Source organism: Oncorhynchus mykiss, chromosome 3 (assembly GCF_057628025.1).
Source record: "Oncorhynchus mykiss isolate SJ-2025 chromosome 3, ASM5762802v1, whole genome shotgun sequence".
NCBI lineage: Eukaryota > Metazoa > Chordata > Actinopteri > Salmoniformes > Salmonidae > Oncorhynchus > Oncorhynchus mykiss.
The window spans coordinates 53710688-53968718 of record NC_143024.1 but is presented as its reverse complement, the minus strand read 5'-3'; the positions used below and the strand labels follow the sequence as shown (position 1 = coordinate 53968718).

At 41.4% G+C, this 258031-nt stretch overlaps 3 protein-coding genes across 11 annotated transcripts; all 3 read right to left on the bottom strand.

Moving 5' to 3' along the window:
- Nucleotides 1–35696: 35696 nt before the first annotated feature.
- Nucleotides 35697–65709, bottom strand: LOC110519977 (COP9 signalosome complex subunit 8). Of its 5 annotated transcripts, XM_090229531.1 has the most exons (8): nt 65582–65709; nt 63938–64008; nt 51603–51651; nt 48344–50679; nt 47815–47978; nt 41011–41118; nt 37716–37778; nt 35697–36511 (listed from the first exon to the last, which is right to left on the bottom strand). In XM_090229531.1, exons 5-8 carry the CDS (start codon nt 47972–47974, stop codon nt 36432–36434), a joined length of 411 nt encoding a protein of 136 aa, XP_090085657.1. In that variant the 5' UTR covers nt 47975–47978; nt 48344–50679; nt 51603–51651; nt 63938–64008; nt 65582–65709; the 3' UTR covers nt 35697–36431. The 5 variants fall into 5 exon arrangements, 3 of the variants coding, with proteins under 3 accessions (XP_090085657.1, XP_036829998.1, XP_021452585.2); XM_036974103.2 differs by having other exon boundaries at nt 47815–50679; XM_021596910.3 differs by lacking the exon at nt 47815–47978 and having other exon boundaries at nt 50547–50679.
- On the bottom strand, nt 42762–45669 carry LOC110519976 (E3 ubiquitin-protein ligase TRIM63). The gene has a single exon (XM_090229530.1). It carries the CDS (start codon nt 44320–44322, stop codon nt 43267–43269), a length of 1056 nt encoding a protein of 351 aa, XP_090085656.1. The 5' UTR covers nt 44323–45669; the 3' UTR covers nt 42762–43266.
- A 13078-nt stretch (nt 65710–78787) lies between the features above and the next one.
- LOC110519975 (uncharacterized) lies at nt 78788–256344 on the bottom strand. Of its 5 annotated transcripts, XM_021596908.3 has the most exons (43): nt 256140–256344; nt 255978–256051; nt 160460–161001; nt 155276–155359; nt 154611–154670; nt 154184–154252; nt 141237–141318; nt 126139–126260; nt 125450–125476; nt 120346–120552; nt 112161–112187; nt 111967–112029; nt 111717–111800; nt 111374–111424; nt 110585–110713; nt 110203–110265; nt 109994–110038; nt 109093–109224; nt 108597–108668; nt 108465–108491; nt 108214–108312; nt 106360–106395; nt 105991–106080; nt 104845–104877; nt 103645–103662; nt 103411–103470; nt 103188–103265; nt 102409–102444; nt 97161–97214; nt 96718–96789; nt 96538–96603; nt 96329–96356; nt 92785–92838; nt 92640–92674; nt 89297–89428; nt 88837–88996; nt 87981–88045; nt 87569–87697; nt 87373–87405; nt 86559–86948; nt 86229–86426; nt 85111–85226; nt 80553–82862 (listed from the first exon to the last, which is right to left on the bottom strand). In XM_021596908.3, exons 1-43 carry the CDS (start codon nt 256148–256150, stop codon nt 82649–82651), a joined length of 4167 nt encoding a protein of 1388 aa, XP_021452583.3. In that variant the 5' UTR covers nt 256151–256344; the 3' UTR covers nt 80553–82648. The 5 variants fall into 5 exon arrangements, with proteins under 5 accessions (XP_090085654.1, XP_021452583.3, XP_090085655.1 ...); XM_090229528.1 differs by lacking the exons at nt 80553–82862; nt 255978–256051; nt 256140–256344 and adding exons at nt 78788–79357; nt 180807–181300; XM_090229529.1 differs by lacking the exons at nt 255978–256051; nt 256140–256344 and adding an exon at nt 179911–181302.
- Between the last annotated feature and the right edge of the window lie 1687 nt (nt 256345–258031).

Genomic DNA, 258031 nt, shown 5'->3' with positions numbered 1-258031 from the left:
TCCCGAATAACCCATTTAGTGTCCACTGTTTGCGTTGATCAATAGTTTAAGCTGTGATAAATAACCAACATGTGTTCCAAGTGTCGCCTCTTATCGCTCATCCAAGAGAGGCTAACACAGCTTGACAAACACATGCACAGTGCAGTTATGTGAACTTGATAAGCAGCGTGTGGATTTCACAGTGACAGATGCATTGTTTGTGTTGTTTTCCCCAACATATTTTCCTGTGCTGCCACAGCTGAGCCCAAGCTAGCTAGCTCTTCCATGGTTCTCCAAGAGGTGTGGTTTGTCCTGAGAGAGGAGAACTCTGGCAGTGCAAACTGCTAAGTTGTCAGCCGTCCATGTAGAACAGAAACGAGGGTCACGCCAGGCTGGCACCAACCGTGTCAGAGTTTCTGTGGGGCATGAGGAGTGACTAAGCGTTGTACTGCTGTGCATTCAGTGTGGGCCAAAGATTACTTCCCTCTCCTTGTCACTATGCCACCACTGTCTACCGAATTAACTCCCTTCACTAAAAACATCCACCCTCAGCGCTATTAACTTCACTTTATCATGGTCATGGTTTCCAGTTGACAATTGTTTATCATGGTCGTGATTTCCAGTTGACAGTTGTAAGTGACAGGGTTCACAGAGAACTGCGTTCAAAACCATAGAATTAGTCATTTTTTCTGTCCACAAACATGGTCGCCTACTAGTTCTTCTTATTTCGACAGGCAGGTGTGTGACTAACCTCAGTGTGGGGAGTTTGCATCATCATCCTGTCACAGAGTTCTGACAATTGGTCATTTCATTGCAATTCCAGCCATTATCAGTCATGGTAAATGCTGTGATGAATGTTCGTAGGGGACTAATGACACCAAGTAGGGTAACACTTTATTTGGATAGTCCATCTGTAGATTCGCTACAGCAGGGGTGTCAAAATCATTTCATGGAGGGCATGGTGTCTGCTGGTTTTTGTTTTTTCCTTTCAATTTAGACCTAGGCAACCAGGTGAGGGGAGTTCTCTACTAATCAGTGACCTTAATTCATCAGTCAAGTACAAGGGAGGAGCGAAAACCCGCAGACACTCGGCCCTACATGGAAAGAGTTTGACACATGCTCTACAGACAATCAGTAATAACATGTCAACAGCATGTCTTTAGCATTTCAGTGATATTTTAACAGTGTATCCCATCACTTGCACAAATGTCAAGCCCATTTATAGATGATCAACAAACAATCAGGAGACTATCAGCAGCATCTCAACTGAATATCAATTACAATTTAACAGCATATGTGTTGTCATTCTAGTAACTATCTGTCTACAGTATTGCTTTGGGACTATCCAAATAAAGTGAAAAACAAGTTTTCAGCTTAGTTGACAGTCTACATACTATCTAGTTCACATTCAAATATGTATCAACTGAAGAGCATGTTCAGTGCATTCACTAACACCCCAGTAACCCTCTATAGATATGCATTGGGACTATCTAAATAAAGTGAAAGTCTCTTTAATTAAGGTAATATGCACAACACATGCAAACGTGCAACTGTTGTTGGGATGAATGAAATGACATTTTGACACTGGAGCACCTGGGGAAATAAATAAAGAGGGAAACCAACAATAACTATGCTTAAACTTGTCTTTCATGTTGTTGATGAAGAAATGCATCAGAGGCATTCAAATCAATCGTTTAATTAACAGAAATCAAAAGATTGTCTATCCACATTTTTGGACTAATGGCTACTGGCTGCCAGTGCAAGTCGCGCAGTTGCCCAGGGAGAGAGTGAGTGAGAGAGCAGCACCAAGGTAGTTAATTTCAACCAACACAAAGTTTTAGTATACTGTAAATGTGCCCCTGAAAATGTGTACACTTTTCAGGTGCATATGTACAGCAGTGTTGCATGGTCATTTCACTGCCTTTTCACAAGCTATGGAAGGGGGTGAGAACCACGAGCCTCCTAGGTTTTGTATTAAAGTCAATGTACCAGAGGAGGACGGAAACTAGCTATTCTCCGGCTACATAGTGCTACCCTACAGAGTGCTGTTGAGGCTACTGTAGACCTTCATTGCAAAACCGTGTGTTTAAATCAATTATTTGGAGGTGTGAATATATTTAGTGGGCTAACACATTCTTGTGACATGCAGGAGACCTGGTTCAAATCTGATTTGAACCTAGTCACAAGAGCAAGATTAAATAAGGAGTGGAAAGACTATCCTTAGGTCTATGACAGGGCTATTAAACTATATTCTTATAGGGGCCAAATTGTGGTTCCCTTTCAGTCTGTCACTTGGTTTAACATACTATGGAGAGTCAACGACAAATCTTATTCACCTGAAGCAAAATGAAATCACGCCCAACGGGTCAATGGATGCCATAATAGCGCAACTTGCATACATTTCCTCAATTCTCAGCTCTTCAACTCGCCTGAAGGAAGAGCGTGTCATGCAACTTTTCAAGCACACGAAGGCTACGAGATTCGGCTCTGACTTAGGTGTCTGTCAGTGAGGAAAGAGTACTCATCCCCTTAGATGTTGCGAGTTTTGGATCTAACTACTTTCTGCTCTGCTTGTGTAGCTAATGCTTCCTTGCTTGGGAAGGATTTGTGTTTGCTTATGCTCCTGCTCTTTAAGCCAATGCTGCCTTGCTCGAGGTTAACCAGCCGAGTTTGAGCCACCAACCGTGCCCTAGGGCATGTGTTTTCAGAATGAAAATTAAAGATGCTCACAAGTGCTGTCCTGTTTGCCTGCGGTGGGAACACGATCAGGAGGCCTTGGCTTGGAACAGTTTGTGTGACCATTGTCTCCGGCTGGGCTGACTTTGTGAGGAAGATTGAGGCGGCTGGCAAAGGGTCTTCTGGTGAGGCATCCTTGGGAATGGGGTTATCTAAGGCCGGTGGAGAGCAGCAGCGGTGGTCGGAGTTGATAGGGGTGTAACGCCAGCCGAGTGAGTCTCATTCCGGTTTCTCTGCCAGTGTTCAGAGTCCGGATTCCAGGGATAATATACTATTGTAGTGGGGTAATAATGATCATATATGCATATTATACAGTATATACCTCATATGCGACTCATAATAAGACTAAGCAAATAATCAAATAAATGTTTTAATAGATATCATACATACATATAGATAGCTTCAGAGTCTTCTTCAGGGGACAACTTTCAGATAGATACTGAACATGGATATTATAGTATTATTCTATCACACATTCATTAGCCAGTCCTCTGGATACTGCAACAGAGAAATACATTTTGGCCCCTCAGGGGGAAGGGCTGATCAGTCCTTGGGAATTGTCCTTTGTGCTTTCTTTGTGTTGCTGGACCATTTGCCATTCAACTCCAGGTGACAGAGAGCACATAAATTAAAGCCAAGCCTACTCTATCCCTGGTTGGCTTTGGAGGGTTTACAGAGTGTGAATTAGGTGACATCAGTCCAGGACAGTCTGAAGCCCCAGCTTTGGATTCGGGGAGGGGGAGAGTGAACCATTGGTTGTTAATGTGCCTTTGTTGGAGCAATGTCGTAGGGCGGCAGATCACTTGGGTTGGATTGCAGATTTCGCAGATGAGCTAAAGGTGACCTGGGATTTAGGTTTCAAGTTTTAATATCACGTGCATAGTACAGTGAAATGCCCTTTTTGCAAGCTCCAACCCCAATAATGCAATCAATATCAATGTAGCTCCAAATATAACATATGCTAGTAAAAAAAGAAGAAGAACACGAGAAAGTAAGAAACTACAGTATATACAGGGTCAGTTCCAATACCATATTATAACGGATTTCCTCCTCTTCGTCTGAGGAGGAGTACGGATCGGACCAAAGCGCAGCGTGGTAAGTGTTTATGATGTAATCTCCAGTCAGCTCCTGGCCGACTGGCGGCTCTGGCGGCTCCTGGCAGACTGGTGGCTCTGGCGGCTCCTGGCAGACTGGCGGCTCCGGGACAGACTGGCGGCTCTGGCGGCTCGGGACAGACTGGCGGCTCTGGCGGCTCGGGACAGACGGGAGACTCTGGCGGCTCGGGACAGACGGGAGACTCTGGCGGCTCGGGACAGACGGGAGACTCTGGCGGCTCGGGACAGACGGGAGACTCTGGCGGCTCGGGACAGACGGGAGACTCTGGCGGCTCGGGACAGACGAGAGACTCCGACAGCGCTGGGCAGGCGGGAGCACCTGTAGGAGCTGGAATGTACCGCACCGGGCTATGCACATGCACCGGGGACATTGTGCGCTCCACCGTATAACACGATGCCTGCCCGGTCCCTCTCGCTCTCCGGTAAGCATGGGGAGTTGGCTCAGGTCTCCTACCTGACTTAGCCACACTCCCCGTGTGCCTCCACCCCAAGACATTTTTGGGGCTGCCTCTCGGGCTTCCAGGCGTGCTGCCTCCTCATACCGGCGCCTCTCTGCTTTCGCTGCCTCCAGCTCTGCTTTGGGGCGGCGATATTCCCCTGGCTGTGCCCAGGGTCCTTTACCGTCCAGAATCTCCTCCCAAGTCCAGTTCTCCAAATATCGCTGCCTCTCCTGCTGCTGCCCGTTACCACGCTGCTTGGTCCTCTGGTGGTGGGTGTTTCTGTAATGGATTTCCTCCTCTTCGTCTGAGGAGGAGTAAGGATCGGACCAAAGCGCAGCGTGGTAAGTTTTCATGATGTAATCTTTAATGAAACGAACTGAACACTGAAATACAGAGGCAGGTGTCGTAAGTTGTCTCTCAATCAGAGAAAAAAAAACATAGACTGCCCACCCCAACTCACGCCCTGACCATACTAAAACAAAGAATAGCATAACAGAACAATGGTCAGAACATGATACATATTCACAATGTCTATGGATACTGGTGTAATAGAGGTGGACATGTACTGTAACTACAGAGAACATACAAAAAAATGACATGGTAATACAACATTTTAGTTTACACACTCCCAGGAATGTCATACATGATGGATCAGTAGCTTATACACTAACTTTCACACTAGATAGCCGGGTGGGGTGGGTGTGGAGCTAGAGACAGCAGGGGTTCAAACTGTAGAACCCAGTTCCTACTTTTGAATATAAAAACTATGCTACATTTTATCTCTGGGACCCTCAGGATGACAAATCAGAGCAAGATTACTGAATGTAAGTACATGATTTACCTTCAGAGATGAATGTATCAAACCAGTTGCAGTGATAAAAGTGTTTTGTTGTTGTGCACTCTCCTCAAACCATAGCATGGTGTTTTGTACCTTTTATAGCTACTGTAAATTGGACATTGCAGATACATTAATAGGAATGAAAGTTTTCTCTCCATATAAAGACATGTCTATGTCCTGGAAAGTTTGTTGTTACTTACGACGTCATTCTAGTCACATTAGCGCACGTTAGCATCAACCGTCCTAGTATAGGGACAACGATCCCGTAGAGGTCAAAAATCTATTTTGGATTGACCGATGCAGATATTTTTTAAATACGTGTAACTTAAAAGTTTCGTATCATTAAATTTCAATTTTAAATCTTTCATACATCAGAGCAATCTTGAGGGAATCCTATTTGAGTCAGAAAAAGATATTCATATGATAAGTAAGCTACACAAAACCTTGCAGAGAGCCTATCCAACTGACATTCTCTTAGAAAAATGATTACTATTGGAACCAAGACTTAAAAATAACTGATATTGGCACAAGATGAAGGGAATGTTGGAACATAACTAATGAAATTACAGTTAATTAAAATGTATGCTTAATCCAGTATAAACGAATGTATAGAATATATTATACAAGAGACAAAATTCACAAATTCTACAGGACAACATAAGAGCCAGATCTTAAGTGTAAAACTAACAATGACTCAATAATCCATGCCTTCTGGGAATGTTATAAAGTTCAAAAGTTATGGGTGGAGTTAGAAAGTTGGCTGTAAGAACTATGACAATGTAAATGTGTTTTAATCCGTCTGTATATTTCAAGACATGGTTTATGAGGGTGCCATGAGATACCCAATGGGTTGGATGATACTTTTCTCGTCAATCATCTTGAAGAAACGTATACTTAAAAACCTGAAATCAACCAATCCTCTATTGTTAACCCAATGGAAAGGTAAAAATGTTTACTATTTAAATGTTGAAAGTGCGTGGGGAACGGAGAGAAACAAAATGGTGCAGTTTGAGGCAATGTGGCAGAGAGTGATGCGGACGCTGGAGATGGGCATGTGAGCATATACAGTACCAGTCAAAAGTTTGGACACACCAACTCATTCAAGGGTTTTTCTTTATTTTTACTATTTTCTACATTGTAGAATAATAGTGAAGACATCAACACTATGAAATAGCACATATGTAGTAACCAAAAAAGTGTTAAACAAATCAAAATATATTTAATATTTAAGATTCTTCAAAGTAGCCATCTTTTGCCTTGATGAGAGCTTTGCACATTCTTGTTATTCTCTCAACCAGCTTCGCCTGGAATGCTTTCCCAACAGTCATGAAGGAGTTCCCACATATGCTGTGCACTTGTTGGCTGCTTTTCTTTCACTCTGCAGTCCAACTCATCCCAAACCATCTCAATTGGGTTGAGGTTGGGTGATTGTGGAGGCAAGGTCATCTGATGCAGCACTTCATCACTCTCCTTATTGATCAAATAGCCCTTACACAGCCTGGAGGTGTGTTGGGTCATTGTCCTGTTGAAAATTCTGCCCAGTCAACTTTTGGCGTTAGATTAATTCATCACTAGGTTTCTCATGAGTCTCAATCTGCTGGACACTTTGATGCTCAGTGATCAAGTTTCTTGTCTCCACATATCGACCTCCCTTTGTCTCCCATGACATATTAGTTTGATCTTAATTGAAACCATTCAGACAGAGTTTAGGGGAGATCTCGTTCAATCTACTTTACCAAACTTGGCTCTGCAGTACGCTGGCTATGCCAAAGCAGTGGTCTGTTCCCCTCTGCTCAGCCTGATGAGTCATAGAGGGTCATGAGACTGCCAATGTAGACATGGTTAGAGGGAGAGTCTATTATATTTCAGTTACAGGCCAAAAATGTGAAATGTTTGATTAAACATTGGTGTCTTTCCTTAACTTTTTTTTTAATGCTGGAGCATCCACATAACACAGTCCTCTAGAGCACAGAAGTGGAATGAAGTAATGGCTTTGCTCTGAAGTAACTTGCTTCAAAGGCCATTAAGCGATATTGTGCAGAATCAAGGTCAACGTTCTTTTGTGAGTGTCAGCCCATGCTCCAGTTTATGAAGTGGTCAAGGTTATATTGAGAGTGTGGGAAGATATATTCTGCCCTTGGTAGTCCTGTCTGTGGTTGAGTGGGAAAGAGAGAAAGAAAGATAAAAAGAGAGGAGGAGCAAGCTCTCCACCACTGTTCTCAGCAGCACTGCACATGCTGAAGCTACAACGTTCGGTGGTGACTCATTCCACTGGCTCTCTGTCTTTTCACAGGAGCCATAAATGCCGGGACCCTTAATTGGTTTCACATTGAGGAGCCTCACTGTAAATACCCTTAATTTATCTGAGTCACAGTGGAAACTGTCTCTAGATTTCTCTGTTTTTCTCTCTCACCGATCCCCTTGGGGCCAGGCATTCTGTGGCACAACTGAACACTGTCAGTCAGTCGCCATTGTCCTCCTGGACCTCCCCAATGCTGAGCGTTCAAGTCGGCATATCTCTCAGGATTGGTTTCTACCAAGTAAAATAGTAAGATGTGGGGAAGTATTTGAGATCTGAGGCAAAAGATGTGGGCCACTGTACCGTAAATGATATCATTATCCCAAGATGGCATAGTAGTCAGACGTCCTTTGTCCTCGTCTTGTCGTGTCCCGTATGTATATATATATTTACACCTTTCTTCGCATATCTTTTATATATTTTCTTTTCCAAAAACTCAACTTCAAAACACTCTCCTGCAACCTGCCTCACCAATTAAAAAAAAAAACAGTATAATTTACCTCAAATCTGAAATCCACAATAGAAGCTAGCCAGAAGCTAACCAGAAGCTAGCCAGAAGCTAACCAGAAGCTAGCCAGAAGCTAGCCAGAAGCTAGCCAGTTTACTGGCTAACGTTAGTATTCAGCTAACCACGGTTTGTGGTCATCAGCTATCCTTTAGCTCGAAAATCTATCGCCATGTTTTGTACAACGCGACTCAAACCAGAACATACCGGACCTATATTTCTCTCCATATCCCCGGATTTCAACCGCAAGCTCTGGACATTTACACCTGGATCTCGCAGCTAGCTAGCTGCTATCCGTGTGACTATTGGCTTACGTCGATCCCGGAGCAAACATAAATTATTCCGGAACTAGCCAGCTGAAGAGTTCCATCAGCCACTCCTGGGCTACAATCAATCCGGACCCGTTTACTGCCAATGCGGAGCCCCACCGGGCCTTCACGACTGGATTACCGACATTATCTGCCCGAGGGAGTTATCCAACTGGTCCCTCGGTCGCGACGTTACCTGAACGCCCATCTGTGGCCCGTAATCGTTAGCTGTCTTATCACTGTAGAGCCTCCATGTCCTGCTCACTATACCTTATCCAACCTTTCAGTTCCACCACCCACACATGCGATGACATCACCTGGTTTCAATTATGTTTCTAGAGACAATATCTCTCTCATCATCACTCAATACCTAGGTTACCTCCAATGTATTCACATCCTACTATACCTTTGTCTGTACATTATACCTTGAAGCTATTTTATCGCCCCCAGAAACCTCCTTTTACTCTCTGTTCCAGACGTTCTAGACGACCAATTCTCATAGTTTTAGCCGTACCCTTATCCTACTCCTCCTCTGTTCATCTGGTGATGTAGAGGTGAATCCAGGCCCTGCAGTGCCTAGCTCCACTCCTATTCCCCAGGCACTCTCTTTTGATGACTTCTGTAACCGTAATAGCCTTGGTTTCATGCATGTTAACATTAGAAGCCTCCTCCCTAAGTTTGATTTATTCACTGATTTAGCACACTCTGCCAACCCGGATGTTTTAGCCGTGTCTGAATCCTGGCTTAGGAAGACCACCAAAAATTCTGAAATGTTCATCCCTAACGACAACATTTTCAGACAAGATAGAACGGCCAAAGGGAGCTTTGTTGCAATCTACTGCAAAGACAACCTGCAGAGTTCTGTCCTACTATTCAGGTCTGTACCCAAACAATTTGAACTTCTACTTTAAAAAATACACCTCTCTAAAAACAAGTCTCTCACTGTTGCCGCCTGCTATAGACCACCCTCTGCCCCTAGCTGTGCTCTGGACACCATATGTGAACTGATTGACCCCTATCTGTCTTCAAAGCTCTTGCTGCTAGGCGACCTAAACTGGAACATGCTTAACACCCCAGCCATCCTACAATCTAAGCTTGATGCCCTCAATCTCACACAAATTATCAATTAACCTACCAGGTAACCCCAAAGCCGTAAACACGGGCACCCTCATAGATATCATCCTAACCAACTTGCCCTCTAAATACACCTCTGCTGTTTTCAACCAAGATCTCAGCGATCACTGCCTCATTGCCTGCATCCGTAATGGGTCAGCGGTCAAACGACCTCCACTCATCACTGTCAAACGCTCCCTGAAACACTTCAGCGAGCAGGCCTTTCTAATTGACCTGGCCGGGGTATCCTGGAAGGATATTGATCTCATCCCGTCAGTAGAGGATGCCTGTTTTGTTTTTTTAAATGCCTTCCTCACCATCTTAAATAAGCATGCCCCATTCAAGAAATGTAGAACCAGGAACAGATTTAGCCCTTCTCTCCAGACCTGACTGCCCTTAACAAACACAAAAACTTCCTATGGCGTTCTGCATTAGCATCGAATAGCCCCCGTGATATGCAACTTTTCAGGGAAGCTAGAAACCAAAATACACAGGGCAGTTAGAAAAGCCAAGGCTAGCTTTTTCAAGCAGAAATTTGCTTCCTGCAACACAAACTCAAAAAAGTGTTGGGACAGTGTAAAGTCCATGGAGAATAAGAACACCTCCCCCAAGCTGCCCACTGCACTGAAGATAGGAAACACTGTCACCACCGATAAATCCACTATAATTGAGAATTTCAATAAGCATTTTTCTACGGCTGGCCATGCTTTCCACCTGGCTACCCCTACACCGGTCAACAGCTCTGCACCCCCCACAGCAACTCGCCCAAGCCTTCCACATTTCTCCTTCTCCCAAATCCAGTCAGCTGATGTTCTGAAAGAGCTGCAAAATCTGGACCCCTACAAATCAGCCAGGCTAGACAATCTGGACCCTTTCTTTCTAAAATGATTTGCCGAAATTGTTGCCACCCCTATTACTAGCCTGTTCAACCTCTCTTTCGTGTCGTCTGAGATTCCCAAAGACTGGAAAGCAGCTGCGGCCTCTTCAAAGGGGGAGACACTCTTGACCCAAACTGCTACAGACCTATATCTATCCTACCCTGCCTTTCTAAGGTCTTCGAAAGCCAAGTCAACAAACAGATTACCGACCACTGTAATCTGAAGCATTTATTTGGGCTGCAATTTCTGAGGCTGGTAACTATAATGAACTTATCCTCTGCAGCAGAGGAAACTCTGGGTCTTCCTCTCCTGAGCCAGTTTCATCATAGCGTTTGATGGTGTTTGTGACTGCACTTGAAGAAACTTTCAAAGTTCTTGAAATGTTACGGATTGACTGACCTTCATGTCTTAAAGTAACTATGGACTGTCGTTTCTCTTTGCTTATTTGAGCTGTTCTTTCCATTTTATGGACTTGGTCTTTTACCAAATAGGGTTATCTTCTGTACACCATCCCTACCTTGTCACAAAACAACTGATTGGCTCAAACGCATTAAGAAGGAAAGAAAGTCAACAAATTAACTTTTAACAAAGCACACCTGTTAATTGAAACGCATGAAGCTAGTTGAGAGAATGCCAAGAGTGTGCAAAGCTGTCATCAATCAAAGGATGCTACTTTGAAGAATCTCAAATATATTCAGATTTGTTTAATACTTTATTGGTTACTACATGATTCCACATGTGTTATTTCATAGTTTTGATGTCTTCACTATTATTCTACAATGTAGAAAAAGTGAAAATAAAGAAAAACCTTGGAATGAGTAGGTGTGTCCAAACTTTTGACTGGTACTGTATTTACTTATGGTCCTGATTAAGCCAAACGATTTGTCTTTTAAATTATCTGAGCAAAAAATATTTAACTTAATCAGTCATACAAAAGTTATACTTAAACCTGAACTGTTTCTTCAGTAGATTAGTAAGAATGGCTCACCCCTTGTTCAAAAATGTCATTTTTCCATATCCAGATTACAACCTCTCACTTCCAGTTAATTGAAAATGGAACCATGTTTAAAATATTTCTCTTTCTAAAACAAGTCATACAAACCTGGTTGCAATTCCAGTTTCATTCTCCAGAAAAGAAACAACATTTATTACAACAAATATTATAGTTAAATTCAGATAAAGTAATAGATTAAAAAAAAACATTCTTTATGGATAAAAAAGGAATTACCTTTGTTAATGATATTATGAATAGGAAAGGTAGTTACTGTATCTAGCTATGTAGTTATCTAGCTAGCCAGGTAGCTAATAATTATATCTATGGGGATCATAGCAAGGGAGCTACAGTAACTAGTTAGTTACATTTTACTGGTGAAATAACAATCCTGCAACAACCCTCTCTGGCTGGCTAGCTATAGATTGAATCTCTAGCCAGTTCATTTTAGCTCTGAATAATGCCTAATGACAAATGCTCTTCAAATTGTCAATATGGGCATTTTATGTAGTATAGCTATCAAATAAAACATGAATATCATAAAGAGATCTTTTTATTTATTTAACTAGGAAAGCCAGTTAATTAAGAACAAGGAACTGCCTTGTTCAGGGGCAGAATGACAGATGTTTACCCTGTCAGCTCTGAGATTTATTTTGAATATATATATATTTTTTAATAATAATAATAATAATATATATATATATATATATATATATATATATATATATATATATTTCACCTTTATTTAACCAGGTAGGCTAGTTGAGAACAACTTCTCATTCACAACTGTGACCTGGCCAAGATTAAGCAAAGTAGTGCGACACAAACAGAAATGCATAATCATGCAAAGTTGCAAAGTTGGCACCCTACAATCAATTCGAAATGCATTACACCGAGATGTTACCAAATCTGAGGATGTTTTCCCAATCCACCTACAGAATCTTAATTTGATCACCCTGTAGCAGGATAACTTTCATGCAATGCAGGACATTTAAAACTTGAGGTATAGGTGATGTTTAGAAAGGATTTGGAAGTTTGTAATTTCCTCTTTTAAATTTCCGAATTGATTTTCTCTTATGAAAAAGGTATCAAACCATACAATGATTTATAATCCACATAAAATTCACATTTCCTGTTGCTGCTGTATTTCATGCTGTAGCAAACTGACACAAATTAAGAACCCACATCAGTATTAGTATAAGAACATTTAAATTCACATTTGTCAGATTAGTATAGTGATATTTCAGTCTCAACAACAGTTACAACATTGGGTAAATTATTTCCAGATGTTTTTTGAATGAGACGAGAGAAGAGGACAGGAAAGGACTGAGACAGTGTCACAGCATACAGATCGATTAAAGTGTTTAAGAACCACCCACATTCTCAGACAATTACAGAGGCAGGACAACATCAACTCGGTGTATCCAGGCAAACTGTCTGACCATGCAAACATAGAACTCAAATACTTCAAAGAGATGCCGGAAAAACTGGATTGGAAACATCTGAATGTTAGACGTAATTTCAAAATGTGTTGACCATTTGTGGCTAAGTGAAATAATTCTGTCTGAAAGAAAAACCTTTTGGAAGCGTTTGAGACTTGAGCATCTATTTAAAAGTGTTTTTGTTATTATGATCTAAATTAATCAATTAAGAGACATAATCCTGGTTGGTTTTATGGAGTGGGAAAATCACCTACACAGAAATTGGAATGAAATGAAACACTGCACTGTTAAAAGGCAAAAAAAAACAGCACATTTGCTGAATTAAGGGTAAGGGATGACTCATTTCTAATAGGGATATCATGTTTATGTGAGTGCAGAATAACAGCCAAAGGACTATAAAACATTCTGGTCAGTGTCTCGGTCTACCCATCTCCTCAAAAGTCTATAGAATCTCATAATTGAAAAATTGCACACAGGGCAAAAACAGGAGTGGGGCCATGTCAGTCCTGGCTTGTTTCAAGCCACAAGGAACTGTTTTGATTAACCCGGCAAGAACAGAGCTAGAAGGCTAAATTCCCTGCGGAAAAAAAATGACTCCATTAACTGACTTCCAGGTCATGTGACAGCCTTCGCTACTACTTCACTTCTTGCGATCGGCCATATTTCTGCAGAGGTAATTGAAGAGGGTCAAGCAGAGGGTCTATAGTTTTTTACTTATTTTTTAGATGAAGCAGCCACCCTGAAGTGGACAACTGAATACCCCATAATTTATTTCACGGCTTCTCAAAGACAGTCTCATTATTTTGGTTACTATAACAACAACAAAAAGCAGTTTTGCTTAAAGGGGTAATCTGTGATTGTGACATTCATTTCTTGGACTTTTAAATTAATGGTATTGTAGAGACCCTAATGAAAAACCTAGTGACCTTGTCAAGGGATTCAGACCTCTTGATGTAACGGTTAAGATGTTTGGTTGACAATCGCAGGACCTGGGTTCAAATCACAGTTGGGGCTACCCCCAAATTTGCTACATCTTTGTGGGATGGGATTTGGTACAGAGAAGCGTAGGGACGCAATCTCCCGAAGGAAGTAGGTAATATAGCGGCCGTAACACAACATCAAGTAATCTTGTCAAGAGTTTTGGACCTCTTGATGTAACAGTTAAGGTGTTGGCTTGACAGTCGCTGGCCCTGACATTACTCCACACACAAGTCAATCTGCCCATTACTCTATCCTCCTGATTCTTGCTTATAAGCAAAAACAAGAAGTACCAGTGACATGCTTAATACAAAGTGGTCCGATGAAGCGTATGCTAAGCTACAGGGCTGTTTCACTAGAACAGAATGGAATATGTTCCGGGACTCATCCGAGACCATTGATTGAGGCATAGCCGCAGGGAAGTAGGGGTGCTGAAAGTGTTGAGGCACCCCTTGATAAATCAAAATCAAAATCACAGAGCAAATACATGTTAGAATCACCTTCGGCAGCGATTACAGCTGTGAGTCGTTTTGGGTAAGTATCTAAGCGCTTTGCACATCTGAAGTGTACAATATTTGCACTTTATTCCTTTCAAAATGCTTAAAGCTCTGTTAAGTTGGTTGTTCATCATTGCTAGACAACCATTTTCAAGACCGATTTAAGTCAAAATTGTAACTAGGCCACTCAGGAAAATTCAACGCCATCATGGTTAGCATATTTGGCCTTGTGTTTTAGATTATTGTCCTGCTGAAAGGTGAATTTGTCTCCCAGTGTCTGTTGGAAAGCAGAAGGAACCAGGTTCCGCTAGAGGTTGACATGGAAGTGAAAATTAATTCCTGTCCCAATATGTCATGTCAATTTGATGCCAGGAGAACGCTACTTGCCCTATTGCATAGTGCCAATTGTAAAGTTTGGAGGAGGAGGAACATGGTCTGGGGCTGTTTTTCATGGTTCGGGCTAGGCCCTTTAGTTCCAGTGAAGGGAAATCTTAACGCTACAGCATACAATGACATTCTAGACTATTCTGTGCTTCCAACTTTGTGGAAACAGTTTGGGGAAGGCCCTTTCCTGTTTCAGCATGACAATGCCCCCGTGTGTACACAAAGCAAGGTCCATACAGAAATAGTTTGTCGATATCGGTATGGAAGAACTTGACTTGCCTGCATAGAGCCCTGACCACAACCCCAACGAACACCTTTGGGATGAATTGAAACGCAGACTGCGAGCCATGCCTAATCTCCCAATATCAGTGCCTGACCTCACTTATTCCCTTGCGGCTGAATGGAAGCAAGTCCCCGCAGCAATGTTCAAACAAACATCTAGTGGAACGTTCACGAGCAGGTGTCCACATACTTCTGGTCATATATTGTATAGTATGTAGTACATTCACTTTTCCCAGATGAGACTTTGCCTATCTGTTCTTTTTTGCATCGTATTTTCTTAATTTCAATATATTGTGTCAAACAGGGTCAGGAGTAAGACATTTCAGTGCGCGAAGGTAATGCCATAGACATGCAGGTAAGAACATATCGACTTAAAAATGAACAATAACTTTGTCTTTCCTTTTAACACAAACAAATGACACCTCAACATTTTCACGTTACATCTGTCCCGTCTACCAATTGTCTAGACCAGTGAAAAACAAGGTAGAGGCATGAATTATCCCACAAAACAGTGACTTCCACATCAGGCAAGTTAATTACACTAACAGTTAAAATGGAGGGTATATCAGAGACATACATTTGGCCAAATTATCTGCTCTCTTCATGAACTTAAAACAACTTATTTCCCAGGTGTGGTCTGGTGGTGTACACGTGAGTGCTACATTGTTTTTGTTCTTTTTTCTGAGGCTGAGTGGTGGCTAATAACAGATGTCCTCTTTGATCCATACTTGTGGAACTACTGCATATGGCTCGTTCTTGTCATGCAGGAACTGAGCTACGGCTCATTCGGTAGAGCATGGCACTTGCAAAGCCATGCTCTACCGAAAATGTATGCACTTACTGTAAGTCGCTCTGGAGAAGGGTGTCTGCTAATTAACAAAAAATAAATACATCTAGAGGGAGAACTGAGCATAAAGACGACTTACAATTAAAAACGTACAATTTACACTACAATCACACAATACCCAGTGAAACCCTAAGATATTTACCTTGTGAGAGGTGAACAGAAAGAAACAGGGCTGTGCCACATCTACAAGTACAATTACAGAGAACAATCTAACGTAATTATTAATTATGTGCCATTCATAATGACATAGGCTAAAGACAACTAAGTTCAGACATTAATTTAATAACATCCTCTTGAATTCACCTGTATTTCACTAGCTAATGTTACAATAATGCTTATGCTAATAGTAGGCCTACTATTGAAACAAATAAACTGAGTCAGAAATTCACAGGCTTCAGAATTTCCCCCAATTACTTCAGGTTTTTGTTCTCATAGTCAAACTTTTTTTTTTTACAGAAAATTAACAAAATGGTATGTTCTAAGTCCATAACAGTGCTTAATCCACATCAGGGGACCACTTTCGAGGTTTAGATGTTAGGGTAGATACCCTTTAATTCAAGTGTGCAGGCACATAGCACTATTGTTTGATTAGGCGTTTCTGTACTACATGCGATTGAGTTTGCAAAATAAGTGGCCACTGGTTTGAGGCAAATAATCATGATATCATTCTGACAGGTAGGCTACTTTGTAGTGTGAGAGAAAAATGTTAGTTAAACCGCTTTACTGTTTGTATAATGAAAGATCCTTTAAGGATAAACTTCTTTAATGCTTGTGTAATGAAAGATCTTTTTAAGGCTGTATAGCTTCTTACGTTCCAAAAAGTTCATGCTTGTGTATGTGTGTGTGGGTGTGTAACCACACACCACCTGGGCAGACAGCAAAAGAAGCTTGCTCGACCCAAATTCATGGAACAGTTGATTTACTTCAGAGAAACGGCATCTAGGATAGTTCCTGTTGTTTAGCACCTCACCAGAGGACTAGAATAAGCAGTTGTTGCTACGTAACGAGACTACCAAATTCACAGTTATTCTGTACCTTTTACCCCAGTTTCGTCTGGTTCTCCACACACGTACACATGCCAAGATCATGTGTTTTGTATATGCTTGCATAAGATAGTTTGACTATAAAATGCTTTTGTACTCCTCGTGAAATCGAGCTCTCGACCTCCCACCTCAGTGTAGGGCCAACCAGATTCATTATTGTAATTCTTATTAATAAAGATTGATTGTTTCAAGAAATAACAAAGTCTCGCCTTATTGGTTAGAACAGAGAAGGTTTTTGGGAAAGTCAGAAGATGGTTAGGTCTATCATTAGCATCGCTATGTTTGTCCTGTTCCATAATTGTTTGAAGCCTGGATGTTTTACTTCATATTATGAGGCATGTCTTAACTTGCAACTGCAAAGTAGCCTATAGCCAAAATCCCACCATGTGGAGGCAATTATTTTTTATAAAGACTTACTCATATGCATTCTACTGTTCCATTGGTTTTCTTTCAACTTTATTTCATTGTCTTGCAGCCAAAGAAATGATGCTAATCATATTAGCAACCCATGATAGTTTTTGCATCTTTAAATCCCCCCTCTTTCTAACAGATATTTCCATCTCTGTCCATGAAACTGCTTGCATAAGCGGTGCACATTTTTATCATGGTGTTGTCCTGCAAATTGCATTTTGTAACATTCACGTGTAGGCCTACTGGAGGGTGTACATTGCTGCACCCAAAATGTGAAGAAATCATAGTTTATTAACATTTTAAGCGAAACATTCCGATCTGTTCCATCAGCCCTAATAATTGATATGGCGTATACCTCCACTACACTACTTTGATACATATCAGTGAGGATTTAGAAGTCAGTATACGCAATGCCCACTGAAAAATAAGCGGGTATATAGCTTTACCTGCACATACCTTCCACTACACCACTGGTCATAATACCCATAAAATCTAGAGGTCAAACAAGGAAATGGTTCCAAAGGTTTTTTCCCCATTCATTTTTTCCATAGGGGATTTTAGATACATTTAAAATAAGGGCTGTGTAGGGCCTCCCGAGTGGCTCAGTGGACTGAGGGCTGTGCCACTAGAGATCCTGGTTTGAGTCCAGGCTTTGTGCAGCCAGCCGCGACCGGGAGACCCATGGAGGCAGCGCACAATTGGCCCTACATCGTCCGGGTTAGAGGAGGGTTTGGCCGGCAGGGATGTTCTTGTCCCATCGCTGTAACTACCAATTGAATACCATGAAAAAGGGTAAGTTGTGCAAGTAAATTGACACAATACCTGTTTGCAAAGGTGTCAGCTAGAGATGATGTGCAGGAGCTTGCAGGGATTTGTAGACTTTCATGATGTCTCCTTTGAGGCTAATTAGCATTTTAATTTTCAATCTGAGAGTAGATAGAGACTAATATATTGATAAAAGTCACATTGTTCGAGAGAGAATTACATGCTAATCAAAACGTCGCGCCAGGGTAAGCCTACATGAAACACAGCCCTTATTTTAAGTGTTTCTAAAAATAAAAAAATGAATGATGGAAAAACAATTGGAGCCATTTCCCTATTTGACAGCTAGATTTTATGGGTATTATGACACCTCCAATGTGGGGCTCTATTCCTCTATTTACACAATTTTGCCTACTGACATACAGGAGGTTTGCATCAGAGGTAGCCTAGTGACCTGCTATAATTGGAGCGAGGCACGAGAGTGAGCCAACAGAAGGGGGAGGGGGAAATTACCTTTTTTTAATGGTATTTATTATTTAAATTATATTAGGCCTAGCCAACACAGTTCTTGTTTTTTAAGAAATGCTCCACGAATGACATATTTCCACACAAAAAACTCAGTTTATAACTATTGCTGTACTGCCTGTTCCTGTGGACTGTTGATCCTGTCCCGTCCTGTCCCGAACATGACTCTAGAACATCACTCACATTTCTGACCGAATGCCGCAAGACCCATGGAAGTTCTTATCGTGTGTCAACTTCTATTTTCCTCTAGGATTTTCAGTTTATTTTTATCCCCCAAAAAACTCTCTAGTCCTTGCTGATGACATAACCCATAACATCATGCAGCCACCACCATTGTATAAAGAGTGGTACTAGGTGATGTGTTGTATTGGATTTAACCCAAACATAACGCTTTGTTTTCAGGACATAAAAATTATTCTTTCTTTGCCACAATTTTTGCAGTTTTACTTTTTGCAGCGTCTTATTGCAAACAAGTTATTTTATTCTGTACTGGCTTCGATATTTTCATTTAGGTTAGTGTTGTGGAGTAACTACAATGTTGCTGATTCATCCTCAGTTTTCTATCACAGCCATTAACCTTTTCATGCGATGAGTTCCAAATATCTCTAGCGGTCGCCCCAGCGTGAGTTTTTTTATGCACGTGATGTTAGAACGTTCTCTCCATTCCAGAATGTGATTGTTACGCAACAGTACGTTTAATCCGCGCTGCCCTCAAACCAAGGCATGCAGCCTGTTTTTATTTATAGGCTGCTTTCAATTTGTCAATTTCAAATTATTTTCTAAAAAGTTTTTTTTTCTAAGAACAGTTTGAATGGAGGTCTCATTCATTCACATAAAAGTAGTTATTTTTTACTTTTGCGGACCAATACATTTTTTTGACATTTCTGACCAGGACAAAATTCCCCAAGCACTTCCCAATTGTTTGTGTAGTTCAAATCTGCAGACATTTGCCCATCTCTCGTCCTGCACACACGTGTTTACATTTTCCGTCTGTTGCCTGCATCGCAGTCAGAGTCATTCAAAAATCATGTTAAACACTATTATTGCACACAGAGTGAGTCCATGCAACTTACTATGTGACTCGTTAAGCACATTTTTACTCCTGAACTTATTTACTTACTTACTGACTTTATTGTCCCCATGAAATTCACAATACAACTTTCATAACAGTTACATAGCAATAAAAAAAATGTTTAAAAACTAGCCTGCTGGCCATACTGAGTCAATAGGAACATTAGCCCAAGCTATTTAGGAGGGATATCACACCTGGCACAAATTATTGTCTAGTTCTGTTTTTCCTGCTCAGGTGTGCCCTATACCTGCACACAGAGGGGAGTAGTTCAAAGTCCGAGTACAGGGGGTGGCTTGGGTCTAAAATTATTTTGTGAGCCTTGCCAAGGGCCCTGACCTTAAAGATCTCATCCAGGCCTTTCTGTTTGACTCCAAGTACCTTGCTTGCTGTGGTAATAATCCTTCTCAGCATATTTCTCTGGCTGACAGTGGCATTGCCAAACCAACAAACAGTACAACAAGTGAAAATACTCTCAATGAAAGATTTGTAAAACAGAGTCAGTATAATACAGTCTATATTAAAAGAACCCACCTTTTTGAGAAAGTACAGTCTCTGTTGGCTCCTTTTGTAGATCAGGTCTGTACATTTACTTCACTGAAGCTTATTGTCCAAAAGGACACCCAGGTATTTCTATTCCTCTACAAACTCTATATACTGACCTCTGATAGATGTTGCAGAGGTAGGTGTTGTACGCTTCCTGAAGTCTATGCACATCTCTTTGGTCTTGTTGGTATTGAGGACCAAGTGTGATTCCTCACACCACTCTACAGTCTATTAGTGTACAAGATGTACAGGAGTGGGGACGAAACACATCCTTGAGGAGAGCCTGTGTTGGTATTGTGTATGTCCGACACTCAGGAAGTCCAACAGCCACAAAACCAGCCCCCCATCTAAGGAGAAGTCCTGAATGAGTCTCTGTGCCAGAATGTAGGGCTGGATTGTGTTGAAGGCAGAAGAAAAATCAACAAACAGAACCCTAACATGGGATGTGGCACCCTCTAGATGTCTATAGACCATTAAGGAGGGTAAGAATGGCATCATCAACTCCTCTGCTAGGTTGATAGGCAAACTGAAATGGGTCGAGAAGCTTCTGGGTGACGCTGAGAATATGACTTTTCACAAGTTCAGCACAGTGCTTTAACACATGTCCACATATTTTGTCTGGGCCTGGGCTTTTGTATGTGTTACATCCCCTGAACAACTTCAGAACATCAGACTGTTGAACGACAACACTCTCAAACATTTGTAATGATGCTTCCATTTGTTTTACCTCCAACAGAAAGTTGTCTGATTCAAATCTTGAGAAAACATTCAGTTCATTAGCCATGTTCTGGCCCTCGTATCTCCCAAGGTCAGCACTGGTTTTTCCCCTGCCTATGTGGGGGGTACTAGCCATGGATTTAGTCCCTTGCCAGGCCACCCTTGTGTTTCCTGAGGCGAGGGTCCACTCCACCCTTTGCTTGTATGCCTCCCTGTCCACTAGTATCTGTCTTTTGATCTAATGTTGTACATCTCTTAAAGCATGTCTATCACCCTCAGCATAAACTGCCTTTTTCCTATCAAGTAGTGATTTTAGATATTTTGATACTCAAGGCTTATTGTTAGGGAAGATTTTACAGGTTTTAGTAGGCACAACTGACTCAACACAGAAGTTTACATAGTCTGAAACAGCATCTGTGAGTTCATCAAGATCAGAGCTGCTGTCCTCAAACACCTCCCACATAGTACAGTCAAAACACCCCTCAATTGTCTCAAGTGATACTGTTGTCATTCCAGATCTCGACAGTTTAACTGTGGGTTTCTCCCTCTCCAGGAGCCGACAGTAGGTTGGCATGAGGTAGACCACATTGTGGTCAGATGTCCCCAGGAGGGGTCTGGTGGTGGCAGAAAACGCATTTGGTATTGTCCCATAGCACAAGTCAAGAGTCCTATTTTTCCTATTCTGACATTTCACATAGTGGTGGTATGTGCGCAGGACTTTGTGACAGATTATAAATAATCTCTGATGCCTTTGTTATACTAGTTTTAGGTTGAATGTACACAATGGTAACAAACAATTGGGGGAACTCAAGTGGGCAGATAGTAGGGTTGCAGTGACACAGAAAGCAGTTCAATGTCGGGGGTACAGAGTCTCTCTCTTACCAGGATTGATTTACACCACTGGTCCCTGACAAGCAGGCAGACGCTCCCGCTGCGAACACGTTCCGCTCTGACCAGAGTGAAGCCTGGCAGGCTCCACTTCTCTGTCCGGCTCCACTTCTCTGTCCGGGACTCTGTCATCCAGCCAAATCTCAGTAAATGCCAGCAACAGGCCTCCCGTTTTTCCCCTCAGTGACCTGGCATTAATCAGCAAGGTGGTGGGCAAGGGAAATTTGTTCTTTAATTTTTTAAAGTCTTTGTCTGATTTTCCTGTGTTTTCCACGTTTGCATTTGGGCCATCCATGGGCCATCGGGATATCCATCGCGTTTGTGTTTGAGTTGCATTGTAGTAAGAACTCCCTGTACAGGTGTGGAGGAGTAGCCCGTACAGGTGTATAAGGGCTACCAGTACCGAGTTGATGTGCATGGGTACGAGGTAATTCATGTACAGTGCCCCGTGAGTTCCCCCAATTGTTTGTTACCATTGTGTACATTCAACCTAAAGCTAGTATAACAAAGGCATCAGAGATTATTTATAATCTGTCAGCATTCCGCTGCCAGCAGCGTTTTCATAATTTGCTCCGTTTGTAGCGGGTATGTACACAATCAACAAGATCAGTCCAACACCCCTCCACTGTGAATCCACAGTTGGCAAATTGTTTTGTAAACTAAGTGTACAAATTAAAAACATAAAAGAACGCCACAACAAACGCCACGCCACGCCCCACCAAACGTCACACACACTGCAGGATGCAACAGAGCCGCGCCATAACAAAGGCGTTGAATAGTTATTGACTCAAGACATTTCAGCCTTTCATTTTTTATTAATTTGTAATAATGTCTAAAAACATAATTCCACTTAGACATTATGGGGTATTGTGTGAGGCCAGTGACACAAAATCTAAATGTAATACATTTTAAATTCAGGCATAATATAGCAAAATGTGGAAAAACTCAAGGGGTGTCAATACTTTCTGAAGGCACTGTACATGAATTACCTCGTACCCATGCACATCAACTCGGTACTGGTAGCCCTTATATACTGAACAAAAATATAAATTCAAAATGTAACAATTTCAAAGATTTCACTGAGTTACAGTTCATATAAGGAAATTAGTCGATTGAAATAAATGCATTAGGCCCTAATCTATGGCTTTCACATGACTGGGAATACAAATATGCATCTGTTGGTCACAGATATCTTTTTTAAAAAAGTGGGGGCTTGGATCACAAAAGCAGTCAGTATCTGGTGTGACCACCGTTTGCTTCATACAGTGCGGCACATCTCCTTCTCATAGAGTTGATCAGGCTATTGATTGTAGCCTGTGGAATGTTGTCCCACTCCTCTTCAATGGCTTTGGGAAGTTGCTGGATATGGGCGGGAACTGAAACATGCTGTCTTCCACATTGATCCAGAGCATCCCAAACATGCTCAATGTGTGACATGTCTGGTGAGTATGTAAACCATGGAAGAACTGGGACATATTCAACTTTCAGGAATTCTGTACAGATCCTTGCGACATGCGGTTGTGCATTATCATGGTGAAACATGGGGTCATGGCGGTGGATGAATGGCAGAACAATGGGCCTCAGGATCTTGTCATGGTATCTCTGTGCATTCAAAATGCCATCGATAAAATGCAATTAGGCTCATTTTCCATAGCTTATGCCTTCCTATACCATAAACTCACCGCCACCATGGGGCAATCTGTTCACAACATTCACATCAGCAAACTGCTTGCCAACACAGCGCCATACACGTGGTCTGCGGTAGTGAGGCCGGTTGGACGTACTGCCAAATTATCTAAAACAACGTTGGAGGTGGCTTATGGTAGAGAAGTTAACATTAAATTCTCTGGCAACAGCTCTGGTGGACATTCCTGCAGTCAGCATGCCAATTGCACGCTACCTCAAAACTCAGTATATCTGTGTCATTGTGTTGTGTGGCAAAATGGCACATTTTAGAGTTGCCTTTTATTGTACCTAGCACAAGGTGCACCTCTATAATGATCATGCTGTTTAATCAGCATCTTGATATGCCACACCTGTCAGGTGGATGAATTGCCTTGGCAAAGGAGAAATGCTCACTAACAGGGATGTAAACAAGCTTGTGCACAAAATGTGAGAAAAATAGGCTTTTTGTACATATGGAACATTTCGGGGATCTTTTATTCAGCTCATGAGATATGGGACCAACACTTTACATGTTGCGTTTATATTTTTGTTCAGTGTATATAATGTCTTCAGAAAGTATACAGAACATTTGACTTTTTGCAAATTTTGTTACGTTACAGCCTTATTCTAAAATTGATTAACTTCTTGATGCACCCATCCCGTTAGCGGGATCATTTCCATCAATATCCTCTGAATTGCAGAGCGCCAAATTCAAATTAAATTACTAAAAATATTTAATTTTCATGAAATCACAAGTGCAATATAGCAAAACACAGTTTAGCTTGTTGTTAATCCTCCTGGCATGTCAGATTAAAAAAAATATTTTCGGCGAAAGCATACCAAGTGTTTATGTAAGGACATCTCTCTCAGCAGGCAAAATATTACAAACAGCTAGCAGCCATGTAGATTGGTCACAAAAGTCAGAAAAGCAATAAAATGAATCGCTTACCTTTGATGATCTTCAGATGTTAGCACTCACGAGACTCCCAGTTCCACAATAAACTTTCCTTTTGTTCCATAAAGATTATTTTTATATCCAAAATACCTCCATTTGGATGGCGCGTTATGTTCAGAAATCCACAGGCTCGAGCGGTCACGACCGGGTAGACGGAAATTCCAAATAGCATCTGTAGAATTTGTAGAAACATGTCAAAAGTTTTTTTAAATCAATCCTCAGGTTGTTTTTACACTATATAATCGATAATATTTCAACCGGACTCTACCTTCTTCAATAGGAGAGAGAGTGAAAATGTATTCTCCAAGCTGTTGTGCATGCAAAACGCTGCGGCACCCATACAATGACGCGATGTGATTGTTCTCGCTCATTTTTCAAAATAAAAGCCTGAAACTATGTCTAAAGACTTTTCACAAAATGTGGAAGCCATAGGAAAAGGAATCTGGTCGATATCCCTATAAATGGAGCGAAGGCAGGCAATGGAACAGAGAGCTTTCAGGAAAAACAGCACTTCCGGGTTGGATTTTCCTCAGGTTTTCGCCTGCAATATCAGTTCTGTTATACTCACAGACAATTATATGCATATTCTAGATTCTGGGCCTGAGAAATAGGCAGTTTCATTTGGGTACATTTTTCATCCAAACATTAAAATACTGTCCACTACCTTCAACAGATTAAATTAAACAATGTCCTCATCAATCTACACACAATACCCCATAATGACAAAGCAAAAACAGGTTTTTAGACATTGTTGCAAACTTATGAAAAAACTAAATATAGAAATATTCAGACCCTTTGCTATGAGACTCTAAATTTTGCTCATGTTCATCCTGTTTCCATTGATCATCCTTGAGATGTTTCTACAACTTGATGGAGTCAACCTGTAGTAAATTCAATTGACTGGACATGATTTGGAAAGGAACACACCTGTCTATATAAGGTCCAACAGTTGGCAGAGCATGTCGGAGCAAAAACCAACCCATGAGGTCGAAGGAATTGTCCGCAGAGTTCCGAGACAGGATTGTGTTGAGGCAAAGATCTGGGGAAGGGTACAAAAACATTTCTGCAGCACTGAAGGTCCCGAAAAACAACGTTGCCTCCATCATTCTTAAATTGAAGAAGTTTGGAACCACCAAGACCCTTCATAGAGCTGGGCTGGGCTGATTCCTCACCGTTCTCATGATCATTGCAACTCCACGAGGTGAGAACATGCATGGAGCCCCAGGCTGAGGGAGATTGACAGTTATTTTGTGTTTCTTCCATTTGCAAATAATCTTACCAACTGTTGTCACCTTCTCACCAAGCTGCTTGGCGATGGTCTTGTAGCCCATTCCAGCCTTGTGTAGGTCTACAAGCTTGTCCCTGACATCATTGGAGAGGTCTTTGGTCTTGGCCATGGTGGAGAGTTTGGAATCTGATTGATTGATTGCTTCTGTGGACAGGTGTCTTTTATACACGTAACAAACTGAGATTAGGAGCACTCCCTTTAAGAGTGTGTTCCTAATCTCAGCTCTTTACCTGTATAAAAGACACCTGGGAGCCAGAAATCTTCCTGATTGAGAGGGGGTCAAATACTTATTTCCCTCATTAAAATGCAAATCAATTTATAACATTTTTGACATGCGTTTTTCTGAATTTTTGTTGTTATTCTGTCTCTCTTTCTTTGTCAGTGGGCAAACGTACAAAATCAGCAGGGGATCAAATACTTTTTTCCCTCACTTTATGTATGTGTATATATGTATATATATACAGTTGAAGTCAAGTTTACATACACTTAGGTTGGAGTCATTAAAACTTGTTTTTCAACCACTCCACAAATGTCAAAACTATAGTTTTGGCAAGTCGGTTAGGACATCTACTTTGTGCATGACCAAATAAATTTTTACAACAATGGTTTACAGACAGATTATTTCATTTATAATTCACTGTATCACAACTCCAGTGAGTCAGAAGTTTACATACGCTAAATTGACTCTGCCTTTAAACAGCATGGAACTCTTGAAAGGAGTCGCACAACATGGGAAAACATGGATCTAATTCTTTCTCCATGAGAATGTAATCTTGAGTTGGTTTTCGGTTCTCCAAACCTTGTTTTGGGGTGCAGCAGGGTCTGGACTGGTGAAGATATTTTGTCCTGATATTTTCCTGGGGTTTTCTTGAGCAGCTCTAACTGTATTTTCTGTACTAACAGCTGTTATCTCTTTATATCCCCGTACACACTCCGTTTGTATAACTGATGTACAACATATTTGACAAAACAGTGGTGATCCAATGGATGGTTTTTGTCTGCACAAAAGGTTTTACACAACCGTCGTGGAAACTCTGCACAATGGTTGTGTAAAAAATGTCACGCCAACAATTTGTTGTGTGTTAAATGTGTCTCATCTCTCACAAAACATGGGTAAATTACTGCCACAAGCCCTTTTTACTGAGCTTTACAGGTTATTACGTAACCTATGCCTTGTACTGAAAAACATATTTTTGTATTTTTTTTTCCCCTTGAGGGAAAATCAGTTTGGGAGTAAAACATAGTATTTCCAGCCCCTTCAGCAAGTCCCTCATATTCACTTTTTGTGCATCTATCTGACTTCTATCCAAGATTGTGCTTTCTTACCCTGTTACCAATGCCTACAGATGACTACAGTTCATTTGGGGTAAGTAAAACAGAATATACAAGGTTTAGCAGGATTGGCAACAACAAAACATATCATTTTTGTTTTGCATAGTGCAACATCTGCATTGGTTAAACTGGAAGACTTCAAAGACCATGTCACATGCAGATCGTAAATCTCCCCAGCCAGAACCCCCATCTCCCTTGGATCATGGTCGTATAAAACTGCCCCAGTTGCAGCTTCAAGCCCATGAAGTCCTGCTACTCCCACTGCCTCTCTTTCCATCTCTCATTCTCTTGCCACTATCCAAATCGGCCATGTGCTCCCCTCCCTCTCGCCACTCATCCATCTCTCCCCCACTTTCTCCCACAGCTCTCGTTCTTTCTCACCCTCTCCTAACTCTAGCCTTAGTTTTTTCTCTCTATTTCCAATCTCCCACATCCTCTTGGCCCTTCACAGTCCCAGTCTTAGCATACCCTATGACTCACCGTCCCACATGGAAACAGTTTCACTTCGGATGTGCATGGCCTTTTTTCTGGTTAATTAAAAATAAATCAAAACCCTCCACTCAGGCACCGTGCGTTCAGAGGCTTGCTCCTCTCATATAGTTTTTACACACACAGAGGGAGCGCGCTCGCGAGAGAGAGGTAGAGATTGACTATATCTCGGCACTGCCCATTCGGTACCTGTAAAAAGTGGGGAAAATGGCTCTATGACAGTTGATCAGTCACAGTACAAACATTTTGGGGCTACCTTAACTCAGATAAGAGGGAAGAGTGCCCCCCACTGGCCATCAAATATGACCTCAAACAGCAACTTGATTATCCTCTCATCCAAGCACTAACCAGACCAGCCCTGTGTATCCTCAACAACTGGACAGCAGTGAAGTGGAGGCTGGGCTTGGCTAGTGCTTGGATGGGAATCCTGAAGAATAATCAAGTTGCTGTTTGACCTCATTTCCTCAGGTGGATGGTAAGCTGGTAAGTACAGGACTAACTGTGTTGCTGCCAGTTTTTTCACCTCTAAAAATATATTTAAAAAACACCATCACCAGAGTCAAACAGTGCCATATATCCCCTTAAATACTGTTTACATTGAGTCAATAACCTGAATTAACATTACCATCAGTTATTCATGCAGGAACTTGGCCAAAGACGATTTAGCCAAAGCTGAATGTGTTTATGATGTTTAATCTGCTTTATTCTTCTAAATAAATATGTATAAAGCAATATTAAAGTTATGAGGGGTGGGGTGTTGTTTAGACCTTGCTGTGCCTCTTGATATCTATATATACAGTACCAGTCAAAAGTTTGGACAAATCTTCTCATCCAAGGGGGTTTCTGGATTTTTACTATTTTCTACATTGTATAATAATAGAGAAGACATCAAAACTATGAAATAACACACATGGAATCATGTAGTAACCAAAAAAGTGTTAAACAAATCAAAATATACTTCAGATTTTAGATTCTTCAAAGTAGCCATCCTTTGCCTTGATGACAGCTTTGCACACTTTTGGCATTCTGTCAACCAGCTTCACCTGAAATGCTTTTCCAACATATGCTGAGCACTTGTTTGCTGCTTTTCCTTCCCTCTGCAGTCCAATTCATGTCAGGTGATTGTGGAGGCCAGGTCATCTGATGCAGCAATCCATCACTCTCCTACTTGGCCAAATAACCCTTTCACAGCCTGGAGGTGTGTTGGGTTATTGTCCTGTTGAAAAACAAATAATAGGCCCACTAAGCGCAAACCAGATGGGATGGCGTTTCGCTGCAGAATGCTGTGGTAGCCACGCTGGTTAAGTGTGCCTTGAATTCTAAATAAATCACTGACAGTGTCACCAGCAAAGCACCCCCACACCATCACATATCCTACTCCGTGATTCATGGTGGGAACCATGCATACGGAGATCATCCGTTCACCTACTCTGCGTCTCACAAAGATACGGAGGTTGACATCACAAATTTAGACTCATCAGACCAAAGAACAGATTTCCACTGATCTAATGTCCATTGCTCGTGTTTCTTGGCCCAAGCAAGTCTCTTATTGTTATTGGTGTCCTTTAGTAGTCGTTTCTTTGCAGCAATTTGACCATGAAGGCCTGATTCACGCAGTCTCCTCTGAACAGTTGATGTTGAGATGTATCAGTTAATTGAACTCTGTGAAGCACTTATTTGGCCTGCAATTTCTTAGGTGCAGTTAACTCTAATGAACTTATCCTCTGCAGCAGAGGTAACTGGGTCTTACTTTCCTGTGGCGGTCCTCAAGAGAGCCAGTTTCATCATAGCGCTGGATGGTTTTTGCAACTGCCCTTGAAGAAACTTTCAAAGTTCTTAAAATTTTCCAGATTTACTGACCTTCATGTCTTAAAGTAATGATGGACTGTCGTTTCCCTTTGCTTATTTGAGCTGTTCTTGCCTTAATATGAACTTGGTCTTTTACCAAATAGGGCTATCTTCTCCCTACCTTGTCACAACACAACTGATTGGCTCAAACGCATTAAGAAGGAAAGAAATTCCACAAATGAACTTTTAACAAGGCACACTTAATAATTGAAATGCATTCCAGGTGACTACCTCATGAAGTTGGTTGAGAGAATGCCAAAACTGTGCAAAGCTGTCATCAAGGCAGAGTGTGGCTACTTTGAAGAATCTCAAATATAACAAATATTTGGATTAGTTTAACACTTTTATTCGCTACTACATGATTCCATATGTGTTATTTCAAAGTTTTGATGTCTTCACTATTATTCCACAATGTAGAAAATAGTACAAATAAAGAAAAACACTTGAAAGAGTAGGTGTGTCAAAACCTTTGACTGGAACTGCATATATATATATATATATATATATATATATATATATATTGTATTCTTCAATAATCAATGGTGTATATATATATATATATATATATACACACCATTGATTATTGAAGAATACAACTTATAAATGCCTTACAAGCTTAGTTTAACTGTCACATTCCATGAAAACTCTAAATATAAGCTTGTTTTCTCCAATGTTTGCAAACATTGTAAATGTAAACAAACACTGTATAGCCTCATGACATGGTTAAAACAATATTGTTGATATCATGGATGGTCAGTCGTTGCATCTATAGCTCTATTAATCTGAGTGGGTTACATTTCTCCAGGCCCGTCCCTCAGCTTTTTTACCAAAACAGAGCCTCCGTTCTGTTTTTATTTCATCTGTGGATTTGCCCTTTAAACAGCTGCAAGATATCAAAGTCTCACCAACAAAAGGTAAACAATAGGCCTATAGCAAATGCAGCATTCGGCATTCAATTTTCACATGTAAATATCACTTTTCAGTAGTGCTCAAAGCATGCCATTCCATTAGCGCAGCATTTACTTTTCAACGTGAATCAATGAGCCCAATCAGTCCTCCATGACAACAAAATCATAAACAACAGAGTAGGGCTGGCTAATAAGTCCTTAGTTTTGGGGTTATGCTCAGGTTAAACAATTTGGCTAATCTAGACTTCCATATTTCCAAGTCCTATTCTTGATGATCAAGGGGTATAACATTTATTGGAATGACTGGAATTCTGATAGACTTTGGTTTTTAATGTAAAGATATAATTTAATCGTATATGTAGTAGAACATTATTTTTTATCTATTTCACATTGCTAGAGCATGTACGTTTAAACGGGCAGCTTTATACACGGTAGAAACATGGTTAACAAGTTACATAATTTTAGTTACTGGTGTACACAACAAACACTCGACTTAAGTGCCATATGTCAAAGTGGGGCGGCAGGGTAACCTAGTGGTTAGTGTTGGACTAGTAACCGGAAGGTTGCGAGTTCAAACCCCCGAGCTGACAAGGTACAAATCTGTCGTTCTGCCCCTGAACAGGCAGTTAACCCACTGTTCCCAGGCCGTCATTGAAAATAAGAATTTGTTCTTAACTGACTTGCCTGGTTAAATAAAGGTGTAAAAAAAAAAAAAAAAAAAAAAAAAAAAATGTTGGCAAACGGAATGCGCATCTCTCACCAACATATGCTCTTTTCATTTCAGGATTCTTGGCTATACCTTGAAGAGATACAATATAGACTCCTTTTCAAACCAATCATATGTTTCAGTGTCATTGTCTATAAGTCACGGACATGCACAAAATACCCACCAGCCATTTTATACCCGAAAGCTCAAAACACATAACATACTAACCTCCAGTCAACTCACTATTCCCAGTGTTGATTAGGTTACTTTCTAAATGTAATCTGTTAGTTACCCGTCTAAAAATGTAATCAGTAACGTAACTTTTGGAATACCCAAATTCAGTAACGGAATCTGATTACATTCAGTTACTTTTAGATTTCTTTCCCCTTGAGAGACATTAAAAGAAGACAAAATGTATGTTACCAATTGAACGACATCTGTTGCAGGATAAATAAATGCTAAAATGTACATAGCTGGCAATATTACATTTTAAAAGTTACATTTGGGTTGGTTATGTTAGCTTCTTATAACATATCGCTTTCTACTACATATAATAATAATAATACGATGAAATTATATCTTTACATTAAAAACCAAAGAATTTTCTGTACAAAGTGTATTAGCCAATTCTACCGGCACATTAACATTGTAAATAAAAGTATCTAAGAGAGGTAAGCACCAGAACATCCTGCCTGTCTCCACACTGTACGATCTGCAGCGTCAGCTTGTCCTTCACAGTCTTGACTGTCCTCGGGTCCATTCGGAACGGGTCGACTTTTTGGACGCGTGAAGACATCTGAACTCTTAAACTGTGTCCTAACGTCAAAGCCTCTCCCCCAGCAGCTTCGCAACATCGGCATGTTTTTCAGGTTTCCAGTATGATGTTATGTTGCAGTAAAGCTGGGCTGGCCCATCAATACTTATCACATTACGACACAAAAAGGCTATCGAACAGGGTATGATTTATGAGAGGCCCAGGTGTACACTGGGAATAGTGAGTTGAACGGATGGTATTTTTTACGGTCAGTGTGGCGGTTATTGTGTGATGCTGTTGCATCCCCCAGCTGGGAGCATTGGTAGTGGATTAGGTCTCCCCCCCATACAATATAAAACGTTTTGAGCAACTGGAAATTCAATCCAGTCATGTTTTAATAAGTCTGTCCAGACTCCTGTCATCAATGCACAAATTTCTCTATTTAATCTTTCAGCTGTCACAGCTGTACCCCATTGTAAGCAGCCAAAAATCAAAAAGAACGACTCAGGTTAATTTGGGCCCCAAGCTGCTGTTTGTCTGACATTGATTCCAAAGGCCTAGGTTGCACCTGTTGATATTGAGTCTCGGAAATCATTCATGTTAAAGTCCCATGCCATTTTAACGGTTGTGAGTCACAGTGATAACGCTGAGCTCCATTGCAAATACTTTCCAGCGAGTGTAATGACTGTAGGCATAACATTGTGATAGGACTGTGCTTCCCCATGACCACAGTTGCTAAACCTCTATATAAGCCTACTAAGAAACTAAATGAAAAAAGGAAGAACATGGATAACAGCAACTCAGAAAATAAGAATGTTAAAATTCAAAGCTAAAAAAAAGCATGTTCACAAAGGGGTATTATATTTGCATTAGTTCCATGTGGGAAGAATTAGTAGTTAACTGTTGATTATTTTCATTTAATGTGGTGTGCAATGGCTTTATGTGAGAAGTGTAAAAGTAATTATTTTGTCCCATGTCAAAGTCTCCTCTGTTCGTCATTACAAGCATATTAAGGCGTCATTACATGCATATTAAGGTAAGTAATTACTTGTCGTTGGAAAAATGGTAAGTTGTTCACACATTCATGGTACAGTCAGCTTGATCTCAAACCCCTCAAACGACCCTCTTTGTCGACCCTCTCTGTCACCAAGTTCAAATATAGTGATGCTTCCTTGCCCAATATAACTTAATGGCTGGCCCCGTGTGGATGACGAGTGCTGTTGATATACATGTCAGACTGACCAGGCAGTAACAGATTCTCTGAATAGTGACATGGTCCAGTTACCACCATCTCAGCCTCAGGCACTGTATGCGCTGAATGACACTGGCACACCATAGCCAGGCCCATGTGTTGTGGCCAAACACTTTAGGAATATGCTAAACTTTAAATACACATGCGTTTATCAAATTAGGATTCAGTCTAAAGTGCATGTATACAGCAGGTCAAAGACATAAGAATCAGAAAAATGAGCTTCCGACCACGATATTGAGGGGTTAATCCTTTACACTCGTGGCTATCAGCCTATCTGAATGGGGCTAAATTGAAATGTTTCTTACAAAGGGAATATGCAAACCATATGCATAAGCATGGTAGTAATTGAAAGGGAACAGTTTGGAGATTATTGGAAAATGAGACCAAAGTTGATGTCACGCCCCGGTCTTAGTATTTTGTGTTTTCTTTATTTATTTGGTCAGGCCAGGGTGTGACATGGGTTTTTTATGTGGTGTGTTTTGTCTTGGGATTTTGTTAGGTATTGGGTTTGTGGCTTAGTGGGGGTATCTAGCATAGTCTATGGCTGTTTGGAGTGGTTCTCAATCAGAGGCAGGTGTTTATCGTCGTCTCTGATTGGGAACCATATTTAGGCAGCCATATTCTTTGAGTGTTTCGTGGGTGATTGTTCCTGTCTTTGTGTTTGTTGTCACCAGATAGGCTGTTTAGGTTTTCTCACGTTTATTGTTTTGTTAGTTTATTCATGTATAGTTTTCTTCATTAAAGTACCATGAATAATAACCACGCTGCGTTTTGGTCCGCCTCTCCTTCACCTCAAGAAAACCGTTACAGTTGAGGACACAACATTTCACCTGACACAAAACTGAACCTAAACAGTATACTTGATTTTATGTGCATTTTACATTTACTGTACTTTTCAACACATTTGTTGATAACGAAATCTGAAAATACATTGAGTAACATAACAATATTCCGGGACAATGTGGGGTAGATGCAACATGACACAAATAAAATCACAAGGGTTTGAGTGAGAGGACTAATTGACGTCTTCAAATGGCTACACCTCTCCAAAGTGTGCACAGTTCCTATGTAAATTCAATGCACTTTTATGACTCAAAGGAGTCTTCAACTGCTTTTGTGAGCTCTCCTAGCTGTGCCGTTGAGAAAGCAGCGCAAGCACACTTGTAGTTGTTTCATTTGGAACAACCCTTCATCCCCGTCATCACACAACTACTGACTGTTGTTGTTTACGCAATCCAAAATTGGCCCATAAAAATCGGGATCTGGGTCAGGTGGGCATAATTTTAAAATGTGTTCTATTGCCAACCTGACAAGCTAAGGCATAAAATATGATCTTACAGTGTTAGGCTTTCACAGGGCAATTCAGAGAAACATTGTAATTTTGGTACACATTGAAAGGAGTCATATACTATATATATATACACACACACACACACCAAAAGTATGTATACAACCCTTCAAATTAGTGGATTCGACTATTTCAGCCACACCCGTTGCTGTCCGGTGTATGACAGAGCGCAGAGCCATGCAATCTCCATAGACAAGCATTGGCAGTAGAATAGCCTTACTGAAGTGACTTTCAATGTGGCACCACCATAGGATGCCACTTTTGCAACAAGTCCTGTTAGAGCTGCCCCAGTCAACTGTAAGTGCTATTATTGTGATGTGGAAACGTCTAGGAGCAACAACGGCTCAGTCGTGAAGTGATAGGCCACACAAGCTCACAGAACAGGACCACCGAGTACTGAAGCGCATAAAAATGTCTGTCCTCGGTTGCAACACTCACTACCGAGTTCCAAACTGCCTCTGGAAAACTGTTCGTTGAGCGCTTCATGAAATGGGTTTCCACGGCCGAGCAGCCACACACAAGCCTAAGATCACCATGTGCAATACCAAGCGTCAGTTGGAGTGGTGTAAAGCTCGCCGTCATTGGATTCTGGAAAATCGCTCTCTGGAGTGATGAATCACTCTTCACCATCTGGCAGTCCAAGGGACAAATCTGGGTTTGGCGGAAGCCAGGAGAACGCTACCTGCCACAATTCATACTGCCAACTGTAAAGTTTGGGTGAGGAGGAATAATGGTCTGGGCTGCTTTTCATGGTTCAGGCTAGGCCCTTAGTTCCAGTGAATGCTGCAGCATACAATGACATTCTAGACGATTCTGTGCTTCCAACTTTGTGGCAACAGTTTGGGGAAGGCCCTTTCCTGTTTCAGCATGACAACGCCCCGTGCACAAAGCGAGGTCCATACAGAAATAGTTTGAGATCAGTGTCGAAGAACTTGGCCTTCACAGAGCCCTAACCTCAACCTCATCGAACACCTTTGGGATGAATTAGAACGCCGACTGCGAGCCAGGCCTAAATCGCTCAACATCAGTGCCCAACCTCACTAATGCTCGTGGCTGAATGGAAGCAAGTCCCCGCAGTAATGTTCCAACATCTAGTGGAAAGCCTTCCCAGAAGAGTAGATGCTGTTATAGCAGCAAAAGGGGGGACCAACTCCATATTAATGTCCATGATTTTGGAATGAGATGTTTGACTTGCAGGTATTCACATAATATTCGGTTATGTATGAGGTTATAAACCTACACTACATGACCAAAACTAACTCCTGCAAAATTAAGCATTTCTTGCAGTAGAATGATACAAAAAATGTAAACTTTGACTTGGAAACAGGAGTGGATATTTTAATATTATTTTTTGTATCTTGAGAGAATTCATGTGCGGTTAGCGACTGCAAAGGCTATCTTTATGAGCATTATAAAAGCTGATAGTATTTGAACCATTTAAAATATGCATCCAGGTTTAACTGAAATCTTATCAGAAACATGTTGGATTGTTTTCACTGCTTTTAACTTCCTTCAAACTGGTCAGATTGATGTACATTTTGACATTTTGCACAGAAAATCTTTAAAAAATGTTTTATTGCATTTACCCCTCCGGTCCCTAAACCTCTCCTGCAGGAGAGAAGCAGAGATGAAAGAGAAAACTTTACAGAAGTCAACAAGATTGAAGCGTTCACCGATTTACGACATTCTGGTGAACAAGGGTTTATTTAGTCTTCTAGGGCAGTAATGACAGAAGAGAAGCTGCATGCATATAATTATAGAAAAGTTGATGAACAAATAGCCTACCAAAATGTTGGAAATTATTAGTAAAAAAATAAATCTTGCACCCTGTCCAATTTTCGGCCTATTTGCGGGTTAGAGTCTGATGCGGGACTTCTCACATAATTGGGCGGCTGCGGACAATCAAATTCTTCCAACGTGCGCATGAAAATAGTATTATTTTTCTTACAGAAATGACATTAAATTAACTACTACAATCATTGAGACTGCCACTTCGTAAAGACGCAGTAAAGTCGCAGTCATTTACTAAGGATTGCCCAACAACAGAGTTAGTGGGCGTACGAACTGAATCGTAAGTCTGAGGCCCATCTTTCTGAAAACATGGTGTCTCGCTCCCAGAGACATGACCACAATCATGCACAAGGGGGGTGAGCTTGAGGTCCTGCATGCGTGTCTGTGTGTGTGTGTGTGTATATGGTGCGTGTGTGTATGGTGCGTGTGTCCATCTAAGCTCTGGAAGAGGGGCGTTCTGGAGTCCTCCTCACGGCAGACAAACGGGGCTGAAGGGAATTGATCAGTTCTCAAGGAAAGCCACGTAGTCAGTGAGTCTGGCCAGTTGCTGCTCGTTTGGAACCAGCGAGACAGGGGGAGGATCTGTTTGGGAGAGAGAGTGAGTGAGTAAGAGGGGGATTCCTCATAGAGCCAAGTCTTCTACCATGTAGCATCCTCCACCGGTGTGTGTGTGTGTGTGTGGTTAGGGGACATGCTCCAATTCAAAGACTAAGCAGCACGGTACATCTATTCTCACTGCAATGCTGGAGAAACATGATTTGCACATCTGGACATGAGTGATCTCTCTCGTTTTACAACTGTTTTCTAGTGTGCACAAATGAATACACCCCAGAAGTTTAGCTTCCCATGCACAGCCAATACATTGTTTATGTATATTCTAAAGTCCTTTTTTGGGCAAAAACCCATTCGGATTGGCTTGGTCTGGCTACGAAGTGGGTAGGCCTATGCCCTGCCAGGCCCACCCATGGCTTAAATTGTTGCATGTTGCATTTATATTTTTGTTCAGTGTAGGTGGAAAGGGATTAATCGAGGGGCTGATGCATCGAGTCAGACGGACATATGTGCCACAGATGCTTAACATGATGGCCCGCTGATTAGAGAGAGAGGCTGTTACATGGCCCCAGACACAGCCCACAAAATGTCTCAAGCCAGAATGATTAACAAGCCACCCACTGGGCTTGTAGACTGTTAGGATTGGAGAGAGAAGATCTGAGGAGAGGGGGAAGAGGAGGGAAGGGAGGAGGACAGGGATAGGAACAGCAATTGAGCGTGGGTGTGTGAGGGTTAAGAAGTGAATGAAAGAACACAGGAAAAAGAAGAGTGGGGAGAGTAGGAGCACATGGTGTGAGAGAAATAGAGGGATATTTGATGTTGCTCTTTCATGAGACATGTGTTTTCCCAGTTACACAGGGACAGAATGTCTTACAGGCCAGCCAAAGGAAAGAACAGCAATATGAGGGAAAAAATGTGAGGAGAAAAATAAATTAAAGCCCACGAATACAGAAAGACAGAGGACAGGAAGGGAAAGGTGATGAGGAGGACTGGAGTCAGTGTCTGAGCCAATTATGAATGACCCCAAAATTCACAGCTCTGGATCCGGATCTCTCTCTCCCTCTCTCACACACACACACACACGGTTAAAGCGAGCATAGGGGGGATTGAAAGTCTGGTGAAATGTGCTATCAGCACAGAAAGAGGGCGTGGTTGGGCAGAGTTGGGAAAGAGACTAGGGCATGATAAACAGCCGAGTGATGGGAGAAAAGAGAAGAGCAACAGCTCCACCTACCTGGTTTCTGGGGCATTACCATCCTGGTGGCAGGATCTGCCTGCCAGCCCTGGCTCACCACCCCTGTGGAAAGGAGGGAAAGAAACCAGAGAGGAGCGGTGGGTAGAGAATAGGAGGGGAAAACAAATTGAAAAAGAGATGAAAAGGGAATAGTTTGATGACTATTTTCCGGTCTTTCAACTCTAGAAAAGTACTAACCATCTTCATCCCCGCCTGCATGAACAATTTAGCTTTATCTGCCTCTACTGATAAAAATGAGTTTATATCATTTCATGAAGAGATAAAGGATATACAGTAACAGTTAAAAGTTTGGACACACTCATTCAAGGGTTTTTCGTAATTTTGTACTATTTTCTACATTATAGAATAATAGTGAAGACATCAAAACTATGAAAAACACATATGGAATCATGTTGTAACCAAAAAAGTGTTAAAAAAAGTTAAACAAATCAAAGTAGCCACCCTTTGACAGCTTGGCGCACACTTGTCATTTTCTCAACCAGCTTCATGAGGAATGCTTTTCCAACAGTCTTGAAGGAGTTCCCACATATGTTGAGAACTTGTTGGCTGCTTTTCCTTCACTCTGAGGTCCAACTCATCCCAAACCATCTCAATTGGTTTGAGGTCGGGTGATTGTGGAGGCCAGGTCATCTGATGCAGCACCATCACTCCCCTCCTTGGTCAAATAGCCCTTACACAGCCTGGAGGTGTGTTTTGGGTCACTAACCTGTTGAAAAACAAATGATAAGCCCCACTAAGCACAAACCAGATGGGATGGCGTAACGCTGCAGAATGCTGTGGTAGCCATGCTGGTTAAGCGTGCCTTGAATTCTAAATAAAATCACAGTGTCACCAGCAAAGCATCCCCACACCATCACACCTGCTTCACGGTGGGAACCACACATACGGAGATCATCCGTTCACATACTCTGCATCTCACAAAGATAAGGCGGTTGGAATAAACATTTTGAAATTTGGAGTCATTAGACCAAAGAACAGATTTCCTCTGTTCTAATGTCCATTGCTCGTGTTTCTTGGCCCAAGCAAGTCTCTTCTTCTTATTGGTGTGGTTTCTTTGGAGCAATTCAACCATGAAGGCCTGATTCACGCAGTCTCCTCTCAACAGTTGATGATGATATGTGTCTGTTACTTGAACTCTGTGAAGCATTTATTTGGGCTGCAATCTGAGGCACAGTTACCTCTAATGAACTTATCCTCTGCAGCAGAGGTAACTCTGGGTCTTCCTTTCCTGTGGTGGTCCTCACGAGAGCCAGTTTCATCATAGCGCTTGATGGTTTTTGCGACTGCACTTTAAGAAACTTTAAGAAAAATTCTTTAAGAAAAATTCCAGATTGACTGACCTTCTTGCCATAATATGGACTTGGTTGTTTTGTTATCTTCTGTATATCAACCCTACCTTGTCACAGCATTTTTTATTTTTTTATTTCACCTTTATTTAACCAGGTAGGCTAGTTGAGAACGAGTTCTCATTTGCAACTGCGACCTGGCCAAGATAAAGCATAGCAATTTGACACATACAACAACACAGAGTTACACATGGAATAAACAAAACATACAGTCAATAATACAGTAGAACAAAATAATACAAAAAGTCTATATACAGTGAGTGCAAATGAGGTAAGTTAAGGCAATAAATAGGCCATGGTGGCGAAGTAATTACAATATATTATTATATATATATATTACAATATACCAATTAAACACTGGAATGATAGATGTGCAGAAGATCAATGTGCGTGCAGAAGATCAATGTGCAAGTAGAGATGCTGGGGTGCAAAGGAGCAAGATAAATAAATAAATACAGTATGGGGATGAGGTAGGTAGATAGATGGGCTGTTTACAGATGGGTTATGTACAGGTGCAGTGATCTGTGAGCTGCTCTGACAGCTGGTGCTTAATGTGAGTCTGGAAGGAGAGTTCACAGTTTAACCAGACACCCAGGTATTTGTAGTTGTCCACGTATTCTAAGTCAGAGCCGTCCAGAGTAGTGATGCTGGACGGGCGAGCAGGTGCGGGCAGTGATCGATTGAATAGCATGCATTTAGTTTTACTTGCGTTTAAGAGCAGTTGGAGGCCACGGAGGGAGAGATGTATGGCATTGAAGCTCATCTGCAGGTTAGTTAACACAGTGTCCAAAGAGGGACCAGAAGTATACAAAATGGTGTCGTCTGCGTAGAGGTGGATCAGAGAATCACCAGCAGCAAGAGCAACATCATTGATGTTTACAGAGAAGAGAGTCGGCCCGAGAATTGAACCCTGTGGCACACCCATAGAGACTGCCAGAGGTCCGGACAACAGGCCCTCCGATTTGACACACTGAACTCTATCAGATAAGTAGTTGGTGAACCAGGCGAGGCAATCATTTGAGAAACCAAGGCTGCCAATAAGAATGTGGTGATTGACAGAGAGTCAAAAGCCTTGGCCAGGTCGATGAATACGGCTGCACAGGAATGTCTCCTATCGATGGCGGTTATGATGTCGTTTAGGAGTTTGAGCGTGGCTGAGGTGCACCCATGACCAGCTCTGAAACCAGATTACACAGCGGAGAAAGTATGGTGGGATTCGAAATGGTCAGTAATCTGTTTGTTAACTTGGCTTTCGAAGACCTTAGAAAGACAGGGTAGGATAGATATAGGTCTGTAGCAGTTTGGGGCTAGAGTGTCACCACCTTTAAAGAGGGGGATGACCACGGCAGCTTTCCAATCTTTGGGAATCTCAGACGATACGAAAGAGAGGTTGAACAGGCTAGTGATAGGGGTTGCAACAATTTCGGCAGATCATTTTAGAAAGAGAAGGTCCAGATTGTCTAGCCCGGCTGATCTGTACTGGTCCAGATTTTGCAGCTCTTTCAGAACATCAGCTATCAGGGAAATTCCACAAATGAACTTTTAACAAGGCACGCCTGCTAATTGAAATGCATTCCAGGTGACTACCTCATGAAGCTGGTTGAGAGAATGCCAAAGGTGTGCAAAGCTGTCATCAAGGCAAAGGGTGGCTACTTTGAAGAATCTCAAATATAAAATATATTTTGATTTGTTTAACACTTTTTTGCTTACTACATTACTCTATATATGTGTTATTTCATAGTTGTGATGTCTTCACTATTATTCTACAATATTGAAAATAGTAAAAATAACAAAAAACCCTTGAATGAGTAGGTGTGTCCAAACTCTTGACTGGTAATGTACATAACTATGGTATATGACTGTGTTATTGATCCAGTAGCCAGGTGAGTAGTGAGGGAAAATTAGGTTTTCACACTGCAGCTGCTTACCCTTCACGGCTTCCTCCACAGAGTAGCCCACAAAGGCGGCAAAGTCTTCTGCCGTGATGGAGGTGTATGCCTGGGCCACCAGGCCATAGGCCCTCCTACGTGTGGTCTCTGTGGAAGAAACGATAGGTACATACATGAGATATTTCTGAGTCTTTCAAACATGCAACAAAATCAAATAACGCTTAATGTAAACAGCAAAATGTGGAGTCCTGCCCCATGTTCAAAAAGCTGTGTTCTTGTACTACTCATGTAGTAGTGCTGATAACCATTTGGCTATACACAGAAATATCAAGTGAAATAGGCCTACGGTGCAAGGCGGAGGTAAGATTTGAGTATGATTTGGTTCCGAGTTAACTGCTCCTTATGACAACATTGAAAAAACAATATTGCCTCACAGCTGACAGCAAACCAGACATTAGCTTACACCTTTGGGGGATTTTGTTGCTGCCCTGACAGCTTCGATAAACAAGCCCCAAGTTAATCGGCCTTCACACTTTATTGCCTGGTAACAGTCTGTGTAAAAACAACAACCCTTCATTCGCTACAACTGCGTTAGCGGCGATAACAAGTGGAATGAGTAAAGACAGCTGCGGGGACAGGCACATTGCCTCCCCCAAAGAGTGTCCTGTTATGAATGTTGTTTCATTTTCTGAACGGAAGCGACATTTGATGTTAACTGCAGGCACTTAAGTGGAAAATGAAAACAACTTTAAATGGAATCTGAAAGCATGATTTAAGAGAGCCAGTAAAGTACTTGTGAACCTGACGAACTAAGCTGTAGTGTATGTATGCGTGCGTGTGTGTTGTCAAGCCTCTTCCTAATGAACAGACTGTTCATCTGAGGACTACAACCGCGCAAAAAAATAATGAGAAAACCAACAGCCATGGCTTCGGCCCAGAAAAAAAAAATTAAATCAAGGAAAATCAACTGATATCCTTTCAACCACATTATGTAACCTACTGTATATGGCACATTTGAGAGCCAGAGCATTATCAACTGCTGTGCCTTAGTATATTTGAAAAGGGTTGACTGGTCCTGTATATTGTTGACCTACAAAATACCCAACATGCACCACAGTATCAATTCAAAAAAGGATGTTGGGGACTATTAGCACATAGTAGAAGCCATTGAACCAGGTCACTGCAAGAAGATTTTTGTAACATGGTCCTCTCAGCAGTCCTCTCATTCCAATATTATTGTCGCAGCTTGCTGACCGATAGGACGCTAGCCAAAGATGACTTATGACAGGTGGCCCGGCCCCTACAGCTCTTCAGAAAGGAGTTTGCAATTGCTGAGAAATACGGTCTATGACATGAGTGGGATGGTGCTTCATGGATGAGAAACAGGACCCCCCCCACTTGCCTTTCACTGACACTCCAGAGCGTGTTTCACACCTTCTCACATAAAAAATAAATAGCCCCCCCACTTTTCACCAGTAATGGCTAGCCACAGAGGACTCTCTGCCCTTCACTGACACTCCAGGACCTGTCGTTTCACACCCTCTCGCATTTTAAAAATAGCCCCCCACTCTTCATCAGCAAAGGCTAGCCACTAAGGACTTGGCAATGGCTTTTATTATTTTATGCTGGTACTTGCCAAGTGAGCGCAACAACATATTGGGGCAACTCCCGAATGACAGTTCTCTTGTAAAATATTTTGTTTTGAACTTCAAACTTATTTTCTGAATGAAGTAGAAATGAACGGCAATCTTGGAATAGTTGGAATCTAAACAAAGGCAAATCTGCTTGAGTCATTTGAAACACCCTTTATTTCAGATCTGTTGAAATATTCTCTTGCCAGTTTAGTGCACAAAATAATTTATCAATTTGATACAACCATAGGCATTCTAGATGTCGATGAGAAACTACAAATCAAAACTACTTTCCCATCTCAATCTTTACATGTGTTAAAGTATTCAAGTGTAAACAATGTGAGAGGATATTCAACCTAAAGTACATAACAAATAGATCAGAATAAATCTGATATGGAAATACAAAAGTATTAAAAAAAATATTATGTTTACAAAAAGGCAAAGTTAAGAGTACAAAAAAAACAAAAATATTAAACTCAAAACTGGGGAAAGCCATGGTATCCAAGTCAATCAACTACGTATAAAAACATTTTAAAACTTTACTCCTAACTTCTCTTAATATCATTGAAACATTGCAACTAGAGTCCCTGCCAGGAACATTCAGGTTAAAAGAACCTTCAAAAGTAGTAAATAGTTTGTTCAGTTTGTATATTTTCCAGTTTCATCATTCCTCCTCTTCTTCGTCCCCTTCGGCATCCTCGAATGCATCGTCTTCGACCATTCCAAAGTCCATCTTGGCCAGGATGGCCTCCACATGCTCAGTGGACAGCGTGAAATGGTCCATCTTCTCAAAGCCCGGCTCGGGCCTCTCCTCGCCCAGGGAGATCTTGGCGGTGTCCTTGGTCTGTGTGATAAGGCCCTTGGAGGCCAGCAGGAACTCTGCTGCGCCGCTCTGCTCCAGGGCCCGCACCGCTGTGTCCGTCAGCTCTGATCCCGCCTGCAGTCGCTCGCTGTAGTGCTGGGCCAGCACCCGCAACGCAGTCACCTTCTCGTCCTGCTCCTTGCCGATCTGTTCCAGCAGCAGGCTTTTGCGCTCCTCGAGCACTGCGTAGAGCAGGTCAAAGCGCTCGCCTAGGCTTTGCTTGGCACGCTGTGCGTTGTCCTGCACCGCCTGACATGTATCCTCCATCTGGTTGAGGAGGGCCTGAAGGCGCCCGTTGCCTGCCACTAGGGTGTCGATAGCGTTGCTCAGCTCGCCCTTCTGCACCTGGTAGACACTGGCCAGTGGTGACACCTCACAGTCCTTGTGCTGACCAAACACCTTGCACATGGAGCAGGTGGGCATCTGGCAGGTCACACAGTAGATGTTGATTTTCTCCTCCTCGTGCTCCTGGCACATGGGTTCCTTGGAGTCCTTGGGCTTCAGTGGAGTCTCTGTGCTGTCTCCACTGCCACTACCCCCACCACCCTCCTGCTGTTGCTTGTAGATGTCAATGATGTTCTCCACCAGCAGGTTGCGCTGAAGTCCGTGAACGCCATGGCGGTCCAAGACCACCTCGAAGCGGCAGGTGGGGCAGCGGAAGACGCCGCCCGAGAAGCGGTAGGGGTTGCGTGAGTCGTAGAGGTCACTGGCACAGCCACGGCACAGGTTGTGCTGGCAGGGCAGGATGACCACGGGCTTGGTGAACATCTCCAGGCAGATAGGGCAGCTCAGCTGCTTCTCCAGGCTCTCCATGGGGCTGGGTGGACGCACCAACGAGCCGGTCCTCTGGATGTCCATGTTGGAATAGGCTTCTCCTTAAATGTTGAGCTTGAAAATGTTTGCTATTTTTCAACACAGCCTTCTCAAACTTCGCAGTGGGTCATTGACAACTTTTATTCTTTCCCTATAGGCTTTAACAAGCCAATAACTTGAGGCTGAGGGCTGAGCCTCTTGCTTTGGTAGTTGATGCTTTAGAGTCCGCTGAAGTGCTGATATATGTTCTGACTGGGGAATAGCAGCCCTGTCCTTTATACCAGCCCTTCACAGCCAGCGACACCTGATCCCTCCCACATAACAGGGCACACATTCCTCCCTGCTTGTTTGTCAGGCTCTTTTCTGAGAAAATAACCCACACCCACCGGCTGCTGCATTCGTCATTTGTCACACTAGGAGCCATGTCCCTTTCCGCAGTGACAGAAATCTGACAGGGCCGGGGGTACACTCAGCAGAAATACACAGGGCCCCCACGTGACTGTCCCATGTGACTGTCCCAAAGCAGTAACACCAGAGGAAGGTTTCCTTAAGGGTAAACAACGCACCTTTGACTGTGCACCTTTGACTGTGTTTACCAGTAACAACAAGCTGGTTTTCCAGGATAACTACAACAGAGCCAGTGTTGGCTTCATAAAGCAGACCACCTTCCTCGAAGTGTAGCCCACTTATCGCCTGTGGTCATATCTGAGCATTTCAGTGGATTGATCAAACTCCTATCGAGCATCCATAACACCCTCTGTGGTGCAGTCAAACCTACTGTTGATGTTTCATGCTCAAGACATGCATTGCACCATCAATCCTATAAATAGGTTACAAATATTTATTAATGTGTTTTTCACCCCTTCTAAATATATGTCTACTGACTAGAGTGTGTTGAATCCAACATGGTACTTGATAAACTGATCCAACAAAACAAGCTGAATAAAAAATAATAATTGAACTACTATTACGTAACATGAGCAGAAAGCTATAGCCTCTGGTCATGGAAATGTCTCACGGAGACGGTCTTGAAAAACTCTCCAGTGAATGTGAACCACATTCCGTGACGTTGAAAAAAAATAAAAATAAAGAACAGTGAGCACCAGGGACAAGCTATTCTTAAACTTGCCCACATGCGTCACATAATGTGTGGGTCTACCAGGTTCCAGAAGTTAGAGGGGGTTACACATGGGGAGTGTGAGCAGAGAAGGTCATAGGCATTTCCATATGCCAATCTCCCATTTACCAAGGCAGGAGCTTACTGATGGATATTTTTAAAGTGATTTGAGAAGACTGGGAAAACGCCATCTTCTCTGTCTAGGCTAATGTTTGTACCTCCACTGCCAATGACCTGGACCACAGTAATCAGTGACCAGGTTTCCAACAAAACCTTTTATGTGCGTAAGGTACATGGTACAAAAAAATGTGCAATGGATTCATGAGTGCATTCATTATCCACAATAAACAAACATAGGCTCATTATGTTCAGAACAACCCAGCGTATGACGACATGCCATCTTGTAACTGTACATCTAACATAGTGATCAAACATTAACACTGTATATGACATGAGTTTTATGATTTGGAGATGTGAAGTGCACATTTGGACTCACAGTTGTTTGACTTGGTTGTATGACATCAAAACAGTATTTATTATAATCCTCAATGTCTCACCTTTCAAAATAGATCACATCATTTTAATTTACAGCATTTCCCACACTTAAACAAAAACATTTGCTAAACTTATGAGTGTAAAGGGCTAACTCAAAAGTGCTTTAGAGTCAATAGCAGAAAGCAGTTAATCTATGACACATTGTCATGTTTTGAACATTCATGTCACGTGAATGTCACATTTCCCCCATGTCACATTTCCCCCATTTCTTTATATGTCAGATGGTCCAGCACCCTAAAACAATTGCTTAAAGTTTTGGTTAAATTCTCATTTCTGGAAAAGGCTTAAAAGTTCAAATCTAGGTCATGAGACATAGTCCAAAATACAGGCCCTAGCCAGGACATACACCAGACATGTAAATATGTGTAATGATTTGACGGTAGAGTTGAGATGCAAATGCTTGCAATGGTGTATAGCATCTAAATACCTGCATTGTTTACCAAACCACTGAGTATGGATAGAAGTAAACAGTTGACCAAAAAGAGATGTATAGTACAGTCGGAAAGTATTCAGACCCCTTGACTTTTTAGATTGTTTCATTAAGGATCTCTCTGTACTTTGCTCCCATCATCTTGCCTTGATCCTGACTAGTCTCCCAGTCCCTGCCACTGAAAAACATCTCCACAGCATGATGCTGCCACCACCATGCTTCATCGTAAAGATTGTGCCAGTTTTTGTCCAGACTACCGTCCGGCCACTCCACACCATAAAGGTCTGATTGGTGGAGTGCTGCAGAGATGGTTGTCCTTCTGGAAGGTTCTCCCATCACCACATTGGAACTCTGGAGCTCTGTCAGAGTGATCATCGGATTCTTGGTCACCTCCTGACCAAGGCCCTTCTCCCCCAATTGTTCATTTTGGCAGAGCTGCCAGCTCTAAGAAATCTTCGTGGTTACAAACATCTTCCATTTAAGAATGATGGAAGCCAGTGTTCTTGGGGACCTTCAATGCTGCAGACATTGTTCAATACCCTTCCCCAGATGTGTGCCTCGATACAATTCTGTCTCGGAGCTCTATGGACAATTCCTTTGACTTCATGGCATTGTTTTTGCTCTGACATGCACTTTCAAGTGTGGGACCTTATATAAATAGGTGTGTACCTTTCCAAATCATGTCCAATCAATTGAATTTACCACAGGTGGATGCCAATCAAGTTGTAGAAACATCTCAAGGATGCTTAATGATAACAGGAAGCACCTGAGCTCAATTTCGAGTTTCACAGCAAGTGTCTGAATACTTGAGGTATCCGTTTTTGGAACTTAATACATTTGCAAACATTTCTAAAAACCTGTTTTCGCTTTGTCATTATGGGGTATTGTGTGTAGATTGAGGAAATGTATTTTTATTTTATATGAATAAGGGTGTAATGTAACAAAATGTGGAAAGTGGAAGCGGTCTGAATACTTTCCCGAATGCACTGTAAATGTCTTAAACATGCAATTCGGTGCAAAATATTATACACTGCAAAATGTAAGTAATAGCAAACAAACCAAATTAAGAAATGTTTAAAGTACGTAAAAAAGGTTCAAGTACATTTTTTTTACGTGTTTTAAATAAATCTGTGCAAAATATAAGTTTAAATAAGTAATGACAAAATATGTATATAAAAAAAAAGGTTAAGCAAAAAATAAACAAGTATGTAACAAAAACTCATTGTGGTCTGTTCAGGGTAACTACAGCCAATGATAACTGTTGTCTCTCTGGCTGTATTGCCCTTGAGGTGGTGGAGGTCTGCGTACAGGAGTGCTGCTGTACGCTGGCTCATGGCCCTGCAGCAACAAAATCATTCATTGGGTCTGCGCATGGGCCTACAGAGGATGTGGCATCACCAACCAAACATAAAGTACAATAACACGTTATACTGACCAACACGTGCAAGAGGTTTTTTGGTGGCTCGAGGAGGGTTCCTCGAGCCAAGAGATGAGTTGTCTGGACTTGGGAGGTACACAGACCGCTCAGTTGGAACTGCAGCCAGGTTGAGTGTTGCAACTGCTGCTGGGCCCAGGGTTGCTGCTTGGCCCTTCATCAGTCTGTGGGAGAGCAAGTAATAAGCAAAGTTACCAAACAAAATACATTCGCTATGAACAGTGACTTTTGTTAGCAAGCAGCTAGCAGTCAACAACATAAAGTAGTTGTGAAATAGCTAACTAGTTCCTAGTCATTGCAATCATTTGGGTGAGAGTGAAAAGAAAAGTTTACGAACAGGCTAAGCAACAATCACTTACGTTATAAAACGTGAGCTTTGTTAGCAGGCAGCTAGCAGAAAATAACATGAAGTAGTGATCATTTAGATTCATATAACTTATAGGTAGTTGGCTGGCTGGCTAATACATTAGGATAGTGTCCAGACTTATTTTGTTGGCTACAAGAACACAAAGCCAAAAAAAGTACTTGCCATATTCTTGCTCTTCTGCTTCAGTCACCCTGGACTCAATAATATGGCGAGGCATGGAGGCAGGTCATGTGCCAAGGAATTCGTCCAGTTCCCTGTAGAATGGACAGGTCTCCCGGCCACTATCACGCAGTCCATTATTGTCTTTCGTCTTGTGTTATGTATATTTAATGTCTCAGATTTTTGTCTGGCACTACTTCCGAACAATGGAGGCCATGTTCGAGCAACCCCGTGGACATTCTCAATATAGATCTCTTTTTCTGTACCACGCTTTCAACCTCGCTAGAATCTGATTTTGCGACCAAATGGATATCAGAAGCTTTGTTTCCGCAATGGACCAGGTCAATGAACTCTCGTTTGCCATCGTCTATAAAATGTACAAACGGCAAGCATGATATGTACAAACAGCAAGCGCGAATGTAAAGTATGGGGATTTCTCTCTGGCGAACTTCTGTTTATATAAAACGGTGCCAGAAACATCCCTTGACCTCTTACGTGACAACAATACACATTGGCTAATTCACGGAACCAAAATCGGCTGCACACGTGCGCCATCATAAATAAATGTATTTTGTCCCCCCAATACCAAATGCGTTCACGACAAGCAGGTTGAAATATCAAAACAAACTCTGAACCAATTATATTAATTTGGGGACAGGTCAAAAAGCTAGCTTGCACTTGCTAGCTAATTTGTCATATTTAGCTAGCCTGCTGTTGCTAGCTAATTTGTCCTGGGATATAAACATTGAGTTGTTATTTTACCCGGAAAGGTCCTCTACTCTGTCAATTAATCCACACATAAAACGGTCAACTGAATCATTTATAGTCATCTCTCCTCCTTCCAGGCATTTTCTTCTCTTGACTTTATATTGCGATTGGCAACTTTCATAAATTACATGCATTACCACCACCGACCTACTTCGTCTTTCAGTCACCCACATGGGTATAACCAATGAGGAGATGGCACGTGGGTACCTGCTTCTATAAACCAATGAGGAGATGGGAGAGGCAGAACTTGCAGCGCGATCTGACTTTTATTTTAGCCCGTGGCAACACAGACGCTCGTTGGCGCGTGCAATAATTGAATATAGATTTCAAAATGTATTTGCGAGCGGTGTAGTCAGCCTGTTATCACAATTCAATGCTCAGAGGGGGATGACTCTCGAGAAAGGCTCGCCCGCGACCTATGGAGGTAGCGTTCAAGATTAGATAAATTAGCAAATTTTACAGCCCAAATTATCTCGAGACGCAATACTGCTCGAGAATCTCTTGATAATCTCCTCAACCCGAAGAGCTTTAGAGGGCTATATTAAACTGGGCAAAATGTATCCCATCATGCTGTGCATCAATGGAACAATTTGTGAGTGGATAAATAACCCATTAAATTTTCAATTAGGTATTACAAAAGCTTTTTAAGCTCCCTTTTCTGTATTCTTCTTTGCTCTCCATAACCACTTCATGGCTGGGTTACAATGTAGGATGCAAGTGGTGTCCCCTCTTTTGATATTTGAGAACACTCAGTAGGCAGCAATGTGAAAGACATTACAAAATGTACTATTACAATTGTGTGGGGTCCACTTTCATTATGTAAGCATACATTTTTTTTCTGACTACCCAACATATTTCATTTCAATCATCCTGCTACCAATTGTCCAAAGCAAATTCCCTATAAATTCTAACATGAACAAACTTCTAATGAAGCTGCTGATTGCGTGAACTGCTAAACATCTTACACATCTATCCTTACCCAGTCTTTCTTCTCGTCTAGCCTCAGGTTTAAGCAATGAATATAGAAAGTTATTCATAGGTGAGAGACGTGGCCTGGTCATGAGTTCAGTCAGTCTCAATAGGTCAATGTGATGCATATTCTATAACACCCGGTGGTAACAGTCTCCAGAATGTCAAAAATAATGTATTTCTCACAAGAATAGACATTTGGATTAATGTATAGGGTACTAAGCAATACACTCAAACAAAAATGGCATGCTTACTCAAAAGATGCTCTGAAGGTCGAATTGTATTTTTTCCCCTGTAACCATTATTGTTTGAGCAGGGCCCTCAGTCACAAAACCGTGTAAATCAGCCACATTGAGTTATATATGCATGTTGAGCCACAGAAGTGTGTAGGCTGTGTTTTAAATGTTAGTTCATCATGCAGGTCAGGTGTGTCAATTGGTCACAGAAAAGTGCACGGCCATTACAGTACCTTGCAGGGCATCCATGGCGGGCAGGATGTTCTCAGACCACTGGTGAGCTGCAATGGCCGAGTAGATCCCTGGGAAGTCTCGCTGCCATATGCGCTGACCCACGGCCCACACGGCCGTCAGCTCTGGGTTTCCCTGCACACAACACGTTTAAACCCATTTAAATCAACTTCAACATACATTGCTAACTAGACTATACTAAACGATATGCAGACTGAGACTTGTTGCTAGTGAGACATTGGGTACACTCATTCTCATGAATTGAAGCAATTCCATGTGCAGGACAGGTCCCACTTTTGTACTACCATCTTCAATGTGCGAAATTATACAATGACTGGCCTACCTATTCAAGAGTTGAGTTCCCAGTATAGCTTTAACTTGTTTTCATTGTCTAACAAAAATATACACAAAGAAATTTACACAAACTTGTGCCTCAGCTATCTATACTGAACAAAAATATAAAACGCAACATGTAAAGTGTTGGTCCCATGTTTCATGAGCTGAAATAAATGCTCCCAGAAATTTTCCATATGCACAAAAATATCAAATTTTGTGCACCAATGTTTACATCCTTTTTAGTGAGTATTTTTCCTTTACCAAGATCATCCATCCACCTGACAGGTGTGGCATATCAACAGCATGGTCAAAACACAGGTGCACCTTGCGCCGGGGACAATAAAAAGCCACTAAAATGTGCACAACACAATGCCAAAGATTTCTCAAGTTGAGGGAGCATGCAATTGGCATGCTGACTGCAGGAATGTCCACCAGAGCTGTTGAATGTGGATTTGTCTACCATAAGCCGCCTCCATCGTTTTAGAGAATTTGGCAGTATGTCCGACCGGTCTCACAAGCGCAAACCATGTGTAACCACACCAACCCAGGACCTTCACATGCGGCATCTTCACCGGATGTCTATGAAATCCATAGATTAGGGCCTAATGAATTGATTTCAATTGACTGATTTCCTTATATGAACTAACTTAGTAAAATTGTTGCGTTTACATTTTTGTTCAGTCTAAATATATTAGATAAATGCTAACCCTAACCATTCTCACCGATTTAATGGCTTGAGGAATTCGCTTCCACAGGTACCTGGCATTATTCCTGTAAAAAAAAGTAACAAAAGTCATCTGACAATTAAAGGAGAATGGAAACACTGGGCTTTAGAACGCCAGCTAACACAGAAACAGCCCTGTGAAGCACCTGTGAAAATGTGCATCATACAGGAATAAATAAATGCTCCCCTCTCCCAAACTACCATTTACACAACTAATGAAGATGGGGAAAAACTTGAGCATATTGAGTCTTCAATATTTAGTAAGAATTGATCATCTGACATCAGAATGGTAATATGTTTTACTGTGAATGAGTTCGACGTTTTAGTTACGGTGGTATTTTTCTTGAATTCTACGGAATGTTCTGTGATCAGACACTATGTAAAACACACACTACATGGTCAAAAAGGGACACCCCTTCAAATTAGCGAATTCAGCTATTTCAGCCACACCCATTGCGGACCGGTATAAATGCAAGCACACAGCCATGCATTCTCCATAGCAAACAATGGCAGTGGAATGGCCTTACTGAAGAGCTCTGTGACCTACAACGTGCCAACGTCATAGGATGACACCTTTACAAAAAGTCAGTTTGTCAAATTTCTGCCCTTGTCAACTATAAGTGCTATTATTGTTAAGTGGAAAAGTCTAGGAGCAATAACATCTCAGCCGCGAAGATGTAGGCCACACAAGCTCACAAAACAGGTTAGTCGAGTGAAGCGCATAGCGCATAACAAAAATGTAAAAAACTTGCCTGTCCTCGGTTGCAACTCTCACTAGAGAGTTCCAAACTGTCTGGCATTTAGTCTTACATATGACAACGAAAAACATACACAGTATAATATTTATAAAACAAGAACTTTATTGAAAGAATAAGGTTAGGGGAATACATTGTCTCATTCAAACCTGAAAACAAAGTGCAAGTTACAATGCTTTCATAACATACAACATTAATCTCAGGGATATTGTCTGTCCTGAGCTGTTCTTGTCTGTTGATGTTCTGTGTTACAGTGGGGCAAAAAAGTATTTAGTCAGCCACCAATTGTGCAAGTTCTCCCACTTAAAAAGATGAGAGGCCTGTAATTTTCATCATAGGTACACTTCAACTGTGACAGACAAAATTAGAAGAAAGAAAATCCAGAAAATCACATTGTAGGATTTTTAATGAATTTATTTGCAAATTATGGTGGAAAATAAGTATTTGGTCAATAACAAAAGTTTCTCAATACTTTGTTATATACCCTTTGTTGGCAATGACAGAGGTCAAACGTTTTCTGTAAGTCTTCACAAGGTTTTCACACACTGTTGCTGGTATTTTGGCCCATTCCTCCATGCAGATCTCCTCTAGAGCAGTGATGTTTTGGGGCTGTTGCTGGGCAACACGGACTTTCAACTCCCTCCAAAGATTTTCTATGGGGTTGAGATCTGGAGACTGGCTAGGCCCCTCCAGGACCTTGAAATGCTTCTTACGAAGCCACTCCTTCGTTGCCCGGGCGGTGTGTTTGGGATCATTGTCATGCTGAAAGACCCAGCCACGTTTCATCTTCAATGCCCTTGCTGATGGAAGGAGGTTTTCACTCAAAATCTCACAATACATGGCCCATTCATTATTTCCTTTACACAGATCAGTCGTCCTGGTCCCTTTGCAGAAAAACAGCCCCAAAGCATGATGTTTCCACCCCCATGTTTCACAGTAGGTATGGTGTTCTTTGGATGCAACTCAGCATTCTTTGTCCTCCAAACACGACGAGTTGAGTTTTTACCAAAAAGTTATATTTTGGTTTCATCTGACCATATCACATTCTCCCAATCTTCTTCTGGATCATCCAAATGCTCTCTATCAAACTTCAGACGGGCCTGGACATGTACTGGCTTAAGCAGGGGGACACGTCTGGCACTGCAGGATTTGAGTCCCTGGCGGCGTAGTGTGTTACTGATGGTAGGCTTTGGTACTTTGGTCCCAGCTGTCTGCAGGTCATTCTCTAGGTCCCCCCGTGTGGTTCTGGGATTTTTGCTCACCGTTCTTGTGATCATTTTGACCCCACGGGGTCAGATCTTGCGTGGAGCCCCAGATTGAGGGAGATTATCAGTGGTCTTGTATGTCTTCCATTTCCTAATAATTGCTCCCACAGTTGATTTCTTCAAACCAAGCTGCTGCTTACCTATTGCAGATTCAGTCTTCCCAGCCTGGTGTAGGTCTACAATTTTGTTTCTGGTGTCCTTTGACAGCTCTTTGGTCTTGGCCATAGTGGAGTTTGGAGTGTGACTGTTTGAGGTTGTGGACAGGTGTCTTTTATACTGATAACAAGTTCAGACAGGTGCCATTAATACAGGTAACGAGTGGAGGACAGAGGAGCCTCTTAAAGAAGAAGTTACAGGCCTGTGAGAGCCAGAAATCTTGCTTGTTTGTAGGTGACCAAATACTTATTTTCCACCATAATTTGGAAATAAATTCATTAAAAAAAAATCTCATTTTGTCTGTCCTAGTTGAAGTGCACCTATGATGAAAATTACAGGCCTCTCATCTTTTTAAGTGAGAGAACTTGCACAATTGGTGGTTGACTAAATACTTTTTTGCCCCACTGTATGTCATTCTGTTTCATGTTTCATGTTTTGTGTGGACCACAGGAAGAGTAGCTGCTGCTTCTGCAACAGCTAATGGGGATCCTAATAAAATACCAACATTAGTCATCAAAAGTGAACTGGAATTACAAAATATAATAAGAATAAGGCATATAATAACAATAATTGAACTTATCGCAGGGCCTTACTCCCAAGCTATCTCCTTAATGCAGAGTGCCATGCAGACGCATCGGATCCCATATTTACAGACTTTGGTAGGACTCTGCCGACAAGCTAACTCCCAACCACAAGGTCAATGCTGGGCTCAAAATTAACGCTTGTCCTCTTGACCGGGACAAGTAAAAAAAAACATTTTTTTTTAAAGGATTTATTCTGTCTGAATGACAAGTTAATTAAATCACACAAAAATCTAAATATCAAACAATTACTCCTATCAGAATTGGATCAGACAGTCCAACTTTGGAACAATATTTAAATCTATTTGCCATTTATATAAATAAATAAAAAATCCTACATGTCAAAGTGTAGGTGATATGCATGTTGGCTACAGCATCATGTCCAAACCAATGCTGACGAGTGAGCCGCCAGAAAATGTAGACAAACTTTAATGAGACTTAATTACACAAATATAATGAAGGATAGTTAACTTTAACATCTAAAGGCTTGATTCTGTTGACATAATTGAGGCACAGTTTTTTCAGATCAAATGGTCACAACACCGGAGAGTGAAGCACAGTGCCTGATTGTTCTGCACGACGAGCTTGACAAGCTTTCGGACAAGTAAAACATCCGTCCTACTTGTCAAGGCCTGCAAATGAGTTGGTAAAAATTAGGCCTATGTAGGGTGAACTGGGAAGACGGCGGCCTGAAGATGGCGGTGCGGAATGCTGAAGATGGCGGTGCGGAATGCCTCATAATAAAAACAGAATATTCAATATCTGTAAAGCTGACTAAATATTAGCACTTCACAACTTTGATCCACATATGAGCAGTGTTGTGTTCGAGACCACCTAAAGCAATACCGATTCAATATCAAGCGAACCGAGTCAAAGAGGGGGACGAGAAGTCCCAGACCGAGTCTCTTTTTATGTAGTGTTGACTCTCTTCTCATGATGTGCGTTTTGTCCTATATTTATTTATATATAAATAAATAATTATCCCATTCCCCATCCCCGCAGTACAAAATGTGCCTTATTAGGCCGTCATTGTAAATTACAATTTGTTCTTAACTGACTTGCCGAGCTAAAAAGGTTCAATAAAATAAAAAGACCAGAAAAATGTGTCCAATTCAAGACCATGACTGTAACGGTCAAATCGTCACGATAGGAGTTCAAAATGTCCTGTATTTTGGTGTTCATATTTTAGAAGATGTCTTTAGACATTCAGAAAGGTGAAAAAAATGCATGCTGAGGGCAAATAGAGCCACTCTACAAAGTATTACTAACCCAAACAGTAGAGAACAATGAGGGCCTCCTACACTTTCAGAGAAAGGCTAAGGATTTATAAAATGATACAATTATTCATATTATTAAATGAGAACATCATTGAAAATATCTTCAGTTTTTGTTAGAAAGGGTTAACACTCCAATCAGGATTTTTCTTTGGTGGTCTCTGCTTACTCAGTCAGCCATTGGCTAGGCAATCAGAAGCTTCACAGAAAGCATCTGCCATTCAACTGTATTAGAGTAACATTTTGGAGTGACAGTGGAATCAACCAACTACATTGACTTTAAAAATGGGTGGAACCGTTTTGATAAAAACCATATGGAAACTGCCTTCAAAGGCCAACAAGTCACTATGCAATAGTGAACAGTACTTTTTCCACGGTCTAGCTAGCTAGCTGTTGTTGTAGGCTAGTTTGCAGCAGCAGGTGTTATCGAATATGATGTTGTTGCTAATTTGTTAACTTCTTGTTGAAAGTTATCCTTGAAAATGGAGAAGTTTCAAATTATCATCATATGGTGAGTGGAACTTTTTTTATTGCAGCTCGCATGCTGTTAGCCATCCTTTTGAAAATAACCTGTGTGTGAAACAGTGTTGCATTTAAACTTTAGCTTACCTTTGTGTGATAAACATGAACAGTTTTTTTTTGCAATGGGAACTAATAGTTGAACATTTCGATTGGGAACTGCCTTAGCCTAATGGTTGTGTTTTTGTATTATGATTGGGACCTGGCATATTATGTCAGAGTGATTGGACTGGTGTCTTTCCATTGGTCCTATGCATCAGTGTAGTGGTGTCTGGAGAAGCAAGCACTGTGTGAAAACGACACATTTCTCAGATTTTCCTTCAAAATCATAATTAATACAAAAAAATAAAAATAAATTGATGTTCTAAGTTTACAATAATGCTTAAACATCATCAGGAGACCATTTGAGGTCTGGGAAAAATGTAACATTTTGTGGAGGGGTACCCTTTAATTAAATTGAGCAAAACAAAAGGCCCTCCCCATTGATACAAATCCGCATTAAACCATTCTGTCAGGTAGGCCTACATTGCAGTCAACATTTAATTGGAAGGTTTTTGGGGAAAACCTTTAGAAATGTTCATGCAAACAGCGCATAATGACTGAATTGAGCATCGTAAATAGACTAAGAACCAAACTTTTTCAATACCTGATTTGCATACCCATTGTTGCCTTGGTCAATATTTACTGATAAGATACCTTTGGTTATGTAGTGTATATGGACACCTGATCATCAAACATCACATCCCAAAATCCAGGGCATTAACATGGAGTTAGTCCCCCTTTAATGCTATAAAAGTCTCCACTCTTCTGGGAAGGCTTTCCACTAGATGGAAAATTGCTGCGGGACTTCCATTTAACCACAAGAGCATTAGTGAGGTCGGGCACGGAAACCTGGCTTGCAGTCGGCGTTCAAATTCATTCCAAAGGTGTTAGATGGAGTTGAGGTCAGGGCTCTGTGTAGGCCAGTCAAGTTCTTCCACACAAATCTCAAACCATTTCTGTATGGACCTCGCTTTGTGCACGGGGGCATTGTCATGCTGGAACAGGAAAGGGCCTTCCCCAAACTGTTGCCACAAAGTTGGAAGCACAGAATCGTCTAGAATGTCATTGTATGCTGTAGCATTCACTGGAACTAAGGGCCTACCGCAAAACCATTAAAAACAGCCCCAGACCATCATTCCTCCTTCACCAAATTTTACAGTTGGCACTATCAATTGGGGCAGGTAGCGTTCTCCTGGCATCCGCCAAACCCAGACTCGTCTGTCGGACTGCCAGATGGTGAAGTGAGATTAATCTCACCAGAGAATGCGTTTCCAATGCCAGCGAGCTTTACACCACACCAACAGATTCCTCGCATTGCGCATGGTGATCTAAGGCTTGGGTGCGGCTGTTCGGCCATGGAATCCAATTTAATGAAACTCCGGACTAACAGTTCTTGTGCTGACATTGCTTCCAGAGGCAGTTTGGAACGTGGTAGTGAGTGTTGCAACCGAGGACAGATGATTGTTATGCGCTAAGCACTCAGCGGTCCTGTTCTGTGAGCTTGTGTGGCCTACCACTTCGCGACTGAGCCGTTGTTACTCCTAGTTGCCACTTCAATAACAGCACTTACAGTTGACCAGGGAAGCTCTAGCAGGGTAGAAATGTGAAGAACTGACTTGTTGGAAAGGTGGCATCCTATGATGAAGCCACATTGAAAGACACTGAGCTCTTCAGTAAGGCCATTCTACTGCCAATTTTTGTCTATGGAGATTGCATGGCTTTGTGCTTAATACACCTGACAGCAACTGGTGTGGCTGATATAGCCGAATCCACTAATTTGAAGTGATGTCCATAAGTTTGAAACATCTTTCCTCCTTATCGGCTACAGATATCATTCTGAACGCGGCTTTAAAAAAAAATCTATATTGTATAGTGGAGCTTCATAAGCTTTCAAGATTTCAAAACTGAAGGATCAAGTTTTGAAATCAGTGGAATTAGAGTATCATAGCTAAAGAGACGGAGAAACACCTGTCTCCGGATTATGTCTTCAAACTAAGTGCAACCATGGTATGACATTCCTGACAGGGAGACGCATCCATCATGCATGATGATGCATACAGGTAAGATAGCTAGCTACATTTTCAGATATTACACATTTCTAATTTTGACAAAGTGATTTCAGGTCAGGCTAAAGTGTACTGTTAGCTAGCTAGCTAACATTAGCTGGCTGGCTTCCTAGTGGACGTTATTATTAGTTTCCCAGACCTGTTTGCTTTTCTCGTTAGCTAGCTAACATTGAACCTGGTTGGTTATCTCCCAACACAGTGGCATTGTTGTTCAATTTTGTTAAACTAGCTAACCTAGCTGGCTCATTAGCTAACTTTACATGTGTACAACACCCGTTGAATTTGGCTGGTGTCAGTAAACGTCTGCAAAAAAAGCGTAATGAAATTGTTGCTAGCAGAGCTGGTTAGGCTGTTTTCATGTTATCCATTGGTAAACAAATCATCAGCCAGAGCGTCAAGTGTGCGCTCAAAGAGAGCAAAACGAGATGGCTGGGGCTAAAGCTTAAGAGCGTGTGAACTATGCAGAAAGGGAGTTGAAAAAGAGCTTTTCACTAGATACCAATACATTCAAAAGGCGATTTTCTCAAAAGTGAGTTTACAAGTTGATCACCTTTCAAAGCAGAATTACTTTCCCATTTGTCTTCAAATGCAATGTATTATATACCATTTTGTAGCTCTGAGTCTCTACTTTTGCCAAATGTAAAACACAATTTCAGATTTTGCTACATAAGACCGAATTCAGGTGGTGAGTCATATATAGCCTCCACTATACCACTGGCCCTTCGTGAAGGCCTAGGTCCAATAGGTTCGCCACTGTGCAAACACATCTATAATAGAGATAAAAAGACTGCCACAAAAAAAAAAAAGACTACGGTTTGCAACTGCACATGGGGACAAAGATCAAACTTTTTGGAGAAATGTCCTATGGTCTGATGAAACAAAAAAATAACTGTTTGGCCTTAATGACCATTTTGTTTGGAGGAAAAAGGGGGAGGCTAGCAAGCCGAAGAACACCATCCCAACCGTGAATCACGGGGGTGGCAGCATCATGTTGTGGGAGTGCTTTGCTGCAGGAGGGACTGGTGCACTTCACAAAATAGATGGTTTCTTGAGGTAGGAAAATTATGTGGATATATTGAAGCAACATCTCAAGACATCAGTCAGGATGTTAAAGCTTGGTCACAAATGGGTCTTCCAAATGGACAATGACCCCAAGCATACTTCCAAAGTTGTGGCAAAATGGCTAAGGATAACAAGTCAAGGTATTGGAATGGCCATCACAAAGCCCTGACCTCAATCACATAGAACATTTGTGGGCAGAACTGAAAAAGCATGTGAGAGCAAGGAGGCCTACAAACCTGATTGTTACACCAGCTCTGTCAGGAGGAATGGGCCAAAATTCACCCAACTTATTGTGGAATCTTGTGGAAGGCTACCAAAAACGTTAGACCCAAGTTTAAATTGTTTAAGGCAATGCTACCAAATACTAATTGAGTATATGTAAACCTCTGACCCACTGGGAATGTGATGAAATAAATAAAAGCTAAATAAATTATTCTCTCTACTATTATTCTGACATTTCACATTCTTAAAGTGGTGATCCTAACTGACCTAAGACAGGGAATTTTTATTACGATTAAATGTCAGGATTTGTGAAAAACTGAGTTTAAATGTAGTTGGCTAAGGTGTATGTAAACTTCCGACTTCAACTGCACGCACGCACGCACACGCGCGCACACACACACACGGCCTGGCGAAGCATTTTTAATACGGTGACAATTGAAGCTGAGAGTGTTTTACTCCACTGGTCTCTGGAAGAAATTACAAGTCCTCACCGTCCGAGACGTTCAAGACTGAGTAAAAAAAGTATCCGACAAGACCGAGACACTTAATGGTGTCAACACTGCTCGTGAGCAATAACCTTCAATCTGGATAACACCACAAAACAAATTATAAGGGTAAAGAAATGTATCAACAAATACTACCCACGCCAAAACATGTAGTGTAACCAGGGTAAGTATGGAGACACAATCCCCAAAAGAAAAATGCAACAGACGATTCCTGCTTTTCACCACTCCATACACAAAGAATGGAAACTGACCTGCTGAAGTCGATTAATTGGGCATACTTGAACTAGTTAGTAAAGATATAAAAAGGAGTTGAAGGCGATCCTCGAAATGAGTGATGAGAAACTAAAAGCTACTCTCAATATTATTGAAACAGACATTAGTAAAATAAATAAAAAATCTAAAAATTTAAGAGAAGCCTTACTTGATATACAGACATAAAAAAAATCTGGTGCTTCCCGGAAATAAAGACGAAGGTAAAGATCCAGAGAGCGTGGTGAAAGAATTACTGGTTAAAGCGCTACAGACCCCAGGCAACAGAGTCCACAAACTCAAACGTGTACACCGTTTTCAGAACGGAGGACAACGATACGTGCACCCAATCAATTGTTGCCAAATTTGCATTATTTAAAGATAAAATAATGGTTGAAAGCCTGGGCGAAAGACTAGCCAGCATGAAAATAGGTTCCCGTAGGAAATTGCAGAACGGCGCAAAGTTCTGTACCCAATATTCAAAGAGAATAGACTAAAATGGAAATGTGTAGCTCTTAAAAACCAAGACTACTCCATGGCCATTCTAAATAATAGAAGGGGCCAATAACAGAACACCCAACATGGTAGGGATTGTAATATAAATAGTTATTTAATAAAATACAGCAACTGATAAATAAAACACACTATACTATTCAAAGTCAGGGAATGTTGTAAAATTATTTATATTCAAATATGTGGGGGGAGTGTGGGTGTGTTTGAAGATGGGGTGCCTGTATGTTTGTATGGAAAAGTGTGGAATTAAGTGAGTGAAAAAGGAAAAATGGTTGCAAATGCCAGAGCCCATGTGTCAGGAATTGTGAGAGCGAGAGGGTCTTCAATGTTGCACAGATATGGGATGGAACAACTGTTGAACATCTGAGCTTGTGGTTGTATGAAAATGTGTGTGTGTGTGTGTGTTTGGGAGGGGGGGGGGGGGGTGATCAGTCTTTCAGATCGTTGTGGAGGAATTTTGGCCCACTCTTGCCTCCAGAACTTCTTTAACTCTGACATTTGACAAGCATGAACTACTCGTTTTAAGTCCTACCACAACATCTCAATTGGGATTAGGTCTGGATTTGTTGCTTTTTAGCCATTTTCATGTAGACTTGATGGCGTGTTTTGGATCATTGTCTTGCTGCATGACCCAGCAGCGCTTCAGCTCACTGACAGATTGCATGACATTCTCCTGTAGAATTCTCTGATACAGAGCAGAATTCATGGTTCCTTCCATTAAGGCAAGTTGTTCAGGTCCTGAGGCAGCAAAGCATCCCCAATCCATCACATTACCACCACGCTTGATCGTTGGTATGAGGTTCTTACTGTGGAATGCAGTGTTTGGTTTTCACCAGGCATAATGGGGCCCAAGTCACCCAAAAAGCTACACTTTTGAATCATCTGTCCATAGAACATTCTTACAAGAGTCTGGATGATATTCCAGGTGCTTTTTGGCAAACTTGAGTCAACTTTTTGGGAGATATTGGTCCCATGGACTTGAAACGAGTAGTTCATGCTTGAAAACCCACCAATGTTGCTGAGTTACAGCTGTTCTACATGGAAGACTGGGCTAAATTACTCCACAGTGAAGGAAGCAACAACTAAAGGAAGCATTGCAGCTAAAAATTGCACAACCAGTTATTGAGTGTAAGGGGGCAATTACTTTTTCCCACACAGGGACATTGGAGTGGCATAATTTTCTTTATGAAATAAGTATGTAATTGCTGTTCATTCAGGTTCTGTTAATCTAATATTAGGTTTGGTTGAAAATTTTGCAAAAGTAGAGAAAAATAGAAAAGGGGGCAAATACTTTAACAGCACTGTAAGTAACAATAAACAATATGAAATGCCTACATTATTAATCAGTTGTGGAAATAAATGAGAACTTTTATCTGGTGCTTTATATATATATATATATATATATACACACACCTGACACCTACTCATTCAAGGGTTTTTCTTATTTTTTTTACTACTTTCTACATTGTAGAATAACACATATGTAACCAAAGTGAAGAACCTCAAATATATTTTGATTTGTTTAACAAAGTAGCCACCCCTTGCCTTGATGACATCTCTGCAAATTCATGTCACTCAACCAGCTTCATAAGGTAGGCACCTGGAATGCATTTCAATTAAAAGGTGTGCCCTGTTAAAAGTTCATTTGGGGAATTTCTTTCCTTCTTAATGCATTTGAACCAATCAGTTGTGTTGTGACAAGGTAGGGGTGGTAAACAGTAGATAGTACGATTTGGTAAAAGACCAAGTCTATTTTATGGCAAGAACAGCTCAAATAAGCAAAGAGAAACGACAGTCCATCATTACTATAAGACATGAAGGTCAGTCAATCTGGAAAATGTCAAGAACTTTGAAAGTTTCTTCAAGTGCAGTCACAAAAACCATCAAGCGCTATGATGAAACTGGCTCTCATGAGGACCGTCACAGGAAAGGAAGACCCAGACCCTCTGCTGCAGAGGATAAGTCCATTAGCGTTACCAGCCTCAGAAATTGCAGCCCAAATAAATGCTGCACAGAGTTCAAGTAAAGACATCTCAACATCAACTACTCAGAGGAGACTGCGTGAATCAGGGCTTAATAGTTTGCTGCAAAGAAACCACTACTAAAGGACACCAATAATAAGAAATTTGCTTGGGCCAAGAAACACGAGCAATGGACATTAGACCGGTGGAAATCTGTTCTTTGGTCTGATGAGTACAAATTTGAGATTTTTCGTTCCAACCACTGTGTCTTTGAGAGACGCAGAGTAGGTGAACAGATGATCTCCGCATGTGTAGTTCCCACCGTGAAGCATGGAGGTGTTGTGATGGTGCTTTGCTGATGACACTCATTTATTTAGAATTCAAGGCACATTTAACCAGCATGGCTACCACCGCATTCTGCAGCGATACGCCATCCCATCTGGTTTGCGATTCGTGGTACTTTCATTTGTTTTTCAACAGGACAATAACCCCAGAACACACCTCCAGGATGTGTAAGGGCTATTTCACCATGAAGGAGAGCAATGGAGTGCTGCATCAGATGACCTGGCCGCCACAATCACCTGACCTCAACCCAATTTAAATGGTTTGGGATGAGTTGGACCGCAGAGTGAAGGAAAAGCAGCCAACAAGTGCTCAGCATATGTGGGTACTGGTTCACGACTGTTGGAAAAACATTCTACCTCATGAAGCTGATTTGGAGAATTTCAAGAGTGTGCAAAGCTGTCAAAGGCAAAGGGTGGCTACTTTGAAGAATCTAAAATATATTTTGATTTGTTTTACTACATGATTCCATGTGTGTTATATCATAGTTTTGATATCTTCACTAATACTCTACGATGTAGAAAATAGTGAAAATAAAGAAAAACTTTTGAATGAGTAGGTAGGTGTGTCCAAACTTTTGACTGGTACTGTATATCTCTGTAAGTAACAAAGTCACAAACCAGCTAGCTAGACCGGGGTACACTTTCCCCAAAAGCATCTTACGGCTAAGTTCATCGTAAGAACCCTCGAAGGAGCATGTTTCCCAAAACCATCGTTATCAAATCACATCACATATCGACACCTAATGAAATATCTAGCAAACTACATATTATAGCTATGGTAATCATAGCTAGCTAGGCCTATAGAAAACCTGACTTACATGTCATTGTGCAGTAGATAGAGAGCCAACAGCTGGGCATACACTTGAGGGGTTGCAATGCCACCTGGAGCCTGACAAGAAAACAAACAATTAGTCAATGTTTAGCCAATATGCTGCCCATGCAAGCCAATAGCTAGGTTTCCATCCAATTTATGACAGATTTTCATGCAAATATTCAAAAATCCGCGTAAAGAAGATATGCCAATTTTCTCACCCATGGTGTTTCCATCAAACTCAAGTGTTGCTGATAAAGAGTATTGATGTAACGTCATTAGCAAACAAAAAAGTGACTTTTATGTGCACTAAGGGAAATATCACCCTTTTTCAACTTCATGTTAAAAGATTGAGAAAGATAAGTGTTTCCAATGACAACCAATAGTAGACAACTAGTAGGCAATGCCTACTCATAATTGGTTAAAAATCACATGATGCACACTGATGATGTCATAGGAATCACGTATCTTCCGCGATGTTCACGTAATGTTGAGGTGGTGCTGGAAATGAATGAAGTTTAAATATATGTGTGTTTAATGTACATAATTCAAATCAAAAGTTCAATGCGTTTCCAATTCCACTGATGGTTTTGTAAGTAGAAATGTTGCGTTAAATAGCAAATGTGCCCTCTGGTCTAGGCATGTGAGCTCTAGCTAACAGTTCGCAGAGACAGCTAGCCTAAATGAGAATATTATAGATTATAGCGAGATTGATTATATCTGTTAAACGGCAGCCACGTATCAAGTCACCAGAATAAGACCATCGATATTTATTAGAGGTACATCAAGTTCAAAATATATTTATTTTGTAGTCTTAATAAACTGCACGCGTTCCCAAATCGTAATGGGAGGACCACATAACATATCATCGCGTGACTCCCAAATTTGCTTCGATGTGATTATTCCAAACATATTTCCCGCATAATTAATTTCACAGACAAAATGTCCCATCATGTCGAAATAACAAATTGTTTGCTGACATTCATAAAATTGTACCGCCATTTTCTGTTGGATTGCTAATGACGGTCATGAAGTTCCAAACGTTGTACCCTCATGACTGAAGATGTCCATTTAATAATGTGGCTATACAGATAGCTGCACGACCTGGTCGAAAGGACCCGTCCAGGAAACCTTGTACTGTATATTAAACAACCTTAACGTTCTGCGCATATTACTTGACGCACAAATTGTGAAAACCTAGCTAAGGAAAAACATTATCCAGCTGCACCCCGTGCTGCTAATTTAAATGCTCAACACAATATGTGATATTTGAATGTGTCATTAGCTAACTACTTTCCTCTTGACACATTTCACATCCCTCTGATACATAGCAAAACGCAGTTAAATGCTGTGTTCAATGTAATGTTAAGACCTAACTATATACGCTGTGCTCGGTACCAAGCTAACTGACGTATATGAGGGTAGTTAGCTACTTTCTCGCACGTTAAATGCAGCGTTAGCTGTGCCCAATTGAATGTTATGATCTAGTTAGCTAGCTATGTTGTGTTCGCTAACGTCAGTGCGTTTGGATGGCTAGCTAGTTAGCACCGCTAGCTAAGTTAAAACACACAGACCAAAGATATTCTCTGCGAATGGACACATTTAAAGCTTCAAGTTCCACACGTTTGATGAAATACTTGGATATAACTACCTCAAGTTCCTGTGTTTGGCACTGCTCTAAAAGTTTATCATAATTTTCATCCATTATAACTACGGCAGGCATAGTGTCGTTCACCGGCGTCTCGTCAGCAGAGAGGAAGAAAAAGGCCCAACTCTGCGGAAAATGTGTCTCCCTTCAGCACAGCAGGTGGCGGTGTTTCGCTACCGAGCAATACGTTTTTGAATGGGGTCAATGAGAGTGACTTATTCTTCTTTGGTGGGGTTAAACGTGGATTGGCATCCGAAAGGTTGCCTTACCGCCCCTAACTGAACTATAGTATAGATCCATTACACTTTGTGGTTCCCCTTTTTCAATGTATCACAACTTGTGATACATTGGGAAGGGGAACTGGGAAATTAAATATACATTGTTTAATTACCCTACCAACTAACCCTATACTCATTCAAACCTTTGGATGCAACTACTGTTGTCATCCAAAGATTATACAACTTTAATAAACGCTTGGAGGTAAGGATGACAGCAGTGGTGTAGTCTACGGCGATACAGATATCATGCATTATTGATATCTACGTAGCGCATTGATGTGAATCATGCTGCTCTCATTTATTTACGGATTGTGGTTGTTGAGGATGGCTGTTCTCAAATCTACATCTGTATTTGAACGCAATAATGGTTGAATTCATGCAGCCTACCAATTCTTGTTTTTGAAACCAGTGGAAAGCCAGTGAAATATGCGCTCTTGCAACAGCTGCATCGTCCGGATCCAAGCCTATGGAGTAAAAGTGGGGCTTTTATTGCTCAATCTAATTGATAAAAAATATATATCCATAGGCCTAATGGACACATGCTGAAACTTGCACACATTTGAAAGACATAAAGGGGCAATCTGTAGTTGCTACATCAATTTTTTGACTTATAAATTGTATATATATGCATTAATTCTTGAAGAATATCATTTATAAATGCCTTATAAATGCCTCATGAGCTTAGTTCAACTGTCACATTCCATGATAACCCAACATATAAGCTTGTTTTACTCCAATGTTTGTAAACATTGTAAATGTGAACAAACACTGTATAGCCTCATAACATGGTTAAAACAATATTTTTTATATAATGGATGGTTAACCCTAGCATCCATAGCTGTCTATTAATCTGAGAGTTGTTCCATTTCTCCAGGCCCATCCCTCAGCTTTTTACCAAAACTGAGGCGGACTACCGTTTTGTTATTGTTTCATCTGTGGATTTGCCCTTTAAACAGCTGCATATTATCAAGATATCCAAGTGTCACCAACCAAATGGTAAACAATAGGCCTATAGCAAATGCAGAATATGGCATTTATTTTTCACATGTAAATTGCACTTTTCAGTATTGCCCAAAGCATGCCATTCCATGAGCGCAGCATTTATTTTTCAACTCGAATCAATGAGCCCAACCAGTCCTCCATGACAACAAAATCATAAACAACAGAGTAGGGCTGGCTAATAAGTATTTAGTTTTGAGGTCATGCTCAGGTAAAAAGATTTGGCTAATCTATTCTTCCATATTTCCAAGTCCTATTCTTGAAGATCAAGGGGTATAACATTTATTGGAATGACTGGAATTCTGATAGACTTTGGTTTTTAATGTAAATATATACAGTGCCTTGCGAAAGTATTCGGCCCCCTTGAACTTTGCGACCTTTTGCCACATTTCAGGCTTCAAACATAAAGATATAAAACTGTATTTTTTTGTGAAGAATCAACAAGTGGGACACAATCATGAAGTGGAACGACATTTATTGGATATTTCAAACTTTTTTAACATATCAAAAACTGAAAAATTGGGCGTGCAAAATTATTCAGCCCCCTTAAGTTAATACTTTGTAGCGCCACCTTTTGCTGCGATTACAGCTGTAAGTCGCTTGGGGTATATCTCTATCAGTTTTGCACATCGAGAGACTGACATTTTTTCCCATTCCTCCTTGCAAAACAGCTCGAGCTCAGTGAGGTTGGATGGAGAGCATTTGTGAACAGCAGTTTTCAGTTCTTTCCACAGATTCTCGATTGGATTCAGGTCTGGACTTTGACTTGGCCATTCTAACACCTGGATATGTTTATTATTGAACCATTCCATTGTAGATTTTGCTTTATGTTTTGGATCATTGTCTTGTTGGAAGACAAATCTCCGTCCCAGTCTCAGGTCTTTTGCAGACTCCATCAGGTTTTCTTCCAGAATGGTCCTGTATTTGGCTCCATCCATCTTCCCATCCATTTTAACCATCTTCCCTGTCCCTGCTGAAGAAAAGCAGGCCCAAACCATGATGCTGCCACCACCATGTTTGACAGTGGGGATGGTGTGAGCTGTGTTGCTTTTACGCCAAGCATAACGTTTTGCATTGTTGACAAAAAGTTCAATTTTGGTTTCATCTGACCAGAGCACCTTCTTCCACATGTTTGGTGTGTCTCCCAGGTGGCTTGTGGCAAACTTTAAACAACACTTTTTATGGATATCTTTAAGAAATGGCTTTCTTCTTGCCACTCTTCCATAAAGGCCAGATTTGTGCAATATACGACTGATTGTTGTCCTATGGACAGAGTCTCCCACCTCAGCTGTAGATCTCTGCAGTTCATCCAGAGTGATCATGGGCCTCTTGGCTGCATCTTTGATCAGTCTTCTCCTTGTATGAGCTGAAAGTTTAGAGGGACGGCCAGGTCTTGGTAGATTTGCAGTGGTCTGATACTCCTTCCATTTCAATATTATCGCTTGCACAGTGCTCCTTGGGATGTTTAAAGCTTGGGAAATCTTTTTGTATCCAAATCCAGCTTTAAACTTCTTCACAACAGTATCTCGGACCTGCCTGGTGTGTTCCTTGTTCTTCATGATGCTCTCTGCGCTTTTAACGGACCTCTGAGACTATCACAGTGCAGGTGCATTTATACGGAGACTTGATTACACACAGGTGGATTGTATTTATCATCATTAGTCATTTAGGTCAACATTGGATCATTCAGAGATCCTCACTGAACTTCTGGAGAGAGTTTGCTGCACTGAAAGTAAAGGGGCTGAATAATTTTGCACGCCCAATTTTTCAGTTTTTGATTTGTTAAAAAAGTTTGAAATATCCAATAAATGTCGATCCACTTCATGATTGTGTCCCACTTGTTGTTGATTCTTCACAAAAAAATACAGTTTTATATATTTATGTTTGAAACCTGAAATGTGGCAAAAGGTCGCAAAGTTCAAGGGGGCCGAATACTTTCGCAAGGCACTGTATATGTTTCAGTAAGGTTGGCTTCTTGGCATTCATAGCCATGGTCGGGTAGTTTACTTTCTAAATTTAATCCGATACTAGTTACCTGTCCAAAATTGACATCAGTAACATAATTTTTGGGTTACCCAAACTCAGTAATGTTATCTGATTCAATTATGTTACTTATCCAGTAGATTACTTTCCCCTTAAGAGGCATTAGCAGAAGACAAAAATGTATGTTACCAATTGAACGACATCTATTGCAGAATAAATCAATGTTAAAGTTTACATAGCTGGCCATATATGGATGTTAAATTTAAATTTACGGGTTGGTTCTGTAGGCTTCTTCTAACCTATCGCTTCCTACTACATATAATAATAGTAATACGATGAAACTACAGTGCCTTGCGAAAGTATTCGGCCCCCTTGAACTTTGCGACCTTTTGCCACATTTCAGGCTTCAAACATAAAGATATAAAACTGTTTTTTTTGTGAAGAATCAACAAGTGGGACACAATCATGAAGTGGAACGACATTTATTGGATATTTCAAACTTTTTTAACAAATCAAAAACTGAAAAATTGGGCGTGCAGAATTATTCAGCCCCTTTACTTTCAGTGCAGCAAACTCTCTCCAGAAGTTCAGTGAGGATCTCTGAATGATCCAATGTTGACCTAAATGACTAATGATGATAAATACAATCCACCTGTGTGTAATCAAGTCTCCGTATAAATGCACCTGCACTGTGATAGTCTCAGAGGTCCGTTAAAAGCGCAGAGAGCATCATGAAGACCAAGGAACACACCAGGCAGGTCCGAGATACTGCTGTGAAGAAGTTTAAAGCCGGATTTGGATACAAAAAGATTTCCCAAGCTTTAAACATCCCAAGGAGCACTGTGCAAGCGATAATATTGAAATGGAAGGAGTATCAGACCACTGCAAATCTACCAAGACCTGGCCGTCCCTCTAAACTTTCAGCTCATACAAGGAGAAGACTGATCAGAGATGCAGCCAAGAGGCCCATGATCACTCTGGATGAACTGCAGAGATGAACCTACAGCTGAGGTGGGAGACTCTGTCCATAGGACAACAATCAGTCGTATATTGCACAAATCTGGCCTTTATGGAAGAGTGGCAAGAAGACAGCCATTTCTTAAAGATATCCATAAAAAGTGTTGTTTAAAGTTTGCCACAAGCCACGTGGGAGACACACCAAACATGTGGAACAAGGTGCTCTGGTCAGATGAAACCAAAATTGAACTTTTTGGCAACAATGCAAAACGTTATGTTTGGCGTAAAAGCAACACAGCTGAACACACCATCCCCACTGTCAAACATGGTGGTGGCAGCATCATGGTTTGGGCCTGCTTTTCTTCAGCAGGGACAGGGAAGATGGTTAAAATGGATGGGAAGATGGATGGAGCCAAATACAGGACCATTCTGGAAGAAAACCTGATGGAGTCTGCAAAAGACCTGAGACTGGGACGGAGATTTGTCTTCCAACAAGACAATGATCCAAAACATAAAGCAAAATCTACAATGGAATGGTTCAATAATAAACATATCCAGGTGTTAGAATGGCCAAGTCAAAGTCCAGACCTGAATCCAATCGAGAATCTGTGGAAAGAACTGAAAACTGCTGTTCACAAATGCTCTCCATCCAACCTCACTGAGCTCGAGCTGTTTTGCAAGGAGGAATGGGAAAAAATGTCAGTCTCTCGATGTGCAAAACTGATAGAGACATACCCCAAGCGACTTACAGCTGTAATCGCAGCAAAAGGTGGCGCTACAAAGTATTAACTTAAGGGGGCTGAATAATTTTGCACGCCCAATTTTTCAGTTTTTGATATGTTAAAAAAGTTTGAAATATCCAATAAATGTCGTTCCACTTCATGATTGTGTCCCACTTGTTGATTCTTCACAAAAAAATACAGTTTTATATCTCAGTTTCACCCTCTGCACTACTCTAACCCTGGCCACCTCAACCTCCCTCTCTCACACAGGACACTGCCAATCCCCAGCAACATAGGCACCCCTACAGTTGACACACTTTTCCCACCTAAACTACACATTTCTCTGTCCCATGTCCTCCTGTACACTTCCCGCATCTTGCAATCTCCCTCCGACATGCTGCTGTGATATGCCCATAAATGTGACCTATAACACTGCAGTCGATTCGGCACAAAGCTCTAATAGCATAACTCATATGTCCTAACATTACTTTGTCAGGTAAAGAAAGACTGTGTCACCTCTGTTTCACCACGCTTTCAGCTGGGTCTGCGTCGCACCAATCGACAGGCGTCACAAACACCAGGAATCTTCAACTTCAATTACCCCACCTCCCACTTAAAGAGCAAAAACTATTCTGGGTGCCGCAGTAAAAGTATTGTAGGGAATAGTCAGTAGGGTCTGTAGAATGTATAGATGGTTTCATTTCATGGGGCTTTGAATAATACGGAGTGTTGCTGACCTTTTACTGTGGTCAAACAGCTTAAAATGGGGTGCCTGGACACTATACGGTACAAATATACAGTAGTTGTACAGGAAAAATTATAATTTGTGGAGAAGTAAAAGTGGGGTTGGGATTACTCACTAGGGTCTGTGGAATATATACTGAACAAAAATATAAACGCAACATGCAACATTTATCTTTACATTTTATTTCATTATTAAACATATAGCTTAATTTCATCAGTCTGCTCTATCATTCAAGTTTTAAATCTTCACTTCTTTCACTTAAGTAATTTCCTCTCCAATCACTCATATATTCACATTGCCCTCTCATAAGACTGCTTTAGAGAACAAGGACACCACAAATGCTACTGTTTTTTAAAAGGCAGAGGCTACGGATCCTACTTTTCTGGACCCTACTTCTCGGCTGTGCAAATAGGACTACCCAAATTAACTTTTTATAATACCTACCATTTCTCTCTGAATGGACCCTCTCCCGTTAGTGTGTTTTACGTTGACTTGTGACTAACACACTATTATTTGGAGTGGTAAGCCTGAACTCCTCAAAATGAGCCTGATCTGACAAAACACACTTCAGTGAATCCTGGCTTATTTCACTGTCAACCTCTCCAGTTAAATGCTGCTCATCTGATTCATTTTTCATAGAGCTTACGATTTCTCCATCTGATAAACCTCGACCACAACTTTCTGTCTCTAAGTCAGTGTTTCCCAAAGTCGGCCCTGGGGACCCCAAGAGGTGCACGTTTTTTTTGCTGCTCTAGCGCTATACAGCTGATTCAAATAATAAACTCATCATTACGCTTTGATTATTTTAAATCAGCTGTATTATGCTAGGGCAAAAACCAAAACATGCACCCTATGGGGTCCCCAGGACCGAGTTGGGGAAACACTGCTCTAAATGGTAGTATTCATTCCCAATATCTTGGGTGTCTGAGATTTGATTGGGCTGCACCACTGACACTCCATCATATGAACTCTTGGATGCATCAGGATGTAGATTAGAAGCAGGTTCTTTATCCTCAAAAGTGTGTATATTTTGCATATTAAGTTGGCAGTCTGAGGGTTCTCTTATCAGTTGACATTCCGTCATTTAAACTCTCCACAGGCAATAGATTTTGTACCCAAGCCTCATTTACATTCTATGTTTGTACCATTTTGTTAAATTTTACTTTGTTGTCACTAGTAGTAGAATGTAGAAATGTTTCCTTTATTATTGTCCCACATATTCCTGAGATTTGTAACTCTATGTTTAGTGACAATGGGTTTTCCAATTGGCCATTAAAGTTTTTGCAACTTCCTCCCCCCAGATAATCCAAATAAAATATTATGCTGCATAATGGGATGTAGTGTCATTGAAATAGCATAGTAATCCACATTTATTACATTAATTTGTGATTCTGAACATTTATCTTTCAGATTTGTTGGTTCAACATCATTATTTTCATTTATCATCTGTTGTGTAAATTTTTTCTGATCTATGCATTTATCAGTACGGTCAGCTCCACAGTTAATCACTACAGACGACAGCGTATATATAGAATAATGGCGCAGGAGGGGATGGCAGCTGTTTTATGGGCTCTTAACCAACCTTGCAATTTTGTTTTTTCGCATTGTTTGTAACTTATTTTATACATACTGTTGCTGCTACCGTCTCTTATGACCGAAAAGAGATTCTGGACATCAGAACAGCGATTACTCACCTTGAATTGGACGAAGAATTTTTCTTTAATGAGTCGGACGAGAGTGATTTACTCCAGACACCCGAACAGGCCCTCCCCTTCATTTGCAGGAGAAAGAGACAGAGCTTTCACGGAATGAGATTGGAGTGCCTTGTGAGGATCTGGCGATGAATGGCTAATCTGCCTTTGCCATCGGTGCTATTGGAAAACGTACAATAAGCTGATAATAAAGTGTACGAACAAAAAGCACGTATATCCTACCAACAGGACATTAAAAACTTAAATATCTTATGTTTCACAGAGTTGTGGCTGAATGACGACATGAATAACATACAGCTGGCGGGTTACACACTGTATCGGCAGGATAGAATAGCAGCCTCTGGTAAGACAAGGGGTGGCGGTCTATGTATATTTGTAAACAGCTGGTGCATAATATCTAAGGGAGTCTCTAGGTTTTTCTCGCCTGAGGTAGAGTATCTCATGATAAGCTGTAGACCCACTATCTACCTAGAGAGTTTTCATCTATGTTCCGGATAGCTTCGGACAACAACATTGATGTATACGCTGATTCGGTGAGCGAGTTTATTAGCAAGTGCATCGGTGATGTTGTACCCATAGTGACTATAAAAACCTTCCCCAATCAGAAACCATGGATTGATGGCAGGATTCATGCAAAACTGAAAGCGCGAACCACTGCTTTTATTAATCATGGTAAGGCGACCGGAAACATGACCGAATACAAACAGTGTAGCTATTTTCTCCGCAAGGCAATCAAACAAGCTAAGCATCAGTATAGAGACAAAGTAGAATCGCAATTCAACAGCTCAGAAACAAGATGTATGTGGCAGGGTCTTACAATCAATCGCGGCTTACAAAAAGAAAACCAGCCCCGTCGCGGACACTGATGTCTTGCTCCCAGACAAACTAAACTTCTTTGCTTGCTTTGAAGACAATGCAGTGCCACTGACACGGCCTACTGCTAAATACCTGCAGGCTCTCCTTCACCGCAGCCAACGTGAGTAAAACATTTAAACGTGTTAACCCTAGCAAGGCTGCCGGCCCAGACGGCATCCCTAGCCGTGTCCTCAGGGCATCCACAGACCAGCTGGCTGGTGTGTTTACGGACATATTCAATCAAACCCTATCCCAGTCTGCTGTTCCCACATGCTTCAAGAGGGCCACCATTGTTCCTGTTCCCAAGAAAGCTAAGGTAGCTGTGCTCCCTAACCCTAACCCTAAAACGTACGTTTTGTTTTATGTCAGCACAACCTGTTATTTAGACAGGTTTATGGAATCAGTTTGGCTGTGGATGTGTTGTTCTGTGTGAGGCTTGGCTGATGAAGTTCACATTTATCTTTTACAATAAAAGGTGAAATTGAGGAACAAAGTTGAAGACCTTCATTTTCCATCAATACAAGCTAGATTCTGTTCAGACAACAATGGTGTTTAGAAGCGTTTGTTGTATCAAATGTTCTGTTGCTACTGTTCTCGAATCAAATCAAATGTTATTTGTCACATACACATGGTTAGCAGATGTTAATACGAGTGTAGCGAAATGCTTGTGCTTCTAGTTCCGACCATGCAGTAATATCTAACAAGTAATCTAGCCTAACAATTTCACAACAACTACCTTATACACACAAGTATAAAGGAATGAATAAGAATATGTACATAAAAATATATGAATGAGTGATGGCCGAACGGCATAGGCAAGATGCAGTAGATGGTATAGAGTACAGTATATACATATGAGATGAGTAATGTAGGGTATGTAAACATTATATAAAGTGCCATTGTTTAAAGTGGCTAGTAATACATTTATTACATACATTTTTCCATTATTGTTCTAATCACATATTTGCGTTAGTACACTGCAGGAACAACTCTACAATGATCAAAGATATGTGATAGTACACGGCGAAGGGTTAAATAGCCTACCTCCATGTCAGTGAAGGGCTAAGTTAAAACCAAGACTCGAATTGAGGGGGTATGAGAGGGTATTCCAATGGCATTAAAGAAAATGGCAGAAAGCATAAGCCTACCCAAGTTAGCTTAAGATTTTGAAGAAAATAAAACGGATCTGATTATATAATGTGATCTCTTGCAGCACTTTGGTCTGCAATGCTTTATGCTAGAAACAAGCTGTAAAATACCCAGGAAAGACATGACTTGGATGCATATGGAGATATACAATATACAAAGTATGTGGACACCCCTTAAAAATAGTGGATTCGGCTATTTCAGCCACATACGTTGCGGACAGGTGTAAAAATCAAGCACACCGCCATGCAATCTCCATAGACAAACAATGGCAGTAAAATGGCCTTACTGAGGAGGTCAGTGACATTCAACGTGCTACCATCATAGGATGCCAGCCTTCCAACAAGTCAGTTTGTCAAACTTCTGCCCTACTAGAGCTGCCCCGGTCAACTGTAAGCGCTGTTATTGTGAAGTGGAAACATCTAGGAGCAACAACGGCTCAGCCCTGAAGTGGTAGACCACACAAGCTCACAGAACGGGACTGCCGAGTGCTGAAGTGCATAGCGTGTAAAAATCGTCTATCCTCGGTTGCAACATTCACTAGTTCCAAAGTTAATGAAATGGGTTTCCATAGCCGAGCAGCCGCACACAAGCCTAAAATCACCATGCGCAATGCCGAGCAGCCGCACACAAGCCTAAAATCACCATGCGCAATGCCAAGCATCTGCTGGAGTGGTCTAAAATTCGCTGCCAGTGGACTCTGGAGCAGCAGAAACGCTTTATCTGGACTGATTAATTATTACACCATCTGGCATTCTGACAGACAAATCTGGGTTTGGTGGATGCCTGGAAAACCCACCTGTTTAAACCCAGACAGTTTTTGGGGAAACACTTGTGACCTTCTCTCATTGGGTTAAGCAACAGAAGAGTAGCCAGCAGTTAAAGCTGACATTTTTCTGCTTTGGTAGGCCTACTCTGTCTGGGGTGGGAAGGTAGGCCTAACTTTTGAATGAACCATGCTCAAATTTCTAATGACGTCTCAGATTTAATTATTTGTAAACAAGGATAAATTGGTTGCAAACAAGACAAACTGATTTGGCATTAAAGAAATATAAGATGAACACATAGGCCTATAGTCCATTCTTAACCTGTAATTTTGAAAATTTGTGTGGTATTACAGATTCTGATATGTTAAGTTAAATGATGTAGAAATGCATGGTCTGCAAACCCACAACCTTCTTGGATGCAGCCCTGTGTGCCATCAAAATTCCTGTGTTGCCATCTAATGCCTACAGGACGAAGAACAAAACTGCATGTCTGAGGCTGGTCTGTCCAGGAAGTGAGGCTAAACGGTAGGCATGTTCTCTTTTTTCAAGCGTTAAGGAAGGGTTTCGATAAAATATATTTTGCTGAAGGGATGGCCATGCATTTGCATTTCAGAGGTACAATTTCCTCCATGTAACCCTTATTATAAATAACGTTCACTCCCGTTCACTATAGGCCTATGTGTTCATCTTATATTTCTTTAATGCCAAATCAGTTTGTCTTGTTTGCAACCAATTTATCCTTGTTTACAAATAATTTAATCTGAGACGTCATTAGAAATTTGAGCATGGTACATTCAAAAGTTAGGCCTACCTTCCCACCCCAGACAGAGTAGGCCTACCAAAGCACCTTTTAGTTTGAATTTTGTTGAAAGACTAGAACATTTTGAGAGAACGGGTTCAGAATATTCCGGATCAATGAAAGTATGATTGATCCTGAATATATTCATACTAGTTTCCGTTCCAGCACCAATTGGTAGATTAAAAAAATACTCTGATCTTGTAGATGATTTAGGTTTAGGAAAGTATTTATGAATCATAAACAGGTCTGGAGAGCCTTTACGCACAAAAGTCAGAAAACGGTGGATTGATTCATTCTTAAAATTGCCACATTCAGTTCTTCAACCCATGGTAATGTTGGAAGATTAGTGTACATAGACTTATAATAGGGAGAATAGTGTACAATAGTAGGCTATAACCTTGTCTATTGCCTGCACTAACCATGGAACTGCTTGATGACACGGCCAAGTATTGTGCCATGCGTCGGGTTCAAACTGTTACGGCTTGGTCTGCTCTCCACTCAATAAACATTTAATTTTATTTATTTTTTACCTTTATTTAACCAGGTAGGCCAGTTGAGAACAAGTTCTCATTTACAACTGCGACCAGACCAAGATAAAGCAAAGCAGTGCGACAAAAACAACAGAGTTACACAAACAAAAGTACAGTCAATAACTCAAAAGAAAATATAAATATATGTACAGTGTGTGTGTAAACGGATGTGAAACGCTAGCTTAGTTAGCGGTGGTGTGCACTAAATAGTGTTTCAATCGGTGACGTCACTTGCTCTGAGACCTTGAAGTAGTGGTTCCCCTTGCTCTGCAAGGGCCGCTGCTTTTGTGGAGCGATGGGTAACGATGCTTCGTGGGTGACTGTTGTTGATGTGTGCAGAGGGTCCCTGGTTCTCGCCCGGGTACGGGCGAGGGGACGGTCTAAAGTTATACTGTTACATGTGCAAATGTAGAAGAGTTGGGAGGTAGGCAATAAATACACCATGGAGGAAAAATTCATTACAATTTAGCATTAATACTGGAGTGATAGATGTGCAGATGATGAGTAAGTAGAGATACTGGGTTGCGAAAGAGCAAGAGGGTAAGTAATCATATGGGGATGAGGTAGTTGGGTGTGCTATTTTCAGATGGGCTGTGATCGGTAAGCTGCTCTGACAGCTGATGCTTAATGTTAGAGAGGGAGATATGACTCAAGCTTCAGAGATTTTTGCAATTCGTTCCAGTCATTGGCAGCAGGGAACTGGAAGGAAATGCAGCCAAAGGAAGTGTTGGCTTTGGGGATGACAAGTGCAATATACCTGCTGGAGCGCATGCTACAGATGGGTGTTGCTATGGTGACCAGTGAGCTGAGATAAGGCGGGGCTTTACCTAGCAAAGACTTACAGATGACCTGGAGCCAGTGGGTTTGGCGAAGGATATGTAGTGAGGGCCAGCCAACGAGAGCATGGAGGTTGCTACATTACATTACTTTTTTTTAATCAACCGTTAGTAATGATCCTCAGCAACAACCAAACAGCCGTGATTGCATTTACAGAGGAAGCAAATGAAGGTAAACAAAACAAATGGAACAATTATGTAGGTTACACCAACTGAAGAGAACAGTAAATTGGTAGTTGTGGTTATTAGGCCTACTGACGGTCAATACTGATATTTAACATAGAAATAGGACAGAGAAAGTCAGGGGAGCCTATAATTAAGACATTTGAGATTTCCCATGCCCACAAGTTTTAAAAACTCCCTAGCATACCCCATAACATGATGCCGTCACCACCATGCTTGAAAATATGAGGAGTGGTACTCCGTGATGTGTTTACCCCAAACATAACACTTTGTATTCAGGACATTCATTTCTTTGCCACATTTTTTTGCAGTTTTACTTTAATGCCTTATTGCAAACAGGATGCATGTTTTTGAAATGTTGTATTCTGTACAGGCTTCCTTCTTTCCATTCTGTCAATTAGAATACTATTGTGTAACTAAAATGTTGTTCATCCATCCTCAGTTCTCTCCTATCACAGCCATTAAACTGTTTTGAAGTCACCATTGGCCTCAGGTTGAAATCCATAAGCAGTTTCCTTCCTCTCCGACAAATTAGTTAGGAAGGATGCCTGTATCTTTGTAGTGAGTTGGTGTATTGATACATGTTACGTACGCCTCTTGGAGGAGGGAACGCAACACCCTGCTACACTCAACTCCCCGTGGAGTGAAATAGGTATGAGATTGTAGGTGCGGGTAAGGATGACAGAGGCAGAGAATATTACTGTTTACAGGGAATTTATTTCCTTAACACGGTAATGTGGTGAAAAAGGGGCTGGACAGAACCAAAGCAAAGAAAGTTAAAGTTAAAAGAATCCCCTCTCCTACCTTACCTGCCCACCCACTATTTAACTAACCTTTTAGCACCTCCTGGCGTGCTAACCAAAATACAGGGGGTGGTCCACCCAGGTCTTACCTAGTGTGCATAGACAGTAAATACTACGGGTTATGTATGCCTGCAGGCCTCTTGCATAAGCACTCCCAAGGTGCCTTCCCCTTCCCCTCTGGGAACAAAAACAGAATAATTACTAACGCAAAGTGAACAATATCAATAATCACGAACACAGTCCTTTTGGCATACACACACCTCAGAAGTAGCAGCTACAAAATACTTTCAACAAAACTGTTACTGTGCAACAACCAAAACAGGACATCAAAGAAACTCTGTCTTCCTGACAAAGGCTTTTATCCAGTTGGAGAAAGAGTTGGTAATTGAAAAACAGCGGTTTCCCCTGACGAGAGGGAGGGTTCAGCACTCCAATCAGCTGCTGAGAATCCAGGAAGCCATTTCCTGAAATACAAACACAAAACACAGAAACTGGGGAACAAAACAACACACCATCCAAAGTATAATTATACTGTACAAAAATATAAACGCAACATGTAAAGTGTTGGTCCCATATGTCATGAGCTGAAATAAACTATCCCAGAAAGGTTCCATTTCTCTCAAATGTTGTGCACAAAGCATTTCGCTACCCCTGGCAATAACATCTGCTAAACACATGCATGTGACCAATAAAATTTGATTTGAAAACAAATACTGGAAAACAAATATTGCAGTTTTGTCACAAAACAATGCCACAGATTTTTCAAGCTTCGAGGGAGCATGCAATTGGCATGCTGACTGCAGGAATGTCCACCAGAAAACAGAACGTTAATTTCTCTACCATAAGTTGCCTCAAACATCATTTTAGAGAATTTGGCAGTACGTCCAACCAGCCTCACAAGCGCAGACCACGTGTAACCCTGCCACTCCAGGACCTCCACATCCGGTTTCTTCACCTGCAGGATCGTCTGAGACCAGCCACCTAGACAGCTGTATTTCTGTCTGTAAAAAAAGTCATTTTGTGGAGAAACTCATTCTGATTCTCATTCGCAAGCCCACCCATGGCTGCACACCCTGCCTAGTCATGTGGAATCTATAGATAAGGCCTTAATGAATTTGTTTCTATTGACTGATTTCCTCACATGAACTGTAACTCTAAAATCTTAGAAATTGTTGAATGTTACGTTTATATTTTTTGTTCAATGAAATAACTAATAATATGCTCAAAGGCATATTCAGTGAATGCTCTTTTTATTTTTTACACTTCTACAAATCGGTGCCCTTTCTTGCAAGGGATTGGACAACTTTGTGGTTGAATCTGTGTTTGAAATTCACTGCTCGACTGAGGGACCTTACAGATAATTGTATGTGTGGGGCACCGGGATGAGGTAGTCATAAAAAATTAATGTCAAACACTATGATTGCACACAGAGTGAGTCCCTGCAACTCATGTGTCTTGTTAAGCAAATGTTTACTCCCGAACTAATTTAGGGTTGCCATAACAAAGGGGTTGAATACTTATTGACTCAAGACATTTCAGGTTTTCATTTTCAATTCATTTGTAAAAATGACTAAGAACATAATTCCACTTTGACATTATAGGGTATTGTGTGTAGGCCACTGACAAAAAAAATCAAAAAAACTGAAGGGATGTGAATACTTTCTTGAAGAAACTGTAGTTTATTCCAAATATGAACACTGAAAAATTACAAACCACTGATATTTACTGTAAATGAACTAACATGACCTTTGAAAAACTTGCCTGATATGATATCCCTTTATATGAGGAATTAGCAGAGGACTCTTCAATCCATTAGATTGAATTAATCCATCTAAATCTCAATTCATGTTAGGGATCATTAGTTGTGTCCCTTGATGACCTTTAACATTTTGCCTAGTTGACCAAACATGGATAAGAAAAGAAGCTGCTGTATTTCTATCCACATGATGGCAGCAGCATGTCCAAGTGTAGGTGGGGGAAAAAATAACATTTATTCAGTGCCTCTGAGAAATGATACAGCACATACTTGTTACAAAAACACTGGTTCAGTCAAGACCACAGTAGCACTATAGCCAAAAAAAAGTCTCAGAAATTCAACAACACGAGGCTAATACAAAGTGTCTTAATAAAATGCATCTGGGTTCCCTCAACCATCACAGTCAGCAGTCACTTCAATAGAAATTAGCGCACAATTGAACTCAAAACATTTTCAAACCCCAATGTTAGGTTATTATGACCTGGATTTTCTTTTTTGATTAACACCTTCCATCAAATTTGTCTCAACCTCTGCTTTACAGACATTATAACTTATGTCTTAGATATAAACGTGGCACATTTTGACGAGGACATATACAAGTTATCTTCACCAAAAGTGAAATGTCAAGTAAACAGAAAAGTTCTATATGGAATTGAAATAAATCATATTTATAAACACATTTAACATATTTGTGACCTGGTACATAACATTATAGCAATATTATTTTTAAGAACCATCATATCTTATCTGAGTTTTATTTACTTATTTTGTAAAAATTATTTTACCCCTTTTTTTTCTCCTCAATTTCGTGGTATCCAATTGGTAGTAGTTACAGTCTTGTCTCATCGCTGCAACTCGAGTACGGACTCGGGAGAGGCGAAGGTCGAGAGTCATGCTTCCTCCGAAACACAACCCAACCAAGCCGCACTTTCTTGACACAATGCACATCCAACCCTGAAGCCAGTCGCACCAATGTGTCGGAGGAAACACCGTACACCTAGCAACCTGGTCAGCGTGCACTGCGCTCGGCCCGCCACAGGAGCCGCTAGTGCGCGATGAGACAAGGATATCCCTGCCGGCCAAACCCTCCCTAACCCGGACGACGTTGGGCCAACTGTGCGCCGCCCCATGGGCCTCCCGGTCGCAGCCGGCTGCGACAGAACCCAGAATCTCTGGTGGCACAGCTAGCACTGCCTTAGACCACTGCGGGAGGCTATTTACTTATTTTTATAAAACAATTATCTTGGGAGCAGATATCAACTCAGAATTTCTTTTCAGAATCTCTTTTGACATCCATTTCTAAAACCACACACTCATACTTGCAACTTACAGTTTTCCATATTAGGTTATGAAACTCACCCTCGCCTGTGTAAATGTATGAAATATTGTGACTGCTGACTACAATATGGGTTAGGGCATTTTACATTTGTTGTTACTTTTCCAAATCATATCGTATGCTCTCACATAACTTCATTTCAAAATAAATAACTATTCTCTTCTTTAATTTTAAAATATTATTTAAAAGGTTACCCCCTTAGTAAACCACAAGCCTTAAATGAAATGAAAATAAAACAAAAATGTGGAAAACGGTACAAAGAAAATGTATAGCTAATTGAATACACCAAATTTGAAGACAGTTTAAAAAGTAACATTGATAAAAACAGAAATAAAAATAAAACACAGATATCATATACAATATATATTTTTTAATGGATACAATAAAAAAATGCTGCCGCAGTTAGCTTCTCTTCTCTTGTTCAACCCCTTGGAAAATATGTGCCAATGCCCCGAGAAAAGGACAAACACCTCTATGTTCGACCCGTCTCTTTGGCATTATGGAAGGGATGAAGAAGACAATGGCGAGCTTCTCTGCCAGGCAAGAGCTGCAGAACTAGTTTGTAGGACGTCATGTTTTGGAGGCGCGGGAGGGAGGAATGAGCCTATTTGGATAATTGTATTGCGTTTACTAGGACCAAAGAAACAGGGACAGGTTTTTTTCTTATTTTTTGGAATGAGAGAGATAGCTGTTCTCGATACACAGCACTATGTAGGAGCTAGAGCAGCTACTGGGCAACTGTTGTAGGAGCTGGCCGGTCTGCAGTGAAGACGCTAGGCCAGTCACTGCACGGTCTCCTGCCCTCCATGTCTCGCAGTAGTTATCTGTCTGGCGGTGACCCTCGCTGCTAGAGCCGTGCCAGACCATTTTCTCTGGCCTGAAGGGAAACAATTCGGAAAATGTTTTAATCACCTTAGGTATATCCCTTTATTAAATACATTTTAAGAAATCTATTCCAGTTCACAGTAAAATTGTAATACAGTGCTTTCACTGTTGGCCTGGCATATCATACATACAAAGACTACCACAATTTATAACCAAGCTATTTTGTTTATGAGGACATTCATTATAATAATAAGAAAGTAACTATTTGCCATAAAAAGAAAGAGACTGCACTATTAAACTGCCATTTTTAAAACAGTAGTGTGATAATAAACTCATAAAAAACAGAAACGTCCCTTTTTCAGGACCCTGTCTTTCAAAGATAATTCATAAAAATCAAAATAACTTCACAGATCTTCATTGTAAAGGGTTTAAACACTGTTTCCCATGCTTGTTCATTGAACCATAAACAATTAATGAACACGCACCTGTGGAACGGTCGTTAAGACACTAACAGTTTACAGACGGTGGGCAATTAAGGTCACAGTTATGAAAACTTAGGACACTAAAGAGGACTTTCTACTGTCTCTGAAAAACACCAAAAGAAAGATGCCGGTGGTCCCTGCTCATCTGCGTGAACGTGCCTTCGGCATGCTGCAAGGAAACATGAGGACTACAGATGTGGCCAGGGCAATAAATTGCAATGTCCATACTGTGAGACGCCACTACAGGGAGACATGGCGGGCAGCGGATCATCCTCGCAGAGGATGTAACAATACCTGCACAGGATTGGTACATCCGAACATCACACCTGCGGGACAAGTACCGGATGGCAACAACAACTGCCCGAGTTACACCAGGAACGCACAATCCCTCCATCAGTGCTCAGGCTGTCCGCAAAAGGCTGAGAGAGGCTGAACTGAGGCCTGTTGTAAGGCAGGTCCTCACCAGACATCACCGGCAACAACGTCGCCTATGGGCACAAACGTACCGTCGCTGGACCTGACAGGACTGGCAAAAAGTGCTCTCCACTGACGAGTCGCGATTTTGTCTCAGCAGGGGTAATGGTCGGATTCGGGTTTGTCGTCGAATGAATGAGCATTACACCGAGGCCTGTACTCTGGAGCAGGATCAATTTGGAGGTGGAGGGTCCAACATGGTCTGTGGAGGTGTGTCACAGCATCATCAGACTGAGCTTGTTGTCATTGCAGGCAATCTCATAACTGTGCGTTACAGGAAAGACATCCTCCTCCCTCATGTGGTACCCTTCTTGCAGGCTCATCCTGACATGACCCTTCAGCATGACAATGCCACCAGCCATACTGCTCGTTCTGTGCGTGATTTCCAGCAAGACAGGAATGTCAGTGTTCTGCCATGGCCAGCGAAGAGCCCGGATCTCAATCCCTTTGAGCACATCTGGGACCTGTTGGATCGGATGGTGAGATCCATTCCTCCCAGAAATGTCTGGGAACTTGCAGGTGCCTTGGTGGAAGAGTGAGGTAACATCTCACAGCAAGAACTGGCAAATCTGGTGCAGTCCATGAGGCGGAGATGCACTGCAGTACTTAATGCAGCTGATGGCCAAACCAGATACTGACTGTTACTTTTGATTTTGACCCCCCCCCCTTTGTTCAGGGACACATTATTCCATTTCTGTTAGTCACATGTCTGTGGAACTTGTTCAGTTTATATCTCAGTTGTTGAATCTTGTTATGTTCATACAAATATTTACACATGTTAAGTTTGCTGAAAATAAACACAGTTGACAGTGAGAGGATGTTTATTTTTTTGCTGAGTTTATATACACTTTTTTTGAGTTACAATTTAGGCTCGAGGCTTGGGGGGGGATATGGACCGGTATTGCTAGCAATCTTTGCTCTGACTAGCTTATTGAGCTGCAAGTTGTGGCTATTGCAATCTGGCTGGTAAGCTGCTAAAAATTGGTATCATCTAAACAGATGTTGTTAGCTAAGTAGCTAGCGAGCTAGCTATTTGTATTTTAGCTTGCATACACAGAGCTGTCAATGTTAGCTTAGCAAAAACTTAAGTCAAAAACGTCCGTTGCTAGCTACAGTATCGACGTAGCCACCTTAACTCTTTAAACTATAACATTGGCAAACACTTAAGCTCGTCCCATTTTCTTCTTCATCATTTTCTAACTCACTGAGAATAGTTTGACAATGACGTAACTAAGTTGAACAACTCACCTTAGCTAACCAGCAACTAGGATTTTGATGCATTAGACGCACATTGTAAACACAATTTTTATTTTGTTGTTCCGTGTCTGAGAGACCAACACTCACCATGCACTGTCCCTGAGGATATCTCTGCCGTCAAAGGAGTAGATTGGTGCATTTTCCTCCATCCTCCCCTCAGTCTTACTGAACAATGACTCCCAGCTATTAAATAGCACATGGTCCTAGAAGGAGAGAAAATATACACTCAGTGGCGAGTTTATTAGGTACACCCATCTAGTATCAAGTCGGACCCCTCTTTGCCTCCAGAATAGCCTGAATTCTTAGGGGCATGGATTCTATAAGGTGTGTCGTTCAAACGTTGCTCAATTGGTATCAAGGAACCTAATTTGTACCAGGAAAACATTCCCCACACCATTACGCCACCAGCCTGTACCATTGACACCTCGCAGGTTTGGGGCCGTGGACTCATGCTGCTTACGCCAAATCCTGACTCAGCCACCAGAATGAAGCAATAGGAACTGGGATTCGTCGGACCAGGCAATGTATTTTCAGTCCTCAATTGTCCAGTGTTGGTGATAGCGTGCCCACTGTAGCCACTTCTTGTTTTTAGCTGATAGGAGTGGAACCCGGTGTGGTAGTCTGCTGCGATAGCCCATACATGACAAAAACAGGTGACTTGTGCATTCCAAGATGCCGTTCTGCACACCACTGTTGACCTGTGCCGTGATTTGCCTGTTTGTGGCCTGCTTGTTAGCTTGCACAATTCTTGCCATTCTTCGATCTCTCTCATCAACAAGCTGTTTTCGCCCACAGGACTGCCACTGACTGCATGTTTTTTTGTTTGTTTGTCGCACCATGCGTTAAAAGCCCAGGAGGCCGGCTGTTTGAGATTCTGGAACCGGCGAGCCTGGTACTGACGATCATACAACACTCAAAGTTGCCTAGGTCACTTATTTGACCCATTCTAATGTCCAATCGAACAGTAACTGAATGCCTGTCTGCCTGCTTTATATAGCAAGCCACGGCCATGAGACTCAAGGATAAAATGAAAACCCATGGTAGCATCGCATGACTGATTCTTAACAGTGTTTTATTGAAATAATCTCTAGAATTTCCTGAAATGGCAATGAATAGATTACTTCAATAAACTCAATTTCAATTTGGTGTCAGAAGTAGGATCCCAAAGTCTAGACTCATGCTTTCTTTAGTATATGTTTACACACCTTGAGGTTTAAGATGGGGAGGCTGTCTCTGTCGGACTTGCGAACGATGCTGTAGAGGTCCTGGAGCTTGGAGGACAAGAAAGCTCTGAAGGTGCCCTTCAGGCCCACTGCACGAGCTTGCTGGAAACACAGGAAGTCTGCCCCTCGAATACCACGCATGTTGCCCACTTGGGGAGTGTTCAGGGCGATCAGGTGGAGCTGAGAAGAACCCCCCCCAGATTTGAGTTATAAAAACAACTTGGCTTAGGCCTACACACACAATTTAGATGAGACCATTTGTTAGATACATGCTTTCTCTGAAGGCACATTAAATGATGATAAGATACTCACTCCTGGCCCTGATGTGTGGATGTGACCGGCAGGCTGGGGAACTGGAGGGGGAACAGGTTGTCTCTGGGGGGTGATGTGATATCGTCTTTCGGGCTGGGTGGGATACCTGTTCTCAGGCTGCACAGGGCTGTAGCGGCCATCTGTCTGAGGGGGGTACCTAGGGTCAGTCTGAGAGGGGTATCTGTGATCATACTGAGGGGGGTCTCTGGGGTCGCGATTGTTGGGTTGGGCGGGCCTGGGTATCTCAATAGGCTGGCGAGGAGGAGGCACGATGGGGTGGGTGGCAGCACCGCCTTGGGAGAATTGTTCAGCTCCATTGTTGGCCGAGTGGTCCTGGGATTGGGGGTAATTGACGACAGGGGGAGGCTGGACTGCCGCTACTTCGTTGTCCTGGAGATTAAGAGCAACAGTGATTAAGTAAAATAAGCAAGCCTTGGACAAGTAAGCTTTTTCTGAGCCAAAATGGCCCATAAGGCAGGAGCCTTTCTCCTGATTCTGTAGCATGAGGCAGCTTGATGTGCAAGTACACCCCCTGGACAGGAGACTAGCCTATCGCAGGGCCTCAACCCCAATCCATCTATTTAATGCTGAGTGCCAAGCTGAGAGGCATCATGTACAATTTTTTGAGTCTTTGGTATGACTCGACCAGAGTTCAAACCCCCAACCTTTGAATCTCAGGGCGGACACTCTAAGCACAGGTCATTTGAGATGACAAGTCATCCTTGATTTTATGACTCTGTTTCCTCAAATAGCTATTTATTAAATAAGTTCATACATTGACTTTGTTTAATTTACTCATTTTCATACAACTTACCAGATCTCTGTAGAAGGGACTGTAGTCACTGAGCTGGAATATAATAAAAATATGAAAAAAGTGCATACATTTTTTTGCATAGTTCATTTTTTCACGTTTATGGTCTTTTAATGTGCACTTAACCAACTTTGAGTGTACATCTCCAGCTCCTACCTTACTAACACGTCTCACATGAAAGAAAAATTAATGACTTCACCATGATTTGTCTGAATCCATTGCGGACCCGGATGTAGAGATCTGTTTTGTCGACAATGTAGATGAGCGTGCCCTCCGACTGGCGCCTTGCAGTAGCAATCATGGTGTCGTATGACCTCAAAACTGTCACCTGGGGAGACCAATACATATTATAGTACATATACAAGATTGCAGGCATCAATCAGAAAAACAACCAGTGAATCTTAGTAGTTATGATGACTTTCAACCACAAAAATAAAACAATTTAAAATACACCTTCACAATCTTTGCATCTGCTTTTTTCCGAAGTCCCTTGCAATCACTCCACTGAATCCACTTAACTGAAAACAGCAATCTGTGGTTTCGGCATGGTAGCCATCTAACAGAATGGTTAAACCAGTTCGAATATGTTGAACTCTGAGATGACCACTTACCCCTGAGGTGTGACCAGGTATTCCAGGTGGTCCAGCAGGTCCGGGGGGGCCAGGAATACTAATGGCTGTGATGAAGAAAAAAATAGGACGACGACGATATAATATAGCTGCTTTTTACAGAGTGTCAAGCACGTTGTGTACTATCCCAAGATTAAGTTAAGGAGTGGAGGCAAGCCTATCGCTATTCGTTAATGTCAAACGTCCAAGAACCATATGTTATGTTCAGTGTCAGGCTGGCTATGGCAGCCAAATATTCCATCTAAACGGGAATCGATTCTCAAAATATTAAGACCTTTAATTTCACATCAAAATTATTTCACCAATGCAATATATACATTTATTGTATGTACACTGTTTTAACCAGTTTTAACACAGATACTGAAAAATACTGTTAGCAGCAACAACACTTTTCCGGTGTCTTTCTTCCGTACACAGGTGTTCGGAGCATGCTAGATAGGTAATTAGCACAGGTGGTTGCCTCGGTCTCCCATTTGTCTTCCGTAGACAAGCGCTGTAACATGGAAATACAATATGTCCATGTGGGAACCCTAGCCCTATAAAGGTGTGTAGTAATTTAACCTTTTTTTAAATTTGTATTATTTCTCGCTGATATGAAAGTTAAGTTCCAAATGTTTCCAAAAACGTGCCGTAAAAGAGATGTATTGATGTTTAGACAGAGCACCGCCGGAGCATTGCCACTAGACATATTCATGAATAAACTTATGTTTAACATTACCATCTATGAACGGGCTAGTGCTGTACCTAACTCCATTCCACCGCCAACGTATTTTATGTGTATACCCAATTGAATAACGTATTGTGACATTGTGTTTTCGTCACTGGTTAGGAAACTCACGGTGGGTAGGTCTGTAGGCCCCTGGTAGTGAGTGGGACCCTGTGGGCCCGGGAGGACCTGGTGGGCCTGGGTTTCCTGGACGACCGTCATAGCCAATCCCTGGGGAGCCTGGTGGGCCCTGTGGACCAGGGGGGCCCGTGATGGAATCTCCCTTTGGACCCTGTGATGAAAAATGAAAGAGAAAATAAAAAGTTTAACTTTGTTTGTACCCCATTCATTATAGGGCTCTCTTTCCATTGTTGTTAGCAAGAATTGAGAGATATCGTTAGGATTCTTAATGACTGATTTCAGGCTGTGACAAGTTCCGTTAAACAGGCATGATATGCATCTATACATTTAGATTGTTGAATCATACAGTATCAACGTTTTATCATTTGACAAACATATGCCAGGAGATGTGTGTTGACTAGTACCTTCCTAACAGATTAATATATGATGCAATGTCCTCTGAAGTTCTTACCATAAGTCCTGGGTTTCCAGGGGGTCCTGGCGGGCCTTGTTGTATTCCAAAACGGGGGTCATAATAGCCACCACTTGGCTCTCCTTTTTCCCCCTTCACGCCTGTATCGCCGCGCTCTCCTTTCAGGTCATTCTGCAAAGAAAAAACAGCTATTAATGCTCTGTCCTGGCATGATAGCATTATATAGGGTAATAGCATATAAGAATCAGGACTGGAAATTAAGTGCTCTTTGCGCCAAATCAAAATGGTGAGAGAAATAAAAAGACAGAATGCACAGAGATAAATGAAATCAAGACAAATGTTTGATTGGATAACAATTACATATTTATACACACACACACACACACACACACACACACACACACACACACACACACACACACACACACACACACACACACACACACACACACACACACACACACACACACACACACACACACACACACACACACACACACAGTGGGGCAAAAAAGTATTTAGTCAGCCACCAATTGTGCAAGTTCTCCCACTTAAAAAGATGAGAGGCCTGTAATTTTCATCATAGGTACACTTCAACTATGACAGACAAAATGAGAAAATAAAATCCAGAAAATCACATTGTAGGATTTTTAATGAATTTATTTGCAAATTATGGTGGAAAATAAGTATTTGGTCACCTACACACAAGCAAGATTTAATGTTAATCACAACAACGCTGTTTTCACATTGCTTCTTCATATAAATCCACGAGTGTTCTATAATTACACTACTCGTTTGTGTTTCTTACATCTGCAAACAGCTAGTTTGTCTTTTCTTAGCAAGTTAAGCTTGTTGAGTTAAGCCTAAATCTTGTTAGCTGCCAATTGTTAGCCGCTAATGCTAATCACTAGCTAGTTAATAAATGTACTGAGTCAGAGCAAACGTAATTAGCGGTAATACCAGATAATACCAGTGATGGTGTAGACTTAAATCAGAATGTTGTTTGTAAAACAGTATCTTCTAAATCAAATAGGAATGAAGCGAAGCAATAATATGTTGGCTACATGAAGTAGATAAGAGAAAACATTCAATATAGCCAAATATTATAGGGACCCCTAGGAAACAGTAACACTGTCCTACCCTGTCACAATAACTCCTCCCTGGCATTTTCATTCATTGTCATGTCAAACAACATTGTATTCAAAGTGCCCACTATTATATTCTAACTATAGAATTAGCATAAACATTATATTTCCATGATTCCAACAGTTCACCGAAGTGTTTTGCTCTAAATCACAACTGCAACATTTGGTTAAAAATAAGGACTAGATTGTTTGCCCAAAATGTGCAGCCCTACGTGGCAATGTGTAAATGATCTCAAATGAGTGCAGGGAATGCAGAAATTGATGCAAATGCTGTCTATTTTTGGTTGAAGTTGAATTGAACACTATAAAAATGTTGACTGTAGAAAGACCTATTGAAATCACTTAGAATGTACAGTCGGGAGTTTACATACACCTTAGCTAAACACATTTAAACTCAGGTTTTCACAATTCCTGACACTAATCCCAGTAAAAATTCCCTGTCTTAGGTTAGTTAGGATCATCACTTTATTTTAAGAATGTGAAATGTAAGAATATTAGTAGCGAGAATGATTTATTTAATATTTTATTTATTTCATTACATTTCCAGTGGGCCAGAAGTTTACATACTCAATTAGTATTTGGTGTCATTGCCTTTAAATTGTTTAACTTGGGTCAAACGGTAGCCTTTCAGGTAGCCTTCCACAAGCTTTCAACAATAAGTTGGGTGAATTTTGGCCCATTCCTCCTGACAGAGATGGTGTAACTGAGTCAGGTTTGTAGGCCTCCTTGATCGCACACGCTTTTACAGTTCTGCCCACAAATGTTCTATAGGATTGAGGTCAGGGCTTTGTGATGGCCACTCCAATACCTTGACTTGTTGTCCATAAGCCATTTTGCCACAAATTTGGAAGTATGCTTGGGGTCATTGTCCATTTGGAAGACCCATTTGTGACCAAGCTAACATCCTGACTGATGTCTTGAAATGTTGCTTCAATATAGCCACATAATTTTCCTGCCTCGTGATGCCATCTATTTTGTGAAGTGCACCAGTCCCTGCTGCAGCAAAGCACCCCCATAACATGATGCTGCCACCCCCGTGCTTCATGGTTGGGATGGTGATCTTCGGCTTGCAAGCCTCCCCTTTTTTCCACCAAGCATAACGATGGTCATTATGGCCAAGCAGTTCTATTTTTGTTTCATCAGACCAGAGGACATTTCTCCAAAAAGTATCATCTTTGTCCCCATGTGCAGTTGCAAACCGTAATCTGGATTTTTCATGGCGGATTTGGAGCAGTGGCTTCTTCCTTGCTGAGCGGCCTTTCACGTTATGTCGATATAGGACTTGTTTTACTGTGGATATAGATACTTTTGTACCAGTTTCCTCCAGCATCTTCACAAGGCCCTTTGCTGTTGTTCCGGGATTGATTGGTACTTTTTGCACCAAAGTACGTTCATCTCTAATAGACGCGTCTCCTTCCTGAGAGGTATGACAGCTGCATGATCCCGTGGTGTTTATACTTGCGTACTATTGTTTGTACAGATGAGCGTGGTACCTTCAGGCGTTTGGAAATTGCTCCCAAGGATGAACCAGACTTGTGGAGGTCTACAGTTTCTTTTCTTCCCATGATGTCAAGCAAAGAGGCACTGAGTTTGAAGGTAGGTCTTGAAGTACATCCACAGGTACACCTCCAATTGACGCAAATGATGTCAATTAGCCGATCAGAAGCTTATAAAGCCATGACATCATTTTCTGGAATTTTCCAAGCTGTTTAAAGTCACAGTCAACTTAGCGTATGTAAACTTCAGACCCACTGGAATTGAGATACAGTGAATTATAAGTGAAATAATCTGTCTGTAAAGAATTGTTAGAAAAATTACTTGTGTTGTGCACAAAGTAGATGTCCTAACCGACTTGCCAAAACAAGAAATTTAACAAGAAATTTGTGGAGTGGTTGAAAAACTAGTTTTAATGACTCCAACCTAAGTGTATGTAATCTTCCGATGTAATCTTCAACTGTAAGTGTTGCCACCTTAGGGTCATGTGCTACTCAAAGCAAATTTTGAACTTGTATTATTCAAAAACATATTCAAATATCGCCATACCGTCCAATTTGTTTTAAATACTGTGATATGATATTTTGGCCATATTGCCCAGCTCTAAACTAGACTGTGGAAAAGTACAGAATAGTACATGGAAAAGAATAGGAACAGAGTGTCAGAATATATTGAGACACAAATAACGTATTTATCTATCTTCAATCCTAACAGTAGTACTATTAATTGTAATACTTTCATACCTTGAATGTAAAAATGTCGAAGTTAGAGGCCACACCTGTAACAAAATGACAACGATAAGCATTCAGGCTGAAGTGTGCCTAAAGACAAAATTAAGTAGTTGTTATTATCCCTGTACTTAGTGTGCTATATTGAGACATGTCCTACCTGGCGTTCCTGGGAGACCTTGAGCTCCGAAATCACCTTTCTCCCCTTTTGTCACTACAAAAAAACAGAGCACATGTAAAAAAATATATATATAGATTGTAGAAAATTAATATGGAAACATTTCCATGGGAAATTAATATAATTTGTATCACTATTGTAATGGATTACACCTTGACTGCAGTATTTGCTGTTCCAGTTTCAGTTAATTTCCCAAATCGAGGTGCTTTTGATGAAAGCTTTAGCCTAATTTCTTGACAGTAGATTGATCATGAATCCCTCTTTCTTCAATAGCTAAATCAAATTGAAGGTAGATGGGGAACGGTTTGTCTCCTTAAATAATCAAAACTGTCTAACTTCATTTTGTTGACTGCTAAGGTACAGTGCATTCAGGAAAGGATTCAGACCTCTTCCTTTTTTGTTACGTTTAAGCCATATTCTAAAACTGATTACATTTTTTAAATTCTCAATCTACTCTTCGATCAGCAGGTAAGGGTGCTTTCGAGCGGCTAGATGTTCTTTACCATTTGGACATCAGATTTTCCACCCATGCTCCTTATAGGACACATCACTGCACTCTATACACCTCTGTAAACAGGTCATCTCTGTATACCGTTGCAAAATCCACTGGTTGATGCTCATTTATAAAACCCTCTTAGGCCTCACTCCCCCCTATCTGAGATACCTACTGCAGCCCTCACTTCCACATACAACACCCCAAAGCACACACCAGGATAAAGTCAAGAATCATATCACCTCCACCTTACCTGTCACCGTAGACCCATTTCAATTTGCTTACAGCACCAATAGGTCCACAGACGATGCAATTGCAATCACACTGCCCTATCCCATCTGGACAAGAGGATTACCTATGTAAGAATGCTGTTCATTGACTACAGCTCAGCATTCAACACCATAGTACCCTCCTAGTTCATAATTCAGCTTGAGGCCCTGGGTCTCAACCCCGCCATGTGCAACTGGGTCCTGGACTTCCTGATAGGCCGCCCTCAGGTGGTGAAGGTGAAACAACATCTCCACTTCACTGATTCTCAACAATGAGGCCACTCAAGGGTGCATGCTCAGCCCCCTCCTGTACTCCCCGTTCACCCATGACTGCATGGCCATGCACGCCTCCAACTCAATCATCAAGTTAGCAGACGACACTACAGTAGTAGGCTTGATTACCAACAATGACGAGACAGCCTACAGGGAGGAGGTGAGGGCTCTTGGAGTGCGGGGTCAGGAAAATAACCTCTCACTCAACGTCAACAAAACAAAGGAGATGATCGTAGACTTCAGGAAACAGCAGAGAGAGCAACCCTCTATGCACTGGGACAACAGTGGAGAAAGTGGAAAGTTTTAAGTTCCTCTGCGTACATATCACTGACAAACTGAAATGGTCCACCCACACAGACAGTGTGGTGAAGAAGGTGAAACAACACCTCTTCAACCTCAGGAGGCTGAAGAAATTTGGCTTGTCACCTAAAACCCTCACAAACGTTTACAGATGCACAATTGAAAGCATTCTGTCGTAATGTATCAATGCCTGGTACGGCAACTGCATCGCCCACAACTGCAGGGCTCTCCAGAGGGTGGTACGATCTGCATAACGCATCACCGGGGGAAAACTATCTGCCTTCCAGGACACCTACAGCACCTGACGTCACAGGAAGGCCAAAAAGATAATCAAGGACAAGAACCAACCAAGTCATTGCCTGTTCACCCCGCTCCCATCCAGAAGGCGAGGACAGTACAGGTGCATCAAAGCTGGGAACGAGAGACAGAAGCTATTTTTCAATCTCAAGGCCATCAGACTGCTAAACTGCCATCACTAACACAGGGAGGCTGCTGCCTACATAATTTAAATAATTAGCCACTTTAATAAATTGAACACTAGTCACTTTAATAATGCCACTTTAATAATGTTTACATATCTTGCATTACTCATCTCATATGAATATACTGCATTCTATATTATCTATTGCATCTTAGCCTATGCCGCTCTGACATTGCTCATCCAGATATTTATATATTCTTATTCCATTCCTTTACTTAGATTTGTGTGTATTAGGTATTCGTTGTGGAATTGTCAGATATTGCTGCATTGTCGGAACTAGAAGCTGAAGCATTTCATTACACTCGCAATAACATCTGCTAACCATGTGTATGTGACCAATAAAATTTGATTTGATTTGATCCCTGGGTCGCTCCTCTTTTCAGTTCGCTGCAGCTAGCGACTGGAACGAGCTGCAAAAAAACTCTTCATTCAAAGACTCAATCATGTACACACTTACTGACAGTTGTGGTTGTGTCGTGTGATGTATTGTTGCCTCTACCTTCTTGCCCTTTGTGCTGCTGCCATGTTGTGTTGCTACCATGTTGTGTTTTCATGTGTTGATGCCATGCTGTGTTCTTGTGTCTCTCTTTATGTAACAGTGGCCTCCATAATTTCTAAATGGAAGAAGTTTGGAACCACCAAGACACTTCCTAGAGCTGGCCAGCCGGCCAAACTGAGCAATCAGGGGAAAAGGGCCTCGGTCAGGGAGGTGACCAAGAACCCCCGATGGTCACTCTGAAAGAGCTCCAGAGTTCCTCTGTGGAGATGGGAAAACCTTCCAGAAGGACAACCATCTCTGCAGCACTCGAACAATCAGGCCTTTATGGTACAGTGGCCAGACGGAAGCCACTCCTCTGTAAAAGGCACATGACAACCCGCTTGGAGTTTGCCAAAAGGCACCTAAAGGACTTTAAGACCATGAGAAAAAACATTCTCTGGTCTGGTGAAACCAAGATTGAACTCTTTGGCCTGAATGCCAAGAGTCAAATCTGGACGAAACCTGGCACCATCCCTACGGTGAAGCATGGTGGTGGCAGCATCACGCTGTGGTGATGTTTTTCAGCGACATGGACTGGGAGACAGGATCGAGGGAAAGCTGAACAGAGCAAAGTACAGAGAGATCCTTGATCAAATCCTGCTCCAGAGCGTTCAGGACCTCAGACTGGGGATGAAGGTCCACCTTACAACAGGACAACGACCCTAAGCACACATCTAAGACAACACACAAGTGGCTTTGGGGCAAGTCTCTAAATGTCCTTGAGTGGCCCAGCCAGAGCCTGGACTTGAACCCGATCGAGCATCTCTGGAGAGATCTGAAAATAGCTATTCAGCGACGCTTCCATTCCAACCTGACAGAGCTTGAGAGGATCTGCAGAGAAGTCAAGGCTGCAATAGCTGCCAAAGGTGCTTCTACAAAGTACTGAGTAAAGGGTCTGAATACTTATGTAAATGTGATATTTCAGTTTATATTTGCATAAATGTCTAAAAACCTGTTTGAGCTTTGTCATTACGGGTATTGTGTGTTGATTGACGAGGGGAAAGAATATTTAATCAATTTTAGAATAAGGCTGTAAAGTAACAAAATGAGGAAAAATTCAAGGGGTCTGAATACTTTCTGCCTATGCGCCAAGATTTAATCCTCCGTCTTCGAGAAGTTTCATCGCTAGGTATAACGTTTGATGTAAAAACAACAAATCATTGTCAGCATACCTGGATAATTCCTTGAGGTGTCATATCCCTGCAATAAATAGGAAATGGCACATTTAAAAATTTTCCAGGATTTTGCACACAAACATGATATCCTGTTTCCAATATTGGACAAGTCAATATTGACCCTCCCTCTTTCAGTCTGTGTTATTCCGTTTGGTGCTAAATGAACACAACCCTGGTTTTGGGTATAAGGATTCTGATAAACTCACATTGAAGCGGTCTACGGGCACAGCTGGTCCGGGTGGTCCCGGCGGCCCGGGTGGGCCTGGGACACCCTGAAAACAGAAGACATTAAGTTACTTTCAGTTGAATCGCATATAAAAGACAGTGCACTTCCATTGTATCGTAAACAGGCACAGTACATTATTATAAGCACGTGTCACACTTACTGGGTAGCTAAATCCAGCTCCTGTGGATGGCTCTCCTTTTTCACCCTTGTATCCGTTCACACCAGGACGACCCTGTAGGAAACAGACATAGATAGTTAGATACTATGAAGGCCTTACGCAAGTAGCATTCACTAGAGATAAATACTACTACTACTAGTAGTAGTAGTAGTAGCAGCAGCAGCATTCCATATCGATACTTTCCTAACTTGTGCATGATTACACACAAACTGGCAATAAATGTTATGTAACAACATTCAATCATTCCACCCCTGTTCAAGTCAAGGAAACATTTGTACCACTTTCAAGCAATTACACCATTGATACCAAAGAAACTAGAATGCACTTGACCTACACAGCGTTTTGGCCTTTTTGTTACCTTTTTGTGTCACGCTACTGAGCACCTACTGTAATTGTAAAGTTCTAAATTCAGCTCGAGTACTTACAGGTCTTCCGGGCATTCCAAATTCACCCTTTATCCCAGGAGAACCGTACTGCCCCTGTACAAACAACAATACATCAATCATATGAGAACCAAACACAAAACACATTCACTCTAAAGTTATTTTTGAGAGGGATCAATGAAATACAGTGCCTTGCATAAGCATTCATACCCCTAGGATTTCTTCACATTTGATTGTGTTACAAAGTGGGATTTCAATGTATTTAATGCTACTTTTTTTGTCAACAATCTGCTCAAAATACTCAATTGTAAAAATAAATAAATAAATGTGATAAATATTATAGTCCTTAGAAGTATTCAGCCCCTTTTCTCAGGCAAGCCTAAATTAGTTGAGTAGTAAAAATGTTGCTTAATAAATCACATAAATTACATGGACTCATGGAGTGAAATAATAGGGGTAGACATGATTTTTGAACGACTAACCCTCTTCTATGTCCCTGACTTCTAAGGTACATCAGTGTTTTATTGAATTCAACTATAAAGACCAGGGAGCTTTCGAAAGCCTCAAAGAAGGACAGTGATTATTAGATGGGTAACGATAACAAATCAGACAGTGAATATCATTTAACATGGGCAAGTTAATTATTATGCTGTGGATTATGCATCAAAGATGCAGTCGTCCTTGTGAACTGAGCTGCAAGACAGTATTTAAAACACTCAGGAATGTTTCCATGAGGCCATTGGTGATTTTAAAACAGTTACCGAGATTAACAGCTGTGTTGGGAGAAAACTGAGGATAGATCAACAACATTGTAGTGACTTCAAAATAATGAATTAAATGACAGAGTGAAAAGAATACAAATATACAGAATAAAAATATACCATAACTTGCATCTTGTATGAAACACGGCACTAAAGTAATACTGCAAAAAAACATCAAAGGAATCAACTTTTTGGCCAAAATGAAAAGCCATATGTTTCGGGCAAATCTAACAACACATTACTGAGTAACTGCCTCCTTATCTTCAAGCATTATGGTATGGGCATGCTTGATATCGGCAAAGACTGCAGAGTTTTTCAGGATAAAAAGAAACAGAATGCAGCTACGCACAGGCAAAATCCTAGAGGAAAACCTGCTTCAGTCTGCTTTACACCAGACACTAGGAGAGGAATGAACCGTTCAGCAGGATAATAACCTACAACAAAAGGCAAAATTCACACTGGAGTTGCTTACCAAGAAGACAGTGAATGTTCCTGAGTCGCCAAGTTACAGATCTGACTTAAATCTGCTTAAAAATCTGCTTAAAAATCTGCTTAAAAATCTATGGTAAGAAAATTGCTGTCTGGGACTGATTATGAAATTTTGCTTAATTCATTTGATTAATATTATGGTTTCTATTCCAAGAAAAGGATGGAATGGAAAATATAGCGCTGTACAATGTGACGGTCGGGAGTACAGTACTGGGCTATTTAGCTAAAGAATCCTTCTGTTGTGCGGGCAAGAGGGAGACCGGGGGTTCAATTTCATGATGGGGAGGAAGAAGTAGGCTGTCCTTGTAAATAAGAATTTGTTCTTAACTGACTTGCCTAGCTAAATAAAGGTTACACTAAGAACATTTCTACACCCCAATTTTCTAATTCTAGTCTTACCAATACCCAAACGGAGATTCAGTGAAAATAAAAATGTCATTGATTTATCAAGACTAGTCCCCATGCTTGTCTCAGAGCAGCGCAAAACAGTGCTAAAATAGTTGGAGGGTCCATCCCCCCTCCCCCTTCCTTCACCAATGGCTTAATAGGTCTTCGGAGCGCGGCTCTGTGGCCCATTCCGTGCAAGGCAATCCCATTGTGCACCATTCGGAAGCCATGACCAATATATATTGCCTCAGGGTTAATAATATATCTGTGAGAATATCCAACAGGCTTTTATATAATTCTAAATTAATAATAATAATCACTTTGTTTAAAAAAATATATATTTTAGAGATTATTTAGTTTTCAAATAACGTAAAATGAGTGAGAAAAAAGCCATTATTGAACATGGCGTGAGGCATTGTTAAGAATTTGTAAATAAAGCCAGTTTGTTATTTAGAATGATTTATTTCTGTTTTTAGAGGGAGAGAAACCAAAAACCTACAGTCATTTCATGGGTCTCCCAGTCTCACACATGTACTGAACAAGCATCTGTAGCAACACAGCATGCAGTGTCTTAGACCATTGTGCCATTCAGGCACTGTACAACGTGACTGGTCGAGAGTGGCCTACAGTACTACAGTAAGAGCATAATAATCCTAACAAAATAAAATAATAAGTAATACTGAAGTCGTGCACAATTATCAGTTTCTATTTAGGTTTATGTCGCCCATTCATTGTCAGTTAGAGACACAGTAGGACCCAAAAGCATAAATCAGTGCTCTAACTCCCCCTTGCGCTGGTCTGGAGCAAATTAGTGGTGACGCAGGGTACTGTACTAAACCACAAATTACCTCTAAATCCCGGAGCTTAATCTCAAAAACTTTTAGTGGAGCAACCACTGTACCCAAGATTGGAGACTTACCCAAGAATACTCAAAGTTGTAATCGCTCAAATTGGTTTCTAATAGTTGTTTCTAATATGTATTGACTCAGGGAGCTGAATACTTATGCAGTAACTATATTCTAGTTATTTAATTTCTAGCTATCTTTAACAAATGTAAAACAAATCTTCCACTTTGAAAGAGTATTGTGAGCAGATTGTTGACAAAATGCATAATAAATTGTAATTTATTTTAACACAATAAAATGTGTAGAAATCCAAGGGGTATGAACACTTTTGCAAGGCACTGTACATGGCAGCTGAATTAATTAAAGGTAAACTCAGCTAAATGCCATTACCATAAGGAACGGGCCGAATTCTGACACAAACAAAGACTGCGTGAAGTGAGGGTGCACTGGTCAGCATTTGTTGTCACGTTGCAGAAGAGAGAAGTGAACTGTCATGCACATGTGCAGATGCTTAACAAGCATCTGTGTTGGTGCTGACAAGTGCAGCCACTTGCCTCACACTCTCTCTTGACAACATCTCTGACTCTGCTGTTGCTTGTGACCAGTGTTGGGGGTAACGCCTCACAAAAGTAACTTTGCGTAATAATATTACTTTTATGAGTAATGGATTAAAGTAATGCGTTACTTTTCAAATTGGGTAATATTATTATAGTTACTTTGTCAACTAACTTTCACAAGTGTGCTCTTTATACATCTCTATGGGTCTGTGAATGTGCGGTCTATAACCAAAACTGGTGGCTCGAGAGAAAGATTTGGAATGAAAATATAGGACATCTGTCTGGCTTACAGTATGTACAATGCTTTCGTAAAGTATTCAGAACACTCAACTTTTTTTTACAGCCTTATTCTAAAATGTATTAAATTGTTTTAATCCTCATTAATCTACACACAATACTCCATAATGACAAAGCAAAACGGGTTTTTAGAAATGTTTGCAAATGTATTAAAAATAGAAAACTTAAACATAACATTAACATAAGTATTCAGACCCATTACTCGGTACTTTGTTGAAGCAGCTTTGGTAGCGATTACAGCTTAAGAGTCGTCTTGGATATGACACTACAAGCTTGGCACACCTGTATTTGGGGAGTTCATCCCATTCTCCTCTGCAGATCCTCTCAAGCTCTGTCAGGTTGGTTGGGGAGCGTCGCTGCACAGCAATTTTCAGGTCTCTCTAGATATGTTTGATCAGGTTCAAGTCTGGGCTCTGGCTGGGCCACTCATGGACATTTAGAGACTTGACCGGAAGCCACTCCTGCGTTTTCTTGGCTGTGTGCTTAGGGTCTTGTTGGAAGGTGAACCTTCGCCCCAGTCTGGAGGTCCTGAGTGCGCTGGAGCAGGTTTTGATCAAGGATGTCTCTGTACTTTGCTGTGATCATCTTTCCCTTGATCCTGACTAGTCTCACAGTTCCTGCCACTGAAAAACATCCCCACAGCATGATGCTGCCACCACCATGCTTCACTGTAGGGATGGTGCCAGGTTTCCTCCAGACATGGCCCTTGGCATTCAGGCCAAAGAGTTCAATCTTGGTTTCACCAGACCAGAGAATGTTTTTTCTCATGGTCTGAGAGTCTTTAGGTGATTTTTGGCAAACTCCAAGTGGGCTGTCATGTGCCTTTTACTAAGGAGTGGCTTCCGTCTGGCCACTCTACCATAAAGGCCTGATTGGTGGAGTGCTGCAGAGATGGTTGTCATTCTGGAAGGTTCTCCCATCTCCACACAGGAACTCTGGAGCTCTGTCAGAGTGACCATCGGGTTCTTGGTCACCTCCCTGACCAAGGCCCTTCTTCCACGATTGCTCAGTTTGGCCAGGTGGCCAGCTCTAGGAAGAGTCTTGGTGGTTCCAAACTTCTTCCATTTAAGAATAATGGAGAACAATGTGTTCTTGGGGACCTTCAATGCTGCAGACATTTTTTGGTACCTTTCCCCGGATCTGTGCCTCAACACAATACTGTCTCTGAACTCTACGGACAATTTCTTCGACCTCGTGACTTGGTTTTTGCTCTGACATGCACTGTCAACTGTGGCTTTTAAAGACAGGTGTGTGTCTTTCCAAATCATGACCAAACAATTGAATTTACCACAGGTGAATTCCAAACAAGTTGTATAAACAGCTCAAGGATGATAAATGGAAACAGGATGCACCTGAGCTCAATTTCAAATCTCATAGCAAAGGGTCTTAATACCTATGTAAATAAGGTAATTCTGTTTTGTATTTTTTATACATTTGCAAAAATGTCTAAACCTGTTTTTTCATTGTTATTGTGGGGTATTGTGTGTAGATTGATGAGGGAAAATATATATTTAATACATTTTCTAATAAGGCTGTAACTTAAAAACATGTGGAAAAGGTCAAGGGGTCTGAATACTTCCCGAATGCACTGTATGGCTAATTAAGCATATGATTGCACAGCACTTGAAAGCAGCAACACAAAAGAAAGGCGAAATTCGTGATAAAACCTGAGTTAGTAAGTAGCCTATCTATGTTAGAGCGCTCGTGGCTTACCTGGCTCACTCCGACTGTCAAACGAACTGTGAGATTGCCATTTTTTTCATTAAAGTAACGCAAAGTAATACAACACAATATTACTTTGTATGGAAAGTAACGTAAAGTAAAGCTTTACTTTTGTTAAATGTAATGAGTAATATATAATCCCAACACTGCCCATGACGACCATGCCATTTTAATTTATGGCAGCTTCAAATGGCAAGACCGTAACGTCAAGTATGAGCCTAAAAGTACTTACAGGGGGCCCGACGGGTCCGGCAGGTCCTCTGTCGCCCTACAAAAGATGGAGAGTTGGTGTTTTAACTTGGCTCGGAGGACAACACACAGATAAGACCGAGCCAGACAGAAGTGTAGGGCAGCCCCCGAAGTGACTCTTCTTATCAACTGTATGCAAGAATTTCCTCTGTGTTGTCTTAGGAATTCAGCATTCTCTGTGTTAATCTTACCAACCTCCATTGTCTCACCTCTGAGAAGCAGAGGTTACGTCACGTAGTCTGATATCTGATTGGAGGTTAACTTTACAGTAATACTATTGGTCAACGACTCAGATTTTGAATCCAAACAGCACATTGGCTTATTAAATGGTCTTAAGAGTCATTGTTCTATCTGTTATTTGTTCCTGCTGTGGTGAGATACCTGCACTCTTTATTTCCCTCTCCCATCAGCTATGGGCCATAGTTTCTTTGTCTCGCTCTCTCACAATGCTTCGAATAATGCCTTGTAATGCTTGTTAATGCTGTGTACGTTAAGCTTATGCCATGTCTAATGATACCATTCATTTTCCAAAGTAATTAAATACACTTGTATTTAGAATTCCTTTCTCATGACCAGGTCCTTGATCTTAGTCAGCAAAATGCATAATACTTGATTGCTCATGGTTTAACTATAGGCAGATGAACATTTTAATAGGCTAATTGCTTAGTCTTACTATGAGTCGGATGTGAGATATGTATAGCATCATATATGCTATAAACACACGTGTCAAATATGACTTCTGACTACAGAAGTCACGCTCACCTTCTCACCCGACAATCTTCCCAGGTACAAAGTATTCCCATCAGGCCCAATGATTGAGCCAGGCTCGCCCTTCTCGCCCTGGGAAGAGACACATAAGAAGAGCGAGAAACTGGTTAATGTGTTAACCCCCATAAAATAAACACTTGCTGGGAATGGGCCTAACTCAGTGGTACACTGTAGCAACAATGACAGGGTAATGTTGCTGTGTGGTCACATCACTGACCTTGACTCCATAACTGGGTTGGCCTGGATCTCCCATGTCGCCCTTTGGTCCAATCGGGCCCTGTCAGAAAATGCACAGATCAGAAAATGTGCTGTTTATCACACATCAAACTAGCAATGATGTTGGGTTTATTTAGTCTTTCAGGGCAAATATCCACCACACTATGAAATCCACACTTGTTAGAACACAACGTTAGAAGAACTGTAGGATAACTGTAGGAAACTCAATGCTTACAGGGAATCCAGCTTGGCCCTACAGAAAAGAAAAGAAAAATCAGATTTAATTTAATGATTATTCGCTTTTTTTTATGACTGGTTATGACTGGTCCCAAATATTTGGTAATTACTTTCATTAAAGGGATACTTCGGGATTTTGTCTATCTATTACGATAGACTTCCAGTCTGTGTGCAAATGATAGTTTGCATTGGCTCGCGAAACTTCCTCTAACTTCCTTCCTACTGGATGCAGAGACATAAAAACGGTATCCATATGTTCATCTGACTGGGGAAGTAGATAAAAAGGCTTCACTGCCAAAATCCCAAACTATCCCTTTAAGTCAAATCTATATTTTGTGGTAGTGTGAAGGATTTCCATCATCTCCCATTATAGAATCATTGTCCAATAAACTCCGATCTCTAAGGTAATATATCATTTCCAGGATTTCATCGCATTACATACTCTCAACAGGTTTTGCAACATAAGAACATTTGCTTAATTTAAGATCAATAAAATATCCAGATGAAAGAATAATGTAATTCATGAAAATTACACAGGCCCTTGGAAATACGACTGTACATTGTATTTCTTAAATGTGGGTTGTGTGATGTAAAGTAAATGTAGTTTTGGCCTAATATCGGTGGAAGGTATGTAGCTTTATATTAATTACATACAACAAATGGAAACAGATGGTTACTGCCATCTCCATAGACTCTTTGTTATAAAAGCAGGACAAGCATGTAATGAAGATCATATTGTCTCGAGAATTTTCTCTGCTACACTTACAATGCGTAACGAGGACCCTATACATGAGTTGTGTTCAGGCAGGCACAGCAAAAGACTTTGCCACGGAAGACAAAACTAGCGTTTCTTATTGGAAAAGTTCAGGTAGTCCCTTCCTATTTCAGTCAGTTTTCTTCCATTTGGCACCAAATTAATATGACCCAGGGTTTGTAGTCATTGGTTTAATTTCATTGTGACTTATATAGCCCTTGATTGATTTCCTGAATGCATTTCAAACATTGATCAAATTACACCCAGAATAATTACTGCAATTGATCAATCGAGTTTGGCAAATGAATGACATCAATTTAACACTTAATTGTATGAAAAAGAAGTGTGTCCTGTAGTTCTTATAACATTTGCTTTTAAGACTATTGGAGTAACATTGAGCCACATTAATGATAACAGTGTTTTCAAACAGGACAAAACACCTACCTGGGGCCCGGCGCCTCCAACGACACCATCATACTGCAGAAAGAGAAATTGCACAGCTTAATGTCAATGCACACTCAACCGTCATGTTGGAGGAGATACAGTAGAGCTAAAAGAAGATCATGCAGAAGGATGGGTATGTTTATTTCCAGACTCCTTATCCACACCCTCTAGGCACTTCATGTAGATTTCAAAATAGTCTGATTGGTATAAGCAATAGGGTAGTAGCTCAATCTTGCAGATTGATAGGACAGGGATTTTGTTGTTGTTGACATTTTGCTTATACATATCCAATCCCTTCTGATCAAAACAAATTTCTACTTGGGGTAGGCGCTTTTTAGATCGGTAAGTTAGTCTAGTGGCTAGCTATCTAAACCAACCGGGGTGGGACCCATTTATCATCAGTTAAAAACTGCAAAATATGCCTCCACCCTATGGCAAAATGTGTAGAATTGCAGGAAATTAGCTGTAAAACTGCACATTTTTGGGGCCTCCCAAGTGGCGCAGCGGTCTAAGGCACTGCATCGCAGTGCTTGAGGCATCACTACAGACCAGGGTTTGACCCAGGGTGTGTCACAGCCGGTCGTGACAGGGAGACCCATGACGCGGCTCACAATTTGACAAGGGTAGTCCGGGTTAGGGGAGGGTTTGGTTGACCCGGATTTCCTTGTCCAACTGCGCTCTAGCGACTCCTTGTGGCGGGCAGGGTATGCTTGCTTTTGGGTTATTCGAGCAGTGTAACAAGAAGCAGTGCAGCTTAGAAAGGTTGTGTTTCAGAGGACGCATGGCTCTCGACCTTCGCCTCTCCCGAGTTCGTAGGGGAGTTGCAGCGATGGGACAAGACTAACTACCAATTGGATATCACGAAAAGTAAATTTTTCTCTCCGCTCCATGGCAAAATGGGTAGAATTACATGAAATTAGTTATAAAATTGCTAAATCATCTCTCCGCCCCATGGCAAAATGTGGATGTGGGTACGCAGACCCATGAGCCACTGTGGCCCCTCATGTTGAGTTCCATTTTTTTGCCCCTATAGACCAACCCCATCAAAGTTGCTCATCCCTGGTCTAGGGGGTAGTGTCCAGAGGGGTAGGGTCTAGAGGGGCACTGGGGGTAAGGCCTAGGAGTTGTTTCGGTACAGGGCCTTACACTGCTGGAGGTCTGGTAGATGATTTGTCCTGGTGGGCCGGGTGGGCCGGGTGGTCCAGGCTGTCCGTTTCCATCGCGACCAGATTCGCCCTAAAAACCAGACCCAAGATAACATCAGCCTTAGGGACAAAGACATGCTGGTGATGAGCATAAAAAAACATGGGAGTGGGTGGAAGTGGCCCCTAATAACTGACAGAGGGTCAGATATTTTCTCATCCCTCTGATGGTTAATTGGTTAATTGCTGGTAGGTTGTTACAGTTTTTGAACACAATATCAGTGTTAAATGGTCAAGCACTAGGCATGTAATTGACCTATTATTAGGTCTCCTGAATTACATTTGAATTCTATGAACATTTGAAAATACTCACCCTTTCTCCTCTGTCCCCGCTGTCACCCTTTTGTCCCTGGAAATTTAAAAGGAAAAAAAAATCCATAAAATAAACTGAGCATAAAAATAAACGTCCTCTCACTGTCAACTGCGTTTATTTTCAGCAAACTTAACATGTGTAAATATTTGTATGAACATAACAAGATTCAACAACTGAGACATAAACGGAACAAGTTCCACAGACATGTGACGAATAGAAATGGAATAATGTGTCCCTGAACAAATGGGGGGTCAAAAGTAACAGTCAGTATCTGGTGTGGCCACCAGCTGCATTAACTACTGCAGTGCAACTCCTCATCATGGACTGCACCAGATTTGCCAGTTATTGCTGTGAGATGTTACCCCACTCTTCCACCAAGGCACCTGCAAGTTCCTGGACATTTCTGGGGGGAATGGCCCTAGCCCTCACCATCTGATCCAACAGGTCCCAGATGTGCTCAATGGGATTGAGATCCGGGCTCTTCGCTGGCCATGGCAGAACACTGACATTCTTGTCTTGCAGGAAATCATGCACAGAACGAGCAGTATGACTGGTGGCATTTTCATGCTGGAAGGTCATGTCAGGATGAGCCTGCAGAAAGGGTACCACATGAGGGAGGAGGATGTCTTCCCTGTAACACACAGCGTTGAGGTTGCCTGCAATGACAACAAGCTCAGTCCGATGATGCTGTGACACACCGCCCCAGACCATGATGGACCCTCCACCTCCAAATTGATCCCGCTCTAGAGTACAGGCCTCGGTGTAATGCTCATTCCTTCGAAGAAGGAAATCCGACCATCACATCTGGTGAGACAAAACCGCGACTCGTCAGTGAAGAGCACTTTTTGCCAGTCCTCTCTGGTCCAGCGACAGTGGGTTTGTGCCCATAGGCAACGTTGTTGCGGGTGATGAGTGAGGTGAGGTGAGGGAGGACCTGCCTTACAACAGGCCTACAAGCCCTCAGTCCAGCCTCTCTCAGCCTATTGCGGACAGTCTGAACACTGATGGAGGGATTGTGCATTCCTGGTGTCACTTGGGCAGTTGTTGTTGCCATCCTGTACCTGTCCCGCAGGTGTGATGTTCAGATGTCCCGATCCTGTGCAGGTGTTATTACACGTGGTCTACCACTGCGAGGACGATCAGCTGTCCGTCCTGTCTCCCTGTAGTGCTGTCTTAGGCGTCTCACAGTATGGACATTGCAATGTATTGCCCTGGCCACATCTGCAGTCCTCATGGCTCCTTGCAGCATGCCTAATGCACGTTCACGCTGATGAGCAGGGACTCTGGGCATCTTTCTTTTGGTGTTTTTCAGAGAACATAGAAAGGCCTCTTTAGTGTCCTAAGTTTTCATAACTGTGATCTTAATTGCCTACCGACTGTAAGCTGTTAGTGTCTTAACGACCGTTCCACAGGTGCATGTTCATTAATTGTTTATGGTTCATTGAACAAGCATGGGAAACAGTGTTAAAACCCTTTACAATGAAGATCTGTGAAGTTATTTGGATTTTTACAAATTATCTTTGAAAGACAGGGTCCTGAAAAAGGGACCTTTATTTTTTATTTTTTTGCTGTAAATTCCCCCACTTATTAATATTTAAAAAATAATCGCTGTCAAGAACAGATTGAACAGATTAAATCTAGACAGGCTTTCAATTTCAGGCCAGCTGCACTACACACCAGCATGTAATCAACTAATCATGACCTTCAGTCTGGAGCAGATGTGTTCGTGTTGGGCTGGCGCAAAACCCTGCACACCCAGAAGATTGCCAAAACCTAAGTTGCTGTTAACTACACGAGTTAGAACCCTTATGTAGATATTGTGAGGTGGGAGTGTGGAATAAGGATCTGACATACATTAGGACCAGGGAAACCGTCCAACCCTGGTCGGCCATCGCTTCCCTGTGGTCCTTCACTTCCCTTCTCACCAGGAATACCAGGGAAACCAGACCTGCCCTAAAAATACAAGCCCTACGTTAAATTGAAACTGATCACAAAAGAAGAATTCTTGATACAATATTGAGATGGCTTGCAATGTGTTGTTATGTCAAAACAATATTTATTTCTTGATAAAATCATATGAAATTCAACCAAAGAAAAGCTCTTACTGGTAGGCCAGGGATGCCAGGAGGACCCTGAAAGTGAACAGAAAGAAATCAGAATCAGTAAGAAAATCTATGAAAACGGCCGAATTCCTACAATGGATAAAAAAATGAAAGCCTGCTGCAGAGGACACCCACCTGTTGCCCCTCTGGTCCTCTGGCTCCAGGAACTCCATTGGCCACTCCCACACCAGAGCCTTCCATGTCATCCTTTACACACACCGAGATAGAGAGAGAGAAAGACTAAGTCTCTAAGGGCCGAATCCTAACTTTAGATTTGCACTGACATTGACATCAACCCACAATAACACTAAAGTCAGAGTTATGTGTGCGAATCTCATTCCTTCGTCCCTTAATACAACCAGGATAACGGGCATTTCCATAACCACTCATGACACCCCAATTAATGTTCAAATAGCCTACTAAGGTTACCCAAAAACATTTTTGTACTCAAACTAATCAATAAAATGTCACTGAATGTTAATGCAGAATTAGTTTACAACAGGGCACCGTTTACAGATAAATTCACAAGCGAAACTGCCGATACTATAAAACTACTATGAAACACAGCATTAGTAATCATGCATCGTTAAGACCATTGAGATGGGTAAACCCGTCCCTGGTGGATACTCACAAAACCAACACGATAGCTTGGTCCGGGGGGTCCTGGTGGCCCGGGTTGTCCCAGTGGTCCCATTGGTCCAGGGAGGCCAGCCAATCCACCCTGTCCTGGTTGCCCGGGAATGCCATTCAATCCCTGTGCACCCTGTGGAATGTCAAGATTCAAAAAGAGTAATTATCATATTGATGAGATATTGTTCCACTCGTTGGCGTTAGTGCTGCACCTGAGCAGGCATCAATTGTCAGCAATATGCAAATAATAAGATCCAATCCACACACTACCAGTTGGACACACTTCACACAGGTATTAATCACATTGTAGGGCAACGTAAGCAACATTATGAGAAACTGACCAACTGCAGATATGGGACAGTTGAAATATAGTCCCCTAGCCTGAAACATAACTTAAAGTTCATACACATATGCCAAATGGATTGCCAGCTCTGGTCCTGGAGAGCTACTAGGTGTGAAGGCATTTGTTCCAACCCAGCACTAACCAGTAACTCTCCAGGGGACTGGGAGCAGGAGACGTAGGTCGTGTTCATTCGGGCACGCCACAGAAAACAATATAAAAGGTTTTGCAAGAGAAGCCCAAATAGCCCCTCCCTGTTTCAGTCAGTTTGGTTCCTAATGAACACAACCTTGCCCTAGAGACACAGAAAGTCCACTCTGCCATGCTGGTGACCTGGCACCTCCTGTAGATTGGCAGGTGGATGAGAGGACGATGACATAAGAGAACAGGTTGGAGAGATAGCTAGGAAGGTCCCTTGCAGAGTACTGTACATAAACCTCAAACCTTTCAATAGGCCATTAAGTTTATTTACAAATCTGACTTCTGTGTTTTCCAATCTGACCTCTGTGTTTTCAATAGCGTATTTGATTGAATAAAGTAAAGTAAAAGGCTCGGTGCCCACCTTCGCTCCGACTGCTCCTGGAAGACCGAGTTCACCTGGATCACCCTGTAGATTAGGAACGTAGAGGTGATAAACTGGTCCCATTCAATTCCCATAGGTATTGCTCTTCATAAAACAATCAATGATGCCATTTGGTAATGACACAAGAGGCCATGAAGAGATGTAAAGAACTAGATCATTAGAATCACTCAGGTTTTTTTCAGTCTCACCTTCTCTCCCCTGGCCCCTGCAGCTCCTGGGCGACCATCAGCACCAGGCAGGCCGTGTAAACCCTAAAAAGCGCAGGTTTACGACTTAATGTCATGCTAATTAACTTAATCATCACAATAATCATAATCATTACACTTTACGCACTGTATCAGCAGTGTAGTTGGTCAAATTATTTTTGGTTATACTTAATAAGTAAAAAATACAGGCATTTCACTGCAGAGGTCACCTTCCTTCTTACACTATGATAAAGCACAGTACATCCATTCGAAATAATTAGGGATAAAAACACAGTCAAATGCTTATGACTCTTATGGTTGCATTGTGGTATGTTAGATGAAAGGCAAAAGAATGGAGAGAAGGGTGCATTTCCTGAGGACCTACCGGTTGACCAGGAGCACCATCCTGTCCTGGGGGACCTTTGGGGCCAAATAAGCCAGAGACCCCTGTCCCAACAACAGAGGTACCTGGGGCCCCGGGGAGGCCAGGAGGGCCAGGCAAACCAGGCAGTCCCTACCGCCCCCAGAAAATACATCATGATTATTGTGCACATAATTTTAGCCCATTCAACCCCCCTAAACAACTGTTCCCGCAGTTTGTTGCTGCAAAAGAGAATGTCCAATTCTCAGTCAACTTCGTAAAATAAAGGTAAATAAATGAATACATTTTTGTTTGAGTAAACTGCTCACAAATGTCAACAAACCCTAGTATGTACCCTAGTAATCCTAGTAAGGACAACATATCTTAAAAGAAACATACTGTAACAAATCATAGCTTGCGATGAAATACAGCAAGGAATGCTTTCTGCTCGACATTGGTTGAGTAAATTAATGCCTTTCCAAATTGCTACTTCCTTCAAATTAATTTCACAGCTTAAGTCGCGTTCCACTTTGAGGTACGACGCTGTACGCTCGAGTTGGATGTTTGGTCAGAGGAATACATAAAACATAAATCTGTACTGGGATTGGGGTTGTTTATACAGGTGTAGTGGCGCACTAACACCGCTTCGGGGTGAAGTTTCCCCTAGGTGCAAATCTAGAATCAGCTTTCCTTCTCCATATCCAAATTGTAACCATTAGGGGGGGAAAATGCAAAACTGACCCAAGATCAGTGTCTGTCTAAGGGCATCACCTAACAACTGCGGATGAACCAGTGTGAGAGAAGTGGACTTACCCGAAGTGTCTCCAAGTCAGGGAACCCAGAGCCCTCCATGTCTGCAAAGGTCTAAAACAAAGAAGGTGAACTAGCTCATACACATAATAGAAGTCATCATGCTCCATGGTGTTTACCTTGCAATTACATACAGGTCATATGTATCTACTGTAGCTCTGCTGACACCTTCTCCCCATTTGAAAGAATTTAGCTAAAATATGATTTGCCGATCGCAACTGAACATTTTGGTATCAACAACCCTGTTGTGGTAGTTGCTTCAGGGTCCTTTGCTATCTGCAAATTGTTTGTAGAAAATACAACACTAGGACTTTCGATAAAATGACTGGGGTCAATGTAGACTCACCGGCCGGTCGTGTCTGGTTGGCGCTGGTTGTCCGGGGGGCCCTGGAGGTCCCCTGGGGCCTGGCTGGCCCTCACCACGGTCACCCTGTGGGGCAGACACACATGATCTGTTTGTGTTGTCTTGCCAACTCCTATGTTCAGTGTCATGCCAAACAACCATAACAGTTGGTTATACAGAACAAAACAGATCTGGGACCAAGCCACACGATAACAGCTTCTCAATACAACAATGCCATGACAGAATATAGTACCTTCTCTCCTTTGAGCCCGGGGTCTCCTGGGATTCCAGGGAAGCCTGGTGGTCCAACAGGGCCCTGGGTAAGAGACAGAGCAGACTAGCAACTTGAGCCATGCAAATACTTGACCTTTAGACAACCCATCCTCACTGCACCACTAGTTATCCATTAAATGGTAGCTTTCAAAGTACATTAATTTGTCAACCTACTTGAGATCCATCTTCACCTGGATCACCCTGTGAAGAAGAGGAAAATAAAACAAAAATTTAAATGGATACTGATCAAAAAGGAAAATATTTAAAACCTGAAGACACGACGGGCCAATTGCATCCACTGTTTGTCACTGTTTTATCTCCAGGCGATCTCTTGTTAACCCTTTCAACTCCATAGCCATATAAGAACACCTATAATTGCATTGCTAAATAGTAGGCTATTTGGGTATGCCAAAATATAAACCTTTATAATACGTGACATTTCTATATTTGAGTATTTTTGTAATTATTTATTTGAGTAACTTTTTTATTCTATTTATTTACCAGGGGGTGCTGCAGCACCCACAGCAACCTTAGTTCCTGCAGTTTTGTGTTTTGAATGAAGTATTGTACATCGTTACCTTTTTAAAACCATCCTTTACAGAATACAATTTTGTAGGCTATCCATAATAGTAGCTCATGAGTGCACAGAAAGTTTGGGAAAGTCCCTGTTCCTCTTAATTTTGTCAGTGACCAAACCCCCCAAAAATACATGCAGTGCACAAATACAGGCCAATCAAATCAAGCTGTGCAAACAAACTGAACGATGATGGTTGGAAGATTTTCAAAAATAACTTAATTTAGTTCAAGATGTATTGTGAAAGAAAGGAAATTAAAGCGATTCGTGTGAAAACAATGGTGACGGAGGAGACTGACCAGTTCAAGCACAGGAAAGGTAATGCAAGCTTTGCTTATCCCGGATGTTGGAGGTGGCAGCCTACATAAACTCTGCCTCGAGCTTGAGGAAACATTCAGTGGTGTAAAAAGTACCCCAAAGTAAAGATACCTTAATAGAAAATGACTCAAGTGAAAGTGAAAGTCACCCAATAAAATTCACTTGAGTAAAAGACTAAAAGTACTTGGTTTTAAATATACTTAAGTATTAAATACTTAAGTATAAAACATAACATATAAAACATGTAATTGCTAAAATATACTTAAGTATCAAAAGTACAAAAACAAGTATAAATCATTTCAAATTGCTTATATTAAGCAAACCAGACAGCATTAATTAAAAAAGGTTTTATTTTTTATTTACGAATAGCAAGGGGCACGCTCCAACACTTACACATCATTTAGAAACGAAGCATGTGTTTAGTGATTCTGCCAGATTAGAAGCAGTAGGGATGACCAGGGATGTTCTCTTGATAAGGGTGTGAAATAGACCATTTTCGTCTCCTGCTAAGCATTCAAAATGCAATGAGTACTTTTGGGTGTCAGGGGAAATAAATAGTAAACAATTAACTTTTCTTTAGGAATGTTGTGAGGTAAACATAGTAAAAAATATAAATAGTAAAGTACAGATATCCCAAAAAACTACTTAAATAGTACTTTCAAGTATTTTTAATTAAGTACTTTACACCACTGGAAACATTGTAGAGGTAAGATAACTAGCTAGCTATGAATGCTGAAACATTTCACTATGGATGGCTTAGCTAGCTATCTAATAGTCCAACTCACATATGTTGGCATTTGCCTAGTTGTATAGCATGCTAATATTAGCAAGCTATCCTTGCAGCTAAGTTAGCTAGTTGGCTACAAGCCATGCAAGTAACGTCGGCAGTCTAAGGTTAGCTAACAACATTAGGCTAACTTTAGCAAGTAAGTGAACTAGCTAGCTAATATTAGCTTACTTGGTCATGACATACAGTATTTAGAGACCTATAATTTTTTGCTATGTACTTTATCTGTGAACTTTGTCAGAGACTCAGTGGCCGGGTCCGAATACCCATACTTGTGTCCTAAATAGTAGGCTGTTTGAGTATACGAAAAAAATTGAAATTTCGATAGAATGCAACATTTAGAAAATGTAGTATACTTTAAATGCAGGATGTCGCACTCATTTCGGCTTTGACAACAGCTGATTAATTAGGTAAGGGGAAGTGCTACTGAAATTAATGAATAGCGGCAAAAGACGCAATCACGCATTACCACATTCTCAGTATGCGAAAATAGGATGTTTAATGGTAGAGTATGTGACATTTCGGAAACAGAGTATGGTTTAAATGCCAGGATGTTATACTCACTTCAGCTCTTCATCTAGTAGAATACAATGCATGCTTTTTCCACAATGCATTGAAAGAGCTGGGCTGTGATAGGCCCTAATTCTCTAATTAGGAAGATGCCAAAGCTTCTGAGGTGGTGTTCAAATGTAGGCTAAGTAGTCTTGTTCTCCTTAAAATAAACACAAGTGTCTTTGATAACAGAAGTCTGTTTTTCTTATTTTTTAAGTGAAATTATTTTTTCTCACTGAAAAGTGTATTGTTCTCTTATCCTTCAAAGCTTTTAAATGAAACTGAACAAAAAGATAAACGCAACATACAAGAATTTCAAAGATTTTACTGAGTCACATTTCATATAAAGAAATCAATCAATTGTAATTAATTCTTTAGGCTCTCCCCCCTCCCCTCCGGCACAGACCACAATCAACAGCCTGATCAACTCTATGCGAAGGAGATGTGTCGTGCTGCATGAGGCAAATGCTGGTCAACCAGAAACTGACTGATCCACACCCTTATTTTTTTTTTTTAAGGTACACCACATTGCAAATAGTTTGTGGACACCTGCTCCATGAACATCTCATTCCAAAGTCATGGCCATTAATATGGGTTGGTCCCCCATTTGCTGATAAACCAGTCTCCACTCTTCTGGGAAGTCTTTCCACTAGACGTTATAAGATGGCTGAATGGAAGCAAGTCCCAGCAGCAAAAAGAGCATTAGTGAGGTCGGGCACTGATGTTGGGCGATTAGGCCTGGTTTGCAGTCGGCATTCCAATTCATCCCAATGGTGTTCAATTGGGTTGAGGTCAGGGCTCTGTGCAGGCCAGTCAAGTTCTTCCACACTGATCGACAAAACATTTCTTTATGGACCTCGCTTTGTGCACGGGGGCATTGTCATGCTGAAACAGGAAAGGGTCTTCCCCAAACTGTTGCCACAAAGTTGGAAGCACAGAATGTTCTAGAATGTCATTGTATGCCGGAGCGCTAAGATTTCCCTCCACTGGAACTAAGAAACCGAGCCCGAACCATGAAAAACAGCCGCAGACCATTATTCCTATTCCAAACTTTACAGTAGGCACTATGAATTCGCGCAGGTAGCGTTCTCCTGGCATCCGCCAAACCCAGTTCCATTCATCGGACTGCCAGATGGTGAAGCGTGATTCATCACTACAGAGAACGCGTTTTCACTGCTCCAGAGTCCAATGGCGGCGAACTTTACACCACTACAGCCGATGCTTGGCATTGCGCATGGTGATCTTAGGCTTGCGTGCGGCTGCTCCGCCATGGAAACCCATTTCATGAAGCTCCCGACAAACAGTTTGTGTGCTGACGTTGCTTCCAGAGGCAGTTTGGAACTCGGTAGTAAGTGTTGCATCTGAGGACAGTCGTGCGCTATGCACTTCTGCGGTCCCATTCTGTGAGCTTGTGTGGCCTACCACTTCGCGGCTGAGCCATTGTTGCTCCTAGAGGTTTCCAATTCACAATAACAGCACTTGCAGTTGTCGGGGGGGGGGGGGGGGGGGGGGGGGGCTCTAGCATGGCAGAAATTTGTCTAACTGACTTGTTGAAAAGGAGGCATCCTATAACAAAGACCAAGATGGCGTAGCAGCAGGATGTGTATATTTGTCTTTGTCTTTGTCTTTATTCTGTGTCTTATCCTGTGTAAATAGCCATTCTTTTTCGTACATATCTTAATCTCACTTTCTATCAACTAAATATACTTTCCTGCAACCCGCCTCACCCAATGTGGTACGGATCTGCTATTTTTATTCCTTATAACTGGAACTTCCATCAGGAGCTAGCCAGCTAACTAGGTACTAGTCTCTCGTTCACCAGCCAGCTTTAGCTCAGACAACACCTGACAGTCTGCACAGCTCGATATCAACCCAGAGCATATCTGACTGCTTCTTTCTACCATATCACCGGATTCCTGCTGCTCTGGATCATTACACCGGATCATCGCAGCTGTTGGCTGCAAACGAGTGTCTACTGTTAAAAACACCTCTGTCCCGAAGCAAGCACCAGCTAGCCTTGAGCTAGCCTCAAGCTAGGCCCATATACCAGCTAATTTGAGGGCGACAATACCTCCTTTGCCAATTGGCCTGGACCCTTTATTGTCGACACGGAGCCCCGCTGATCCATCACGACTGGACTGCCGACGTGATTGCCCGATGTGGTCTACTAGCCCCGGCCCGTTAGCTTTTCTGAACGCTGTGTCCCCTGCTCGCCTAGCGTAGTAGTGACTACCGAACGGCACCCGGAATCACCTATTGCTGCTCTTTTGACCCTATGATCACTCGGCTACACAGCTGATGCCCCCTGGACTGTTTCAATAACACGGTACCTCATTTTGTTTACCTGTTGGCCCCAGCCTCGAACTCAGGTTCTGTATGTACTTAATTGACCTGTTCTGTCCATTTATCGCCATTTACCCGTTGTTGTCTTAGCTCTCCTGATCAACACCTGTGATTGCTATATGCCTCTCTCTAATGTCAATATGCCTTGTCTACTGCTGTCTTGGCTAGATCTTATTGTTTTATTTCACTGTAGAGCCCTCAGTCCCACTCAAAATGACTTAGATAACTCTTTTGTCCCACCCCACACACGTGCAGACCTCACCTGGCTTAACTGGTGCCTCCAGAGACAAAACCTCTCTCATCATCACGCAAGGTTCACCTCCACTGTACTCACATCCTACCATATCCTTGTCTTACATTATGCCTTGAATCTATTCTACCACACCCAGAAATCTGCTCCTTTTATTCTCTATCCCCAACGCACTAGACGACCAGTTCTTATAGCCTTTAGCCGTACCCTTATCCTACTCCTCCTCTGTTCCTCTGGTGATGTAGAGGTTAACCCAGGTCCTGTAGCCCACAGTTCCACTCCTATTCCCCAGGCACTATCATTTGTTGACTCCTGTAACTGTAAAAGCCTTGGTTTCATACATGTTATCAGAAGCCTCCTCCCTAAGTTTGCTTTATTCACTGCTTTAGCACATTCCGCCAACCCTAATGTCCTAGCAGTGGCTGAATCCTGGCTTAGGAAGGCATTTCCATCCCCACGATAGAACTGCCAAAGGGGGTGGAGTTGCAATCTACTGACATAGTTCTGTCATGCTATGCAGGTCCCAAACAGTTTGAGCTTCTACTTTTAAAAATCCACCTTTCCAGAAATAAGTCTCTCACTGTTGCTGCTTGTTATAGACCCCCCTCAGCCCCCAGCTTTGCCCTGGACACCATATGTGAATTAATTGACCCCCCATTTAGTTTGTATAGTTTGTACTGTTAGGTGGCCTAAACTGGGATATGCTTAACACCCCGGACATCCTACAATCTAAGATAGTTGCCCTCAATCTCACACAAATTATCAAGGAACCTACCCTACAACACTAAATCTTTAAACACGGGCACCCTCATAGATATCATCCTGACTAACCTGCACTCTAAAAACACCTCTGCTGTCTTCAACCAGGATCTCAATGATCACTGCCTCATTGCCTGCATCCGTAATGGGTCCGCGGTCAAACGACCACCCCTCATCACTGTCAAACACTCCCTAAAATACGTCAGCCAGCAGGCCTTTCTAATCGACCTGGCCCAGGTATCCTGGATGGATATTGACCTCATTCCATCAGTAGAGGATGCCTGGTTATTCTTTAAAAGTGCTTTCCTTACAATCTTAAATAAGCATGCCCCAATCAAAAAATGTAGAACTAAGAACAGATATAGCCCTTGGATCACTCCAGACTTGGCTGCCTTTGACCAGCACAAAAACATCATGTGGCATACTGCATTGGTATCGAATAGCCCCCTTTTCAGGGAAATTAGGAACCAATATACACAGGCAGTTAGGAAAGCAAAAGCTAGCTTTTCAAACAGAAATTTGCATCCTGTAGCACAAACTCCAAAAAGTTCTGGGACACTGTAAATTCCATGGAGAATAAGAACACCTCCTCCCAGCTGCCCACTGCACTGAGGCTAGGAAACACTGTCACCACTGATAAACCTACGATAATCGAGAATTTAAAAAAGCATTTTTCTACGGCTGGCAATGCTTTCCACCTGGCTACCCCCCCTACCCCGGCCAATAGCTCTGCATCCCCCATTTCTCCTTCACCCAAATCCAGAAAGCTGATGTTCTGAAAGAGCTGCAAAATCTAGACACATACAAATTAGCTGGGTTAGACAATCTGGACCCTCTTTTTCTAAAATTATCTGCCGCAATTGTTGCAGCCCCTATCACTAGCCTGTTCAACCTCTCTTTTGTATCGTCTGAGATCCCTAAAGATTGGAAATTTTCCGCGGTCATCCCCCTCTTCAAAGGGGGAGACACTCTAGACCCAAACTGTTACAGACCTATATCTTTCCTACCCTACATTTCTAAAGTCTTTGAAAGCCAAGTTAACAAACAGATCACAGACCATTTCAAATCCCACCATACCTTCTCCGATATACAATGTGGTTTCCGAGCTGGTCATGGGTGCACGTCAGCGAAGCTCAAGGTCCTACACAATATCATAACCATCGATAAAACACAATACTGTGCAGCCGTCTTCATCGACCTGGCCAAGGCTTTCGACTCTGTCAATCACCACATTCTTATTGGCAGACTCAACAGCCTTGGTTTCTCAAATGACTGCCTCGCCTGGTTCACCAACTACTTCTCAGACAGAGTTCAGTGTGTCAAATCGGAGGACCTGTTGGCCGGACCTCTGGCAGTTTCTATGGGTGTGCCACAGGGTTCAATTCCCGGGCCGACTCTTTTCTCTGTATACATCAATGATGTCGCTCTTGCTGCTGGTGATTGTCTGATCCACCTCTACGCAGACGACACCATTCTGTATACTTCTGGCCCTTCTTTGGACTCTGTTAACTAACCTCCAGACGAGCTTCAATGCCATACAACACTCAATGCCATACAACACACACTTCCATGGCCTCCAACTGCTCTTAAATGCAAGTTAAACTAAATTCATGCTCCTCAACCGATCGATGCCTGCACCCGCCCGCCCGTCTATCGTCACTACTCTGGACGGTTCTGACTTAGAATATGTGGACAATGACAAATTCCTAGGTGTCTGGTTAGACTGTAAACTCTCCTTCCAGACTCACATTAAACATCTCCAATCCAAAATTAAATCTAGAATCAGCTTCCTATTTCGCAGCAAAGCCTCCTTCCCTCATGCTGCCAAACATTCCCTAGTAAAACTGATCTTACCGATCCTTGACTTTGGCGATGTAATTTACAAAATAGCCTCAAACACTCTACACAGCAAATTGAATATAGTCTATCACAGTGCCATCCGTTTTGTCACCAAAGGCCCATATACTACCCACCACTGCAACCTGTAAGCTCTCATTGGCTGGTCCTCGCTTCATATTCGTCGCCAAACCCACTGGCACCAGGTCATCTATAAGTCTTTGCTAGGTAAAGCCCCGCCTTATCTCAGCTCACTGGTCACCATAGCAGCACCCACCCGTAGCACGCGCTCCTGCAGGTATATTTCACTGGTCATCCCCAAAGCCAACTCCTCCTTTGGCCACCTTCACTTCTAGTTCTCTGCTGCCAATGGAACAAATTGCAAAAATCACTGAAGCTGGAGTCACTAACTTTAAGCATCAGCTGTCAGAGCAACTTACCGATCATTGCACCTGTACACAGTCCATCTGTAAATAGCCCACCCAACTACCTCACCCCCATATTGTTATTTATTTATTTTGCTCCTTTGCACCACAGTATCTCTACTTGCACATTCATCTTTGGCACATCTATCACTCCAGTGTTTAATTGCTAAATTGTAATTATTTTTTTTAAATTTTTTTGTGGATCCCCCTCCAATGTTTAAGAATATGGATAGCAACAACAGCATAAACACACTTTTAGTTATATGGATATACAATTTGCCAACACATGGCTAACTTTTGTTTAACTAGCTAAACAGCTGCTATAAACTAATGTGGGTTAGTCAAAAAAATGAAAAACTATGTACCAAATCTATAAAAATATTGAGTACTTCTCCTTGCCATTATCATTCACCTGATGATAAAACAAGAGGAGACTTTTTTGGGGCAAAATATGATGGGGGTTGTGACCCCTGCTCTACTGGTATGGAGGTGGATGGGAACGGAAGCCAACTCACAGGCTCTCCGTCAGCTCCTGCGGGTCCCTCAGGGCCGGAGGCACCAGGAGGCCCAGCTGGTCCTCTTGGACCTGCCACCGTCTGAACCACGGAGCCGTCGCCACGTGATACCACCTCTGCTGCTGGCCCTGGGAGGCCGGGTGGTCCGGGGGGACCAGCGGGGCCGGGGTCACCCTTCGAGCCGGGGTAGCCAAAGCCTGCTTTTCCCTACGTAGACAACAGGACAATCAAAAAGTTATACATCTATGTTGTTTCCAAAGAATACCGTCTTGGTATGGAGACAGAAAACCATTATGTTAGCTTCAGGAACAACTTTAAGATAAAATTGCATGTGTTGTACATAGCATTATGTGTATTATAATTCGTACATCATGCTACACGTACCAGATGTTGTGTAAATGTGACTTTCCCAAAAAATGATGATGATAGAGGGAGTGACAATTTGTCTCAGTTCAGGTGGTGAATTAATTTCAACATACAGTGGGGCAAAAAAGTATTTAGTCAGCCACCAATTGTGCAAGTTCTCCCACTTAAAAGGATGAGGCCTGTAATTTATCATCATAGGTACACTTCAACTAGGTACAAAATGAGAAGAAAAAAAATCCAGAAAATCACATTGTAGGATTTTTAATGAATTTATTTGCAAATTATGGTGGAAAATAAGTATTTGGTCAATAACAAAAGTTTCTCAATAGTTTGTTATATACCCTTTGTTGGCAATGACAGAGGTGAAGACTTACAGAAAAAGCTTGACAAGGTTTTCACACACTGTTGCTGGTATTTTGGCCCATTCCTCCATGCAGATCTCCTCTAGAGCAGTGATGTTTTGGGGCTGTTGCTGGGCAACACGGACTTTCAACTCCCTCCAAAGATTTTCTATGGGGTTGAGATCTGGAGACTGGCTAGACCACTCCAGGACCTTGAAATGCTTCTTACAAAGCCACTCCTTCGTTGCCCGGGCGGTGTGTTTGGGATCATTGTCATGCTGAAAGACCCAGCCACGTTTCATCTTCAATACCCTTGCTGATGGAAGGAGGTTTTCACTCAAAATCTCACGATATATGGCCCCATTCATTCTTTCCTTTACACGGATCAGTCGTCCTGGTCTCTTTGCAGAAAAACAGCCCCAAAGGATGTTGTTTCCACCCCCATGCTTCACAGTAGGTATGGTGTTCTTTGGATGCAACTCCGCATTCTTTGTCCTCCAAAACACGACGAGTTGAGTTTTTACCAAAAAGTTATATTTTGGTTTCATCTGACCATATGACATTCTCTCAATCTGGATCATCCAAATGCTCACTAGCAAACTTCAGATGGGCCTGGACATGTACTGGCTTAAGCAGGGGGACACGTCTGGCACTGCAGGATTTGAGTCCCTGGCGGCGTAGTGTGTTACTGATGGTAGGCTTTGTTACTTTGGTCCCAGCTCTCTGCAGGTCATTCACTAGGTCCCCCCGTGTGGTTCTGGGATTTTTGCTCACCGTTCTTGTGATCATTTTGACCCCACGGGGTGAGATCTTGCGTGGAGCCCCAGATCGAGGGACATTATCAGTGGTCTTCCATTTCCTAATAATTGCTCCCACAGTTGATTTCTTCAAACCAAGCTGCTTACCTATTGCAGATTCAGTCTTCCCAGCCTGGTGCAGGTCTACACTTTTGTTTCTGGTGTCCTTTGACAGCTCTTTGGTCTTGGCCATTGTGGAGTTTGGAGTGTGACTGTTTGAGGTTGTGGACAGGTGTCTTTTATACTGATAACAAGTTCAAACAGGTTCCATTAATACTGGTAACTAGTGGCGGACAGAGGAGCCTCTTAAAGAAGAAGTTACAGGTCTGTGAGAGCCAGAAATCTTGCTTGTTTGTAGGTGATTAAATACTTATTATTAAAAATCCTACAATGTGATTTTCTGGATTATTTTTCTCATTTTGTCTGTCATAGTTGAAGTGTACCTATGATGAAAATTACAGGCCTCTCTCATCTTTTTAAGTGGGAGAACTTGCACAATTGGTGGCTGACTAAATACTTTTTTGCCCCACTGTTTATGATGTGAAAAACAGGCAATTTGCTTCCAAATCAAGCAATGGATGACCGAGTTAAAATGAACTGAACAGAAGGGCTTTGACAATCCCATAACAGTAGTTAATAGAGTCTACACTAATCTGAGAAATATATTTAAGTACAGGGGGAGGAGAGTGCTTCATTCAGTCACGCCATCTTGATCAAAGTGCATTGACTGATTATAAATGAGGCTATTTACAGTGCCTTGCGAAAGTATTCGGCCCCCTTGAACTTTGCGACCTTTTGCCACATTTCAGGCTTCAAACATAAAGATATAAAACTGTATTTTTTTGTGAAGAATCAACAACAAGTGGGACACAATCATGAAGTGGAATGACATTTATTGGATATTTCAAACTTTTTTAACAAATCAAAAACTGAAAAATTGGGCGTGCAAAATTATTCAGCCCCTTTACTTTCAGTGCAGCAAACTCTCTCCAGAAGTTCAGTGAGGATCTCTGAATGATCCAATGTTGACCTAAATGACTAATGATGATAAATACAATCCACCTGTGTGTAATCAAGTCTCCGTATAAATGCACCTGCACTGTGATAGTCTCAGAGGTCCGTTAAAAGCGCAGAGAGCATCATGAAGAACAAGGAACACACCAGGCAGGTCCGAGATACTGTTGTGAAGAAGTTTAAAGCCTGATTTGGATACAAAAAGATTTCCCAAGCTTTAAACATCCCAAGGAGCACTGTGCAAGTGATAATATTGAAATGGAAGGAGTATCAGACCACTGCAAATCTACCAAGACCTGGCCGTCCCTCTAAACTTTCAGCTCATACAAGGAGAAGACTGATCAGAGATGCAGACAAGAGGCCCATGATCACTCTGGATGAACTGCAGAGATCTACAGCTGAGGTGGGAGACTCTGTCCATAGGACAACAATCAGTTGTATATTGCACAAATCTGGCCTTTATGGAAGAGTGGCAAGAAGAAAGCCATTTCTTAAAGATATCCATAAAAAGTGTTGTTTAAAGTTTGCCACCTGGGAGACACACCAAACATGTGGAAGCAGGTGCTCTGGTCAGATGAAACCAAAATGGAACTTTTTGGCAACAATGCAAAACGTTATGTTTGGCGTAAAAGCAACACAGCTGAACACACCATCCCCACTGTCAAACATGGTGGTGGCAGCATCATGGTTTGGGCCTGCTTTTCTTCAGCAGGGACAGGGAAGATGGTTAAAATTGATGGGAAGATGGATGGAGCCAAATACAGGACCATTCTGGAAGAGAACCTGATGGAGTCTGCAAAAGACCTGAGACTGGGACGGAGATTTGTCTTCCAACAAGACAATGATCCAAAACATAAAGCAAAATCTACAATGGAATGGTTCAAAAATAAACATATCCAGGTGTTAGAATGGCCAAGTCAAAGTCCAGACCTGAATCCAATCGAGAATCTGTGGAAAGAACTGAAAACTGCTGTTCACAAATGCTCTCCATCCAACCTCACTGAGCTCGAGCTGTTTTGCAAGGAGGAATGGGAAAAAATGTCAGTCTCTCGATGTGCAAAACTGATAGAGACATACCCGAAGCGACTTACAGCTGTAATCGCAGCAAAAGGTGGCGCTACAAAGTATTAACTTAAGGGGGCTGAATAATTTTGCACGCCCAATTTTTCAGTTTTTGATTTGTTAAAAAAGTTTGAAATATCCAATAAATGTCGTTCCACTTCATGATTGTGTCCCACTTGTTGTTGATTCTTCACAAAAAAATACAGTTTTATATCTTTATGTTTGAAGCCTGAAATGTGGCAAAAGGTCGCAAAGTTCAAGGGGGCCGAATACTTTCGCAAGGCACTGTAAAAAGTTATGGGGGAGACTGACAATAAAATGCTTTTTGGTTACAAGACAAAAGACTGGCACATGAACAAGGCATCTGGAGTGCCATTCATTATTATGTGTTTATTTGGAGTTTAAAAGGTAGTGTTGGCCCACATCCAGTAACTTTCACATTCAAGGTACAAAAAAAAGTTTTCATACCCCTTGACTTGTTCCACATTTTGTTGTTACAGCCTGAATTCAAAATGGATGAAGTAGATGTTCTTTATGACCCATTTACAAACAATACCCCATAACGACAAAGTGCAAACATGTTTAGGAATGTTTGCCAATTCACGTAAGTATTCACACCCCTGAGTCAATACATGTTAGAATCACCTTTTCAAGTAGATTTAAGTCCAGTGTAGATTTGGCCTTGTGTTTTAGGTTATTGTCCTGCTGAAAGGTGAATTCATCTCCAAGTGTCTGGTGGAAAGCAGACTGAACTAGGATTTTGCTTGTTCTTAGCTCCATTCAGTTTCTTTTCTTATCCTGTAAAACTACCCATTCCTTAAAAATGCACTATGCAGAAATGGCTCCGCCATTGGCCTCATGGTGAAATCCTTGAGCGCTTTCCTTCCTCCTCAGCAACTGAGTTAGGAAGGACGCCTTTATCTTTGTAATGACTGGGTGTATTGATACACCATCCAAAGTGTAATTAATAACTTCACCATGCTTAAAAGGATATTCAATGTCTGCTTTTTTTCTTCTTATTTACCCATCTACCAACAGGTTCCGTTTTTTGCAAGGCATATGAAAACCTTCCTGGTAATTGTATGTGTGGGGTACAGAGATGAGGTAGTCCTAAAAACACTGCTATTGCATACAGAGTCAATGCTAATTATTATGTGACTCGTTAAGCACATTTTTACTCCTGAAATTTAGGCTTGCGTTAACAAAAGGGTTAAATACTTATTGACTCAAGGCATTTCACCATTTCCATTATGGGGTATTGTATGTAGGCCAGAGACAAAAATAAATCACAAATTAATCCATTTTAAATTCAGTCTATAACAACAAAATGTGTAAAAAATCATGAGGTATGAAAACTTTGATAGATAAATAGATAAAGACAGAATTCCAATCTCTGTCGAATGCTTGTGCAATATTATGCAATGTTTCGACCTAAACGTCTTCGTCCAGACAAATAATAAACTTGCAGAAGCATTCAACAGTACTTGGAGCACAACGTTACAAGAATAGATCATTTGAACATACCTTCATTCCCTTTTCTCCAAGCACTCCCTGCAGGAAAAAACACACCCAAGAGAAAAGAACAAGTTAGCATTTGAGTATACCATAGACCTTCCTAATATTGAGTTGCACGCATCTCCATTGAAGTGGATAGAACAAGTGACATCTGTAAGGGATCATAGCTTTCACCTGGTCAGTCTATGTCATGGAAAGAGCAGGTTTTCTTAATGTTTTGAATACTCAGGTGTATTTTCAAATTGCCATACAATTTTAGTTTGTTGGAAAGCAATGAAACGTATGGATGCAGGCCTGTATGAGTTATTTCAAAAAACATACTTCCACACTAGCAAGTGTTGTGACATTGAGCATTGAGAATATATGCATAAGAAAGAATACATACAGTATATTCTGTATTCACTTCACTATCTGGATATTAAACTCCGGGTCTAATACACCTAGAGCATATTAAGCTGTTTGAGCTGCTGTTGGTGTATGAATGGTGCTGTATAAATAGACTTCAATGGTTGAAGAGAAATTTAAATTGAATAGACATTTTGGGCTGTCACCTTGATCACACCACAATGTTTTTAGACCAACCATGGTTGTTTCATGGAATTCTAACTACTTGATGTACTAACGTTGATATATAGACCACTGTTTAAATGTGTTGTCAGGCATTTTAGTAGTTTAAGATTGATTCTATAAGTCCGCACCTTCTCTCCACGTGCCCCTCCTCGTGTGCCTGACTCGGAACCAGAATCTCCCTTTGAACCAATAGGACCTCTGTCTCCTTTCTCTCCTCTGTCGCCCTTCTCGCCTCTAGATCCACCCTGGTCTGGAAAACAAAAGAAAGAAAGACAGAAAGAAAGGCAAAAGTTATTACCACCTGAATAAACCTTCATAGGGTTTAAATGGTATTAAATGCATGTGCAGTTTCCTTCCTCTCCAGCAACTGAGTTAGGAAGGACGCCTGTATTTTGTGTAGTGACTGGGTTATTGATACAACAAAGTGTAATTAATAGCTTCACCAAGCTCAAAGGGATATTCAATGCCTGTGTTTTTGCTTTACCTATCTACCAATAAGTACAATTGGAAAACCTCCCTGGTCTTTGTGGTTGAATCTGAGATAGTTACAGATAATTGTATGTGTGGGGTACAGAGATGAGGTAGTTGTTTAAAAATCATGTTAAACATCATTATTGCACACAGAGTGAGTCCATGCAACTTATTATGGGACTTAAGCAAATGTTTACTCCTGAATGGATTTAGGCTTGCCATAACAAAGGGGTTAAAAACTTTTCATATTCAATATATTTGTAAAAACTTCTAAAAACAATTACATTTTGACATCATGGGATATTGTGTGTAGGCCAGTGACACAAAATCTCAAATTAATCAATTTTAAATTCAGGCTGTAACCAAACAAAGTGAGTCAATGGATGTGGATGCTTTCTCTAGGCACTGTACAAGGACACTGTCTCCATCTAGTGGAGAAATTAAGACCTTCAACAAACAGCTTTGCAATATTCAACTTGTCCCTGGGGAGAGCAGGAACAAAGACTTGCACAGTCTTTCAGTGTAAATCGCTAAGATTAATGCACTACTGGACTGTACAATATATGTCCATTATTCATTAAATTCTTCAAACTCTGTCAAATTTGATGTTGATCATTGCCAGACAACCATTTAAGTCTTCACATAGATTTAAGTCAAAACTGGAACTCGGCAACTCCGGTACATTCACTGTCTTCTTGGTAAACAACTCCAGTGTAGATTTGGCCTTGTGTCTTAGGCTATTGTCCTGTTGAAAGGTGACTTAATCTCCCAGTGTCTGTGGAAAGCAGACTGAACGAGGTTTCCTTCAAGTATTTTTTATGTGATTAGCTTCATTCCGTTTCTTTTTTATCCTCAAAAACTCCCAGTCCTTAACGATTACAAGAGTACCCATAAAATATTACAGCCACCACTATGCATGAAAATATGGAGAGTGGTACTCAGTAATGTGCTGTATTGATTTTCTCCAAACACACAGTCCATTCGGAAAGTGTTCAGACCTCTTGACTTTTTCCATATTTTGTTACGTTACAGCCTTATCCTAAAATGGATTAAATAAAAAATGTCTCAATCTACACACAATACCCCATATTTCAAAGGAAAAAAATGTTTTTTTAGAATTTTGTTGCACTTGGAAAATATTTAGACCCTTTGCTATGAGACTCAAATTTGAGCTCAGGTGCATCCTGTTTCCACTGATCATCCTTGAGCTGTTTCTACAACTTGATTGGTCCACCTGTGGTAAATTAAATTGATTGGACATGATTTGGAAAGGCACACACCTGTCTATATAAGGTCCCACAGTAGACAGTGCATGTCAGAGCAAAAACCCAGCCAATTGTCCGATGTAGGATTGTGTCGAGGCACAGATCTAGAGAAGGGTACCAAACAATGTATGCAGCATTGAAGGCCCCCAAGAACACAGTGGCATCCATCATTATTAATGGCTGCCATGCCAGACTGAGTAATCTGGGGAGAAGGGCCTTGGTCAGGAAGGTGACCAAGAACCCGATGGTCACTCTGACAGAGCTCTAGAGTTCATCTGTGGAGTTGGGAGAATCTTCCAGGAGGACAACCATCTCAGCAGCACTCCACCAATCAGGCCTTTGTGGCAGTGGCAAGATGGAAACCTCCTCAGTAAAAGGCACATTATATAATATTTGGAAGTTGCCAAAAGGCACCTAAAGGACTCTCAGACCATGAGAAACAACATTCTCTGGTCTGATGAAACCAAGATTGAACAGTTTGGCCTAAATGCCAAGCCTTACGTCTAGAGGAAACCTGGCACCATCTCTACGATGAAGCACGGCGGTGGCAGCATCATGCTGTGGGGATGTTTTTCATTGGTAGGGACTGGGAGACTAGTCAGGATCGAGGGGAAGATGAACAGAGAAAAGTACAGAGAGGTCCTTAAACTGCTCCATAGAGCTCAGTACCTCCGACTGGGACAAAGGTTCACCTTCCAACAGGACAACAACCCTAAGCACACAGCCAAGAGAACGCAAGGGTTGCTTCGGGACAAGTCTCTGAATGTTTGTATTTTCCACTGCTCATTTGTACAACTTTGTTTTACAAATGAAAAGCCTAAACTTTAACCTGATCGAACATCTTTAAATGTTTGTATTTTCCACTGCTCATTTGTACATTTTTTTTTTATCACAACAATAAAATTATTAAGAGCCTTTTTACCTGGGTTTTCACTCTTAGAACAGCAATAGTGTAATGCTGAGTTTGTGTGATGCCTACTTATCAGCGTTGGCACTAGTCTGTAATGCCCTGGCGCATGAGCAGATGGGCTCCCACATTTTTCAGCATGTCTTAAAAAAAAACAGATTTAGAGTTATATAATACCCTCCACAAAATAACCTTCACTCCAAATCAAAATTCCAAACCTACAACTTGATTTTGAACAAAATTACATGGAAGTATTCCTACTACCAAAGATTCTTATTTCCAAGGACTATACAGCTAATGCTCTGGCAAACCAACAACCAACAAAAGAAGCACAACAGAAACCTGAAAACACCAACGGAGTGAGTCATGTTTAGTCTGAAATCTACTTTTAAAGCCAAGAATAAATTACAATGATATATTTTACTTTATAAGGACTGAATGCTAAGATAAGGCTACCAAGCTTGCTAAGACAGAACAGATCCGGCTACAACTTCAATTAGCACTGAGGTGTGAAGTGAGAGACGTCAAAGCCCTTAAGCCTAATAATGGCAGGAGAGTTTCACAGCCTCCCCCACCCGAATGCAGAGGCATTTGAAGCCCCCTCTGTGCAGAGGTCTTTACAATACAGTACCCCTTTGATTAATCTATATTATGAACTGAAATGCAACCAGGACACTTCAATTGTAAATTACCTCAATAAGAAAAAACAGTGTTGCTTTGATCACCTCAAAAGATATCCTCCTTGCAATCTCCAAAATAAAACAGCCACAGGACAACTTTTTTTTGGACGTCGTAAAGGACCATTTCCCGAAACGGAAGAGAAAAGAAATGGTGGACAGAGACCTGCTAGCTACGTTAGCTAGCTAGCAGGTATTTTCCTCAAGGAATCTGCCTCCCAACAAAAGCATCTCCCAAGCGGGTGTGACACCTACTCCCGTTGCCTGCTGCTTGGATTCCACCTGGCGATCTGTTCAACGTCCGCCATGGCCTGTCTCCCCCTGTCTGGTACAGGTACCCCCACCACACACACTCGCACACACCGCAGACTTTGGACTGATCAGGATTTTAGGTAGGCTAATTAACTTGTGAAGCTTATTATGTGATCTTACTCAAACACCTTAATTAACTAGTATAGGCCTACTATTTATTTATTTCAAATCACATACTTTTATAGCCTACTGGACCCAAACTACTCTCTCAAGTTATCTTGTTGGGGCAAGTGACTCTGAACTTACAATGGCTAACCCCAAGTCGTTATATATTTTTTATTCTGCTTAATACTATTTGCTTCACGACTCCTGTGTGCTTTGTTAACTATGAACTTGCTTGTTTACCCAACCATGGGACAAGCTGTTTGTTCCCACACTCGGGACTCCCATCCTATTCTAACCACCTCTCGCTGGCTTTTAATTCATGTTACCTGATGAAATTTCTGTACAATATGATCTTATTGCCATCTGATGCACATTCAAATTTCATAGACCATTAACACTCCCTGTCCTCTGCCGTGCCCTGATTGTATTACTGCTTATGATATCTGGAAATGTTTATGTGCACCCTGGACCATCTACTGTTGCTAGCCCCAATTAAGAAAGTGTTTTGAACACTGAAGTTAATGTTTCTGGTTATAACCTTCTTCGGCAAGACAGATCTTCCAAAGGTGGTGGAGAGGCAATCTTGACCAAGGAACACCTTCAGTGCTCGGTTGTCTAAACAAAGTCTGTCCCCAAACAATTTGATTTTACAGCCTGTGCTCATAATGGCTGCTCAGTGAAATTACCTGTCCTGATTTGTTATAGAGACTTGCTAGAAAACATTAATGAGCAAGCCTTCCTGCATGACCTAGCATCTGTACATTGGTATAGAATCAGCTTGATTCCCTCTGTCAGAGAGGGGAAAAAAACAGGTTCAGCCCCTGGTTCGACCATGATCTGGCAGAGTTACTCCACCTCAATAATTCCATTTGGTGAAAGGCTCGGCATACGCATACTCAGGCTAACTGGCTCTCGTTCAGGCAGATGAGAAATAAGTGCACTCAGGCTATCCGGAAGGTCAAAGTTAGTTACTTTAATAGTTCTGTCTATGTGGGTCTAACAACCAAGAAGTTCTGGAAAATGGTTAAAGACCTAAATAATAAACCCTCCTCACAGCTGCCCATGTCCCTTAATGTTTATGTGGTTGTTACTGACAAGGAGCACATGGCTGAGATCTTTAATAACCACTTCATTAAGTCAATATTCCTATTTGACTCAGCCATGCGTCATTGCCCGTCCAACATTTCCTCATCTCCCATCCCTTCTAATGCGACTAGTCCCGACGCCCATCCCTCTTTTCCCCTGCCCAGCTACGAACTTTCTCCCTGCAGGCGGTCACTGAGTCTGAGGTGCTAAAGGAGCTCCTTAAACTTGACCACAAAAAAACATCTGGGTCAGATGGTTTAGATCCTTTATCTTCTTTAAGGTTGCAGCCCCCTCATTGCCAAGCCTATCTCTGACCTTTTTAACCTGCCTCTCCTCTCTGGAGAGGTTCCCATTGCTTGGAAGGCAGCCTTTATTTAAAGGGGGATTTTTTCTTAACTGACTTGTCTAGTTAAATATTTGTATGAGATAAATAATTGTTAATTTGACCGTGCACCTTGCGGGTTTATACCATTCTCATTTACATTTTACTTTGTAAAAAGAAGCTGTTACAGGATTGTTTTCTTTATTGTAACTGTTACTAATCACATTTATTGTAAGAGACACCAGAACATGCTAAGTGTTGCTGTAGGCCTTTAGAATAATGCAAAACATATCCTTGACTCTATCCAAGTTGATGAGCGGGAAACAAACAATGCCATTCTGCCTGCACATCCGGCCCATTGAAACTACACAAACTATCCCGAAACGAATTTCACACAATAAGAGTTATCCTACTGACAAGATTAAATTGACAATCTGTTGAGTGACAATACTAGGCTTATCAGTTGTCAAATTGTACATTAAGAGATGGGCGCATCTTGTAATTGAGAGATGCAGGGAAAGAGGCATCACCTTATCAAATAGTCCGTCAGAGGAAAAACATGCAGGAAAAACATTTTTATTTATATATAGTATCAGAAAGAGCATACTCTGCAGTTTCTTTGACACTTACCTTTGTCAAATAACTCTCAAAATTAAAGTAGGTGCAGCTCTATTTCCAAATGTCACTTTTTCCAAGAATATCTGTGATGTCCATGTATTCAGCACATGACCACTCGCGTGGCAGCATTGCTTCTTGCTACTAAGCAAAAACTAGCAACATAATACATTTAAAATTAAAATGTTATTCTGTCAATGTATGAATAGGCGTTAGAAACCAGACAGAAATTGATCATGGCGCACGTGACTTCAATGAACTAAATGAGGGTGAAGAGTGTGATTTAATTTGATTGATCTGAATGACGAGGGTGAAGAGGATGATTAAATTTAGAACAGTGTAATGATTATGAAGAATTGTGGCCGGTCTAATTATTTTATTATGAAAGGCTGGAAATGGTATATAAATCTGAGATCCAAATCCGACACTGGGTACAACATACAATGTTTGTAGTTCACAATGGCAAGCCGAACCAAACTAATAGAATTTAGAGGAATTGGAGTCGGATGCAGGATTGGATATTGAGCTTGAAATCGACGTTGCTGAGGAAGAGTCGTCATCTGATTCTGATTCAGCTCGGTTCGGAAGTTTATGTGACATGCAGATGCTTCTCCTACGAAAGCTGTTATTTTACCTAAAACATCAGGTGTATGCCGACACCAGCTAAGTAACTCATGCAAAGATTTAAAGTGCAATTATGTGTTTTATCTCCAGTACATTGCCATGACTATCAGTTATGTAGCTGCTCTACTGATAATCTCAGTGCGTCCTTGCTGGGATGACACAATCAATCTACTGCCGGAGAATATCAACACCAAAGCACATTGGTTCACCGTTCCACGGGGGGCGGCAGGGTAGCCTAGTGGTTAGAGCGTTGGACTAGTAACCGGAAGGTTGCGAGTTCAAACCCCCGAGCTGACAAGGTACAAATCTGTCGTTCTGCCCCTGAACAGGCAGTTAACCCACTGTTCCCAGGCCGTCATTGAAAATAAGAATTTGTTCTTAACTGACTTGCCTGGTTAAATAAAGGTAAAATAAAAAAAAATTAAAAAAAAATACCATAATGTTCTGAATAATGGCCAGGTCTACCTCTCTCCCTATTCCACTGAACCGCTTAGGCGTAACAAACACAAGTCCGACATTTATTGGAAACTGTTAAACTACCTGTTCACTACCCTCCTGCTCTCCAGGGATGTGCAACTGGGCCTAACATCACCGAGCCAGCGAAGCACCTCGTCCACTGATTGTCGCCGCTGCGGAACTGGGTGAGTGCTATGGTCCCATGGTTTCTCTCGACTCACCCGGCTCCAGGATGGAATTTGACTCTTCAAACATACCCAAGTCGCTATATGCGATCCCTGACTCTGCTTCTGGTACGCAAGTTGTTTTAATTAGTTCCCCGCATCCAGTGCAGGAGGGATTGCTAATTGCGCTACCGAACTGCCCCTAATCAAAACGGCCTAAACCCAGCCATCAGAAAAGTTAAACTTTTTTCAATGTGTCAATCACTCTCGAGTCATCTGGGACCCACGAGCTAAGCCCAACGGTCTACTAGTGTCATTCCAAAAAGTGATCAAATTCAACATCTTCTCAGACTCTAACCTTGACTTCCTCTTCCGTTCAGAGACATGGCTCCATAAAAACTCTCCATATGCTGCTTTGATTGTGCCTGGCTACAATGTTTTCAGGAGAGACAGGATTGAAGGAAGAGGAGGGGGTCTGATGATTTACATTAAAGAACATATCCGAAGTAAACAAATTGAGTGGTCATGTGATAATGAACTAGAATGTATTGGCCTGAACGTTACACTAAATGTCTTTTACCCTTATTGGAATGTATAGACAACCTTCCACCCAGAGTGTGTTTTTTTATCAGTTTAGGGAATGTGATTTTGGGAAAGAGGTCATCTTAATGGGAGATTTTAACATTAATTATGAAGACAAGTCTTGTAGGAAAACCCTCAAACGGATCACTAATACCTTTGACCTTACACAGCTAGTTAAAGGGCCAACCAGGGTGACTTGTTGCTCTAAAATACTGATTGATTTGGTGTTCAGTAATAAACCAGAGAGCGTGACTAAATCATTCAATATGGTTACTGGGCTATCTGATCATAATCTGACACTTATAGCCAGAAAGCTTTCTAAGAGCAAGTTTAACCTCCCTACTGTTAGAAAGCTGGATCAACTAAGAATACCTAACCGGACACGCGTGCGAGCGTCGCAAAATACATTTAGAAATCCATGTTATTCAATTATTGCATCCACACTGCTCGTGCGTGCGCCAACGAGCATTTGCGTTGCCAAGGGCTAAAATAGAAGTCCTTTCTATTTCTGAGTCCTACCTCTCCCCTCTCCTCACTGGTTTATAGAAGCAGGTAAGACAAAATGTTTTGCAGGTTGTCATGGTAATACCATGAAAGTGTAGATGTCAATCACCATATAAATTCAAAGATGAAAAAGCCTGGAAGGACGAGAGATGCCTAGAAAAGATTCGGTTGACCATTTTATGTGTGGATTAATTGTCGGAGTAGAGGACATTGTGCATTTCAGGTAAAATAACAACTCAGTGTTTATATCCCAGGACAAATTAGCTAGAAACAACAAGCTAGCTAAATAGGACAAATCAGCTAGCAAGTGCAAGCTAACTAGCTAAATTGCCATACATGATTCATGCTTTTCAACCTGTCCCCAAATTAATGTCATTGGTTCACAGTTTGTTTTGATATTTAACCTGCGTGTTGTGATTGCGTTTGGTGTAGGGGAACAAAATACATTTATGCACGATAGCGCACACGCGCAGCCGGTTTGGGTTCCATGTAAGAGTGAATTAAATGATTTTGAAAACGCAATTAAGGGAATTAACTGGAATGATCTCTTGTCCTATACAGATGTGGAAGCTGATAGTCAGGTTTTTCTATCCACAATCCAGACTACAATAAATGGTTTCCTAAAGAAAATCAAATCCAATCCTGGCCAAAAGAGCACTCTTCCTTGGCTAAATGGAGAAATCTGGAAATTGATGAAAGAACGAGATTGGCTCTAAAAACAGCCCTAAAATCAAAATTCGAGCATGACAGATGTAGGTTTACCATGTTGAGAAATAAGGTGATGAAAGAAATCAGACAGGCCAAGGCAAATATTTTTATTAACATAATTGGTGAAGCAAAGGGAAATTCTAAATTGATCTGGGAGAATCGAAAAAGGTTAATAGGGAAAGACCATAGTAACACCGCAAAAAGACTAGAAATCATGGTGAATAACAATCTAACACAGGATGCAGTCTAAATAGCAATAGCCTTCAATTCCTACTTTATTGACTCTGTCAGGGTACTGACACAGAACCCCTCCACTGGTTTCTTGGGCTCAGTGCTAGTAAATTACACTCAACCCGTCTTCATCATAAGGGAGGTATGTGAGTCAAAGGTGAACAAGATGATTAGCTCACTAAAGAACTCTAAAGCCAAAGACGTGTTTAGGCTGGACTTAAAAACAACAAAGAGTCACTCATTGGCCCCATTACTAAGGTCACCAACACATCTATTGGTCTGGGGTGTTTCCAAGGGTATGGAAGTCGGCCATAATAACGGCTATCTTTAAATTGGGTGACCATGCTGACGTGAGTAACTACAGGCCCATTAGTATACTACCTGTGGTGTCGAATGTTCTTGAAAAGTGTGTAGCAGAACAACTGATTGCCCACCTCAACAACAGCCCCTTCACATTACACTCCATGCAGTTTGGATTCAGAGCAAAACACTCCACAGAAACGGCCAACTGCTTTCTTCTGGAAAATGTGAAGTCCACGATGGACAAAGGGGGCGTTGTTGGGGCTGTGTTTCTGGACCTAAGGAAGGCTTTTGATACTGTTAACCATGAGATTCTCAACACAAAATTGTCCAAGTTCAACTTTCCCCCGATGCCTTGAGATAGATAAAATCATACCTTGAAGGCAGAACTCAGTATGTCAGAGTGAGCAATGAGCTGTCACCCACTCTTAGCTATGATGTGGGCGTGCCCCAAGGGTTAATACTGTGGCCCCTCCTTTTCAGCCTGTGCATTAATGATCTGGCTTTTGTCTGTACTGGGTCTGAAGTTCAAATGAATGCAGATGATACAGTGATATATGTGCATGCAAAGAGCAAACAACAAGCTGCACAAGAACTCCCCACTGTAATGGTCCAGGTTACAAAGTGCCTCAGTGACTCGTGTTTGCATCTCAATGTGAAAAAAACTGTCTGCATGTTCTTTACAAAGAGGGCAACAGGTGCTACTGAGCCAGATGTCTATGTGTCAGGGGAGAAGCCCCAGGTGGTATCTGATTTGAAGTACCTTGGAATCATACTTGATTCCAACCTCTCTTTTAAAAAGCAGGTGAAAAGGTAATTCAAATAACCAAATTCAACATAGTTAATTTCCAATTTATACATTTTTTTTTGACTACAGAGGTAGCAAAACTGTACTTCAAATCTATGACACTCCCCAACTTAACATACTGCTTGACTAGTTGGGCCCAAGCTTGCTGTACAACATTAAAACCCATTCAGTCTGTCTACAAACAGGCTCTCAAAGTGCTTGATAGGAAGCCCAATAGCCATCCTTACTGTTACATCCTCAGAAAGCATGAGCTCCTGAGTTGGGAAAATCTTGTGCAATACACCGACGCATGTCTAAATGGCCTGGCTCCCTCTCCACTCAGTATTTTTAATAAACAGAAAACCCAAACATATGGCAGCTGATCCACAAGGTCTGCCATGAGAGGTGACTGTATAGTTCCCTTAAGGAAAAGCACCTTTAGTAAAGCTGCTTTCTCAGTGAGAGCTTCCCATGTCTGGAATACACTGCCATCAGACACACATAACTGCACCACCTATCACACTTTCACAAAAAACATGAAGACATGGCTAAAGGTCAATCAGATTTGTGAACATAATCCCTAGGTGTGTATTGCCTCTTTCCATGTTGTCTGTAGCTTGTGAGGTGTGGAAACACTTAATGAGTGGAAACACTTTGTTGCTTTTATGGATTTTGTCTTGTTGCTTTTTGTGCCATGTTGCTCTGTCTGTATGCTACGTCTTGCTTGTCCTATGTTGCTCTGCGTGTGCTCACTGCTCATTAATTGTCTGTATTGTAATTGTTTTTAATAACCTGCCCAGGGACTGCGTTCAAAAATTAGCTGGCTAGCTAAAACCGGCACTTTTACTGAAACGTTGATTATGTGCACTGTCCCTGTAAAAATAAATAAACTCAAAGGCAGGCATATGCGGGCACAATACAATCAACAAATGACTTTTTATATCTTGTCATGAATATATTTCCACACAATTCATCCTTTACAATTGTTAATGCTTTTGTTTAGGAATAGGGCAAATAATTTAACCTATGCACCTGGCTGGTTATATTATCATCCTTCTTGTTTCTACTTTGTCAAAAGAAGCTTTAACAGGACTTTATTAATTACTAGAACTCGACTACTAAACAAATCTAGAAATAAACTTTATCAAATGGATTACACTGAAATGTTTTTACGAAAATAGCCAACAGGCCTATGTTTTTTCTAAGACTTTGTAGAATAATACAAAACAAATCCTTGACTATCCATACTGAACAAAAATTTAAAAAACAACATGTAAAATGTTGGTCCCATGTTTCAAGAACTGAAATTAAATATCTCAGGAATGTTCCCTATGCACAAAAAGCTTATTTCTCTCAAATTGCATGCAAAAATGTGTTTATATTTCTGTTAATGAGCGTTTCTCATTTGCCAAGATAATTCATACACCTGACAGGTGTGGAATATCAAGAAGCTGATTAAACAGCATGATCATTACACAGGTGCACCTTGTGCTGGGTACAATGAAATGCAACTCCATAATTTTATGTTAATTTCTTTACCATAAGCCACCTCCAACGTCATTTTAGACAATTTGGCAGTACGTCCCACCGACCTCACAACCGCAGACCACGTGTAACCACGCCAGCCCAGGACCTCCACATCCAGCTTCTTCACTTGCGGGATCATCTGAGACCAGCCACATAGACAGCTGATGAAACTGAGGTGTATTTCTGTCTGTAATAAAGCCATTTTGTGGGGAAAAACGTATTCTGATTGTCTGGGTCTGACTCCCCACTCGGTGGGCCTATGCCCTCCAAGGCCCACCCAACACTGTGTCCCTGCCCAGTCATGTGAAATTCATGGATTTTTATATTAATTTATTAATAAATAATGAATTTATTTCAATTGACTGATTTCCTTATATGAACAGTAATTTTTAGTACTCAATACATGTTAATAATATAATCACCTTACTTTAAATGAATGGGCTTAACATGCTATGATATTTTGTATCTAATTTGCATACAATTGTATAAAAAGTTGTATTCTAATTTCATAAATTGTTACAAACTCTGTTTTGCATAAAGCATGAAGATTTGTTAATAATATGAACACCCTACCTTAAAATATTGGGGTTAAATTATTAATTATTTATTCCGTACTGCCTAATTTGAATAATAACTGCTCTAATTTGCATAATATAGTATTTAATCAAAGTTACTTCAATATTAATCTCAGTGTTCTACATCAGCCCTGAACATTTCATGACAACATATCTTGAGATATTGGACAAAATGTGTTGAATTTAAGAATCCAAAACTGGTGATTTGGTGCAATTATTGACTAGGGACTAGCATTGACCTGTCGGCAACCTTTCTGACATTTTCGATAACTTGATAATAGGATAATATATCTCAGCCATGATAAGTCCTATCCTCATGGAATAACGTGTTGTGTTCCTGATAAGCTTCTCTGTAACGTGGAATACAAAGTATAACACCAGAACCACAGTACCCTTTTGTCGACCAATACTCTATAATTTGCTTAAATCTTTTGACATTGTGGGAAGTTAGTTGAATCAAAAGACATTCAAGAGACATTGTAAACATTATTTTGGTTAGCTAGCTAGCTTTCGTTAGCATAACTAGCGAGCTACTTCTGTACAAATGATGCAGGGCTGGCAACTTTTTAAGAACGCTTGGAGTGAGATTTAGCCTAGAAGGGGGTCTGTAACATTTTGAAGCTAATTTCCTGCAATTCTATGTATTTTTTACATGGCTTAGGCCTACAACCAGAGTGGGGGAAAAAAACACAGGTCACGTGTATTCAGAAAGCTTTGAATATTAAATGTTGACGACTTCGTTACTTAGCGACTTTTGAGGGATAAAATGTCAAGTATTTTTTTTTAGGTGTTTTGACACTTTATTCAGACCGTAATGAAATTAGATGAGGAGACAGGCAAATGGAGAAGCAGTGGGAAGGTCAGTGGGAATGCTCTGCACATGAAATACTAATGGTTGATGGCAGTGAGTGGGTAACCACATTATAGATTGCAGTCTCCTTGTACATAGACTGCTTTCTAGGTAAGGACACAAACATTTCGTAATTTTGGTGAATTATTAAAATCAGCCTGGAAGAAAATCCTGCTTGCTCTCCATTTATTTGTATTTATTTTTTATTTGTACTCCAGGAGGGTTAGCGAAGTGCTGGGCGTTTGAAAATGTTCTTGTTATAACAATTAACTTCTCAATCATTACAACCTTCAAAAATGAATATCAATATTCAGGTGGTTTATGCCTAGTAGTTGAAGATCCTTGCCATCATCTTAATCTACATAGCCACAATATACAATGTGTTTATGAGTTGTGAGTCCCCTTCCGCCATCTCTGCCTAGCATGTGCACAAACCTAAAATGGCCTGGAGCATTTAATATCCAATGCTTATTCAAAACTGTCCACGAATGGCTGCAAAAATACATAGATTCATACAATTCATTTTCAAAGGCACAAGTAGGCATATTAGACGCTGGCAAAATTGGAATAATAAAAGTTTGGGGAATAACAGAAGTGTTCTTTGTTAAGAATGAGAATTGTTCAGCTGATCAGACTAAATAAAGTAAATAAATAATCAAATCTCAAGACAAGACTACATAAATCTGCCCCTACACCCTAACCAAATAATGTCTATATGTATTGTCCCCCTTCTAGAATCACATTTACACTTTTGGGTTCCCAATCTGTCTGACAAAATTATTTTCACAGTTACAAATCAGGTCACCCTACAAAACTCCCCTGCTTAAAACAGACTGTCTGCTGCCTTTTCATGATCACAGCTTAAACACCAATCACCAAACGAGGGGACTAATACATGTGTATTAAGTTGACTTTAGGACATGCTGTCAAAAGGCTGCATTCTGCAAAAGGCATGGGAGTAACAGCAACCTCATTTAGTTGACATTGTACATAAAACAGCGCTACCGTGCTGCTTTAAAAAAAATGTTTTACAGTTCTATAAACTCAGCGGAGAACGTTCCCCCCTCCATTCAACTCCACTCTAATCTTGAGGGGGGGTTATTTAAAACGCACATCCTATCCCTAACATAACGAGACCAATCAAATGCTTCAATGTGCCATGGTTCACAGTGCTGGGGCAAGACAGGTTATGATAGAGGTTCCGCGGGTGTTGTTGCAGATGCTATTTCAAAATGATTTGAAGCACATTTGAAAAGTTAACGCACAAGACAATGGACTTAAAAACAGTACTTTTCAATGCGTGAGATAGAGGTGTGGCGTGTGATCGTGAGAAGAGGCTCAAATGCGTGTGTCTCAAGGCCAATGCGAGAGAGCTGGTGTAACAGTATAACTTTAGACCGTCCCCTCGCCCATACCCGGGCGCAAACCAGGGACCCTCTGCACACATCAACAACAGTCACCCTCGAAGCATCGTTACCCATCGCGGCCCTTGCAGAGCAAGGGGAACTACTACTTCAAGGTCTCAGAGCAAGTGACGTCACCGATTGAATCGCTATTTAGCGCGCACCACCGCTAACTAAGCTAGCCGTTTCACATCCGTTACACTTGCAGCTCGGATGTTTTTGATGTTATGTAAAGAAATGGGAATGTGTATGATTTAACTTCAGGTTAATCTTCCTTCAAAATGGTTGCTCAAAGCTGCACGCATAGTGGCTGTTGAAGTACCACAGTAGAGACAGACAGAGCATGTTGTGTGTTGGGCTTAAAAGGGTCTGTGCGAAAACATGTTCCCTTAAAAGTGTCCTTGCGTGAAGAAATGACGATGCGATTAACGAGTTAACTTTGACATCCCTAAATGTAATACTTGTCAGCAGTTACTTCCATGCCTACAAAACATCACATCAATTGTTCTGTAAAGCAATGTTATAAAGACATGGCTTAATGTAAAAACACCTGTAGTATTTTAGTAACCTTCATGTCAAATTTGGTGAATGTCAATATTTATCAGTGGCCACTGTTACTACATGAAAACATAATACAGATGCATGTAAAACAAATCAATAACATAAATTATATATTAATATTATTAACAACGAGACTAGTGGTCTTGTAAACCCACACAGTCTGCCTTGTCTAGACTAGGACCTATAGAACTCACCCCTCTCTTTCTTAGGAGACACCTCTGGTTGTTTCCGGGTCACCGGGGGCTGTTGAATGGGGCGTGATGACGTTGGAGTAGTCTGGAGGTAGACGGTAAAACAACATTAAAAAAACAACAACATAAAACTACATCCAGATGGGATCCAAAGAGAAAAAAAAACGAATAAATATATATAGGTGTGAGCAGCAATGAATGGGGTTCACAGAATGACAGAAAGGACACAAGATCAGTTGCATAACAAAGCAAGCACTCTATCATGTGGACCTTTTATGTGCAATCAGTGAAAGCATTACCATGTTTCTCTCTCATTACCACCAGGATGAAGCAAGGATGCAAGTGAAGTTCAGCCTAGTGCTGTAGGTTGGTTATCTTTGAATGCAGCAGATAAACTTCTAAGGACATATACATACGTTTTACATACCAAATGTCATGACCCCATGTCCATCGGTTCAGTTCTTATAACCCTAGTGTGATATGGTGCTATCAAATGGTGTAGAATGGCCAAATGCAGCAACAAATCATTCTCAAATGGCTAATACATTGAGTGCCTTTAGAATGTATTCACACCCATTCAATGTCCATTGTGTGTACAAATTAATAAAACATGAAATGTCTTGAGTCAATAAGTATTCAACCCATTTCTTATGGCAAGCCTAAATTAGACCACGAGTATACATTTGGTTAACAAGTCACAAAAGAAGTTGCATCTATTCACTCGGTCTGCAAAAATAGTGTTTAACATGACTTTGGAATGACTACCTCATTTCTGTACCCCACACATACAGATAATTGTAAGGTCCCTCAGTTTGGCAGTGCATTTCAAACACAGATTCAACCACAAAGACCAGGAAGGTATTCCAATGCCTCGCAAAGACGGGCATCTATTGGTAGATGGGTAAAAATAAAAATAGCAGACATTGAATATCCCTTTGAGCATGGTGAAGTTATAACACTTTGGATGGTGTATCAATACACCCATTCACTACAAAAACACAGGCATCCTTCCAAACTCAGTTTCCGGAGAGGAAAGAAACCGCTCAGAGATTCCACCATGAGGCCAATGGCGACTTTAAAACAGTTACAGTGTTTAATTGCTGTGAGAGGAGAAAACTGAGGATGGACCAACAACATTGTTGTTAGTACACAATACTAACCTAAATGACAAAGTGAAAAGAAGGAAGCCTGTACAGAATAAAATATTCCAAAACAGGCATCCTGTTTGCAATAAGGCACTAATGTAAAGCTGCAAAAAAATGTGTCAAAGAAATTAAAGAAATTAATTGTCCTGAATACAAAGCGTTGTGTGTGGGGCAAATCCAACATGACACACCCCGCTTCAAGAATGATGGTGGCTGCATCATGTTATGGGTATGCCTGTCATCAAATTCACCTTTCAGCAGGACAATAACCTTAAACAGAAGGCCTGGAGTTTCTTACCAAGATGACATTGAATGTTCTTGAGTAGCCTAGTTACAGACTTGAAAATGGCTGTCGAGCAATTATCAAGCAACTCTTAACGAAGAATGTATTGAGTGACTGATCTGGTCAGAAAGGAACCGAAATACAAAGGGAGTTGCCCGATCAATGCTTTGTACACAAAAGTGCATCAGTGATTTAGCCAGGAGGAGAGAGAGGTCCATTGCACGCAGTAGCGGTCAGTGGAATTTTTTTTCATGAGCATGGCCTTGTGTCTATTACAGCATATTAGATGACTTTCATTCATATTCCATTCCCCCAGTTGATTGTAACAGCGATAGGTTTAGGCTACAACATGATACTCAAATTTGTCCTATACACATCATTAGGTTGTTACAACATAGCTTATGAATAAAAAGTTTACAATGTAGGTGCACACAGGTCGAGAGAAAAATGTAAGGTGACAGACATCGACAAACAGTAACACATTGCAAACTGCATTGCACACTCTTCAAATCAAATTTTATTGGTCGCATACACATGGTTAACAGATGTTAATGCGAGTGTAGCGAAATGCTTGTGCTTCTAGTTCCGACTGTGCAGTAATATCTAACATGTCATCTAACAATTTCACAACAACTACCATTCCTTTACAAGATGGTATAGAGTACAGTTTATACAGTTGAAATCTGAAGATTACATATACCTCAGCCAAATGCATTTAAACTCAGTTTTTCACAATTCCTGACATTTAATCCTAGTAAAAATTCCCTGTCTTATGTCAATTATTGGAAAAAAACTTGTGTCATACACAAAGTAGGTTTCCTAACCGACTTGCCAAAACTATAGTTTGTTAACAAGACATTTGTGGAGTGGTTGAAATACAAGTTTTAATGACTCCAACCTAAGTGTATGTAAACCTCCCACTTCAGCTGTTCACATGAAATGAGTAATGTCGGGTATGTAACAATTATATAGTGGCATTGTTTATAGTGACTTGTGATATATTTATTACATCCAATTTTTTATTATTAAAATGGCTAGAGATTTGAGTCAGTATGTTGGCAGCAGCCACTCAATGTTAGTGATGGCTGTTTAACAGTCAGATGGCCTTGAGATAGAAGCTGTTTTTCAGTCTCCCGGTCCCCAGCTTTGATGCACCTGTACTGACCTAGCCTTCTGGATGATAGCGGGGTGAACAGGTAGTGGCTCAGGTGGTTGTTGTCCTTGATGATCTTTTTGGCCTTCCTGTGACATCGGGTGGTGTAGATGTCCTGGAGGGCAGGTAGTTTGCCCCCGGTGAGGTTATTTTCCTGACACCACACTCCGAGGGCCCTCACCTCCTCCCTGTGGCCGTCTCGTCATTGTTGGTAATCAAGCCTGCCACTGTAGTGTCGTCTGCAAACTTGATGATTGAGTTGGAGGCGTGCAGTCCACGTAGTCATGGGTGAACAGGGAGTACAGGAAAGGGCTGAGAACGCACCCTTGTGGGGCCCCAGTGTTGAGGATCAGCAGGCTGGAGATGTTTCCTACCTGGGCCACCAGGGGGCGGCCCGTCAATGTCCAGGACCCAGCTGCACAGAGCGGGTCTGGAGCTTATTTACGAGTTGAGGGTACTATGGTGCTAAATGCTGAGCTGTAATCGATGAACAGCATTCTTACATTGGTATTCCTCTTGTTAGGGCAGGGTGTCAGGTAGGGTGGAGGTGATATGATTCTTGACTAGTCTCTTAAAGCACTTCATGATGACGGAAGTGAGTGCAACGGGGTGATAGTTGTTTAGCTCAGCTACCTTAGCTTTCTTGGGAACAGGAACAATGGTGGCCATCTTGAAGCATGTGGGAACAGCAGACTGGGATAAGAATTGATTGAATATGTCTGTAAACACACCAGCCAGCTTGTCTGCGCATGCTCTGAGGACACGGCTAGGGATACCGTCTGGGTCGGCAGCCTTGCCAGGGTTATCACGTTTAAATGTTTTACTCACGTTGGCTGCGGTGAAGGAGAGCAAAGAAGTTGTTTAGTTTGTCTAGGAGCAAGACACAAGTGTCCGCGTCGGGGCTGGTTTCTTTTTGTAATCCGTGATTGACTGTAGACTCTGCCACATACGACTCGTGTCTGAGCTGTTTAATTGCGACTCTACTTTGTCTCTATACTGACGCTTAGCTTGTTTGATTGCCTTGCGGAGGGAGTAGCTACACTGTTTGTATTCGGTCATGTTTCTGGTTGCCTTGACGTGATTAAAAGCAGTTGTTTGATCTTTCAGTTTTGCGTGAATGCTGCCAACCACGGTTTCTGGTTGGGGAATGTTTTAATAGTCACCGTGGGTACAACATCACCGATGCACTTGCTAATAAACTCGCTCACCGAATCAGCGTACACACAACCGCGATTATAATCGAAAGAAATTCTCTTGGAAAATAATGCGGTTGACATTTGATTGTAAGGAATTCTAGGTCAGGTGAACTAAAGGACTTGAGTTCCTGTATGTTATGATAACACCACGACTTGTTAATCATAAGGCATACATCCCTGCCCTTCTTCTTACCAGAGAGATGTTTGTTTCTCTCGGCGCGATGCGTGAAGAAACCGTGTGGCTATACCGACTCTGATAACGTATCCCGAGTGAGCCATGTTTCCGTGAAACAAAGAATGTTACAATCTCTGATGTCTCTCTAGAAGGCAACCCTTGCTCGAATTTCGTCTATCTTGTTGTCAAGAGACTGGACATTGGTGAATAGTGTACTCGGGAACGGTGAGAGATGTGCCCGTCTACGGAGCCTGACCAGAAGACCATTCCGTCTGCGGTGCCGTTGTTTTGGGTCGCCTGCTGGGATCCGGTCCATTTTCCTGGGTGGTGGTCCAAACAGAGGATCCGCTTCGGGAAAGTCATATTCCTGGTTGTAATGTTGGTAAGATGACGTTACTCTTACATACAATAGTTTTTCCCGGCTGTATGTAGTAAGAATTAAGATGTCCTGGGGTAACAGTGTAAGAAATAATACATTAAAAAAACTAAACACTGCATATTTTCCTAAGAACGCGAAGCGAGGAGACCATCTCTGTTGGCGCAATGTTGGTCTTATCTGTATGTATCTGATATACGATGTAATCATTTATCCAACAGTTGCAAACAAGATTTTCTATTGAATTCAGGTATGTTTATCCCTGTTTTGCTCTGTTTAAGAAATGTTTTTCAACAGAATCGGCAAAATGGATACACCCTTGATCACGTGTACACAGTTCACTTTCATAACAGCCATGTTGTATTCCTTTGCACTCTCCTCCTCTCACCTGCGGACGTCATTGCACAACACTTTTCCAAGCCAAACAATATCATAACTGCTACACACAATCTACATTGTTGTCACCATATTAGCTTAAGTAAAGTCATAGTCAACATAGCTAACAGAACTAACGCGTTAGTAAATCTGCTACAATTACGCAGTAACGTTACAGTGTCGTCAGTAAGCAGTTTAGCACTTACACCGGCGGGTCCGGGTAGCAATACATTTGTAAAACCCAAAAGCTTACCTTGACTTAGAAGCGTTCCAGTGTTCTGTTGGATAATCATAGCCAGCGAGCTAACATAGCATCCCTGATTGAGCAGGGTGTTTGAGTAGGCTAAACTAGCTAGCTGTATTTGCTAGCTAATTAAGTGAAACAAAGTGAAATCTCTTCCTTCTTTATTTTGGAAGAAAATAATTTGTTCTAAACTGTTCATCTATTATCTTTCCCTCTGAGTCAACTACTCACCACATTTTATGCACTGCTGTGCTAGCCTTCAGTACTAGATTAATTCTCTGATCCTTTGATATGGTGTGGACAACATGTCAGTTCATGCTGCAAGAGCTCTGATAGGTTGGAGGACGTCCTCCGGAAGTTGTCATAGTTACAGAGTGCTGTTGCGGCTACTGTAGACCTTCATTGCAAAACATTTTGTTTTAATCAATTATTTGGTGACGTGATTATATTTAGCATAGTTTTAAATAAAAATGATAATGGAGGAGGATGGTCCTCCCCTTCCTCCTCTGAGGAGCCTAAACTGATTGCACCATGGCATCCAAATCACAGTGATGCGTGAGTGATCTAGTATTTGTGATAAATGTGTCCAGAGTTTAAGGTACTTGCCGAGACCTGGATATAAATAATTTCACCATAAAATTCAGCACCGACAAAAAAGTGCTTTGAACAACATCCTTTGACTGACTGACAATGAAAAATAATATTTGTTCTTAAAATAAAACCCCCAATTTCAGTTTCTGGGTCAAGTTATCAAATGTTCGGTTTAAAACTCATATTTTCATCTAACCAAATCCCAAAGAGTTGACCCTATCAATTTGCTGCCCTGGCAAGTGACTACATCTGTTTACCTTCAGTGAAGTGAAAACCATACGTTTAGTTTTCCTGCATCAAAAGTCCTGAAAAGCCATCTCAATATTAGTGACAGAATGTGACAGGATAAATAATTGTGTCACCCGCATACAGATGGATACTGGCAGAGTCAAGTCTTCCCTATATAATGTATATACAGTATAAAAAGGATCAGACCTGGGGAACTCCTTTCGTAAGCCTTCGAAACTCCGATTTTATACCCTCCTGTGCTACACACTGTTTTGTCAGATAGGTAGTTTTGGAACCAATCCAATCAATGATTCAACACTAAACCAACCTTTTTAAGTCTATACAACAGCAGGGCATGGTCAACAGTGTCGAAGGACTTCGATAAGTCAATACAAAGTGAAACACAGTGATGTTTCTTGTCCTGAGCACACCATCCACCATTTCTGAGTATATTACTCGCTAATGTTCAGTCTCTGGATAATAAAGTAGACAAGCTCAGGCCGAGAATCTCCTTCCAGAGAGACATCAGTGATTGTAACATTTTCGGTTTCACGGAAACATGGCTCTCTAGTCTTTGAGAGAATACAGCCAGCTGGATTCTCAGTATATTGCGCCAACAGGAAAAAATAACTCTCCGGGAAGAAGAAAGGTGGGGGTGTATGTTTCGTGATAACATACAGAAACTCAAGTCCTTTTGTTTACCTTACCTAGAATACCTCACAATCAAATGCAGACCGTATTATCTCCCAAGAGAATTGTCTTTGGTTATAGTCACAGCCGTGTATATTCCCCCTCAAGCTGATACCACGACGGCCCTCAAAGAACTTCACTGAACTTCATGCAAACTGGAAACAACATATCCGCATTTTTTGTAGCTGGGAATTTTAAACAAAGAAAATTTGAGGAAAACGCAAGCGAAGTTCTATCGACACATTGACTGTACTGTAATACTCACACTGCTAAAACACTCAACCACTGCTACTCCAACTTCCAGAATGCCTACAAGGCCCTCCCCCTGCCCTCCCTTCAGCAAATCATAACTCCATTTTGATCCTCCCTTCCTATAGGCAGAAACTCAAACAGGAAGTACCCTTGCTAAGGACTACTCAATGCTGGTCTGACCAATCAGAATCCACGCTTCAATATTGTTTTGATCATGCGGACTGGGATATGTTCCGGGTAGCCTCTGAAAATAACATTGACAAATACACTGATACAGTGACTGAGTTTATCCTCAACACAGGGGCCCTACAAGGGTGCGTGCTCAGCCCCCTCCTGTACTCCCTGTTCACCCATGACTGCATGGCCATGCATGCCTCCAACTCAATCATCAAGTTAGCAGACGACACTACAGTAGTAGGACTGATTATCAACAATGACGATACAGCCTACAGAGAGGAGGTGAGTGCCCTGGGAGTGTGGTGCCAGGAAAATACCCTTTCACTCAATGTTGACAAAACGAAGGAGCTGATCGTGGACTTCAGGAAACAGCAGAGGGAGCACGCCCCTATCCACATCGACAGGACCGCAGTGGAGCAGGGGAAAATATTCAAGTTCCTCGTCATACACATCACTGACTATCTGAAATGGTCCACCCCACACAGACAGTGTGGTGAAGGAGGCCCAACAGTGCCTCTTCAACCTCAGGAGGCTAAAGAAATTTGGTTTGGCACCTAAAACCCTCAAACTTTTAAAGATGCACAATTGAAAGCATCCTGTCGGGCTGTATAAATGCCTGGTACGGCAACTGCACCGCCGAAACTGCAGGGCTCTTCAGAGGGTTGTGCTTTCTGAAGGGCAAAAAGATCATCAAGGACAACAACCAACTGAGCCACTGCCTGTTCACCCCGCTATCATCCAGAAGGCGAGGTCAGTACAGGTTCATCAAAGCTGGGACAGAGAGACTGAAAAACAGCTTCTATCTCAAAGCCATCCGACTTAAATAGGCGGCTTCCACCCAGTTACGTAACCCTGCACCTTAGAGGCTGCTACCCCAAATACATAAATAAAGAAAAATCCTTGAATGAGTCGGTGTGCCCAAACTTTTGACTGGTACTGTACATACAAACAAATAATAATGATATATACATATATATGCACACACACACACACCCACCCACCCAGTGGAGGCTGCTCATAGTGGCCGAAACGAAGCAAACACAGGGAAACCATATACTTGATTCCATTCCACTAATTCTGTTCCAGCCACCACCACAAGCCCGCCCCTCATAACCAATGAGCCACCAACCTCTCACGATACACATGTACACCACAGGAGGATGGTTGCACCCCAACCAGGGAGTACGGGCCCACGACAACGACCGGAGCGGAACCAGTGGAACGGCAAACACAAACATGATCTCCAGCTGTCCGACGCCACCCACGCTACCCCGCCCCAACCATCCCCCACTGCAGCCCCCACTGACATACACACAACAATAAAAATACAAATATACATACACATAATAATATAGACACACACACATATCGATATACATACTACTTTCCTCTACAAATTATATATACATATATATTCACATAAACACATACATACCCGGACCCCCAACCAAGATCTTAAGGTCTGGCACGACTCCCTACATGTCCGGAAACAACAATGAAACTTCAGATCGGCAGCCCTTGCTGAAACAGTTTAATAAGATTTCCCCAGCTATGGCACAGTATTGGAAGTTCATCCATAGCCAATAGGAGTGGGTTCAGGTGAATGTTTCGTGACACCAAGAGCAGAAGAATAATTAAACACCTTGATTTGTTGCTTCCTAAATTCTCTCTACACTTAGAAGATTTAAAATAATCCAAACTCAAGTAATCTGATACAATAAACACAGTTTTTAACAAACACTGTAGATGGGAAAGTTTAATGAGCATGTCACAGTAGGAATCAAATGGTGACACAATCAAACCTCTCTGAAAGATAAAATCTGCTGTACTATCAGTCAAAGTAGGGTTTGGCGGTATCTTTGGGGTAAGGAGATGAGATTGTTTTTGATAACAGACTATGCAATGCGCCATACACCAGATAAGCAGCAATTAAAACCATTTGTAGCACAAAAACACCCATTTTAAACCACTGAATCTAACAATTCGCAAGAAAAAAAGACAATTAACCAATTAAAATGTTAACAAATTAAAAGATCAAATGCCCTACAAATGTTCAGCTGTAGCCTACTGGTCTACTAGAATCAGAAACCAAGTGTGTGCCCGAGCATTGGTTCCTTAGTTAGGACCCCACTGTGTTCAATAGCCCTGAAGGTGTGTGCTGACAGGGATTTCCCCCAGTGTGTGGATCTGGTCAATGCGCACAGTCACATTGCAGTAGGCTACCGCACAGTGAGGCAGCAGAGGGCCCTGTAGACCAGCAGCAGCGGGCCCTGTAGACCAGGAAATCGCAGGTGGCGAGTCTACCAAGGGGGGTTTATCCTGGGCTAGCAAGCCAAGCACATCTAGACATTCTGTCACGGAGCAGATACCGACCTCCAGCTTCCACCACACAGCACAGTAAGACAAGGCAGGAGAGGGCCCCGGAAGAATGGTAGAACACGGGTGAAAAACATGACTGTCGAGGAGTATCCAAGGCTAACTGGCCCAACACCTCTAGACAATCAGTCACAGCGCAAATTTGTCCTCTCACGACTTTCAGGGAGGGCACCACACCGACACGGTGTCTCCGAGGTCAATCTGTGCCATTCTTTTTGAGGCATGCCATTCTTTTTGTCTCATGCCCTGTAATTTATGTGTGTTAAATTAGCAAAAAAGTTACCAATCTATGCTTGATTTATTTGTAAGAATCTAAGAATAACAATCCCTAATAATGCGACATGAGTATTTGTTGTTCTCGAACAAAGAAAACAATGACATTTATGGAGTTCATGTTTTGGGATGTAGCCAAGTTAATGTTAAAAATTGTTATCGGGTGATAATACAACCAAATTGCTGGGAGAATGAAAACATAAAAATATATCCAGCTCCAAGGAAACTCAAAGTTCCCAACTGACTTAGTATTGCTTAATGGGTATTTGACCAGTAGTTCCCACACAAAAATGACCAAATGTAAAGAGTACATGTTTATGTTGTGGTACAAAGTTGGTACTTAAATACTCAATGTTGGCTTCCCCTCTTCCATAATATTGCCAAAAAGGCAGCCCATTTGTAGTTTAAGGAGCTATGTATGTATCTGTTTTGTGAAATTGTATTTTTGTTATGGGGTAGTGCGCTAATGTTTGGCAGACTAGCAGTGTCTGGTGTCCATTATGTAATTTCATTTTTATGCACACCTTGTTAAACTGCTCAGGTTCACTTACCATAAACAAATGAATACCCATGACCAAGCAAACACACTTTCTCCCCCTCTGTGAGGTAGCGTCTACAGTGGTGTTGCAAGTAGCTCTGACGGTGGCGTGCCGTTTATGTGTGGTCATTATGAACATACAACAGTGAGTTGAGCTGAAGGGTATAGGGAGTTGTATAGTGCACAAGTTCCTATGTTTTCCCATACATACACACATCTACAATACAGTGTCCGTATGTAGGTTATATAATATGCACAACGGTTTACCTGATGACAAAAACTATAAAAAGAGCAGATATGTAGTAGTGCCCCGCATAAGTTTATGTACTCACTACACCGCAAAATGTTAGGGTAGCTACTAACATTGATCATGGGGGGGCTGATCAAATAACAGGTGTCAAGCTTAGAGAAGGGGGATGGGAAGAGAGTCAAGGGGCCAAGAAAGACAATTGTCTGGACTCCCCTCCTTCCCATCCCCCTTTTCTTTCTTCTCTCAGTGAGCGAGACAGTGGGCGTACGTTCTCCCACTGGGTGCGGATGGGATGGCGACAGGCAGCAATTATATTGGTCGGGAGGAACACGTCTGGCAACAGGAATGTGACCCGTTTTGGGTTCCAGCTCTTCAGATAGGGGTCAAATAATAGAGTGGAGGAGCTGGTGTCTGAGTGTGTGTCAGTGTGTGTGGGTGTGTTTCAGTGTGTTTGTGTCTGGGTGTGTGTGTGTTAAGGAGTAGAGACAAGGAAGGACTGGCAAAGTTCTGACATCCCCACTAGTGCTCTAGAGGTAGGGGAATATGCAGGGGTGGAAGAGAAGAGGCCATTTCCATACTTGTCCCACTCAGGAAGATGACACCAAACACCCACATTTTCTAAGCTCATTCTTCACCAGGTGAAAAGTTTCGTATTTTTCTCCAGTGGAATCTGAGAGGGGAACACTGGGTGGGACGATGGATAGACGGCAGGAGGGGGGCATGTGAAAGAAAAGGTATGGAATTCTTTACTGTTTCATTAACCAGTTTCCTCTATGGGCAAACATTCTTCCTATTGTAGGGCCTGAGGTCAACTATGTGGAGAATATGGCTTGGTGAGTGTTATATGAGCGATCCAAGGGGATATATGTAATAAAACAGACACACACTTATACTCCCATGCATTCATAATTTCTGAGAGGTGGGAGTGAGGAGAGCGGGTATAGATGAGGCTCCGGGTGGTGATTGATTTGAAAACACAACTTAATTTAACCATAGATGACACAAGCCCAATTTTGCACTTGCAGATTGAAACTTGTGTGCTAAGAACTAAACTATTTAGATCACAAAGTTGATGCAAACAAGGTAAAGATGGCACAAAGAGCAGATTCGCACTCCGAATACACACATGCCTAATCCCAGAGTCTACATGAGTTGTGAGACTCAATTGAATTAGAAATGTAAATGAAATAAGTAGTATGTTTACTTCACTGTCACGAGCGGTCTTAAAAAAAAAGAAATATTAAATTAGATGCACTTTCATCCAGATGACTGTAAAATGGGACTTAAGCTTGACAATAGGTAGATCATCCTGCCAATTTTTTTTTTTACCCTCAACATTTCTAAGCGTATGGGTGGAATATTCAATAGAACCTGCACGGTAGTAAACCTGCATGTCAACATCACTTCCCGCCCCTTTATAACCAGCCCTTTAATGGTGCAGGAACAATGTTGTCGTTTTCCTGCAGTGCGGATTTGACTGCATTCCTGCCCTTAGTGCACCATGTGACGATGACAACTTGCAAGTCCATCAATCACGCTAAAACCTGCCGTCAGTCACACAATGGAAAAGTGTCTGCATTTCCGTCTTTGCTTGTCCAAACTTGAGCGGAAGTCAGACAGGCATTAAGCAATGTAATGAAACCAAATCCAAATCCACAGCTGTTCCATACGATGATAATAAACACTTGTCTGGTGGGCGGAAAGCCCCACTGTCAAGTGGCACAAGGCTTCAAAGTTAGCCCATGCACCCAGAGCCCTGTGGAACCTACAAGGCTTGGCAGGACAAAAAGGGAGTTTTAGACCTCTGCTACAGGCACAACATTCCCCACCATCTCTTTCCGTTGCATCCCTCTCTATTGCTGTGCTCTCAACTTAAGTCTGATTGAGAAAGCAGTCAAAATAACAAAATAGAACCTTGGAGATATCATCACCCTGACCTGGACCAGACATCTGGTTTCCTCTTTTGTCTTCCACAGCGTTGTATGGAGGTTGGTCGGAGGTTGTGCTGCAACATTTGCTTGTTGTAGAAAAGTGGTATTCAAAGTCGGGGTCGCTGGGGAACTGCAGTGGGATCGGTAATTTTTTATTTTAGGAAAATATACAAACGTTTTTTTAGAAATATCCAGGAGTTTGAAAATTTGACCCCCGCTGAATTTTTTTGTTTTGTTGGGGGGGTATTAGCTACAACAGCACTGACAGAGGTATTACGGAGTCCTACTAAGCTAGATGGACGACGATTGTGTTAGTTTAGGACATTGTCCAAGTGATACGCCGCAGAGAAACCGGACTATATACATTCCCCACAACGTACCACCTCCCTATACCGTATCCAGCTCCCTACAGATAACTCGGTTTCCATGTTGACCATATGTTTAAAATCCGAAGACGCGGATGGTTGCGTCACAAATGGCACCCTATTCCCTATATAGTGCACTATAGTAGTGAACAGGACAGGGTGTCATTTGAATAGGGTGCCCTACATAGTTCCTTACATAGTGCACAACAGTATATAGGGAATGGGCTGCTCACGAGAAGAAAGAGCGGTGCTGACAAATCAAAAGATATAATTTCACATGCTTGTGGGTGAACGCCAACAAATACAGGTAAAATTGATTTCAGAGCACGTACCGTAACTGTCAGTCTGACATCTTCAACCAACACGTATTTTCGTATCTTTGCGTCCCATATGGATGTACCCTAAGGGAGAAAGTGAGAGGGGGGAGAGAGAGAGAGATCCATCATCTTCATTATGTAGCTATTATTCACAAACTATTTTCCTACAACGGAGTCACAACAACAACTATGAGCGAACATTGTAGTGAAAACCCATCATATGGCGACATTTCCAAACTTCCTACAACCAGTACATAGTCAAGCCGTCCCGTTCGAACTGTGACTTTGAAACATCACAGACAACCTGGTTTTAGATCATGGCCTCCAATAGTGTAGACCCAAAAGGAAACAGGAAACACAAGACTGCTTAGATGGAACGAACGTGCTTGTTTGTGGATGGCAACCAAATGTGAACAATAAAATGTTTGTCAAATGATCATACCGATCCTTTCTTCTCCTCGTCCGGTATCCTTTCGTCACCGCTTCCGTCGTCTCCTGAAGCCTGGTAGGAGAGACACCAGGGGTGTATTCATTAGCACAAATCGTAGCAAAACATTTTACAACGGAAACTAAGAAAAACAAGTGTTTCTTATTAGATAAGTTCAGGTTGGTCCCTCCCCATGTCAGCCTGTTTGCTCCTGTTTCGTTCCTAGTGAATGCATCAAGAGGAATGTTCCTTCATTAATTGCACACAACATCCAAACACCACAGAAATACACAGGCGTATGCTATTAATACATACTAACGTATGCTATTAATACTAAATGGATAACTAACATGTAATGCATCACAGAAATACATGGGATTTATGCCGAAAATATGTAACGTATGCAATTCAAGCCAAATGTATTACTAACTGACACATATTAAACAAATATGCTTAATTTGCGTAGATCGTGTACCTATGGCAACTTTGAATATTTCTACACATCACAGGGCTTGGGGATGTACTGTAGCATTTCCAACTCCTACAGAAACAACTGGTTGTTTGTTCCCAAGAGTTCACTGTAAGTTTTAGCCTCCCTATACCTTGCTTAGTGCTTATACAGTTGTTGGCTAAGCTGTTGCACCTGTTTTTGTATCGGTAGCGGGTCAAGGGTCACTTACGGCATCCGAGTCATCCCCTTCCTCTTCACACTGTCTTTCAGCGGCCCGAGGGTCTCCAACGACCCTCAGCTCCCCGATCACCCCCTATGAAGGAAAATACAGAGGCAAGCACACGTATGCAAGCACACAGACACACACACAGACACACACACAGACACACACACACACACACAGTTGTCAATACATGGCCTGTACACATGTCAGCATTCTTCTCCCCCATTAAGCCCACACACGTTGGCCCTGCTCTAAACAATAACAAACACATCACACATTATCTTCCCTCTTAAGCCCTGTCTCTTAAAACATACATCCCTGATCTGTGTGGTGGTTTCTGGTGGAAAACCCCCTCTCGTGAGAGAAGCCGAGGGGTTTAATACAGCCGCCCCAAGTGTTGAGAAATGAAAAGGGCTCCTCTGATATGACACTCTGTCATCCTCCGTGGTCTTAGTCCATCAAACTCGCCATCACAATAGCCTCTTTCAATGACTCCCATTAATCCAGGGGTCTCCAACCTTTTATAGCATGTGAGATACTTTTAAAAATGATGTCACGAGCTACTCATTTTTTCCTAGCTTTCAAATAGGCACTCTTCCCTAGGTCCTTAGTGTACAGGAGAAAGTAGTGCACCGTTTCCTGCCAATATACCTGGTAAAATAATAGTTAATAAACATAGGGGGCCCTATAAAATCCCCCACACCCAAATGATGTATTATATTTTCCAAAATGATTTTTTTGTTTTTCACTCTCCAAATGACAATTGTTCATAAAGAAAAAGCTAAATTGGATGTTTTGAGTCCGTGTCAATGCGTAAATCTGATCAGAAGACAATTTTTTTTAGGTTTGGAAGAAAACTAACATATTTTGATTTTTTGGGGATAATTCCCCTTTAACAGGGCATCTGGCCCTTTAATTGTGCATCTAGCGAGTAACGAATGTGTCGACCTAGCAATGGTTCTTTACTGCTGCTGCTCATTTCATGGCAAAGTGTGCAAATAACAAATAGTATACACAAATGAAATACTTACTCATGATATACTTCTGCCAGGTAAGCTTACTTTGGAGTTAATTGAGAAGGTTTTGGGGAAAGTCTTTGTCAACCCACAAGACTTATCACATCAACTGGCTACACACTGAGTTACAGACAAAGGCACGCAACACACAGACAGGGGCAATATTGCTGGAAATTAATTGGCAGATAGTGTTAGGTTTGGCTTTTTAAGCCAATAGTGGCTAAATAGGGGTGGGATAATGTCAATGTTGCATTGATTAGATAGTAGCCTGGAGCTGATATTTGTGAGAGTTGTTTATGACAGCTTGCGGTGGAAAACATTAAAAATTGCATTTACTTCCTGAATTGTTTGGCGAGCCACTCATAAGTGGGCTATCGACCTGATGGAGACCCCTGTTTTAAACTGATAAAATATCTCTTAGTTATGAGCTTCTCTTTCGATGAACGCCCACAGTTGTGTTCATGAGCATTCAATGTCCCTAAGTAGCTATCAAAGACATGTATTTCATTTATTTGATTAGCCCATTTTTCACTATGAAGCTATCTCCAGTCTGTACAGGATACGTGCCTTTTCATTTTCCCCTGTTACTTCCGGTCCTGGAACCAGGTGCAATTTAACTTATCATGGTTGTATTACGCCATTATTTATGTTTCTATTGTAATTTGAGCCTGTGTCAACAAACAAATGTATAGCTTTAACATCTGTCAAAACTATCAATAATGCCAATCTCGTGGACTATCTAAATTTGACTTGAACGGCTATATTCCTCTCAAAAGGTAATTCATTGTAACTGGCCTGTACCTTCTGATTACAGGGTTAAGGGTTCAACTCTTCATTGAGTCTACAGATAATGCAAGTCTCTAACAACGGTCTTAAAAAGAGGAAACAATTCATTTTACACAGCTTAGACGAAAAATAGACTATGCCCTGACATTTGGCCAAATACTTCTGTTTAAATCTCCTAATTTGGTCTTGCCAAGATAGGACAGATGGCCCGAGCTGTCTAAACGCCAAAGGAGTGCTATTTGGGACTTTTCTCTGAGCATTCCGATGCCCTGAGTTGTACTTGAAGACGTGTCCAATAATTGCTCAGCAAAATCAATCAACCGTGAGCAGGACTACAAACTTTTCACAGACATGAAATTAACCTCTGCCCCTCTCTTTTTTAATGTCTCTATCACTCTGTGTCAATAAGCACAAAAAGACAACTCCCTCACTTTGAGGTTATTGGATTGCCCATTCACACTAAAACGATCATTGTTCCCTCTGACCACGTTTGACCTAAATCATCCAATTATCTCGATTTAGTCAGAGACAGGTTCTGACTGTCTAAATTTACAAGTAAAGCCATAAAACAAGTAAAACAGCAAGTAAAACAATCCAATTACGATACTGTCTGAGAAGTCATGAATCAGCACAGAAATATCTATTTTAGTGAGAAAAAAAAAATGGGTATTCAATACTGCATTATTTGTCAAAAGGCATGTACAACGTCTGTGTTTCAGTATGCTATACCTGTTCCCATTTTCACTTTTTTAAATCAAATTTTCAAAGATCAATTATCCCAGTCCATTCTCTAAATGTTACATCTTAGCCTTTATATATTTGAATGTATACTGAACAAAAATATAAAACGCAACATGTAAAGTGTTGAACCCATGTTTCATGAGCTGAAATAAAAGATCCCCAAAATATTCCTTCTGCACAAAAAAACGTATTTCTCTTAAAATAGTTTATATCCCTGTTACTGAGCATTTATCCTTTGCCAAGATAATCCATCCACCTGACAGGTGTGCCATATAGAGAAGCTGATGAAATAGCATGATCATTACACAGGTGCACCTTGTGCTGGGGACAATAAAAGGCCACTAAAATGTGCAGTTTTGTCATTCAACACAATGCCACAGATTTCAGGGAGGGTGCAATTGGCATGCTGACTGGAGGAATGTCCACCTGAGAATCGGATGTTCATTTCTCTACCATAAACCATCTGTGACCAACAGATGCATATCTGTATTCCCAGTTGTGAAATCCATAGATTATGGCATAATTCATTCATTTCAAAATAATTATTTCCTGATATGAACTGAAACTCAGTAAAATCTTTGAAATGGTTGAGGAGAGGGAGAGGAGGGGGGATGAATGTGCCAATTGTAAACTAGGGATGATTAGGTGAACGTGATGGTATCAGGGCCAGATTGGGAATTTAGCCAGGACACCGGGGTTAACACCCCTACTCTTACGAAGTGCCATGGGATCTTTAGTGACCACAGAGAGTCAGGACACCCATTTAACGTCCCATCCGAAAGACTGCATCCTATTTTTTTAAACCAGAGGAAATAGTGCCACCTACTGGCCCTCCAACACCCCTTTCAGCAGCATCTGGTCTCCCATCTAGGGGACGACCAGGACCAACGTTTGCAAGTTCGAATCCTGCGATAGAAAGTTGTTAACGTTTGAGAAACATGGATGAACGTCTAATTCTGATATTAAACTGTGAGAGCTAGTTGAATTAGTTACTTATACACACTTTAACTGCAAATTGGTGCCCACTACGTGATCCCTAAACTAAAAGTGTTACCTTACAATCTACTGCATGACGAGAGAGCAACAGCCTTAGATAACAATGCATTGAAAAATAAATAAAGACCAACCGGCCTGGTCAACTGGTGCTTAGTGCTCAGAGCCTCTGTCTGCTTGTACCCTCTGCTTACAAGGGCACCTGTCAGTTTGTGCTGGGTTCTGCATAGCGACGGTCGAAGGGTCAGCTACAGGACTTACAAGGGGTGGCAGGGAGGGCCAGCTGGAGCTTATTGCTCCCCCACTGTGAAGTCCAATAATTAAACTTGGTGTTTAAGAAGGTGGATGGTCAGGGTTAGACCACTTTTATATTTTGATTTAAAGCAGGCCAATTGAGGGCAATCATATCATACAAATCATACATTTGTAAAAAAAAAAAAAAAAAAAAAAAAAGGATGTACTTTGTTTGTGGGCGTATGAGAGTATCTGTATAATGAAAGGCGCTATATAAAATACATCTATCATAATAAATATTATTAGATATTAGCCAGGCACGGCTGTTACCGTTTCACACGCCGGACTCAGCTTGGCCGTGAGGACATGCAATTCTCTTCTTCAAAACAGAAAATCTGATCCGTCTCATTTCTGATTCCACTTGCCCCTGACACTGATATACACAGTGTACAAAACATTAAGAACACCTTAATATTGAGTTGCGTAACCTATTGCAGCTTTAAGAATGATAATTCTTGATTAAATGTGGTGGTGTTTTTGTCTTACAGTAACGTTATACTATGCTATTATATTCGGTTCTGTTAGGTAGAATACTGTGATCATTATGTGATCTTGCAGACATTGATACAGCTTTGACCCAACTTTATTATACAAGCACCATTCATCTGAGTAGCCTGTTCTCTATGTATTGAGAATATGCGCAGAACATGATCCGCACATGCACAAAAGCTTCCGGAAGCATCCAGAATTTTTGGCCGGCAAGCCATGCCCTAAAATCAAAGTCTGGTATGGTAATTTCTTATCAAGATCGTGGGTAAAATATTGATGGACTGTCCATGTTTTAAATGTGTAACTAAATCTTGTAAAATCGGGTGGATTGAGTTATTTGTGCCAGAAGGGCGTAGGCCGGAATTGAACTCACACTGACACAGTAGGCCTATATGCGCGCTGAAGGCAATGGGCCCTAACCGCTAGACCACCCTAGACCAGGATTGAACTACAATTTGACAGTTCAATCGTAACCTTAGGTTCGCTAGAAACCCTATTATGTCCTCTGATGGCCCAAATGAGCCAGGGAATCACAAACAGTTGCCTATTATTGGTTTTCACACCATTCATTATGTGACAATGGATACACTAACGGAATATGGACCAATATGGCCCCACTGGTCCGAATGACTCCATTAAGAGAAAGAGAACTGCGGGTTTCACAAGGCTCATTTGAATTTCCTAATGCCACAAAAGAGGGATCAAATTAAGATCCGTCATCTGTAAGTTAAATATAAGACAGGGTTTGGGGTAGAACTGCATTTCAAGTCCATCAATCTAGGAAATGTATTCATTTCCCACATCGACCAAGTTGAAACACAATGGGCACTGACCCTGATAACAAAAGATACAATAATAGCATGATACATACCAGGAACTTATTGGGATCGGCCCCTCCAGCTTGGCCCACAAACACCCCGGCTCCAGACTCCAACTCCATCTCGTCTGGGGACCTCTCAAAGCGCACCACCTGGGGCTGGTCGTCGCAGTTGATGTAGAAGGTGACCTTGTCGTCCAGCACGGAGATGGAGAAGCGGTTCCACTGGTCAGCCAGATTGTGCACGGGGAAGGTGGCCGCCACGTACGACTCCTGCGAGTCGGGCTCCGTATAGTAGAAGATTACGTTCTGCCGGTTTGCCTTCACGGGCGACAGCTTGACACCCACATACATGATCTGCTGCAAGGGGTCTGTGACCGAGAAGATAACGCCACCATTGGTGGACTGGGGCTTCAGGTTGAAGAGGAGGGAGAAGTCCCGATAAAAGGGGCTGGGAAGATGGGCGCGTGCCAGCTGGCCCGTGTTAGCGTCGGGACCGAACACGTAGCCGGGGCTGTTGTCGGGGCCATAGACCTTGGTGATCTCAGCCGGGGGAGGGTCCCCGATCAGCTGCAGGAGGGAGACGCTGCTCTCATCTACAGGAGAGAAACAGGAAGTTAGTACACAGCACACCGGAAACGGCGATGAAGGGGTGGGCTGCATGGCGGGAATGGATTTGAAAGATCTATTAGTCTGTTGGGGTTTGACACAGTGAGTTTAGGTCTGCGGGTCAAAGACAGACTGCCAACACTTTCTTAGTAGTGTTTTGTGAGTCTTTTTGGAGGGAAGGGGGCAGCAATACTAGATGTGCGTCATTAAACCCAGTGTCCGGTGTCACTTGAAGAGATGCTAATTAACGTGATGAAAGATAAATGATTCCTGGCCTAATATTTGAAAGAAATATGACCTGACATGGGAAACTGCCTAAGACTTCTGTCACAACTCCAAATGAGAATGGACATAAGATATCAAGGAAACATTACAAACAAATACATTACATGGATGGCGTTAACTGCAACCGACACACAGCCCAACAATTGTTTTTGCTAGAATACTTTGTAAAGCTAAAAAATTACATTTAGCTCTTAACTTTTGAAAAGCAACCCTATATGGGGGAATTTCTCAAGGGATCTAATTCAAACAAGCCAAGTCCTATTGCCTGCCTAAAATGGAGTTGGTTATAAAAACTAACATCAACTTTGACATATCCAAAAAAGGGTGGGGAAAACACTTCTCCTGGGACCTATAAAAACCTAATTCCTTGAACAGATACTGGAGGTACTTTAGCCAAAGCCCCCTGTGAATACATGACTGAGTGTGGGGGTAGACTTCCCTCACTAACATGGGATAAGGGGAATTCCATTCTAGCCAGTCTCAGACAACGTAACAAGGCACAACCTTGTTACGTTGTCTATATACATTTGACGTAACTCTTTAGTATCTTACAAGACAGGGCAGAAATAAATGTGTGACACAGCTAAACAGAAAATAGGAAGTCTGATGGGAAATGTTTATAAAAACCAGTCTATTCAAACAAGTGACTGCACATTTTTTGGGGAAATGGGAATCACTCACACAAAATCACGTTTTTGAAGGAGTGACTATAAAAGGGAGGATGACTACCCTTCATTGTACCGCAAATGAAATTGGAGTTAATTAACACTGTATGATTCAGTTAGAGCAGATGCACAAGTATAGAAAACACTTCCTAAGAGCATTGAGGCCTTATCAAACAGATTCTAGTTCCGTACATTCGAGTACAGATGTAAAGTCTAAACCGTATGCTTATGACACATTACAACACAGAATTAGGATTTCTGTGGATCACAAGCTCAATCAGCATGTAGTTTTGTAAAGAGTAGAACAATTATGCACTGCATACTCTGCATAAGGATCAATTCTAAGAATTAATACATGAAAAAAAACATCTCAAAATTCCATACATTTCTGAATTGAATGAAAATAATGAATGCATTCATTTTATGGAATTGATCTAATGAAATTCCTGACTTCTCCCAAAACCTTCAGCACACACACCAGTTCCCCTTAATTTCATTACATCAGTTAAATGTCATCACGTCAGGGCAAAATAAGTCCTACAGCTAGGTTCCCCAAATATCTGCGCTCCCTCTTCAGTCACCCCGGGTGACTCTGGACTGGGTTCAGTACATACATTTTTGGGGAAATAAACAGAGAACCCAAAGAAATTGTGATTCGGAGAGACTAAATGTTCTATTGCATGCTGATCATCAAATAATCTTGCACAAGTAGTCTATTTCATCATAATTCTAATTCAAAATATAAAACAATATATGTCTATAAATATTGAACATTATGGGATACAAAAATCCTCTGTCAAGGCTAAAGAAGAAACTTCAAATGGGAAATAGTGTTTTCTGACGCATGTATTTGTTTTCTAAAGCATTCACGAGTTTCACAAAGCCAGTCATGCTGTGTCGTGGTGCCAAGAAGGCTTGGTAGTGGAGAGCCTCACTCTGATCCAAATATTATAGTTTGGGCCCTCCTGGAATCCAGGCATTAAAAAGGAATTCAACAGTAGGCTATGGAAAAATGTATTGACCATAGTAGGGAATCAACTAAATGTATTGAAAATGAATTAACTTGCCCAAATGTATCATAAGACATGACCAGAATGCATCAGCGATTCCTATTTACTGCAACTTTCTGAAGAGGCAAGAAGAACGCATGTCTGTGTGCATTGAGCATCTCTACCACGTGTTGCTGTTAGCGTCTTCTGGTAGATTGAAAGGCTTTCCCAAAAACCTTCTCAATTAAATGTTGTTAACTACAAAGTAGCCTATGCTCACCTGGCAGAATTGTATAATGATTATTTTCATCAATCCAGTGGGTATTTGTTTAGCAAACTCTACCATCACGTGCGCTACAAAAACATTCTCTTGCTAGCTGCACACTTGAATGAAAGGTTAATTACACCCAAAAATCTAAATTTCTACAGTGCCTTGCGAAAGTATTCGGACCAGGCAGGTCCGAGATACTGTTGTGAAGAAGTTTAAAGCCGGATTTGGATACAAAAACATTTCCCAAGCTTTAAACATCCCAAGGAGCACTGTGCAAGCGATAATATTGAAATGGAAGGAGTATCAGACCACTGCAAATCTACCAAGTCCTGGCCGTCCCTCTAAACTTTCAGCTCATACAAGGAGAAGACTGATCAGAGATGCAGCCAAGAGGCCCATGATCACTCTGGATGAACTGCAGAGATCTACAGCTGAGGTGGGAGACTCTGTCCATAGGACAACAATCAGTCGTATATTGCACAAATCTGGTCTTTATGGAAGAGTGGCAAGAAGAAAGCCATTTCTTAAAGATGTCCATAAAAAGTGTTGTTTAAAGTTTGCCACAAGCCACCTGGGAGACCCACCAAACATGTGGAAGAAGGTGCTCGGGTCAGATGAAACCAAAATTGAACTTTTTGGCAACAATGCAAAACGTTATGTTTGGCGTAAAAGCAACACAGCTGAACACACCATCCCCACTGTTAAACATGGTGGTGGCAGCATCATGGTTTGGGCCTGCTTTTCTTCAGCAGGGACAGGGAAGATGGTTAAAATTGATGGGAAGATGGATGGAGCCAAATACAGGACCATTCTGGAAGAGAACCTGATGGAGTCTGCAAAAGACCTGAGACTGGGACGGAGATTTGTCTTCCAACAAGACAATGATCCAAAACATAAAGCAAAATCTACAATGGAAGGGTTCAAAAATAAACATATCCAGGTGTTAGAATGGCCAAGTCAAAGTCCAGACCTGAATCCAATCGAGAATCTGTGGAAAGAACTGAAAACTGCTGTTCACAAATGCTCTCCATCCAACCTCACTGAGCTCGAGCTGTTTTGCAAGGAGGAATGGGAAAAAATGTCAGTCTCTCGATGTGCAAAACTGATAGAGACATACCCCAAGCGACTTACAGCTGTAATCGCAGCAAAAGGTGGCGCTACAAAGTATTAACTTAAGGGGGCTGAATAATTTTGCACGCCCAATTTTTCAGTTTTTGATATGTTGAAATATCCAATAAATGTCGTTCCACTTCATGATTGTGTCCCACTTGTTGTTGATTCTTCACAAAAAAATACAGTTTTATATCTTTATGTTTGAAGCCTGAAATGTGGCAAAAGGTCGCAAAGTTCAAGGGGGCCGAATACTTTCGCAAGGCACTGTATTTCAAAGAACTCAAAAATGGTCACCTGATGTGGTTTAAGCATTGTTATTAGAACACTCAATTATGTGATTTTTCTATTTTAAAAAGCGTGATTTTGAGAGCGAAAACCTGAAAAAAAACTGGGAAAACTGAAACTTAGAAAAACAAATGCTTTAAATGATCTTTCAAGATAATGTGGCCTATTTACTTCATTTTTAATACAATACTTAATTTGAATAACAAACATTGTGGCAATTCCTATATTGCAGTAAAATTGTAAATGAGACTAATTTCAAGAGAAGACAGGTTACATGTGAAAAAGGTTTAATGTTCTCTTACTTAGAAAATAGTCCTGATCATATAGGCCTAGACAATGTCCAAAACAACTAACAATACACATTTTCAGTAATTTAAATTGGCTACTCTATGCACTTGTGTAAAACACTGCTCTATGTTCGAGTTTTACCCACAGGCCTGGCCATCTGCAGATGGGTTCTTTTCATCATCCCTAAAATGACCTTTGTTACTCAGGATACTGACAAAATGGTGGATGTGCCTATTAAACAATGTAGAATCAATCAATCAGTCAATAACGACAAAACGTATTGCAACAATGAGAAATGGAACAACTTTTTACCAGGTTTATGAAGTGTGATGGAAAGGTTTTTCCCTCTCAAACGTAAAGCTAAAGGAATGCCTTTGCTGATGTCAGTGAATGCACCGGTATTGTGTCATCTAAAGGACAGTGAGTCATTCGAAATTATTGAAACACATTGGACTGTGTGCAGGGGTTCAAGATTGGCATTTTAACTAGGATCGCCATTCAAACCCCCAAAATAAGCATTTGTCGTCCATTGACAGTTTAAAAAGACTTGTCCAATCAGGCAGTAAATAGGACAGCTTCTGAAAAGGTCCTGCTGCGGTTTATGGTCCCCGTTTGTCTTGTCCCCTACGTTTATTGACCACAAGATTGAATGCCGCACATTTCTGTTTTCCCACCACTTTGAGACATTAAACATACACATTCTGCTGAAGCGCCGCCCCTTCACATAATATATACCGCGAACACTACAGTAGAAGTAAACTCCTTCCTCCGCTTCTCTTTTGTCCTTGTGAGGCTACACAAATGTTGAGTTTACTGGGGAAGCTGTGAAGTGCTGGGAAAGCTGTGAAGCCAGCTGTAGACTTTTGAGTGAATTTGTTTATGGGTCGGTTACTAAATAATGTTGTGTACATTAACTATTACCTAATTGTGTTCATGAGTCTGTTATTAAATGTGTATGTTTACTGCTTTGCATTAAATCATGTATGGCTACAAATATTGTATATAGGCAACATTTGTTCATATTTGCAGAATATTGTATATATAATCTACAGAAGTTGGTTCAGTTATGGCCTGAATATTGTATATATATTCATGAATATGGTTAAATAAAGGCTGAAAGCTAAAAACAGTCAATACCTAGTTTCCAGTATGTATTTTTGTTTTAAAGAAAGTATTTTCATTTGTTTTTACACCATCCATTAATATCAATAATTCACTATAAAACATATTTATGATCGAAAAAGCTCAGCAAAAACACAAAAAGTTGGGACAAAAATAGGCCTAAAATATTTTTTCCAAATAACAAAAAAATAAATAAGAGTAAGCTACATGACAATGCAGCGCCATTAAATGTTCAGAACAAATCATCCAAGAATGTGCTTGTTCTGGTCTCATAAGGAGTGTGGAGTCATTAAAAGGGTTGCAAGTGTCCAAGTAGGCTATGTGCTCATTTTTCTCAGATGGATTTTGGCTTATTCACAAATGCAACTTGAAAGTGTAGGAAACGCTTTTCAGGCAAGACCCCAGCCATTCAGTCCTGAGCGGTGTTCGAATACCCATACTAACATACTGTATACTACATTTTGGTAAACTGGAAACGGAACAGTATCCTTTCAGTTGAGTGTACTAGCTCTTCGTCTGTCTATGGAATGTTGCTAAGCAACCCCTTGCTAGCTAGTTAGCATAACAAATTACTAGTTAGACATTTTACGACTTCGGGTGTGTTCTTAAATTTAATCTGGAGTGTGCTCTTAAATTCAGAGCTTTGTCAGATTGCCTGTGTGGAAATTTAGAGCTTTTCGCTCTCGGAGCACACACTGGAAGCTCAGGCCGAGGAGTAGGGTTGATTTGAGCGTTCTGACCTTACAGCAGCAGTCAAGCACCCAAGCTAATGTTGACTAGCTTGCTAGCTACTTCCAGACATAAACCAGAACACTCTGACCATTTTACTCATCCTAGCAGAGCTGGTTAGGCAGTTTTCATGTTATCCAGAACGTTGGTAACTGTGTTGCTGGCAACAATTTAATCATGCTTTTTTGCTGACGTTTACTGACTCAGGCCATATTCAACGAGTGTTGAGCGCTCGTAAATTCATTATTCTGCACTTTGGTACACTCAGACGAGAGTGCTCTGTAATCAAAGTAGATATCCAGAGCGAATAATCAAGTCAATAAACGTTGGGTAGTTAGTTAGATAGCCTATAGTTAATATACTGGAAAGTTTGATGTATAAGTAGCCAACCAATATCAGGTAGCTAGCTAACAAATCGCTATGCTATGTGGTTCGTAAGGACAGTGTGTGGCTAACAAATTGTCAGCCAACATAACGTGTAAGGTAACTTACTTGAAAAGTCATTACTTTATTACGTTGCTCAACATTTGACATAATTAGTTAAAGCAATGAATTTGTATTCGCTCTCGTTGTACTTTGGCTGCATATTTTCCGCCATTTTCTTCAAATCTGAAAACAATGTAAAGCCACGCTCATTTCCTAAAGCATTACATTATGGGCCCTAAAGTATGGAAATAGTGTCCTCTGTGTGTCTAATTCATATTTTGGCAAATTTAGTATAACATCTGGGAACTTTTGGCAGACTAACTATATCCATACTATATACTCAATTCAAGTCACAAATAGTATGGTTAGTGCGGTTAGCATGAGTATTCGAACACAGCTCTGGTGTAGGTTACTTCTGAACCAGTGACAACAGATCCTTTGGTTACTTGTGGTAGGCGTGGAATGCCAGCAAGTTGCTTCTCCATTCTCATGTCACCTCTTTGCTACTGTCGTGAACATTTCAGAGAAAAGGGCCCTTTTCAGGGAATGGGTTATTAATTAAGCCTTGAAAGTTGACGCTAACAACTCCTAAAGGTATCCTAACTTTTGTTGATTACTTACAAACCCTCTAAAAGCAGTTGTTGGAACAGACTGTGTTACTACACCCTCTTAAGCATTATTTGAACAGTATTGTACTACAGGAAGTAGTATTTTGCTATCATAACGGCCAGAAAAACGCAATTAACAAAAGACAGAGCATTAAACCATTAAAAGTGTAGGTCTTTCCTTTGAAAGAAAGCCAAGGTGTCAGTGTGAGTAGTTTCCTACACCATCAAAAGGCACTTGGAAACTGGAGGGAACAAAGCCAAAGCCACAACAGAAACAGAAGACACGTTTCTGAGAGTCAACAGCTTGCATGATAGGCAGCTCACAGGGCAACAGCATCAAGCACAGCTTAACACTGGTCGAAGTAAGCAAGTCTGTTTCAACAGTGAAGAGAAAACTTTGAGATGCAGGGTTGACAGGTCAAGTGGTAGTAAGAAAGCCATTGCTAAGATGGCAAAATAAGAAAAATAGGCTTCCCTGGGCCATGAAGCACCACCACCAGTAGACTACTGAAGAGTGGAAGAAAGTCTTACGGACTGATGAAAATTGAAATCTTCAGTTCATCACGCAGGGGTTTTGTACGTCGTCGAGTAGGTGAAAGGATGGTTCCTCAGTGTGACACCAAACATGGAGGAAGTGTGATGGTCTGGGGCTCTTTTGCTGGATCCAGAGTGAGTGGCACCCTGAACCAAAATGGCTACCACAGCATTTTGCAGCGCAATGCAAGACCCTCCCCTCCGGTGTACGCCTAGCTGGTCAGGGGTTCGTCCTACAGCAAGATAATGACCAAAAGCATACCTCCAGGCAATGTCAGAACTATCTTAGAAGAACATAAGACCATAGGCTTCAAATCATTGAATGGCAGTCTCCAGACTTAAACCTCATCAAGCTGGTTTGGGATGAACTGGGCAGAAGGGTGAAAGCAAATCAACCTACAGTGCCTTGCGAAAGTATTCACCCCCTTGACATTTTTTATATTTTGTTGCCTTACAACCTGGAATTAAAATAGATTTTTTGGGGGGTTTATATAATTTGATTTACACAATATGCCTACCACTTTGAAGATGCAAAATATTTTTTATTGTGAAACAAACAAGATATGACTGAAAAAGGGAAAAGTTGAGGGTGCATAACTATTCACCCCCTCAAAGTCAATACTTTGTAGAGCCACCTTTTGCAGCAATTACAGCTGCATGTCTCTTGGGATATGTCTATAAGCTTGGCACATCTAGCCATTGGGATTTTTGCCCATTCTTCAAGGCAAAACTGTTCCAGCTTCTTCAAGTTGGATGGGTTCCACTGGTGTACAGCACTCTTTAAGTCATACAACAGATTCTCAATTGGATTGATGTCTGGGCTTTGACTAGGACATTCCAAGACATTTAAATGTCTCCCATTAAACACCTTGAGTGTTGCTTTAGCAGTATGCTTCGGGTCATTGTCCTGCAGGAAGGTGAACCTCCGTCCCAGTCTCAAATCTCTGGAAGACTGAAACAGGTTTCCCTCAATAATTTCCCTGTATTTAGCACCATCCATCATTCCTTCAAATCTGACCAGTTTCCCAGTCCATGCCGATGAAAAACATCCCCACAGCATGATGCTGACACCACCATGATTCACTGTGGGGATGGTGTTTTCGGGGGTGATGAGAGGTGTTAGGTTATTGCCAGACATAGCGTTTTCGCTACATTTTTGTCTCATCTGACCAGAGTACAGTCTTCCATATGTTTGGGGAGTCTCCCACATGCCTTTTGGTGAACACCACACGTTTGTTTATTTTTTTCTCTGTGGAGTGTATGGCTTAAAGTGGTCCTATGGACAGATACTCAAATCTCCGCTGTGAAGCTTTGCAGCTCCTTTGTTGCCTCTCTGATTAATGCCCTCCTTGCCTTGTCAGTGAGTTTTGGTGGGGGGCCCTCCCTTGGCAGGTTTGTTGTGGTGCCATATTCTTTCCATTTTTTAATAATAGATTTAAATGGTGCTCTGTGGGATGGTCAATGTTTCAGATATTTTTTTTATAACCCAACCCTGATCTGTACTTGTTCTTGACCTGTTTGGAGAGCTCCTTGGTCTTCATGGTGCCGCTTGCTTGGTGGTGCCCTGTGCTTAGTGGTGTTGCAGACTCCAATTATTTTTTTATTTTATTTTTTTCACTTCACAAATTTTTGAGTATTTTGTGTATGTCCATTACATGTAATCCAAATAAAATCCATTTAAATTGTAGGTTGTAATGCAACAACATAGGAAAAACCCCAAGAGGGGTTTGGGTAGAAGTGTGGGTAGAACTTTCGAAACAATATGTAATTTCCATTGTAGAAAGAATGCCATGAGTGTGTTTGGCTGTTATGTCTGCAATGGGTGGCCACTTTCAAAAACGTAGATAACTTTTTGTTTAAAAAACAATTCCATTATTTTTTTTGTCTCCAATTGTTTATTTTTTCCATGCTTTAATTTCAGAGTACATTAATCAATTAAACTGTTCTAAAACGTTTGACCGGTAGTGCATGTCAGGAGCTCCTCCAGAGTATGTTCCTGGGTTCTGAAAGAACCGGGTATCTAGGATAACTTGGAGAGAACCCAATCAGTGAGCTTTATAACAACTCAGCATTAGAAAGCATCATATTCGGTGCACTTCCAGAAGGACTTATTTGCTGTCTGTTGTTCCCGTCTTTTGTTAAAACATGTAGCTAGCTAGTTAAACAATGGACCATTCACAACTTATGACGTTACTACCATGCATGAATCTGCAGGTAGCTAACCAACCAGGTTCTATGGCTATAACTAGTCAACACATTTGTTTGAGATACAAAGAATAAGATCATACACTTAACGTTAGCTAGCTAACAGTACACTTGAAATGAAACTACTTCGTAAAAATTAGAAATGTGTAATATCTGAAAATCTTACCAGTATACATCATGTTTGGACGTGTCTCCTGTCTGATGCCATGCATGGTTGCCTTAGTTTGACAATGTAATGCAGACTGGTGTTTTCTCCATCTCTTTAGCTATCATACTCGAATTCCACTGATTTCAAAACTCGGTCATCCAGAAGGTGGAAAGCATACACATAACGTTAGCTAGCAAGTCAGCCAGGTAACGTTAGCTAGCTAACAGTACACTTTAACTTGACATTAGGTTTATGCAGTTTTACTATGCGATACATTTAAAAAAAAAATGTTTTAAAGCTGCATCCGACACAATTACCTAAACATACTGACCAGCTCCAATAGACAGACACGTGCTATATGGTTCACCAATCCAAACTCATCTCTCAGCAAGTCCAGCCCACTCATTATCTCAGCCAATCATGGCTAGCAGAAGGTTGCTCACTTTTTCTGTGGCTAAACCAACTAGGCTTGTAATTTAACAATTTTATTCGTATTTACAGATGTCATACAAGTTTGACATTAAAGGCACATGAAAATGCACATGTTTGAGTAGGCATATCTGCCATTTTGATATAAAAAATATATATTTTAGCGCATAGTTTCCTGAATGGGGTCACATTTAAACATGTTAACCCCCACAAGCCCTTCAATGATTGCTCAGTTTGGCCCGGGCGGCCAGCTCTAGGAAGAGTTTTGGTGGTTCCAAACTTCTTCCATTTAAGAATGATGGAGGCCACTGTGTTCTTGGGAACCTTCAATGCTGCCGAAATGAGTTAGTACCCTTCCACAGATCTGTGCCTTGACACAATCCTGTCTCGGAGCTCTACGGACAATACCTTATGGCTTGGTTGGACTTCAATCAAGGTGGACTTCAATCAAGTTGCAGAAACATCTCAAGGATGATCAATGGAAACAGGATGCACCCGAGCTCAATTTCTAGTCTCATAGCAAAGGGTCTGAATACTTATGTAAACAAGTTATCTTTTTTATTTTGAATACCTTGCAAACATTTCTAAAAACCTATTTTCACTTTGTCATTATGGGGTATTGTGTGTAGATTGTTGAGTATATATATATATATATATATATATATATATATATATATATATTTTTTATATATATAATTTTTAGAATAAGGCTGTAACGTAACAAAATGTAAAAAAAGTCAAGAGGTCTGAATACTTTCGAAAGGCACTGTATAGACATAGAACATTGGTCACTTTAACAATGTCTACATACAGTTTTACCCGCTTTTACCCAATTCTCTTCGTAGCTCATCCTATATAACTACTACTGTAAAAACCTTTTCTATTTCATATACTGTCTCTTCACACCATTTATACACCGAGTTTACAAAACATTAGGAGCTATTTCCATGGCAGTCTGATCAGGTGAATCCGGGTCAATGCTATGATCCCTTATTGATGTCACCTGTTAAATCCACTTCAATTAGTGTAGATGAAGGGGAGGAGACCGGTTAAAGGAGTTTTAAGCCTTGAGACAATTGAAACATACATTGTGTCTGTGTGCCATAGAGAGGGTGAATGGGCAAGATAAAATATGTAAGTGCCTTTGAATGAGGTATGGTAGTAGGTGCCAGGAGCACCGGTTTGAGTGTGCAACAACTGCAACACTACCTCCAGTGTTATTCACTCTCAACAATTTCCCCTGTGTATCAAGAATTGTCCACAACGCAAAGGACTTACAGCTAACTTGACAACTGTGGGAAGCATTGGAGTCAACATGGGCCAGCATCCCTGTGGAACGCGTTTGACACCTTGTAGTCCATGCCCCAACGAATTGTAGCTGTTCTGAGGGCAAAAGGGGGTGCAACTCAATATTAGCAAGGTGTTCCTAATGTTTTTGTAAACTCAGTATATATTATATTCCGGATTAAGACATTGCTCGTTCTGATAATTCTTAATTTCTTGTTTTTTACTTTTGGATTATGCGTGTATTGTCATTGTACTGCTAGATATTTATTGCACTGTTGGAGCGAGAAACATAAGCATTTAGCTGCACCGGTGATAACATCAGCAAATATGTGAACGCAACCAATAAACTTTGATTAGGTTTAGTGTGGACAGCAGCTACGTAAAATAAATCCTGCACATGCGCAAAAATCACTCTCTTTAGCCACGGCAAAGTGGGTCTCCAGAAAATCCAGATCCGTAGGCATGCCGATAAATATTGGGTTACCCGGCCAAAGACATTACATGCTCTTAAAAATATGTTCTCCATGAGAACATTGCATCATATCAGTTGTTGCCTCTCTAGAGCAAATAAACTCATATGCAAAGTTGTAAAAAGAATACTAGCACGGAAAGTCCGACATCAAACATCTTCAAAACTCATCCTAAAATTAGGCTTCATAGAAGCTCCCCGAGGACTGAGGTAAAACTAAAGCCACTAGGAAGATGAGACAGGATGCACTACCTCCAGCTGTGCAGTTTGCAGGTAACATGATACTGCTCAAGTACACTACCGGTAATCTCTACAGAGCAAAGCAGTAACATAAACGTTAAGGCAGAATGCATTTTTTTTTTAATGGACTCTGGAATATTTGGGGATTTGTGAAATGTTGCCAATGTTCCTAATCCTATTAACTCAGAAATGGACAACATGGGAATGTTACACCGTGGGACATTTGGCAGGATGTTCTTTCAATGCTTGAATAAATATCTCTGGAAAGACCAAAATGACCAAAAGTACACTACAAACGTATGCGGACAACCCATCAAATTAGTGGATTCAACTATTTCACTCACACCCATTGCTGACAGCCGTATAAAATCGAGCGCACATCCATGCAATCTCCATAGACAAATATTGGCAGTAGAATGGCCTTACTGAAGAGATCAGTGACTTTCAACATTGCACCGTCAAAGGATGCCACCTTTCCAACAAGTCAGTTCGTCAAATTTCTGCCCTGTTTGAGCTGCCCCAGTCAACTGTAAGTGGAAGCGTCTACGTGCAACAACGGCTCAGCCATGAAGTGGCACGCCACACAAGCAAACAGAACAGGACAGCCGAGTGCTGAAGCGAATACAAATCGCCTGTCATCAGTTGCAACACTTACTACCGACTTACTGTCAACACTAAACTGCTTTTGGAAGCAACGTCAGTCAGGACAACAACTGTTCGTCGAGAGCTTCATGAAATGGTTTCCATGGCGAGCATCCGCACACAGGCCTAAGATCACTATCCGCAATGCCAAGCCTAGGCTGGAGTGGTGTAATACTTGCTACCATTGGAGTCTGGAGCAGTGGAAAAGCGTTCTCTTGAGTGATGAATCACGCTTCACAAATCTGGGTGCCAGGAGAATGCTACCTGCCAAAATTCATAGTGTCAACTGTAAAGTTTTTGGGAGGAGGAAAAGTGGTCGGGGGCTGTTTTTCGTGGTTCGGGCTAGGCCCCTTAGTTCCAACGAAGGGACATATTAACTCTACAGCATACAGTGACATTCTTGTATTTATTTGAACTTGCACATTATTTCAGCTTGCCTCCAGCCTAGCATTTAGTTTGGTGTAGCGGGGGTTAACATAAGCCTCACTGTCTGCCTTTCCGACCTCTGCCTGCCGAGAACTTTTTCAGAGCCAAGCGAAATGATGCATCACCATAATTCTAATACACATATCCAAGTAAATACCAATAGAAGAAAAGTTCAAATAAATGGAAATGCAAATAGTGTACTGTCATTCCAGGTTCAATGTTTGACTTGTTGGGTAGAACGTTATCCAGCCTGCGTAGCAACCATTTTGTTTAGAACGGACGACCAGCCTGTTTGCTTAGCAACTACGTAAAAATAATTAACTACCGGGTCGCGTCTGTAGCAACATCACCAAAATAACTAACAACCAGATTTTTTGCCCAGACCATATCTTCTGAATGGGTGTAGACAAAGAAGAGCTCTCCAGTAGGTACAGTGCCTTGCGAAAGTATTCGGCCCCCTTGAACTTTGCGACCTTTTGCCACATTTCAGGCTTCAAACATAAAGATATAAAACTGTATATTTTTGTGAAGAATCAACAACAAGTGGGACACAATCATGAAGTGGAACGACATTTATTGGATATTTCAAACTTTTTTAACAAATCAAAAACTGAAAAATTGGGCGTGCAAAATTATTCAGCCCCCTTAAATTAATACTTTGCAGCGCCACCTTTTGCTGCGATTACAGCTGTAAGTCGCTTGGGGTATGTCTCTATCAGTTTTGCACATCGAGAGACTGAAATTTTTTCCCATTCCTCCTTGCAAAACAGCTCGAGCTCAGTGAGGTTGGATGGAGAGCATTTGTGAACAGCAGTTTTCAGTTCTTTCCACAGATTCTCAATTGGATTCAGGTCTGGACTTTGACTTGGCCATTCTAACACCTGGATATGTTTATTATTGAACCATTCCATTGTAGATTTTGCTTTATGTTTTGGATCATTGTCTTGTTGGAAGACAAATCTCCGTCCCAGTCTCAGGTCTTTTGCAGACTCCATCAGGTTTTCTTCCAGAATGGTCCTGTATTTGGCTCCATCCATCTTCCCATCAATTTTAACCATCTTCCCTGTCCCTGCTGAAGAAAAGCAGGCCCAAACCATGATGCTGCCACCACCAGGTTTGACAGTGGGGATGGTGTGTTCAGCTGTGTTGCTTTTATGCCAAACATAACGTTTTGCATTGTTGCCAAAAAGTTCAATTTTGGTTTCATCTGACCAGAGCACCTTCTTCCACATGTTTGGTGTGTCTCCCAGGTGGCTTGTGGCAAACTTTAAACAACACTTTTTATGGATATCTTTAAAAAATGGCTTTCTTCTTGCCACTCTTCCATAAAGGCCAGATTTGTGCAATATACGACTGATTGTTGTCCTATGGACAGAGTCTCCCACCTCAGCTGTAGATCTCTGCAGTTCATCCAGAGTGATCATGGGCCTCTTGGCTTCATCTCTGATCAGTCTTCTCCTTGTATGAGCTGAAAGTTTAGAGGGACGACCAGGTCTTGGTAGATTTGCAGTGGTCTGATACTCCTTCCATTTCAATATTATCGCTTGCACAGTGCTCCTTGGGATGTTTAAAGCTTGGGAAATCTTTTTGTATCCAAATCCGGCTTTAAACTTCTTCACAACAGTATCTCAGACCTGCCTGGTGTGTTCCTTGTTCTTCATGATGCTCTCTGCGCTTTTAACGGACCTCTGAGACTATCACAGTGCAGGTGCATTTATACGGAGACTTGATTACACACAGGTGGATTGTATTTATCATCATTAGTCATTTAGGTCAACATTGGATCATTCAGAGATCCTCACTGAACTTCTGGAGAGAGTTTGCTGCACTGAAAGTAAAGGGGCTGAATAATTTTGCACACCAAATTTTTCAGTTTTTGATTTGTAAAAAAAGTTTGAAATGTCCAATAAATGTCGTTCCACTTCATGATTGTGTCCCACTTGTTGTTGATTCTTCACAAAAAAATACAGTTTTATATCTTTATGTTTGAAGCTTGAAATGTGGCAAAAGGTCGCAAAGTTCAAGGGGGCCGAATACTTTCGCAAGGCACTGTACCAACACATTCAAGGGACATTTTCTCAAAAGTTGGGTTACAAGTTTATCAACTTTCAAAGCAGTGTATCTTTCCCACTGTAGGTTATGATATACTATTGTCTAGCTCTGAGTCTCTACTTTATCCAATATAAAAAAACACATTTTCAAATTTTGCTACGTAACAACGTAATCTGACTTTTATTTCACCTAGCTGGCACATATCCAGAATGTTAGAGAATCACGTTGGAGATTCCTACACTTCTGAGACTCCACGGATTCACTTTGGGTCAGAACAGAGACAACTTGTCCACTAAAGCCTGTCAGTGGAGCAAGCTGCCTTAAAGACAGCAGTGCTGTAAAAAGACAGTGTAAAGCCTGTGGATATGAATGAGAGCACTTGCTGAAACCCCAAATACACCGCCCTGGTCAGGGTGAAAATGCATCACTCTCCACAACTACATTTACTTCTTTATCTGGAGCCATAAATCGGTACCTATGAAGAACACATACAGTGCCTTCAGAAAGTACTTATGCCTTGATGTTTTTCACATGGTTGTGTTACAGCCAGGATTCACACAATACACACAATACCCCATAATGTCCAAGTGGAATTATGTTTCTAGATATTTTTACAAATTAATAACAAACTGAAATGTCTTGAGTCAATAAGTATCCAACCCCTTTGTTACTGCAAGCCTAATAAGTGCAGGAGTAAAAACATAATACTACAAAGACATAGGCATCCATCCTAACTAAGTTGCCAGAGAGGAAGGAAACCGCTCAGGGATTTCCCCATGAGGCCAATGGTGACTTTAAAACAGTTACAGGATTTAAATGGCTGTGATTGGAGAAAACTGAGGATGGATCAAAAACGTTGTAGTTACTCCACAATACTAACCTAAATGGCCGATTGAAAATTAGGAAACCGGTACAGAATGAAAATATTCCAAAACATGCATCCCGTTTGCAATAAGAAACTAAGGTAAAAGTGCCAAAAATGTGGCAAAGAAATGTACTTTATGTCCTGCATAAGCATTATGTTTGAGGAAATCCAACAACAAGCATGGTGGTGGCTGCATCATGTTATGGGTATGCTTGTCATCGGCAAGGACAAGGGAGTTTTTTAGGATAAAAATAAACAGCATAGAGCTAAGCACAGGCAAAAGCCTTGAGGAAAACCTGGTTCCGTCTGCTTTCCAACAGACACTGGGAGACAAATAATATATAATACACAGGAGTTGCATGCCAAGACAACATTGAATCATTCTGAGGGACCTAGTTACAGTTGACTGTCAAGCAATGATAAACAGCCAACTTGACAGAGCTTGTAGAATGTTAGAAAGAATAATGTGCAAATATTGTACAATCCAGGTGGCAAAGCTCTTTGAGGCTTACACAGAAATACTCAATTCTGTAATCACTGCCACAGGTGATTCTAACTTGTATTGACTCAGGGGTGTGAATACTTAAATGAGGTATTTCTTTATTTAATTTATACATTTACACACGTTTTCCCTTTGACATTGTGGGCTATTGTGTGTAGATGGGTGAGAAAAATATATTTCATCCATTTTGAATTCAGGCTGTAACAACAAAATGTGGAATAAGTCATGGAGTATGAACACTTTTTGAAGGCACTGTACTTCTTGCAAACTGTGGAATGCCTTACCCCTAACCATAGTCACATTTATAAGGTCTTTATAGGGAAAATGTTTTGTCTTTTGTTCCTTTCGAATTAGGTATTCATTTAACATTTAAACATACCCACAGCACCTCCTCCCCTCCTCCCCAACACTGTAGCAAGATTTATGTTTTCCATTTTCAAAAATTAGCCCGTTGAAGTGTTTGAAAAGGTGTGCATAAAAGAAAATGCACTAATTTGACGTAAGAAAGATAACCATATGTGTTTCCAAATGACTACCTGGCAAAGAGAAGTAAATTGAAGCACAATATGTGGTTTAGAGATTTTGCCACGACATGCTCGGGCCAAAAGTGAATCCTGAGCTCACCCTCTCACTGTGCTATAACAGCAGGGTGGAGTCTAATGGAATCGGAGGCTGCAAGAGAGATCAGTGATGGCTGAGAGCTGACTTAACAATATAATAAGCTACGATCCTGGTACACTGAAGGCATAGGCTAATTATTGCACAACCCTACTTCTACCCAACTAGAAGAGGGAAAAAAATGTCACGTTCAGTCAGTGTCATTCAAAACAAGTCTGTTGCTGAAAACAATGTTCCAACTTTTATATGCAGACTGAATAAGGTTTACGTTGTACAGGGAATTATCTTTTTATCTACCAGTACCATTCTTCTTTCCCTATCATGCTCAAGGCCATTGAACGACATATGGTGCCAATATGTCACCAAGCTAAAATAAGGTAAACTGTCACGCAAGTATGTTCACACACAAAGTTGGGCAGGTAGCCTAGCTGTTTAGAGCGTTGGACCAGTAAACGAAAGGTTTGAATCACCAAGCCAGCAAGGTGAAACAATCTGCCACTTTGCCCTTAAGGCAGTTAACCCTCAACAACATCTGCTCCCTGGGAGCTGATGACTTGGATGTCGTTTAAGGCAGCCCCTCCCGCCTTTCTAATTCAGAGTGGTTGGCTGCAGAAGACACATTTTGATTGAATGCATTCAGTTGTGCAACTGACTAGGTTTCCCTTTCCCTGGTTGAATGTATAGGGCCAAACCACAAAGCCAAAATAATCACTTCCCATGCGCTCAATGTAACATGACAGCTTAATTTGAACATTTAGAGAGCCGAATGCACATCAAAACTTCGGCAAGCAATTCAGACAAGAAAAGTGCGATAGTTTTCAATACAAAATTACCATGCATAAGTACTGCTTGTAAAATGTGCTAGCAATATTCCAATGATTTATGCCATAAATACACATAAGTGACAGCTTGTTGGTGTAAAGATTGCATGCCAAGAGAATGTATAGAAGGTACAGTGCAGTGTCGCTCCCTCCTTTAAGTGCACTTGAAACAAATGACTACTCTATAAATACTCCCTTTAAGTTTGGGAGGAACAAATCATATAACATGGAATGAAACTGTGACCTTCAGCAATTTACTCAGGTTTAATTGAATAATCTAAAACTAGGTGTGCCCTAAACATGTCCCCCTTTGACATTTAAGTCAATACTCTTTTCGCTCTACCTTGAAAGCAGTCTCTTTATCTTGCACCTTAACTAAATCACATTATTGTATGTTAAACGATCTTTAGAAGCCACCTCTAGCTCTCCAGAAAATCTAACTTTCCTGTCCGATTGGTTACGCAGAGTATGAATCATTGATATGGTGTGTGTTTAATACTTTCTTTCTTATATATTTTAGTTATCAGTCACCTGCCAACCGGAAGACTTGGACATAAATTGACATGCAACAGGTTCAGGCCGCACCTGAAAACCACCAGTGCCATGTTTGTTTAGTCTATGTTCACACCACTGTCTTTGCCAATGGGTTGAGTGGCAAATGGAAACACACTCGTTAGTCACCTGTACCTTCATATTATGCACTTAAAAACACACGCGTCAGGATGACCCCCAAAAAACAAGATAAACGTCCAAGGACTACTGAGGTGACAAAAACTGGGTGACAAAGTAAAGACAAACAGGAGGGGATGGGGGTGGGGGGTATTTGCTGGTTTAAAATGGATTCCAAAAAATGGGATACATTTTAACCAGGGATTACCTTTCTGTTACTAACTGACAAGCTCTGATACCAGTCGTTCTCATCAGGAAGAGAGTGGCCGTCGTCAAGTTTGGGCATCGTCAAGGACTGTCCAGCAGGACCTCGCAGGCCTAGGGGGCTATCACCGCACCTGGGCACTAGCAGCAAACAGAAAAAAACACTCCAGGCTATGGTGGCAGCATGACCGCAAGAGCCACACCCACTCCACCAGAACAGTCCGGATGTCCTCCACGCTGCTGGGATTGAGAAAGTTGGCCACCGCAAAGCATGGATTTGCAAAAAGGCAAACGGGAATCTATGAGCAAGCAACGTGGGGATTTTGGGGCAGGCGCCTCACTAGTAGCAAGAGTGGTAGTTGTTGAAACTGAAAGTACCTGAAAGTACTCTGTTGAGTTAAAATGATTGGCATTCCAACTAGAGCTACAGTTAATTGTTTTATAGCTACTCCGAGTTGTCTCGAGACATTCACTCCTGGGACAGGCTGACTGTCTATTGGGTAACCCATAGCATGCCCCTGTTCTGTGGTGCTTGTTCAAAGCACTTTCTGCAAGGTCCACTTGGGTAATACCCAGCGTCCCATGCTCTGTCCCAGCAAGCACACTGACATTCTCTGCTAAACCCGTGTGGTCTGTAGGTATAACTTTTCCCTCCTGGTTCTCCCACATAGAAGCTCCTGATACAGATTCAATGCTAGACCCATATCCAGATACAAATTGAGACCCAGAACCAATTTTAGACCTGGAGCTGAATTCAGACAGTCAAATTCAGAACTAAATTCAGATTCAAATTCAGACCCGCATCCGAATTCAGAACCAGATCCAAATCCAGACCCACTCCCAACCCCTGACCACCCCCAGTGACCAGATCCAGACCCCATATTGCAGAGGTGCCTTTACCAGGTTTACTTCCCCTCGACGTGGACCCATGGGAATCCTTTTCAATTGGGCGCTCATTCCTGGCTTGTGACCCCACAGTGGTCAGCTTGTGGGTCTCCGTGGCCTTCGAATGCTGGTCCCAAGTTTGTACAAACTTACGTTTCCCACTAGCTACGTCAATGATCTCTGCCCCATCTTCTCCAACGTTGTCCGGCTTTGGTGATTTCCCGCTAGCCACAGGGTTCCCAGATCCCTCATTGTCCAGCGTTGGGGCCTCAGTGGTGCCGTCTGTACTGCTCCAGGAAAACCACAACGCCTCACTATGACCCACCAAGAGTACCAGTAAAAAAGAGACACCCAGCTGGAATCCAATCTTGCAATCCATCCTGCTGCTGCCCACTAGTACTCCACCAGCAGCGTTGATCAAGCTCCCAGAGTGAACTGTGACTTGCCCACAGCCACTGATTCACTCCACATGCACCGTTCTCCTCCAGTGCTCTGCAGAGTCACCACACACAGCCCACCAGCCAGAGGGGGAAAAGTGAAGAGGAGTGTCTTAATTCAAAGGGGGGACGGCAGAGGGAGGTCTCTTCCTTATTGGTTACACTCTTAATCTTTCCCTCCTACACTCCTTTTGTCACAGCAGTGAAAAGGGTATCTTCTGCTGTGATACCTTTAGAAAAAATGTTTGCTTGCCTTTCAATTTAAATGTTGGTGCTTTTCAATGTTTTATAGAAAATTGCCATTTGTTCCTCCTGAGTTAATCCCTTTGTACAAGCATAATAAGAGAAACACCCTATCCTAAAAACTAAAGTAGGTAAAAGTAGCAGGACCTAAGGATGTGCACTTCTCCATTCATGAACAATTCGATACGCATCTATACTGAACAAAAATATAAAAGAAACATGTGAAGTGTTGGTACCATGTTTCCTGAGCTGCTGAAATAAAATATTCCAGAAATGGTCCATATATACAAAAAGCTTATTTCTCTCATATTTTGTGCACTAATTTGTTTACAGCCCTGTTAGTGCTAATTTCTCATTTGCCAAGATAATCCATCCACCTGACATCTGATTAAACAGCATAATCATTACAGAGGTGCACCTTCTGCTGGGGACAATTAAAGGCCACTCTAAAATGTGCAGTTATATCACACAACACACATCCACAGTCAAGTTTTGAGGGAGTGTGCAATTGACATGCTGACTGCAGGAATGTCCACCAGAGTTGCTGCTCGTCGTCCTCAACAGGGTCTAGACCTGACTGCAGTACGGCATCTTAACCTCCTTCAGTAGGCAAATGCTCACCTTCGATGGCCACTGGCACGCTGGAAAAGTGTGCACTTCACGGATGAATCCCAGTTTCAACTGTACCGGGCAGATAGCAGACAGTGTTTATAGCGTCGTGTGGGCAAGTGGTTTGCTGATGCCAACGTTGTGAACAGAGTCCCCCATGGTGGCGGTGGGGTTATGGTATGGGCAGGCATAAGCTACGGACAAGGAACACAATTTAATTTTATCGATGGCGATTTGAATGCACAGAAATACCATGACAGGATCCTGAGGTCCATTATTGTGCATTCATCTGCCTGCACCTCATGTTTAAGCATGATAATGCACGGCCCCATGTTGCAAGGATCTGTACACAATTCCTGGAAGCTGAAAATGGCCCAGTTGTTCCAAGGCCTGCATACTCACCAGACATGTCACGCATTGAGCATGTTTGGAATGCACTGGATTGACATGAACAACCGTTTGTTCCAGTTCTCACCAATATCCAGCCACTTCGCACAGCCATTGAAAAGGAGTGGGACAACATTCCACAATCAACAACCTGATCAACTCTATGCGAAGGAGATGTGTCACTCTGCATGAGGCAAATACCAGATACTGACTGGTTTTCTGATCCTTGCCCTTACTTTTTTTAAGCTATCTGTGACCAACAGATGCATATCTGCATTCCAGTCATGTGAAATCCACAGATTAGGACCTATTGAATTTATTTCAATTGACTGATTTCCTTATATTAACTAACTCAGTAAAATCTTTGAAATTGTTGGATGTTGCATTTATATTTTTTGCGATTAGGTTGGATTTAAAAAAAAACTAAACAAATGTCATTAAAATGTGTTGCTGATGGGATGACTTCTTTAATCTGAATGGCCGTCTCATAGTGTATGTGTGTAGGCACCTGAGTTGAGCCAAAGGGAAGACTGAGCATCTTCCACCCCACTATCAGATTTATGATTGTCGTCTCCCCCAACTTATTATTTGAAATCACCATCACCCACTGATTAACTTGTACTTTTTGCAGATAAATGTTTTGAGCTAGTGCTATGTCAATATTTATGTTTTACCCAGTCTCCAGAGCGAATGGTTTAGACCGTTTGGAATTTTTACATTGAGTTTCTCCAACCCTGACCAATGACTGCCCTGACCATGCGCAGCTCGCAAAAAGGACTGCTGTACCCTATGTAAAAATACACTGACCGTTTAAAGCAAAACTATCAAAACTATTTGTTATTGTGAACGTGCATAATCAAAATAAAATCTGAATGATTGAAAACCCCAACCAGCAGTTGAACGTTAGTTGTCTCCAACTCCGGTAAAAAATTAATGATCTACAGTGTACTTGGTAACACTGATCCAGCAAATTACATTGGTTGACACTCAACTAATAAAGCCTATTATTTGATAATGTGAATGGTGAAGGAGTCACACAGGTGTATCCTGTTAGAACAGGGATAGGCCAACCTCTCGTTGGTGCGAGCAGTTGTAGCACTGAGCAGCACTGTGCACACAGTTGTACAGTAACTGCATATGACTGTCAGATAACATGCATAAAGGTTTGATGGGCTACTGAACCGAAGGAGAGGATGCATCAATTCAGTCAACAGATAAGAGGTATTTTCGGAGTAAAACATTAGTGAACCTGCTATTAGTAATATTTTAACCCATTTTCTGACCGATGCGTGCTTTTAATTTGGACTGCTTGGGCTCCCTTGACCATCTGTGAATCTTTACATTTACAAGTAGGAGCATGAGGAGTGAGTGTTCAGGGTTTTATGGTCTTGCTCTTCTCCACCTCTGTCATTTGATCTGAAGTATAGAGGGATATAAACAAACATGACATTAATTACATTCTTTATCATTTGTGTGAAAGATAAAAATACAGCAATGCGGTAAACACATTCGCACATTCGTTTCACCAAACAGCAGTATAAAATAGCTTATTAGCTATCCGACAGAGCCAGTAATGCAATGATACATTTAACAATCCATTTGTCTAGGAACATGAGATCAAAATCAAATTCTATGATCCAGAGATGAGTAATCACATCGTTTCTTAAGAGAGACTTTCCCAGAGTTTTATTAAGTTTGAGAGCAATCAAAACATATCGCCTGGCAAAATGAACTCTGTGTACTCGGTTTCTATCAGGAACACATATCAGGGTGGATCGAAGGTGGATGAACTTGTACAAAAATTCTTCACTTATTCTCTCTCCCACCCCCTGTGCATACCATTCCCTCCCAAGTCTCACATAAATCTTTGTCTCCTGCCCTACCTCATAATTAATTTTCCACTCTGTCTAGGCCCCCTGCTTCTGGGGCCCCATGCTGCGTGTGGTTACATAGTAATCCTAGGTCTCACTGTCTTGTTCAGACTGGTTCCAGGATGGCCTGTGGGGGACGTTAACAGAGACCCTTGACATCTGCTAATGGGAGCGTTGCGATCTAAGGAAGAGGGGCTGTGTCGCTCTCTAATAGCACGAGGCTTTAAAAAAAAAAAGACATGCTGGGGCTGTGTATAGGTTCTGCTTGTTGACAGAGGAACTCAACCGCAAACGCATTGCCCACGGCCCCCATATCATTTTCAGTGGTCCTATGTTGGGGAGTCTTGTCAATGGAAATCTCTTCACAATAGCATGACAACTTTATCCCTTGGCGTGACTTGTGTCTCAGCATAGCTCAGAGTCAGTGACGGTCCCATTCACCCCTTGTCTTGGAGTCTCCATGTTAGTTTGTTCACCACCTCCCCCACTCGCCTCAAACAATGATTTTTTTGAGATTCAGGGTCATACAATCGCTGTCAGTCAAAGAGAATGTCATGTCTTGTTTATCAAAGCTTCTACTGTATCTAATGGGAACAAAAATAGTCAAAGAAATAGGTAATTAACTTGGTCTGGGACTTACTGGTATAATCAAGTTTTGTGTTATTTCTCCAAAATAAGCATTTATCTAGAAGGGCTGTGAAGAAAAGGGTCTAAGGTGAAACAGTATTACTGAAGCATGATCTTCTAATACGATACAGGCTAGTCTACTGTGCGAACATGGGCAGTCATCCATCCTGAATTAAGTTAATTTAGTTCAGTCTCAAAAAGCAAGTTGGAGCATGTTGGAATGCATATTGATTCAGTGGCCTCCTTTTGGGATGCATGCTTGCTTGCCCCTTGAGGGAGAGAGGGAGGTAACCCCATTGCACAGGATATACTAGCAGTTTGCTTATGAAAAAGGAAGAATGACAGTCACTTCCTACGAGGAAGTGAGGCTTTGGTTGTAACATGCCAAAGACCATTTGTTGGATCTGAGGGGAAACATTGCAAAACTTTTCCAAGAGGACAAAAAGGCAGGGTTGCTACTGTAAAACTGTTAAAGCCCTTATGCAGTTTTTGTAATTGTACTTTTAAATCATCACTGTTAATCTAATAAATCATGGATTATTTAATGAAAATAACTACGATATATTTTTTATGATTTATTTCCCTGAGCCTCCTTTGGTCCTTGAAATGCTCAGTCAGATGTGAAGATATTTACATACACAGCCCTGATTGGCTGATAGGATGGTCTCGAGCCCACTCCCTCAACCAGAAGTTCCATCCCACCTGAACAGGCTGAAATTCCAGACATTTGTTTCAAACAGCCTTAAGACAAAAGGGGAATAATGAACATTTTCACAATTTCAGTGTTGTGTCAACATCAGTGTGGAAATATATTTTTAAATTAGCAGGAAATCACAGTTTAACTGCACTGCCCCATTAAATAGGACTACCATTAATCTGCATTTAAGTCAATTTGAGCTCCATTCCCAGGAAAAATATTTCAGGTATATGTTTGGCGTGCCAGCAGTTAATGAGAAAATACAAAAATAACATACTAAACCAGGCACTGAAAGCAGACCCTTTTTCTGCTGAAAATCAATGAATGCATGCAGTGCTTAGGGTAATGTACTGGACCGACTACACTTAGTCTTCAGTAAAACAACAAAAGTCTACTGTAAACCATGGAAAACCTGCAGACATCCAGCGATTGAACTAAACTGGTAAATCGCTCTTGTGCGTTTATCCCCACTGGCCACATGAGGTTTGTAATTAAGACAAGGAAGGGGATTTGGAAATGGATAATGATCACTTGACACCGGAAACAAAGGTTAATGAACTCATACTCTAATTTTCCCTCACCAGAGAAGATATTAGCACAACACTGTTATAATGAATGTCTTTTGTCTCCCATTGTTTGCCTGTTTTCTAAGGAAATGAACAAGTCACAACTTTCAGATAAAGCAGTCTATTGAATTACTTCCATGTGGAGTCCAAGTTACCACCCCTTCATTCCGGTTACAACTTCATATCAATCCACAACACCCATCTCCCTCTTTGATTCTCACAGATTAGGATGAAGGAGGATTTAATGTGTTGTCCTATGCATTCGCCCCATCGTGATCACAGAGCTAGCTTCCTCCGTTGCTCTCATATCCGACCTGTCGGTTATAAAACTTTTTTTTAAAGTGTGTGTGGTAGATTTTTTTCAAACCATGCAGACACATCCTGCCCCTTTTCTGATATCGGCTTTGTGTGTGTGTGTGCCCCTCCCTCTCCAAGTCCAGTCACTGTGCATCAGATGCCAGAGCCTTCTGCCTCCCACCATACCCAAAGAGAGAATTATACTGTTAAGTAGAACAAAGACTTAGCATGGATGCAGTTGTCTGGAGAAATACAACTAGAGTGTTTTTAGTGCAGCTATGAAATGAATGGGCAGGGCCTACATGTGTCTTAAATGTGAAATGTAATGCGTGATAGTTCACAGGGTTTGCAAGGTTTCATAGGTCTGGGAGGGGTGGAAGTCTGGCGAAAAGAGTGGGTGGCCATGAATATCCTCAGCTTGGTGTGTGCTCTGCTGGAGTCTCCTCCGCATCAGGAAACACGTTTATTTCTGGAAATCCCTGAGAGATAAATTCTAAAAACGGATGCCGCGTAAGATGCCTTCTGAGTGACAGCGCCCAAGCGTTTTCAACACAGGATCTCTCCACGGAACAAATGTACCTCGAGTGCAGTCGAACAGTGAAGAGCTCTCATTTTTCTTTCATGTCCACATCCTGTCGTGGACATGAGGCATGTTCATTTGCAAAGGGTAATTATTTGCAAGGATTGTGTAATGTATGCACTGTTATGTCTAACAAAGGCAACAGAGTTCAGTTATAAGAAACTTGGACACCATACTTTTGTTTTTTCACTGTGGTGCCTTGGGATAAGGTTAGTACTTTAAGGTTTTAAAACGGAGTTACAGTAATAAAACCAAATCATTATCTAATTTGTGGCCCATTTTCCTCATGTTAACAATGTAAAAATCCAAGTATTTCAGTTGTCGTGGTTAAAACTTACAAATAAATGCTCATTAACTTTTAAATGCTCAAACTTGAAACTTCACTGCTTTAACTAATGATATCTGAACCATAAATTCCTGTTCCAGTATAAAATCAAGAATCATACTGTAGGTAAAGGGAATGTCAAATCAAACGAAGATGTGTTGAATGGCTCTTGATGAAGTGTAATACATAGATCACAGGTTCAGCGGTACCCTATCACATCAAACAGTAGGGAGAAAGATACGAAAATTCTGCATAGATGGGTACATATACAGAACAAAAATATATAAACGTAACATGTAAAGTGTTGGTCCCATGTTCATGAGCTGAAATAAAAGATCCCAGAAATGTTCCATACAGACAAAAACCTTTTTATGCACAAACTTGTTTACTTCCCTGTTATTAAGCATTTCTCCTTTGGCAAGGTAATCCATCCACCTGACATGTGGCATAACAAGACGCTGATTAAACCGCATGATTATTACACAGGTAGACCTTGTGCTGTGGACAATAAAAAGCCACTCTAAAATGTGTAGTTTTGTCACACAACACAATGCCACACGTCTCAAGTTGAGGGAGGAATGTCCACCAGATCTATTGCCAATTGCCAATTTCTCTACCATAAGCTGCCTCCAACATAGTTTTAGAGATTTTGGCAGTAAGTCCAACCGACTTCACAACCGCAGACCACATGTAACCATGCCAGTCCAGTACTTCCACATCTGGCCTCTTCACCTGCGGGATAGTCTGAGACCAACCACCCGGACAGCTGATGAAACGAAGGAGTATTTGTGTCCGTAATAAAGCCCTTTAGTGGGGAAAAACTCCTGATTGGCTAGGCCTGGCTCCCCAGTGGGTGGGCCTATGTCCTCCCAGGCCCACCCATGGCTGTGCTCCTGCCAAATCATGTTAACTCCATAGAATAGGGCCTAAGGAATTTATTTCAATTTACTTATTTCCTTCTATGATTTTACTGATATACAGTTCATATAAGGAAATCGGTCAATTGAAATGAATTCATTAGGCCCTAATCTATGGATGTCACATGACTATGCAGGGGCACAGCTCTGGTGGAATTCTTATGGTAGAGAAATTAACAGTCAATAGTCTGGCAACAGCTCTGGTGGACATTACTGCAGTCAGCATGCAAATTGCGCGCTCCCTCAAAAACATCTGTGTTTCGTTGCGTTTATAATTTTGTTCAGTATACATGACTGTCCTTAAAAAAATACACATATACTATTCATTTGAATTCTGGAGGAGTCAAGATACTAGCTTTTGATGTAGCAGGGGAACTTCTCAAGTCCCCCTGCAGACAGAAACGCCTAGGTTGTGTTCATTAGGGCACGCAACAGGAAACCTTTAAAAACGTTTTGCAACAGAAACCTAAAATAAGTATTTCTTATTGGACAAATCCAGGTGGTTCCTCCCTGTTTTCTTCAGTTTAGTGCACACTGAACAAGACCCATAGGCTTACTGTGGGAAGGAATCACATCTGAGCTTGGTATCAAATTAACTACAAAACTAAGAAACCCTTTGTGAAAAGCAGCCTACAACAACTTGGCCTTAGTGTGCTTGTTACATCAAGTGGTAACTATTGGAAGTAATATCTTCTTTGGCCAGAGCCCAAAACATTGTGGGAACTCGTGATTCTCCATTAAGTCTCAGGGATCTGTGAAGGAATCTTGTGGCGGATATGCACTTGGCATCGAACCAAGGGGCATCGACGGGAGGAGGTGGCTGTAGAAATAATCATGAGTGGCACTGTAAATTGTAGTGGACAAGGGCAGTTGAATGCCCATCAATATGATAACTAAAGGAAAAACAGGGACATGAAGCAGAAAATGGTTTTATTTCCATGCTTATCATCTTCCTGGTATCACTGCTAAAGTTAAAAATGAAAAATATTAACTGTAATGTGAGCCCTGTGTGCATCCCCCCTTCATATCCCACACCTTCTCCCTTGTTGTTACAGCTAGCTAGGGTCATTGGCCTCTTGCTGGGAGTCACCGTAATGCCAGGGCCATGGTGAATAAACAGGCCCCGGTATATGGACTCCAGACACAGCCTTATCAAATGACACACACTGATCACTTTACCTACTCACATTCCTATTCACTTCTACACACAAAACACACTTCAGTTTACTTTAACTTCCTGTCACGCATTCATATACACACTCCCTCAATTACGCACAAACATATGTATGTACATTTGCATGATCCCACAAACGCACAACTACAGTAACAGTCAGAAGTTTGGACACACGTACTCATTCAAGGGTTTATATTTATTTTTTACAATTTTCTACACTGTAGAATAATAGTGAAGACATCAAAACTATGAAATAAAACATTTAAATAATGCAGTACACCACCCAAAAAAGTGTTAAACAAGTAAAAAAATATATATTTTAGATTCTTCAAAGTAGCCACCCTTTGCCTTGATGACAGCATTGCACACACTTGGCATTCTTTCAACCACCACCACTTGGAATGCTTTTCCAACGGTCTTTAAGGAGTACCCACATACAAATCAAATCAAATGTATTTATATAGCCCTTCGTAGATCAGCTGATATCTCAAAGTGCTGTACAGAAACCCAGCCTAAACCCCCAAACAGCAAGCAATGCAGGTGTAGAATCACAAACAGTATGCTGAGCACTTGTTGGCTGCTTTTCCTTCACTCTGCAGTCCAACTCATTCCAAACCATCTCAATTTGGTTGAGGTCGGGTGATTATGGAGAACAGGTCATCTGATAAAGCACTCCATCACTCTCCTTCTTCTTCAAATAGCCCTTACACAGCCTGGAGATGTCTTGAAAAACAAATGATAGTCCCACTAAGCACAAACCAGATGGGATGGTGTATCGCTGCAGAAATCTGTGGTAAAGTGTGTCTTGAATTCTAAATAAATCAGTGTCACCAGAAATGCACCCCCCACACCTCCTCCATGCATCACAGTGGGAATCACACATGCGGAGATCATCCGTTAATCTACTCTGCGTCTCACAAAGACACGACGTTTGGAACCAGAAACACTCACATTTGGACTCATCAGACGAAAGGACAGATTTCCAACAGTCTAATGGCCATTGTTCGTGTTCTTTGACCCAAGCAAGTCTCTTCTTATTATTGGTGTCCTTTAGTAGTGGTTTCTTTGCAGCAATTCAACCATGGAGGCCTGATTCATGCAGTCTTCTCTGAACAGTTGATGTTGAGATGTGTCCGTTACTTGACCTCTGTGAAGCATGTATTTGGGCTGCAATTTCTGAGGCTGGTAACTCTAATGAACTTATCCTCTGCAGCAGAGGTAACACGGGGTCTTCCTTTCCTATGGCGGTCCTCATGAGAGCCAGTTTCATCATAGCGCTTGATGGTTTTTGCGACTGCACTTTAAGAAACTTTCAAAGTTGGTATTTTACCAAATATCTTTTGTATACCACCCCATACCTTGTTACAACACAACTGATTGGCTTAAACACATTTTAAGGAAAGAAATTCCACAAATTAACAAGGCACACCTGTTAATTGAAATCCATTCCAGCTGACTACACCATGAAGCTGGTTGAGAGAATGCCAAGAGTGTGCAAAGCTCTCAAGGCAAAAGGTGGCTACTTTGAAGAATCTAAAATATATCTAAATTTGTTTAACACTTCTTTGGTTGCTACATGATTCCATGTGTTATTTCATAGTTTTGATGTCTTCACTATTATTCTACAATATAGAAAATAGTCTAAATAAATAAAAACCCTGGAATGAGTAGGTGTGTCCAAACTTTTGACTAGTACTGTATATGACTGTCTGCAAACCCCTGTGGCCATACATAGTGTAATGTCACAGCTGGGCAGTATAATACATATATCTAGGTATGCGCCAACAGCAGACCAGAAATAAACACAAATATTGTGATAAGATCTAATAAATGTACCTACCACACAAAACGCAAAGGAAACCACAAAGCAGGTCAACCACAAAGGGTTGAAGAAATACAGCGATTACCAGAACTTTCATAAGTTTGACTCTTGAGAAAAGGAATTGGAAAAAGCATGGGGGCGTTGAGATGCAAACTCTCACTGGAGGTCTGACTGGCTAAATTGTTTCTCTTGCTGTGTACACAGGGGATGTGTCACCTCGAAACCAAAATACTAAGAGGTTTTTAAACTTAACAACAGATAGGAGGAGTATCTGGTCCCTGTCCAACAACTTACTCCCCATTCAGCTGACCTGACAAAACTGTTGAGTAGGCTTGTACACCGACAAAACATCAATTTCCTCTCAACTCCCCTCATGTCCTTCGTGAAAACCAATGATGTTAATATAGCTAGTGTCATGAAACCATCAGTGGTAATCCTGAAGTTCCCAGCAGATGGCAGCACTCAAAATAATATATCCAGAACTGCTGTGCCAATAGCCATGTTTCTCAATCCATAACTGTGAGACTCAACACATTCTGGTTGAATTAGGTGTGTTAGTGCTGGGCCAAAGCAAATATGTGCAACCAGTGAGGGGCCTCCCAGGAATGGATTGAGAAACTTTGTCCTGTAGCATTCTGTAGACTCCATCATTTGTGTGTGTGTATACACAAGTTCCACAGGGCACTATTGCAGCACCTGAAGGAACGTTTGAAAAGGCTATAATGCAGAGTTCACAAAGCCATTTTAGGCAGATAAGGAAGGAGACGGTCACAAAGCCATTTTAGGCAGAAAATGTCGGAGATGTGTTTATGGAGATTGAGTAAAGGCGGACAAGGAAGGTTGGAGGAGGTTCAAACCAAGGAGTGTGGGAGGGGAGTTAATTTGACAGCCATCTTTTCAGGCCTGCTCTCGGAAGCCTCGTACTTTAGACAAAGCTATCCTGTAGAGACAAACCCCAGAGCCAGCTCAGCCCTGTGGAATCTTGCGGTCCTGCTCAGGCAAGCAGAAGCAGCATCCACCAACTTCAACGCTACATTCCTGAACAACCTGGGAGAATGTAGCCCATAGAAACTCAGCCCAGTCAAATAGATACAGTAGAGAGAGCGACTGAGGGAAAGCGAGAGAGACCGCGAGAGCGTGTTTCCTCAAGGAACCTTTTTAAGGCAGAATACATCTATAGTCTTAGCAACATCACTGAAAACCATGTGCCTCTAGCAAAAATCATGTAAAAGTTATTCCCAAGATTACCGGAACTATGTTTTTTCTTTCTGCCGCGGATTTGTGCGGATGTCGTTGGCCGTTTTAAACTACTCGCAAGCCGCTATAACAAACATTATGGTGGTGGGTAGTGGTTAAGAGCATTGGGTCAGTAACTGAAAAGTTGCTGGTTCAAATCCCTGATCTGACTATGTGAAAAGTCTGTTGATGTGCCCATGTGCTCTCTGCGCTTTTAACGGACCTCTGAGACTATCACAGTGCAGGTGCATTTATACGGAGACTTGATTACACACAGGTGGATTGTATTTATCATCATTAGTCATTCAGGTCAACATTGGATCATTCAGAGATCCTCACTGAACTTCTGGAGAGAGTTTGCTGCACTGAAAGTAAAGGGGCTGAATAATTTTGCACGCCCAATTTTTCAGTTTTTGATTTGTTAAAAAAGTTTGAAATATCCAATAAATGTCGTTCCACTTCATGATTATGTCCCACTTGTTGTTGATTCTTCACAAAAAAATACAGTTTTATATCTTTATGTTTGAAGCCTGAAATGTGGCAAAAGGTCGCAAAGTTCAAGGGGGCCGAATACTTTCGCAAGGCACTGTATTGAATTAGTTAGATTACTTTGAACGTTTTTGGAGGATATTCCAAATGCCATTATCGCAAGAGTCAAGGTTCTGTTATTTTTATTTTGAGCATTTAGGTCTGCTTGTTCTCGTGTTGAACATTAGGAGAAATATTAGGAGAAATACGGTAGGCCACTAGATTTCAACATCTGAACAAAGTGGACAGGCTAACATGCTTTTCAAACAGTTGGAGACAGACAGAAGGGTGTGTTAACAATTCTGCAGTTCCACTTCATTAGCTAGTAAATAGATCTAAGTTAGCTAAAATTTAAACAGAAAGATTAGCTGGCTAATCTAGCACGTGGGCTTGAGAGATAGTTCTCATTAACAGTGTACATTTTTTTATAGCCTAATGCAAGAAGTTAGTAATTATTAGTCGATGTGCATTATGCACGGTTCTAGTTAGATTTGTAACAAAAAAGGTCATTTTCATAGACCGACTTGAAAGCCAGATCAGTGATTATCGCAACACAAAAAAAGCTGGTTAAACTATTTTGAACAAATTAAATAATTAGGCCGCTCAGCAAGGAAGAAGCCACTGCTCCAAAACCACCATAAAAAAGCCAGACTACGGTTAGCAACTGCACATGGGGACAAAGATTTTTATTTTTGAAGAAATGTCCTCTGTTCTGATGAGACAGAAATAGAACTGTTTGGCATAATGACCATCGTTATGTTTGGAGGAAAAAGAGGGAGGCTTGCAAGCAGAAGAAGCAGAACACCATCCCAACCGTGAAGCACGGGTGTGGCAGCATCATATTGTGGGGGTGCTTTACTGCAGGAGGGACTGGTGCACTTCACAAAATAGATGGCACGACGAGGATAAAAAATTATGTGGATATATTGAAGCAACATCTCAAGACATCAATCAGGATGTTAAAGCCTGGTCGCAAATGGGTCTTCCAAATGGACAATGACCCCAAGCATACTTCCAAATTTGTGGCAAAATGGCTTAAGGACAACAAAGTCAAAGAATTGGAGTGGCCATAACAAAGCCCTGACCTCAATCCTATTGAAAATGTGTGAGCAGAACTGAAAAAGTGTGTGAGAGCATGGAGGCCTACAAACCTGACTCAGTAACACCAGCTCTGTCAGGAGGAATGGGACAAAATTCACCCAACTTATTGTGGGAAGCTTGTGGAAGGCTAGCAAAAACGTTTTACCCAAGTTAAACAATTTAAAGGCAATGCTACAAAATACTAATTGAGTGTATGTAAACTTCTGACCCACTGGAAATGTGACGAAAGAAGTAAAAGCTGAAATAAATCATTCTCTCGACTATTATTCTGACATTTCACATTCCTAAAATAAAGTGGTGGTCCTAACTGATCTTAGACAGGGAATTATTACCAGGATTAAATGTCAGGAATTGTGAAAAACTGAGTTTAAATGCATTTAGCTGAGGTGTATATAAACTTCCGACTTCAACTGTATATGTGTGTGTACACACACACACACACACACACACACACACACACACACACACACACACACAGAACAAAAATATAAATGCAAAATGAAACAATTTAAACGATTTTAAGTATTTACAGTTCATATAAGGACAACAGTCAACTGAAATTAAATCATTAGCATCACCCACTTGGGAGCAAGGCCAAGCCAATCAGGCCCGTGTTTCACATAGCCAGCCACGTATAGTCGTTGGGCTTAGTAGGCTTTTTACTGTGCTTTGAACGACAACTGAAAAGCAAGTAGGGCTGGGCGAGAATCATATCTAGATTTTTTCAAACTTATGGTCGATTCACAATATACACTACCAGTCAAAAGTTTGGACACACCTAGTCATTCAATGTTTTTTTTTGTCATTTTTTCTATTTTCTACATGATTGAACAATAGTGAAGACATCAATACTATGAAAAAACACATGAAATCATGTAGTAACCAAAAAAGTGGAAACAAATCCAAATAGATTTTATATTTGAGTTTCTTCAAAGTAGCCACCCTTTGCCTTGATGACAGCTTTATACACTCTTGGCATTCTCTCAACCAGCTTCATGAGGTAGTCACATGGAAGGCATTTCACTTAACAGGTGTGCCTTGTTTAAAAGTTAATTTGTGGAATATCTTTCCATCTTAATACTTTTGAGCCAATCAGTTGTGTTGTGACAAGGTAGGGGTGGAGTACATTAGACGGTATTTTACCAAATAGGACTAAGTCCATATTATGGCAAGAACAGCTCAAATAAGCAAAGAGAAACGACAGCCCATCAATACTTTAACATGGAACCCAAACCGGCTGCGGGCGTGCGCCATCGTGCATAAATGTATTTTGTCCCCCCACACCAAAGGATAGGATAGCAGGATAAAATATCAAAACAAACTCTGAACCAATTACATTAATTTGGGGACAGGTCGAAAAGCATTAAACATGTATGGCAATTTAGCTAGCTAGCTTGCACATGCTAGCTAATTTGTCCTAGGATATAAACATTGAGTTGTTATTTTAACTGAAATGCACAAGGTCCTCTACTCCGACAATTAATCCACACATAAAACGGTCAACCGAATCGTTTCTAGTCATCTCTCCTCCTTCCAGGCTTTTTCATCTTTGAACTTATATGGTGATTGGCAGGTTGCTGCAAAGAAACCACTACTAAAAAGGACACCAATTAGAAGAAGAGACTTGCTTGGGCCAAGAAAGTTGAGCAATGGACAGACTGTTGGAAATCTGTCCTTTGGTATGATGAGTCCGAATTTTAGATTTATGATTCCAACCGCTGTGTCCATGTGAGATTCAGAGAAGGTGAATGGATTTTCTCCACATGTGTGGTTCCCACCATGAAGGTGGTGTGATGGTGTGGGGGTACTTTGCTGGTGACACTGTCAGTGATTTATTTAGAATTCAAGGCACACTTAACCAGCATGGCTACCACAGCATTCTGCAGCGATACGCCATCCCATCTGGTTTACACTTAATGGGACTATCATTTGTTTTTCAACACACTTCCAGGCTGTATAAGGGCTATTTGACCATGGAGTTCTGCCTAAGATGACCTGGCCTCAACAATCACCCGACCTCAACCCAACTGAGATGGTTTGGGATGAGATGGACCGCAGAGTGAAGGAAAAGCAGCCAACAAGTGCTCAAAATACGTGGGAACTTCTGTTGGAAAAGCATTCCTCATGAAGCTGGTTGAGAGAATGCAAAGTGTGTGCAAAGCTGTCAAGGCAAAGGGCGGCTACTTTGAATAATCTAAAATATGAATATACACTGCTCAAAAAAATCAAGGCAACACTAAAATAACACATCGTAGATCTGAATGAATGAAATATTCTTATTAAATACTTTTTTCTTTACATAGTTGAATGTGCTGACAAAATCACACAAAAATTGGAAATCAAATTTATCATCCCATGGAGGTCTGGATTTGGAGTCACACTCAAAATTAAAGTGGAAAACCACACTACAGGCTGATCCAACTTTGATGTAATATCCTTAAAACGAGTCAAAATGAGGCTCAGTAGTGTGTGTGTCTTCCACGTGCCTGTATGACCTCCCTACAACGCCTGGGCATGCTCCCGATGAGGTGTCGGATGGTCTCCTGAGGGATCTCCTCCCAGACCTGGACTAAATGATGTCCCAGATGTGCTCAATTGGATTCAGGTCTGGGGAACGGGCGGGCCAGTCCATATCATCAATGCCTTCCACGTGCAGGAACTGCTGACACACTCCAGCCACATGAGGTCTAGCATTGTCTTGCATTAGGAGGAACCCAGGGCCAACCGCACCAGCATAAGGTCTCACAAGGGGTCTGAGGATCTCATCTCGGTACCTAATGGCAGTCAGGCTACATCTGGCGAGCACATGGAGGGCTGTGCGGCCCCCCAAAGAAATGACACCCCACACCATGACTGACCCACCGCCAAACCGGTCATGCAGAAGGATGTTGCAGGCAGCAGAACGTTCTCCACGGCGTCTCCAGACTGTTACGTCTGTCACATGTGCTCAGTGTGAACCTGCTTTCATCTGTGAAGAGCACAGGGCGCCAGTGGCGAATTTGACAATCTTGATGTTCTCTGGCAAATGCCAAAGGTCCTGCACGGTGTTGGGCTGGAAGCACAACCCCCACCTGTGGACGTCGGGCCCTCATACCACCCTCATGGAGTCTGTTTCTGACTGTTTGAGCAGACACATGCACATTTGTGGCCTGCTGGAGGTCATTTTGCAGGGCTCTGGCAGTGCTCCTCCTGCTCCTCCTTGCACAAAGGCAGGGGTAGCGGTCCTGCTGCTGGGTTGTTGCCCTCCTACGGCCTCCTCCACGTCTCCTGATGTACTGGCCTGTCTCCTGGTAGCGCTTCCATGCTCTGGCCACTACGCTGACAGACACAGCAAACTTTCTTGCCACAGCTCGCATTGATGTGCCATCCTGGATGAGCTGCACTACCTGAGCCACTTGTGTGGGTTGTAGACTCAATCTCATGCTACCACTAGAGTGAAAGCACCGCCAGCATTCAAAAGTGACCTAAGCATCAGCCAAGAAGCATAGGAACTGAGAAGTGGTCTGTGGTCACCACCTGCAGAACCACTCCTTTATTCGGGGTGTCTTGCTAATTGACTATAATTTCCACCTGTTGTCTAATCCATTTGCACAACAGCATGTGAAATGTATTGGTCAATCAGTGTCGCTTCCTAAGTGGACAGTTTGATTTCACAGAAGTGTGATTGACTTAGGAGTTACATTGTGTTGTTTAAGTGTTCCATTTATTTTTTTGAGCAGTGTATTTATAATTGTTGAACACTTTTTTGGTTACTACATGATTCCATACGTGTTATTTTGTAGTTTTGATGTTGTCGCTAGTCTTCTACAATGTAGAAAATAGTACAAATCAAGAAAATCTCTTGAATGAGTAGTGGCGTGTTCAAACTTTTTACATGTACTGTACACTGAACAAAAATATAAATGCAACATGTTAACTGTTGATCCCATGTTTCATGAGATGAAATAAAACATACCAGAAATTTTACATACAAAAAAAGCTTTTTTCTCTATAATGTTGTAAATTAATTAATTTACATCCCTATCAGTGAGCATTTCTCATTTGCAGTATTATCCACCCACCTGACAGATTTGGCATATCAAGATGCTGATTAAACAGAATTTTCATTACACAGCTGCACATTGTGTTGGGGACAATAAAAGGACACTAAAATGTGCAGTTTTGTCACACAACACAATCCCACAGATGTCTCGAGGGAGCGTGCAATTGGCATTCTGACTGAAGGAATGTCCACCAGAGCTGTTGCCAGAAAATTTAGTGTTAATTTCTCAACCATAATCAACAATTTTAGACAATTTGGCAGGCACAACCGCCCTCACAATCGCAGACCATGTGTAGACCATGTGCAGCCGTGGACATTCGGCTTCTTTACCTGCAGGGTCGTCTGAGACCAGCCACCCGGACAGCTGATGAAACTCTGGGTTTGCACAGAATTTCCCCACAAACTGTCAGAAACCGTCTCAGGGAAGCTCATCTGCGTGATCGTTGTTCTCACCAGGGTCTTGACCTGACTGCAGCTCGGCGACTTCAGTGGGCAAATGCTCACCTTCAATGTCCAGATGCCAGACACGAGCGTGTATGGTGTGGTGAGCGTGTATGGTGTGGTATGGCTAACGGTTTGCTGAAGTCAATGTTGTAAACAGAGTTCTGGTATGGGCAGACTGAAGCCATGGACAACAAACACATTGAATTTTATCGACGGCAATTTCAATGCACAGAGATACCGTGACGACATCCTGAGGCTGATTGTCGTGCCATTCATCTGCTGCCATCACCTCATGTTCCAGCATGATAATGCACAGCCCCATGTCGCAAGGATCTGCTCACAATTCCTGGAATCTGAAAATGGTCCAGTTCTTCCATGGCCTGCATACCCACCAGACATGTCACCCATTGAGCATGTTTGGGATGCTCTGGATCAATGTTGACGACAGCATGTTCCAGTTCCCACCAATAGCAACATCGCACAGCTATTGAAGAGGAATGGGACATCATTCGACAGGCCACAATCAACAGCCTGATGAAATCTATGCCAAGGAGGTGTCATGCTGCATGAGGCAAATGGTGGTCACACCAGATACTGAATGGTTTTCTGATCCATGCCCTACTTTCTTTTTTTCCCTTCTTTTTTTTAAGGTATTCTTGAGCAACAGATGCATATCTGTATTCCCAGTCATGTGAAATCCATAGATTTGGGCCTAATGCATTTATTTAAATTGACTGATTTACTTGTATGAACTGTAACTCAGTAAAATCTTTAAAATTGTTGCATGTTGGGTTTATACATTTTGCTCAGTGTAATATCATGTCAACATGTTCAACATGTTACTATTGATTTGTTCGTCCATCACTAGTTAAAATAATAATACACTTAGTACAATGTTCCTTTCCAAAATAAAAGGCAGTTCAGGATGCATAGATACAATTTATGGGCCTCTGTGGTACCGGTCACACAGTAGGGGATGGAAAATCATCTTTATGCAAGTGGCTCCCTCCGCTGCCCAATATATGACCTACAGTGCATTCAGAAAGTATTCATACCCCTTGAATAATTCCACATTTTGCTGTGTTACAGCCTGAATTCAATTAGATATATGTATTTCCCTCACATCCATTTACACACAATACCCAATAAATGATAAAGTGAAAATACGATGCTTTAGAAATGTTTGCCAATTCATTGAAAATTTAATAAAGAAATCTCATTTGCATAAGTATTCACACCCAGTCAACACATTAGAATCACCTTTGGCAGCGGTAACAGCTGGGAGTCTTTCTGAGTAAGTCTAAGAGCTTTCCACACCTCGATTGTACAACATTTACCCATTATTCTTTTCAAAATTCTTCAAGCTCCGTCAAATTGGTTAAGTATATGTATTTATCAAGTAGATTTAAGTCAAAACTGTAACTGCCACCCAGGAACATAAGCAACTCCAGTGTAGACGTGGCCTTGAATTTTAGGTTACTTTCCTGCTGAAAGGTGAATTCATCTCCCAGTGTCTGCTGGAAAGCAGAGTGAACTAGGTTTTCCTCTAGGATTTTGCCTGTGCTTTCTTCCATTCCATTCATTTTTTTATCCTGAAAAACTCCCCAGTCCGTAATGATTACAAGCATACCCATAACATGATGCAGCCACCACTATGCTTAACAATATGGAGAATGGTATTCAGTAATGTGTTGTATTGGATTTGCCCCAAACGTAACACTTGGTATTCAGGACAAAAAGTGAATTATTTTGCCACATTTTGTACAGTATTACTTTAGTGCGTTGTTGCAAAATTTTCTGGAATATTTTATTCTGTACAGGCTATTAGGTTAGTATTGTGGAGTAACTACAGTACAATGTTATACACCATTCAAAGTGCAATTAATAACTTCACCAGGCTCAAAGGGATATTCAGTAACTGCTTTAAAAATATATATACATTTTTAACTACCAATAGGTGCCCTTGTTTGTGAGACATTGGAAAACCTCCCTGGTCTTTGTGGTTGAATCGGTGTTTGAAATTCACTGCTTGACTGAGGGACCTTACAGATAAGTGTATGTGTGGGGCACAGAGCTAAGGTAGTCATTAAAAAAATAATGTTAAAGACTATTATTGCACACAGAGTGAGTCCATGCAACATATGTGACTTATTAAGCACATTTTAACTCCTGAACGTATTTAGGCTTGCCATACTTATTGACTCAAGACATTTCAGCTTTTCAATTTTAATTAATGTGTGAACATTTCAAAAAACACAATACCACTGACATTATGGAGTATTGTGTATAGGCTAGTGACACAAAAGCTCAATTTAATCAATTTTAAATGCAGGCTGTAACAGAACAAAATGTAGAAAAAGTCAAGGGGTGTGAATACTTTCTGAAAGCACTGTAATAACTGTACTCTGCAATTCAAGTTACCACCTGAGAAAGTGAACTTTGCCAAACAAACCATGTTTCCATCCAGTTTCTATAAGAGTAAAGTCACTGCGTATAATAATACAAAGTCATGACAGCTGTGACGGAAACAGGAATGTGCTTCTTTTTCCTTGTTATATTTGTCATGTGTTTAAGTGACACTGACTGTGTAACCCAACAAAAAACACTGGTTCAGATTGTTTGATAGAAAATACAAATTAGAAGGATATCTACATGAATACAATTCAATTCTATGATTATTACTGCAAACAGTAAAACATGTTTTTGTTTTTTTTAACCTTTATTTAACTAGGCAAGTCAGTTAAGAACAAATTCTTATTTTCAATGACAGCCTAGGAACAGTGGGTTAACTGCCTGTTCAGGGGCAGAATGACAGATTGTACCTTGTCAGCTCGGGGGTTTGAACTCGCAACCTTCCGGTTACTAGTCCAAGCTCTAACCACTCGGCTACCCTGCCGCCACACATACAATTTAGAATATAACAAGTCAGTTAAATTGAGTTGAATTAGTCATGCTGAAAACCCTGCCCTTTGACTCTATAATAATCTATTTTCCTTGAACCAATTGGGCCTTCATCCAAACGGATATAAGAGCAAATGTGTGTGTGTGAGACGATTTTGACACCCACCATCTCAGATGATTCTTAAATCGTTTCTGTAGTTCAAAACATAAGATTAGAATTCCTGCAACATTATGTTGTAAATATATAAATTGTATCTCTGAGAAATTAAGATGATTGATTGCACCAACATTGGCCATTTTAAAGAAAAGGATTCATATAATATTCAATAAAAAAAGTACATGAACATCCAATTTAGACCCCAAAAATATCTAACAAAGACATGAGGTTTCCAAAGAAATTACTCTTACTGGATCAAGAACTAACATTATTTGTGCTTCAATGTTTATTAGGATACAAACAATGTGTAAGAATTTATCTTCAATAAGCTGCCATATCATAATATTAGACATATTAGACAATATATAGACATGTGGCCATGAAACATTTCTAACAGTGCCAATGTTTTGACAATACATCCTCTTGGCAAACAGCGGTACATACCGACTCACCTGAGATGAGAAAAAAAACCTGAACGAGAACCAATTCTATCCAGTTCACCGATGCAACGCAATATGGCACTTCAACCACAAGAGGGAGTTCCCAAATCAGAGATAATTTCAGCCAATGGTTTTGAAAGTTGTGCTCACGAGCCAAATCGGGTACCCGTTTCTTGTGTACTACATTAACAAATTGTGTACTACGTCATCCATTTTGTATGATATGTTAACACCTGACAAAAAATATATTATTATTATAATACTGAAGAAAAATAAATGACCCATGCAACAATTTCAAAGACTACTTGACCACTGACCAGACCACGCACACATTTGGATGTCACAGGAAGAACTGAGAAGGAATAGGCTACTTGTGTGTGAGCAGGAGTAAGTGAGGGACAGAAGATGTGGGAGGAAGAGTGTATAGGTAGGGCTAGGTAGTATATTGAATTAATTTGAATTTGTTTTGGCGCTATACTCCAAAATACCAGCATCGCAACAATCAAGGTTTTGTTATTTTCTGTTTTTATGAGCATTTATGTCTGATTTTTGAGGCATGGTGATTTTTCTCATGTTGTATTAAGGTCTCGTCTCCTTCGCATTTACACCAGTACATCTACAGTTGAAGTCAGAATTTTACATACACCTTAGCCAAATACATTTAAACTCAGTTCTTCACAATTCCTGACATTTAATCCTCGTAAAAATGCCCTGTTTTAGGTCAGTTAGGATCACCGGTTTATTTTAAGAATGTGAAAGGTCAGAATAATAGTAGAGCGAATGATCTATTCAGATTTAATTTCTTTCATTACATTCCCAGTGGGTCAGAAATGTACATACACTCTTTTAGTATTTGGTAGCATTGCCTTTAAATTGTTTAACTTGGGTAAAACATTTTGGGTAACCTTCCACAAGCTTCCAACAATAAGTTGGTTGAATTTTGGACCATTCCTTCCAACAGAGCTGGTGTAACTGAGTCACGTTTGGAGGCCTCCTTGCGCTCACACGCTTTTTCAGTTCTGCCCACAAATTTTCTATAGGATTGAGGTCAGGGCTTTGTTATATCCACATAATTCTCCTACCTATTTTGTGAAGTGCACCAGTCCCTCCTGCAGCAAAGTGCTTCACGGTTGGGATGGTGTCTTTGGCTTGCAAGCCTCCCCGTGTTTCACAGTTGGGATGGTGTTCTTTGGCTTGGAAGCCTTACCCGTTTTCCTCCAAACATAACGATGGTCATTATGGCCAAACAGTTTTATTTTTGTTTCATCAGACCAGAGGATATTTCTCCAAAAAGTACAATCTTTGTCCCCATGTGCAGTTGCAAACCGTAGTCTGGCTAGAACGTGTCTCCTTCCTGAGCGGTATGACGGCTGCGTGGTCTCAAGGTGTTTATACTTGCATACAATTGTTTGTACAGATGAACACGGTACCTTCATTCAGGCGTTTGGAAATTGCTCCCAAGGATGAACCAGACTTGTGGAGATCTACAGTTTGTTTTCTGAGGTCTTGGCTGATTTCTTTTGATTTTCCCATGATGTCAAGCAAAGAGACACTGAGTTTGAAGGTAGGCCTTGAAATACATACACAGGTACACCTCCAATTGACTCAAATTATGTCAATTAGCCTATCAGAAGCTTCTAAAGCCATTACATAATTTTCTGGGATTTTCCATGCCGTTTAAAGGCACAGTCATCTTAGTGTATGTAAACCTCTGACCCACTGGAATTGTGATACAGTGAATTATAAGTGAAATAATCTGTCTGTAAACAATTGTTGGAAAAATTACTTGTGTCATGCACACAGTAGATGTCCTAACCGACTTGCCAAGACTATAGTTTGTTTACAAGAAATGTGTGGAGTGGTTGAAAAATGAGCTTTAATAACTCCAACCTATGTGTATGTAAACTTCCGACTTCAACTGTACAACTAAGAGTGAGACTGAACCATTTGTCTCTTTCACACAACAAATGCTTTCACACAACTAATGGATGGTTTGTTCTTTGAAAAATCTATCGTAAACGTCGGTGTTCTTCAAGTTTCCATTTTAGAACCACTATTGTTTTCACTATGTATTTGACCTCTTGGGGATGTCCTTCGGAAACACAACATCAACTTTCACTGCTATGCAGAAGACACAAAGCTGTACATTTCGATGAAACATGGTTTAATCCCTACACTGAAAGCCTTTGTTTCAGACATAAGGAAGTGGATGGTGGCACATTTGTTACTTTTAAACAACTCGGACAAAACAGAGATGCTGGTTCTTGGTCCCAAGAAACAGAGAACTGCTGTTTGATCTGACAATTAATCTCGATGGGTGTACAGTCGTTACAAATAAAACTGAAGGACCTCCGCGTTACTCTGGACCCTGATCTTTTTTGACGAGCATATGAAAAATATTTCAAGAGCAGATTTTTTCAATTTTCTTAACATTTCAAAAAATCTGAAACTTTTTGTAGAAACATGCAGAAAAGCTTATCCATGCTTTTGTCACTTCAAGATGTGACTAATGCAATGCTCTGCTCTCCGGCTACACAGATATAGCATTAAATACACTTAAGTTAGTGCTACTGTAAATATCGCTAATAGAAGCAAAACATTTGATCATATTACTTCAGTGCTAGCCTTTGGCTTACTGTTAAGGCTAGAACTGGTCTCGACCTTTAAGTCTCGACTTAGGACCCACTGAAGAGTTGAGTCTTATGATTGAGTGTAGTCTGGCCCAGAGGATGCGAAGGTGAATGGCAAGGCACTGGAGTGACCGTTATGGGTCTGAGTCACTGGCTTGCTAGTCTCCCATGCCGTCCCGAGGAGGGGTTTATCAAGTCGTGCCATGCTTTTTTTTCCGCTATACCTGACTTGAGTGGGTTGAGTCACTGACGTGATCTTGCCGTCAAGTTTAGCGTCACCTCAGGCTTGTGCGGTGGGGGAGCTCTTTGTGGGCTATACTCTGCCATGTCTCAATGAATTAAGTTTGTGTACTGTTGATAACCCTCTGGTGGTGTGGGGGCTGTGCTTTGTCAAAGTGGGTGGGGTTATATCCTGCCTGGTTGTCCCTGTCCGGGGGTATCGCCAGACAGGGTCACTGTGTGCCACGACCCCCCTTGTTGTGTCGCCAGTTTCTATGCTGCAATAGTCTGTGCGCCGGGGGACTAGGGTCAGTCTGTCCTATCTGGTGTAATTCTCCTGTCTCATCTAGTGTCCTGGGTGATCTTACATATGCTCCCTCTAAGTCTCCCATCTCTCTCTCCCGTCCCAGAGCACCTGAGCCCTAGGACCATGCCTCAGGACTACCTGCCCAGAGAACTCCTGGCTTTCCCCATCCCACCTGCTCATGCTGCTGATCCAGTTTCTGCTTTTCTGCCTGCGGCTATGGAACCCTCACCTTTTCACCGGACGTGCTACCTTGTCCTGGACCTGCTGTTTCGATTCTCTCTCTCTCTCTCCTGCTGTCTTGACCTCTTGAATGCTCGGCTATGAAAAGCCAACTGACATTTACTCGAGGTGCTGACCTGTTGCACCCTCTATAACCATTGTGATTATTATTTGACACTGCTGGTCATCTGTGAACCTCTTGAAGAATGAGCCGGCCTTAAATGGTACTCTTTTAATCTTGACCGGGCACAGCCAGAAGAGGACTAGCCACCCCTCAAAGCGCAGATCCTCTCTAGGTTTCTTCCTAGGTTCCTGCCTCTCTATGGAGTTCTTCCAACCACTGTGCTTCTACATCTGCATTGCTTGCTCTTTAGGATTTTCGGCTTGGGTTTCGGTGTAAGCAATATGTGAGATCTGCTGATATAAAAAGGGCTCTATAAATACATTTGATTTGTACAATGCAATGAAATGACTGACCAATGTCACAGGGGACCCTAGTCAAAACACACACACACACACACAGCAAAGCTCAGCCACTTGATCCCAACCCAACCCCATTTGCAGTCAGTCTGGTTTAATTCTGGTTATATGGGAGTAACCACCAAATGTTAAGACTGCCCCGGTGTTGACAACCCTAGCAGCATCGAACCCAGACCACAAATCCACAGCCATCACTTTGACTGCAACCATCAATCTCGCAAACTGAAAGAGTGCTTTCTCCTGCTCCAAATCTCCATTGAAAGGAGCAGGGGGAGTGATGGGGTGGAGGTGGGTGGGGGACATTGCAGACAGCAGCTGTTTTGCTGGGAAGGGGAGGGTGCTTTGAGGAACTGTGCTTTGACTCGTGCAGCAGGCCAGCAGTAGTATACATAAGCACTCGGAGCAAATGTCGAGCCATGTCCTCCATTCTGCTGGCAAAGTTCTCTCTCCCAATTATTGCCTTACAAGAATCTTATCAATTGTGTCTTGCTCACAAGAGCAAAGTATCTGTTAGCTGAAATATGGACTGCACTCACTGTAGTCTGTCTCACCCTGAGTCAGACAGGAAAGAAGAATAGGGCTTTGTGGTTTGGTCATCAATATAGTTCAAAGAGAAAGGGTAGGTGGGGGTGTGCTTGGGGAGGGGTTTGGGCATGGCTAGATAATGAGCCGTCATTTAGATGTGTATGAATGCAGCTGGGGCCCAGGTCCTGTTATCCGCCTTCTCACCTCAGTGAAGAGCAGACGGATCAGATGCGGATGTCAGGAAGAGGAGATGTTGACTTCTGGGATTATAACATCTGGATCGAAGGGGAATGAACTTGAACAAAATCCACAAAGTTATATAGACAAAACGGAGTAAAGCGCCCATTTCCAGTATGAAAAGACAAGCCTGACATCCTTAAAATGTGGCCTTAACCTTGATGTTCTTTCACAAATGTTCCATCCGCAACAACGACCGTTTCTATTACTCATCAAGTGCATCTGACAAGAATGTTTGTCCCCTCAGGATTTGAAGCGCATTTATTTATCTTGGGAAAGAAAAAAACAGAATAGCCTGTTACTTTTACAGGGTATTTTCCCATACAAGACCAGCAGAAAAGGAAAGAGAATGTGGGGTGGGGTTGGACGTGCAATTCTGAGGAGGATATCGGAACAAAGGGCGCCCATCAAAATGATGAAAAGATGGGAAACAAATGCTGTCTGCCAGAGGGAGAGTAGCTGTCCCGCATGCATTCCCACCAAAATGATCAAAAGGCCACCCACGGACACCCCACACCAATCCCACCTCAACAACTAGTATACAGTATCAGCTCTCTATGTCTGACAAATAGTATGGAGCTGCTGCTTGGATTATTGCTTCTTCAACCTTTGTAGTGCACTACCTGTGAATACATAACATTATAGGCATTATATACCATCTAAAATGGATTCAATCGTTTTTTTCCCCCTCAATCTACACACAATACTCCATAATATTTTTTTTTGCAAATTAATTAAATATAGAAAAATTAAATACTTTGACCCTTTGCTATGAGACTCGAATTTGAGCTCAGGTGCATCCGGTTTCCATTGATCATCCATGAGATGTTTCTACAACTTGATTGGAGTCCATCTAAGGTAAATTCAAATGATTGGACATGATTTGGAAAAGGTACACACCTGTCTATATAAGGTCCCACAGTTGACAGTGCATGTCAGAGCAAAAACCCAGCCAATTGTCCGTAGAGCTCCGATATAGGATTGTGTCCAGGCACAGATCTGGAGAAGGGTACCAAAACATTTACGCAGCATTAAAAGGTCCCCAAGAACACAGTGGCCTCCAACAATCTTAAAAGGAAGTTTGGAACCACCAAGCCTCTTCCTAGAACTGAGCGCCAAGCAAAACTGAGCAATCAGGGGAGGGTAGGGTCTTGCTTTGTCATTATGGAGTATTGTGTGTAGATTGATGAGGGAATGTTGACATTTTTTAAAATCAATTTTAGAATAATGCTGTAACGTAACAAAATGTGGAAAAAGTCAAGGGGTCTGAATACTTTCCAAATGCACTATATAGATCTGTTTTCTAATAAATGTTTTGAAAAACATACGACTGCCATGCAATGGTTTAGAATTGTATTATATTATTAGGGTTGTCATTAAGGTTGTCACAACATCTGGGTCATTAGCCCATTACTCCATCAAAGTATTGGGCTTGTAGGAAAAGTCTTCATATGAGAATTGAACCACATGGATAGCCCTGTCAGAGAGCATCCTCGGGAGGCTGAAGAAATTTGGCTCGGCCCTCAAGTCCATCACAAACTACTACAGATGGAACATTGAGAGGATCCTGTCGGCTGCATCACAGCCTATTACGACAACTGCGCCGTACGCAAATGCAGGGCTCTCCAGAGGGTGGTGCAGTCAGCCCAACACATCACCAGAGGCACACTGCCCTCAATGACATTTACAGCACCCCATGTCACAGGGATGCCAAGAAGATCATTAAGGACCTCAGCAATGGACTGTTCACCCCACTGCCATCTCAAAAGGTGGAGACTGTACAGATGCATCAAAGCTGGGAACAAGAGACTAAAAAGCAGCTTTAACTCCAGGCTATCAGACTTAAATAATCACCACTAGGCGCTCTCTGCCCAGTAACCTGCCCTGAACTTAGTCACTGTTACTAGACAGCTAATAAACCCACAGCTAATAAAACTGTGGGTTTGCACAACCGAAGAATTTCTGCACAAACTGTCAGAAACAGTCTCAGGGAAGCTCATCTGCAGGCGTCCTCATCGTCCTCACCAGGGTCTTTACCTGACTATAGTTTGGCGTCGTAACCAATTTCAGTGGGCAACTGCTTACATTCTATGGCCACTGGCACACTGGAGAAGTGTGTTCTTCATGGATGTTTCCAGGTTAACTGTACAGGGCAGACTGCGTGTATGACGTCTTGGGGCGAGCGGTTTGCTGATGTCAGCGTTGTGAACAGAGTACCCCATGGTGACGATGCAGTTCTGGTATAAACTACAGATAACGAACACATTGCATTTTATCGATGGCAATTTGAATGCTTAGAAATACCGTGATGAGGTCCATTGTTGTGCCATTCATCTGCAGTCATTACCTCATGTTTCAGCATGACATTGCACGGCCCCATGTCGCAAGGACCTGTACACAATTCCTGGAATCTGAAAATCTCACAGTTCCTCCATGTTCTGCATTCTCACCAGACATGTCACCCATTGTGCATGTTTGGGATGCTCTGGATTGATGTGTACGACTGTGTTCCAGTTCCCACCAATATCCAGCAACTTCGAACAGCCATTGAAAAGGAGTGGATCAATATTCCATAAGCAAAAATGTTGGAGGACGCAAGGCTCTCGATCTTCGCCTCTCATGAGTCCGTATTGAGTGGCAGCGATGAGACAAGGCTAACTACCAATTGTACACCACGAAATTGGGGAGAACACAGGGTAAAAAAATATATTTATTTTTTATCTCAACTATTGTGCAATCAATTAGCGGAATTTCTCAGAGATTATTATTGGGAAACAGGCATCATTTTCACACCGTTCTAACCCCCACTTGTTTGTGGACTATTGTCTTCTGTCAACATTTGAGTTAAAGATAGGAAATTAGAAGGGTTCAAATACAGGTGCAATGAGCCATTACCACAGTGACGTCCTAATGAGGGGGCCAACGTTTGGTTTGTAATTGATACTGGCCCTGCATGTTATAATAAAATGTCCTCATAAAGTGAACAGAGATAGTGTGTGTGTGCGTGTGTGTGTGTGTGTGTGTGTGTTTGTGTGTGTGTGTAGGCCTCCACTTTATTAACCCTCGGCAAACACTGAAATTAGGCAGATACAATAAGACATCAAACCAATCACAGACTTGGTGGCTTTTATATCCGCTTTTAGGATGATTTATAACTTGGCTCAACCTAAGTAGTTGCATTGTCGTTCTTCTCCTCATAGCAAGTGCCGTTTCTTTCCGCTTACACAGAAAGCCTTTCCTTAATTGCCACTATTTTTTAATGGTTCTTGGCTGCCATCATAAAATAGGCCCATCCTAGACTTGGCTCTTAAACAAACAAACCGTTTCCCCCTGAGGAATGGATCCAGACGAAGCTGATATGTCCAGACACGACTTTACAAAAGTGTTGCTTTTTCATGCTCCACAGGGTTAAAGGAGCCATTAATAGGGACAATTACATCCATCTCATTGCTAGTATACCTTTCCATGACTCAAACACATCTTGTTTGCTTTACTGAGCCACCTAACCCTCTCAGCAAAGTTACACTTTACAGTCAAATCATTCAATAACAAATGCAGACAGTGTTTTTTTTATATTCCAAAGTGTTTGACAAAGGAGTACTGATATGAGAGAAATAGGTATGATAAGTCGTTTCAAAAGACAAGTGTGGTTAACTTGGCGGGTGTTGATATCCCCTGAAACGTTTTTCACAGACTCTCAAACTAATCACGATGAATGAATCGTGCCAAGGTGAATAAAGTTCTGCTGCGAGCACAGGAATATGAGTCAGGACAAGCAGAGAGCTGAATCGGAATTATTTTACCCACGCTAAGTAACAGATTGGGGAAATCCAGGTGGCTGGGTGGTGCATACATTTCAGAGGATAAGGGTCATGTTCATTAGGCACCAAAATGAGAAAAAAAGATAAACACTACCTGGACTTAGAATAGCTTGTTTTTCGTTTTCCATTGCGAAAAGCTTTGACTATGGTGTGCCTTAATGAACACAAACCCTACCGCTAGGGGTTTCTTACGTGCGAGAGACCGCTGTACAAAGTTGTATACCTTATAATCTGGACAGTTTACATAGGATAGGCACTTCTGTTAGGCCTGTTTGAGGGAGGAAAATCAGAGCTACAAACAAGATTTGGTGTAGGACTGTACTGAAAGCAAGAGTATTACGTGGAACAACAAGCCGTCGTCCAACGTGAGGCGCACCAAGTTTTAACCAAACATGATTTTTGTCTCAGCCACAGCAGGTGAAAGCCTCCCAGGGTATGTAGGAATACTCAGGTGGCTGTCCCGTCCATGTATTACTGATATAATTGGGACACAGCGGTTGATATTTAATATATAACATTGGTGAAACATGTTTGTCTACTATCTACTGTAGATAGCAGTGGTTTCCCTAAGCGCCGGCCGTCAGATCAACAGCTGGTTCCAGGTTCATTTTCGGCCTGCTAAATTTTCCACTTTTCATGTAAAAAGTTTTAATTCGCTAGTCAGACATTTTAACGATTCCTCTCCCGCTAGAATAACGACATGCCTTTTCTAGCGATCTACTGATAGGACAGGCGCCTGTCAGTCACAAAGCGAGTGATTACAGGGAAACTCTGCTGGTTCGACAGTCTGCTGCCTGTCCTGCCTCCCAGCACCTGTGTGATTTGTGCTGGCTGTGGTTGGTTGAGGTCAAAGAACTTTCGATGGAGGAGGGAGAGAGCATGATGCTCCTTCGTCGTCTCTGCCAGTGAATTTGCACGTCCCAAATGTAAGTGGCAACGATGAGTCGAAATCCATACAGCTTAATTATTGTTTTCTGGCACATTCATTTATTTTCTACGTGGTGGATAGGTTACTGTACTTTGACCACTGAACAGCAAACTTGTTGGCTAGTTTATAAAAAGGTGATGAACTGACTGAATAAAGTTGATTTTCTATATCCCTTTGAAATTCATAAATCATACATGTACTTATATGTCTGTGGTATCGCATTGGGACAACTAAACCAAAAGATCTTGTTAGTATGTTTCTAGGATATAAAGCCCATGTCAGGACTCGAGTAACCTAATGTACTGTAGCATGTGGAGTCCCCACATCTGGCTTTCAGGGGAAACTGAAGGTATATTGAAAATACTGTATCCCTGAAAACCGGAAACATCATAAAATAAAGTTTGTGGATGTCAGAAAATTTATTTTTCAAGATAATGTGGGTGGGCTATTACTTTATTTTTATGTTTTAATAAAATATACTGACCAAAAATATAAACGCATGAGGTGAAATAAAAGATCCCAGAAATGTTCCACATGCACAAAAATCTTATTTCTCTAAAATGTTGTGCACAAATTTGTTATCCCTGTAAGTGAGCATTTTATCCTTTGTCAAGATACTCCATCCAACTGACAGGTGTGGCATATTGAGAAGCTGATTAAACAGCATGATCATTATAAAGTTGCACCTTGTGCTGGAGACAATAAAAGGCCACTAAAATGAGCAGGTTTGTCACACAACACAATGCCACAGATGTCTCAAGTTTTGAGGGAGTGTGCAATTGGCATGTCGACTGCAGGAATGTCCACCAGATGTTGCCAGAAAATGGAATGTTCAGTTCTCTACCATAAGCTGCCTCCAATACCGTTGTACGTCCATTCGGCCTCACAACCGTAGACCACGTGTAAACCACGCCACCCCAGGACCTCCACATTCGGCCTCTTCACCTGTGGGGTGGGGGTGGGGTATTTCTGTCTGTAATTAAGCCTTATTTTGAGGGGTAAAAAAATATTCTGAATGGCAGGGCCTGGCTCCCCAGTGGGTGGGCATATGCCCTCCCCTAGCCCACCCATGGCTGTGCCATTGCTCAGTCATGGGAAATCCATAGATTAAACATTATTAATGTATTTAAATTCACTGTTTCCTTATATGAACTGTAACTCAGCAACATCTTTGAAATTGTTGCATGTGGCATTTACATCTGTTCAGTACACATAATTTGAAGAACAAACAGTGACAATTCATGTCTTGAATTAAAAAAGTAAATAAGATTCTAATCTCAAGAGAAGGCATGTTTAATGTTCAAAAAAGGTTTAATGTTCTCTTAAATAGTACTGATCCTACATCTAGACGATATCCAAAACAACTAGTTACTTTTTCTGGTTACTTTTTCAAAGCCTTGGCTGGTTACTTTTTCTATTTGGCTGGCTACTCTATGTCTTTAGGGAAAGCACAGATAGTTTCCTTGAGTGGTAGTTTCCTTGAGTGGTAGTCTTTTTCCATCGGGTTTGCCAGAAAATATGCTGTGATAATATGCTGTGGGAGGCCCTAGGAACTCTGCACAGGGACTTATTACAAAGGGGAGGCCTATTTTGAGAACACAAGGGTCACTAGGGTCATTCCAATGACCATCCAGGCCCATTTCTGCCCTCTTAATCGTGAAATGAGACTCAACAAATGGTCTCTGTGGTTAGAGCGTCAAAAGGCCCCTGGGATTGTGGCATTCGGGGTGCATTCTTTTGTGACCATGCAATTGAAAATGAGGACCTTTTCAGGAGCTTTACTGCACTTCCAAGTGATAAACAACCCCTGAATTGGTCTGTCAGACAGGCTTCAACACGGCATGTTTTACTGGTGTACAGTGTGTAACAGCTTGCAAAGTGAGTCAGACCAAATATTTAATCAAAACCTATATCTGGAAGTTTATGCAGGACAGGGAAAAATACAGTTTCCTGTCTGAAACCAGACTGGTGCATGGCAACAGTGAAAGAAGTACTTGATTTAAACTTGATTTGCTTTTGATTGAATAGGGCCCTTCTGCTGTGACTGGCAACATGTCATTGCTTTTAGTCTTTGTTACATTTTCTTACATGGTCCACATCTATGTCAAACAAGCATAGAATGTGCCAAGTGGATTGTGATGACTAATAAACTAAACTGACAGTTCAGTTTAGGTACCATAACTGTGGTACATGTTTCCGAGTTAAGTCGGACTACAGTGGCAGGAGGAGGATTGGCGAAGCTGACCGACCCATCACGGTGTCAGCTGACCCTGTGGTTCAGCCATCTGCGACCCTGCAGCATGACTCACTTTCTCTGGGGAAATATCCTGAGTCACACTTGGCTGGGAGAGTGGGAACAAAATGCCACAGGGGACAGCGGGGGGAGGGGAGGGGGAGGGGGAGGGGGTACACTACACCACACCACACCACACACTGAACATCAAACATCCACCTACCACCCCATATTCCAAACATCATTCATGTTAATTGTCAAAAAAAGTTATTTCTAAGGAATTTTCCCTAGGTTTAGGGTAATGGTGGGTCTGGAAAGGCTAATAGAGGAAAAGCTGAGGTTTTTCTTCCACATTTAACCCCCCCATTTACATAATCCTCTGTAAGCAAAGGAAACTCATTGTGTTATTTTGTGGAAGAAAAGCCTCTATACAAGACGGGACAATAAGCATGCAAAGGTTGCGGTTTAGGAAATGCTAGTGTCCTGGTAGAGTTACAAAGATGGGGCAGCAGACTGGTGTAAGACAATGGCTAAAACCGCTGCAACCGTCTCAAGCGCAATGGACTTTTCTTACGTCAGATACCTTGTTTCACCGAGTGTTGTCATAGAGTTCCTCAAAGGGACAGAGTATGTGTTGGACAGATAAGACCCCCTTTTTCTCCCCTGCCTGCCCCTCTCCCCCTCACTGACACTCTTTCCTCTCATCCCCAGCCCCAAAGCCCCCTTGAAGGGAATACATTCCAACTTAATTATCCTGTTGGAACAAAAGACCCCTTCTACCCAAAAAAAAAAAAAAAAAAAGAGGAAAAAAAGCATTCCAATCATGTTGGTTCAGGCTGGGTATTACGAAAGTGCCGCATGTGAAAGAGGCTCCCAAGCAGGCCAACACAAAAAGGGAAGTCTCCAGGCTGCAATTGTGTGGTCAGCTAGGAACTATGGGGCTGGAGAATGTTCCCAATTGGCCCACCTAAAACACAGCTCCAGAACCAAGCTGACTGACTGTTGGGTTTAAAAAAAACAGTTTGTTAGAGACACTTCACACCAAGCAATCCTTAGCTTTAGTGTAACAATACACATTTTCTCATGGTCGTGGGAGCTGTGCCCTTTTCTATCCAATGAGGTCATTACTGGGCAATATTTCTGCCCTTTTAGGAGACTCCCTTTGACACCGAGTGCAGTGTTTTCCCAAATATATGTGTTGTCCTAGGTGGGTTGCAAAGGCTCCCAGAGTTAGGGCTTCTAGCACCAAAATGTTTAAACCTGTTGAGGCCAAACCTTACAAGGGGAGGCAAGAGTGAGAGTGGTGGTACACCAATAACATAGGGTTTAAAATATTTATGCATGTGCTCATGCATGATGGCTCAAAAAACATTAAGCATGTTTCAGCATCGACTCTTCTGGGATACCACTATGAAGGGTGTTGTGATTTTTTTTGCACTATAAATATAGTTAGATTAAAAATATATATATAACAAGCCTATAATGACTGGAGCATTGGACAAGGAATCAAATATAAATGTGTTTAATTTAGGAAATATATTCCCAAGTACCAAAGGGTCTCAATACTTACGTAAATAACTGTGCAAACATTAAAAAAAAAATAAAGTTATTATGGGGTATTATGTGGTATTGTGTGTAGATTTATGAGGGAAAAAAAGATTCAATCAATTTCAGAATAAGGATGTAATGTAACAAAATGTGGAAAAAGTCAAGGGGTCTGAAAACTTTCCAAATGCACTGTAGATGTGCTTCCTAACGCCAGGTAGACTCTCTACCTTTGATTTGCTGGTCTACAGGGCCCGCTGCTGCCTCACTGTGCGGTAGAGCCTACCGCAAGGCGACTGTGCACATTGACCAGATCCACACACCGGGTGAAATCCCTGTCAGCAGACTCGTTCAGCGGCTGTTGAACGCACTGGGGTCCTAGCTAATCAAATCACATTTATGTGTCACATACACGTGTTTAGCAGATGTTACTGCGGGTGTAACAAAATGCTTGTGTTTCCAACTCAGTGCAGAAATATCTAACTATTTCACAACAACACACACAAATCTAAGTAAAAGGAATGGAATATATGGACGAGCAATGTCAGAGCGGCATAGACTAAGATACAGTAGAATATAATACAGCATATACACAAGATAAGTAATGCAACTTTTTTTTAACATTATAAAAGTGACTAGAGTTCCATTTATTAATGTGGCCAGTGATTTCAAGTCCATTTATTTAGGCAGCAGCCTCTGTGCTAGTGATGGCTATTTAACAGTCCGATGACCTTGAGATGGATGGTGATTTTCAGTCTCTCGGTCCCAGCTTTGATGCACCTGTACTAGAGGTCGACCGATGATGATTTTTGAACACCGAACCAAAAAAAGCCGATAACGATTAATCTGAAAATAAAAAAATGCAATAATGACTCGATGATTCGATGATAAATTAACAGGCACCGCATTGATTATATGCAACACAGGACAAGCTAGGTAACCTATAAATATCATCAACCATGTGTAGTTAACTAGGGGTTATGTGAAGATTGATTGTTTTTTTTTACAAGTTACGTTTAATGCTAGTTAGCAACTACCTTGGCTCCTTGCTGCACTCGCGTAACAGGTGGTCAGCCTTTCACGCAGTTTCCGTGGAACGCAATGTAATCGGCCATAATCTGCAACCAAAAATATAGATTACAGATTGTTATGAAAACTTGAAAAATCTGCCCAAATTAAATCGGCCATGCCGATTAATCGGTTGACCTCTAACCTGTTCTGACCTCGCCTTCTGGATGACAGTAGTGTGAACAAGCAGTGGCTCGGTTGGTTGTTGTCTTCGATAATATTTTTGGTCTTCCTGTGACATCGGGTGCCGTAGGTATCCTGGAGGGCAGGTAGTTTGCCCCCGGTGATGCGTTGGGCAGACCACACCACCCTCTAGAGAACTCTGCAGTTGTGGGCAGTGCAGTTGCTGTACCAGGCGGTGATACAGCACGGCAGGATGCTCTCAATTGTGCATCTGTAAAAGTTTGTCAGGATTTTAGGTTCCAAGCTACATTTTTTCAGCCTCCTGATGTTGAGGCGCTGTTTCACCTTCTTCACCACACTGTCTGTGTGGGTGGATCATTTCAGTTTGTCCGTGATGTGTAACGCTGAGGAAATTTAAGCGTTCCACCTTCTCCATTGTGGTCCAGTCATCTCATTTGTTTTGTTGACGCTGAGTGAGAGGTACATTTCCTGGCACCACACTCCCTGAGCCCTCATCTCCTCCCTGTAGGCTGTCTCGTCATTGCTGGTAACCAAGCCTACTACTGTTGCGTTGTCTGCAACCTTGATGATTGAGTTGGAGGAGTGTATGGCCACAGTCATGGGTGAACAGGGAGTACAGGTGGGGGCTGATCACACACCCTTGTGGGGCCCCAGTGTTGCGGATCAGCGAAGTGGAGGTGTTGTTTCCTACCTTCACCACCTGGAGGCGGTCCGTCAAGGTAGTCCTGGACCCAGTTGTACAGGGCCTCAAGCTTAATGATGATCTTGGAGGGTACTATGGTGTTGAATGCTGAGCTATAGTCAATGAACAGCATTCTTACATAGGTATTCCTCTTGTCCAGATGGGATAGGGAAGTGTGGAGTGGGATGGCGATTGCATCGTCTGTGGATCTATTGGGGCAGTAAGCAAATTGAAGTGGGTCTAGGGTGTCAGGTAAGGTAGAGGTGATATGATCCTTAACTAGTCTCAAAGCACTTCATGACGACAGAAGTGAATGCTACTAGGCGATAGTCATTTAGTTCAGTTACATGTGGACGTGATAAAAGTCTGAGTTCATACTGCTGACCCAGATGTCTTAGTTCTTTTTACAAAACAATCCAATTTAACCTACCGTACCACACTTTTTGCACCACAATTCTCTTTTTAATACAATAGTGTAACTTTTTATGTTAACATGTTGAGTAATAGGCAAATAAAGGACAAGAAATCCTCATCGGAGTCCTCCTCCCCACCAAACAACGAGACAAACATGACGGCAGGAACATGTAATAACGTGACGCTTTCATAACTTACCCTGGCTGTGGGAGAATTATTATGATGCTATAGCTGAGGATTTCAAGGATGCTATTGTTCAACTGGACACACAAATTGAATGGTTACTTCCCAGGGCCAGAGTATTGTGGATCTTGAGAAGGCTTCTGAATTAAACTCCGGTACGATCGACGTGTTAGAGAAGCTATGTACTTCCTTGCAGGAGAGTGTGCCGAGGATTTCCGTGAAAGTGGTCAACTTATTTGTATTTATTACTCTGCCAAGGCAGCAGCTACTTCTTCTGGGGTCCGGAAAATGCAGTTATACAATTTTTAAAATAGAATACATTCATAAGATATTTCACAACACACTATGTGTGTGCCCTCAGGCCTCTAATCCACTACCACATACTGTATGTACAACACAAAATGCATGGGTACGTTAGTGTATAGTGCATATGTTATATTTGTGTATGCGCCTATGTTTGTGTTGCTTCACAGTCCCCGCTGTTCCATAAGGTGTACTTTTATCTGTTTTAAAATCTTATTCTACTGCTTGCAGCAGTTACCTGATATGGAATAGATTTTCATGTAGTCATGGCTCTCTTTAGTACTGTGCTCCTCCCATAATTTGTTCTGGACTTGGGAACAGTGAAGAGACCTCTGGTGGCATGTCTTGTCGGGTATGCATGGGTGTCAGTTGTGTGCTAGTCGTTTAAAAACTGACCGCTCGGTGCTTTCAACATACCTCTCACAAATAGTTCAGTGCTAGAGGCAGCACTACAAACCCTGGTTCGATTCTGGACTGTATCACATCTGTGATTCGGAGTCCCATAGGTTGGCGCACAATTGGCCCAGAGTTGTCCGGGTTAGGCCGTTATTGTAAATATGAATTTGTTCATAGCAGACTTGCCTAGTTAAATAAAGGTTAAGTAAATACAAGTAGTGATGAAGTCAATCTCTCCTCCACTTTGAGCCAGGAGAGATTGACATAGATTTTATTAATAATTGCTCTCTGTGTACATCCAAGGGCCAGCCATGCTGCCCTGTTCTGAGCCAATTGCAATTTTCCTTAGTCCCTCTTTATCCCACATTGACTGAACAGTAGTCCACGTGCGACAACTAGGGCCTGCAGGACCTGCCTTGTTGATATTGCTGTTAAGAAGGTAGAGCAGTGCTTTGTTATGGACAGACTTCTCCCCATCTTAATGTTGTGTCAATGTTTTGACCATGACAGTTTACAATCTAGGGTTACTCCAAGCAGTTAGGTCACCTCAACTTGCTCAATTACCACATTATTTATTACAATATTTAGTTGTTCGGTGAATGATTTGTCCCAAATACAATGCTGTTTTAAAAAAATATATATATATATATATATATATATAGGATTAACTTATTCCTTGCCACCCATTCTGAAACTAACTGCAGCTCTTTGTTAAGTGTTGCAGTCATTTCAGCCGCTGTAGTAGCTGATGTGTATAGTTTTGAGTCATCCGCATACATAGACACACTGACTTTACTCAAAACCAGTGGCATGTCGTTAGAAAACATTGAAAAAACAAAGGGGCCTAGACAGCTTCCCTGGGGAATTCGTGATTCTACCTGGATTATTTTGGAGGCTTCCATTAAAAAAAACACCCTCTGTGTTCTGTTAGAAAGATAACAAAATATTCACAATATAGCAGGGGGTGTAAAGCCATAACAAGTTTTTCCAGCAGGAGACACGGATCGATAATGTCAAAACCTGCACTGAAGTTTAACAAAACAGCCCCCCAATCTTCTTATGATCAATTTCTCTCAGTCAATCATCAGTCATTTGTGTAAGTGCTGTGCTTGCTGAAAGTCTGTCAATTAGTTTATTTCTGTAAAATAGCATTGTATCTGATCAAACTATTTTTTAGAAAACATTACTAAGGGTAGGTAACAGGCTGATTGGTCAGTTATTTGGTCAGTTATTTGAGCCAATAAAGAGAGCTTTTCTATTCTTAGGTAGCGGTATGACTTTTGACTGACGCCAAGCCTGAGGGCACACGCTTTCTATTAGGCTTTCTAGTAGGCTTAAATTTAAGTTATGGCAAATAGGAGTGGCAATATCGTCCGCAATAACCCTCAGTAATTTTCCATCAAAAGTTGTTGGTCACCGGTGGCTTGTCATTGTTAGACTTATAGGGATGGTCCAGACGTCATAACCTTCACATTGTTGGTCTGCAGAGGGGGTGGAAGCTGGTTCTCGCCCCACCAACTTATTCGCCAAGCTACTGAGGGAAAGAATGCGATTGGAAGTTTTGGCTTCAGATCCACAGCTAGATTGGGTACTTGTCCCCATGCCTGGATCGGGCTAACGTCCTCGCACAGTAATCATCTGTTGTCACAGTTTAAAGACCAAGGATCTTATCCTGCATGAGGCTCAAATGAGGGGTAACCTGTTACATAAAGGACATCCCTTCGGTGTCTATGAGGATTACGCGCCCGGTCCGGCAAAGCAGTGCGCCGGCTACAGGGATGTCATGACTCCCTTCCGGTGAGAAGATTTGGCTCTCCTCAGTTTTGGATGCGGATAATTTTATCTGGGAATACACACCAGTGCCGCCTACGGGTTAGGGTCTGCTCGTGGACTCAGTCTTTACTGTGCCATAGCGAGAGATATCTTAAACTGTTTCAGCAAAGGCTGACGATTTTACGTTTTGTTGTTCCCATACATTTAGGATGATGATCCAGCCACTGGAGGGAGATCGGAGCTTTCATTTCACTTTGATTATGGCTGGAGGACTTGTTGTTAGATTCTTGTGTTTAGAGAGATGCCTGTGTGATTGAGAGTGATGAAGTGCTGCTGCATCAGATGGCCTGGCCTCCACAATCACCCAACCTCAACCCAATTGAAATGGTTTGGGAGCGCTCAGCATATGTGGGAACCCCTTCAAGACTGTTGGAAAAGCATTCCAGGTGAAGCTGGTTGAGACAATGCCAGGAGTGTGCAAAGCTGTCATCAAGGCAAAGGGTGGCTACTTTGAAGAATCTAAAATATATTTTGATTTGTTTAAAACTTTTTTGGATACTACATGATTCCTTGTGTTATTTCATTCGTTTTGAAGTCTTTACTATTCTTCTTCAGTGTATAAAATAGTAAACAACATAAAGGAAAAACCCTTGAATGATTAGATGTGTTGGGTCATTTTCCTGTTGAAAAACAAAATGATAGTCCCACTAAGCGCAAACCACTGGGATGGTGTATCGCTGCAGAATGCTGTTGTAGCCATGCTGGTTAAGTGTACCTTGAATTCTAAATAAATCACAGACAGTGTCACCAGCAAAGCACCCCCCCACCTCCATGCTTCTCGGTGGTAACCACACATGCAGAGATCATCTGTTCACCTACTCTGTGTCTCACAAAGACAGAGGTTGGAACCAAAAATCTCAAATTTGGACTCATCAGACCAAAAAGGACAGATTTCCACCGGTCTAATGTCCATTGCTTCTTAGCCCAAGCAAGTCTCTTCTTATTATTGGTGTCCTTTAGTAGTGGTTTCTTTGCAGCAATTCAACCATGAAGGCCTGATTCACACAGTCTCCTCTAAACAGTTAATGTTGAGATGTGTCTGTTACTTGACCTCTGTGAAGCATTTATTTGGGCTGCAATTTCTGAGGCTGGTAACTGTAATGTACTTATCCTCTGCAGCAGAAGTAACTCTGGGTCTTCTGTTCCTGTTGCACTTTTCATGAGAGCCAGTTTCATCATAGACCATGATGTATTTTTATTTTTTTGCACATGAAGAAAAGTTCTTGACATTTTTCAGATTCATCTCTATAGTGCAAACTAATGGAGCGAACTCAGGACAGTTCAATCTCTTGCGTCTCTGCGCGGCATGGTATTTCTTATATGAGTCAGTCCTGGAGAAAGTGCACGGCCGTGGACGTGTGCAGCTTAGAGGGAACATTGCTAGCAAGCCCAACCTCTTCCACCTCATGTTACCAAAACCCTGCCCACTGTATTTGATTGACTGGTCTAACACATTGAAAACAACAACGCAAAGAAGTAATGAGGAAACAAAATATTCAGATTGAGCATCTGAATGTTGACAGTCAAACCAGAGTATGGAAAATGAATTCTCAATTGCAATTGAGAATTCATTTTCTTTGTCACAATTCATGCTGTCACAAGGAAATGAAATGGCAAACATGAGAATTTTTCATTTAAGCATTTACATTTAGTTTTTAAATGTGTCAGTGAAATATTAAAACAATTTTTCTAAATTGGTAGGTACTCAGTCATGATAATGCAATATATTACTTTGAATTGTGTCACAACAAATGCATACCCATTTAGGAAAAGTCATAGTAAAAAACAATTCTCCCAACTTTGGTAGTGCAAACTGCAAACGTAGTGATGCCATGGTAAATAAACCAGGTAAACTTGGAGAAATGTGCCTTTTATGGAGGATGCTTATCGCCAATGCTAACGTATGGAATTCAAATAAATATATCCACATAAGGCCAACACACTCAGAGCTCGGGATACTGAAATAATATTAACATCCTCTTCCGTGATGAGATTTGTTAAAAGAAGCCAACATCTCCTGAATTGTTTGCCTTGGCTCTCAATGGGAGATTATTCACAGGCTAAAAGTATACATTTAATTAGTCAAAAATACAAATGTATGTGCCAATTGCAAGCATTACATCTTATAAAATGCCTTCATTGGTTGACTCTAGAAGCGTCATAAGAAGCGTCACCTGACAATATACAGTAGCCTAGCCCAAAAATTTTAACAAGGCTATTTTTCTTGGAGATACATAATTGGTTTTCAGGCTCTGGGTGGGGAACACTTAGCTGAGCAAATACCAGTTGCCTTTCTCCCTCTCTCTATCCCTGCAGCGTAATGTTTTATGACAAACCTGCATGTAAATGGAAGGGTCCAGGTGCGTGGGGGACACGAAATGTACCTTAACCGACTGAAGCTATTGCTTATGGTATGGAAGGTATCCTTTCATCCCAAACATCAAAGATGTGACATGGCAGAGAAGGGGTCAACATAGGCCGCAAAATATGTGCGGGCGCCCACCCACCCAGACACAATCCATGCGCTGACACTTAAGTTTAGTCTCTTTATTAGAGTCTCTTCCTCCCTTCCTTGAGTGGGCCCAGCTTGGTGGTGAGAGAGTTGAGCCCAGGCTCTATTGTCTAGTGTGAAGCGTTCCTCGCAGGCCCTTCACTAAGGAGACCCTACTGGATGTGTGGGAGGTTAGTGGGCCTAGCAGCGGCCTTTCAGCCTGACCTCTTGCCTGGACTTTAGCCACTACGCTAACGGCCATTGGAATTCAGTGGAGGGTAGCAGAGATGAATCAAGAGGAGATAAAGGGACTTGTTCATCACTCTGTGCAGAGATTTTGGGGCAGAGGAAGGTGAACAGGGATAGAGTAAAAAGCGAAGAAGGGTGTGAGGGGCCTATTTTTTCCCTCCACCACCAAGAATGGCGACATTCATTGGGGAATACATACAGTGCCTTGCGAAAGTATTCGGCCCCCTTGAACTTTGCGACCTTTTGCCACATTTCAGGCTTCAAACATAAAGATATAAAACTGTATTTTTTTGTGAAGAATCAACAACTAGTGGGACACAATCATGAAGTGGAACGACATTTATTGGATATTTCAAACTTTTTTAACAAATCAAAAACTGAAAAATTGGGCGTGCAAAATTATTCAGCCCCCTTAAGTTAATACTTTGTAGCGCCACCTTTTGCTGCGATTACAGCTGTATGTCGCTTGGGGTATGTCTCTATCAGTTTTGCACATCGAGAGACTGACATTTTTTCCCATTCCTCCTTGCAAAACAGCTCGAGCTCAGTGAGGTTGTATGGAGAACATTTGTGAACAGCAGTTTTCAGTTCTTTCCACAGATTCTCGATTGGATTCAGGTCTGGACTTTGACTTGGCCATTCTAACACCTGGATATGTTTATTTTTGAACCATTCCATTGTAGATTTTGCTTTATGTTTTGGATCATTGTCTTGTTGGAAGACAAATCTCCGTCCCAGTCTCAGGTCTTTTGCAGACTCCATCAGGTTTTCTTCCAGAATGGTCCTGTATTTGGCTCCATCCATCTTCCCATCAATTTTAACCATCTTCCCTGTCCCTGCTGAAGAAAAGCAGGCCCAAACCATGATGCTGCCATCACCATGTTTGACAGTGGGGATGGTGTGTTCAGCTGTGTTGCTTTTACGCCAAACATAACGTTTTGCATTGTTGCCAAAAAGTTCAATTTTGGTTTCATCTGACCAGAGCACCTTCTTCCACATGTTTGGTGTGTCTCCCAGGTGGCTTGTGGCAAACATTAAACAACACTTTTTATGGATATCTTTAAGAAATGGCTTTCTTCTTGCCACTCTTCCATAAAGGCCAGATTTGTGCAATATACGACTGATTGTTGTCCTATGGACAGAGTCTCCCACCTCAGCTGTAGATCTCTGCAGTTCATCCAGAGTGATCATGGGCCTCTTGGCTGCATCTCTGATCAGTCTTCTCCTTGTATGAGCTGAAAGTTTAGAGGGACGGCCAGGTCTTGGTAGATTTGCAGTGGTCTGATACTCCTTCCATTTCAATATTATCGCTTGCACAGTGCTCCTTGGGATGTTTAAAGCTTGGGAAATCTTTTTGTATCCAAATCCGGCTTTAAACTTCTTCACAACAGTATCTCGGACCTGCCTGGTGTGTTCCTTGTTCTTCATGATGCTCTCTGCGCTTTTAACGGACCTCTGAGACTATCACAGTGCAGGTGCATTTATACGGAGACTTGATTACACACAGGTGGATTGTATTTATCATCATTAGTCATTTAGGTCAACATTGGATAATTCAGAGATTCTCACTGAACTTCTGGAGAGAGTTTGTTGCACTGAAAGTAAAGGGGCTGAATAATTTTGCACGCCCAATTTTTCAGTTTTTGATTTGTTAAAAAAGTTTGAAATATCCAATAAATGTCGTTCCACTTCATGATTGTGTCCCACTTGTTGTTGATTCTTCACAAAAAAATACAGTTTTATATCTTTATGTTTGAAGCCTGAAATGTGGCAAAAGGTCGCAAAGTTCAAGGGGGCCGAATACTTTCACAAGGCACTGTATAAAGCTAAAACAACAGAAGCATGCGGCACAAGAGACATTTTGATATTGGGGGGGGGGGGGGGGGCGTTCAAAGACAATTATTTCAATGGGACCCGGAAAATACATGGATTAATTTGGTAATCTCTGATTTGTCTGCAAGATTGTCGAATTCTGATTACAATTGTGTTCAATTCTGATGTGGCACTTAATAGTAGAGGTCAACCAATTAGGATTTTTCAACACCGATACCAATATGGACTATTGCAGGACCAAAAATAGCCGATACCGATTAAATCGGATGATTTGTATAAATATATTTGTAATAATGACAATTACACCAGTACTGAATTAACAATGAACACTTATTTGAACTTATTATAATACATAAATAAAATATATTTATTCCCAAATAATGAAACATGCTCAATTTGGTTTAAATAATGCAAAAACACAGTGTTGGAGAAGAACGTAAAAGTGCCATGTAAAAAAGCTAACGTTTAAGTTCCTTGCTCAGAACATGAGAACATGTGAAAACGGGTGGTTTAATATTCCCAATTCTTCAAGATTCCCAGTTAAGTTTTAGGTTGTAGTTATAGGAATTATGACTTGTCGACTATCTCTCTATACCATTTGTATTTCATATACCTTTGACTATTGGATTTTCTAAAAGGCCCTTTAGTTTTGCCAGCCTAATCTCAGGAGTTGATAGGCTTGAAGTCATAAACAGCATTGAAGCAAGCATTGCTAAGAGCTGCTGGCAAACGCAGTAAAGTTTGAATGAATGCTTACGAGCCTTCTGCCACCAACCACCGCTCAGACAGACTGCTCTATCAAATCATAGACTTAATTATAATATAATAAACACATAAATATGAGCCGTTGGTCATTAATATGGTCAAATCCGGAAACGATCATTTTGAAAACAAAACGTTTATTCTTCCAGTGAAATATGGAACCGTTCAATATTTTATTGAACGGGCGGCAACACTGAGTCTAAATATTGCTGTTACATTGCACAACCTTCAATATTATGTCAAAATTATGTAAAATTCTGGCAAATTAGTTCGCGAGCCGGGCCCAAACTGTTGCTGACTCTGCGTGCAATGAACGCAAGAGAAGTGACAATTTCCCTAGTTAATATCATCTGCTAACATGAATTTATTTTAACTAAATATGCAGGTTTAAAAAATATATACTTCTGTGTATTGATTTTAAGGCAGGCATTGATGTTTATGGTTAGGTACATTTGTGCAACGATTGTGCTCTTTTCGCAAATGCGCTTTTGTTAAATCATATTATTATTATTTGACCCTGCTGGTCATTTATGAACATTTGAACATCTTGGCCATGTTCTATTATAATCTCCACCTGGCACAGCCAGAAGAGGACTGGCCACCCCTCATAGCCTGGTTCTTCTCTAGGTTCTGGCCTTTCTAGGGAGTTTTTCCTAGCCACCGTGCTTCTACACCTGCATTGCTTGCTGTTTGAGGTTTTAGGCTGGGTTTCTGTACAGCACTTTCAGATATCAGCTGATGTAAGAAGGGTTTTACAAATACATTTGATTTGATCCCCCATTTGCCGAAGTAGGCCGTGATTCGATGATAAATTAACAGGCACCGCATTGATTATATGCAACGCAGGACAAGCTAGTTAACCTTGTAATATCATCAACCATGTGTAGTTAACTAGTGATTATGTGAAGATTGATTGTTTTTTATAAGATAAGTTTAATACTAGCTAGCAACTTACCTTGGCTCCTTGCTGCACTCGCATTACAGGTGGTCAGCCTGCCACGTAGTTTCCTCGTGGAGTGCAATGTAATCGGCCATAATCTGTATGAAAACTTGAAAAATCAGCCCTAATTAAAATCGGTCGACCTCTACTTTATAGAACAAAACCATAACTCCACTAACAATAACGACAGTCCATGAATGACATGACAAAAAACATGCAAGTGCTGCACTATACATGGATTACCCATATCATATGCAATATACCCTATTTTAAGTTTGAAACCAGCAGGTAAGCTACGTACACATACTTATTCCATGGCTGCTTGAACTGTTGTGCTTTAAGCCTCGTGGTAGTCTAGACTCACTTCAGAATGAACTAACCTAAGCAGAATACAATTTTTTTTAAAGTAGTGCATGCCATTATACTCCCTGTAAGTCAATATGGAGCACACGGCCAACTTTGAAATAGTACCCCTACAGAGGCCATCACTCATGGGGTGTCATCGCTGCTTTTTGGTATTTAGTGCGCTTTGAGAGAAATCACAGTTACTATCGGAGTATCAAGTATTAACAGCCTACTTGAAAACTTTAGATAAAATGGACACTTATGCACCAGAGCCTCCTGCTGAATCTGATATGGTAAAGGCAGTGCCCTCACTGTAAATGTATCGCATTCCCCCTACAGTCGTCTGCTAACAGCCAGACGTCCCCCTCCTCCCCACACACTGATCGGAGTCAACATCTCCAATCGCCCTCCCCCTTGCTACCACCGGCCCGATATCCTCTCTGCTGAGTTAATTAAGAAGCAATTTGCTGCCAGTGTACTTTCACATAACTGTGATTTGCCAATGAGGTATAAATCTCTTGGAAAGCAGCCAGTCCCCCCCGCCCCCATCCAAAATAGTTGGTGCATATATTATGATAATATTTAGTGATGTTTTTGATTCTTCTGGCCTTCGGCAAGTTTTTTTCCAAGCTGTTCATGCACAAAAACATATTTTCGCACGGCAAGCCTGAATTCGGAAGCAGAAGTCTATGCCCCTTTGTCAGTGATTGGTCAAAAGTAGGGATTCTTCAATTAAGTGTTTGTTGTCATTCAACCACAGACGACTCGTTTTCATGCTATTTTTTTCACCTGAGAAATACTGCACTAAACATCCTAGTTAGATCTCCTCTGCAAACACAAAAATTAATGACAGATTTCTTGAGTTATCCTAGATTAAGTGTATACTGGCTATGGCGTCTCAAGATGGACAAACAGTACTACTGTCACTTTTTTTAAGTTTTCAAGCAAAGGTTTTACCAAGCAAAAGTCTAAGGTATGTGAGCACACTCATTTGGTTTTTGGCTAGGCGCCAACCGAACCAAAACATGCCTTTAGGGAGAGTTCCTCCACATCCCCTTTTGTGATCTCGATGGCCTGTGACGCTGGCAGTCAGCCTAAAGGCAAGAGACTGTAGGGGTTGGAGGAGTTTAACTGAGAAGGGAGGATAGACTGCAAGGCTAGGGAATTCCTTCTTTCCCCTTGGGCCATGCTTTCTAGACAGGGCTCAAGGAATATCAGCTTACCATTGTTATCGGTCAACGTGATCTTGTTGCAGAGCAATTCGGATCACATTGTGGTAAATGCTTCCATGGAGATTCACCCCAACAAATTCCAAAGAGTGATGTCTTTATGTGAGATGGATTTTGTGTGAGGTAGTGGGCAAGTGGAGACTTATCCAATGTCTTGGGAGTTGGAAATTGTGGAAATGTACCCGTGTTAAAAAGGCACAGTAGCTTAGCAGTGATTAAACAGACCAAGAAATGTCCCAAGAAAAATCCCCAAAATGTCCCCATCTGCCAACTATCCTACTCGGATGGAGCATATAACAAACCACCTTGTCTTGTTCACTCAACCAAACCCATGATTTTAGGTTAATCATGCATTGTAACCAGAGTGGTACAAGAGTAACAATCTTCATTAAAACCTTGTGTAATGGGCTACAAATACACTAAGGGATTTCCATCGAGATCCCACCTACAAAGACTCGGCGACCATAAACTCGCAGGGGGTGAATTCCACACAAGTAATGAAGACTGGCTACCTTAAATATTTTATGGGGTCTTCATAGAACCAATTTCTCAACACATCCTCTACGAGGGCATTGTCTAACAGCAAAATAATCTATGGAGGGCAACGTCACTCTTGAGTTGATGAAAACAAAAATGTTTTACGTTACTGCATATAATAAATCATGTCTGCAAGCGTTCATCAGACGTCAGGTTAAATATACAATGGTCTGCCAAAGTAGTAATCTAAAACAACATTCATAACAGGTGAAGAGGACAGACCTAACAAAAAATTTGACTTTGTTTAATGGGTGGCTTTGAACAGTCATCCATGGCGTACCTAAAGGACAGAAAAACCCAATGTAGGATGATACTGTGACAAGAACAATCAAAATGGACCAACAATTGGAGCAGGGGAACACTGAACAGGAGGAGGACCATCAACAAGGTTCACACATCTTGTACACTTGAACCCTCTCCACACACCCCCAACTGGACCCACTGTTGCCCATCCCTTACTCAGCTTCTGTTAAAAAATACAGACTCACCACGGCCTTGGCAACAAGGAAAAAAAGGCTGATTCAAATATAGAGACTAAGGGGCCTTTCAGAGAGGTAAGCTTCCAAGTTTATACTTCCAGAGAAGAAAGAGTGAGAGGCTCTATGCTAGTCACAAAATGCTGAATCATTTAGTGCAAAACAATTATTAAAATGGGACAAGAAGATCCTATTATTCCCATAAACGTCTTGAACTCCCGGACGAGGAAAAAGAAATGTTCATAATCAGAGTTCATTTTCCTTGACAATGGTGCATTAGGGACATTGCACTGTACAGGGGTTGTGGTTTGTGGGGCAGCTCAGCTGAACACCTAAGCAGATAGCAGCGGAAACAGACCCAGCCATTGTCACTTTGAGAAGAGCGTTCTAATTACACTGCTAATCCCTGCCACCTGACAAGGTGAGGCCGCGCTGCGCAACCAGACCACAGAATTCCACTGGCAGTGAGAAAAAGTGGTTTAGACTTATTTCACTAATGTGATGAATGTCAATGAATGGTTGTAACTAGGTTTCCCTCCAATTGGCAACAGATTTTCATGCAAATATTTAAAAGAATCTGCATAAAAACAATGTGGATTTTCCCACCAAAGATGTTTCCATCAAAATTACTTGTTGCAGATAAAAGTCGTCTGGGTTGTGAAATTTACTCACGAGCGGATATGGTGTGTGGTCCTCCACTAACACTCATTGGGAAGCAATGCAGTTTTAGGCTAAAGATGACATTTTTATTTAACCTTTATTTAACTAGTCAGTTATGAACAAATTCTTATTTACAATGATGGGGGGGGGGGGGGGGGGGTGGCAGAGCGGTCTAGTGGCAGAGCGGTCTAAGGCACTGCGTCTCAGTTCTAGAGGCTGTGTCACAACCGGCCGTGATTGGGCGGCCCACAATTGGCCCAGCGTGGTCAGGGGACCTGTATTTCCTGTTATGTTCTATGATGAATGATAACCCATGTACACTCATATACAACTGCAATCAATTACCAGGTATTTTAATATTTGACAATTGATAGGCATCAGATAGTTAACTCAACTCAACTATTAAGTCCGCTTTCAGAGGCTTCCTAGAACAACGAGATTGAGCTATATAAATACGTTCAGAGGTAATTTAGGCATAATATAAAACATGCTAATATCAGATACATGTAAAAAATATATATATATATATATATATATATATTTAGTACTTCAGTTAGTGGTTGGTAGTGCTGAGAGTGGGGAGGGAGGGGGGGTGCTGGTTTGGTTATTAAACAACCTAATTGTCGTCTGCCTTCCCCCCTTTGAGACCACGATACTCATTGTTAGGGCACAGATACGGATACACTTTTACCCCTGCACACAGAGAGAGGAATGTACAAAACACTACGAGAGGGACGAGGACAGTTTGTAAAAGTATATTTTATCTACTTTGAAGAACTAGTACAATGATTGTCTAAAAGCTCTGCAGCATACTTAAGCAGGCGAGCTAAATAGGATAACTGAAGACAGTACAGTATGGGGGAGCACATAAGATGGCTTGGCTGGCTGACTGCTACTGCCTGAGCAGAGATGAGATGATTATTTTAAGGAATTAAAAATAGTAATCAAATAAAAACCTAAGTAATATAAAAAACTGAAATATATTATTATTATTTCATAGTAATTTCATATTTTTCTATTGATGTCTACCCAATGTGGACCTGACAGTAACAATATAATATTTTCAATGTTTTGGCTATGTTCACTATCCTGGGCTTTGGATTTTTCCTATAAAAGCTAAAAAAAAAAAAACTAAATAATCTAAACCGAAAACATTTAAAAAAAAAATTATAATCAAACCGACCTCAAAAAGCACTAATAGCTCAGCACTAGTGGTTGATGACAGTGGCTTGGTTAAAACACAAAGTGTGGATTGAAGTCTCTTCTTGTCCATACACTGCTTTCAGGGTAAGGAATTTTGTTATTTGGGTAAACTCCCTTTAAGACTACCATTGCAGCTGTCAATAATATAAATTCAGTGGTTAAGGCGAAACTCACCAAATGATTCAGCTCATTTGAAATAGATTTTTCAATGCCACACACCCAGAAATCTGAGAGTTTAGCTGTGTAACAGAAAACTAAGAAGTTTCTTCATCTTAACATTGGACCTCTTAGCATATTTGGTTAAGCTCAAAACCAATAACAACTTTGTCAACTAAAATGGTTTGCTATTTGGCATTCATAAATATTTAGTACTACAATGTTTATACTGAATGTGCCTAATAACAGAACGGCACTAAAAGACAGAATGCAAGTAATGACGACCCCTTGCTCAGACAAAAGCAAAACTGTAGACACATTGACACATCCAGTCTGCCACATTGTCTTTTTAAAAGTTGTAATTGGGAGATGAAACAGAAAGGTGAACTACAGTTGAAGTCAGAAGTTTACATACACTTTGGTTGGAGTCATTAAAACTTGTTTTTCAACCACTCCACAAATGTCTTGTTAACTTCTTGGTGACAGGGGGCAGTATTTTCACGTCCGGATGAAATGCATGCCAAAATACAACAAATTCCCAGAAGATAAGATATGCATATTATTAGTATGTTTGGATAGAAAACACTCTGAAGTTTCTAAAACTGTTTGAATCATGTCTGTGAGTATAACAGAACTTATTTAGTAGGCGAAACCCTGAGGACAAACCATTCAGATTAGTATTTTTTTTTTTGAGGTCACTCTTTTCAATGGGTTTTCATTGGGAATCCAGATTTCTAAGGGACCTTCTTGCAGTTCCTATTCTTCTTGCAGTTCCTTCCTATTGCAGTTCGACTGGATGTCAACAGCGTTTAGAAATTGGTTGAGGTTATTCCTTTGTGTAATGAAGAAGTACGGCAATCTTGAACGAGGGTCAATTGGAGTGTACTGTTAGATAGAGGCGCGTGACCAGAAAGCATGCTTCAGTTTGTTTTCTTCCTGTATCTTCAATTTTATTGAATTTTTACGTAAAAAAATACCCAAAGTTGTATTACAAAAGTAGTTTGAAATGTTTTGGCAAAGTCTCCAGGTAACTTTTGAGATATTTTGTAGTCACGTTGAGCAATTTGGAACCGGTGTTGTTCTGGATCAAACGCGCCAAATAAATAAATAAATAAATATATATATATATATATATCGATGGAATTAATTGAACAAAAGGACCATTTGTGATGTTTATGGGACATATTGGAGTGCCAACAAAAGAAGCTCGTCAAAGGTAAGGCATGAATTATATTTTTATTTCTGCGTTTTGTGTCGCTACTGCAGGGTTGAAATATGGTTTCTCTCTTTGTTTACTATGTTGCTATCCTCAGAAAACAGTATCGTTTGCTTTCGACAAAAATACGTTTTGAAATCTGACATGTTGGCTGGATTCACAACAAGTGTAGCTTTAATTTGCTATCTTGCATGTGTGATTTAATGAAAGTTTGATTTTTATAGTAATTTATTTGAATTTGGCGCTCTGCATTTCCCCTGGCTTTTGGCCAGGTGGGACGCTAGCATCCCACATATCCCAGAGAGGTTAACAAACTATAGTTGGCAAGTCGGTTACGACATCTACTTTGTGCATGACACAAGTAATTTCTCAAAATTGTTTACAGACATATAATTTCACTTATAATTCACTGAATCACAATTCCAGTGGGTCAGAAGTATACATACACTAAGTTGACTGTCCCTTTAAACTGATTGGAAAATTCCAGAAAATTATGTCATGGCTTTAGAAGCTTCTGTTAGGCTAATTGACATCAATTGAGTCTATTGGAGGTGTACCTGTGGATGTATTTCAAGGCCTACCTTCAAACTCAGTGTCTCCTTGCTTGACATCATGGGAAAATCAAAAGAAATCTGCCAAGACCACGCAGCCGTCATACTGCTCAGGAAGGAGAGGTGTTCTGTCTCCTAGAGATGAATGTACTTTGGTGCATAAAGTGAAAATCAATCCCAGAACAACAGCAAAGGACCTGATGAAGATGCTGGACGAAGCAGGTACAAAAGTATCTATATCCACAGTCAAACGAGACCTATATCGACATAACCTGAAAGGCTGCTCAGCAAGGAAGAAGCCACTGTTCCAAAACCGCCATAAAAAAGCCAGACTAAGGTTTGCAGCAGCACATGGGGACATGTACTTTTTGGAGAAATGTCCTCTAGTCTGATGAAAAAATATATAACTGGTTTGGCCATAATGACCATCGTTATATTTGGAGGAAAAAGGGGGAGGCTTGCAAGCCAAAGAACACCATCCCAACCGTGAAGCACGGGAGTGGCAGAATCATGTTGTGGGGGTGCTTTGTTGTATGAGGGACTTGTGAACCTCACAAAATTGATGGCATCATGAGTTAGGGAAATTATGTGGATATATTGAAGCAACATCTCAAGACATCAGTCAGGAAGTTAAAGCTTGGTCGCAAATGGGTCTTCCAAATGGACAATGACCCCAAGCAAAGTTGTGGCAAAATGGCTTAAGGACAACAAAGTCAAGGTATTGGAGTGGCCATCACAAAGCCCTGACCTCAATCACATAGTAAATTTGTGGGCAGAACTGAAAGTGTGTGAGCGTTAAAGGAGGCCTACAAATCTGATTCAGTTACACCAGCTCTGTCAGGAGGAATGGGACAAAATTCACCCAACTTATTGTGGGAAGCTTGTGGAAGGCTACCAGAAACGTTTGACCCAAGTTAAACAATTTAAAGGCAATGCTACCAAATACTAATTGAGTGCATGTAAACTTCTGACCCACTGGGAATGTGCTGAAAGAAATAAAAGCTGAAATAAATCCTTCTCTCTACTATTATTCTGACATTTCACATTCTTAAAATAAAAGTGGTGATCCTCACTGACCTAAAACAGGGAATTTTTACTACGATTAAATGTCAGGAATTGGGAAAAACTGAGTTTAAATTATTTTGGCTAAGGTGTATGCAAACTTCCGACTTCAACTGTATATAATATGTTCAGATGAAATACTGTTAGGTGAAATTAAGAAAACACATACAGGCTAAAGGGTCTGTCTGTAATTTCCAACCCTTCTAATTATGACACTGAGATTAGAGCCCTGTTTGCTCTGCATTCTGGCCTCCTTTACTTACTTTAACTACAGCCGTTTGACTTAATCTTGTAAAGATTGCATCACACAAAAAGCCAATGACCTTTGAAACTAACATAAATGACAGGCAATGACATGTTCTGTTGCAAAATTGAAGGTTTTGAGTTAGACTCTGTGCATATGGTAAGCAAGCGTCTCTTAAGATATCCCTGATTGAAAGTACCGGAATGTGGTAGAAAGATTTAAACAAAAGCCTTAGTTACTGCATCACCCATTACCAAATGTCACGTGTGCTTTGATTATGCCATAAGACAAATACAAAAAGACACTCATTAAGTATGCACATATTCTACCTGCCTGTGCAAGTCTAACATTTACAAAGCGGCTAGCAAAAGCACACACAGATATGCACATTATCCAACTTCGGGGATAAATGGTTTGTGCTTGATGCTTTTGAATGCAAAAGCAAATAAGATTCTTCATTGAAGGGGGGGGAAGGATTCGTCGGGAAAGAATGTGCATGCAAATCTAATTTCGAGTGCTGCCCAGGTCTGAGGGAAACACTGTCTGTTAGATAACTCCATGGTCAGCCCAGCTCTTTGTCCTTTTGCAATGCTTAGAAATAGCGAGGCCCTCACTTGAGTGTTGCATTTCAGCTTTGCTCTGAATGTCAAGATCATGTCAATGCATATCAGGACTTTGACAGTAGATTTGACCATGACGAAGAAAAAAAAAAGCTATTTTCATCAGAGCAAACCATAGTTTGTGTAAGAGGGCTCAGGCACAATACAGATCCCAAAGTGAGAAACCAACGAAAGACATGAGTGAAAGAAAGAGATTATATTTTTTCAGTTCGCCCAATGAAAATGTATTTGAGAGGAAAAATCTCAAGAGTCCATGAATCTGCGGCTGGCTAAAAGCTGGCACCACATTCTAGGGCACAGTGAGTGCCATTGCTCATTACTATGTGATAATTGTTGTTGTCTGGTTACGGACTGTCAAAGACATCTAATACTTGTGGATTTATGGGCGTACCGTGACCTTTTTCTCACATATTCAAGCAACACAAAAAAGTCAGTGTCCTTAGAGTGTTGATGGAAGACAGCCCCCATAGCGTCGGCACACCTTCAAAAATAGCCCACGAGCCAAAATTAAGACTACATTCAAATTATATATTTTAATAAACTGTAATGAGAGGAAAATTGCTTGAAGGAGATGGCGTTCGGCCTGTGGCTAAACCAGAGGCCCGGGTACACAGGAGGAAAAATGAGGGACAAAAGGAGCATTCATCAGGAAGAAAAATCAGGCCCTAAATTAGTCCGGTCCAAGACTGAGGAAGGGTGCCAGCTTCTCATTGTCCCCCTGTGGGCAAAGGCATGTTAATCCATGAGGGACTTTTGAAAATAGTGGCTACTCTTGATCTCAGGGGAGAGCGAACTCAGAGACTGGTAGTCACTGGCAATATCTAAGACTCTGAGAAGGTAGATTTGTTGGGGTACAGGTGGGAATGTAGAACTGACATCTGCAGCTTGATTATGATGGCAATACTACATTGGATATCCATTTGAGAATGGTGTATCAATACACAGTGACTAAAGATACAGACGCCCTTCCTAACTGAGTTGCCAGAGAGGAAGGAAACCGCTCAGGGATTTCACCATGAGGCCAATGGTGATATAAAACAGTTAGAGTTTAATCGCTGTGATAGGAGACTGAGGATGGATCAACAAAGTGTTATGTTCAGAGCAAATATACCACTGGAGTTGCTTACCAAGACGACATTGAATGTTCCCGAGAGGCCTATTTACAATTTTGACCTAAATTGGCTTGATAATCTATGGCAAGACTTGAAAATGTCTGTCTGACAATGATCAACTACCAACTTGACAGAGCTTGAATAATTTAATAATAATTTTGAATAAAGAATAACGGGAAAATTAAATCAAATTTTATTCGTCACATACATGTGTTTAGCAGACGTTATTGCGGGTGTAGCGTTTTATATTCCATTAATTAAAAAATAGAATTTATTTCACATTGACAGAGTATTTTCTATAGATCGATGACAAAAAAAGACAATTACATCTATTTTAATCCCACTTTGTAAGGGGTGTGAATACTTTCTGAAGGCACTACATATCCACACTTGCTATGTTATCTTTTTGTAAAAAGTAGGGAAATGTGACTTGAATCACTGAATTATCTTATCAGCCATGGGTGATAGACATTATACAGCTCTAAGGAGTATAATATAGCATAACTAAGTTGGACTGAATATTTGGACTGCTTTTTAGTTTGTGTGACATAGAAAGGGCAATGTTATGATAGCATCGTCTACTGACGATTATTGACAGCCATGGTTGATGGTGACGACATTATATGACAGACAATGGTTTAGCCTATTTGAATTGTCTTGTAGTGCACAAGTGACATTCCGAGTAATTTGCCTATTCCTATTAGCTATAGCGTATTTCAACAAATATGCTATATAGCCTACAGAACACGAAAGGAATGTAGGAATTTAATTCCACCAAAGAAGCACAATATATGTCCAGTCAGAAAATATTGTTTCTCTGTCTCACTCTGTCAGATGCATGGGCATTAGGCTATAGCCTAAAACTATTTATTTTTATTAACGGACACGCCTTAACTATTGTGGGAAAAAAATGTAGCCTATATTCCCTTCTCTCTCTCCATTGATAGGCTATGAATATGACTGAAGGCTACGAGTCATCGTTTTATGCATGTCTTTCCGCCGATCAAACAACGAATGTAACGGAGTTCCGTCTCAAAAAGTTATTTTAATAACCTAGACACGTCAGGTCGCCATACGAGTAATAATGAGAGAGAACAAACAAAAACAGCCTATAGAAAAATCTAATGACAAGTTTAATCAAGCTTTTTAAGAAATAAATGATCCATATGGGTTTGGAAAATACCTGCAAGGTTGAAAACCAAAAGGGCCAATAGCCTATCCTACTAGGCCTCTCATAAAAGTTTTAAGACAACTTAAAAAGTTATGAACAGTAGCTTATTTCCTAAACATTATAGCCCATGAAAATGTTGTCCCAAAGTTATTGTGGCTTTCAAAAATAAGAAAGTCTACAGCCTATTGTTAATCACAGATTTATGAGCAATAGAACAAACTATTTATTTTTATATTATTTTATGAAGCAACTAAAGAAATTATTATCCAGTTCTGGGCAGTAGACTGCTTCTATACAGCCTATGATGTAGGCCTTTAACCTAGCTCACTACGGTAAGACAGCCCGTTCCTCATCAGACAGTCACTGCACCATCATGTGCGCGTGACACAGACTAGGCTTGGGCGATATACCATATACCGGTGTATTTCGAAATACAGAAGGTATGATTTACAATTCTGTTAGCACGTGCGCTACGCCACTTCTTATACCTAAGTATAAATAAGAAATCTAAGATGTCAAATTATAGCTATGCATTTGGTTGGTTAACTTGCTAGCTAAGTGGTACGATCTCAAGATCAAGCCTCTTGGTTACAGCAGAGACATTTAAATAGAGATCCTATTAAATTACTCTTAGTATTTTTAATTCCTAATTCTATGCATTCAATCCCCTCCTGAATCAAGATCTGTTGTCTAAATTGTTTAGTGCGTCATGATACAGAAACTGTATGACAGTATAAAAAGCATGGATGCTGTCCAACCCTAACAAAAACACACACACACACACACACACACGTTCAGCCCCTCCGCCGGAAAGGAATATTAGGAAATATTTGCTATTGACTGCACTTAGCCTCTGCCTGGGCTTTCAACATTATCTTTCGACATGGTCCAGTTGCACTCGATGTCGTGCTTGGGGCAATAGCATCGTATATCACAATTCTTATTGGTACATAATCACGATAGGACAAAGGTTGACATCGCCCAACCCTAGTGTGAAATTAAGAAGGAAGCATTGAATTTCAAGGTAAAAGGCAGGCAGACATTCTGGGGCAGGCAAAGATTTATTATGGACTGAGCGGGAGATGTTTGCCGTCACAAAAAGACAATTTCATGCATAGCACCTGATAATGTCGACAGCTATCCTCTGCCCGAGGCGTGGTACGGCATTGCCAGGTAATTCTTTCACTTAGTAGGGGAGGAAGAGAAAGGTCGCTGTTTTGAATTCCCAAGCCGACTAGGTAAACAATCTGTTGGTGTGCCCTTGAGCAAGGCACTTAACCATAATTGCTTCTGTAAGGGGCTCTGGATAGAACGTCTGCTAAATGACTAAAACGTAAACGAAAATGTTGGGTTCTATATGGGATAGAAATATATATATATATATATGTGGCTGGAAACTCATTGTGAAACCACACGATTCGCCTCTGTTCGCTTGTTACCGACGGGGCACCAAATGGAGCATCATTGGATGTTTCCACCAATAGGCCAATAAAGAGAGAGGGTAATGCTGACATGTCCAGACTGCTGGAGCTCCCACTCATGCATCATGGATAATGCCACTAGCTAGGGTCAAAAAAATGGCCCTGCAAATCTTTCACTGGCTCTCGAAATGCTTTAACGACCCTACGGTTGGCATAAGTCCTTTTCACTTCTCATCCTCTCTGCGTATCTCAACGAATGGCACTGCGCCATCTGGCTCACGCCGGCCCAAGTGAATAGAGGGCTTCCTTCATTGTACACCCCACTCTTGTTTCACAAACTAGACATTAGCAGCCTCTGTGCAGGGGCATTCATTGTCTCTTTGGCATCATGTCCTGAAACTGGCTTTTCATGAAAGAGGAGCCCTTCCAATCCCGTCCCTGTGCCTCCTTGAAGCACCTTGTAGCCAATATGGTCCATTGATAATCAATTCTAAAAAGGGAGGTGAATCCTCAACACCTTTTGGTTTTTGTTAACATTTGAGAAGAAAAAAAATGTGTTTCACTCAATTCCAACCCACAACCCCCATTTCGGGCATCCGTCAAGAGACCAGAGGACGAGTTAAAGGACTCGACAAATCCCCTTTCTGTCCCAGTGCACTTGATGTTAATCTCCCCTACCCAGGGGAAAACTGTCTTTCACTCCCCCATGCGTGAGACTTGTGAGCGAGACCAGAGAACCATCTACGGAGACTGATGCTCCTGAAAGATGGATGAATGGGAGGAATTTGGGATATTTTGAAAAGAATGCCCATCTTGATGGTCAGTCAGATAAGAGGAGGAGGGGCATAGCCTAGGGATGGGCATTTTAAATACATTTCACTATTCGAATTAGACTTTTCTCCAGATATCCGTTTTCTGTAACTTTGTTTAAACTTGGGACACTCGTTTGCTGTGCAGCCTGCACGACATGGGAGAGACGGTGCGCATACAGCAGAGCGGGGGATGGGCAGGGGCCAGAGGTGTGTGTGACACGGGATGGAGAGGAAAAAGTAGCCACTGACTTGTCCTAGTTAGGCAAACTTGTAACTGCCATAGGTTACCTATCATCCCACCTGGCAGTGCCTGTCTTCACTGCAACAAATTGATGTAAAGTAGCAAGCTAAGATAGCTAGCTAGGCTAGCTGAAGCCATTTTGCTGCGCACCCCGTCCTGGTCTACAACAGATTTAACAGCCTACCTGTCGGTTGCTTATTGTAGCCTACATTTAGCTAACTTAATTTGTTATTGTAATTGCATTTTGAATTGATTTTCAAAATGCATTTTTTTATACACTATATTCAAAGCATTAGCTATGGCTGGTTACAGAGCTGGATTTTTCATAAGCATTGATTTAGGGAATTTTTTTCAATACAGACTAGCTAAAACAAAATGTGAAAATTGAGAAATTATCAATTGGATTGATATTTTCTTGTACAAAAGGCTGTTTGGCGCATCTTAGTCATCACTTTGCAGCGGTTCTGATGTAATAAACAATGCCATGCTGGTGGGTGTTGACATTAAAATAAAATTTAGCCCTGAAACAAAAAAAGGTAGGCTGTAAATTTGAAATGTAATTTCATAGGAATAGACATCGCATTCACTCAGATTTGCACGAAGTGGGCAATTCGGACTTGCACAAAGTTCGGACTTGCACAAAGTGGGCAGGTCGGATTTGGCACTTCAGGTCCAATTATATCATACTTTGACTAAAATAATTACTTGACAATGTAAATAGTCCAGTGGCCAGTTGATTAATTGTTTTTCAGTCTTATGGCTTGGGGGTAGAAGCTGTTAAGGAGCCTTTCGGTTCTAGACTCGGCGCACCAGTACCTTGCCATGCGGTAGCAGAGATAACCATCTAGGACTTGCGTGACTGGAGTCTGACTATTATATAGGTCCTGGATGGCAGGAAGCTTGGCCCAAGTACAATTGTGTACTAACACGCATGTGTGAATTGGATGTGTTTTTGCACATGCAAACTCCCCCTGAGACATCCTCGGAGAGTTGGTTCATGGCCACCGTGAACTTGGAGCAATTAACTGCTCAACAGCAAAGATTCATTTTCATCTTGTCAGCTCAGGGATTCAAAGTAGCAACCTCTTGGTTACTGGCCAAACGCGCTAACCGCTAGGCTACCTGCCGCCCATGAAGGGATCATGATTATGCAAACATAGCCTAAAATATTGCTATTTTCTCCTGAATCGTCATAGAACTGGGATATGAAAGAGTCAACTAACACCAAAACTCTCGACACAACTGTACTGACATGCTGAGGACCTGCTCGTCCATACTTGTAAATCCCATAGCAAAACAGTTTAAACTTTGATTTCTTAGGGTGTTTGCCGCCTTGGAAATTGCTCCAGGGAACATGGCATTCACGTCTGAAGTGAATATATTGTTCTGGGAAACACCGTATGGGTAGTCCTGTCATTTCCTGAGTGAAGTTTCAAGTTCTGATCGCTGTCATTTACATTATGGCTGTGAAAGAAGAGGAACAAATAAGTGAGGGTTTCACATGGAACCGGAAAGACTTACGGAGAGTTAAGGTGGCTCAGTGTGCTATTAGCACTGGAGATGGCTAGGTGCACCGAACAAATCCACCATTTAGAACAAAAGCAGTAATTATTGTTTCCCTATGTGTTTTGTAACTGTCAAAGCAGCATTTTGAGATTGGGCTGGTATGATAGTCGGGGCGAGAGCGCCTGAAACAGTCAGCGGAGACGACACGTAAAAAATATTTAAAAAACAGCTGCCAGCATGATTCAAAAGGATGTTTTGTAGACTACCTCGCCCTGAAAGGGAAGAGGACAGATAGCAAATACAGAACAATGGGAAACACCAGCTCCTTTTCTGAGGGCACATCAGAAACCAATGTCTGATATTTCAAAGCAGATATTTGAGAGGGGCCTTCAGTTTAACATCTTTATGGGATTCTATAAAACATGTTTAATCAACAATTAGCCCTATGAAAGTAAAAAAATAAAAAAACATTTATGGGGTCAACGTTGCAAACTGAAGTATCAAACTGTGGGGTCTTTTCTTTTAATAGTGCTCCCAAGATGCCAGCATGTATTTTTATTGACATGGCAAGTACTAAATTCATCCTTATTTAGCTGGCATAACATGCTGAACACACCGCTCGTCCACGTGAGCACATGCTGATTTTGTCCATCCACACTAGACGCGATCGGGACAGGCAGGTTGAAATATCAACAACGAACTCTGAACCAAATATACTAATTTGGGGACAGGTTAAAAAGCATTAAACAGTTATGGCAATTTAGCTCGCTAGCTTGCAGTTGCTAGCTAATTTATCCTGGGATATAAACATTGGGTTGTTATTCTACCTGAAATGCACAAGGTCCTCTACTTCGACAATTAAACCACAGATAAAAGGGTAAACAGAGTCCATTTCTAGTAATCTCTCCTTCAGACTTTCTATGGCAGTGGGCAACCATCTATAAAGTGCATTAACACCACCAACTGGAGTGTGGACCTCAGGTCATCTTTCAATCACCAACGTGGGTGAATGGTCCTAAAAAACAATAATGAGATGGGAGAGGCGGGACTTCCAGCACTGATCGCTCTGGTGCAGGTTTTCATCAAGGATCTCTCTGTACTTTGCTTCGTTCATCTTTCCCTCGATCCTGACTAGTCTCCCAGTCCCTGCCGCTGAAATACATTCCCACAGCATGATGCTGCCACCACCATGCTTCACCGTAGGGATGGTGCCAGGTTTCCTCCAGACATGACGCTTGGCATTCAGGCCAAACAGTTCAATCTTGGTTTCATCAGACAAGAGAATCTTGTTTCTCATGGTCTGAGAGTCCTTCGGGTGCCTTTTAGCAAACTCCAAGCTGGCTGTCATGAGCCTTTTACTGAGGAGTGGCTTCCATCTGGCCACTCTACCATAAAGGCCTGATTGGTGGAGTGCTGCCGAGATGGTTGTCCTTCTGGAAGGTTCTCCCATCTTTACAGAGGACCTCTAGAGGTCTGTCAGAGTGACCATCGGGTTCTTGGTCACCTCCTTGACCAAGGCCCTTTTCCATCGATTGCTCAGTTTACCAGGCGGCCAGAGTCTTGGTGATTCCAAACTTCTTCTATTTAAGAATGATGGAGGCCACTGTGTTCTTGGTGACCTTCAATGTTGCAGAAATGTTTTGGTACCATTCCCCAGATCTGTGCCTCGACGCAATCTTGTCTCGGAGCGCTACGGACAATTCCGTTGACCTCATGGCTTGGTTTTTGCTCTGAAATTACCATATATAGACAGGTGTGTGCCTTTCCAAATCATGTACCACACATATTTTCATACATATACACATACACACACCACACACACATTTGTAAACATTTCTAAAAACCTGTTTTTGCTTTGTCATTATGGGGTATTGTGTGTAGATTGATGAGATGTTTTATTTATTTAATAAGGCTGTAAAGTAACAAAATGTGGGAAAAAGGAAGGGGTCTGAATAATTTCTGAATGCACTGTAATTATCATGATAATATTGTATGGCGATGTCCCTGGCAATTCCCAGCCCTAGTAGATTTGCAAGAAATTAGCCAAGAGGACCCCCACACTTTTTGCAACCACAGCTGAAAAAAATCCTTGAGTGATAATGTTTCCCCAACCATGTCTCCAGGGAACGCAACCCACCAAACGCATTTGCCCTCAAGCCAAAATAATAATGGTTCCAATTGTTATTGTAGTGTTGGGCAGCCATGGATGTCCCATCACGGGGTTAAATGCCCCGCCTGAGAAAAAAGATATCTAGGGAAACTAAACTGAAGTTGTTTTCTGTCTCGCCACCAATTGATCGCTCATGCAGTTTAAAAACTTGTAACTTGAATTTCTCCTATGGAATAGAAAAAGGTAACTTACTAGAAAACACATTCAGCCAAACAAAAAGTTATATTTGCAAGAACCTACTCTCCTTAGCTTTACAACAACTGTAGGGGAAGCACTTGACAGAAGACTATAGCTAGAGAACGCACATTTGAACAAAGACCTCCAAGCCCTCCTCACCATGCTTTGATGCAATTAATTTTGGGGGGGGGGGGGCAGTTTCTGCTTTAATAACACTCTACATGTGTCGAGTTATTATACATCCACTTTGAGTTCGGAGGGTTCATTTAAATATGATCAACGGTTGTAAACAAATTTGTGCACAAAATTTGAGAGAAATAAGCTTTTTGTGGAACATTTCTGGGTAATTTTATTTCAACTCATGAAATTTGGGACCAACATTTTTTTTTATGTTGTGTTTACACTGGCAAGAAAAAGTATGTGAACCTTTTGGAATTACCAGAACTTCTGCATAAATTGGTCATAAAATTTGATCTGTTCTTAATCGAAGTCACAACAATAAGCAAACACAGTGTGCTTAAACTAATAACACACAAATTAATGTAAACTCAGCAAAAAAAGAAAACATCCTCTCACTCTCAACTGCATTTGACTTCAGCAAACTTAACATGTAAATATTTGGATGAACATAACCAGATTCAACAACTGAGACAAACTGAACAAGTTCCACAGAAATGTGATTAACAGAAATAGAATGTGTCGCTGAATAAACGGGCGATCAAAATCAAAAGTAACAGTCAGTATCTGGTGTGGCCACCAGCTGCATTAAGTACTGCAGTGCATCTCCTCCTCATGGACTGCATCAGATTTGCCAGCGACGGTGGGTTTGTGCCCATAGATGACGTTGTTGCCGGTGATGTCCTGCCTTACAACAGGACTACAAGCCCTCAATCTAGCCTCTCCCAGCCTATTGCGGACAGTCTGAGCACTGATAGAGGGATTGTGCGTGTCCTGGTGTAACTCGGGCAGTTGCTGTTGCCATCCTGTACCGCAGGTGTGATGTTCGGATGTACCGATCCTGTGCAGGCATTGTTACACAGTCTGCCACTGCGAGGACGATCAGCAGTCCGTCCTGTCTCCCTGTAACACCGACTTAGACGTCTCACAGTATGGACATTGCAATGTATTGCCCTGGCCACATCTGCAGTCCTCGTGCCTCCTTGCAGCATGCCTAAGGCAAGTTCACGCAGATGAGCAACGACCCTGGGCATCTTTCTTTTGGCATTTTTCCAGAGTCAGTAGAAAGGCCTCTTTAGTGTCCTAAGTATTCATAACTGTGACCTTAATTGCCTACAGTCTGTAAGCTGTTAGTGTCTTAACGACCGTTCCACAGGTGCATGTTCATTAATTGTTTATGGCTCATTGAACAAGCATGGGAAACAGTGTTAAAACCCTTTACAATGAAGATCAGTGAAATTATTTGGATTTTTACAAATTCTCTTTGAAAGACAGGGTCCTGAAAAAGGGCCGTATATTTTTCTTGTCTATATTGAATACATCATTTAAACATTCAAAGTGTAGGTTGGAAAAAGTATCTGAACACCTAGGCTAATGACTTCTCCTAAAGCTAATTGGAGTCAGGAGTCAGCTAACCTGGAGTCCAATCAATGAGACGAGACTGGAAATGTTGGTTAGAGCTGCCTTGCTCTATAAAAAACTCACTCACAAAATTTGAGTTGGCTATTCACAAGAAGCATTGCCTGATGTGAAACGTCTCAAACAAAAGAGATGTCTGAAGAACTAAGATTTAGAATTGTTGACTAGCATAAAGCTGTAAAGGGTTACAAAATGTATCTCTAAAAGCCTTGATGTTCATCAGTCCACAGTAAAACAAATTGTCTATAAATGGAGTTCAGCACTGTTGCTACTCTCCCTAGGATTGGACGTCCTGCAACGACAACTGCAAGAGCACAGAGCAGAATGCTCAGAGGTTAAGAAGAATCCTAGAGTGTCAGCTAAAGACTTCTCTGGAATCTCTGGAACATGCTAACATCTCTGTTGACGACTCTACGATACGTAAAGCACTAAACAAGAATGGTGTTCATGGGAGGGCACCACGGAAGAAGCCACTGCCGTCCAAAAAAAACATTGCTGAACGTCGTTTCCAAAAGTGCACCTGGATGTTCCAAAATATTCTGTGGACAGATTAAACTAAAGTGGTGTTGTTTGGAAGGAACATACAACACTATGTGTGTTGAAAAAAATGGCACAGCACACCAACATCAAAACCTCATCCCAACTGTAAAATATGGTGGAGGGAGCATCAAGGTTTGGGGCTGCTTTGCTGCCTCAGCAAACTTTCCAGGCCCTATCATTGATAGAAAAATGAATTCCCAAGTTTATCAAGACATTTTGCAGGAGAATGTAAGGCTATCTGTCCGCAAATTGAAGCTCAACAGAAGTTGGGTGATGCAACCAGAGAACGACCCAAAACACAGAAGTAAATCAACAACAGAATGGCTTCAACAGAAGAAAATACGCCTTCTGGAGTGGCCCAGTCAGAGTCCTGACATTAACCCAATTGAGATGCTGTGGCATGACCTCAAGAGACTGGTTCACACCAGACATCCCTAGAATATTGCTGAACAGAAACAGTTTTGTAAAGAGGAATGGTCCAAAATTCCTCCTGACCGTTGTGCAGGTCTGATCCGCAACTAAAGACAACGTTTGGTTGAGGTTATGGCTGCCAAAGGATAGTCAACCAGTTATTAAAGGGTTCGCATACTTTTTGCACCCTGCACGGTGAATGTTTACACAGTGTGTTCAATAAAGACATGAAAACGTAGAATTGTTTGGGTGTTAGGTTTAGCAGACTGTCTATTGATGTGACTTCGATGAAGATCACATTTTATGACCAATTTATGCAGAAATACAGGTCACTCCAAAGGGTTCATATACCTTTTCTTGCCGTTGTACATGTTGCGTTCAGTGTAATTTTCTAAAACGTATAATTTAAGGAAAATGTTTAACACACTGAATTATAAGTATGCATTACGGTGTCTGTAATAGAATAAACGTGTCAAAAACTAAATGTAGACATGAATAAATGAATTTGTTTAGCTTCCCAAATATTTTTTACAATGGTGGTGTAGTGCCAAGATGGAGGCACGGTGGCTTCACAACAGCACCCCGTCAGTCATCTAGTGTATATATAAATCGTTGGCGATATTGGGGTGAGATCCAGGGTTCTTTTACGGAATCAAACACTGGGCGAAAAGGGTTCATATCAGGGGATAACTGTACTTTACATGTTTTTGATATTCTAGCGAATACAGACCATTTCTATTGTATATTTGGAGTTTTTGGTGATATGCACCAATAAAATTGAACGTGCTAAGAAAACACATATGCTAAGCAAGATATTAAGCTATATTGATTGCAGAGAAGCTTCTCTTGGCTGAGGTCCATATCCGGATCTTGATATGCTAGTTGATATGTTAAAAATAAGGACGTTTGAGATATATTTCTGAGTTAGTAATGAACAGTAATTTACCCCATCAAGCAACACATAACCTCCCTAATAACAACACAGCCCACACACACCCAACCCATAAATCTGAACATCTTCCGGTGGCTTTCACAATTCCGTGTCCCTTCCCTCTCACATAACAAAAAAAAAATCTGCCAAAATGTCACACTTAATCCTATAGTTTACCATAGTAGTAATTGTGGTGCACTGCTTCTTGGTGTCAGAAAAAAGTCTGGAACATGTTGTTGTTTAAACTAGTTGTTCTGTGTTTCTTCCTCTCTGGCTGCAGTAGAAGATTATGTTCTTGACAGAGTGCTTATCCATGGCCAAGCAGTATACAGAGTGGGCAAATACAGCTCAACCGTGGTGCCGTTGAAATATTTGTTTTGTTCAAGGGAAAATAACGTCCATTTCGAGGTACAATCTGCAATGGCCACATACTGTAAAAATCCCCCAAAATATATAGTAAGTATTTATAACCATTGATTCTTGAAGAATATACCAGCTTAGTTCATGTGTATAGAAGTTTGTTTTACTCCATTCTTTTCAAACAATGTATAGCTTAAAAACATGCAAAAACCTATCATGTTTATCTCATGTCAACTCTGTCATAGTTGAAGTGTACCTATGATGAAAATTAAAGGCCTCATCTTTTTAAGTGGGAGAACTTGCACAATTGGTGGCTGACTAAATACTTTTTTGCCCCACTGTATGTAAACTTCATTTTAAAACATGCATCTTACAAAATGAGTTGTTTAATATAACTGCTTAACTATTTATCTGTACATGGAATTGTATTTGGGTTTATTTTAACACATTTTATTTATTCTAATCTTTACAGGAAAATGCCACGGGCACTATCTGATGTGTGGAGACCTTTCACTGCAGCTAATGTAGAAGGAAAAGCTGTGTAAATTTGCAAATACTCTGCCAAATCATATATGAAGAAAGCAACAAAGATGCTGAATCATCTGACTAAGTGCATTCCCTCAGCGCTCATAACATCTGACAAAAGTCTCTATTCGAGGTGAAATTGATGAATTAGACACCTGATCGATCACAACAGGTCATCGTCCTCCTGGAATCAGAAGTTTTTTTTGACTCAATGGAGCAATGTCTTGCTCGAGCTGTGTATGCAACTGGTTCACCTGTGATGCTCACAGGCAATGTGTATTGGAAGAGATTTCTGAATGTTCTTCGCCCAGCATACAACCCTCCAACCAGACATGCTTTATCTACTAATTTGCTGGATGCAGAGTTCAGAGTTAAAGTGAAGGTCAAGCAAATCAGAGAAGGCAGACTGTATTCCAATCATCTCTGATGGGTGGTAGAATATTCGTGGGCAAGGAATAATTAACTACATCTCCACCCCTCAACCAGTATTCTACAATAGCACAGACACAAGGGACAACAGACACACCGGTCTCTAAATTGCAGATGAGCTGAAGGAAATCATCAATTACCTTGGACCACCAAAGGTATTTGCACTGGTGACAGACAATGCTGCGAACATGAAGTCTGCTTGGTCTAAAGTGGAGCAGTCCTACCCTCACATCACACCCATTTGCTGTGCTCTCATGCATTGAATCTACTCCTCAAGGACATCATGGCACTGAAAACAATGGATACACTCTACAAGAGAGCCTATGAAATGGTTAGATATGTGAAGGGTCATCAAGTTATAGCAGCACATTGAAGCTGCCCAGCAACACCCGTTGGGGTGGAATTGTCATCATGTTTCACAGTCTCCTGGAGGGGGAAGGAGTCTCTCCAGGAAATGGCCATATCTCAGCCTGCCGATATGGACAGCCCCATCAAGAGGATCCTCCTGGATGATGTATTTTAGGAGAGAGTGATAAGCAGCCTGAAACTCCTGAAAACTATAGCAGTAGCCATTGCACGGACTAATGGGGACAATGCCATCCTGTCTGATGTTCAGACTCTGCTTGCAGATAGATGTAAGAGAAGAAATCATTACTGCCCTGCCCACTTCACTCTTGCGCCAAGCAGAGGAAACTGCAGTTCTGAAATACATCAAAAAGCGTGAAGACTTCTGCCTGAAGCCCATACACGCTGCAGCGTACATGTTTTACCCCAAGTATGCTGGCAAGAGCATCATGTTTGGTGCAGAGATCAACAAGGCCTATGGTATCATCACTACTGTGTCTCGCCACCTTGGCCTGGAAGAGGGCAAGTTTCTTAGCAGTCTGGCAAAGTACACTTCCAAGCAAGGGCTTTGGGATGGAGATGCAACATGGCAGTCGTGCCAACATACAGTGCCTTGCGAAAGTATTCGGCCCCCTTGAACTTTGCGACCTTTTGCCACATTTCAGGCTTCAAACATAAAGATATAAAACTGTATTTTTTTGTGAAGAATCAACAACAAGTGGGACACAATCATGAAGTGGAACGACATTTATTGGATATTTCAAACTTTCTTAACAAATCCAAAACTGAAAAATTGGGCGTGCAAAATTATTCAGCCCCTTTACTTTCAGTGCAGCAAACTCTCCAGAAGTTCAGTGAGGATCTCTGAATGATCCAATGTTGACCTAAATGACTAATGATGATAAATACAATCCACCTGTGTGTAATCAAGTCTCCGTATAAATGCACCTGCACTGTGATAGTCTCAGAGGTCCGTTAAAAGCGCAGAGAGCATCATGAAGAACAAGGAACACACCAGGCAGGTCCGAGATACTGTTGTGAAGAAGTTTAAAGCCGGATTTGGATACAAAAATATTTCCCAAGCTTTAAACATCCCAAGGAGCACTGTGCAAGCGATAATATTGAAATGGAAGGAGTATCAGACCACTGCAAATCTACCAAGACCTGGCCGTCCCTCTAAACTTTCAGCTCATACAAGGAGAAGACTGATCAGAGATGCAGCCAAGAGCCCCATGATCACTCTGGATGAACTGCAGAGATCTACAGCTGAGGTGGGAGACTCTGTCCATAGGACAACAATCAGTCGTATATTGCACAAATCTGGCCTTTATGGAAGAGTGGCAAGAAGAAAGCCATTTCTTAAAGATATCCATAAAAAGTGTTGTTTAAATTTTGCCACAAGCCACCTGGGAGACACTCCAAACATGTGGAAGAAGGTGCTCTGGTCAGATGAAACCAAAATTGAACTTTTTGGCAACAATGCAAAACGTTATGTTTGGCGTAAAAGCAACACAGCTGAACACACCATCCCCACTGTCAAACATGGTGGTGGCAGCATCATGGTTTGGGCCTGCTTTTCTTCAGCAGGGACAGGGAAGATGGTTAAAATTGATGGGAAGATGGATGGAGCCAAATACAGGACCATTCTGGAAGAAAACCTGATGGAGTCTGCAAAAGACCTGAGACTGGGACGGAGATTTGTCTTCCAACAAGACAATGATCAAAAACATAAAGCAAAATCTACAATGGAATGGTTCAAAAATAAACATATCCAGGTGTTAGAATGGCCAAGTCAAAGTCCAGACCTGAATCCAATCGAGAATCTATGGAAAGAACTGAAAACTGCTGTTCACAAATGCTCTCCATCCAACCTCACTGAGCTCGAGCTGTTTTGCAAGGAGCAATGGGAAAAAATGTCAGTCTCTCGATGTGAAAAACTGATAGAGACATACCCCAAGCGACTTACAGCTGTAATCGCAGCAAAATGTGGCGCTACAAAGTATTAACTTAAGGGGGCTGAATAATTTTGCACGCCCAATTTTTCAGTTTTTGATTTGTTAAAAAAGTTTGAAATATCCAATAAATGTCGTTCCACTTCATGATTGTGTCCCACTTGTTGTTGATTCTTCACAAAAAAATACATTTTTTATCTTTATGTTTGAAGCCTGAAATGTGGCAAAAGGTTGCAAAGTTAAAGGGGGCCGAATACTTTCGCAAGGCACTGTATCTCATCAGCCACCTGGTGGAAAGGACTTTGTGGATCTGAGGCTCTTTCCCCTGTTGCCTCCATCATCCTCCAAATCCCACCAACATCAGCCAGCTCAGAGCGCAACTGGTCCTTGTTTGGGAAGACACACACCAAAGCACGCAACAGGCAGGCCAAGTGTTGAAAGATTGGTGGCCAACCAGGCAAATTTGAGGCTTTTTGAGCCTGACAACGAGCCATCCTCAACAAGGTTGGAAAGTGACAGTGAAGATGAGGCCACAGAGTCTGATGTTCAAAAGAGGTGGACTTTGAGGAGGTCCAGGTAGAAGATATGGAAGTCTGAGAGGAAGACAACCAAAGCTTTAGTTTCCAGACTATCATTTTATAGATTATATTTTATGTTTAAAACGTTTTTGTGAGATGCGATAGATCATTGGGGATGATTCAATATTCCCTTGCTTTTGTTGATCAGTGAAATCATACCTTGTGAAGAGTCAACTCATTTCAAGTTCAATTCGTAACTAAATAGTTGTTTTTATTTCTATTGGAAGGATTTCATAACTTGCAATTATGTTTACTTATGATAAAGGTGAAATGTTTGTTTCCATATGATATGGTAAATATATCCAATGCAAAAAACAATACATTTAAATTGTATTAATATTCATTTGCATACATTTTCGTTAATACTCATATATTCCCGTTAATTCCCATATATTCCCATATATTCCTGTTAATTGCAGCGGAAAGTTTCCACCTCTGAATATTCCCCAAAATGTGCAACCCTAGTTCCAACATCTAGAGGAAAGCCTTCTCAGAACAGTGCAAGCTGTTATAGCAACAAAGGGGGGGACCAACTCCATATTAATGCCCAGGATTTTGGTATGAGATGTTTGAAGGGTAGGTGTCCACATACTTTTGGTCATGTACAGTGCATTGCAAAAGTATTGATCCCCCTTGTTGTTTTTCCTATATGGTTGCATTACAACCTGTAATTGAAATGTATTTTTATTTGAATTTCATGTAATGGACATACACAAAATAGTAATAAAATAAATTTAAAAATGACTTGTTTAAAAAAACTACAAAAAGTAAACAGAAAAGTGGTGCGTGCATATGTATTCACCCCCTTTGCTATAAAGCCCCTAAATTAGATCTGGAGCAACCAATTACCTTCAGAAGTCACATAATTAATTAAATAAAGTCCACCTGTGTGCAATCTAAGTGTCACATGATCTTTCACATGATCTCAGTAAAAACACACACCTGTTCTGAACGACCCCAGAGTCTGCCACACCACTAAGCAAGCGGCACCATGAAAACCAAGGAGCTCTTCAAACAGGCCAGGGACACATGTGGAGAAGTACAGATCAGGGTTGGGTTATAAAAATAAAAAAATCTGAAACTTTGAACATCTCATGGAGCGCCATTATATCCTTTTTATTTTTAATTGAAAGAATATGGCACCACAACAAACCTGCCAAGAGAGGGCCACCCACCAAAACTCACGGACCAGGCAAGGAGGGCATTAATCAGTGAGGCAACAAAGAGACCAACGATAACCCTGAAGGAGCTGTAAAGCTCCACAGCGGAGATTGGAGAATCTGTCCATAGGACCACTTTAAGCCGTACACTCCACAGAGCTGGGCTTTACAGAAGAGTGGCAAGAAAATAGCCAATGCTTAAAGAAGAAAATAAGCAAACATGTTTGGTGTTCGCCAAAAGGCATATGGGAGACTCCCCAAACATATGGAAGAAGGTACTCTGGTCAGATGAGACTACAATTGAGCTTTTTGTCCATCAAGGAAAACGCTACGTCTGGCTTAAACCCAACACCTCTCATCACCCCGAGAACAGCATGGTGGCAGGGACTGGGAAACTGGTCAGAATTGAATGAATGATGGATGGCACTAAATACAGGGAAATTCTTGAGGGAAACCTGTTTGTCTTCCAGAGATTTGAGACTGGGATGGAGGTTCACCTTCCAACAGGACAATGACCGTAAGCATACTGCTAAAGCACCACGAGTGGTTTAAGGGGAAACATTTAAATGTCTTGGAATGGCCTAGTCAACGCCCAGACCTAAATCCAATTGAGAATCTGTGGTATGACTTACATTGCTCTACACCAGCGGAACCCATCCAACTTGAAGGAGCTGGAACAGTTTTGCCTTGAAAAATGGGCACAAATCCCAGTGGCTAGATGTGCCAAGCTTATAGAGACATACCAAGAGACTTGCAGCTGTAATTTCTGTAAAAGGTGGCTCTACAAAGAATTGACTTGGGGGGGGGGGTTTGAATAGTTATGCACACAAGTTAAGTTTGTCTTATTTCTTGTTTGTTTCACAATAAAAAAATATGTTGCATCTTCAAAGTGGTAGGCATGTAGTGTAAATCAAATTATACAAACCCCCCCAAAAAACAATTTTAATTCCAGGTTGTAAGGCAACAAAATAGGAAAAATGCCAAGGGGGTGAATACTTTCACAAGGCACTGTAGATATCTGATAAATTAAGCAAATTGATTGCACCCAAATTGGTAATTTTTATTTAAAATATTCACATAATATTCAATAAATATAGTACATAATACATAACCCCAAAAAATCTGCCTTGTGATTTGTTGGGAGAGCTGTCTGTCTGAAGAGAACCCACCCGGAACAATTTTTCACACTAACCAGAGTTGACAAAAGAGTCAGTTATTGAAACCAGACCCTGTTGCCTACTGTTGACTCTTGGAGTGTCATAATACTTTCTTGACGCTATCAAATTCCAGACTTTGGCTTAAGGTTTAATTATTACCGATGCTTCTACTGATGAGGATTTTGTTTATCTCAATGGCTCTGACCCCCTGCATATGACAGGTGGAAGCCCTATTTGCAGTGATTTTTTTAATGCATCATCAAATTCATTCATTAAATGTGCTGGCAGGGTATCCCCTTACAGCTGTTGTCCTCCTCTGCTTCAACACAGCCTGCAGGTATAGCCACACCGGGAGCAGAGAAAGCATCACATGACAAAGGGGATTCCTCATGTCTCAACCTAGGAGACATTCACATTTAACGCTATCATTTCCAAACAGAGACAAAGACGTACAGGATTCATCAAACTTTCCTCCATCACGGCACTGGAAACTCAAAGACATTGTCAGTAACATTGTACGTTCAACTGGAATGTGAGTGTTTCTGGAGTATGTGCTGCCAAGCAGAGGCATCAGGTCCATTTTTAGAGTCTTTGGCATGACTGTGCTGTTAAGTTAATGTGAAGGCAACCACAGCGATGGCCATCAATCAAATATTCATGTAGACTTCTCAATTTCCTCCCTGCTCTCCATCTGACAGCTGCACAATCCAATGGACAGAACTTTGACTAAATTAAATATAGGGCCGCAGTGAGGTTCAGAGATGAATAATTTAGTATCAGAATAGGTGTGTCCCTTTCTGAAATTCTACTTTCTCAAGACTAGTGTGCCCTGCAGGTCTTTAGCACACTCAAGAGTACCCATCCCAATCTCCGGATAGATAAGAAGCAACACTGGACAAAAAGCTAAAGGAATTTGAGTTCTGAGGTTAGACTTTGGACTTGAGAAAGCCCCTGTCAACAGACCAAAGCCATTCTGTGCAGTCAACGTGGAAGTTCAGATGAATGGTATTGGCTTCTTTGCAGTCTGACCCGATTATTGACATTCAATAGGTCTCAATGACAACTACATTTTTATTGGGTGTGTGATGTCAATCAACCAACACATAGTGTTAGCTGGTGATACCATGCTATCCATGGTTCTTTGTGTGATTAATCAAATTGTGTAAATGTTCCTTACAAGCCAGAATGTTTAATAAAAAGACATTACATTTAAACATACTCTACCAGTTGTGTGCAGTTTGTTCTTCTGCCACTAAGACAAAAATATCCACAGGAGATTGTTTACTCAACTTTTTAGAGAGCCGGTAGGTATATGGTTCTGTCTGCTTGTATTTTCAATTTACTGACACACACTGCGTAAACACTAGCACAATATGTAAACAATAGCCAAGCGTAACCGAACCACAGACCAAACTTTGCTTGCATTCAGCTGGCAGTGACAAACCTACCTGCTCTCAATAAAGTCAGCTAAACAATACTTTCCTGTGGATATTGTGTGCAAAATGTAAAGTGGTTAAAGGACAAACTGCACATAAAAGCAGTAAAGTTCAATTGTAATTTTATTCAACATTTCGGGTTTGTAAGGAACATTTACATGATTTTGCAATCCAAAGTGTCAGGATGTATATACCAATTAATTATGTATTACAGCGTGATTATTCAGACAACATGGGACAATGTTAGTTAACACTTTCACTGCGCAACTAACACAGACGCTACTAAAAAGTTCAAAGCGTTTCAACATAATTCACAAAATAGCAATAGAAACAAATTGCATCATTACCTTGACCATTATGTTTGCCTAAGAGCATATGAAATGAAATATAGAAATCATTGAAAGTCAATTTACACAAACTGAACACATTTTCCCGAAGAAAAAAAAGTGCAGGGATGGTCAAATGAAATCAAACATAGACCCTAAGGTTGTTTATGAATAAGTAGGCTGACACCTACAACTATTTTCTCCACTGATGTAAGATAGCGACATACAATAACTCTTGACAAAGAAAGTAACCCACAGTCCACACTCAGAAACCCTGACATGCGCATCCCAAATACAAGCAATGTTTCCAATAGCTGAAACTGGTAATATTATAGCACAGTTTCTTTAGGAAACAACATTTCCCAATTAGCTGTACAAAACGTAATTAATTTACCATACATACTGTAATGACAGACATCTCCCACTTTGCATTAGCCTGTGTCATCCTTCCAATAGTGTTATCATTGAAAGCAACGTTACAACTTCACAATGTAAAACCTTTAATTTAGGCCTAAGTGTATTGTATTTCAACATTTCACCGTTTTATAAGTAGTGTCTCTACATAACCAAGGTGTACATACGTTTATTTACATTATAACGGTTCAAGAGCTAAAGATGTCTTGATGTCTACAACTTGTTGTAACGTTAAACAGTTAAGTATCCATGTTTTTCGAAATGTTGCGCTTACCTGGCCATTGCGATGCTGCGGGGGTCAGAAGAACCAGGACAGAGCAAACTAGTGTCTCCAACCATGAGGAACACCTGCAACGAGGTAGCACATTGTGCATTAAATTAAGAATGCTATTGGATTTATATACATCCCCCAAGAACGTAAATGGATGCAAAATACCTCATTTTCATCTTTGTTTTGGTAGTGACCAAGTTGAATGGCCACAAGATTTCTGGCCAAATAAATTCAAAACTTTTCCCAGTTTCCCTGGTCCACCACGACTGCCAAGGCGTGAACAGCTGATGCGCGGCTCTCTGCTAGTTACAGAGAGAAATTGTGGGAGAGACCAGTGTCCCACATAATCTGACAAAGGGGAATCCTTCTGGGTCCTAAAGAGTTCCGCGGCATATCACTGCATGGTGCGTTTGTAATATAATTATATTTTTTTACCGCAGCATTGTTTACACCAATCTTAGACTTGTCTGTAAATGTCAAGTTCAAGGTGAAAGAAGAAGTAGCCTAATTTGTGGTCAAACGGGCATTGTAGTTCGCATTCCAATGATAAGGCCTACCTTTGATGTCCCTATTACATTGTGTGTACATTTTGATAAAACACAATTTAACAGTAGAATCACATCCATCTGCGCTCGAACAAAAGTAAAGCATGTTAAAAATGTTGTGTTTTCATTCAAATAACTTTGTTGTTTTCTCTGAAAATACCAATTTTGGCATATGGGTTGTTCCATGTCATTTCAGCAAGCTATGACACCCACAATCTCGGATTGTTCTAAAATAATTTAAATTGTTAGAATAATATAAGATTAGCATTCCTGCAACATTTTGTAGAAATGTAATTACACTGCAATTTAAATTTATTTTATTTGGATTTCATGTAATGGACAAAATAGTCCGAATTGTTGAAGTGAAATGAAAAAAATAACTTGTTTAAAAATATTCAAAAAAATATCAAACGGAAAAATGATGGCTATGAAGCCCCTAAATAAGATCTGGTGCAACCAATTACCTTCAGAAGTCACATAATTAATCAAATAAAGCCCACCTGTGTGCAATCTAAGTGTCACATGATCTGTCACATGAGCTCAGTATGATGTCAGTATGATCTCAGTATGATCTCAGTATGATCTGAAAGACCCCCGAGTCTGCACCACCAAGCAAGAGGCAGCATGAAGACCAATGAGCTCTCCAAACAGGCCAGGGACAAAGTTGTGGAGAAGTACAGATCAGGGTTGGGTTATAAAAAAATATCTGAAACTTTGAACATCCCACAGAGCACCATTAAATCCTTTATAAAAAAATGGAAAGAATATGGCACCACAACAAACCTGCCAAAAGAGAGCCGCCCACCAAAACTCACGGACCAGGCAAGGAGGGCATTAATCAGAGAGGCAACAAAGAGACCGAAGATAACCCTGAAGGAGCTGCAAAGCTCCACAGCGGAGACTGGAGTATCTGTCCATAGGACCACTTTAAGCCGTACACTCCACAGAGCTGGGCTTTATGAAAGAGCGGCCAGAAAAAAACATTGCTTAAAGAAAAAAATAAGCAAACACGTTTGGTGTTCGCCAAAAGGCATATGGGAGACTCCCCAAACATATGGAAGAAGATACTCTCGTCAGATGAGACTAAAATGTAGCTTTTTGGCCATCAAGGAAAATGTCTGGCGCAAACCCAACACCTCTCATCACTCTGAGAACCTCATCCCCACGGTGAAGCATGGTGGTGGCAGCATCATGCTGTGGGGATGTTTTTCCATTGGCAGGTACTGGGAAATACAAGGAAATTGTTGAGGGAAATCTGTTTGTCTTCCAGAGATTAGAGACTGGAACGGAGATTCACCTTCCACCAGGACAATGACCCTAAGCATACTGCTAAAGCAACACTCGAGTGGTTTAAGGGGAAACATTTAAATGTCTTGGAAAGGCCTAGTCAAAGCCCAGACCTAAATCCAATTGAGAATCTGTGGTATGAATTAAAGATTGCTCTACACCAGCGGAACCCATCCAACTTGAAGGAGCTGGAACAGTTTTGCCTTGAAAAATGGGCGAAAATCC

Coding starts and splice junctions, on each gene's coding strand:
- LOC110519976 (XM_090229530.1), bottom strand. CDS start 44,322: ATGGACATCCAGAGGACCGGCTCGTTGGTGCGTCCACCCAGCCCCATG.
- LOC110519977 (XM_021596910.3), bottom strand. CDS start 65,653: ATGCCTGCCGTAGTTATAATGGATGAAAATTATGATAAACTTTTAGAG. Junction 64,009..65,581: donor GCCAAACACAGGAACTTGAG/GTAGTTATATCC, acceptor TTTTCTTGTCAG/GCTCCAGGTGGCATTGCAAC. Junction 36,512..37,715: donor GGTAATGCCCCAGAAACCAG/GTAGGTGGAGCT, acceptor TCTCCCAAACAG/ATCCTCCCCCTGTCTCGCTG.
- LOC110519975 (XM_021596906.3), bottom strand. CDS start 181,170: ATGGATTGCAAGATTGGATTCCAGCTGGGTGTCTCTTTTTTACTGGTA. Junction 111,425..111,716: donor CAACCAGACACGACCGGCCG/GTGAGTCTACAT, acceptor TCTTTGTTTTAG/ACCTTTGCAGACATGGAGGG. Junction 86,949..87,372: donor GTCCCTTCTACAGAGATCTG/GTAAGTTGTATG, acceptor CTTAATCTCCAG/GACAACGAAGTAGCGGCAGT.